The 288,358-nt window shown below is 40.5% G+C and overlaps 4 protein-coding genes across 5 annotated transcripts; 2 read left to right on the forward strand and 2 right to left on the reverse strand.

Moving 5' to 3' along the window:
• The first annotated feature begins 10,990 nt into the window (after positions 1-10,990).
• On the forward strand, positions 10,991-127,853 carry LOC140740727 (Fanconi anemia group A protein-like). Its single transcript, XM_073070208.1, has 45 exons — positions 10,991-11,077; positions 11,399-11,471; positions 15,616-15,725; positions 15,992-16,073; positions 16,594-16,736; positions 18,233-18,328; positions 21,807-21,880; positions 30,898-31,010; positions 32,851-32,933; positions 36,062-36,095; positions 40,229-40,298; positions 47,938-48,050; positions 49,461-49,537; positions 56,392-56,533; positions 62,625-62,758; positions 65,638-65,748; positions 66,684-66,779; positions 67,023-67,082; positions 68,823-68,911; positions 70,736-70,796; positions 70,937-70,986; positions 79,229-79,305; positions 80,757-80,864; positions 84,343-84,476; positions 86,595-86,665; positions 89,559-89,658; positions 90,341-90,525; positions 91,188-91,290; positions 92,331-92,501; positions 92,999-93,072; positions 93,787-93,915; positions 94,746-94,836; positions 95,530-95,699; positions 97,203-97,308; positions 100,430-100,489; positions 107,166-107,270; positions 108,739-108,851; positions 110,394-110,535; positions 115,650-115,712; positions 116,359-116,464; positions 119,245-119,320; positions 119,664-119,814; positions 121,852-121,944; positions 122,965-123,096; positions 126,569-127,853. The coding sequence occupies exons 2-44, from the start codon at positions 11,405-11,407 to the stop codon at positions 123,073-123,075; spliced, it is 4,344 nt and encodes a 1,447-aa protein (XP_072926309.1). The 5' UTR covers positions 10,991-11,077; positions 11,399-11,404; the 3' UTR covers positions 123,076-123,096; positions 126,569-127,853.
• Positions 124,954-182,864, reverse strand: znf276 (zinc finger protein 276). Of its 2 annotated transcripts, none has more exons than XM_073070209.1 (11): positions 182,377-182,864; positions 166,714-167,032; positions 159,196-159,266; positions 151,972-152,523; positions 140,599-140,680; positions 139,736-139,819; positions 138,435-138,524; positions 137,488-137,563; positions 133,515-133,632; positions 132,887-132,986; positions 124,954-126,180 (listed from the first exon to the last, which is right to left on the reverse strand). In XM_073070209.1, the coding sequence occupies exons 1-11, from the start codon at positions 182,534-182,536 to the stop codon at positions 125,931-125,933; spliced, it is 1,902 nt and encodes a 633-aa protein (XP_072926310.1). In that variant the 5' UTR covers positions 182,537-182,864; the 3' UTR covers positions 124,954-125,930. The 2 variants fall into 2 exon arrangements, with proteins under 2 accessions (XP_072926310.1, XP_072926311.1); XM_073070210.1 differs by lacking the exon at positions 182,377-182,864 and adding an exon at positions 182,171-182,292.
• Positions 182,865-183,016: 152 nt separating this feature from the next.
• nip7 (NIP7 nucleolar pre-rRNA processing protein) lies at positions 183,017-194,210 on the forward strand. The gene is made up of 5 exons (XM_073070212.1): positions 183,017-183,161; positions 183,481-183,567; positions 190,673-190,811; positions 191,326-191,466; positions 193,356-194,210. The coding sequence occupies exons 1-5, from the start codon at positions 183,094-183,096 to the stop codon at positions 193,473-193,475; spliced, it is 555 nt and encodes a 184-aa protein (XP_072926313.1). The 5' UTR covers positions 183,017-183,093; the 3' UTR covers positions 193,476-194,210.
• Positions 194,211-197,192: 2,982 nt separating this feature from the next.
• On the reverse strand, positions 197,193-224,813 carry dpep1 (dipeptidase 1). The gene is made up of 11 exons (XM_073070213.1): positions 224,548-224,813; positions 220,176-220,297; positions 215,136-215,262; positions 213,607-213,739; positions 210,001-210,151; positions 209,535-209,604; positions 208,506-208,682; positions 206,860-206,944; positions 204,490-204,565; positions 202,753-202,894; positions 197,193-197,697 (listed from the first exon to the last, which is right to left on the reverse strand). Exons 2-11 carry the CDS (start codon positions 220,277-220,279, stop codon positions 197,530-197,532), a joined length of 1,233 nt encoding a protein of 410 aa, XP_072926314.1. The 5' UTR covers positions 220,280-220,297; positions 224,548-224,813; the 3' UTR covers positions 197,193-197,529.
• Positions 224,814-288,358: the final 63,545 nt, after the last annotated feature.

Consider the following 288,358-nt stretch of genomic DNA (forward strand, 5'->3'; position numbering starts at 1 on the left):
TCAGGTCTCACCAATATATAGTGGAGGCCACATTGGGAGCACCGGCTACAGTGGATGACCCCAACAGATTCACAGATGAAGTGTTGCCTCACCTGGAAAGACTGCTTGGGGTCTTGAATGGAGGCATGGGAGGAGGTGAATGGACAGGTGGAGCATTTCTGTAGCTTGCAGGGATATGTACCAGAGGGGAGATTAGTGGGGAAAGACAAATGGACAAGGGAATCATGGAGGAACAATCCCTACAGATAGTGGAGAGTGGGGAAGTGGTTCAAGATGTGGTTGCTGGTGGGATCCCATTGAAGATGGCAGAGGTTGTGGAGAATTATGTGCTGGATGCAGAGGCTCGGGGGGGTGGTAAGTGAGGATAAGGGGAACTCTATCCCTGTTAAGGATGAGATGAGGTTAAGGCGGTGAGATGAGTGTGGATGTTCGAGAAATGGAGGAGATGCGGGTGAGGACAGGGTCAATGGCAGAGGAAGGGAAACACTGTTTCTTGAAGGAGTAAGGAAAGCATCATCCTAGGAACATATGTAGTGAAGACAGTAGAACTGAAAAAGGAGGAATAACTTTTTTAATAAACACGAGTTAGGATGGGAAGTCATAGTTAAGATAGGCATGGGAATTGGTAGGTTTATAAAAGATGTTGGTAAACAGTTTTTCTCCAGAGATGGAAACAGATTGAAAAAAAGGGAGGGAGGTGTCACAAATAGACCAAGTAAATTTGAAGGCAAGGTGGAAGTTGGAGGCAAAGTTGATGAAATTCATGAGCTCAGCAATGGTGCATGCCTCCCATCACCTTTTTATCCGGGTGTCTACCCCCTTCATTTCCAGTCCTGTAGCTGTGTGTCAGCCCAAGATGTCGACTTATTGATTTTCATAAATGCTGTCCAACCTGCTGAGTTCCTCCAGCAGTTTGTGTGTGTTGCTCTAGATTTCCAGCATCTGCAGAATCTCTTGTATTTATGAACTGCCAATATCAAGCCCCTTTGATTCAGAAGTCCACATAGACCCTTGCAACGTGTACTTCTCAAAATGTGGCAGCAAGTAACTTTCAAGTACTGCCGAATAGATCAAACAAAATGATACCAAAGACCATTCCCATTTCAACATGGAAGTCCATGGCCTCCTCTCCTCCTGTGATGAGGCCATACTCTGGTTGGAGGAGCAACACCTTGTATTCTGTCTGGGCAGCCTCCAACCTGATGGCATCAACATAGATTTCCTCAAAGTTCTGGTAATTGTCTCCTGCCCCCACCCCTTCACCATTCTCCCATTCCCCTTCTCCTCCTAACCTGCCTAATCACTTCCTTCTGATGCTCCTTCTCCTTCCCTCTCCCCCATGATCTTCTACTCTTTACAATCAGATTCCCCCTTTTCCAGCCCTTTTATCTTTCACCTATTAACTTCCTAGCTCTTTACTTCACCCCTCCACACCCTGCCAGTTTCACCAATCATCACGTACCTCTTCCTCCCCCCCACACCCTCCCAATTTCACCGATCATCACGTACTTCTTCCTTCTCTCCGCGCCCCCCCCCACCCCCCACACCTTCCTGCTCTAACTTCTTATCTTGGACCCCCAGTCCTGATGAAGGGCCTCAACCTGAAATGTTGACTGTTTACTCTCATCCGAGATGCTGCCTGGCCCACTGAGTTCCTCCAGCATTTGTGTGTGTTCCCAATTTTGTCATGGTTTAATTGGCTTTCCTTAAAATTATAATTTAGAGGTTGGGATGAATTGTAAAAATATTGCATCCATTACCTATAGAAGTAAAATAATTTTAAGATTTTATAGACTGGAGACTAATCAATTGTGCATTCTCAAGGAAGCATCAGCTGTAGCCATGGAAGAGTTCCTGGCCAATAAGTAAAAGTGAATGTTAGTGACAGTGCAGGTCATAGCCCAGTAGTTCGAAGTACAAGCTGGATAAGTTTAGTGCTGGCTGTTTAAGTACTTTGCCATTTGCAAATTAGCTGATTATGTTTTGCATAGCATCAGAAGCTTGTTTTTTTTTTGCATAGGTACAAAAGAGAGATGACAATATTAACTACAATAAATTCTTTACTTAAACATTATTGGAAACTTAAAAATTGTGCCCAGTTGATTGATACATAGTAATTTATGATAGATATCACACAATGCTCCTAGTGCACATGCTCTTGCCAAGTATAGTACTCGCGGGAATTTTTGGAAAACATTACGGTCACATATTGCCGCAATACGTTAAATTTCACAACACTGCATTTATAATGTGCCATACCGTTCGAGCAGATACACAAGGATTTCTCAGTTTGCAGAGTATTAATAAGTGGGTGTATTCCTAGCCTACATTGGGCTATCATTATACTCAACTCACCACTTCCTTATCACGGTTACCCCAGTGTCCCAATCAGAAGAAATGGAATGCATCTAGTATCGCTTTGGGGAATTGACCAGATGAATCGGGCGTTCACATTAGTTGCAGTAGTTTTGTTTCCTTTCACAATAAATGTACAGTTCAAGAGGAATGCATTCATCCTGAGATGTATTATTTACAACCTAATAATGGCCAAAATTTTCAAACAAAGCTCAACTTCAAAAACCACTGCAGAGGGTAAAGGACAAACTCACCCCATTTAATTGGGTATTACTGTACTTGACTTTCCAATTTCCTGACTTCAGAATTTAGCCTCTTCTTCTGGTCTTTCTTTATGGGGCCAAAGTCAAACATGAGATGTTATCACAATTTATGTTTTAAGACGAAGTATGCAGATGTTTTGGCATAGGTGCATAACATATTAACACATCATTTCTCAGCACTCATAACAGCTTCATACATTTAGTCATTTGGACTGCGGACACAATTGTGCCTTTTGCACGATGATATCACGATGATCACGCAAGAGTAGTTTAGTTGATCACCACTTCATAAAGTTTTATACATTGCCATCAGTAGGGCGGTAATTTTCTGTTTCATTTTGCCTACGTTGCTGATAAATTCCTAGATAGAGATTCCAAAGAAATCAATCTCCTGTAATTTTACTTTAGCTGCTCCTGTGCAAACCACTTCCTGAGTTTTGCAGCCAATCTGTTTACTCTTACTTTGCAGTGTCATAATGCAGCAAATCATTTTGCTGCAACAATAATGCTGGCATATAGTATATCCTTGTGCCATCTACTCTATCAACAGCTTTCCTACTCCACTTCCTAATGTCCCCAATTCAGATGAATTGTTATTTTATCCCATTGTGTCATGCTGAAATACTATGCATAAAGGGAGCTATGTTTTTAATTTAAATTCACAAACTCTGAAAACATTTTCTTTACAGCTCTTATAATTTATCTCTAGTCAAACTAGCAGAACAGTGTCAATTGGAACTCATTCAAAATGAAGATGTTTCATGACTGCTAATCAGACTATAAAAGCCACAAGTCCATCTGACAATCTGCCAGAAGAGAGAAGGCATTTCTAATGTCAAGCACAAAGATCTAATTCCTGTCAGGTATCAGTTTTAGGCCATTCCTGGAGAACAGCAACAAAGAATGCCAGTTAATAGACCTCAAAGATTCTCCGAGACTGTTAGACACAGTCTGGCAATTTAGAGAGAATGGAGGGTAGAAATAGTAGTGAGGAAAAAGCCAAAAGTCATCAGAAATACATACGGAACCATCACATTTTTGGATTGTGAAACAGACCACGACGGAAAAATGTGGAATGAGGAACAAGAGAATGCAGATGCTGGAATCTGGAGCAACAAGACTTGAAGACCATTTCACAGATCAGATCACCTATGTTCATTCTGCAGTGACCATCCTGAGCTCCCAGTTACAGACCAATTCAACTCTCCTTCCTATTCCCAGTGATCTGTCCATCCTTTGTTTTCTTTATTGGCAGGATGAAACCCATGCAGACTGGAGGAGCAACATTTTATTTTCTGCCTGGGTAGTCTACAACCCAATAGCATGATTAGTGTTCTCCAATTTTAGACAACTATCCCACTTTTCCTTTGTTCCCCCCCCCGATCCTCCCATTTCCCCCCCCTTCTCACTCCCCCCCCCCCCAAGCCATTCAACTTTCTCCTTCTCATCACTTCTCCTGGCTTCATCCACCCACAGGCTCCCCTCCATCACCTCATCTAGTTCCAACTGTCCTTCACCTCTCCCATATCTATCCAAATCCAACAATTTCTGTTCCTGCTCAACTCCTTCCAGCAACTGTCTTCCAATGTCATACTCTTCCCCAACTGGCTCCATTATATATATTTTTTTTTTACCTTTTTCTTCTGTCTGCCTGCATATTTCTTTCACCCACCATAAACTTCACCCTCATTCCTGCTCACCTCTCCTCCCTGCCATCTTACACCCATCCTCAGACCACCAATTGCCTCAGAAGCCTTTCTCACCATTACCCCCTCTATTTTAGCCATCCTGCCTCTCCACTCAGTCCTGATGCAGGGTTTTGACCTAAAACAGACATTTTTCTCCCCCCTCACACAGATGCTGCATGACACACTGCGTTCTTCCAGCACATTGTTTGTTGATCTGGGAAAAGATGTAATGTGGCCATTACGAATAATTCCTTGACTAGGACTAAAGGTAAAAGAGGAACCTGGTAGGTATGATCTCATCGAGGTACCTTTGTTAAATCTGCACTAGATGCTTTAATGACATTGAATTCTGATATTTCCCATGGGCCAAAGTTTAACTTAAGAGCTCAAAGCAAGGAGTGCTGGCTCGGCTTGAGCGGATATTTCACAATTGGGAAAGGAATGGAAGAATGGGGATTAGTTTACAGGGGCAGAGGAGTCACTATTTTTGGAGGGGTGTACTGAAATGCTCATATTTGGAGGACAGCAGGATATCAACTTTACAGGATTATGTTCAAAGGAGCAAGAGGTGGGGCTTGATAGACAAGACAGAGGCCAAGAGAGATGGGAGGAGATGAAGTTCATGGCTAGAACAGTTTGGAGTGGTAGCAATTTGGCCTGGTAGGTGATGTAGAAGCAGCAAGAACAACAGCAGACTACATTCTCAGTCTTAAAGGCAGAGAAATCTGAGCTCATTCATCTTGTGAAATTGAAAATGCTGGAAAAAAGTGAAAACATTAGTTTATAATATGTTGAGTGTCATCCTTTCAGTCCAGATTCTAGAATAGCAAGCTGTTTCAGCAGTTGAGAACGGGGTGAAAAGTTCTGTTTTGCAAATAGAATAACGGGTAAACAATTCAAGGCCCAGAGTCACGTACCAGACTAAGTACAAAGCAAATTAAATAACATCTGACAGATATACTAATTGATCTATTAAAGTCATTGCTTCCTCACCCAGCTACAACATGGGGTCAGCTCCCTTCTCATAATGGGTACAGAAACTGAACCAATAGCAGCTGGACTGGGAGACTAATGGTTTTAATGGACAGATTGGTCTATTAGAAGTTAGAAATCGATTTATTTGCTTCGTAGAAAATATGAAGTATCAAATGTGCAATTTGTTTTATATCTAATCTGATGTCTGAATGCCACCGTGAAGGGGACAAGAGGAAAAAAGACAGTCAAGTTGCTTATTGTAATTCAGAGCAATTAAAGATAATTAAATTCTTAAAAATATCAGAATAAGTAAAAAAAAATCATGATCCAAAAGACTTTAACAATAAGGACAAATAGTTTTGTAGAAACATTGGGTTATATATTAGTTATGGTGGGGGGGGGGGTAGCAGAAGTGGTTTCAGCTGGTCGTGCTGTTACAACACAGCTCCAGTGACCTGCGTCCACCCTGAAGTAGGATGCTGTGCTTGTTCTCCTGACCGTGCGGGTTCCTTCCACACCCCAAACACACATTGATAGGTTAACTGGAGACTGTAAGCTGCTCCCAGTGCAGGCGAGTAGGGATGGTCATGGGGAATGGAGAGGTGACATGTTGCTGGAAAATAAGTGGAGGGTGGGATATGGGAATATTTTGAGAACTGGAGCTGTATGATGGACCGAGTGGCCTCATTGACATCACTAGAAGATAAGGGACTATAACATGAATTGCTGTAACCACCTTGGCAGTAATAGGCACTAACATGACAAGCACAATTCAGGCTTTGAGCTGGCAATTACAAACTATTATTTATTGCAAAATGCTTAATTTAACTTTTACAGCAACTAATTCCATTTTGTGAAGAGTGCTGCAGGCTGCCCAGTTACAGAATGAACAGCTCATCAGGATACTTTGGATGTTTATTACAAATGGCTAAATGATGTGAAAAATCATTTCATTAAGAGCTGGGGCGAACGATTGAAGGGAGCAAGAAATTCCAACATCCTCTCCTTTAATTGACTGATAAGTATCTGTATTAGAGAGATTTGAGAATGCTTATTAATGGAAAAAGGAATTGAGATTCACAAATTAAGTGTATTTTCAAATTCATGTGGTTTTATTATTTCTATTTTGGAGAATTGTTATCCACAAGCTGCAGGTAGTTGGAAGCCAGACCTTTCCCAAGTTTGGTATTTGAGACTAGCTTATATCCAGCTCCACACAATCAATTTAAACTGGCTTCATTTGAGTCCAAGCGTACTAAATCAGTTCTGATGTGACTTATGACACTCATGATCTACAAAGCCTTTCAAAGTGAGGTTCAATATTCCCCTTTTCATTCTTTGATAGCTCTGGTCCCATCAATCTGGTAGAGGGGTTGCCTATATCACATTGATAAACTGAGCTCCCAAGCACTGACAGCAAGACAAGATGCAGGAGGAACTCAGCAAGTCAGGCAGCACCTATGGGAAAGAGTTAACATTTCCACCCGAGACCCTTCATCAAGACAGCACTGATTCACCTTGAAATTTCCTGCACAATTCCCATCTATTCCTCTCATCAAAAGACAATGCCTTCAGTTAGCATTCTCTTTGGAACATTAACTACAAGCTCTCATGCATTCCCAAAACTATTCTTTACATCAGGAACACATTCAGGGCAGGAAATGCAATTGTAACCTCCCATTAACATCCACACCATTCCTTCTCACCCATATCTTGGTCATCATAGATACGGTCCACTGTAATCACCTTTAAAATTCTCATATAAACCTTGTCAACAACTGACTCATTGATTTCCAATCTACTCTCATTCTGCATGTAGTTCAACTCATCTAAAAAAATAAAAAAGCCACATCTATTCTATTCTCCATTTGTCATGACATCGCTGATCCACACTTGCTTCCAGTCCTATCTTGTTAAACAGCCTCTCACTGGGCTCTAAAAAAAAATGCAGACTTAGAGGCAGTAATTTCTTCTGTGTGCCTGCCTGCCCTTTTAACAACAATGATATTTCTCTGCACCTTCACCATTTCCCTGCAGCTTTGCTTTTTAAGAACATTTCCTGTCCCCCTTTTGAAGATTACTATTGAACATGCAGCCACCACAACACGAGGCAGTATATTTACACTCCTTACAATGTGCAAACAGCAAAGATATAGCAAACCAAATAGAGAGTAACCAAATATATTTAAGGTCTGGACTAATGTGGAAAAGGTTGATTAATGCACAAGATGAACAAACGCCATGAGGCAACATGTGGAATACGAGTTTTAGGGATAGCTTATTGAAACTGTCAGTGACAGCTGAAAGACAAACAAAGAATTAGGATCAATAGCCCGAGGGACTAATATCAATTTACAAATCCTCCTGTCTTCTGAAACAACTTCTTGATTAACTATGTACAGGCTATTTTCAAATTCAGGGATCTACTGAGCTATCTTTCACTGATCGGCTAATACAACCAACAGATGAGCTCTATTCTCGAAAATCTTTATTGACCACCTTTCAGTTTTCTAGGCCCATGATTTTTCTGTTTTACCACTAAATCTTTTGATTTTTTGCCTACTGTTAACATCAGGCTCAACTGTCAGTATTTCATAAATTTAATGCTATGCCTTTTTGATAAAATATTTGTCTATCTGAGTTTCTCATGCACTAATCTTAATTCGGTTCCTAAGGTTGTCATAGCCGGGGGTGGTAGTGGGGATAAGCTCCTACTACCTATAATGCTCCAAGCAACCTCAGACAATCAAGTCAACTCTTGGCCTTCATGTGTGGCTTAGCTACTAGGCCCATCAGAACTGTTTCTACAGACCACAGAAGGGGCAAAGGCGAGCCACTGGCACCTCAAAACCAGTTGCTTCGGGAAGGTGGGGCTCGTCAGCCTCGGACGGCAGCTCAACTAGGAGAAGGAAAACTCTGATTTAAAACCTCCACTGCCTTGTGGCCACACCCACCCATGGGAAAGGCTTCGTGAATAAACCTTGAGGAAGAAATCCAGAGTGAGGGTTCCCAAGGCAGTTTGATGTTGTTTACAACTTCACTCTGGCAACCTCTGCAACTACTCTAGTGCCAAGCTATATCGGCACTTGCCCTTCCCTTGGACTACATCAGTGACATGGAAAGGAGGAACCTGCTGCACGGGCAACAGCAGGTTCTTCAAACCTTCCTGCCCAGGCTTGTACCCTGGAGAGGACGCAGCCCACCAGAGGCACAAACCCATGATCTCCTGGGATTCACGGCTGCCTGCTAGTCTCAATTTAAGTTATTTCTAAAATATCCCTAGAATGTTTTCTGACTTAATTACTACAGTGCCTCAGTTGCATTCATGAAAATACACTTACTTATTGCCCATTTTAAGCCTATTGGCATTACCTGTACAAACAACGATCTTTATAGCGTCAAGGTAAAATGATATCAGGATTTGATATTTTAGATCAATGGGCTTAGATGCAAGCGCGTGTAATGAAACCTTGCAGCAGGCCTTCACACATGGATATGGAAAGGAAAGTTTATAGATAACCATTCCCCTTTGTACAAATGAAAGTCCTTGTTTTCTTTTATGGATGAGGCAAAACTACTGGGACACAAGGCTTTTAAAAAAAAATCAAAATTCTCCTCAAAGGCTCATTTTCCCTCATTAGAAAACTGACACTGGTCATCTGTTTCCAACATTTACACTTTTGCTTTAAACAGTTTAGATTAATTTTTTTTTAATTTAGAGGAGAAATGGCAATCAATTTTGTACCTTATTTGGCATGCAGCTTAGCTGCTACTTGGGTCAAGGCACAAAATGGTCCTTTGACCCTGGATGGTCTACGTCCTCAGAAGATACTCCCATTCCCTTCATCCAGCACAACACTTCTCCCTCAGGGCCTCTACAATTATTATAATTTTCTCCAACTATGCCTTGTAGATGATTTATGAAATTGGGATAATAAACCAATCAACAGTTTTGGACACCTCATCTAAGAAAAGATGTTCTAGCATTGGAGAGGTTTCAGAAGAGGTTCACAAAAATGATTCCGGGAATGAAAGGGTTATCATATGAGCAACATTTGATGGCTCTGGGTCTGTACTCGCTGGAATTTAGAGGGATGATTGGGGGTGGGGGTGGGGAAGAATCTTAATGAAGCCTTTCAAATGTTGATAGGCTTAGACAGAGTAGATGTGAAGAGGAGGTTTCCCATCATGGAGAGTCCAGGACAAGAGGCTACAGCCTCAGGACAGAGGGGTGTCTATTTAAAATAGAGACACTGAGAAATTTCTTTAGCCAGAGGGTGGACGATTTGTGGAATTTGTTACTACAGGCATCTGTGGAGTCCAGGTCATTGGGTGTATTTAAGGCTGAGATTAACAGTTCTTGATCAGCCATGGCATCATAGGTTATGGGGAGAAAGCTGGGGAGTGGGGTTGAGGAGGAGAAAAAAAGGATCAGCCATGATAGAATGGCACAGCAGTCTCAATGGGCAAAATGGCCTAATTCTGCTCCAATGTCTTATGGAAAGCAATACCAATACAAAGCCAGTGATAAAAGCAGATTGGGAAAATGCACAGAAGCCACAAAGGGAGACTGATTAAGCAATGAGATAAAATATCAGATGTGGTAAAGTTTGGAGAAGTGTAAAATGATGAATTTGAGAGCAAGGTATTAGCATTACTTTTCTCATATAGAAACTTCCTGGAAACCATGAATGGTCATATGTTGACAAGTTGGAGAGACAAGAACTAGGGAGCAGAGTCTCAGAATAAGAATCCATCATTCTTATCAATTTAAGAATTTGATACAGAAATTCACCATAATCTCATCAATAGCCAAGCAGGCTCAGTTCAATCTATTACAAATACTTTTTTGTCTTGTTTCTGATTTGTTAAGTACAATTCACATAAAGGCATGGTTGCTTAGAGCCCAGGTACATGTTGATGAGACTAGGCAGAAAGCCAGGCTGGAACAGACATGACGGATCAAAGAGCCTGTTTCTTGTGCTCTGTGACCTCTATCATGTCACAAATAAGATTTCACACCCCATCAGAAATAAAACCCAGCCAGGGGTTTATTTTAAAGGAAAAGTTTCCCTTTTCTCAATCTCATCGTCCCTTGAAATTTGTTAGTGTTGGCAAGGTTTTAAAAAGTCATAATCATCAACACTTTGAAAAGAAGACAAAAAAAATTTTTTTTTGAGAGCTTTCAGGTAAAAACAAAATCTGGACAGTTCTTGCACAGACAGACTGAGTATTTATGCAAAAACACAACACCTCTACTACAACTTCCATGAATAGGGACAACGTTGTTGCTGGATAAACTAAGTGAATAACGCCGAGATCCACCCATTATTTTGGTAATTTATATCCAATAGCACATTTATAGCAGCACTTAAGAGAGGGAAAATAGAACTCACATGCTTACATTTTCTTTCCATTATAAGCTGTAGCTAACGTTTGAAGTTAGGAAAGAAAAACTTTAATACTCATTCACTTTACTCTAAAGAAAGTCTATTCGAGGAATTTCTGAATTAGCTGCTACCATAAGCACCTGTCTACATTTAACTGAGGGGAGGCAGTCCAAACCGCTGACGAAACCCATCAATCAAACGGCATTCGCAAATAAGCAATGACTTCCGGAGAACTCGTGACCAATCACGTTGTAGCGCGGGATCAGCGGGAAGACGGAAATGAAATTGAGCACGAGAGAAAATGCGCATGCGTAGTAGTTGGGCAGGCGACTGTGGTGACAACATTGTAACACGCTACTAGTTTGTACTACACTCCAGCAGATAACGTTTTTGATAAAAGAAGGCTGTAAGTTTATATTAATGACATATTGCAATATTCGTACATTTATACTAGTAATTTAGGGTTGCCATAAGCAGAAGGCATTATCCGAACTGCTATATCTGTTATCAATTTATACATACTTGATGCATGTTATGATGCAGTTTCTATTGCTATGAAGCATTTAGCTATTTGGAATAATTGTTGCATTAGTGAGCTGTGTGTAAAGGTTAATATGCTAACATCTGAAAGGTAACAGTTAAACTGTGGAGATGGAATGAAGTAGATTGTAGGGATTAAAGAAATCTGTGAATTTAATGTTTGTTTTATATACAATTTTTTATAAAGTTCAGAATGGACAGCACTCCTTCGCACTGCCGTATTGGTGATACTCAGAGAAAGACACTTTCTCAGTTACTGGGTAAGTCGATCTTGAAATTACAATCAACGTGATTCTTTTGTTTAAGTTCTCAGTTGAATTAAAGCAAGACTGATTTTGCTAAATATTGTTTGGTATCTGTTAGGTGAAGCAGAGAAGTATTGTACATTTTTTTTCTATACTAGCTTTGCATTCTGTCAAATTGTATAGACTGATTTTGTATAGGAAGTGTTTATAAATTAGAATCAGTATCAGGTTTAATGTCACTGGCATATGTTGTGAAATTTGTTAGCAGCAGCACAATGTAATACATGATAACATAGAAAGAATAAATAAATAAGCAAATTAATTTCAGTAAGTATATATGTATACTAAATAGATTAAAAGTAGTACAAAGACAGAAGTAATATAAAAAAGTGAGGTAGTATTCAAAGGTTTCATATCCATTCAGAATGGTAGAGGGGAAGAAGCTGCTCCTGAATTGCTGAGTGTGTGCTTTCAGACTTCTGTACCTCCTACCTGATGGCCCAGGTTCTGTAGCTTTTCGATCAGGACTGTGGGAATGATGGTGTTAAATGGTGAGCTGGTGTTAAACACTTGATCAGCTGATTAAGTAGGCTGAGGAACAGCAAATGGAATTTAATTTAGATTAATGTGAGGTGTTGCAGTTTGGAAGACAAAATGAGTACAGAACTTTGACGGTGCATGGTCAGTACTTATTAACACCCCGTTTGGCAAGTATCACAGCTTGTAAATGCTTTTGGTAGCCAGCTAAGAGTCTTTCAATTCTTGTTTGGGGGATTTTCGCCCATTCTTCCTTGCAAAAGGCTTCTAGTTCTGTGAGATTACTGGACCGTCTTGCATGCACTGCTCTTTTGAGGTCTGTCCACAGATTTTCAATGATGTTTAAGTTGGGGGACTGTGAGGGCCATGGCAAAACCTTCAGCTTGTGCCTCGAGGCAGTCCATTGTGGATTTTGCGGTGTGTTTAGGATCATTATCCTGTTGTAGAAGCCATCCTCTTTTCATCTTCGGCTTTCTTACAGACGGTGTGTTTGCTTCCAGAATTTGCTGGTATTTAATTGAATTCTTTCTTCCCTCTACCAGTAAATGTTCCCCATGCCACTGGCTGCAACACAAGCCCAAAGCATGATCGATCCACCCCTGTGCTTAACAGTTGGAGAGGGGTTCTTTTCATGAAATTCTGCACCCTTTTTTCTCCAAACATACCTTTGCTCATTGTGGCCAAAAGGTTTTATTTGAACTTCATCAGTCCACAGGACTTGTTTCCTAAACGCTTCAGGCTTGTTTAGCTGTTCCTTTGAACCTTTTGAATAGAATTTACTGAGGTAGTCTCCATTGCTTCATTGGGCAGAGAATTCCACAGATTCACCACCCTCTGGGAAAAGCAGTTCCTCCTCATCTCTGTCCTAATCTACTCCCCCGAGGCTACAAAATCATTAATTTTATCTGTCTCATTGCACAGGAGCAGATCTAAGATAGCACGTTCCTTTGTAGGTTCACTAACATGCTGTTCAAGAAAGCCATCGCAGATGCATTCTATGGAGTCCTCCTCAAGACTGCCTCGACCAACTTGATTCACCCAATCTATGTGCAAGTTAAAGTCCCCATGATAACTGCTGTTCCATTCTTATGTGCCCAGATATTTCTCTATTTATTTACTGTGCCACTAACGTTATTATTCAGTGGTCGATAGACAACTCCCACCAGTGATTTATTTTTTCGCTTTACTATTCCTAATCTCTACCCAGATGGAGTCAACATTCTGCTCCTTAGATCTTGTATCATCTCTCACAATCGCCCTGATCTCATCTTTAATTAAAAAATGCTACCCCACCTTCCTTGCCTTCCTGCCTACCCTTCCATATTACCTGATATTCTTGGATATTTAATTCCCAATCCTCTCCACCCTGCAACCATGGCTCTGTACTAGCCCCTAAATCATACCTCTTTGTACTGATTTGAGCCACTGACCTTGTTTTGAATACTATGGACATTCAAATAAAGTACCCTTACACTCTTTGTGCTTTTAAAATCTTGTAATCTTTTTCTCTTTTGCCCTTGACTTTACTTCACTCTTCCTTTTCTCTTTTTTTTTATCTTTTGTGTTTTCTTTATCTACACTTTTTTAAAAACTTTATCCATACTTCTCCAATCTGGTGAACCTACCCCCACTATTTAGTTTAAAGCCCTATCCACAGCCCTAGTTATGCAATTCGCTAGGATCCAGGTCCCATCACGGTTCAGGTGGAGCTCATTCCATTGGTGCAGCTCCCACTTCCCCAATACTGGTGCCAATTTCCCATGAATTCATACAATTTGCAGTTATATTTATATGATGGGTCCAGGACAGGTCCTCTGAGATAGTGACACCCAGGGATTTAAAGTTACTGACCCTCTCCACCTCTGATTTTCTGATGAGGACTGGCTCATGGACCTCTGGTTTCCCTCTTCTGAAGTCTACAGTTAGTTCCCCGGTCTTACTGACGTTGAGTTGGTTGTTATTATTACACCACTCAGTCAAATTTTCAGTCTCTCTTCCGTACGCTGATCCATCAGCACCTTTGATACGGCCCACAACAATGGTGTCATCAGCAAGCTTGTGTATGGTGTTGGAGCTGTACTGAGCCACACAGTCATAGGTGTAAAGCGAGTGGAGCAGGGGACTGCTCCCCATAGTGCTCCTGTGCTGATGGAGATTGTAGAGGAGATGCTTTTGCCAATCCGAACTGACTGGGCTCAGCAAGTGAGGAAATCTAGGATCCAGTTGCACATGGGAGGTATTGAGGCCCAGCTCTTGAATCTTCATAAGTCTGAACATTGAGTATAAATGGTGGGAGATCACAGTGCAGTTGTAGAAGATACTGGTAAGGTTGCACTTGGAGTATTGTGTTCAGTTTTGGTGAGCCTGCTATTGGAAAGATGTTATTAAACCAGAAAGAGTGCAGAAAAGATTTACAAGGATGTGTTGAGGCCTTGAGAAGCTGAGTTATGGGGAGAGGTTGGTTAGACTAGGACCTTGTCCCTTGGAGTGTAGGAGCCTGAAAGGTGATCGGTCCCCTGAGGTGCATGGGTAGGATTAATGCACCCGATCATTTTCCCGGCATTGGAGAATCAAGAACTAGAATGCATGAGTTTAAGGTGAGCGGAGAGAGATGTAAGAGGAATATGGGAGGGGGAGGGGAACCTTTTATTTTACGCACAGGGTAGTATCTGAATGGAATCAGCTGCTGGAGAAAGCGATTGAGGCAGGGAAAATAACATCTTGTAAAAGGCAGTCAGACAGGTACTTTACATGGATTGGAAAGGCTTAAATTATTACAAGCCAAATAGGACACCTTGGTTGGCATGGGTCAGTTGGAGCGAATAGCCTGTTTCTGTTCTTTGTGACTTCATGATTCTAATAGGTCACAGGGTGTCACACTGTGATAAGAGAATATGGTACTTTGTCATACAGTACAGCAGCTGTAGGCTTCTCCCTCGAATGTTGACCAATATTTATGCACAAGCCAAGTCACTATACATGCTGTTTGTTCATTATAACATGATTGTTTATAGAAACGTGCTGAGTGCCAATTCATGGCTGCAAATACATTCTGTAACCGTATCTCTAAATGTCGTGGGTGTAAGACACAGGACGTTCAGTGATCAAGAAAGAGAGAAATACAATCCACTCTGTTTTATCAAGATCTTGGAAAAGCCACACTTTCTTTAAGTCAAATTCTGATTGAAATGCCAGTGATATATTCATACAAGTAGTTATTTAAATGGCAATTAAAATAAATGCAAGAAATACCTTATGGTGGGTATGAAATTCTAATACTATTTGCATGAATAATTCTGATAGCTGGGAATACTGTGATAAATTGCTACTATTTATAGATTGATGTTGTAAATTCCTTTGTTAATTATGAGTACATTTTTGAAACCAAGCATTACATTTTAAATATTTTATTAATATTGATTTGTGGGAGAGTTTAGTTTCAATAATCATAACAAATGGATGCCCTCAAAAGAGGGCAACCTCACTGGGATTTGTAGGGAATGAAGGAAGCTGAGGAATTAACTACTGTGTACTCTGTCTTGTATCTTGGAGATTACTCTGATTTGTTCATGTTGTCATTAAGTGACTTTTGGGGATTTCACCATACTTTTACTTTCTTCAGGTTCAAGATTAACCAGACAACGAAAGAGATGCCCTCCAGAACCCCTCCTGCAAGAGACTGTGATTCAGTTTATGAGGCACCATCAGAACCTTAGTGATCTGCTGCTTGAGGTAACAAACTTGACTAACTAAGGAAATCTTCTGAGCTGGGAAATTAGGAAAGAAGTACACGAGAGAGAACAGAAGCGCCAGTCCCGATGAAGGGTCTCGGTATGAAATGTCGGCTGTTCATTTCCCTCCATTGATGGTGCCTGGCATGTTGAGCATTTTGCATGTGTTACGGGAGTGAGCAGTTTTTCTTTTACATGTGAAGATAGAACATTCCATTTATAAGAAGGGGGATATCACTTTGAAAATAACAAATAATTTATTTACAGGTTTCTGGGTCGGAGAGCAAACGCTTATGTAATGGTGGTGATGATCGTAATGCTGTCTCTCCTGCCACAGGTTCATTTATAGGTAAGTTCAAAGTCTAATTGCTCAGAGAAGATTTTTCTTTTTACATGTCCATGAATAATTTCAGTGAAGATTTCTCTTTATTTGTTCACATCCAGTGGGGTATGGGGTGTATGGACATAAAATAACAGCTCTATTACAGGGTACATTTTATTCCTCGATATTATACTTGGTGAACATCATCAACCACTAAAATTAAAAATTAATTGTTAATCATCGTTTCTGCTCTTACAAGAGGAGTGCTGATCCCACTGCAGTCTCAATCTGAATTCTTGCTGCATTTGGAATGGCTGAATTCCATTGTTAAATGTCAGTGGAGAAACCTCTCACTGATTTACCCCCTGACCATCAGTTCTTGAACATTTGAACCACTGGGCAACCCAGTTAAAAGTACTCATGGACAAGGTGGATGATATTGTTGATTATTTGATGCTGTTTATTATAGGTTTTTTTTAAACTGACATTTCAGTCATTTAAGCAACTTAAAAGACTTTTTTTAAAAAATTCTGATGTGTCTTCCCAGCTTCAGTGATACAAGAGCAAGCTTTGCTGATGGACCTGCCTTCTGGGCTTTTGTCTGCCAGAGCATCTGTGGAGAAAATTCAGCAGATAGCATGGCTTGCGGATATACCCAGAAAATCAGTTGTATTGGATTCCATCCAGCGAGTAGGTGTATTTTCTTTGGTGGGGGTAATCTTGGTTATCAGCATTACATTAAAAGGCAAGCTCTAGTAATTGGCACCCCTGATAAACTGGTTGAGTCAGTAATAGGTGTATTATTGCTGACGTGGGGCATAGTACTGAGGGATTGTCTGCACTGATATTGGGCGCATCCATGATGGGGTGTGTGGGCCAATGTTGGATAATAGAGCTTTTACTGCCAATACCAGAATTGAAGAACCAGTAACAAATGTAGCTCAGAAGAAGGTATCCTTCATTATAATCTATAGTTATCTCTTAAGCAATCTATGGATCTGAAATTGCCCTTAATTTGTGTTGGAAAAACTGCAGCTGTGATTGACTTGGGAAACAAATTAGGAAGGGGGAAAATTTTTGATGGTCCCACTGTTTTGCCAAAGGTTAGTTTGTATGATTTTCTGATGTTCAGACTCCAGGACCATATTGTTCTCAAATAAAAAAGAAATTCCTGTTCACAGTCAGGCAGCATCTGAGGAAAAAGAAACAGGGTTATCATTTCACATTGACTTTAAACATTAACTTTGTTTCATCTTCCACAGATGCTGCCTGATCTGCTGAGTGTTTCCAGCATTTTCTGATTTTATTTTAAATTTCTACCATCTGCAGTTTGTTCATTTTGATATTACTTCATCTCAGATGCATTCTTTTATCACGAGTAATTTAGTTGTTAATTGGTCCTGTATATGTAACGGCATCAACAGCGCAATGGCATCAGCGCCGGACTCCAGTGCAAAAGGTCCTGAGATAGAATTCAAGTTGGGCCACCCCCAAGCATGCTTTCCATCCATGCCAGGTTGAGCGTCGAGCTAGCCACTCGGCCTCATAAAATACAGGGGTCGAGTCAGGAACGTTCATATCGTGACCACGCACCAGACAAGAATGGCTGACTGTCTGGTGCGACACACTTTAAAAAAAAAAATAAATAAATTACAGACTGGGGATTGAATCTCTCTAATGGAGTAAAATTTATTTTATTGATTGGCAGTCTATTTTACATGAAGGAAGTTTGAGCAGCAACCTGTTTGTAGAAAGCTGTTTATGCTTTGTTCTAAAGGCACAGGTTAGCTGATGAGGGAAATGGAAGTGGCTTTCTGAGGCTGGCAAAGGTGGCATGTTTTTAACATGCAGAGTGATCATACTTGAACAATCTTTTGTATAAAAAGAGAGACAGTTTTGCCATATTAGTACAGAAATTAACCAAAAGGGGAAGATGTATTTACTGTGATTTTACTTATTTTATATCTTAATTTTGGAAGGGGTGGAATGATCACAATCTCAGTTTTCAAAATATCAAAATGAGTAATTAGAAAAATCATAAATAATCAAAAGTTGAACTGTTCACAGTTCATTAAGTAAAATAATAAAACGGGGCTTTTTTTCTAATAGAGCCAAGCTGAAACATGCTTATTTTCATTTCTTGTTACCACTACTAAGTAACCCTGACTTCATTCATTCTGTTACAGAGTAAGCTTGTCTGTTTGCTGCAGACTTTACAGGAACTGATATCTACCAGTATGCTCAGCCGACTGCAATTCAGTGAGGAAATTTGGAAAGCAAGGGTGAGGGAAAGAATCCATGCTTTTTCATTATGTGGTCACAACGAAAGCTGTATTCTTATGTAGAAAGAGTGAATCTGAGGTTGGAAGAATACCTGATTTATTGTGAAAAATATTAGGTTATATTTAACCCCGATTCTATTCCATTGTAGTACTGTCTAAGAAATGGTGATGTAGTCAGAGTGTTTTTGTGAATGATCCTCAATGCAGTCACAGTGGACTAGTAATTGAGGGCATGAAAATTCAGAGTAATAGATGGTGTGTAAATCAAACATGCTCCTCTCTCCTCTGCCTTTTGAGTGTTATTGAAGATGTAGTTACTCGCTTAAAGAGTCTATCATTCTCTTGACTTGTATCTTGTGAATAATAGGAACCATTTGGAGTCTCGGGAGGTAAGACATTTTATGGATAATAACAATAGTTATTTACAGGATGTTGAGGATGAGGGATTTGGCTATTAAATGGGAAGTAGAGGCTAGAGTGATGTTTATTGACTTAAGAAGCAAATGCATCATATATTGGGCCAACTCTGAATGTTGTCAAATAACACATAGGCATTTGATTTGTAAACATGGACTGCTGCATTATAATACTTTAAAGGAATGTATGAAGATATGAGAATCAGATTTATTATCACTGGCATGTGACGTTAAATTTGTTAACTTAGCAGCAGTTCAATGCAATACATTATATAGAAGAAGAAAAAAATAATATAATTATAATAAATAAGTAAATCAATTACAGTATATTTATATTGAATAGATTAAAAATTGTGCAAAAACCTGAAATAATATATATTGAGAAAGTGAGGTAGTGTTCATGGGTTCAATGTCCATTTAGGAATTGGATGGCAGAAGGGAAGAATCTGTTCCTGAATCGCTGAGTGTGTGTCTTCAGGCTTCTGTACCTGCTACCTGATGGTAACAGTGAGAAAAGGGTCCTGGAGGTTCTTAATAATGGATGCTGACTTTCTGAGACACCGCACCTTGAAGATGTCCTTGGTACTTTGTAGGCTAGTACTCAAGATGGAGCCAAGTAAATTCACAACCCTCTGCAGCTTCTTGAAATCATTACCTAAAATCTTTATCTGAAGTTTTGATTAGATTTTTGTTAGCGGAGACTATCTGACCAAGGCAATTTACGATGTTGCAGTCTTGCCTCAATGCGTAGTGTTTCCAACCACATACTAGTTCAAAAAACAGAAAATACTGGAGGCACTCAGCAGGTCAAGCAGCTCTGATTAAAGAAATGCCTGATCTGCTGAGCATGTCTTTTTGAGATATGACTAGGAGTATCTGCACCTTTTTTTTTTTTAAAAGTCCTATTACTAATCTTGCTCAGAGACAGAAGAGACTGCAGATGCTGGAGTCTAGAACATCATGCAATGTGCTGGAGGAACTCAGTAGGTTGGGTAGTGTTTGGTGGAGAGAATGGAATTGTTTCTGTTTATGTTGAAGCCCTGCATCAGGACATACCTTCGTCAAGTTATAAAATATACTACCAATATACTGAATTATGCAATTTAATGTAAGGAACAGATTGGTGCTGAAAATTCTACATTTTCCTCGAGTATCATAGTAATATAGAACAATTTCTTTGTAAGGTGGATAATTAGGCATTAACTGTAAACTGTAAATGTAGTTTGATCAAAACTCAGAGCCTCTTCATGGTGTAATAGTTGAGTGAGTACAGGTAACAGTAATTGGTGAAATTCCTCAAAGGAATATGAATTTAGGTCACAATAGTATTAATAGTTTAGATTAGAATCAAGAGGAAATCCTGGCTCTAGGGGATATCAATTTTGCAGCCTGCAATATTGTCTTTGTTGAACACTGGAGGAGTTTCACAAATTTAAGATTGTTGGAAGAAACTAGGCCATCAAGAAAGGTCATGGAAGTTGTATAGGTGGTCTGTAACCGGGAATGCCTGTTGAATGAACTCTATAAGAAAATAGAAAATGTTAGAGATAATAAACAAAAGGTATTCTTCGGATGCTGGAAACACACACCCCCCCCCCCCCCCACCAAATGTAAAGGAATAAACAGTCAATGTTTTGGCCCCAGAATAAGGGGGAGGGCAAGAATTACAAGCTAGAAGGTTATAGGTGAAGCTAGGTGGCTGGGGAAGGGAGTCGAAGTGAGAAGCTGAGATGTGATGTGGAAAAGGGCTGAAGAAGACGGAATCTGAAAGGAGAGGAGAGTGGACCATGGGAGAAAGGGGAGGTGAAAGGCAGGTGAGAAAAGAGGTGAGAGGGAAGTCAGAGCTGGGAATGGAAGAAGTAGTAAGGGGGAAGGGGAAGAACCTACTGGAAGTTAGAGAAATCAATGTTCATGTCATCAATTTGAAGGCTTCCCAGATGCAATATGGATTGTTACTCCACCGATCTGAGAGTGCCCTCGTTGTAGCAATACAGTAGACTATGTTGTAATGAGAATCAGGACTGGAATTAAAATGGTTGTCCACTAGAAAATCTTGCTTGTGTGGGTGGAGAGAAGGCGCTTGAGGAAGTCCCAATTTACATCAGGTCTCACCAATATAGAGTCAGTCATAGAGTGGGAGCACCGGATACGATAGGCGACCCTAACAGACTTGCACTTGAAGGGTTGCCTCACCGGGATGGGCTGTTTGGGCCCTGAATGAAGATGAGTGAGGAAGTGAATGGGCAGCTGTAGCATTTATTCCACTTGCAGGGGTATGTACTCAGAGAGGGATTAGTGGGGAGGGACGAAAGGACAAGAGAATCACTGAGAAAATGATCCCTGCGGAAAGCTGGGGGAGGGGAGTTAAAGGTGTGTTTGGTGGTAGGACCTCATTAAAGATGGTGGAAGTTGCGAAGAATGATGTGCTAGATGCGGAGGCTTATGGGGTGGTAGGTAAGGGCAAGAGGAACTCTATCCTCGTTAGGGCAGCTACAAGATGGGATAAGGGCAGATGTCCAGGAAATGGAGGAGGTGCGGTGAGGGCAGCATCAACGGTGGAGGAAGGGAAAGCCCGTACTTTGAAGAAGGAGGACATCTCCAAGCATTAGAAATACTCAGCAGGTCAGGCCTTGCCCATGGGAAGGAAAATGAGAGTTTCTGTTTCAGGCCGAAGAGCCTTTGCTGGTTCTGGTGTAGTCAGACCTGCTAATTATTTCTAACATTTTCTGTTTTCTTTACTTTATATTTCTCACACCTGCAGTTTACTTTGATTTTTCTGATTTATTAAAGAGGACAGTTAACACCATGACTTGCTGTGTCTTTGTAGCATTTTCTGTTTCCTTTTAGATTTCCAGGCTAACAATATTTTTCTTTTGAATTCATTCGCAAGCTGATCTTTGAAAAGTTTCCTTGTAGGCAAAAGGCATTGCATGCTGTGAATGGTTTTGAGACTGAGAAACGTAGACACCCGTCTTCTGCAGAGATTCATAGTGAAATTTTCAAGTCTGTTGATTCTGATTAATGCATTTTTTCAAATTGTATAATTGTTGTTTTCGTTGAAGGAAACACCCATGCTGGAAGTTGTTTGGCATTTGCAGAAAGAAAATATTGTGAGCCTTGAAGAGCTTGTAACAAGGTATGTCCACTGAAGATGTAGATAAAGTTTTGTGTTCTATTCACAGTTTGGCAAAACAGTGGTTAATATCGAGAGGAGTTGGTTGCCATTATGGTGTTCTGTGTGTTGTTTTCAGATGACACTGCTGAGCAAAAATTGAGCTTGATATGAGTAAGACTATCAGTTAATGTAGGTGAAAGGATATGATCCTTCATTGCTCATTATTTGACATATACGCTCCCTTTATACGTGATCTTTCCCTTTTTAAAAAAATTTGCTATGTGATCACATCAGCAATATTTATTTGTTTGCAATCCTTTTTTTTTAAACTTTTTTTATTGTTTTCAAATAGTTACAGAATAAATGTGTATGAAAAAAAAATGTGTTACCCAGCCCCCTTCCCCTTAACCCCTCCCCCCTAACATCCCTATTAAAAAAATAAGAAAGAAAGAAAAAAAAAGGAATGCCTGGATATTGGTAGATCCCCACATGCTCCATGGAGTTCGTAATAACTTTAGTATATATATTTATTTCTTTCCCCAAGTAACCAATTATTTCATCTTCAGAGCACCTATATATTTAATCCTGTCTTTTGTAAATAAGGGCGCCAAATTTTCAAAAATGTTTCATATTTATCTCTTAAATTATAAGTAATTTTTTCAAGTGGAATACAGCCATAAATTTCGTTCTTCCAACGATCTATACTTAGATATGTATCCGATTTCCAAGTCACTGCAATAGCTTTTTTGGCTACTGCCAATGCAATTTTTATAAATTCTTTCTGATATTTATTCAATTTGGATATCGGTTTTATCCCTTCAATATCACCTAGTAAAAGTAATATTGGGTTGTGTGGAAGTTGTATTCCAATAATTTGTTCCAGTAAAACTCTTAAATTTGTCCAAAAAGGTTGAATTTTAGAACAAACCAAGTAGAATGTAAAAAAGTACCAATTTCTTGGTTACATCGGAAACACTGGTCAGATAAATTTGGGTTTAATTTATTTATTTTTTGTGGTGTAATATATAGTTGATGTAAAAAATTGTATTGCACTAATCTTAATCGAACGTTTATTGTATTTGTCATACTCTCAAGACATAGTCTTGACCAGTTTTTTTCTTCAATTTTGATATTCAAATCACTTTCCCATTTTTGTCTTGACTTATGAACTCCTTGTTTAATTGCCTGTTTTTGAATCAAATTATACATACAAGAGATAAATTTTTTAATCTTTCCTTTTTGAATTAAAGTTTCTATTTCATTGGGTTTCGGTAATAACATTGTTTGACCTAACTTTTCTCTTAAATAAGCCCTTAGTTGAAAGTAACAAAAAAGAGTGTTGTTTGATACTTTATATTTATTCTTTAATTGATCGAATGACATTAATATACCTCCTTCAAAACAATCTCCTATATATCTAATCCCTTTTTGAAACCAATTATATAAAAGTTGATTATTCATTGTAAAAGGAATAAGTCTATTTTGAATTAAAGATCTCTTTGCTAATAAGGATTTCTTTGTCTCATCGTCAACATTTATCTTATTCCATAAATCAATCAAATGTTTTAATATAGGAGATTCTTTCTTTTCCCGTATCCATTTAGATTCCCATTTATATATAAAGTCTTCTGGTATGTTTTCTCCTATTTTATCTAGTTCTATTCTTATCCATGCCGGTTTATCTTTCTCAAAAAAAGATGCAATAAATCTAAGTTGATTTGCTTTATAATAATTCTTAAAATTTGGAAGTTGTAACCCTCCTAGCTCAAATTTCCATGTCAATTTTTCCAACGATATTCTTGACATCTTACCTTTCCAAAGAAACTTCCTCACATATTTATTCAGCTCTTGAAAAAACTTCTGGGGTAATTGTATTGGTAGTGATTGAAATAAGTATTGTAATCTAGGGAATATATTCATTTTTATGGTATTTACTCTACCTACTAATGTTATTGGTAATACCATCCATTTATCAAGATCTTCTTGAATTTTTTTCAATAGTGGTAAGTAATTTAATTTGTATATGTTCTTTATATCATTATCAACTCTTATACCTAAATATTTTATACCATTTGCCGGCCATCTAAATTGGGTTATTAATCGACATTGATTATAGTCTCCTTTAGTAAGAGGTAAAATTTCACTTTTATCCCAATTTATTTTATAACCTGATATTTTCCCATATTCTTCTAATCTATAGGATAATTTGCACAACGATTGCAATGGGTTTGTTAGATAAAGCAGAACATCATCAGCAAATAAGTTAATCTTGTATTCTTCCTGGTTAACTCTAAAACCCTTAATATCTGGGTCCATTCTAATCAATTCAGCTAATGGCTCTATTGCCAACACAAATAAAGCAGGTGATAATGGACAACCTTGCCTAGTTGACCTTGTTAACTGAAATGGTGTTGAGATTTGACCATTTGTCACTACTTTAGCTTTGGGATTAGTATTTAAGGTTTTAATCCATTTTATAAAAGATACTCCTAATCCATATTTTTCCAATACCTTAAATAAAAAATCCCACTCCAATCTATCAAATGCTTTTTCTGCATCTAAAGCAACTGTCATGCTCATTTCTTCCCTCTTCTGTGCTAAATGAATTATACTACCGTAGATGTCGGATTATAAGCCGCTACTTTTTTCCCATGCTTTGAACAGCATTGAACATAGCGGCTTATAATAAGGTGCGGCTAATAGAAAGTTTTTTCCCATGCCGCCAAAACATTTTGCCTCGTAACAGTAGACCAATAAAATTGATGAGTAGTTCACAGAGGTCCAATGAAATTGTACGATAAATCAAGCGCACTTCACAAATTATTGTAAATCAGCCATTTGTACTCACCCTCATCAACATGGAAAACACTCGAAGAAAAGCATATGATGCAGCTTTTAAGTTAAAGGCAATCAATCTGGCGGTTGAACAAGGAAATCGAGCTGCTGCGCGTAATCTTGGCATACATGAATCGATGGTGAGACGGTGGAGATTTAATTTGGGACTGCCGCTTCAGGTCAGGAATGGCTCACGTGATATTAGACAGCAGTACAAGGGAGGGAGGGAGCGAAACTGAGGATTCCGCTGCACCGAAACTACTAGCGATTCAGTAAACAAAAAAACAGTAAAACTCGTGTGTGAATGGTATCGGGCCAATAAGGACACAAGTGTCCGATGTTACCAAATACCGGTAGGTATAACAAAGTTTAGCCTTACCAAATATGTGTAGCGAGGGTTTGGTTTGGGGGAAAAAGGAGTATAAATAAGAGCAGAATGTAAGGGGAAGGCAAAACGCGTTCTGCAATAAAGCCACGCTGCACTGTAATCCGGTGTTGGTTGTCTCTCTTCCAAAACGAACACAGGGCAGAATTTGAAGCCCAACACGTGTAATATCTTTCTGTGTAAATATCTCATATTACAAGCGGCCGAAAATTTGGTGCGCCGAAAATCCGGTCCGCCGGAAATCCAGTGCACCGAAAATCCGGTCCGCCGGAAATCCAGTGCGCCGAAAATCCGTTCCGCCTGAAATTCGGTGCGGCCTAAAATCCGAAGCGGCCTGTATAATAAAAAAAATGATTTTATTTCTAAAATTAGAGCCAGCGGCTTTTAATCAGGTGCGCTCTGTAGTCCGGAATCTACGGTAAATAAGCGAGTTACATTATCTGCTGATTGTCTATTTTTAATAAATCCTGTTTGATCCATATGTACTAATTTTGGTAAGCATTTAGATAATCTATTAGATAAGATTTTTGCTATTATTTTATAATCAGTATTTAATAAAGAAATAGGTCTATATGATGATGGCTTTAAAGGATCTCTATCTTTTTTTGGCAATACTATTAAAATAGCTGTCGAAAAAGATTCTGGAAGTTTATGCGTTCTTTCCGCTTGGTGTATTAACTCCATAAGAGGAGGAATTAATAAATCTTTAAACTTTTTATAGAATTCAGGCGGAAAACCATCTTCTCCTGGAGATTTATTACTTTGAAGTGATCCTAGTGCTTCTTCGACCTCTTTCAATGTAAAAGGCATATCTAATCCCTTCTGTTCTTCCGTATTTAATTTTGGAAGAGTTATTTGTGATAAAAACCTTTCTATCTTGACATTGTCATTTTGTGATTCTGATTTGTACAACTCAGAATAAAAATTCTTAAAAGCTTCATTAATTTCTAAAGGTTTATAAGTAATTTTATTTACTCTTGTTCGAATTGCATTTATTGTTTTAGAAGTCTGATCTGTTTTTAGCTGCCATGCAAGAACTTTGTGATCTTTCACCTAGTTCATAATATCTTTGTTTAGTTCTCATAATTGCTTTTTCTGTTCGATATGTTTGGAGCGTATTATATTGTAACTTCTTGTTAATAAGTTGTCTTCGTTTTTCTTCTGTTTGTTTGCAATCCTTGTATTCTTCTGCACCAGTTTGGCGGTGGAGTTTTTTTTTGATATGATTCAGTTTTGGAAAACTCTTTTTGCTCTAATTCCAATGGCTACTTTTTTTTATTGAGTTCGTACTCATGATGTCTCAATGTTCTGGTTTAACGCACGCGATACAGCAGAAAGTTAAATCAGCTTTGCTTTGGAATTGTGCTACCCTTGCAAATCTTTGTCCCACATAATGAAAGTGTGCAGATGCCCTGATGTGATATTGCATTAATATTGTTATTTTCAATTTACCCAGGAGAAGTATGTTGCCAAAAGTGTTTCACAGGAAACATTGCCTGGTGAGCCCAATGCCAAAACAAATTATGAGATTTCCAAATAATTGGATAGTTGATTATTGGTGTTTTAGTTTATCTCACAAATTTGTCATTGCCACAGGGTCTAAATCTTCCTATCCAATAGCACCGAGGGAACATCATCACCAGGATTATAGTATTTCAAGGTTGCTTGCCACCCTCTTCTCAATTAGAAATGGAAACAAATGCCTGCAAAAACATTTAAAATTTTTTAAAAATCTTATAATATTGGAGTGTCATTGAAAGGATTTCTTGACTTTTGATTTCCTCAATTTAACTATATATCCATAGAAGAGTACAGTATGGGCCTTTGGACTATGGTGTTATACTGATCTATATAAACCTGCTCCACAATCTATATAACTCTTTCCTCCTACCATAATATGACCATCCATTTTCTTTACATCTACTTGCTTATCTAAAAGTCTTTTAAATGTTCCTGTGTGTCAGCCTCTGCATGTACCCTCCACTCTTTTTATATATGGATGTTGGCTCTGACATTTCCTTAAACTTTGCTCCTCATGCCTTTAATCAGATGTCCTCTGGCATTGGCCATGGTTGACCTGGGGTAAAGGTGTTAGCCATCCTCGCTATCAATGCCTCACATAATATTATACACCTCTACCAAGACACCACACATCCTCCTTCACTCCAAAGGGAAAATCCCTAGTTCTCTTAACCTTTCCTCTTAAAACATGTTCTCTGATCCAGGCAGGTTCTTGGTAAATTTCTGCTGCACCTACTCTAAAGCTTCCAAATCCTTTTTATAATGAGATGACCAGAACTGTACTTGGGGATAATCAGCATGGCTTTGTGAGGGACAGATCATGCTTTACAAGCCTGATTGAGCCTTTCAAGAAAGTGACAAAGTAAATTGGTAAAGGGTTGCCATGGCAGCGCAGTAGTTAGTGTAATGCTTTGCAGCACCAGTGATCGGGATTTATTTCCCATTCTGTTTGTATGTTCTCTCCATAACTGGTGCTCTGGATTCCTCCCATATTCCAAAGATCTATGGGTTAGTAACTTGGGCATGTTATGTTGATGCTGGAAGCATTGGGCCCCAGCACATCATCACACTGTTGCTCATTGACGCAAACAACACATTTGATGTTTGTTTCAATATACTTGTGACAAATAAAGCTAATCTAACCTGTAAGTGTGGTCTAACCTGAGTTTTATAGAGTTGCAACATAACCTCATGGCTCTTGAATTCAATCCTCCATCTAATGAAGGCCTGCACACCATACACTTTCATAACCATTCTATCAACTTGCACAACATCTTTGAGGGATCAATGGACTGGGACTCCAAGATTTCTCTGTTCCTTCACATTGCTAGGAATCCTGCCATTACGCTTGTTCACTGCCTTCCAGTTCTATCTTCTAAAGTGTATCACCTCACATTTTTCCAAATTGAATTACATTTGCCACTACTCTGCCCAGCTCTGCATTCTGTTGTAAACTACGACAGCCTTCTACACTATCCACAACACCATCAACCTTCATGTCATCTACAAATTTACTAACCCACCTTCCTCATCAAAGTCAATTATAAGCACCACAAGGAGTAGCTGTCCCAGAATGGATTCCTGGAGAATATCGCTGGTTACTGACTTTCAAGCAGAATATGCTTTATCTACTACCGCTCTCTGCCTTCTGTGGGCAAGCCAATTCTGAATCTACGCAACCAAATTTCCATGGATTCCTTGCATCATGACTTTCTAGATGAAACTACCATGGGGGAACCTTTTCAAACGCTTTACTAAAATCCATGTACTCCTCTCTACCTTCATCAATTTATTTTGTCACTTCCTTGAAAAACTCAAATCAGACTCATTTGCCCTCCCACAAAGCCATGCGGACCATCACTAATAAGGCTATGCTTCTACAAGTGCTTGCAAAACCTGTCCCTAAGAATTGAATTGCTGACATAAGACTCACTGGACCTTAATCCCAGGATTATCTCTATTACCTTTGGAACAGCAGAGCAAAATTTGCCTCTAGTACCCTACTACTAGAGTCAAATCCTCTAGTACTCTTCTTGTGGCCAAGGAAGACAGAAAGATCATTGTCAATGCTAGTCTCTTCCTTTGCTTACCGTGCTAATCTAGGGCTTTTTGAGAAGGTGACGAGAGAGATTGATGAAAGTAGGGCAGTGGATGTTGCTTACATGGATTTTAGTAAGGTGTTTGTCAAATTCCCTCATGAGTAGCTGATCCAGAAGATTAAGACGCATGGGATTTGTGGTGAACTGGCTGTTTAGATTCAGAACTGGCTTGAACATAGAAGGGACTTTATCGAGCTGGAGATCTGTAAGGAGTGGTGTTTAGCAGGGATCCCTGCTGGGACTGCTGCTGTTTGTGATGTATATAAATGACCTGGGTGAGAATGTAGATGGGTGAGTTAGTGAGTTTGCAATTGATATCAAGATTGGTGGAGTTGTGGATAGTGCAGAAGACTGGAAAAGAATACAGCACAATATACGATAGATCAGTTGCAGATATGAGCAGAGGAATGGTAGATGGAGTTTAACTTAGATAAATGTGAGTTATTGCACCTTGGTAAGGCTAATGCAAGGAGACAGAAGTTCAAAGTAAAATTTATTAACAGGATACATACATGTCACCACATACAACCCTGAGGTTCTTTTTCAGCAAATCTATAGAACAGTAACTGTTAAACAAAATCAATGAACAAACTCTGCAAATGCAAATACAAATAAATAACAATAAGTAATGAGTATGAAATAATATGTAATTAAGTAACAAGATAGAGAATCCTTAAAGTGAGACCATCAATTGTGGGAACACCGGAAATTAGAATGAGTGTAGTTATTCCATTTTGTCCAAGAGCCTGATGGTTGAGCGGTAGTAACTGTTCTTGAACCTGGTGGTGCGAGTCCTGAGGCACCTGTACCTTCTAATCGATAGCCGCAGTGAGAAAAAGAGCATGGCCTGAGTGGTGAGGATCTTTGATGACGGATGCTGCTTTTCTACGGCAATGTTTCATGTAGATGTGCTTAGTGATTGGGAGGGTTTTTACCCATTAAGACCCTTACCAGTGTTGCTGAGCAGAGAGATCTTGGGGTTCAAGTTCATAGTTCATAGCTCTATGAAAGTGGCTACACAGGTGATTAAGAAGGCTAATGAAATGCTTGCTTTTATTAGTTGAGGCATTGAGTTCAAAAGTAAAGAGGTTATGTTTCAAATTTATAAAACTCTGGTTAGCCCACCCACATCTGGAGTATTGGATACAGTTCTGGTTGTCCCACTATAGGAAGGATGTTGAAGCCTTGGAGAGGGTGAAGAAGAAGATTACCAGAACGCTGCCTGGTTTAGAGGGCATGTGCTTAGCATGAGAGGCTGGACAAACTTGGGTTGTTTTCTCTGGAGTGGCAGAGGCTGAGGGAAGATCTGATAGAGGTTTAGAAGATTATGAAGGGCGTAGATAGAGTAGACAGAGAGTATCCGTTCCCCAGGGTAGAAATGTCTAATACCAGAGGGCTTGCATTGAAGGTGAGAGGGGGTAGGTTCAATGGGGATGTCAGTGGTAAGATTTTCACTCAGAGTGGTGGATGACCGGAATGCACATGAATGTGCACTAGATAGGCACATGATGTGAAGAAGATGGAGGGATATGGACATTGAGTAGGTAGGTGGGTTTTAGTTTTTGGGTTTTTAAAAAAAAATTTACATGTTAGCTGGTTCAGCACAACATTGTGGGCTGAAGGGTCTGTTCCTGTGCTGTACTGTTCTATGTTTTTATATTCTTTCCCTTTTAGTCCCGGGGACTAACATTTTTTAGAAGCATTTACTGTATACCATCCTAGTTTCCAATAAACTTCAACCAATCACTGTCAAGAAGCATTGGCTATAAGTCTTCTAGATTATTTTCAACTTCATTTTTTTTCTGCCTCCTCCACCATTTCTTTCCATTTGTCTTCTATCTGCACAAAGTAGTTTTAAAAAAAAAATTACCACTGTCACTGTTGTAATATTGTTTGGGATGTTCACACAGACAGTTGTGGTGCATATATCTTTGACTTTAGCCTGGTTTGGTGGTACTTGCAAGTAGCTGCAGTGATCAATGAAACTGCCTTTAGCCATGGGAAGGAAAAAGGAATGAATGTTATGTAGGCATCCAGTGCATTTTTAATGCACTTTATTCCCCCCACTACCCATCCCTCCCCACCAAATTCATTGAATAATTTTGCACTATTAATCTAAAATTTTTGAGGATATTTAAAATGATACATCGAAACTTGATTGGAGGAGAATAATTCTGATCTATCTGCTCTGTAAACAGTAATCCTGATGCAACTTCTGTGGTATGCTGGCTTTTCGACAACTTGTGTCTCCTTTGCTCAGCGACTGAAGATCACCCCCAGCATCAAAACGTACAGAGTCAAATACTGTCAGGTAGGAAAAAGGTGAAATATTAACACACAGTAGTTAAGCCTGAATTGTCTTAATTAGTTTAGCAGAACAAAACTTTTATTCTGCATGCTTTAGCTACATTAAGTAAATTTTAATCATCATTGTATTTTAGCTTGTCTCAACCAATTTGCCTTTCCCTTTAGTTCAAGTTGTGATTTCTTCCAGAGTTGCAGTTTTAGCAGTGGGCACCAGAAGGCTTGGGGATCACCATATCTGAACAAAATGCTGTTTCCTATTAAAGTTCTGTGGATTTTTATTGAATTGATACTATTAGTAATTGTACAGTTGAAGCAATAAAAACAGAAATATTTTCCCAAAGTGCCCTTTAACTTTAGGGTGTGATTACAATATAGTGATGGATATGTCTTTTAGTTCAAAGGAAGATTTGCTGCAAACCTAGATTTGATCCTTCAGCCTACTCCCCAAGAAACAGTTGAAATTCTTTCCTGCTTGGTTCCTCAGCTCTACAATGCAGAAGGCATACCAATAAGTTTTCTGTAATTATACTTGTGTAACCTTGGTTTTTGCATTATTTTATTTGTTAATAATTGGTTAGACTTGCAGTGAATTCTTGTGCAATTTCCCATTAGTAAGATTGTTATAGAAAGCATTCTAAGTTTTACATTGCAATAATGGTCTGCACAAACAAAATGTAGGTGGAGTGACTGCTGTGCAAAAACATCTTTATGGCTGTGAGTTTCTGGCTGCTTTTAATTCTCCATTCCACATCCATCAGTCTTCTCTCTGTCTTTGTCCTCCAAGATTCAATGAATCTTGAATCGAACTCTATGAAAAATATTTCATCTTTGGACCTGTACGTTGTAGCTCTTGGGGATTGACATTGAGTCCAATAATTTTAGGTAGGCAGCCTTTCCTGTTTTAGTCAGAACAAGCCAGTTCTGCCAAAAGTCATTACTTTGTAATGTTAATTCTGTGTGTTTTATTTCTTCACAGATAGTGCAATACCCACTGAATAATTCAACCATTTACTTAATTTCTCATTTTCAGAGTCTACGTGGTACTAGCATTTCTTGTCTTTTCTCTCTCTCTCATGTATTTCCATCTCCTCCATATCTACTCCTTTCCTTTGATGCTGTCTGGCCTGCTGAGTTCCTCCAGCATTTTGTGTGTGTGTGTGTGTGTGTTGCTTTAGATTTCCAGCATCTGCAGACTTCTGAAGTGAATTGAATTGACTTTTTTCTTACATCCTTCACTTATGTGAGGAGAACAAAATCTTTGTTACGTCTCCATCTGAATGTGCAATGTACAAATTATTGAAATTTGCAATAAATAGTATGTACAGTAAGATATACAACAGATTGGTCAATATAGCTTAGAAATACAATTGTGTTAGTGTGAATTAATCGGTCTGATGGCCTGGTGGGAGAAGCTGTTGGTCTTGGGTTTTGTGCTGTGGTACTGTTTCCCAAATGGTAGCAGCTAGAACAGTTTGAGGTTGGTTGACTTGGGTCCTCTATGATCTTTCAGGCCCTTTTTATGCACCTGTCGCTGCAAATGTCCTGAATAGTGAGAAGTTCACATCCACAGATGTGCTGGGCTGTCTGTGCCACTCTCTGCAGAGCCCTGTCATTTTCTTGTATTTAAGAATTAACTCGCTGTTTACTAAGTGAATAACAGAAAAGGCAACGAACAGTTCTGACCTGAATTTACAGATCACATAGTTCCACCTTTTCTCTTCTGATGCTAACATGCTTGTTGTATATTTCCAGCAAATCTGATTTTGAGCATTTGTCTACCTTCTGTTAGTTCTGATTGTGCTGTCAGTCTGTCATGCTTGCCAAAACATACTTTGTCTTTTCAGATATCGTCACTGAATTAGTTAGAAATGGATTTATGGGATCAAATAATTTGGAGCCTGACTCTAAATCTCAGCAGTTTCAGCAGGTAAGAATGACACAGACATGATGGAACCTAGAATCTGTAACTAAATTCTGTGGTGTAAGCTGAAAATCTAGAAATTCATAAATGCATTGAAGAGACATTATGTGGAAAGGAGGCAGATTCTTGGCGCATTGTTACAAGACAGTGAGAGCTTCTTACTCCATCATACCTAATGCTAAAACATTGTTTTCAGCATATCCAGCCTTGCAAGCAAATAATCCTCATATCTTCCCTTTGTAATGGGAGACCGTACAGAAAGTTGTGGGCAAAGGGTTATGGTGGAGAAAAAGAAAACATAGTCAGGGAGAAATACACAAAAATGCTGGAAGAACTCAGCAGGTCCAACAGCATCAGTGGAGGGGAATAAACAGTCAACCTATTGGACTGAAACCCTTAATCACGACTGGGAAAAAAGGGGGCAGAAACCAGAATAAAGTGGTGGGTGGAGGGAAAGGAGTACAAGAAGGCAGGTGATAGGTGAGGGGGGAAGGGAGGTTGAAGTAAGAAGCTGGGAGGGGATAGGTGGAAGAGGTAAAGGGCTGATGAAGGAATCTAATAGGAGATTGGATCATGGAAGAATGGGGAGGAGGAGGGGACCCAGAGGGTAATGGGCAAGTGAGGAGAAGAGGAAGAGGAAGGGATAAGAGGGGAGCCAGAAAGGGAAAATCCGAGGCAGAGAGACAGAATGGGGGGGGGGGGGTAGAGAAATTATTGCAAGTTAGTAAAATCAATGTTAATACCATCAGGCTGGAGACTACCCAGATGGAATATGAGGTGTTGTTCCTCCAACCTGAATCTGGCCTCATCATGGCAGTAGAGGAGACTATGAACAGACATGTCAGAATGTGAATGGGAAGTTGAACTGAATTTGGCAGTCGCCATGAGATCCTGCCTTTTGTTGCAGACAGAGAGAAGGTGCTCAATACTGCAGTCCCCCAATACGTGTCGGGTGTCATTGATGTATAGGTGGCCACACCGGATAAGGTAGATGACCCTGACAGACTCACAATTGAAGTGTATTTCACAAAGTACCTGATCAAAGTTGGTGATCAATATTTCAGCTGAAGATTTATTTCAGTACTGCACCCAGAGTCAAACTTTATATTTCAAAGATAAACGAAGTTGGACCACCTCACATGATCCTCTGTGTGAACTTAGTGCATAAAACATACAAAAGGATTGTTACGTATCCCGTAACTGGATCACTTACCAGCAAAGATAGAGAGGTCCGCTGAAGTCTGATGGTACCATTTTTAAACATTTTATTTTATAAAGGGGCACAAAAGTAAGGTTAATACAAACACTCAGATAACATACGTCGTCAATACTCAATTTAAAGTGCAGGTATAGTAATAATCAATAAGAAATAAACTTTATCGTTGTCTAGGGGTAATATATATATTGTCCGCTGTATATCTGAAAGTCTCTTGCGGTCACTGCAGTTCCACCAGCTGCCGTCTTTTGTGGTGTCGCGTTGGTGCACTTTGTTAGAGTGAGAGAGATAGAGATTGAATGAAACAGTTACCCGGTGGGTTACTTCCAACCTTTAGGAGTTCGATTCGTTGGAGTATGGACGCTCACTTGTGGCCTCTCCTGTAGCTAAGCCGTTCTTTCGTGGTGAGGTCGCCAATCCCAGGCAAGGAAAAGATGCACACGAACCCCACCACCGGCTGTCGCTATTAAACGCTGTCGCAGGATTTCTAGCGTGTCTTCTGGTGCGTCTGGGGGGGCAGTCTTTACAACCCCTCTTTTATCTGAGCTCACGGGGTCTCAGATGTCAATCAGGTTGGGATGATGCAATCTCTCTCCATCTCTCCACCCACGTTGCCCCGAGGGTATACACGTAGTACAGTTCCCAATTCACAAAGGTGTCTCCACGAGACAATGACCACAGTCGCCAGCTTTTGCCTCGGCGTGAAACGAGGGACACCGCACGTATCTCTCTCTTCTCTTGGGTCATTGACCCCCCCCCCCCTTCACTAGGGCTCTTGCGATTCTCACAAAGGAGGGGGCTGGGATCATAACAGGATAAAGCTTAGTTGATCAGTATGCTAATTGGCTGTTGCTTGTTAAAAAGATCCAGTATTTTCTGTTACTGTATTCTGTATAAATGGAAGCCATAGTTCAATATAAACAAGAATCTTTGTATTATAAAATTGCCATTTTTATATATATTTAAAGTTATTTGTCCTCTTTAACAAAGGTAATAATCATGCAAAATATGGTCTTTGCATCATTTAAGCTTCAGTCACAGTCGTGCAAAGGATTTAGACTCTAGTAAAATTGGAACATTCCCAAAAAAAAATCAATGACTACATTTTATTTTATAAAGCATTTCTGTATGAAAGGAATTTGTTCAATCTGTGTCATACTGTCTTGTGCTTTGAGATGAATGAATTAACAGAAGCAATTTAAGATATTGTTGAAATCTGATTGTTGTGACTGTTCTGAAATTATACTTCAAATTATCACCTCCAGACAAAATATTATCTTAGTGTACATCTTTCAAGAACTGTGCTGCAAGATTGATGAAGCATTACATTATCAAGCGATTTAAAGCTTGAATCAGAAAGTATGTACAGTAGGAACACTTTGCACTAGTCTTATAGTATGAACATTTTTTCTCTGTTTATCTGTGAAAGCAATGACACTGAGAGTCAGATGAAGTCAGATTTGGTCATCTGTATCATTACTTCTGTTAAGGGATGAAATGATGAAGTATTATTGCGAAGTGTTAGCTAACCGTTGGGTACAGAGAAAAATATGTCCTGCAAGAAGGTTCATTTAAAGAGTAAATTTGGGTGCATTTTTTTGTGGTTGTGACTTCTTGCAGTTGACATTTGGGTCTCAATGTTATGTACTTAACAAAAAAAAACTTCCTTTGGTTCGTGTCAGCACATGGGATGTGGATATCCCTGAGTTCTATGTCCTTCATTCCTTGCGTTGAAGAAGTCATTTTTAAGAGAAATGGTCCAGTCACTTCTTGTTCCTACATGGAAATGTAATCACATTCATAACACATAAATAATCAAGAAGTGATGTCATCAGCAGAGTGATTGCAAATTTTTGAAATAAGTGTAAAATTTGCAATTAACTTGCCTTACTGAAATAGTTTAATTCTCCTCTTGCAGATTTGTTTTGAAGTGTTGAACAGAATGCTTTCATGTAAGTAATTGTTATCTAGCATACGAGAGTGATTGATAAGTTTGTGGCCTAAGGTAGAAGGAGTCAATTTTAGAAAACATAGCACATTTATTTTTCAACATAGTCCCCTCCTACATTTACACACTTAGTCCAGCGGTCGTGGAGCATACGGATCCCTTCTTTGTAGAAGTCGGCATCTTGGACCTCCAGAAATGGTCGACATCAGGGATGATTGATAAGTTCATAGCCTAAGGTAGGAGATGAGTCAAACTTCCTGCATAATTACTCAAAGAGTTGAACTGCACGTGCATGTAACAAGAGCTGTATAACTCATCTCCTTCTACCCTAGTCCACGAACTTATCAATCACTCCTGCTGTGGACCACTTCTGGAGGTCCAAGACACCGACTTCTACAAAGAAGGGATCCGTATGCTCCACGACCGCTGGACTAAGTGTGTAAATGTAGGAGGGGACTATGTTGAAAAATAAATGTGCTGTGTTTTCTAAAATTGACTCCTTCTACCTTAGGCCACAAACTTATCAATCACCCCTCATATATTGTGTTTTTAAGATGCTTACTAAATTACTGATGTAAAATATCTTGTTTTCAGTGTTACTAATCCATTGTTAATATTAAACTGTAATAACTCAGCAAGTCAGGTGAAATCCATAGAAGCAAAAAGGTGGATGCTGATGTTTCAGGTCAAGACCCTGCACTGGGTCTGAGGAAAGAGGAATGCTTGCCAGTGTATAGCAGACTTTGGAAGGGGTGGGACAGAGGCTGGTAGGTGAATGGAAGAACTAGATGAGGAGGGGAGGATGCGCACATGGCACCTGGTGGGAGAAAAGGGAGGAGATGAGAGAAGTAAGGAAAAGAAGAATACAACTAGGTGAATAGATGGGTGTGTGGGAGAAGAGTGTCAGGGTTGTGGGTGACATAAAATTGGAAAATCCAATATTAACTCCATTAGGTTGTAAACTACACAAGCAGAATATGAGGTGTAATTTGTTATTTTGAAATTGACATCAAAAGTTCCTGTAAATTTGCAGGATCCCTAGCAGACAGATTTAAAGTGGCCTTAGCATGGGTTAGGTACTGGAGGGCTAGAGGATAGCTAATGTTATTCTTTTGTTCAATGCAGACTTTAAGAGTAAGTCAGGAAATTATAGGTTGGTGAGCCTGACATTAGTAGTAAGTAAATTATTAGAAGGTGTTCGAAGAGACCAGATACTTAAATATTTGGATAGATAAGGCCTGATTATGGATGGTCAACATGGCTTTGTGTGTGATGCATCTCATCTAACCAATCTTATAGAGCTTTTCAAGAGCTTATCAGGAAAATTGATGAAGGAATGTCAGTAGATGTTGTATACGTGAACTTTAGCAAGGCTTTTGACAAGGTCCCGCATGGGAGGCTGGTCAAGAAGATTCAGCTGCTTGACATTCAGGATGGGCTAATAAATTGGATTTGACGTTGCCTTTGCAGAAGAAGCATGAGCGTGATAGTGGGGGGGGGGGGGGGGGGGTGTTGCTTCTCTGACTTGAAGCCTCTGACTAGGTGTGGCATAGGGTTTGGTGCTGAATCTGTTGTTATTTGTTTTATATATATTAATGACTTGGATGATAATGTTGTGAATGGGTTCAGCAGTTTGTTGATGACATGAAGATTGTGAGGGCATAGTTGACAGCAAGGAAGTCTATCAAAGCTTGAACTGGGAACTGAACCAGCTGGAAAAAATGGGCTGAAAAATGACAGATAGAATTTAAAGGAGACAAACTTGAAGTATTGCATTTTGGAAGGGCAAGCCAGGATGGGATTTGCAAAGTGAACAGTAGGGCACTGAGGAGTGCAGTAGAACAGAGGGATCTGGGAATACAGATCCATAATCCTTGAAAGTGGTGTCACAGGTAGATGGGGGTCATTAAGAGAGCTTTTAACACATTGGCTTCCATAAATGAAAGTCTTCAGTACAGGAATTGGGATGTTATATTGAGGTTGTATAAGTTGTTGATATGGTGATGTCTATTTTGGAATATTGTGTGCAATTCTGGTCACCTACCTACAGGAAGGATATCAACAAGATTGAAGTATGTGTTGCTGAGACTTGAGGACCTGAATGATCTTGAAAGTTTGAATTGGTTAGGACTTTATTTTCTGAAGCATTAGTGAATGAGGGGAGATTTGATTGAAGTATATAAATTTAAGAGGTATTTAGATAAGGTTAATGTAAGCAGGCTTTTTACACTGAGGTTGGGTGGGATTAGAGCTATAGGTCATAGGTTAAGGATGAAAGATGAAATATGTAAGGGTAACTCCTTCATTCAGAGGGTGTGGTGAATGTGGAACAAGCTCCCAGCAGAAGCAATGCAACATTAAAGGGGAGTTTGGATACATACATGGGTAGGAGGGGTATAGAGGACTATGGCCCAAGTGTAGGTGAATGGAACGAGGCAGAATAACATCTTGGGCACAGACTAGATGGGCCAGAGCACCTGTTCCTTTGCTGTAGTGCTCTATAAAATCAGCTGTTTTACTATCAGATACTCACATTCCAATTAGTCAATCTAATTCTTCAGTGACCTGCTTAACTTCAAGTTGAATTTCTTGCATATTCCATGAAAGCAGACAGCTTTTGTCATGTAGTGTGGTGTGCATCCGCCCTTGCCTCAATCCAACTGCTGCTGCACCTTTCATTCATTCTATTGTCCATTAAAGACCAACTCTTCTAATGCCATACTCACCAGGCTCCTGTCATTAATACGTTTCAGCTCAGCCAAAGTTACAGATAGGTATTCATATTGAGGTCAATTCTTGATCTTCTGTAACTTGTCCTTTCTATTGCTGAAAGAGCATCAGAGATTGGGGTTGAGATGGATAATAAATCAGCCATGATGGAATGGTGGAGAAGACTCAATTGTCTGAAATGCCTAATTCTGCTCCTATGCCTTATGGTCTTATGAAAAGTCTGACATATAAGGAGCATTTGATAGTTCTGGGCTTGTACTCACTAGAAGAATGAGGAAGAATTTCATTGAAGCCCGTTGAATATTGAAAGACCTAGGTGGAGTGGAGTTGGAGAGGATGTTTCCTATAGTGTGGGAATCTAGGACCAGAGGGCACAGCGTCAGAATAAAAGGATGTCCCCTTCGAACAATGATGAGGAGGGATTTCTTTGGCCAGAAGGTGGGAATCTCTGGAATTCATTACCATGATGGCTCTGAAGGTCACATCATTGGGTGTATAGGTATTTAAAGTGGAGGTGAATATCTTCTTCATAAGTAAGGGTGTCAAATATTATGGGGAGAAGGCAGGAAAAATGGGGTTGAGAGGGAAAATAAATTAGCCATGATTAAATGGCAGAGCAGATTTGATCAGCTGAATGACCTAATTCTGTTCTTGTGTCTTCTGGCCCTTGGCTCTTCATAAATTTCTTGTATCTTATAATTCCTTGCCCTCTGAATTCCTTTCTCTCCCACTCCACAGTGTATCCATCCCCACTCCATCAGTGTATACATCACCACTCCAAACTTTTGCTTCTTCCCACCTGCCTATTACTTCTCCTGGGTTCCCTCCTTCCTTTTTTCCTTTGGTCTCTCTCCTCTCCTATCAGATTCTTTCTCCTCCAGACCCCATCCTTCCCCACCCCCCCGACTTCACCTATCACCTTCCAGCTAGTCTCTTTGCCCACCCCCCTCCTTTTTATTCTGTCATCTTGCCCCTTTCCTTGGTCCTGAAGAAAGGTCTCGTCCCAAAACATCAATTGTTTATTCTTTTCAATTGTTGCTCCCTAACCTACTGAGTTCCTCCAGCATTTGTGTGTGTTGCCGTGCATACATCACTCCCTCCTTCTTATTGTTGACAACCTCAGCCATCTAATAGCAATCCTCTGTAATGTTCTACTTAAGCCTGTCCGCCACCTCTTCTTACTTCAGATCCAACTCATTCATGAAGTTCTTGCTTGCCACTGCTAATGCTTTCCTTGTTGCACTGTGTGCTGTTGAAATTTACCTTTGTGGCTTGATGATTTTTATATCAAGGTATATGCAAGTTATTGTTGACTGTTGTTGCTATGAGGAATGGTGGAAATCTGCATGTTTCATACACATGTATCCTTTTCCAGGCTATTTTTAGAATATGTTTTTCTCTTTCCAGGGTTACTGGATAATGTGTGTAAGGAAGTAGAAAAAGATGACCCCTCTGTGGAGAAAGCAACTCTGTTCTGGTATGTTCAAATCTCAACCATCCTTTGACCTTGTCAACACTCGAAGAAAGTGTCTCAGAACTGGAAGATTGGCTGAAAGCTGCAAGGCTCATGGTTGAAATAAAATGTCCTTTGCTCAAGCTTTATTGTTAAATTTTTGTTCCTCCCCAGTTGTTTCCTCAATGTGTTGACCGTCTCCCTGAGCTAAGGCTTCAAGGACAGCAATAGTTAGCAATAGTGATTATATCCAATTAGCTGACTACAGAGGACATGATCATGGAGGTCAATTCCATTCTGTTCTGATACCTGTAGTTGCATATGCTTGGGCAGAAATTTTAAAAAGAACATCTGATTATTAGCAAGGAGGCTGTAGCTAATGGAAGCCGCCTTAGTCTGGGGTACTGAAATCAGTGATTTTTGCCTTGAGTGTTGTCTGGGCTGTGTCATCACCGATTGGGGCTTCAATTATTGAACTTGATTTACAATTATCCTGCAGAGACTGATATGGAAATTGGGTATTAATAATGATCCTTTACCTCGCAAAGTTTGAAATAATTTCTGTCATAAGAAGGCTCATCTACAAAGCTGGCAACTTGCGTTTGTCTTAATTTACTGCACATGCAAAAATGCGGCATCTGTGTGTACTGTTAGCATAAATATAATGATAATCCAGATGCATCTGTTTGCAACACCCAATAGCAATTGCTATGGCATTGAGTGATCTAATGAGTTGAGCTGTTGAACTGAGCATGTAGCCTGGAATGTCACCTTGACAGTTAGTTGATCTGGATGATGTAATGCGTATGGAAGGCTTCCAGTCTAAAATTCTGAATTGCTGATTGATAGAATTTTGAATATTGAGGGATTAAAGTTGTACAGGAAAGTGGCGCACAGATTAAAGATCACCCATGATCTAACTTAATGATGGCAAAGATGTGAGTGGACAAATGATTTTCAGTTAACGTTTTGGATCCAGAGCCCTTCCTCAGCACTGGGCAAGAGGAAATAAATCAGCTTTGAATAGCAGAAAAGTGAGGGGTAAAATGTAAAGAGTAGTGGATTTTCTGCTAGCATGATAGCAGGTGGCATAAATGGGATCAGATTACAGGGACTCCCCAGTTTGTGAATGTTTGATATGTACAGACAAGCATTTAGGAGACCCATAGTATAGGTTTGATGGCTGCTCTGGGCTACAGGCATCTTTTGCTACCTGGGAACTCAGTTTGTGGTAGATGTACAATTTATGAATTGTTCAAGTTATGAAGAGACCCTAGCTGTAAACTGGGGATGTTGTAGATATTCCTGTGTTATTTAGAGTCATAGGGATATGAATCGCACGATGAACGCATTCATGAAGTTGAAGATGGCCTGAATGATTACAGTATAGAAACAGGACCTTCAGCTTATGTAGTAGTGCCAAACTACTATTCAGCCTAGTGTTATTGACCTGCACCTGGACCATAGCCATCCATATACTTGGCCAAATTTCTCATAAGTGTTGAATTTGAACCTGCATCTAATACTTTCACATTCACACCGCCCTCGAGTGAAGAAGTTGGCCCTCAGGTTCCCCTTAAATATTTCACCTTTCACCCTTAGCCTATGACCTCTAGTTCTAATCCTCACTCAACTTCAGTGGAAAAAATTTGCTTGCATCCACCCTATCTGTACCCCTCATAATTTGTGTATGCCTCTGTCAGATCTCCCCTGATTCCCCCGTGCTCCAGGAAATGAAGTCCCAACCTATTCAACCTTTCCCTAGAATTCAGGTCCTCCACTCCTCCCAAAATACTTGTAAATTTTCTCCGTACTCTATCAAACTTATTGATAGCTTTTCTGTAGATAGGTGACCAAAACTACACACAATACTCCAAATTGAGCACCACCAATGTCTTGTACAACTTCAACATAATATTCCAACCCGTGTACTTGGGGCAAGTGAAATTAAGTGTAGTTATCCCCTTTTATTCAACAGTCTGATATTTGAGGGGTAGTAACTGTTCTTGAACCTGGTGGTGTGAGTCCTGAGGCACTGGTACTTTCTACCTGATGACAGCAGCAAGAGCATGGCCTGGGTGGTGAGAATCTCTGATGATGGATGCTGCTTTCCTATGACAGTGTTTCATATAAATGTGCTCAATGGTGGAGAAGGCTTTACCCATGATGTACTGAGCTGAATCCACTACTTTTGTAGGATTTACCTTTCAAAGGTTTCCATACCAGCCTGTGATGCAACCAACCACAGTACATTTGGAGTATTGTGTGCAGTTCTGATAGTCCTGTTATAGGAAGGATGTCATTAACTGGAAAGAGTGCAAAACATTCTTAGGAGGATGTACTGGGACTGCAGGGCTTTAGTCATCAGGAGAGACTTAAGTAGCCTAGGACTTTTTATCCAGGAGAGTAGGAAGTTGAAGGTGACCTTCTAGAGGTTTGTAAAATCATGAGGAGCATATGAAGCTGTGAATAGCCACATGCTTGTACTTGGGCTAAGGAGTCCAAAATAAAAGGCATATATTTGAGTGGAGAGGAAAAGATTTAAGAAGGAAGGGCAAATTTTTCACACAGATGGTGGTGTGTATATGGGACGAGGTACCAGGGTAATCTATATTGAACTTTGTAAATTTACTCTGATTGCACTGGACAGCAAATAGTTTCGAAAGTGTTGCTTCCTCAGAAATCTTTTTTGGACTTCTGGGTTGAGCATGGAGTGAGTAGGTGCACGTGAGTGTGGCTCCCGATTTTTATTGAAAATCTACCTGTTTATCTTTGCCATATGCTCAAGATAACTGAATATTTAACATTGTGAACAACCCAGGACGTTGCTGGACACTGAAATGGCAAATGAAATGCACCTTCGAAGTAAAACTGGGGAAAAAGGTAGTGAAGCCTCGAGCAAGAAAGCTGATGTTACAGTAATGGCAACGTTGCACACTGCTGGACCTGGACCTGCGCTACACGATGACTTGGAGAGGCTTTGTTTAGTACTTCTTACTGACATGACGCAAGCGGTACATTCGGCCCCAAAAAGAGAACTTGAAGATGCTTTGTCACCAGTGAATGCTACCAAATTATGTCTTATTACGAGTCGCACGATGAACGCATTCATGAGGTTGAAGATGGCCTGAATGATTATAGTGACCGACTGGTGAGCACCGAAACCGCCATTGCAGAGTGAAAACGCATTTCTGAAGGGGAAGCTAGATGACTTTGAAAATCGGTCGCTGAGATCCAATTTGAGAGTGGTCGGCATTCCTGAAAATTTGGAAGGTTCGGACCCTGTTAAATTTATGACCAAGTTTTTTGACGAAGTGCTGGGGACAAATTTCTTCCCAAGGCCTCTTGTGCTTTCATGTGCTCACCGAGTCGGGCCTAAACCATCTGGTGTCTCTGAAGCCAAGCAAACGAGACCAAGAACGTTCCTGATCCTCTTCCACTTCTTTCAAGATAAGCAACGCATCATCAATAGACGGAAGCCGGAGCTGTATTTCTGCGGGCATCGGATGTTTTTTCATGAAGATTTTAGTGCCGAACTGGGTAAAAAACGAGCAGCTTTTAAGGAGGTGAAATCCCTGCTTTATGGGAAAGGGGTCAGGTTTGGCTTCTTGTATCCTGCCTGGCTCTGGGTAATCCATGAAGGTAAAAAGCATTATTTTGATACACCAGATGCGGCCAAAGAGTTTTACCATTCACGCTGGGGAGAAGAAGAACGAGAAGAGCAATGACTTTTTTTTAGGTTATTCATGCAGCATTGAAGGGACCTTCCGCCAAGGCAAACTGTTAATTTTCGCAATTCACTTCTTTGTTATTTTCCAGTTTAATTTGTGGAATGCAATCGGGTTGAACTGCTATGCTGCAGAATCTGATTAACAAAAAATTTCAACCAGCAAAATGTAAATATTTGGGATTTGTATCTCTGGCGTTTGGTTTCCTAGTGGGGGGAGTGTTTTGGGGGATTACCATGGCAGCTTATTCTTTTTTGGGTTACGGGTTGGCCAGACTTGATTTTCATTGTGTGTTATTGTGTGCAGCTTGTGCCCTCGCACTGGTTTGGATTGTGGGCCCTGTGTGCCTTTTGATATGGTCAACATGAGTGCTGCTGATGGAGGCCACCCTGTGAGATTTATTTCTTGGAATGCAAAGGGGCTCAATGGTCCTATTAAAAGAGCTAAAGTTTTCTCTCACCTGAAACAATTAAAAGCAGATATGCCATTTCTACAAGAGACACTGTAAAGCATGGATTAGTCAGGTTTTTCATTCCAGATTTAATAGTGTGTCCAGGGGGTGGCAATATTAATCACCAACAGAATGTAGCTTACACTATCTGATGTAATCAGTGACCCTAATGGTTGCTTTATTAAAGTCTCTGGATCTCTCTTTCAGATACCTGTCATTTTGGTAAATGTTTATGCCTCTAATTGGGATGACATCCACTTTGCAAATAAGGTTTTGTCATTAATACCTAACCTGAAGACACACCAGCTAATCTTTTCAGGAGATTCGAACTGTGCTATTGACCCACTGCTTGATAGGTCTAGCTCTAGGGAAACATCTTCTGGTATGGCAAAGGCCTTCTCGATGTTTATGCAACAAAATGGTTATATGGATCCTTGGAGATTTTGGAATCTATCGGTTAGGCAATTCTCTTTCTTTTCTGATATTTACCACTCCTATTCCAGGCTAGACTATTTCTTTATAGATAGCTCCCTGATACCAATGATTAGACAAATTGAGTACACTGCTATAGTTATATCTGATCACTCGCCCTTGAAACTGGATTTATGTTTTCCTTTAAACATTAGAGAACGGCCTCTGTGGAGACTTAACCCCCTTTTGCTTTCCAATGAGAAATTTTGTAGTTATATTTCGGCTAACATTGACACATTCTTCAAGACTAACAAAACTGAGTCAGTATCGTACTCTTTACTTTGGGAAACTTTAAAAGCTTACTTGAGGGGTCAAATAATATATTCACATGCCAATAAAGAGCGTAGGAAGGAAATGCAAGTGTTATTGCAATCTATTTAGGACCTGGATAAGCAATATTCTGAGGCACCCACTGCGGAATTATATAAAAGCTGGGCTGATTTGCAAGCGAAGTTTAAGCTGTCTACAAACCTATCAGAACAATTAATTCTTAAGACACGTGGCCTCTATTATGAAAATGGTGACAAGGCGAGCTGGCTTATGGCTCATCAGTTGAAGCGTCAAGCTGCATCATGATTTATTCCCAGATAAGAGACATGCACCAAAACTTGACAAGCAATCCAAAAGAGATTAATAACATCTTTGCAACTTTTTATTCCTCTCTGTATACCTCAGAGTTTCCCTCAGATATAACAAATATGGAATTTTTTTTAGGTAAGTGTATTTTGGATCATCTGACATGTTGTGGATGTGTGTGGGCCTTCGTCTTGAAGTAGTGTGGGGGTATGGCTGTGAAATGTCCGTACTTGTATTTGTGAATTGTTGTAATACATTAGCTGCCATGGTATGTTCGGGGAGGGTGGGTGAGGGGAAGTTTGTTTAGGGGCAAGATATACAAGCAAAATGGAGGAAAATGTAATCCATTATGTACTCTGTGTCATTCCTTCAATAAAAATATATTTAAACAAAATCTTTTTTGGTTATGATCGACTGCATGAAACTGAACACAAATATAATTTCAGACTACTTGTATCATTTTGGAATTTGGAGAACCAAGAAATTGACTTTTATTGAATATAATGCATTTAATTGCATAACAGTGCTGATGCTTTGCAATAGTTCAACTAAGCTAGAAATGTTTTGTGGATGACTTTCATTTGTACTCAGTATCTGAGGCTTCTCACTTAAGTGTCCAATAATAATCAGCCAGCATTGCTGAATTCCAGTTGCCCTGATACTGTTACTCCATACTGCGATGCCCTAGTGAAACCTTTCACCGTGTTCGTCACTGACAGCGCCAACATTTGCAAGGATGAAGTCTAAATGGGAATGCAGAAAATGAATCTATGTTGCATTTCATGGTTTTGTGTGCTTGAAGCATGTTGTCAACCAGCTGCACGTGGTTTGGTGCTCTGTAGTTCTCAAAAAAGAATTCAATGATATCTTTGAATGCCTTCCATGCAATTTTTCTCCGATCCCACTAGAAGTTCTTCAAATTGCCTGTTATTGATGACCCGTTTGATTTGTGGACCAACAAAATACCTTCCTTAATCTTAGCATCATTTATCCTGGGTAATGGCTGTCTCAAATACTGAAATCCTTCACAGAAATTTTTGTGCCTGGTGACAGCAGATTCCATCCTAGCAGTCTTGAGCCCAGTAATTCTGCTTTTGTCTTTGACAAACCCAAGTCTCTGACTAGGTTATTTAACTCAGATTGAGTTATCAGGTGATGCTCACTCAACAGAAAGGGTTCAAAATCTGTATCAGTATCACTGTTACTTTCCATTCCTGACTCGTGTATCATGGCATCTTTGTCTGTCTTCTCTAGACTCTGTCTCCGGGGGCTTCGGTACTGAAAGACTATCATCATGCTACACAGGTCTCGTAGCTGAAGGGAGATTGGAGTAGTTAATGGATTTCTTGTTTTTAGCAAAGAAATCAAACACACTGGTCTGCCAGAGTCAGCAGCAACAAACGTGAGGAGTCCAGGCTTGGTCTTTGTCACCAATTTTACACCCAAAATAGAGCTCATAGGCTTTCTTAATAAGGGGAGTCATGCTTTGTCTTTGAAATTTGAATGTATACTCGCAACAAATACAGTATAACAAAGTATCACAGCTTTGTTGTCCAGTGTTATTGGCCATTTTGAAGAGCAGAGTTTCAGGGGAAATTGGGATTCACAATTTGTCTGTTCTGTCAGCAAATAAGATCTGCAATTTTTAAAAATCCAGTGCCTGCAAACAAGTTTTATGTGTTACGCTCGTTTTATCTGCGAAAGATTTACATGGGGGTCTGAGGGTGGGGGAGGGGGGAAGGATCTCAGTGGAATAGAAATCCAGTAGGAGAAAAGGAAATAAAATTTCCAATGGACAGTAATGTACCCATATGTGTACTCATCCTGTGTTACTAGCAATGTTTTTCTTTGTTTAACTGAGAAATTTTGTTCTTTTTAAAAAATCTTTGTATAATTTAGTTCTTGTTGCAGTGTGTGTATTCCATATTGAATCAAAAATTAATTTATTGTTGGTGACTGTATGAAATAGTATCTAGATGTTGGTTACATGTTGATAACTATAGCAAATATATTTTTCTCTTCTCTATGAAAAGTAAATACAGGAAATATAAGTTCAGTTTTAGGAATGATTATTATTTGAATTGGCTTGGGTCATAATATTCAAGATTGCCCAAGAATTTTACTTGTTTCTGTCCAAATTCTAATTTGTGACTAGAGTATGTTTTACCTGGGCATTATTCAGCTACAAGTAGGCAAGACCTTGGATTACAACTTAATTCACGAATACATTTATGTCTCTCAACAAGAGTTACTGATCTTCTATCTAACATGTAAAACCTCTCTATTTGTTTGGACATGTAAGCCTTGTAATGCTTTGGTTTCTATACACACACACACACACACACACACACACACACACAGACACACAGACACACACACACACACACACCAAAACTACTTTAAAATATTAATAATTTGTTCTGATTTTGTTTCTTAGGTTGAATGTGTTTGATGTGACATTGTTCCATGGTATAGTGTCCCTGGATTTGTTAAAGCAGTTCTTCTACCACACACTAACTCAGATTCTCACCTTTAATCCTGTGCTTGAAGGTAAAAACTAGAAGTTTTTGAAAGTGCTAAACTTTTAAATTTGGGCTTGTATTATATTGGCCCTTATTTTGCCACATGCAGCTCTCTACTGAAATTCACACTTGTCCTGTAGTGATCTTAAATGTTCTTGTAAAGAAGAGCTTTGGTGAAAGCTTCCTTGCTGGGTCTTCATGGAACTGTCTTAGTGCAGTGGGGTCACACACTAAGCTTTAGCAAGCCTTGCACATAAAACAGCTGCAAGTAGGAAAGCGATTATCCCAGCTTTGTTATCTTTAAAAGTTACCAAGTATTTTCAATGCTATTGAATATCCATTCAAAAATCTTTAAACAATTTGTTGAATGTGAAAATAAAGGCTCTTGAAAACACTTTTCTGGGAAATCCCTATGGATCAAAGATGACTTGCTGTAGAAATTGTGTATTTTTTTCTGGGATATTCATTTGTTGGGGCAGCCATTTTGCTGACTCTTTGAAGAAGAGAGAAGCATGACTGCCAGAAGCGTGTTGGTCAAATGTTGATACAGGATGTGCAGGTTGATTGGAATAAATCATAGATTTACAAAGAGTTGAATTGAAAGAGTTAAAATTCGGGTGGAAAAACTTAAATTGTAACATATGTTGATCCTGTATTCTTACCATGATTTTGTATCTTACCTCGACAATTCATTTATGGTGTTGCTGCCATTCTTTAGCATTAATAAAATAGTTTTAAATTTTTAAAAAATTTGATCTAGTGTACAGATACAATATTCATTTTCTTCTGCTTGTGTTCCTTTCTCATGATGACATAGGTAGTAGCTTTCTGTAATGTCATTTCATTGATAGGACTTTGTATCAATGCCAGTAAAGGCATTCGAGGTTAGAAATATTGTGTTTTTATTTAAACACCATTGTCTCATTGTAATCCCGTGGCATTTCTGTTGCAGATGCACCTGGTTTTTCAGTATTGTTATTGAATTTTGGAACAATACAACTGAAAAAAGATATCACTTGCAATTGACATTATCACTGTTGATTAGATGATGTTTAACAAGAGCTGACACTGTGATGCTGACCTAAGGATGATAATGGTTCTTGTCTTCGTGTCTCTCATAATAAGGCTGATTTTGGCTGCCCCAAACAGGACTGTCTGACATTACTCACTCTCAGCAGTCCCTGATGGATGAACAGTTCAATCCCTCTTACTCTTCACTTCAGCTCTGAAAGTGGATTTGTGAACCTTTGGTTCTTTACCCTGGGTGACATGGCTGATCATAAAGCTAAACTGTTCACTCCTTCTCTAGAAAGAGCATGGACAAAATAGTGAATTCTGATTCATGGATCTTACCTAGGATACTGAAGGAATTGATTCTAAACAATGATTTGGTCAGAAGAAAGCATTACATAAATCTTTAATATTTCATTTTTTTAAGCATCGGATGCTATTCGCATGCAAGGAGAATGGTGCTTTGCAAAAACGAAGACTATGCTAACAACCTTGTACAGAAAGGTAATTAACTATGGTGACTATTTTTAAAATTGGTTACATTTATGAGAAATTGAAATTATTTCAAATACAAGGACTAAATAATTGTACTTTTTGGTTAATATATGAAAAGTATTAAGAGAGAATAGTCCAACAAATCTAGAGCATCATAAAAATGCACTGGATGTGATCAGCAGCAGATGGAGAGCAACCATTTACACCATAAGTCCCCCACTGCAAACTTTATTTGAATATTTTCGGGTATTTCAAAGGTCTATTGACGTGAGAAGATGCAGCAGCAAGGCTATACAGATTACAGAGGAGGAGGTGTTTGCTGCCTTAGGGCAAATGAGGGTGGATAAATCCCCAGGGCCCAACAAAATGTTCCTTCAGATCTTGTGCAGAAATTGCAGGGCCCTAGCAGAGATAACTTAAAACATCCTCAGCCATGAGTAAGGTACTGGAGGATTGGAGGATAGCTAATGTTGTTCCGTTGTTTAAGGAAGGCTCTAGGAATAAGCCAGAAAATTATAGGTTGGTGAGACTGACTCAGTTGTGGGAAAGTTATTGGAAAGCATTCAAAGGGACCAGCTGTATCTGCATTTGGATAGACAGGGACTAATTAGAGATAGTCAATGTTGCTTTGTGCGTGGAAGGTTGTGTCTAACCAATCTTAGAGATTTTTGAGGAAATTACCAGGAAAGTTGATGAAGCAAAGGCAGTGGATGTTGTCTACATGGACTTTAGCAAGGCCTTTGACAACGACTTGCATGGGAGGTTGGTCAAAAAGGTTCAGTCGCTTGGCATTCATGTTGAGGTAGTAAATTGGATTAGGCGTTGATTTCGCGGAAGAAGCAAGAGAGTGGTTATAGGTGATTGTTCCTCCACCTGGAGAACTATAACTCATGGTGTGCCGTAGGGATCGGTGCTAGTCCGTTGTTGTTTATCATCTATATCAACGATTTGGATGATAATGTGGTGTCCTGGATCAGCAAATTTCTGGATGACACCAAGATTTGAAGTGTAGTGGACAGTGAGGAAGGCTATCGTGGTTTGCAGTGGATCTGGACCAGCTGGAATAAATGGGCTGAGAAATGGCAAATGAAAAAATCTGCAGATGCTGGAAATCCAAGTAATACACACAAAATGCTGAGAAACTCGGCAGGCTAGGCACCATCTATGGAAAAGAGTACAGTCACTGTTTCAGGCTGAAACCCTTAGGCAGGACTGGAGAAAAAAACTGAGTAGATTTAAAAGGTGGGAGGAGGGGAGAGAGAAACACCAGGTGATAGGTGAAACCTGGAGGGGGAGGGATGAAGTGAAGAGCTGTGATGTTGATTGGTGAAAGAGACAGAAGGCCATGGAGAAAGAAAAGGGGGGAGGAGCACCAGAGGGAGGCGATGGGTGGGCAAGGAGTTTAGGTGAGAGAGGGAAAAGGGGATGGGGAGAGAATCTGCGAGAGAAGAAACCCCTTACACTCTCCCCCCCACCAAATTTAGTCATGTCCTCATGACTTCTAAATAACTCGCCAACCCTTTCTGCAGACACAAAAACCCAATCCAGGTACAAACAGTGACATTGCTCCCCAAACAGTAGACCTCACGCCCTGTTCCTCAGGCGCTACAAAGGCCAACCTATCTGGGAGTTTCCTAACCCTCCGAGACCTCCGTACCCCCTCACCTAAACCCTTTTGGCTCGGACACAACTGGGGATACCTCGGGTCTGCTTGCTAACTCCTCTCTCAATCTCTCACTCATGCCCCCACTGCAACTCAGAGCCCGCTGTCCCGTGTCCAGGCTTCTTTTCCTTCAGGGTCCTGCAGTAACCCAGGCTTCCCACAGCTAGCCCTCCTCACTACACCTGACTCAGTGGGAGAAGAGCCAAAGGTCTCTTCCTCAATCAAGGGGAAGTTAGCAAAAGGCAGCATGTACCACACATCTAGCACATCATCCTTCGAATCCGTATTCTTCCTCATTTCTGCGATCGGTAGCTGCTGTTTGATTTTCTCCAAACGGAAGCACTTGGCCTGGACTGCTCCTGCAGCCTCTTCAGCCTCCTGCAATCGAGACGTCAGCTTCTCCTCTGCCTCCTCCAACTCTCGCCACAGTCTCAGCAGTTCTGACTCACGCTTTATGTTCATCTCCATCTGGGACGCAGTTACTCCACCAGCTTCTTGCACCCTGACATGAAAAGCAGCCGTTAAAGATTGGTCAGTCCCCAGCTTAGTGTTCAATGAACTTATCTCCAGTTTTTCCTTCCTAATAACTTTTTCCAGGTCAACTTTCAGGTTTTCTACTTCCTTAATTCTTTGTTGCCTGGGCTCCGGCACTCGCCTCGCATCATAGTCCCCCAAGGCGAATCCAAACCATAGACGATCATCCACATACGCCAAAACTCCAAACACCTCCACATCCCCCATGGTCTTCCCCGTGCCCCATGGGAAGGTTGCAAGGGCTCCAAATATGCCCTGTGGCATCTTTTCGGACTGGAAGAATCCTAGGGGACCTATAATGGCCGTCTTCTCCTTGTTGGTCTCACTCATTGGGATCTGGCAACATCCACTCCCCAGATCCAGCACCTTAAACCACTTCGCACCACTCAGACAGGCCATCGCCTCTTCAGCCCTCAGGGCCGTATTCTGGTCAATGACAGTGCACCTGTTCAGAGTCCTATAATCTACACCTTCCATGGCTGCAGGGGCCAGTCTCTCTCTCACTGAGCGGTCAACTCCCCTCCCTCGTGGTATTTCAGAGCGTCCACTAAGAAGGTCTCAACCTCAGATACTTTCCCCAGGCCATACCACCACCGGCTCTCGTTTAAATTCGGTACCGACCCAATGCTGCTACACACGTCCTCGCAAGCAGCTCGAAACACTGGGTGCACAGACAATGCCTCCAAGCAGCTCTCACCCGCCTCCTCCTGGCAGGCCCCCATGCGCCTCCTCACCAGCGGGGTGTTGGTCCCCTCCAGAATCGAAACGCTACCTGTCTCAACAGGGTCTGGACACATCAGCCTTAATGATTCACGAACCTCAGTCACCCCCACATTGGCCTCCAAGAACTCCAGTTTTCACTGACCAATAACCATCGGCTGGATAATCACCAGCACTGGTACCCCAACTCTCCAGTGCCCTCGATGTCATCAAGGGTAAATGCTTCAAATACCGGTTGTAAAATGAACTGTACAGCAACTTGACCTGTGCCCCGGTGTCGAGGATGGCTTTAGCGTGGCTTCCATCTATCTGTAACGACACCTGAGTGCGTGGTCCCTCTAAGCCTTTCGAGAGTTCCTTGGTACATTGCTGGGAACGTGCTCCCCCAGAGACCCCAAGCCGTTACCCCACTTTCTGATAACTGGCAGCTGTCACTTAGAGGTAATTGGACCAGACAGTTCTAACAACGTCACCAGCCCGCCTACTCAAACTTCCAACCAATCCCTGTCGCTTTCCCTCACCCAAGCACTGCCACTCACCTAACAACTGAGAGGTCTGCTCCACCCACGCCTCCGCCCCTTTAGGGCCGGACATTATTCCAACAACCAGGCGGAGCCTACTGTAGCTGGAACATTCGACCAGTCTTTCCTCTCTCTCTTAACAGTATGGACAGCCCATGGTCCCACCACCATTTCATCAGCGCTAGGCTGAACTCAAACAGCAACCTCCGGCGTACCAACCGCCACCCCACCCAACACACATGCAGTGATAACCAGCAATTGCACACCAGCTTTCCGTCCCCGCAGCAGTTCTGGTCTCCATACTTGAGGAAGGATATACTGGCTTTGGAGGCAGTGCAGAGGAGGTCCACCAAGTTTATTCCAGAGATGAAGGGGTTAATTTATGAGGAGAGATTGAGTCACCTGGGACTAAACTCTCTGGAATTCAGAAGAATGAGAGGGGATCTTATAGAAACATACAAAATTTTGAAAGGGATAGATAAGATAGAAGTAGGAAAGTTGTTTTCATTGGTAGGTGAGACTAGACTAGGGGACATTGCCTCAAGATTCAGGGGAGAAGATTTTGGATGGAGATGAGGAGAAACTGTTTTTCCCAGAGAGTGGTGAATCTGTGGAATTCTCTGCCCAGGGAAGCTGTTGAGGCTTCTTCACTAAATATATTTAAGATATAGTTAGATAGAATAAAGTCCTAACCTATTCAACCTTTCCTTACAACTCAGGTCCTCTAGTCCCAGCAATATCCTTGTAAATTTTCTTTGCACTTTTTCAATTTTACTTCTTTCTTTCTTGTAGGTAGGTGACCAAAACTTCACACGATACTCCAAATTAGGTCTCACCAATTTCTTATATAACTTCAAGATGTTATCCCATCTACTGAACTCAATACTTTGATTTATGAAGGCCAACATGCCAAAACCTCTCTTTATGACCCTATCTGCCCGTGACACCACTTTCAAGGAATTACAGATCTACATTCCCAGATCCCTCTGTTCTACCAAACTCCTCAGTGCCCTACCACTCACCATATGACTGGTCCTCCCAAAGTGCAACACCTCAAGCTTATCTGCATTAAATTCCATCTGCCATTTTCCCACCCTGTTACTTGTAGAACATAAGGACATAAGAAATAGCAGGAGTAGGCCATCCGGCCCATCGAGCCTGCCCTTCCATTCTATAAGATCATGGCTGATCTGTCTGTAAACTCAGCTCCACCTACCTGCCTTTTTCCCCATAACCCTTAATTCCACAACCGCTCATGGCAACAAATTCCACAGATTTATCACCCTCTGACTAAAGTACGTAATTTCTCCACTTCTCAGTTCTAAATGGATGTCCTTCAATCCTGAACTCATGCCCTCTTGTCCTAGAATCCCCTACCATGGGAAATAACTTTGCCGTATCTAATCTGTCCAGATTATTCCTTGGAATGTAGACAGTTGAAGGGAGATTTGATAGATGTATCCAATATTGTGAGGGGTGTAGATAGGGTAAATGTAAGCAGGCTTTTTGCACTAAGGTTGTGTGAGTCTGCAACCAGAGGGCATGGGTTACGAGTGAAAGGTGAAATGTTTAAGGGGAACATGAGAGGGAACTTCTTCACTCAGATGGTGGTGAGAGTGTGGAACGAGTTGCCAGCACAAGTAGTGGATGTAGGGTCGATTTCAACACCTAAGAGAAATTTGGATAGGTACATAGATGAGAGGGATATGGAAAGCTGTGACCGGGTGCAGGTCAATGGCAGATTAATGGTTTGGCAAAGACTTGGTTTGTAAAGCATTGTTAGTACAATATAAAACTAATAGGTAAACTCCACTTTGTAAAATTTACCAACTAAATAACAATTGAACTTCCTGTTTACTGAATTCTTATTCTTTGATTCTATGGTGAAAGTTTTCTCTTGAAGCTTTGTTCTGCTTTTTTAAACAATGGCCTGACTGACTGATGAGCAAAGCTTCAGCTTTTTCTCTGTTCTGGATGTGATAGGAAGTAACTGGACTTGGACAATGCCCTTGGTATGAGTATGGTACTTGGTATAGGTCATCCAGTACAATAGAGATGGGAATATATCTGATGACCTGAAGCAGATTGACAATTATCTTTGACTTTGAAGCATAATTTAAAGGTCCTGGTCATTATTACTTTATTATTTTCAATATCTGTGCTTCTTTTCTTTTTAAGAAAAGGTTAGTGTAGATGGCTCCAAATCTCTTCAATGCAATTTTAATAAAATCATATTTCCCCTTCAAGTTTTCCACATGACAGGTCTTGTCCCAAAATATTGACTGTTCATTCCTTCCATAGATGCCACCTAAATCCCCTGAGCTCTTCCAGTGCTTTCTGTGTTATTCTGAACATTCGCAATCCTTTAAATTTACTGGTCTTAAGCATAGCAACATTTTAGCAACAGGCCAAGTACTTTAATTAAACCATTACACTGCCACATCCGGTGCGTATGTCCATGTAAGCAAAGCAGTTCAAGATTTATTTGTATGACATAAGCTAATGAGCACATTGAGGAGAAGTACATGTGTCCCATGTGAATTACTGTGGTTACAAGATAGCTACGATTGCCAAATCTGGAAGTTCGGTTATTTACCAAGCTTGGTAACATGTTTGCAGATGTTTCAGCTCCAATCGAGAAGCCATCATTCGTGTGCAGCCAATATCATTTGTATTTGTCATGGAAAAATAATTATTGTGTAAAGTCAGAAGTATCAAAAATGTATCAGCAGAAAACATAATGTTATGACTTGATTTCAATTTCAGCTTTAAATGCCTCTTAAGTTAACAATGCTGGGATATAAAGCTCAAATTGACCAAGCAGTTTGGGCTTGACTTGATTCACCAGACTATTTTCTCAGAACTTTTGTTAAAAGTATGTATTATTCTTGGAAAAAGGGGGCAAGGTGTAATACTCTGCCTCAGTAATTTCTCTGTATTGGTCTCTGTACATCTCGGACTGGTGTTAATTTAGGTCAAAATGGCCATTGCTATATTCCTAATGTCTGGTCTGAGGTAAGTAAATTTTCTGCACTTTCATAATTCTTTTACTTGGGTCATTTTATCCCCCTTTTTCCATCTCTCCAGGAAGATTAAACAAAGAATAAATCTGTGTCTTCCAGTCAGTCAATCACCAATACATTTACTACCTTGGCTAGATCAGTACCTTTCTTCCATAATTTCTGAAACCAGGAAAAGCCTCGGTAGTCAATACGTTTCATTGTGCGATTACAATATGTAATTGTTGGATACCTGAAGCTTTGCCTTTTACTTTCTGATATATATTCCATACCTTTTTCTTGCATCTTCTATTCTATAGATACTATGAACACTAATAATATTGAAATTTTGAAAGTCCATTTCAATTTGTGTGTCAGTTTTGTGGATCAACGTTGAATGTGCTCAACTTGTTTCTTGCTCTGTAGCTCTTTGTACTATTCAGTGCAGAGGAGTTGGTCATTCATCTTCAGCAGGTTCTGGTGACCCATGAGGTGAACTGGCAGAATGTACTGTCTTGTGCTTCTACCTTGTTGATCTGCCAACCACAGACCCAAAAGCTATTGAAAGGTAAGAAATGACATGGGTAAGATGGTAGTAGTATAAATTGATCCTGACACCTATGTCAGGGTGCTGTCTGTTCAGTGACTATTGCTCAATGTTTAATGTCATCATTCCTAGAGTACTGATTGGTAAACTACAGAACCTGTGCCTCTGTACCTCTCTCTGCATTTGGATCCTTGACTTCCTAACTGGAAGACCACAATCCGTACGGATTGGTATTAATACCTCCTTGCTGAGATCAATACTGGCACACCTCAGGGGTGTGTGCTTAGCCCACTGCTCTACTATTATAAAGATTAATACGTGGCTGAGAGGATGGTGCAGGAGGGAGGGCTTCAGGTTTTTAGATAATTGGGCTTTGTTCCAGGGAAGGTGGGATCTGTTCCGAAGGGACGATTTACACCTGAACTGGAGCGGTACTAACATTCTTGCAGGAAAGTTTGTTAGTGCTTCTTGGGGGGGGGGGGTTTAAACTAAATTTGCAGGGGGCGGGGATCCAGAATGTGAGAGAGGATAGCGAGAGGAAGAATAAAGGACAGGTGGGGACTACACGGTTCCGGAATATTAAGTGTGTAGTAGAGGAAGGTGGGGCGGAACAAGTGATAAGGAGGACTCATGTACAGAGGGATAGTCTGAAGGAACATGGAGTTAAATGTGTTGAAAGAATAAGTAAATTTAGGAAGGACAACAAAATTCTAGGGGCGTATAGCCCGATGGGAGTTCGGGGAGCTGGGTTAAGCACAATAGGCAGCGATTCAAACAGAGAGAGGAGAAATGGGCTAAAAATTCTATATCTGAATGCACGAAGTGTCAGAAATAAGGCGGATGAGCTTGAAGCCCAGGTGCGAATGGGTAACTATGATGTTGTTGGGATAACAGAGACATGGCTGCAGGGAGATCAGACCTGGGAAATGAATGTACAAGGGTATACGTGCTATCGTAGGGACAGAAATGTGGGCAGAGGGGGTGGGGTGACCCTGTTGGTGAGGAATGAGATTCAGTCCTTTGCAAGGGGGGACATAGGGTCAGGAGAAGTAGAGTCTGTGTGGATAGAACTGAGGAACAGTAAGGGCAAAAGGACCCAAATGGGTGTTGTCTACAGGCCACCAAACAGTAGCATGGATATTGGGTGCAAGTTGAATAGGGAGTTAACATTGGCATGTGGCAAAGGTAATGTCGCAGTAGTTATGGGGGGATTTCAACATGCAGGTGAACTGGGAGAATCAGGTTGGTGCTGGACCACAGGATAGGGAGTTTGTAGAGTGCCTACGGGATGCATTCTTGGAACAGCTTGTACGAGAGCCGACCAGGGACAAGACTATTCTGGATTTAGTGTTATGTAATGAACAGGATTTGATAAGCGATCTTGCAGTAAAGGAGCCATTAGGAGGTAGTGATCATAATATGATGAGCTTTTATCTGCAATTTGAGAAGGATAAGGGCAGCTCGGAGGTGTCAGTGTTGCAGATGAACAGGGGAAACTATGGAGCCATGAGGGAGGAGCTGGCCAAAGTTGACTGGATGGATAGCCTAGCAGAAAAGACAGTGGAACAGCAATGGCAGGTATTCTTGGGAATAATGCACAAGGTGCAAAATCAGTTCATCCCCCAGAGAAGGAAGGATTCAAAGGGGGGAAAGGGGCCACAGTGGTTGACAAAGGAAGTCAGAGATTGCATAGCATTAAAAAAAAAAGGAAATATGACAGAGCTAAGGTGAATGGGAGGACAGATGATTGGGAAGTGTTTAAGGAACAACAGAACTTAACTAAAAAGGCAATACGGGGAGAAAAAATGAGGTACGAACGCAAGCTAGCCAGGAATATAAAGGAAGATAGCAAAAGCGTTTATAGGTATGTGAAGAGAAAGAAGATAGTTAAGAACAACGTTGGGCCCTTGAAGAATGAATTGGGTGAAATTGTTATGGGAAACAGAGAAATGGCAGAAGAATTTAATGAGTACTTTAGATCTGTTTTCACTAAGGAAGACACAAGCAATCTCCCAGATGTATGGATGGGCCAAGGACATAGGGTAACAGAGGAAATGAAACAGATTGACATTCGGAAGGAAACGGTGATGAGAAGACTGATGGGACTGAAGGCTGACAAATCCCCAGGTCCAGATGGTCTGCACCCTAGGGTACTAAAGGAGGTGGCCCTGGAAATTGCGGATGCATTGGTAATCATTTTCCAATGTTCCTTAGATTCAGGATCAGTTCCTGAGGATTGGAGAATGGCTAATGTTATCCCACTTTTTAAGAAAGGAGGGAGGGAGAAAACAGAGAACTATCGACCTGTCAGCCTGACATCGGTAGTGGGGAAGATGCTAGAGTCCATTATTAAAGATGAAATAGTGGCATATCTAGATAGCAGTGATAGGATTGGGCCGAGCCAGCATGGATTTACCAAGGGTAAATCATGCTTGACTAATCTGTTGGAATTTTTCGAGGATGTAACCAGGAAGTTAGACGGGGGAGATCCAGTGGATGTAGTGTACCTCGATTTTCAGAAGGCATTTGATAAGGTCCCACTTAGAAGATTGGTGGGTAAAATCAAAGCTCAGGGCATCGGGGGGAAGGCATTGACATGGATAGAAAACTGGTTGGCAGATAGAAAGCAAAGGGTTGTGGAGAATGGGTGTTTCTCGGAATGGCAGGTGGTGACTAGTGGGGTGCCACAGGGCTTGGTATTGGGACCACAGCTGTTTACCATTTACATTAACGATTCGGATGAAGGCATAGAAAATAACATCAGCAAATTTGCTGATGATACTAAGCTGGGTGGCAGTGTGACATGTGATGAGGATGTTAGGAGAATTCAGGGTGACTTGGATAGGCTGGGTGAGTGGGCAGATACTTGGCAGATGGCGTTTAATGTGAATAAGTGTGAGGTTATCCACTTTGGGAGTAAGAACAGGAAGGCAGATTATTATCTGAACGGTATAGAGTTAGGTAAGGGAGTAATACAAAGAGATCTCGGAGTCCTTGTTCATCAGTCACTGAAGGTGAATGAGCAAGTGCAGCAGGCAGAGAAGAAGGCTAATGGAATGTTGGCCTTTATTACAAAGGGAATTGAGTACAAGAGCAAGGAAATCCTCTTGCATTTGTACAGAGCCCTGGTGAGACCACACCTGGAGTATTGTGTACAGTTTTGGTCTCCAGGGTTAAGGAAGGACATCCTGGCTGTAGAAGAAGTGCAGCGTAGATTCACGAGGTTAATTCCTGGGATGTCTGGACTGTCTTACGCAGAGAGGTTAGAGAGACTGGGCTTGTACACGCTGGAATTACGGAGATTGAGAGGGGATCTGATTGCAACATATAAGATTATTAAGGGATTGGACAAGATAGAGGCAGGAAATATGTTCCAGATGCTGGGCGAGTCCAGTACCAGAGGGCATGGTTTGAGAATAAGGGGTAGGTCATTTAGGACAGAGTTAAGGAGAAACTTCTTCTCCCAGAGAGTTGTGGGGGTCTGGAATGCACTGCCTCGGAAGGTAGTGGAGGCCAATTCTATGGATGCTTTCAAGAAGGAGCTAGATAGGTATCTTATGGATAGGGGAATCAAAGGATATGGGGACAAGGCAGGAACTGGGTATTGATAGGAATTGATCAGCCATGATCTCAAAATGGCGGTGCAGGCTCGAAGGGCCGAATGGTCTACTTCTGCACCTATTGTCTATTGTCTATATACCCATGACTGTGTGGGTAGGTATAGTTCAAATACCATCTAGAAATTTGCTGATGATACAACCATTGTTGGTAGGATCTCAGATGGAGATGAGAGGGCATACAGAAGCAAGATGTACCAGCTAGTTGAGTGGTGTAATAGCAACGATCTTGCACTCAATGTCAATATGAAAGAGCTGATTGTGGGCTTCAGAAAGGTAGGACAAGGGAACATGAACCAATCCTGGTAGAGGGATTAGGAGCGGAGAGAGAGCAATTTCAAGTTCCTGTGTATCAAGATCTCTGAGTATCTAATTTGGTCTCAACATATCAATGCAGCTATAAAGAAGGCAAGACAATGGCTATATTTCATTAGGAGTTTGAGTAGATTTGGTTTGTCAACTAAGACATTTGAAAAACTTCTACAGCTATACTGTGGAGAGCATTCTGACAGGTTGCATCACTGTCTGGTATGGGCTACTGCAAAGGAATCAAAGAAGATGCATAATGTTGTAAAATTAGTCAGTTCCATCTTGGGTACTAGCCTTTGTAGCATCTAAGACCTCTTCAAGGAGCGGTGTCTCGGAAAGGTGGCATCCATTATTAAGGACCCCCATCACCTAGTATGTGCCCTCTCTCATTGTTGCTGCCAGGAGGGAGGTCCAGAAGCCTAAAGACACACACTCAGTGATTCAGGAACAGTTTCTTCCCCTACGCCACACAATTTCTAAATGGACATTGAACTCATGAACACTATCTCACTTTTTAAAAAATATCTATTACTTCTGTCTTTGCACTCTTTTTAATCTAACTATTTAATATACATATACTATAATTAATTTACTTAATCTTTCTATATTACCATGTTTTTCATTGTACTGCTGCCACTAAGTTAGCAAATTTCACAACAGTTGCCAGAGATATTATACCTGATTCTGATTATGCACATCATGTGATACTGTCTCATAAAGTGTTTGTCTCATATTGTTTCTTTTGATTAAAAGTGGCCTGGATTGCTGGGCAATGGAGGCCAAGACTGATAATTCAGTGATCCAGGTTGAAGTCCTGCCATGTCAGATGTGAAAATTGAATTCAGATTTTAAAAAATAAAAATATGACCACAACCATCTGATTTACTGGTATCCAGCAGGGGAGAAAATCTGTGTTGCTTTCATCTGTCCTATGTAACTCCAGACTTGCTCATGTGGTTGACTTGTAAATGCTCTTGAAATAACCTGGCAAGTTGCTCTGAGGAAAGGCAGTTGGTGACAGGCAAGAAATCCTTGAAAATAAGTAAGTGATTAAGGAAAATATAGGCAAAGAATGTGGTCGAAGTCCATCAGTCTGTTCCTAGTAACGGTCAAAGAGGTAACAGCACCAAATAAGAGAATTAAAAGTATATAGTGAAAATGTACCACTTTTTAAAAAAGATATAGCTGCAGTATTAAACTTTGCATCCAGTGTACTGGGGAATTGGGATTACAAGCTCTAATAAACAATTAACTGATCTCTTGGGATGATGCTTATGGTAAATTAGTAAAAATATTTTCCCCTGTAGTTCTCTGTTGTAAATACTGTGGAGACCTGTATTCCACTCCATCCAATAACACCTGCATTCTTCATAGCTTTCCTATTAATTCTTGTTGATCAAACGTAAAGAAGTTTAACTTAAGCAGTGGAGGGAACAATTAATGCAGGATTTCTATTGACTTCTGTACTGTTAATGCACAAATGTTGAAATACATGCTAATTAACTTTTGACATGCTATAAACAGTTAATTTAATTCCTCTGGAATTGGGCTGTCAGTGTATCAGATGAGGTAACCTTGTTGTGGAGGATCAAATTCTATTTTATCTTAGAAAATATTGGGCTGTATTGATTTGACTGTAATCAGAGACATGTGTCCGCAATCAGCTATATGCTTTTGCCATTTATTGATTTCCTGCCATTTAGTGCTTTAATCCAAGGATGTCAGATTATGATCAGCAAACCACAGGGTAAAGTGCCTATCTCTGTTCTCTGAGCCTCAAAGTTCAGAGGCTTTGCTTCACCATTTTGAAGTCAATTGCCCAGCTGTCTCCTCTAAGCAAATGAATGTAGCTCTGCCTTCAAAAATACCACCTTCTAATTTGCATTCCAGTCCTGGTTTCATCAGAGAATAAGTATTTGTTTTGCATCTTTCTGTATGTTGTATGGTAAAGAGGCTACCTTAGTACTGTATACCATGTGAGATGAAAATGTAGTTTTAAATAAAAGCTGAGATTCTCTCAAAGCATCTGAAGTCCCAGGATAGATCCTGAGGCGTACATTCAGTGACAACTGAAAGGTTCAGGATCTTTCAGCAGCAGAAGACAAGTACTTTAATCATTGTGGATCACTCTTAATTTCAGCAGGTCAAATTTTTTACTGAGGACTAAATCTTTCATCTTTTCCCAGAACTGCTGGCTAGCCTACTGCTTAATTCCTTTGAGAATTATGAATTGGAGAGCATAATCACTGCATTCCTACTTGTACGACAGGCTGCATTGGAAGGACCAGCAGTTTTTATCAGCTATTCAGAATGGTTCAAGGTGAGGCTGGATGTTTAGACAAAACAATAGCATGTGCCTTGTTTTAAAGGAAAAGTACAAACCCTTTACCTACAGTATAAAGACAATAATTGATTCACAGTATAACACAGAAGGAAGCTAGTTGAGAAAGAATTGTCCAATTCCATGGCTTTCCAAGTATTATTTAAACCTGAGGAGGCGATCAGCTTCTACAGCCTATGCAGAGAGATTCAGACACCCTCTTCATAGTGAGGAAAATTAACTCTCCTCTGATCCTTCTATTAATTACCTTGTATCTCTGACTTTCTTCTGCAGCTGATTCTAAATCAATTCTGCCCATTTTTTTTAACATTTTAAAACTATATTAACAATGTTATCTTACTCATGTGAACTGGAAACTTCTGAAGTTATTATTGATGTTACAACTTGTATGTTTCTATGAAAAGTTAAAGGACAAAGTGAGAAAGGAGTACTTTGGAAAAGCAGATTAGCTTTGTTGGGTAAGACGATTGAGGACTGACCCGAGATTTTGCATGTGCTCATGTCGATTTAAGACAAATGTGTCCTATTTCTTCGTTATCTCTCATTATTCAATTGGCCCTGGAAAAGCAAACCTGGACAATCTGTTCCAGCAACCTTTGTGCTGCTCCAGATCTCATTTAAAGCTTCCCAAGTAGGGCATAAATAACTATTTGGGATTTAAGGTCTGGACCTTGTGTTCAGATAAGGTTTTGAATCTGAATGCATTGAATGGACAATTCTTTCTTATCATTTGTTCAAAGAATAGATTTCAAAGAGAAATTTTAAAATTGCTATTTGGTCTTTATCTACTAATAGTCTAAGTAAGGAATTGCTTGTCTGGGTTCCCTTGCTGAAGTGGAATGAAGAGATGTAATTGGCTGCACTTGAAAGCTGTGGTCTTAAAAAGCACCAAAGGTTACGTGATTTCTATAGTGTCTGTCATTATATTATTCAAACATAGGCAATTAGTGGACAGTTGGCTATACTAAAGAATCATAACAGATAAACAAATGCCAGATTAAACAGCTTTTAACCTTCTGATTTACTGTAAGCAGTAGTATTCATCTTGCCCTAATTGGAAAACTGCGTCTGACATTGTTACAGCAAAGTTTTATCAATTACTTTAGCAAAGTGATTGTGCTGTTGTTCTCTTTGTATTCCTCTCCATTCTCAGCAGATGTTCAGAGTGATGTGTATTTGTATTATATTATGATGGATGAAATGTTATTTTTAATCCTAAACTAGAATTTTCCACCTGGTATAATGGTTTTCTTCACTTTCCCTGGTTTAATGTATCTCTACCCCCACACTGAATGTGGAAGGACAGGGATCCCACTGGGACTCAATTAGATATTTGAAGCTTCCAATTTAATTATTCCAGTTAGGTTCCATCTGGGAAAGAACGTAGAAACAGTATGATATAAATTAAATTCTTCAAATGTTCTTAGATGGGGAATTAGCTCTTTGTTGTTATGCTGTAAAGCTCTTCTGTGCAGTACAATGCTGATTTGGATCACCCAGCTCCCTTTATCCTGCAGCCGGAGTTTCATTCTAAGATTATTCCTCTAGTCTTCTGTATTATATAAAGGTAAAGCAGTTTATGACACACAGTTTTAGCTGCAGTTGCTGCATGCAGATGTGAATGGTAAATGTATCGCAGAGTAAGTCGGTGACAGGGAATGGTGAATAAAGAGGCAGTAAAGATCTATGTCATTAGGGCCGTCTTGTATATTTAAAAAATATAAATAAATTGACTTGTGGACCTTTTAATGGGGGCACTAAATGCTTTTGGTTATTTGCAAAGATTAAAGTTGGAAGTTACTGATAGGTGGCTATACCTGGGGAGAGTATCTGAGACAAGTCAATTCCTGTACTGTACTCATTCCCTGATGAGGTTTATTCAAGTATTATTTCACTAAATATCTGTCAGCAGGAACCCTGGCTGTTTCTCTCACCTCCATCATCCCCAGACTTCCGCAATCTAACCTCATGCATGGTTTGTGTTGATTCGATGTGTAAGTCTTCAACTTGACAAACGTAATACTTGAAGACTGCCAGAGATATCTTTTATTGATGTCCGTTGTTAAGACCATACGACATAGGAGCAGAATTTGGCCATTTAGCCTGTCGAGTCTGTCATGGCTGATCCTTTTTTCTCCTCGTCAGCCCCACTCCCCGGCCTTCTCCCTGTAACCTTTGATGCCATGTCCAATCAAGAACCTGTTAAGCTCTGCCTGAAGTATACCCAACGACCTGGCCTCCACAGCTGCCTGTGGTAATGAATTCCACAAATTCACCACCCTCTGGCTAAAGACCACAAGAATATCTAGAATGCTAAGGGGCATAGGTTCTGTAGGACAGTAAGACATTTGTATTAATAAAATTATGCTGTGGGGAGTAAAGTGCTACTAATGCTCGGTTACATCCTCATCTTTAAGTAAATAAAAACAATGTTTTGAGTTCCATACAGGAATACATAAGCTGTTCATAATCCAGTTTTGACAACATACTTTTACAGACGATTACATCAGACAGAATGTGCAATATTTCCTTTTGAACTTTAAACATTCAAATTACCTTTGGCATTTTACAGTTGTGTTAAAATATGAATGATGACGGCTAGTTGACCATAGCAGTGATTAACACTGGTATATAATGGCACAAATGAACCCCTCTATTAATTTGTGTACTTTTTGAGCAAGCATATTTGTTAATTGTCAGTTAAGTTTTTCATAGCTTATGGAAGAGTGCAGAGGACGTAAGAAGTATCAGACTGGAAAATGAGGTTGCTCCTTGAGGATTTTATAACACTGCTTTAGTCAGAAACTGATAACCTTCTGATAAAATGGCCTTAATCCCAAAAATTTTCCTTTCAATAGAATTCCTTTGGGTCTGCGAATGGTTACCATGGTAATAGTAAGAAGGCTCTAATTTTTCTGCTGAAATTTCTGACTGACCTGGTGCCATTTGAATCAGCACAATACTTAAAGGTAAGCAAACTTACTGATGATGGCTGCAGGCAGCCCAAGGTTTGATGTATCAGTGCTGCTGAGTTCTTTGGGACACTCTACACATGCTGGAAATCCAAAATGAAAACCGGTAATACTGAAGTCAAGCAGCACCAGTAGAGAGAAACAGTGAACTTTTTGTCCTGGGACACTGCATCAGAACTGGTAAAGTGAGCATTCTTGTGTAGGTTGCAGAGAGGGGAGGGGGAGGTGACAAAGAGAACGCCTGTCATGGCAAGGATCTGCCTCCCTCCTGTTCTTCCGTTTCATTTCAATGATCTTTAACCTGAAGCATCGACTTTGTTTCTCTCTCCAAATTGGCTGAATAGTCTGTTTTTGATTAGTTCTTTAGGAAGAAGAAAATGCTAGAAACACTCAGCAGGTCAGGCAGGTTCTGTTAAAAGAGAAATTTTAAAATGTCAGGTCCTGGCTCCAGTCACGGAGCTGAGAAAGAGGAGAAGAAACAAGTCAGGTTTCTAAAGCAGAGAAGGAGTGGGCTGATGGGTAGAGCAGAGGGACTGTCGCTAATATGGTAAACCCAAATGAACTGATAGTTACAAGCCCACAGTGCTGCTTTGAGTATGATACCAAGGAGATGAGACATGCTCAGTAGGTCGAGCTGTTGTTACAGCAACAGAAAACTGAGCCAAAATGATAAGCAGAAATAGGTCAGTTCTGATGTACTACTTTGTTAATCAGTCTGTGTTTGTCAATGGGATTATATCCCCTTCTGCCACTCCACCACCCCTACTCCCGAACCTCCCCTTCTCCTTTTGCCCACCCCCCCATGTCCTTTCCCCCCTTTCCCTTCTGTGCCCCACTGCCTCTTTTGCTGAATCCCCACTCCCATCTCCCGTGCTGACCCTGCACTCTGTGTCTCACTGCTGTTCTCTCCTCTCTCTCTCTCTCTCACACAGGTTCATATTTTGCACCCCCCATATGTCCCATCAAAGTATCGAGCTCTACTTCTCGAGTACATCTCACTGGCTAAAACGAGACTAGCAGATCTCCAGGTTGGTGACGAAGCCAAGTCCTTTCTGAGTCCATAACAGGACTTAAGAGCAATTATTCTTGTTTCACATGTAAAGTAACCCTGCTGAATGTGGTTAAAACTTAAGCTTTTCCCCTTTAAATTATGAAAAGTGTTAATGTCAAAATTGTTGGTACACATAATTAATATCAACTATTTAAAAAATATTACTGAATGATACATCTGAACTTTATTCTATCTGATTTCTGTGCATCTCTGTTTCTAGGTGTCAATTGAGGATATTGGGCTGTATGAGGATCTGTCAACAGCACACTGTCCCCCTAAGGTCAGCACAGGAAAAGACAGATACAGATTTATCACTATTAAATCAAAGAGCTGGCTGTGTATTATTGTGTCTCACAGTGGTTCTCAAACCCCCTTGATTCTCAGACCAGTACCCAGCAAACTCCTCTCCCTTTCCAGCCATCACATAAAAGTATAAAGAATTTTGATTTACGATGCACAGTGAGAGAAAATAAGAATTGCAAATTCAAGGCAGTTTCAAACATTTGCAGAAGTTACTCAAATCTATTTAAAGCTGCAAATAAAATTATTTATTGATTTAATTACAGTAAAAAGCATTTTCATCAACAATTTTAGAGCATGTGTTAGTAGTTCAACTATTCACTACTTCATTGCATTTTCACCTTTCAGTGAGATGGATGGGCTTGGTGCAGTGATATCAGCTTCTCAACATCAGGCTGAATGTCAATCAGGAGTCTCAGATCTCCATGTTCAGTAATTTTTAGTTTGTTTTGTTGCTATGAAAGAAGTTGCGCAACTGCACTGGAAAGGCAATAAAAAACATCTTGACCTTTTTCCACCATCCAAAATAGTATTCAGAAATTTATTTCTGCAACCAAAAGTCTTCATACAAGTTTTTTGAATGTTGGCTGCAGTTCAATGTCATTTTGTAGCAGGGTCAGATTTTCCTCCATCCTTCCTGTGAATTCCTCATTACAGGTGTTCAGGATGGATTTATTACCCAGTCTGGAATCTGGATTGAGAGAAGATCCTGAAATCTCTCTGACATGTCTTTATGTAGCTCACCCAGTTGGGCCCAGTATACATGAAGATCATCATCTGGTATTCTTTCTTTCTCTTCTAACTCAAGAGGTGCTCAGAAATTGAAAAAGGTCGTGGTGGCCAATGTTGTACTTAATAGGGTTAACTTAGACAGAAATATGGAGACAGCTGATATGTCTGATGAGATTCACATCATTTCTTTGCCGTTGAAGATTGATCTCATTAAACTCTGTGTATAATTCTGTCAAATAAGCAATGCCATGTCTAATAATCTTGAGTTGATTACTAAATGAAGTAATTTAGTAATAATTTTATCACAGTTTCAAAGAGCACATGGCTGGTCTGGTCATTGATTCAGTTTCTCCTACCTGCATTTTCCCCATAACCCTTAATTCCCCTGCTATGGAAAACAAATCTTTCTAACAGTGTGCCTTTACTGCTTCCATGGGCAGAGATGTACAAAGATTCACCACTCTGGGAAAAGTAGTTTCTCTTCCTCTCTGTCCTAAGTCTGTGTTCCCATGTCTTGAAGTTGTCCCGTAGGCCTAGTTTCACCAGTGGAAACAACTTCCCTGCCTCTATCTTATCTGTCCCTTTCATAATATTGTATACTTTTACGATCACCTCTCAACCTTCTGAATTCCACCGAGTATAGTGCAAGTGACTTGATCTCTCCTTGTATCCCCCTCATCTTCAAAATCAACCTGGTGAATCTCCTCTGCATCACCTCCAAAGCTAGTATGTCTTTCCTCAAACTAGAACTGCACACAAAACTCCAGGTGAGGTCTCACCAGTACCCTGACAGTTGCAGCATTACCTCCCTGCTCTTAAAATCAATCCCTCTGACAAATTTTACACATATGAAAATAAATTCACTCACACGGGGAAAACTGGCTTGTTACACCAAATAAATTTATATGTTATTTACATAATAACTGTCCATCAGAAAGAATATATTCTGCTTTGTGCTTTGATTAATTTTGCTTAAATCTTTCTTTAGCCTCAGTGTCAAGCTCTGCAGGATGTTGAAAAAGCTATACTAATATTTGAAAACACGGGAAGAATCCCAGCTAGCGTAATGGAGGCAAGGTACAGTATGCTTAGTGTTCAGGTGATGAGGTCCAAATGGAGGAATTGACTGTACAGTGTTGCTCACTTGCTGCAAGAAGGTATAAGGAAAGTAATTTTCAAACACCTTTCACTTCAGTAGAACTCAATCTCAATTAAAAGTTAACCACCCAATTTCCCTGCCTGGCCCATATGTTAATGAAAACAAACTAAGTTCTCCGTCTCTTAGGCTACCTGCCCTTAATCTTTTTAATGACTCATCTAGCACTGTCCAACCTCCCGCCACTAAAAAGCTGCACAAATTCTGTGATTTACTTCTCTCACCTCTTGCACAACTATCCCTGTGATAATGCAAAAGAAAGTTCTAGCAAAAGTTACCAATAGCGTATTCCATGACCACAATATGTAATCCTTCTGCAGTTTACAGTTGCCAAGGTCTCTCCTGAATTCATAGCTATTGTAGCCAGAGAATCTTCAGCAAAGACTGAACACAGTGCAGGGATACAGAACTTACAAAAATAAATAAATAGTGCGAATAAAAAGGAACGATGAGGTGACGTTCATGGAGAGTTCAGAAATCTGATGGCGGAGGGAAAGAAGCTGTTTCTGAATTGTTGGGTGTGGGTCTTTAGGCTTTTGTACCTCCTCTCTACTGGCGGTAACAAGAAGAGGATATGTCCCAAATGGTGCGGATCCTTAATAATGGATAAATTAATAATTTACTAATGAACCATAAGCCATTTCAGAGGTAATCCAATAGTCAGGTACTGCAGTGGTGGACAGGGTTCTCCTTTAACCAGAAGGAATCGTCTGAGTGTCTGTACTTCTCCAGGGGGAATTAGTGGAGATTTCACACCAATTCATTATCCACTCTAAATTTCTAACAGCTTTTTTATTCCCTAATTTAATAAAATAAAATATAAGTTAGCTCTTCCTTGCTGTCCACTATGCTCCTGATCTTGGTACCATCCACAAATTAGATTTGCCATCTTATCATCCAGATAAATCATTGATATAGATGACAAACAACAACAGACTCAGTACAGACACCATACAGGACTTTGTCTAAAGCCTTGAAGTCCATGTAGACAAAATATTCTGCCTTTCCTTCATTAACTTTCCTGTTAACCTCTTTGAAAAATTCTTTATCGGATTGTTTAGGCATAATCTACGACACACAAAGCCATGTTGACTATCCATAATGAGGCCTTGTGAATACTTAAAAAGCTGGTCCCTCAGAATACCTTCCAATAATTTACCCACCACTGATGTCAGGCTCACTGGCCTTTAATTTCCCGGCTTATTGTTAGAGCCTGTCTTGAACAACAGAACACAGCATTAGCTATCCTTCAGTCCTCTGGCACCTCGCCTACGGCTCAGGATATTTTAAATAACTCTGCCAAGGTCCCTGCAATTTCTGCGCTAGCCTCTCACAAGGTCAGGCCCTTGGGACTTCTCCACCCTGACTTGCTTTAACACAGCAAGCACCTCCTCTTCTGTAATCCATATGTGGTCCATGACCTCACTGTTGTTTTGCCTCAGTTCTATAGACTCTGTGTCTGTCTCCTGAGTGAATGCAAAAAAAATCCATTTAAGGTCTCCCCTTCGCAATCAGCTCCATTTTTAGATGACCACACTGATCTTAAGTGTCTTATTTGTTTCTTGCTACCTATACCTATTACATACCTTCTCCTCCTTAACAAGGGCCTCAACATCTATCGCTTACATAGACTATTTTATTGTTGATCATTGAAAATAGATTAACTGTAGAAAAACAAAATAACTGCTGTTAAATTTCTGATTTTTAAAAACCCAAGCTGGACTACTTTTATCTTTGTTTTGCAGCATTTTCCGAAGACCTTATTATCTGACACGATTTTTGCCAGCACTGCTTGCCCCTCGAGTGGTTTGTATTTCTTGCATTTTTGAGATTGAACTGTGATAAACAGAATTAATTTTGACCAAAAATTAATTGAATCGTGAAATTTCTGCATGATATGTGGAGTGTTTGATTTTAACATCACTGACTTCTGCCATTATTTGTAGCTGCCGGAGTCACTGGATTCACGTATGGCCTTTATTGATTCCTTGAGGAAGTAAGTTACTACTCTAAGCCATTAAATGATGTGATTATCTAGATTGGAATGTTCAAAGGAGCAACGCAATTACTAAGAAAGAAACACTTACATTCTTAGGCCTCCATTACAACATTCATAGTCTCCAATAGATAGTGGGGCATGAGTACAGTTTTCATTGCTGAGCAGATATGGCCAGAAGACATAGGAGCAGAATCAGGCCATTCAGCCCATCGAGTCTGCTCTGCCACACTATCACGGCTAATTTATTATCCCTCTCAACCTCATTTTCCTGTCTTCTCCCCATGACCTTTGACTCCTTTACTAATCAAGAACCTATCAACCTCCACTTTAAATATACCCAATGACTTGGCTTCCACAGCCTTCTGTGGCAATGAGTTGCACAGATCCACCACCCTTTGGCTGAAGAAATCCCTCCTCATCTCTGTTCTAAAAGGTCTTTTATTCTGAGGCTGTGCCCTCTGATCCTAGACTCCCCCACAATAGGAAACATCCATTCCATGACCACGGAGATCTTTTCTCAGGACTGGAAAGGAAGGGGGAGATTCCGGAATAAAAAGGTGTGGGGAGGGGAAGAATGAAGGAAGGTGATAGCTGAGGGCAAGTGGATGCAGGAGGGGACATGTAGTAAGAAGCTGGGAGGTGATAGTTGGAAAAGTAAAGGAATGGAGAAGGAAGAATCTGATAGGAGAGGAGAGTGAACCATGGGAGAAAGTGAAGAAAGAGGAGCATCAGGGATAGGTGATAGGCAAGTGAGAAGAAGAGGTAGGAAACCAGAGGGGGAATAGAAGAATAGGGAAGAAGAAAAAAATTACTGGAGGGAGAAATCAATGTTCATGCCATCAGGTTGGAGTGTTCCTAGATGGAATACAAGATGTTAACACCATAGGACATAGGAGCAGAATTAGGCCATTCAGCCCATTGAGTCTGCTCCACCTTTCCATCATGGTTGATCCCAGATCCCACTCAACTCCATTCACCTGCCTTCTCGCCATATCCTTTGATGCCCTGACCGATCATGAAACTATCAACTTCTGCTTTCAGTATACCCACGGACTTGGCCTTCACTGCAGTCTGCAGGAGAGCATTCCACAGATCCACTACTTTTTGCTAAAAAAAATTACTCCTTACCTCTGTTCTAAAAGGTCACCCCTCCATTTTGAGGTTGTGGCCTCCAGTTTTGGGTACCCCCACCATAGGAAGCATCCTCATCATATCCACCATATCTAGTTCTTTCAGCATTTGGTACGTTTCACGGGTTGGCATGTGGCCAAGTGGTTAAGGTGTTTGTCTAGTTATCTGAAGGTCGCTAGTTCGAGCCTTGGCTGAGGCTGCGCGTGTGTCCTTGAGCAAGGCACTTAACCACACATTGCTCTGCGACAACACCGGTGCCAAGCCATATGGGTCCTAATGCCCTTCCCTTGGACAACATTGGTGGCATGGAGAGGATTGGGCAACTGCCGGTCTTCAATTAAAAAATTGAGAAACTTGGAAACTTTCCAAGGTGCAAATCCATGGTCTATCGAGACTAATGGAGGCCTACACACTACTACACAAATTCTCATTGAAATCCCCCCTCATTCTTTTAAATTCCAGTGAGTACAGGCCCAAAGCTGCCAAACACTCTTCATATGTTAACCCTATCATTCCTGGAATCATCCTTGTGAACCTTCTCTGGACTCTCGCCAATGACAACACATTCTATCGGAGATATGGAGCCCAAAACTTGTTGACGATACTCCAAATGCAGCCTGACTAGTATCTTATAAAGGCTCAGCATTATCTCCTTGGTTTTATGTTCTATTCCCTTGAAATAAATGCCAACATTGCATTTGCCTTCTTTACCACAGACTCAGCTTGTAAATTAACCTTCTGGGAGCCATGCACGAGGACTCTCAAGTCTCGGATGCACCTCGGATGTTTGAACCTTCTCCCCATTTAGATAATAGTCTGCATTATTGTTCCTTTTGCCAAAATGCATTATCTACTTTTCCCAACACTATATTCCATCTGCCACTTCTTTATCCATTCTTCCAATTTGTCTAAGTCCTGCTGCAATTGCATTGCTTCCTCAGCACTACCTATCCCTCTACCCATCTTCGTAACATCTGCAAACTTTGCTACAAAGCCATCGATTATCCAAATCATTGACTAACAATGTGAAAAGTAGTGGTCTCAATACTGACCTCTGAAGAACACTGCTAGTCACTGGCAGCCAACCCTTTTATTCCCACTCGCTGCCTCCTGCGTGTTAGCCATTCCTCTATACGTTCCACTATCTTTTCTGTAACACTATAGGATTTTATACTCAGCAGCCTCATGTGCGGCACCTTATCAGATGACTTCTGATAATGCAAGTAAGTGACATCCACTGCCTCTCCTTTGTCCACCCTACTTGTTACTGCCTCGAAGAGCTCTAACAGGTTTGTCAGGCAAGATTTCTCATTACATAAACCACGCTGACTTTGATTTATCATATCATTAGTTTGTAAGTACCCTGAGACCTCATCTTTAATGATAGACTTCAACACTTTTCCAACCACTGAGGTTAGGCTAACTGGACTCTTAATTTCCTTCTTCCCTTCTGAAAGAGTGGAGTGTCACTTGCAATCTATCAGTCCTCCAGAACCATGCCAGAATCAAGTGATTCTTCAAAGATCGTGACCAATGCATTCATTATCTCTTCAGCAATGTCTTGCGGGACTCTGGGATGTAGTCCATCTGGTCCAGGTGACTTAAGACCTTTGAGTTTGCCTCGTACCTTTTCCTTTGTAATAGCAATGGCACTCACTCTTGCTCCCTGACTCACGGACCCCTGGCACACTGTTAGTGTCTTCCACAGTGAAGACAGATGCAAAGTACCCATTAAGTTCATCTGTCATTTCTTTGTCCCCCACTACTACCTCACCAGCATCATTTTCCAGTGGTCCAATATCAACTCTCACCTCCCTTCTACTCTTTATATAACTGAAAAAACTTTTGGTATCCTGCTTTATATTATCGGCTATTATTGCCCTCATATTTAATCTTTTCCCTTCTTATAGCTTTTTTAGTTGCCTTTTGTTGGATTTCAAAAGTTTCCCAATCATCCAACTTCCCACTCACTTTTGCTACCTTACATGCCCTTTACTTGGCTTTTATGCAGTTCCTAACTTCCTTTGTCAGCCATGGTTGCCTACCTCTGCCATTTGAGAACTTCTTCCTCTGTAGGACTTAACAATCCTGCGCCTTGTGAACTATTCCCAGAAACTTCTGGGAATAGTTCACAAGTCGCTCCTCCACCCTGAGAGTGCCTGATAGTGGCAGAAGAAGAGGCTGTGGACTGACATGTCGGATTGGGATTGTGGATAAGAGTGAAAATGGTTGGCCACCAGGAAATACTGCTTTTTGCAGATGGAGTGGAGGTGTTTCACAAAGTGGTTCTGCAATTGATGCCGGGTCTCATCAATGTAGACGAGTCGCATTGGGAGCATGGGATTCAATAGACGCCCCCAACAGAACTGCAGGTGATGTGTTGCTTACCTGGAAGGATTGGTGGGCATCCTGGAAGAAGGTGAGGGAGGAGGTGAATTGGCATTTCTGTCAGAAGGGGGATTAGTGGGGTGCGATGAATAGTCAAGTCAGTGATCCTCAAGGAAGAGTGGGGAGGGGAGGTAAGGATGTGTTTGATGAAGATGGAGGAAGTTGTGGAGACTGATGTTTTTAGATGCAGGCTCATGGGATGGTAAGTGAGGATAATAGGAACTCTATCCCTGTTAAGGCAGCGGGAAGTTGGGCGAGGAGGGATATCCAGGAAATAGAGAAGATGATAGAGAACAGTGAGGGCTGAATCAATGGTGGAGAAAAAAGGACAGGAAAAAAAGGACTCATTCTGGAAATAGATGCAGTGGAGACGAAGGAATTGAAAAAGTTACTCCAATACTCCAAGTGTGATCTGACCAATCCCTTACAAGTCCTCAGTATAGCATTCTTGCTTTAATATTCTATTGAAATAAATGCTAATATTGCATTAGCCTTCTTACTACTGACCCAACCTGCAAATTAATCTTTAGGAAATCCTGCACGAAGACTCCCAAGTCTCTTTGCACCTTTGATTTCTGATTTTATTCCTTATTTAGAAAATAGTTTAAGCCTTTATTCCTTCCACCAAAGTGCATGACTATGTACTTTTCTATACTACATTCCATCTGCCACTTGTTTGCCCATTCTCCTAATTGTCTAAGTCCTTCTGTAGACTCCCTATTTCCTCAGCACTACCTGCCCCTCCACCTATGTTTGTATTGTCTGTCTGCAAACATGGCCACAAAACCATCAATTCTGTCATCCAAATCATCCACATACAACCTAAAAAGAAGCGTTCCTACACTGACTACTGCGGAATACCACTAGTCACTGGCAGTTAATCAAAAAAGGCCCCCTTTATTCCCACTCCATGCCTCCTGCCAGTCATCAAACCTCTATCCATCGTAGGATCTTACCTGTTATACAGCAGGCTCTTACCTTGTTTACCAGCCTCATGTGTGGCATATGGTCAAAGACCTTTTGAAATCCCAAGTAAACAACCAACTTTCCTTTGTCTATCCTACCTGTTATTTCCTCAGAGAGCTCCAGAGAATTTCAAGATTTGTCAGGATTTAAGATTACCCCTTAAGGAAACCATGCTGACTTTAGCTTATTTTTATTGCATGCCTCCAAGTATCCTGAAATCTCATCTTTAATAATCTTCCCAACCACAGGCTAACTCAGGCTAACTGACCTATAATTTACTGTCTTTTGCCTTCCTTCCTTATTTTTTTTTATTGTGGTTTGACTACAAAGTACAAATCTGTCCATGTAAGTCAGTATGAGATGGCAGGTTTACTTTTGTCATTAATAGAAGTGTGGTGAAATTTCATATTTGGTAAATGATCTCATCTAAGGAATGAATAAATAATAAAGGAGTCTCCAGGAAAGATGGCTGAGTGTCTTTGTTTTCAGTAGTTAATGGGAGAATGGTTAATTAGTGGACCAGAATCCATCGGTCAGGATAAATGATCTGAAAATATGAGTGCAAATCCAACCAAGACAGCTTTAAGTAAGAGGGTGTCATTAGCTAGGCTAGACCTTATTTACTGTTACTTGTCCCCCATGGATTCAAATGACCAGGTAGAATGTGGGGAGAATAAAATATGTATAAGATTAGTTTAAATTTGGTGCTCGGCATAGATTCGGTGGGCTGAAGGGATTGCTTCCAAATGGAATCTCTCGCGCTCAGTTTCATGGACAGTTATAGAGTTTGTATGAGATGGTGACGCACAAGTGAGTTGTTACTTCTGCAAACTGAAATCTCCATCGACTGGGAAATTGCATCAGAGGTCACCATCAGGTGCAGGTTGTTGGTTTCTCTGTTATTTTAGAAAAGGTTCAGTGGAGAGTGTGTAGGCTTGGCCGCAGGCTTCAAGTGATGTGCCTTCTGGCTCTGGGGCTGGAGGGAAGGTTGGCTGAAGCGGGTGATTGGCAATCAGGGAGCAGCACTGAAGAGGGTAGGTAGCTGGGGTCTGGGAGTAATTTCTCATTCTGCTTCTGGGAGCTAAAACGGAAACAATTTATTCTTGACTCCAAGTGATTGCCTGAGAAGAAAACATATAAATGTAAAGAAAGTTTCATACTTATCTAACCCTTCCAGTTTTAGTACTCCATTCATGGTATGTATGCCTCATGCACTTTGGGGTTTTTCAGCAGAGTTTGAAAGGGAAATTATAACAAGTATAAGGTGATGGAAGCATTGTATATACTACATAAATAGAACACCTGAGTTAGTGAGAGTCAGCTGCTTGCATTGAATTACATGAAGTGTACAATGAGGAAGGAAGCTTTTTGACTGTGGGAGTTATTTTACTTTCATAACTGCTATAATGTGTGTTTAAAATAGAATTTGCAGAGCTGAATTCACCTTGATAGAAATACATAGAGGACTGTGCAAAAGTCTCTGGCACATAAAAATAGCAAGGGTATCTAAGACTTTAATATAGTAATTTTATGTATTGCTCTGTACTGCTGCCACACAAAAAAACAAACAAATTTCATGACATATGTGAATGATGATAAACCTGATTCTGATCTGGGTCCCTATTGTGGATGAGAGTGGGAAGGGGGCATGGAGAGGGGAATCATGGTTGGGAAAAGGGGAAGGAAGAGGGGAGGGAGCGGGAAACACTGAAGAGACATTCTATAATGATCAATAAACCAGTTGTCTGGAATCAAATGATGTTGCCTGGTGTCTCAGGGCTGGGTGTGTCTGCAACTGCCGCACCCACGCCCCTGGCACTCCTCCTGTGCCACCTGTTCCACACCCTTCCCACAGCGCTCCAACCTCGCCATTCCCAATGATTTTTGCTCCCACTAGATTTACAAACTCACTCTTCACTCCACATTGACAAATACATTACTGTGGAAAAGTTTTAAGCACCCTATCTACAGGGGTGGGTGTGTGTGTGTGTGTGTTAATTATTTTGTGTTTCATATAATTAATTTAGATCACTTTGTAGAGATCCGTTTTCACTTTGACACGAAAGAGTCTTTCTGTTGATCAGTGTCAAAAAAAGTCAAATTAAAGCCACTGTGATTCAATGTTGTAAAACAATAAAACATGAAAACCTCCGGGGGGGATGAATTCCTTTTATAGGCGTGTCAAAGTATAAATAGATTTCTACAAAGTGATCTAACTTAATTAAAAATAAAAAATATAAAACAAAATAATTGATCACATAGGTATTCACCCCCTTCAAGTCACTATTTAGTAGGTGCACCTTTTGGAGCAATTATAGCCTTGAGTCTGAGTGGATAGGTCTCTATCAGCTTTACACATCTGGTCTCTGCAATTTTTCCCCATTCTTCTTTATAAAACTGCGCAAGCTCTGTCAGATTGCATGGGGATCGTGAGTGAACAGCCCTTTTCAAGTCCAGCCACAAATTCTCAATGGGATTGAGGTCTAGACTCTGACATTAACTTTGTTGTTTTTAAGCCATTCCTTTGTAGCTTTGGCCTTGTGCTCAGGGTCATTGTCTCTCAAGTCACAGTTCTCTTGCAGACTGCATCAGGTTTTCCTCCAGAATTTCCCTATATTTTGCTGCATTCATTTTACCCTCCACCTTCACAAGCCTTCCGGGGTCTACTGCAGTGAACCATCCCCACAGCATGATGCAGCCACCTAACGGCAGACATGGTGTGATTTTAGTGATGTGCGGTGTTTATCTTACACCAAACATAGCATTTAGTCTGATGGCCAAAAAACTCAATTTTGGTTTTGTCAGACCATAGAACCTTCTTCTAGCTGACTTCAGAGTCTCCAACATGCCTTCTGGCAAACTCTACCTGAGATTTCATGTGAGTTTTTTTCCCCAACAGTGGCTTTCTCTGCCATTTCCCATAAAGCTGCAACTGGTGAAGCACCCGGGCAACACTAGATTGCTCTTGTATTCAAGTATCTGACTGGCCAACGCGATGATCAGTGAAACTTGCTGAATCTCTAGATCCTGTCTTACATTGGTCCTACACGTGCTGATGATGGTAAAGGAGTGAGATATTACTTACTGGTATTAGCTGGGGGCAGTTTCCTCAGAGTTATCACATGCACGTTTCAATCATTTGGTCTTCAGCGATGCTTCTACGGCTGATTTGTGATTGGTCCAAAGTTCAGTGAGGTTGCCTCATAACATGCATCACTTCTGAGTTAGCATCCATTCAGTTGATTTCATTGTATACCTAGAACTGTTGTTCATCGCTGGATGCCTTTATCTGATAGTGTGAATGTTACTATTCCTCATATTTTAAAGCAGCTCGATTATTGATGTTCTTCAGTAGTTTAATAAATATTTCCAGTGTTAACAGTAATTTGCTTTTGTTAATCGATCTTCCTTTTATTGAGGAAATTGGAAACAGATATTTGCTTTAGCCCAACTGGCCAGTGCTGTCTTTCTGTAGCTTTCTATTTAATTTGTTTACGTAGTTTCAACCTTTCTTGAAGTCCATAAAATTATCCCAAGTTTGATTTATTGAGACATCTATTACACTATCTTAGTAACAGGTATTATCTCAACTGCTGTTATCCATTTTCACCAAGTAATATTTATGGATAGTTTATGGTAAACAACTTTTCATTACCACATTCAGTTAGTAACTGTAGGTTTTAATTGTCATTTGCATGTTTTTTTTGTTTGTAACAATTGATGGTCAATAAACCCCTTTGTTTTTCTCCATCAGAGCAGATAAAATACCAGATAGCGTGCATACAAACTACGTTCATGCATGCAACAGAGAGAAACAGCGTCTGCTCGAAGGTTAGGCCCATCTGCAGAGCTCTGTGACATTGTGATGTTCTGACACCAGGCAGCACAAGACAGATGACAATTTTCTTGAGCTTTTCTGGGACAGGTTTGAGGGAATGGGATGGCTGCTGGTCACATCTGTTTGGTGATGGGGGTTGCAGGGTGATTGGCAGAGAGCAGTCCAGAAGAGGGGGAGGTAGCAGCAATTGGGTGGTGGCCTTGCTTTGGGAAAGTCATGAACTGCAGCTGGAGAATGGGGAGAGGCCAATCTGTAACGGATGAAAAGGAGCGAGTTGAATAGAAGTGTAGAGGAAGAGTGTGTACGTGTGATGCATATGGTCTGTTTCTCATTTGGATACAATTACTTATTTTCTGTTTATAACACCCATGTATATTCATCCCCCACATCAACTGCATTTTGCTGTAATATAGAGTTGTGCCAGTTACAACATGCTCTACACATTTGTTCTTTTGTCACTGATCAACATTTCTGTATGGTGGGGGATGCATTGTAGTAGTGACTGGGATTAGAGAGAAAAAAGGCCAATCATTACTAATCCCAACTTTTTCACCATTTTCAATTGCTGGTTCAATATTATAGAATCATTGAAAAATACAGCACAACAGGCCCTTTGACCCATCTAGTCCAAGTCAAACCATTTAAACTGCCCCATCAACCTGTACTGGGACCATAGGCCTCCATACCCCTACCTTCCATGTACCTATCCAAACTTCTTTTAAATGTTGAAATTGAGCTCGCATGCACCACTTACGGTGGCAGCTCCTTCAGCACTCTCGCAACCCTCTAGGTGAAGAAGTTCCCCCTCGTGTTCCCCTTAAACTTTTCACCTTTCACCCTTAACCCATGAGCTCTAGTTGTGGTCCCACCCAACTTCAGTGGAAAAAGCCTGCTTGCATTTACCATATGCATACCCCTCATAGAGTCAATTCCTTGCTCTCTTTTGCATTCTCTTTTGCTTTCAACAAAGCCTAACTGCTCCTTGCATTCTTTTTTCATGTCTCAACTTTCTGCTTCACATATACACTCCCTCCTCCTCGGTTTTACCCTTACCCTTAATCCTGGCCCTCTTTTCCCATCCTATTTTTCTCCATTTTTTTTTTGTACTCCATCCTCTTAGTCTGGCCTTTAACCCGTCATTTTTGTGTGCTTGGTCAGGGTTATGATGCTCTAATAAAAAATTATGAGTAGAAGTTTAACATGCACCATCTATATAGTGGGTGATAGGACGGTTTTAGTGTGTGCATTTTATAAATGAAAATTCTCTAGTTAATGATATTAAATGTTACGTGTAGACATGCCGAAGAACATTTATTTATATATACTTTAGAGGTCATATACAGGAGTAATATTACTTGCTTAAGCAATAAAATAAGACTCTTGTACTTCAATAACCTGGACCTAAAATGAAATAACTTAAAATTATTTATTATTTTGAATTGAGGTGTTTCGGCGTCTGAGGAAATGGAGCATCCAAGGGAACCAGTTGGTGTCCTGTCTGCTGCTCTGGAAGAGCTCAGGAGAGTGGCCACCAGTCCAAACCGAAGTGAAGGTAGGAGAGGCGTGTTGATGGAATCACGCTGCCCACCCTTTTGAGAAAGTAGGGGCAGATCTTTCTTGTTCTAACCTTTATCAAAATTCATGACCAATAATGTCTGTAATTTTAAGAGGAATTTTCGCATGTCTTTTCCATGAATGTATGTTTAGAAGCAGGACAGGCCATTTGGCTACTTTAGGCAACTCTGCCATTTCATTCATTGTGGCTGACCTGCTGGTGACCGCAAATTTGCATGCCTCTCTATTCTCAGTAACCTTTCACATCCTTGCTTATCCCTTCTCTCTATGTGGCTTAAAGATATTTCAATCATTCTCAGGAAGAATACTACAAAGACTTATGAGCCATCTCATCTGTTGAACTCCCTGCACCCCCATTTTTAAACATTGACATTTGTTTCCAGATTTTTCCACAATGCTTGCACTACATATTTACCTTGTCTTTACCACTCAAATTGAGTCATTGAGCAATACAGCACAACCATGGTGCCTACCCAACTAGTCCATATTTCCTGCGTTTGGCCTGTATCCCTCCAGGCGGCTCCACCCCACCCACCCACGTACATAACTTGGAGCTTCTTAAATGTTAACCTTGTACTTGCCTCAACCAGTTCCTCAGACAGCTCATTCCATATATAGTACTCGCTGCCCTTTGACTGGGAAAAAAAAAATTGGCCCTCACTCCCTTGTTGTATTTTTCCCTTCTCATCCTAAACTTAAACCCCTACTTTTGAACTCTCCTACCCTGGAGAAAAGACCTTATGTATAGCTCTCATAATTTTGTACACTTTCATGAGGTCTCCTCTCATTGTCCTAGGTTCTAAGGAATACAGACCAAGCCTGGCCAATTTCTCCTATAACTCTGGTCTTAATGTCTTCTTTGTAATAAATTTTTTCTAATTTAACCATTTCCTTCCTGTAACAGGTGACCAAAACTATGCTGAGTGCTCCAAGTACAGGCAGTCCCCGGGTTACGTACGAGTTCCGTTCCTGAGTCCGTCTTTAAGTCGGATTTGTACGGAAGTCGGAACAAGTACATCTGGTATTATTTAGCATCAGTTAGTCAAACGTTTGTCTTAGTATATAGTATATATTTTACCTTTCTATGCATATAAAACACTTAAGAAACATATGAATTCCAATAATTAAACCACTGCGTTGCTTAGTAATAATTGTAGCTTTCATCGGGGTAGCGCCTTTCAAATGCTCCATTATTCTCACTTTATCCGTTATCCTTTAAAATTGTTCAGGTCATTGACTGACTGTAGCCTAATGCTTTTCCAGTGACCAATGGCGTTTCACCTCTTTCCAAACGCTTTATTATTTCCACTTTATTTTCAATCGCGATCACTTCCCATCAATGGAACAGAAACACTGCGTGCGGCGGCTCCCGAGCTTTGCCAGCTCCCGAGGTCTGCTGGGTCCTAAGGACCACCGCACTGAGACAGGCAAAATGGGACAAGTGGGGCTGTGCTGGGTTTGCGTATTTGATCATCCACAATATTCCGCGTGGGAATTTAAACTGGAGGTGGCAGTGTTTTTTTTACGAGGTTGAGTTGCAAGCTTGCCATCAACCCAGCACGGATGGTACGGAGTCACTGGATCAACATCAACCTGGCACGGGAGCGGTCTATCACTGGATCGAACTCGGGAAACTCTGTTGTCCAGCCCGGCGCTGAACTCACTGCGCCACCAGCCGACCAGAATGGGCGGGCAGGGTCAGGGTGAATCTTACTAAGAAAAATTTAAGCCAAATACAAGGTTAAACACTCAACACAGTGTCAACGGCAATGACTTAAAATGGCGGACGGCGTCGTGATCCAACTTAAAATGGCGGACGGCATTCTCCTTCCACGGTTCGTAAGTACGAGTTGTCCGTAAGTCGGACGTTCATAACTCGGGGACTACCTGTATGACTTAAACAACTGCAATATAATGTCCCAAATCCTATACTCAATGCCTGACTGATGAAGGCCAATGTTTTTGTCACCCTGTCACCCTATAATGCTGGAATCTTATATATTTCAGTCAAGTCCCCTCTGTCTTTCAAACTGCAGTGGAAACAAGCTCAGTCTACTCAGCTTAGGTCCTACTTCAAAAGGCAACCTGATCAATTCAAGTAATAATTTGTTAAAAATTCCAAAGCATTAACGTCCTTCCTTGAATAAGGAGAACAACACTGTGCACAGTATTCTAGATGTGATCTTACTAATGCTTTGCATAATGGAATGGTACATTCTCTTCATACTTCTGTATTCAGTTACCTTAGCAACAGATGATAACAATCTGTTAGCTTTTCCAATATCATGGTACTGTACCCTTTTGCCAATCATGCACTAGGATGTTGCAGAACCCTTTGCTCTGTAGCTCTGAGAATTCCACGGTTAAAGCAAGTTAACCCAAGTTCAAAGTAGCAATCATTTCCTGTGAGCCATTGTGAAATTTGGCTTGGGTATTCCATATGTTTCCTGTCAAATCATTGTATGAACTTCTTGAACTCAGTCTTCATTGCTTGTTTCCTATCCTTCTGCCATAACTTGGGAACCTTTAGTTGCAGCTTTGACCTTCATTGAAACTAGAAGCGCATCTAATTGAGGTCACCAATGAGATTTTGTCGTTTCTTCAGGATACCATGAACAACTTTGCTTTTAAGCGGTGGACTGATGTTCATGTATCCATATTCAAGGCTCTGGTGCAGGAACGTACTTTCAGAGAGGGCTCCCTAATAAACGAGCAGTCAGCTGGTTCTCCCGTTAGGTTATTGATTTAAGGGTTGCCTGCGTAAAACTTCTAATTTTTTTTTTTAATTCCCAAAACAAAAGAAGGATGTTGCAGAAATGTACTTAATGAAAAGAAAAGAAATGATAAGGTATTTCATAAACCTCTGATCTTTGCAAGGTTCTTTGCACCTAGCAAAGTTCTTTTGGAATCTGATACCTTGTTTTGAACAAAGAACACAAGGATTTAAAAGAAAAGTAATTGTTTCCCAAGATTGTGGTATAACATAGCCAAAGTAAAAGAAAATCCTGTCCATATTTGAACATGTCGCTGTCAAGATTGAAGTCCCTCTGCCCTTTGTAAACTTTTGACTGACAACAAGGTCTCCAGTCAAATTTCTGCGGGTTGTCAATTTGTCCATGCTTCTAGAAGTTCACAGTTATTCAATGAGAAATGGACAATTGGGGAAAATACTTATTTTAAATAATTGGAAAATTTAAAGCAAACGTAAGTAATTAAAAATACTTGTCTTTATTCTTAACTGTCCTCCCTGCTGTGTAAAACACCAATTAATTGAATGGACTGGTAGATACTGTGGCAGGTTTTAACGTAGTTCGATGCAAGGGCAGGTATGTTGGATTGCTTACTGACTCCAGGGGCAGGGAGGAATAATTCCCATATTTGCCAGTATTTTTCATTTAAGATGCAGATGGTGTTCTGCATATCTGCTTATGGTAATGATATGTAATCTTTTCCAGATGTTTCTGCTCAGATTGCTGTAATCTCTGGTCAGTTGAGAACTATGATAGATGATGGTGATGATTACACTGCAGTAGATAAAGCAATCCAACTAAATACTATTACGGATCAATTGGAGCCTCTAGAATTAGAGGTAAGTATTTTTTTGGATCTGATTTTGAATTAATTAAAGTGTAGTTGATTGGCTCTTGATGAGGAACGGTGTCAGAGGTTACTGGGGGAAGGAAGGAGAATGGGGTTGAGAGGGAAAATAAATCAGCCATGATTGAATGATGGGGCAGACTCGCTGGGCTGAATGGCCTAAATTCTGCTCCAATGTCTTATGTTTTTAATGGCTCAAGAGGTATTCTATGCGTTAATCAGATTTTGTGAGCAATTCTAGCTGGTGTGTGTACACCTTTTTAGGTGTGTCTGTGTGCAGAGAAGGCGTGTGTATGGGCGTGAGAGAAATTGTTCAGTGTTTGATTCTTACAGTGTTACAAATGATCTGATAAGGGTAATCTATTCAGTGATTGTATTTGTTGAATCAGGGCCAAATACCTGAACTTGGACTCCGTCCATACTTTGTGTTATTTCATCACTTTCTGTGCTACTTTGATTTTCATTTTGTCACTCTCGCTGTGAACAAAATTAGTTTGAGAGCAAAGATGTTGTGGTGGAATGAGGAATGAGGGCAGGAACACACCACCCATATTATCTAACTAGCATTAAAAGAACCCGCCTCATCTTGTTGTTAATCTAATCTTTGTGACCAAATGCAAGCTATCTCCCTTGTTCTGGACTCAGGTTTTACACCTCATTCTCCTTTTAACATATTTGAGCCATCTGAAGTGGGAGTGGGTTGGGTTTGTGGCGGGATGTATATCTCCCTGTACAGAAGGTAGATAGATAATAGCACTAATTACTGGTCTCTTGGATTAATTTGTGAATGTTAAGTGAGCAAAAGGTACATTTTTCCCGTTTCCTTTCTTCCTCATTCACTCCAACCGATACCTTATTTGGTTTCCACGTTTATCGGCTTTTATTTCTTCCTGCACTTGCCAGGCAGTGGATCATCAATGGCCATCCCTAGTTTTTATTGATAGGCTGAACAAATTAAATTGTTCTTTCCTGGTGGTCACTGCACAGTTTCATAAATAATTTGATCCAGATGCAGTAGACAGTGATGTTCACTGGACCAATTGAACGGGTACTGAAGGTGTGTTTATTGTGAGAATAAGCTTGAAGAGTGCATCACAAAATTTGGCTATTAGCATGACTTGTAAGGGAAGAGAACTGGGCATTAACCTTAGTCATATATTGAATAGTGTTTATCAATGAATAAAATCATCTTGTATCTGAATATAAGATGTTTATAATAATTAAATCATTATTATAAACAATAATGATAATGATATAAACAATAATGATACTGTATAGGATATTATTAAATAATATCCTATAATAATATACTATAAATTGATCCAGTGATTTGATTTCATCCAGGTTAATTGAGCAGTGCAGCCCAAGCACAGAAATGTTTGTAATGTAGAACTGATTCCTGAGTAGCTGACATCATCACACATTAGTTCATGCATTCTTGGTGTGGTAGCTACTAGGCGGTTCACTGTGATTAGAAAACCAGCCACACAGGATGACAATCTTATTCTGTCTCAAAGAATACATTAGAAAGAATTCACAGACGATCAACAATCCTTACAGTAGCTTCAATCATGTAGAAAGATTGGGATGATTTGGAAACAAAGAAAATTGAAGGGATTTTTTAGAGGCCTTAGAGGAATGTCTGTAACCACAAACCAGTAGTAGATATTTTCCCACCGTCTATATGGAACACATTGCCAGAATGAAATGGTTTATTAATTGGTTGGTCCAAATATTTAAAAGGAAGCTGGGTCCATATCTATTTAGAAAGTAGAATGAGCAGTGTAGTGACATGGATGTTTCTCATATCAACTTTTGGAGAATGGGGAAGACAATGGATTGACTAGTCTGAACACAGGGTCTGACTTTATTATGTTTGAATTCAAACATCCCCCCCCCCCCCCCCCCCGCAGATTGTTACTGCATTGGTGTGAATATTTTGAAAAATATCCGGATGTATTGAAAAACCTGTACTTTAATAGAAAACAATTCACTGTATGATTGGATAAAAAAGTGGATTAGCTCTATGTAGGAACACAAATTATAACTGCTATGTAGAGTACTTTAAAATAGAATCTCATTCAGGCAATGTGTAATGCTCATTTTGTAGGTCAGAGACCTCCTATTGAAGAGTTTTTGTCAGATCTTTCTTACAACTTCATGTTTCAATCCATCGCAGAGGTAAGCAACTACTGTGGTTTTCATGAAAGGAACTTGTATAAGGAACTTAAATGTCTACAAATGCCTTATCTGTTAGTTATTATCAGACCAATGCCCATCTTCTAATGTAGAATAACAGGTTTAGCTGGAGCAGAAGGAAAATTCTATTTATGTGTAGTGCTGTTTGGACTACAAATTACAACAGGCGAAGAAAATGCATGTCAAAAGGGCAATGTTATGATAGTCATAGGGTAATTCCATATGCAGGTAGACTGGCAAAATTCTGATTGGTGCTGGATCCCAAGAGAAAGAATTTGTAGAATATCTAGAAGATGGCTTTTTAGAGCAACTTATGGCTGAGTCCACAAGGGGAAAAGCTATTCTGGATTGGTTGTTGTGTAATGAACTGGATTTGATTAGGGAGTTTAATGTAAAGGACCACTTAGGAGGCAGTGATCATAATATGGTAGACTTCACCCTGCAATTTGAGAGGGAGAAGCTGAAGTCAGATGTATCATTATTATAGTGGAGTAAAGGGAATTTTGAAGGCATTAGCAGGACAGATGACAAAACTGCAATGGTGGAGTTCCTATGGGTAATTTGGAAGGTGCAGGATAAATACATCCCAAAGAAGAAGAATTATTTTAAAGGCAGGATGATGTAACTGTGGATGACAATGGAAGTCAAAAACAACATAAAAACAAAAGAGAAGGCATACAATAGAGCAAAAATTAGTGAGAAGTTGAGGATTGAGAAGCTTTTAAAAACCAACAGAAGGCAACTAAAAAAACCATAAGAAGGGAAAAGGTAAAAGATGAAGGCAAACTAACTAGTAATATCAACAACAGTACTAAAAAATTTTTCAGATATATAAAGAGTAAAACAGAGGTGAGATAGATATCTCACTGCTGGAAAATGATGCTGGAGTGGTATTAAAGAGGAACAAGGAAATGACAGCCAAATGGAATAAGTATTTTGCATCAGTCTTCACTGTGGAAGACACTAGCAATATGATGGAAGTTTGAGAGTGTCTGGGGGCAGAAGTGAATTTAATTGCTATAACTAGGGAGATGGTGCTTGGCAAGCTGAAAGGTCTGAAGGTAGATAAGTCACCTAATGGATGTCCAGATGGACTACACTCCAGGGTTCTGAAAGAGGTAGTTGAAGAGATTGTGGAGGCATTAGTAATGATCTTTCAAGATTCACTGTATTCTGGCATGGTTCTGGAGAACTGGAAAATTGAAAATGTTACTCTACTCTTTAAGAAGGGAAGAAGGCAGAAGAAAGGAAACTGTAAGTCAGTTAGCCTGACCTCAGTGGCTGGGAAGGTTTTGGAGTCGATTGTTAGGGATAATTTCAGGGTACTTGGAGGCACCTGATAAAATAGGACAAAGTCACCATAGTTTTCTTAAGGGAAAATCTTGCCTGACAAACCTGTTGGAATTTTTTGAGGAAATAACAAGTGAGCCTCCATTGGAGTATTGTGAGGAGTTTTGGGTCCCTTATCTAAGAAAGGATGTGCTGGCATTGGAAAGAGTTCAGAGGAGATTCACGAGAATGATTCTGGGAATGAAAGAGTTATTGTATGAGGAGCATTTAATGACACTGAGCCTGTACTCGCTGGAATCTAGAAAAGTGAGGGAGCGATTTCATTGGAACCTGTCAAATGTTGAATGGCCTAGATAGACAGGATGTGAAGAGGATGTTTCCTATAGCAGGGCTGTCTAGGATCAGAGAGCACAGCCTCAGAATAGAGGGACATCCATTTAGAATGACGATAAGGAGAAGTTTCTTTAGCCTCAGGGTGGTGAATCTGTGGAATTCTTAGCCACAGGTGGCTGTGTAGACCAGGTCATTTGGTGTATTTAAGGCAGAGGTTGATAGGGTGAGAAAGGTTACGGGGAGAAGGCAGGAGAATAGGGTTGAGCGGGAAAATGGATCAACCATGATTACGCCGGTGGGGCAGACTTGATGGGACCAAATTATCTAATTCTACTCCTATCTCTTATGAATATGTCATCTCCAACCAAATAAAGTCTATGGAAATAAAAATCCATTGTCCTGCAAAGATTTGTTAATCTAAAAGAAAACTCCAAATCAGATTTTATTTTTAGTTTCTGATAACTGAAATACCACCCTAGTTTTGAACAACATCTTGTGTCATCTTGACTCTTCAAAAATCAGTGGGGAGAATCCTGCTATTCTCTCTCCAGATTTAGTTAAAATAGAGTATTTTAACTACAGCCAACACCAAGGAACACCTGAAGTACATGGAATTATCTGTAATTGATTTATGCCATGAATTAGCTGGTAGTGCACTCACTTCATGTTTGGGAACTTCATCTGGGCTGAAGTATTATTTCAGGGGCACATGGCAAATCTGTGCTGATGTGACAATGAAGTACTGAAGGAGTGTAGCAATTTTGAAATCTTTATAGTAAATTAAATGGGGGACAAAATTAATCTTTGGAGTTCTCTACTCCAGAGAGCTGTAGCGGGGGCACCAGGTAAGTACCTTCAAGACCAAGACAGACCAATTTTTAAACAGTATGGACTCCAGCCTAAGGGGAGAAAGAAGTGAGGTTGAAGCCAAAGTCAGATCAGCCATGATCTTACTGGGTGATGGAGGAGGATCCAGAAAACTCAAGTCTACACCTGCCTTCGTTTAAAAAAAATATAATCTCATGTTCAAGAGGCTTTGGTAATAATCTGGATATTTTAACTGTTTTGTGTAAATTGGTTCTGTTTCAAGTCCAAATGGGATACAAAAAAAAACTTTGTTGGTTGCTAAGGATGCTTAAAGACCTGCAGAACTTGCACAATCTGGAATCATTTGCAGAGTCTGACATCTTTTAATTTCTCTCTCTGTCAATATTGGGCATATTTAATCATAATTATTACGTTATGCTTATAGGCAAAGTGAATGGGCATCTTTGTTTGTGAAAATGTTGTGTGGTCACAGAAGACTTCTATGTGCAGTTCTTCTCAGAGTCCTACAGCTTACCACCCTTCAGGTAAGAGGATGGCACCTAGGAAGCATTGAAAGGTTCTGAATTGTTAAGAAAGGAGATTAATAGAGACTAATTTTCTTACTGGAGGTGGCAATGGAATCTTTTCTATCCTGATTTCCATAAAGTGCACGGTGACAAGGAATAAGACAAAGACTACCACTCACCTTCAGAGGGTGCAGAGGAGACTTTTCCCAGGGTGGACGTGGCTAATTCAAGTGGGCATAATGTAAAGGTGATTGAAGGAAAGTATAGGGGGATGTCAGAGGTAAGTTCTTCACACAGCCAGTATGTGGAACACCCTGCCAGTTGTGGTGATAGAGGCAGATACATTAGGGGCACCTAAGAAACTCTTAGATAGGCACATGGATGATTGAAAAAATAATGGAGGGTTATGTAGGAAGGAAGATTGATCTTAGAGGTAAAAGGTTGCACAACACCATGGGCTGAAGGGTCAGTACTGTGTTGTACTGTTCTATGTTCTAATTAACTGTTTACCCTGTTTTTGAGGAAGCCCAAGACATCATATCCCCTTCAACAGGATGAAAAGTAATGACTTCGCATTTAAATTTTTAGCAATTTTGAAAATAATTTTGGTCCAGTTGTTAGTGTGTAAACACTCTTCAATATTTCCAAGATTTCTTTTATCATTTCTAATTTTTTAAAATCATCTCTTCTTTGTATCTAGGGTTCTTCTCTCAGTGATGTCCACATTTTAGGACTGGCTGGCTTTACCATTCACATACACACCTTGCAGATCTGCATTTCAGTGGAGAGCCCACAATCAGCTGGTACAGAAGAAATGCCGTTTGTTAGCTATCTAAACCAGTACCTTGTATGTAGAACTGGGGAGAATTTGACATTCTGCCTGAGGTGAGTGCAGAGACAGACCCGGTGTGAAGCGACAGTCATATCCATCAATGAAGGAAGAGGAAAAAATGTAGCAAACTTGATTGGTACCATGTGATCCCTTCCCCACCATCACTGGCGTGGCCTCGGCAGTGTGTACTATTTACAAGATACATTGAAGCTACTCCCTGGGTTATCCCTACAGCATCTTTCAATTCTCTGACCTCCACCAATAAAACAGGGACAAGAGAACACCACAGTCTGCAGGTTCCCGTTCAAATTGAGCACCATCCTGATTGGAAAATATATCACTGGCCCTCCATTGTCACTGGGTTGAACTCCATTCCCAACAGTGCAGTATGAGTACGTTCACCAGGACTGTGGTGGTTCAGTTGACTCACCATAACCTCTGGAGGACAGTAGGGAAGGGACAATAAATGTTGTCCTTGTTAGTAATGTCCCCATTCCTTCACATTGAATTTATACTTACTGTAAATAGTTTTTACTTTAATTCCATCTGAGAATTAGCAGTGGCCATGGATCATGAATCATCTCTTTCCCTTGCGATGTCAAGTGGTTAATAGATGGATCAGAATATGATACCGACCCCAGCCACTCTACACAGTGCATGCATTACTGCACGTCCTTTCTCATCTGTGAATGAAGTCATGTATTTTTTCTGGCAGGTTTTGTACAGTAGCGGTGGTTTATGCGATCTGCTTGTCATCATCCTCTTCGTCCTCTCTCGATATCGTAACACAATTTGTTCCTACTGGGTTCGTGCAAAAGGTAAAACATTTTGTGAGCAAGTTTATTGCTGTAATTCTTTGGACAACTTCACAAAGAAATAACTGCATCCTAATTTGGAAGTTTGATTTATCCTTTATGTTAAATAAAGAATCATTGCCTGTGCTGTCTGAGTTTAACTCCTAGTCATTAGGTGTTAAAATGGCTACTTCTAATACTATTTATAAAGGTTAAGACAAATTGGCTGGATATTGTGTTCAGCAGAGTATTTTTTAAAAATGTTTGCTCTTACCATAAGTTGCTTCCCAAAACACTTGGTGTGAGTTGCTGAATAATTAGAGATCCATTACAGAGTAGCTGTGTCACCTGTGACAAGACGAGCTATGGCAGGTTTTTAACCAGCCTGGCTGAAAAATCCTCAGTGACTTTTGTATAGATTTGAAACCAAAAAGTTTATAATTTAAAATATTTAATTCAGTGTGAAATGATAGAGAGTAAGGTTACGTGAGAGAAGAATAGGTGGTGGGATTAAGTGGGTTAATTGAATTGGAAAAAACATTTTTAGATATGTATAGAAAAGTTAAAATTTTTGAAAGAATGAAACACTGATTAAAATTTAACGTAAGGAACAGAAGTAGGAATTGCCTATGCCACCTCCTCCACCATTTAATAAGATCATAAGATCTTTCACCTCGTCACCACTTCCCCTGCACTAAATCCTTGATTCCTTAAATGACCATTAATTATTTAAAGTCAGAGTTGTGGACAATAGTTAAAATTCATGTATTGAGTAATTTTCTGATTACACCAGTCCTAAGTCTATCCACTGTTTTTTTTTTGGGTAGGTAATGAGCCAGTTATTGCTTCATTTATTTCAATGCTAAATATCAATGATGTATCAGTTTGGTGAGGATGACTTTGCTCCACACCTCATCTGATGATGATCTGTGGATCTCTGCATTACACTGCACATGTGTGAATGTTGGTACTTGTTCTCTAGTCAGAACTACTGTGGGTGCAATAGCCCCACCTGGTGCAAAGACCAGCTTTCCATTCACATCTGAGTTGTTTTTGCTTTTTAGCTGCTGTATATAGTTCCTCGACTGATTCCAAAGTCTAGGCGAGAACATGGAGGGGTAGTGGAATCTACCTGGAATAATCTTGTTGGTCTTAACTTAAACTGGACCTCTGCAGCATTTTCAGTGTTTAAGCACCGTACATTCTGGGAGCTTGTACAGATGAAAAACTTCCAGGTAATTGAAATATGTAGCTTTTCAGACTGCCTTTGATTAGCTGTATAAATATCCTTAAACTACAATTAAACACAATTTCACTTTATATTAGTACATTTTAAATTTAAAACATCACAGTTCACTGTTTAAATACTCATATAGTAATCTCTGATAGCGTATTGGCAGTCTGTAAGGCACTCCAACTGAACCAAGGTTCAAAATGAGCTCTCAGTATATTAATATCTGGTAGCTTTACACTAAATTAAGTCCCAAGGTGTCATATTATTACCATATGTTTAAGGAAAGTAAAATCTTGAAGAAAATGGTAAATAGCTTAAGTTCCATTGTATTACAGGAACATTTACCCACCCTGGTAATTAAATTCACTTGATTCATGTTCAGTTCTGTTGAAAAATCCAAAGCATGGACTGTGTAATTGTGCATTTTAGTAAAATATCAGGAAATTGCATCTTTTATGTCATTGAAATTAAAAGGATCAATTAACTCTTCTTCTATAGCTAACATTTTATGATTGGTTGATGTCTGAACTGGAAATTCAGCCACATGGAGATCTACTAAGTGATGTACACAGGTAAGTATTTTATTGATTCTAATGTAAATATGGAAAATACTTCTCCTCCCCCCCCCCCCCCAGTATGTTGAGTAGTAAATAACCCCAATTCCCAATTAGAAACCAATTAGAAAATAAACTATAAACACGAGATTCTGCAGATGCTGGAAATCCAGAGCAACACATACAAAATGTTGGAGGAACTCAGCCCAAAATATCAACTGTTTATTCATTTCCATAGATGCTGCCTGACCTGCTGAGTTAGGACAGGAAAGGATTGGGGAAGATGAGAGAATAAAAGGGTGGGGGAGGGAAAGGAGGATTAGCTAGAAAGAAAATAAACTACTATGTGTTTATTTTGGAAATAAATCAGCTTTCAAAGAAGGCAGCTGTATGTCTCCACTCGAATTACTAATTTACTCTTTTAGGCTTCCTGCATAAAAGGATGTTATACCTTACCATTGATTCTTCTATATATTGTTAAAACATTGTTATAGACTTGATTTTATAATGACTGGTACATTTTAATAGAGATGAATATCGTTAAAATGTCATCTGCTTCCAGGTTCCACATAATTCCTGCTTATCTATTGAATATCAATGATTATTTACAAAGGATTGCATTGTTAAATTGGAGATGTCATTACTCAGTTTGCCTTTTGATTGTTGAGTGTCAATTAGACTGGAAGTTGACAAGAGACCAGGAACATGAAAGGTTCTATGCTTCACTTACAGACAAGAATATCAACATTGGGCCTGTTACCAACATTATCTGCCATCTCCTCTTACAGCAGGGGGCTGTGGAGGAGATCTAGTGACTGCGTGCAGGATTATTATTAATGCATTAATGGATTTCAATAAAAGGTAAATTTTCATAATTTGTTACATGATCAGATTACATCGCCTTTGGTTTATAATACCCCAACTTTTCACTTTGTCTTATCTTCATTCCCTCAAAAATTTCGACTATGGACTGACCCTTGTAGTCATGTGCCACATTTTCCTTACGATGCACGGGTTGCTAAGTTGGAGCACCGGCAGCTCTTTTCTCTGACTTATTGAAGTTCACTTTCATGACCAGAAGATAATGTAGTTTGAGCACAAGTTGATAGGTACACATGTCTGAAGCATGTTTAGTTCAAATAGCCTTAACTATGCCTCCTACCACCACCATGAACGATGTTGTCCCTGGAGCTGCTGATATGTTGTCTAATTGATCTAATAGAACTTTCAAGGTGTACAATAATCCTCTTGAGTCAAGTAGGAGATGGACTGGGGGGAAGTACTCTTCATTTTTCCACTTCTCTTTCATCCAACTCTTGAAAGATCAAAGAATTGAGGCTTATAAAGACTGCTACAGAAAATCAGTTGAGGGCAGTACAATTTGGCCTATGATCATATTGAATGTAGGATAGGCTCCAGGGGCCTGGTGGCCTGCTCCTGCTTCCGTTTACTTGTGTTGCCATTCACATCTTGGCCACACATCTCATTGGGGAAACCAAGAATAAAGTGAATTGAAAGTCCTGAATCAATAGAATGAAGACAGATCTCTTGAGAGTTCAACTTCTGAATGCAATAAGCATAGTTTACAAGATTGCAGGGTATCACTTTCAGCATCTATCCAATTAATAAATGTGGGTCTTCATGTGGTTTATAGCTTTCATTACTAGATGTAGTTTTATGATTACTTGCAGAGCCAAAGTTCAAAACTTCAAAGAATCTGCTTGTACAGAGCTTCCTTCAATCAATAGATCAGGTTATGAAAACGTTATCTGTCTTCTGCAGGTAAATATTCCTTTCATAGCACTAACACTGATGACTGGATTAATTTCAGTTCTAATTCTGTGCTGTTCCATAAAAAAATTAATATTTTACTTTTGAATTACTTTAATTATTACTAACTTTCATGTTTGCATGTCCTTCATACTGCAGAAAATATGTTTGGTTAATTTGCTTTTTTTTTGGTAAGTGTTCTAAAAATTGCAGGCAGCCCAGGGCTCCGTGGTAATGAGAGGACAGTAATTAAATTGTCACAAATTCTAAGATTAAATTTATTGGGTTTAGACATGCACCTAGACCTAGACCTCTTCACTGATCTGCTTTCTGCATTTCAGCAACTTAATAACTACTGATCTTTTTTGCCAGATTTCACAAATTATTTAGTAGATTTGGTATTAAAAAGAATGGGTTTTGTTTACTTTGAATTTACAAGAACATAAGTGGGAATAGGCTGCTGCTTTATAATTTATTAAAGTTGATGGTTGTGTTTTAATCTGCTCTCTTGCCTGAGGTCCATATGCTCTGATTTTCCTAATGTTAAAAGCATGGACTTGGCTTTGAGCCATCAATGACAGAGTAGCTACTAACTCTTAGATAGTGAATTCCAAGGATTTACAGCCCTGTTTTAATAGACTAAAATATTTAGGGTTTTAGGTGGTATTTGGGACAGTATGTTCAGTTTGTTGTATTTGATTACAGGAAATGGTGTTTGATCTGGAAAGGCTATGGGCAAAAGCACCAGGCAAAAATTTATCAGCTGAAGGTGGTCATTTTCTCCTGGATGTATTTCGGGATAGAAAAGCAAAGGTGGAATTGCTGATGTTGAGCCAGCAATTAGAGCACCAGGTTGAACTGCATCTATTTGTTAGGTAAGAGCAAGAATGAAGATCTTTAAAAGCAATTGTCACACAGTTAAAAAATCATATGCTATTAACATTGAGTATTAAAATTGTGAGCCTTTTCTATTTTCTACTGTTACGTAACTAACACATAGGTAATTCTAAAGGGTCAGGGAGAGCTTTTAAGCTGAGTTGTTGACTAATTGTTCATAATCTTAACTGTAATTGTGAAAACTCTAAACTAGTGAGAGCACACGGAACATAGTACAGTCCAGCACAGGAACAAGCCCCTTCAGTCCACAACGCTGTGCCAAACTAATGAAATGAGTAATCAAATCCCTCGGCTTATACAATATCCATATCCTTACATTTCCTGCACATTCATCTGCCTATTTAAGAGTCCCGTGAACATCACTGTTATATCATCCGAGGCTGCGCATTCCAGCTACCCACCACTGTGTTTCTCAAAAAAACTTGCCCCACACATGTTCTTTGATCTTTCTCCCTATCATCTTAAATGTATACCCTCTGGTATTAGCTCTTCTAACCTTGGGGGAAAATATACTGGCTGCCTATCTATTCCTTTCATAATCTTACAAAATTCTATCGGATCTCCCGTCAGCTTCACCACTCCAGAGAAAACTAATCAATTTTGTCTTAAAGGAAGTGAGATGCCAAACTATCCGATGAATACCTAATTAAACCATTTATTTTAATCATAACTCCTTCCTTTCAAATCGTAAAAGCTGCTTTAAATGTCAGAAAATTTGTAGTTCGTGGGTTACATAGAAAAGCTTTATCAGGTGATTACAGCTCACCATTGCAATAAGGTGGCTATTGCCTTGAGTGTAATTCTGCTAGTCTATTCCTGCTAACTGTTTAGTTTAACTTGAGCAATACATTTTTGTATTTCCATTTTAATCTTGTTTAAACATCAAATCATAAGCGGGTTTCAGTCTGGATCACCTTATCCCTGCAGTCACAACCTGCATCGACTGTACAAACATATCTATATATAGGAGATGGAAGGTTTGGATACATTGGTCTTTAAAGGATTTCTATATGCTATGCAGAACTATTCATTTGCCCTCTACATGTTCACTCAATGCTGAAATAATACTTCAGCCAGCCAATCTTTAGAGCTCCTTTAAAAAAAAAATTCTTCACACGAGTCTGGCCAGGGAATGCTAGCAAATGCTGAGCTGTAAAAACAACACGTCTGAACCAGATGCTGATTTCATCTGACAGTTACACTTGTCCTTTTTGGAACAGAGGGCATATAGTATTAGATAGAACTGGGAACATTGCTTTATTTTATCCTTAAGAACCTTGGGAGACTGAGATCAACAAGTGAGAGAGGCTAAGTATACAGAAACACAAGGGTTGAAACCAGGTAATTTTAACCTATGTTGCCCAGTTTTATGCTGGGTATGCATGATTTCACCTTCAGTAGCATAGTAATTAGCTTAATAAAACAAAAGGTGAACACTATTGTTTCTCACACAAGATTCTGCCTTTTTCTGGTATGATTAGAATTCTATTGGCACTTCCTGCTACTGTGCTGTTCCGAACCCGCACAGATGGCCTGAAAACAAATCTGGAATGTGGGGAATTCTTCCAGTTTACAAATAGAGAACTGGTAAGTCTAGTTTAGAAAACTATAGCTAACCAATTACATTAATTTATAAATATGCACGCAAGAGGCTTATGAAGTATAATCGATGATAATCTGCAGGAATGTAATTAAAATGCATTGTTCAGTAATAGAGAGAATTCCTGTCAAGGTGCCTGTCAGTTGCTGATTTTGACCTTTATGGTTGGAACTTTTATTCCTCTGAGGGTCACAATGAATGGGCTACAGCTGCATCAGAATTAGGTTTAATATCACTCACTGGCATATGTTGTGAAATTTGTTTTGTGGCTTGCAATACATAATAATAAAAACCATAAATTACAATAAGAAGTGTGTGCAGTAATCTAAAACAAGCACTGGGATTCATTTTAGTCTTTTCTGAAGAATGGTGCAGCTTTGCATCCTGATTCCATTTGAAAGGGAAAACCCACTTCTAGAAATTCACTGAGTCACCACCATATTAGGCACACCTCTACAACTCGTTAATGCAATCATCTAATTAGGTAATCATGTGGCAGCAGCTCAAATGCATGTAGACATGGTTCAGACAAAAATTAACATGGGGAACAAATGTGATTTAAGTGACTTTGACCGTGGAATGATCGTTGGTGTCAGACTGGGTGGTTTGAGTTTCTCAGAAACTGCTGATCCTGGGATTTTCACACTCTACAGTCCCTAGAGTTTACAGAGAGTGGTGTGTAAACAAAAAAACATAAAGTGAGTGGCAGCTCTTTGGGCAAAAACACCTTGCTAGTGAGAAAGGTCAGAGGAGAATGTCCAGACTGGTTCAAGCTGACATGAAGGTGACAGTAACTCAAATAACCGTGTATTACAACAGTGGTGTGCAGAAGAGCATGTCTGTATGCACAACACGTTGATTCTTGAAGTGGCCGGGCTGTAGCAGCAGAAGACCACAAGCATACACTCACTGTCACTTTATTAGATACAGGACGTAGCCAATAAAGTGGCCAACTGAGTATAAATTGCAAGTGTTATGAACACCATAACTGGGTCACTTACCAGCAAAGATAGAGAGGTCCGTTGAAGTCTGATGATACTATTTTTAACAGCGTTTATTAGTAAAAATACACAAAAATAATATCAATGCAAATATACAGATAATATACGTCGTCAATACTAAATCTAAAAGTGCGAGTATAATAATAATCAATAAGAAATAGCTCTATCGTTGTCTAGGGGATAATGTATTGTCTGATGGAAATATAAAGTTCACTCAGTTCATGCAGGCTGTAGCCTTTGGGGACTGCTGTGTGGCAATGGTTGGAGAGAGAGAGAGAGATTTGGAGAAAAACTTGCCGGCTTTTCCGTTTATGATTTCGATCCGTTGGAGTCTCGTTGGTGTGGCCGTTCACTTGTGGCCTCTCCTTTAGTTAAGCCGTTCTTCCGTGGTGAGCCCGCCAACCCAGGCAAGGGAGGACGCACACGAGCCCCCCACCGGCTGTCGCTATTAAACGCTGTCACGGGATTTCTAGCGTTTCTCCTGGTGCGTCTGAAGGGGTTGTTCCCCAGACCCTCTTTTATCCTTACTCATGGGGTCTCAGATGTCAATCAGGTTGGGATGATGCAATCCCTCAACCAGCCCACTCTGGTTGTTCCCTGAGGGGGTTCAATGAATAGTACAGTACTCAATACACAATTCCGTCTCCAAGAGACAATAGCCGTTATCAATGGTTCCGTTTCGCTGAGGCCAGGACACATTCCAAACCCTGTGTATTCTGGACATCTCTCTCTCATTTCCTGGGTCCCAGACCCGAATTAATAGCGATCTTGCGATTCTCAAAAAGGAGGGGGTGACTTTGTATCCTTCGGCCCCTCAGAGTTGCGTCACATTCGTAACACAAGTCAGAAACAACAGGGCAGGTAATTGGACTGGGTGTACAGAAGGAAACAGCCACCCATCGGAAGCCCTACATTTTGCCCTTAATTGACATCACACTTTATTTATTCGTACCTCTGAGCATTTTGAGAAAGGGACAGTGGTCTTCAAAGTGAATCTGAGGAGCTGGGTTTGCAGTGTGCAGGCACCTGTGGCACAACGTACAAAAGTAATGTGTGAAAACAAGGAGTTGCCCACTTCAAACAAAGTGATGATTGTCATGAATGTCTTTGTCAAGGGCCAGTGGAAGCAATCTTTAAATATTTTCAGACTGAATTGGGTAGAATCTTGGGGAGCAAATGGGTGAAAAGGTACTGGGGTAGGTGAGAATACAGCTTAAGGTTAGCCATAATTGTATTGAATGGTGGAGCAGGTTCCAGTGACTCAAGTTGCCCACTCTTGCACCTAATTTGTATGTTAATACATACAAATGTACTAAAATAGGAGGTGCAATTGGGAAAAAATAAAAAGATGGAAAGTTTGTAGAGCATCTGTAGATTTTCTCTTGTTTGGCTAAGTTTGTAGAAAAGTTATTGTTTACGTGATTCATAGTCTGGGTGTTGCACAATATCCACGTCAAGAGTGCATTGGAGCTTCAGTGCCCTCGCTGTAATTTGCTCCTATCAGTAACGTTATCTTTTTCTGACAATGGGATCGCGTAATCTGGATAATGTTGTTTGTCCTGTTTTTTTTTAAAAGGGATTTAAAAAATATTTTAATGTTATTTTCAAGAAGTTCTCAGACTTCCTCTATTTGTTGCTTATGTACGCCATGGAAAATATACTGAATATGTATTACATTGATTACCTTCGGACATCTACCTTGTCAGTCTTTTAAACAGTAGAAATATAGAATGAAAATGGAATGCTGTAGTTCTGGAAATCTGTAATAAAAACAGGAAATGTTGGAAATGACGCAGCAGGTTAGGCAGCACTTTCGCAAAGAGAAATAGTTAATGTTTTGGGTCCAAAACCATACGTCAGAACTGCTCAGTCTCATTGTATAATTACCTTATCTCAAAGCTGGGTCCAACTTACCTTCATAATGCATCCTTTGGTTACCATCCCTTTAAGATGAAGCATTAATCTATTGAAAACTGCATAATTGTCTTGGCTCGAGTTTCTTGGTTCCATACACAGGAAGCATTACATGTAAGGTTCATATTAATAATCTTTTAATTGGTGTCAATTAAAGGTTGCAAACTTAATAACCTTTTTCTTTGTTTTTCAGCGGAATGGTTACTCCAAGGAGTTGGTTCTTCCTTTTGATATTACTTTACACTTCTTCAGAGTAAGGAATCCAGTTCATTACCCTCCTGTTCAATATATGTAACATATTTACTACCTCAATTTACTCTGTAAGATACAGAATGAGGCTGTGACATAATATTCCTTACAATTACTGTATTGCATAATGATTACTATACAGCCTATCATTTACTGTCCATATTGAGCAGTCCTAAAGAGTTTGATATTGTAATGGATCTTGCTGCACAACTGTGTAATGAACAATCACCTATGCTGTTCAGTGAGGGTACTTAATTTATTGGCTGAAGAAGTTTACATGTAAGTTCTGGTAGCTTCATTCTCATTTCTTTAATTGATGTTAGTTTTTTTTTAACTGGATGGAACATGGGCATTACTGGCAAGGCTGGAATTTGTTGTCCATCCTTAGTTGCTCTTGAGAAGGTGGGGATGAGCTGCTATGAATTGTCATAGTCTTTGTTAGGACACTAGTTGCTAGGACATTTCAGAGTTTTGATCCAATAACAATGAAAAATTGACCATGTATTTTCAATTCAAGTGTACAACTTGGAGAAGAACCTGGAGGTGATGGAGCTCCCTGGCACTTACGCCCTTGTCTTTGGTGAAGGACATTCCATATGTTGGAGTAAGCTGGATAGGTGACTGCAGTTGGTACATTTTGTAGCTACTGTGTTGTAGTGATTGCAGGCAATGATACTTTCGCGGTGCCAACCAAATGAGCTGTTTGTTTTGGATGTGTTGAGCTCCTTGAGAGAGATATTGGATGAACCACACTCTTCCAGGCAAGATGAGAGTATTCTATCACACTCTTGACTAATGCTTATTGGTGTTTGAAGGGCTTTGGAGCATGAGGAGCCACTTGTAGGATCAAAATTAAAGTTAATGTATTATCGACGTACAAATATGTCACCTTATACTACCTTGAGATTTATTTTCTTTTCAGTTACAGAAAAATAAAGAAATACAGTAGCTTTTACAGAAATTCTGTCCATACAGACTGACAAGCAACCAATGTGCAGAAGTAGACAAATTGTGCAAATAATAAAGAAGTAAATAAAGAATAGAGAACTTGAGTTGTAGAGTCTTGAGAGTGAGTCTGTAGGTGGTAGAGTCCAGTTTTGAAGTGAGTTCATGCTGGTTCAGAAGCCTGATGGTTGTAGGGGAATAATTGTTCTAAACCTGGTGGTGTGGGACCCAAGGCTCCTTTATCTCCTGCCTGATGGCAGTGGGGAGAAGAGGGCATGGCCTGGATGCTGGGGGTCCTTTATGTTGGATGCTGCTTTCTTGTGGCAGCGCTCATTGTAAATGTGCTCAGTGATGTGGAGCGATTTGCCTGTGGTGTGCTGGGCTGTATTCACCACTCTATGTAGAGTTTCTGTTCCTGGGTGTTGTTGTTTCCATACTAGCCCAGTCAGGATATTCTCCACTGTGCATCTATAGAAGTTTGTCCAAGTTTTACATGACATGACAAAATTACGCAACCTTATAAGAAAGTAGAGGCACTGTTGTGTATTCTTTATGATAGCACTTATATGCTGTGCTGGTCCCTGAACAGATTCTCTGATGTGGTAATGCCAAGGAATTTAAAGTATCTGATCCTCTCGACGTCCGATTCCCTAATGACTCATGGACCTCTGACGTCAATAATCAGTTCTTTGGTTTTGCTGACAGCTGATGGACTGGGCCATATCCACTTTTTTTTTGTGGCCTTTTCCATTCAAGGGCATTAGTGTTTCCATACCAGGCTGGGATGCAACCAGTCAGTATACTCTCCACTGTGCATCTGTAGAAGTTTGTCAAAGCTTTAGATGACATGTGGAATCTAAGCAAATGTCTATGAAAGTAGAGGCCTTGCGGTTCCTTCGTTGTTATAACACTTACATGCTGTACCCAGGACAGATTTTTTGAAATCATAATGCCAAAGAGCTTAAAGTTACTGACCCTCTCCACCTCTGACCCCCTCATGAGGACTGGCTCGTGGACCTGCAGTTTCCTCCTCCTATGGTCACCTACAGCACTTGTGCTCAAGGTAATTGTTGAGAAGATGTTGCCAATCCGAACTGGCTGGGGTCTGAAAGTTGGGCCAACAACAATGTTGTTGTCAGCAAACTGAAATATGGCATTCGAGCTGCACTTAGCCACAGTTATAGATATAAATCAAGTAGAGCAGGGGCTAAGCACACAGTCTTGTGTGCTTAGGATATCCATCCTCTCACCTGCTGTCGCCACAATATATACGTGGTTGCCAGTTGAGTACCCTGTCAGTGTTAACTCCGAGAATATTGATGCTAGAGGACTCAGTGATGTTAGTGCCATTGAATGGTAAGGACAAGTTTTAGACTTTGTCTTATGGAAGTGATCATTTTCGGAATGCTATCTTGCCATTCATCACCCCTTCTTGAATATTGTCCAGGTTTTGCTGCTACAACCATGAGCTGAGAACAGAACAGTGTGAGCACTCGCACTTTTGACTTTAGAAAGTCAGATCGTTGTTCTAATATGCGGGCTTTCATTGATTTTATTATGGTTGTTATTCTATTGTGGGTTTATTGAGTATTCCTGTATGAAAATGAATCTCTGAATTGTATTTGGTGACACAAACGTACTTTGATAATGCATTTATTTTGACCTTTGGATTGGATTAATATTAAAGCACAATCATAGTGTTACGAACCCCGTAACTGGGTCACTTACCAGCAAAGATAGAGAGGTCCGTTGAAGTCTGATGGTACTATTTTTAACAGTATTTATTGATAAAAATACACAAAAATAATATCAATGCAAACATACAGATAATATACATCATCAATACTAAATCTAAAAGTGCGGGTATAATAATAATCAATAAGAAATAGCTCTATCGTTGTCTAGGGGATAATGTATTGTCCGATGGAAATATAAAAGTCACTCAGTTCATGCAGTTCATACAGGCTTCAGCCTTTGGGGACCGCTGGGTTTTCAATTGTTGGAGAGAGAGAGAGGTTTTGAGAATAGAAACTTGCCAGCTTTCCTTTATCCGCTCTTGATCCGTATTCGTCCTTTAGCGAGGCTGTTCCGTGGAGGACTTGTCATCCGGGCAAGGATGGACACACACACAAGCCTCCACCGGTCTCATACGTTTCTCCTGGTGTGTCTAAAGGGGTTGTTCCCCAGATCCTTTTTTATCCTTACTCACAGGGTCTCAGATGTCAATCAGGTTGGGATGATGCAATCCCTCAACCAGCCCACTCTGGTCATTCCCTGAGGGCTTCAATGAATAGTACAGTACTCAATACACAATTCTGTCTCCAAGAGACAATGGCCGTTATCAATGGTTCCACCTTTCTGGGGCCAGGACACATTCCAAACCCTGTGTATTCTGGACGTCTCTCTCTCATTTCCTGGGTCCCAGACCGGAATTAATAGCGATCTTGCGATTCTCGAAAAGGAGGGGGCGACTTTGTACCCTTCGGCCCCTCAGAGTTGTGGCACATTCGTAACAATAGCAACAGGGCATGATGACATCATTAGCTATGATTTCATGTCTGGATTACTGCTGCCTTCCTTGTTCTTAGAGCTTTGAGCATTATTTCTGTTGGTTTGTTTGTCATTGCTCTATTGTCTTTGTGGGTGTTTCTAGATAATGTGAATAAACATTGAGCAAATTACAGTGTTATCTGAATGTGAGAGAGTAGAAGAAGAATGAAATGCAAGTTGGGTGGAAGTCAGAAAAATTGAGAAAATGGGAGTCCATCAAACATGTTTATTTTGTCTCTGAGGTTTATGTGTGAATAAATCATAAAACATGTAATCGCTTATCTATAATCTCTAGAAGGATTCAGTTTCTATATAAATATGAGAGAAGTATTCGCAACACAACAGATAAGTTGATGGCAGATAAAAATAAATTATTTGATCTTTACAGACTTTACAAAGACATGAATGCAGTAGCTAAGTTTGACGACTAAGTATTCTAGGGAGATCTTTTAGAGATGGTTAAGATATGGTATGTGCATTTTCAAAAACTGGAAAGGTTATGGGCAAACAAATATCCTTGGCTAACTAAACTGTGGGTAAGAAGATGGATTGGAGGATTAAATCTTTGTTTGGATGGAAAAATGTAAGGTGTTTCAAGTGGCCTCCATCTCATGACTGTTCTGTGAAGGGAATTGCTATTGTTTACTGGGGAGAGTGGAGACAATGACTCAGTTCAAACATCTGTAAGAGGAGAAATATTGTGAGGCCTCATTGAAAGGAAATAAATAAAATAAACTTAGAACTAACCAAAAGTAGCACCGCTTGTTTACCTTGCATCGATTTGTGTTCCAGTTAAATGCAGCCCCCAATAAACTACACCAGACAATGATTTTGCCTAATAATTATACTTTAATTATACTTTATTGATCATAATTAGTGTAGATAACTCAAACATTTATTATGTAATTTCGAACAAGACTGATGAACTCCTTTGGTACACAATTGTTTTAGTTACACGCCTCTTATTTGACATCTCCCAGCTTCCACTACTTGTATTCAAATATTACCCACTCTAGACAAACCCAGTCGGAGTTTTCTGTTCCTGATTCAGTACCTTCTGGGATGATTATTCTCTGGAGGTGTTGTCCTGGACATCCTGTGAGGGAACTTGTCATATATTTCTTTCCATACCTCTCTGAAATTGCTTTGCTTTTACAGCGAGTTGTTTAGTCCATTACTTTCCTTGTATGTACGTTTCTTTGATTTCAAGTTCCTCATCTTCAAAATCACTTTCAACTGCTAACCACCTGAGTGTGTGATTATTAGGTTTTCTTCCCAGACAAGGGTCTTGACCCAAAACGTTGACTGTCCATTTCAAAAATCCACCACAGATGCTGCCTGGCCTGCCAAGTTCCTCCAACGTTTTGTGTGTGTTCCTTGAATTTCCAGCATCTGCAGATTTTCTCATCTCTAGTTGTTTTTTTTTGTGTGTAGGTCCAGATTCCAGCGTCCACAGTCTCTTGAATCTCTATCCTTTCTTTATCTGTTTATTCTATTCTTGTGGGATAGTTCACAGCAGCTTTAAAGCAATTTCAGCTCCATCCTCCTGTTGATACTAGCCAGCTCTTCAGACATCAAATAGTGATATCAAACAAATGTGCAGCACTCCACCAACATTGCGAGACCACCACAGGAATCTAGAGCCCGTGAGTGCATTTCTTTCTTTTCCCCCATCCCACCTTTCTTCCCATTTAACTCACTGACTCCCTTTCCCAAAAGGCACCTGAGCCTCAGCTGCAATCCCATCCCGGCCGACCTCCCTTTATTTTTAAAAGGCATACTTTCACAGCTACTCCTTTTTGAATGACACTTTGCTATCAGCAAAGACATCTCCCAACAGCTATGGCAGAGTACTGAGCATCCGATGAGAGAGGACCCAATTGGACAACCTAAACCAAGTGGGTACAGTAGGATCTTGTCAGGCTGAAGTTGGGCTGTAGCACCAAGGTCCATGGTGCTACATTGACATGGGACTGTAATTATTTCATGTTGTCATAGGATGGCACCCGTTAGTCTCGCGAGACCATGGATCTGCGCCTGGAAAGTCTTGCTTCAGTCTCTCCAGGGTGCAGGCCTGGGCAAGGTTGTATGGAAGACTGGCAGTTGCCCATGCAGCAAGTCTCCCCTCTCCACACCACCGATGTTGTCCAAGGGAAGGGCAAGGGCTGATACAGCTTGGCACCAGTGTCATCGCAGGAGTTGCCAGAGTGAGGTTGAAGGCAACGTTGAACTGCCTTAGGGACTCCAGCTCCGGATTTCTCCTCAGGGTTTACTCCCGAAGCCTTTCCCATGAGTGGGTATGGCCGCAAGGCAACAGAGGTTTGAAATCAGAGTTTTCCCTCTTATAGATGGACTGCCTTCCCAGGCTGATGAGCTCCATCTACCCGAAGCACTGGTTTTAAGGCACCAGGACCCGCTTTTGCCCCTTCTCCTGTAAGTAGAAACAGTTCCACCGGGTTTAGAGGCTAAGCCACATGAGAAGGCCAGGAGATGGACTTGGTTTTCAAAGGCTATTTGAGGCGCATGCCGTGAGGAGCACTTTTAAGTAGTGGGAGCTTGTCCCCACTACCACTCCTCAGCTTGACAACCTTGTCATAAGATCATCATTAACTTATTGGCCATGTTATGTATTTATCATCTTGGATATTAAGAACAAGTAAAGAAGAGCATGACTTTTGGTGAGTTTTTCACCTTCACGTGTAAGACTTGAGTATTTGATTTCCGGTATTGATGAACTGTCAGTTGTGGGATTTCAAGGAATTTTATCTGTAAGAGATGCAACTACCCAACTTGGATAGCAGCATATCATTTGCTTGGACCACTGTGCTTCACTGAAGTTTCTGGACTGTCTGTTCACAAACACTAATGCTGTTAGATATTGTTGTTAAAATAATGATGAGGCTGAGTCGTCACTGGTGGCATGTGGTAATACAGATTAAACTGAATGCATGTGAGTTGTTCGTTTGCTTGAGATAAGCAACATTAAATATCAGTGCGGTGTACCTTTGCACTTAGGGCACAGGAGCTGAGTAGAGCATTTAGCGCTTTGAAGCTGTTCTGTTCATCAGCCTTTGCACCAATTTTCCTTAATGCCTTGTGTTGAGGAAAAACCCCTCTTGTGTTAAAACTTGTTCTCTTCCTCGTGGTGATGTGGAGAATAATTAACAAAGAATTTTCTGTTTCAGGGTTTGCTTAGTGCTTCGGTGAGCTGTGAAGAGCCCAGTAGCGCAGTTGCTGGCATTCTAGATGATAGCAAAGCACATTGTCCTCTGCTCATGCTATCTGCAATGGTAATGACTACTCTGTATGTTTTGACATTTGTAGCCAAACATTACAACACTTTGTGTTTGCCTCAGCCATGACCTTTATTTGTCATCTTCCATGAGTTCATTTCTTTCCAATGGAGAATAGACATTCAAGATCTTGGGCTACTTCATCTAATCAATAGCTTAATTGTCATGAGCAATCATCCAGTTAACCACTGCACTGCGTATTACTGAATAGTCAGCATGAAATTGGTTGATATGATTATAAACTTGCATAGTCTAGATAGTTGTTTTATAATATTTTCAGATTGGGATGTCTAGATTGGGTTACTTGCTAAGCTTCTTTAGGAGCTTGGTATCCTCATTATGTAGTCAGAAGAGAGTTGCTGTAAAATCAGTTCTTAGATGACCTGCAGGAAACTACATGGGGCATTTTCTTTAAAATGGTGCAGTGTGGTGTTGGGAGCCCGCAGAATGTTAACAGGCCCTCTAAATGCAGGCACCTATGAGCTACAAGAGATGAAATGGGAGAATATTGAGTAACGTTTCAATGTAGTGGTCATACACTCTAACCCTAACGTTAAACACAGCCTGTGTAACTGCTGTTGGCCTTTGATAAAGTTCACGGTAGCTGCCCGTGGTTGTGCTGATGTGTTTCCTTTATTCAAATAAATATTTGAATATCAGGTCCCTTAGCCTTTAAAAATGAATTCTCCTATATCTAACTTGGTCGATAATTATAGTCGCATTTGTATAAAGTTCAATATGAAATTAAAGTTCAGTCCATTTCCTTCTTTCAACGATTGAGTCTGTGCTTGATGTATGAAACCAAGGTCAGCTCCAAACTGAAAAATCCCAATATTGGTGACATTGAGAGAAAATAAAGCTACCACCTTAGAAGTATCTTTTTACTTCATATGATGAGAATTTTCAAAAATCTATAGCATATTAGTAGTTAATTTTCCATATTTAATGGTGGGAGGAGGATATTAAAATAAAAAAGCAAGTTTTATTGTGCTCCAGAAATTTGTTACGATCTTAACACCACCCTTTCTCTAAACAGCAGAGATATACATGGAAAGATTGTGTCAAGAAGGGTTAACCATTATAGTATCCCATTTCTGCTTTCAAATGTGTTAAAATTATTTCTGAATATTTTAAAGATATCTTATAGTCTATATAAGAAATAGACCTTTTCTTATGGTCTAGGTAAGAAAAGTACTTTAGATATTTAGATGCAAGTATAGTTGCTGAGTCTTATTTGATGTATTTACAACATTATTAATGTAGAAATTTCTTCAAGTTTAGAAATCAGAGCTCCTATGATTAGTCATGTCCCATAGCTTAATATCTGCTGTGGGCTTTGTATTCATTTGGCTCAATCATGATTTAGCTTCTAATTATATTTGACATCTCAGAACATGTAGCCCTATACGGGACACTAAGCCTAAGCTTGTTACTAATGACATTCTTTTGCTTCCTGACCATTAAGTACTGGTGGGTGAAATTGGAGCCTGTTCTTTCCACACAATGGAAGAGGATCAGTGATACCTCGCTTCCCGGAGAACTGCAGAGGATGGTTGACAGCCAGTGTTGGGCAAACAGGTAATGCAGGAAAAAGGTGAAAGAAATAAATAATGGCATAAAGAAAGCTGTTGGGTTTGAACAACTGAAGGTTATCCTTGAAGCTCTGGAATAGTATGAACACTCTTGTCAGCAAATGAGTGAAAAATATTAAACAATTGTTCAGTTTTTCTTAATTTTTTTTAACAGTTATGTTGAGGATCTGGGCGCAACTGGAAATGCCAGCAGTAATTGCCATTCCTCAATTGTCCTTGAGGTAGCGATGAGCCACTGCTTTGAATTGCTGTGTTCTTTCTGGTGAAGATGCTCTGTTGTTGGCTTGGGACTAACTTCACCAAGTGCTGTTTGTTCAGTTTTACATAGTCTCCCATGACAATTTTTGAGGAAAGAGTTTACAAGTTTCATTCATATTTATTATATTTTCCACCCTGAATTATAAGGCATTCACGTAGTTTTGATAATTAGTCAGTAGAAATTAATATACCACTGTAAAGTGGGGAAAAGAATATTTTTTTCAAATTTAAAGTTAGTTGCTGCATCATTACCAGCAACAACCCATGGAGGTGCATGGTCTTAAATCAAGCAACAAAAAAAAAAGCTGTGGCTTATGACCCAGGTTTCTGGCTCTGGCAATGCAATATTCTTTACAACAGAATTCTAGTATTTTTTTAAATGCATACAAAGAGAAAATGGTCATTTTAAAGTTAGCATTATGGAATTATTAAATTCTTCTTTGATGTGGCTTTCAAGAGGAGGCAAAAAGTCCTGGTACCTCAGACTTGTAGCTAAGCATCTCCCTAGAGACTGGGCTCAAACCCATTCCTTAATGATATTTAAGAAGAATTAAGAAGTCTTCCTTGCCTGGTGATCTCAAGTGTGCAAAAGAAATAAAAGTAGATCATACCAAGACTTGTTGACAAAACCTAAATCAAAATGGTACCCAATTTATTGATTTCTCTGAATTTCCACTGCATTTATTAGACAATCTGCACAAGCCAGTGCAGTCATGGGCCTGATCCCTGGTTAATTTTAAATTTTGCACTGAGCGGTTGTCGAGTGTTGAAATTGGTGTCCTGGAGAAGATGCATGGGATTTAATGAGGCAGGCATCCCGCTTGAAGTGTAAATTTTGAACTTGGTTACAAAAATGGACTGCAGGTTAGTAAAGGAAAGCAAGTGTACATCATGAAATCAGAACTCAGTGGAGAGCATGCAGCTATGGGAGACAAGCAGAGAATTATCTAGGCAAAGGCATAATTTTAATAATTCCAATAGTGAAAGTGGAATTATAATTAAGGTTGTCTACTACGATTGGTTTTGGCTGATTTATCCATCGTTGATTTTGAATTGCTTTGCATGTAGACTTTCTATCTTGTGATTCTTCAGTTAATAAGGTTTACTATTTTAGCTCTTAAAATTGATAAATTTTAGGTGTATCTGAATAAAACCTTGATACAGCAGAAACTAGTTGAGCAAACCTTGCAGGTTACATTTACTGTCAGACTGGTAAAAAGATTAATGAAAGGAAATTGATAAGTTTAATTTCTATTTAAAATTGTTGCAGGGTACTTTTGGGGAAATTGGAAAATCCTCCAGCCTGTCTTCCCTTGGTGCTGGGTGCTTTTTTATACTTCACCCTGTGGAGGGGAAATGGCCTGAAGATGTTGCAGACAGCAACAAGAGAGATCTGTGCTGAAAATGAAGTGGTAATCTTTTATTTTCTTTTCAATTTGATGATTTATGCCTCTTTTGAAAAAGACATCAAAAAGGTTAATGAATAAAAGCACAAATCTTATAAAAACAATGAACAAAAGCTATACCACAATATTTGCTTATTAATCTGGTTTAATTTGCTTCCATTTGGGTTTACTGGTTACATTATCAGAGATTATCCTTAATATTGAACCCCAGCTACATTTAAGACAAATTTAGGGCATAGGTTTTTATAAGATTGTATTCTGAATACTCTGATATGGTTTCAACTCAGTCCAGATGTTTCTGCCCACACCCTCAATGTCACCAAATTTCTCATTCCTGTGATGGTGTTCTTGAAACAGAATACTAATCTGAAAGCCTTCCCTGTTGTTACGTTTCCTCCTGCTTGACATTTTCTGCCTAGACCACCAAGTGCTTTAGACTTCTTTTGAAATGACTTCCTGTGTGAGAAGATGCATATTGTTATTATCAAGTAATCTGTTCATTGTTTACTTTCACATTTTTCATTAATTTGTAGTGTCATTGTGTTATAGAAAAGTACAGCACAGAAACCGGCCCTTTGGTCTATGTAGTCCATGCCAGACTATTTAAACTGCCTATTCCCATCAACCTGCACCGGGACCAAAGCCCTCTCTATACCCCTACCGTCCATGTACATATCCAAACTTCTCTTGAACGTAGAAATTGAGCTCGCATGTACCACCTGTGCGTGCAGCTCATTCCATACTCTCACGACCCTGAGTGCAGAAATTTCTTCTCATGTATCTCTTAAATTTTTCATCTTTCACCCTGATTGAGAAGTTGAAGAACCTGGGCCTCTGTATCTCCCTCCGCAGTTGGATCCTCGACTTCCTAATCGGAAGACTACAATCTGTATGGATTGTTAATAATATATCCTCCTCGCTGATGATCAACAGTGGCGCACCTCAGTGGTGTGTGCTTAGCCCACTGCTCTATTCTCTATATGCACATGACTGTGTGGCTAGGCATGGCTCAAATACCAGCTATAAATTTGCTGACAATACAACCATTATTGGTAGAATCTTAGTTGGTGACGAGAGGGCATACAGGAGTGAGATGTGCCAACTAGTGGAGTGGTGCCGCAGCAACAACCTGGCACTCAACGACAGTAAGACAAAAGAGCTGATTGTGGATTTCAGGAAAGGTAAGATGAAGGAGCACATACCAATCAGAAGTGGAGAGAGTGAGCAGCTTCAAGTTCCCAGGTGTCAAGATCTCTGAGGATCTAACCTGGTCCCAACATAGCGATTTAGTTATAAAGAAGGCAAGGTTGTGGCTATACTTTATTAGGAGTTTTAAGAGATTTGGCATGTCAACAAATACACTCAAAAACTTCTATAGTTGTACTGTGGAGAGCATTCTGACAGGTTGCATCACTGTCTGGTTTGGAGGGGCTACTGCACAGGACCAAAAGAAGCTGCAGAAGGCTGTAAATCTAGTCAGGCCATGTTGGGTACCAGCCTACGAAGTACCCCGAACATCTTTAGGGAGCGGTGTCTCAGAAAGGCAGCATCCATTATTAAGGACCTCCAGCACCCAGGGCATGCCCTTTTCTCACTATTACCATCAGGTAGTAGGTACAGAAGCCTGAAGGCACACACCCAGCGATTCAGGAACAGCTTCTTCCTCTCTGCCATCCGATTCCCAAATGGATATTGAAGCTTTGGACACTACCTCACTTTTTAAATATACAGTAATTCAGTTTTTGCATGTTTTTAAAAATTATTCAATATATGTAATTTATTTATTATTATTTTTTAATTTCATTTTTTATTATTTTTTTCTCTGCTAGATTATGTATTGCATTGAACTGCTGCTGCTAAGTTAACAAATTTCTCGTCACATGCCGGTTATAATAAACCTGATTCTGATTCTGCCTACATATATTCTATCTATACCCCTCATAACCTTGTATACCTCATTCAAATCTCCTCTCAATCTTCTACATTTCAAGGAAAAAGTCCTAACCTTTTCAATCTTCTGCTATAACTCGGGTCTTCCAGACCCAGCAACATTCTTGTAAATTTTCTCTGTACTCTTTCAACCTTATTTACATCTTTCCTATAGGTAGGTGACCAAATCTGCACACAATGCTCCAAATTAGGCCTCACCAAGGTTTTACATAACACCCCATCTCCAGTACTTAATACTTCGATTTATGAAGGCCAATGTGCTAATGACCCTATCCACCTGTGACACCACTTTCAATTAATTATGGATCTGTATTCCCAGATCCCTTTGTTTACTGCACTCCTCAGTGCCCTACTGTTCACTATGTAAGGCCTACCCTGGTTGGCCCTACTGAAGTTCAAATCCTCACACTTGCCTGCATTGAATTCCGTCTGCCATTTTCTGCCCATTTTTCCAGCTGGTCCAAATTCCACTGCAAGCTGTGATAGTCTTCCTTGCTGTCTACTACATCCCCAATCTTGGTGACATCCACAGATTTGCTGATCCAGTTAACCACATTATTATTTAGATCAACAATACAGATGACACTGATCCCTGTGGCACTCCACTAGCTGCAGGCCTCCAGTCAGAGAGGTACCTATCTACCACTCTCTGGTTTCTCCCACAAAACCAATATCTATTCCAATTTACTATCTCAACTTGAATGTCGAGCAAACTGAACCTTCTTTAACAACCTCCCATGTGGGACTTTGTCAAATGCCTTGCTGAAGTTCATGTAGACAATATTCACTACCTTGCTTTCATCAACTTTCCTGGTAACTTCCTTGAAAAACTCTGTAATTGGTTAGACACAACCTACCATGCAAAAAAGCTATGTTGACTATCCCTAATCAGTCCATGTCTATCCAAATTCTCATATATTCTATCCTTTATGATGCCTTCCACTAACTTTCCTATTATTGAAGTCAGGCTCACCAGCCCATAATTTCCTGGTTTATTTTAGAACCTTTCTTAAACAGCAGAAAAACATTATCCATCCTCTAATCATCTGGTACCTCACTTGTCACTAAGAATGTGTTAAATATCTCTGATAGGGCCCTGGCAATTTCTACACTTGCCTCCCACAGGATCTGAGGGAATGGATTGTCAGGCTCTGGGGATTTATCCACCCTAATTTGCCTTAAAACAGCAAACACCTCCTCCTGTATAATCTGTATAGGGTCCATGAAGTTGATGCTTTGCCTCATTGCTATAGACTGCCTGTCTGCTGAGTAAATACAGATGCAAAAAGTCATTTAGGATCTCCCCCCTCTCCAACCTCTTTTGGCTCCACGCATAGATTACCAACCTGATCTTCCAGAGGACCAATTTTGTCCTTGGCAATCCTTTTGCTCCTAACGTATCTGTAGAATCCCTTGGGATTTTCCTTTACTTTGTCTGCTAGGGCAACTTCATGCCTTCTATTTGCCTTCCTGATTTTTTTCTTAAGTGTTCATTTGGAATACTGATTCAAAGGGGTGGTGTTCATTCGAGCTCCCAGTCTTCTATTAATATTTCTGGGAGATGTGAAAATGTGTGGAAATCTACTGCCCCTTAGTGGTTCTTGAAAGCTCAGTGCAATTTATACCTCGTGCTGAACATCTCAGAATTAGAGCCAGGTTTATTATCACTAACATGCATCACAAACTTTGTGGTTTTGTGGCAGCAGTACAATCCAAGGCATAAGATCACTATTACTATAAGATTACTATAGTTACTGCCACAGTATTCAGAATGACTAAGATGCAATTGAAGACTAACTAATTAAGGAGGTGTGATGTTCACTGTTCACTAAGATGCTCAAGGAAGGAAACTTGCTATTCTTCCTGGTTCTGGATGATGTGTGGTTGATATTTAAATGCACTCTAAAATGACCTAGCAAGTAACTCAGTTATACTATTACTGCTCCATTTAAACAGGGTAGTAAAACCAGATGACTGACCTTCTGGTATCTGAGACTGGCTCTCAGAGTCCTGAACGTTGACTTACAGCTCTTATTTAGTTTCATGGCAATCTTCTCCTAATTAGCACCTACCATTTTCTCTCAGTTAATGAATCAATACTCCGTCATGTTGAATATCGCTTGTAGGTCCTCTGTAAATGAAATCTTGATTTGTAGCAGCACCTAGATAACATTTAAGCATGGACTTGTGGCACCTCCAAGAAAGGTTTAACTACTTATTCTTGACATTTAGTATAGCATTATGATTGCTGAACCCCCCACCCCACACTACAAATATCCTTCATTGGCCATAGGGAGGGTAGACACCTGAAACTCAACGACCAGCCATATAAAACTATGGCCGTAAAGGCAATCAGTGTCTTTCCCCAGTCTACCAAATACATGTTCAGAGCATGATGGAATACTGTACACTGTCCTGGTTCAGTGCAGTGCCTACAATTCTCGAGGCTCGACACAATTGTGCAATGTCAATCAGCCCAACCATTCACTCCCGTCAGCACTGCCACAGTGGCTGCAGCATGTACCACCTCCAACACGCGGTGCAGTTACTCACCAAGGCTAATTTGCTAACACCTCCCAAACACACAACTCCTAAAAAGAACAATGACACTACATTTGTGATACAGCAACTTGCTGATTGCCCTGCAAGCTGCAGACCTGGGCAGCGCGCGGACAGGAGAGGCACAGCTCCTGCAATCCGGGCTCAACCCTGACCCCTGGTGGTGTCTGAATGGAATTTGCAAATTCTCTCTGACTGCCAGAGTGTCCTCCTGCTTCATCACCTCCCAAAGACTTGTGATGGATTGGTTGTGCTGTCAGACCACAGATGAGTGGTAGCTCTGGGGAGTTGGTGCAAGTGTGGGGAGAATAAAACTGAGATTAGCGTATGATTTTGTGTGAACTGTGTTTTGATGTTGTCTGACACCAGCGCCATCCTGAGTTGATGATGTATTACTGGTCCTGGAACTCCCTACCCCACAACACTCCTGAAGAACTTTCAAAGCAGGATCTCATTGCCACCTTTTCACAGACAACCAAATCTTCCTTCCATCTTGTGCCACCCTTGTGCTCAACAGGAAAAATTTAAATTACTGAATTTCAATATGAAGAGAACCTGAAACTGTTATACAAAACTGTGTTGTGTTAAGCAGATATTTCACTTTGTTTCAGTTCCAGATTTCTGTCCTATATCTCATTCTGATGGATTTGGTCTCTTCGCTACTGCAACCAAAGGTAAATGTGTTGTATAGGCTATACAAGTTAAGTTCAGTGTTAAAGGTGAAAATGTCTTGCAAACATCAAAAAGCAAAAAAAAACCTGCAGATGTTGTAAATTTGAAATATGAGTGCTGGAACTACTCAGCAGATCAGCTAGAATTAGTTAAAGTTGCAGGTCAATGATCTTTTCATCAAAACTGAAAGTTGATGTATTTGACAGTATATTACTGAGGAAATATGCACTGTAGTGTGTTTGTATTTAAATTTACAGCCTGATCATCATCTATGCAATTAAGAGTACAGTATATTTGGAAATACAGTATGTTTGGAATTTCATGTCCATACATGAAATTCATTGCTAGCATGGCCCGTGTTTGTCCAGCGTACACAGTGATGGGCCTGAAGCAAAATAAATCCAGACTGGCTAAAGGCAACTGATGTCATTCAGCTGAGGATGCCTCAGAACTTGTGTGCATTTGGAGTTTTACAAACTTGAAATATTTCAATCTTTTTAATCATTAACATTTTGCAATAAGGAATACTTAAGTGTATTTTAATGTACATTCCATTTAAACAGGTTATAATTTCTTCTGAACCCCTTTGGTACTGATTCTTTAACATTACTAAGTGTCTGACAATTTCATTACTTTTAATTTTAAAAGGAAACCTCTGATATAACTGTTACATTAAAAGCATGCACTGATGTGATCATGGTTCTGGAAGAGCAGAACAAATCCTGGCTTAATATATTTTCGATGACAAACAAGGGTAAGTTATTTCATTTTGATTTGGTGTATTTTAACCATTGTAATTTGTAAGGCTGTGACTTTATCTCAATGCAGATCACCTCAACAGAACAGAGGTGGGATTTATCACAACTATGAGAATATAATTACATAAAATGAGGCATTAAGAGAAATGTAAGCAGCTTAAATAGACACAAAATAAGAAAAAGGACGATAGTTCATGTCATTGCTTTATCCATCCTATCAATTAATCATTTGTTCTGTGGCTCTCCTTCTGTCACCAAATCCTGTGTCACCTACAAACGATATACCTAGATTCATATTTACACTACACGCTGCATCCGCAAGGCAAACAGCATTATGAAGGACCCTGTGCACCCCTCATACAATCTCTTCTCCCTCCTGCCTTCTGGGAAAAGGCACCAGAGCATTCAAGCTTTCAGGACCAGACTATGTAACAGTTTCTTCCCCCAAGCTATCAGACTCCTCAATACCCAGAGACTGGACTGACACCAACTTACTGCCCTCTACTGTGCCTATTGTCTTGTCTATTATTTATTGTAATGCCTGCATTGTTTTGTGCACTTTATGCAGTCCTGGATAAGTCAGTAGTCTAGTGTAGTTTTTTTTTCTGTGTCGGTTTTGTAGTGTTTCATGTAGCACCATGGAGCTGAAAAATGTTGTCTCGTTTTACTGTGTACTGTCCCAGCAGTTATGGTCGAAATGACAATAAAAAGTGACTTGACTTGATATATAGATCATTAAGGACCCTGGTATCAAACCCAGGCATTCAGTCACAGAAACCTGCGTTGTATTAATAAATCAAGTTTGATCCCAATCTTCTAACATGTCTTCGATCCCATGGGATCTGATATATTTTGGTAGATCAATTTAATTAAAACATTTGACACCCTCCCTTGTTCATTTAAATAAGTCCACGTCTTCAGCTGTACATTTGGTTGGTTACCTCTTCAAAAAAAATCATTCAAGTTGGTCAGGCAGGATCTCCCTTTAACATAGCCGTGCTGACTATCTTTGACTAATTCCTGTTTTTACCAAGTGTAGATAAATCCTGTCCCTGAGAATTTTAACATCCCTACTACTGATATTAGACTCGCGGATCTATAATTATCTGGCTTATTTCTTCTGCACCTCGAGGATGGCACATTTTCTGTCCTCCATTCAAGAACTTAAAAACCTATCAGGGCCCCAGCTATTTTGTCTCTTGCTTCTCTTGGTAATCTAGGATGTTTCTTATCATGTCCTAAAAATTGGCCACATTAAGCATTATAGGCCATTGAAAACATTTTCATTTTTAATAATGCAATCTAGAATTTCACCATCTTCAACTACGATGCCCTTTCTCTTAAGATGAAATGACACAGAGTAAGGCCATTTGTCCCACTGAGTCTGTTCCACCAATCCATTATGGTTGACTTATTATCCCTCTCAACTGCATTTCCTGCCTTCTCGCCATAACTGTTGACACCCTGACTAATCAAGAATGAAATCTGTTGACCTCCACTTTAAATATATCAAATAACTTGGTTACACAACTGTGTGTGGCAATGAATTCCAAAGATTCACTGCCCTCTGGCTAAAGAAATTCCTCATCATGTCAGTTCTAAATGGATGTCCCTTAATTTTGAGGCTGTGCCATCTGGTCCTGGTCTCCCCCACCATAGGAAGCATCTTCTCCACATGTACTCTATCACAGCCTTTCAATATTTGATAGGTTTCAATGAGATCCATTGAACGAGTGCTTCTCATCTGTGTTTACTAAGACTTCATTTATATCCTCCAATACCTAGCACAAATTGTTCATTTGGTGCCTACTGTTTCCTTAGTTACCTGCATCTTATCAGTGGTATTTCATGTCCCCTCTTTTCTCTCCATGTAGTAGCTCTCTATAATTTCCATGCCCCTGCACCATTTTCATGTATCTAGGGAATTATAGGGCAGTCCTTTAACATCAGTGGTTAGCGGAAAGTATTGGGTCCCATGAGGGCTAACCACAGATTTGGATGAGAGAAAAAACAGGATAAGTTATGAGTGGATATGAATGCCAGGAGTGGCTTTCTCTGTGCTGTAGATGTGGTGCATGTGGAACAAGAGCACCAGCATCTCAGTCTCACCATCCTACAGTAGTCATCTTGACCGGGTCAGTGTGTTAAATTTATGCTTGTATGGGATCCACCTGCGTGACTCGTCTTAGATTGTATTATGCTGCCTGAAATGATGGAAAGCCATTTGAAAAATACCGTATTTTAATTACTAATTAAAATGTGTTCCTTAACTTGCCTGTACAATTGTAAGTGGACAAGTAGTATGATGGACATCTTTCTACCAATACCCATACCAGAAACCTGTTGAGGCATCTAAGTTCTGGGAGACATTTAGCTGAATAAGTGGTTCTAAACATCATCTCCCACTCCTTAAGAAACTGGCAAATACATTACCAAAGCTTTGTACTCTGGCATTATATTCCATTTCACTGATGAGATTCGTAAATATCCATTTCTACCTTCCAGCAATATACTGAAGTAGATGAAGTAGGTTGTAACCCACCATGTGTACAAGCATGGAAAAGTGTTTCTTCCTGAGATGAATTCAGTTTTGGTATTCTGTCACATGAATATATTATAAAGTTCAATTGGCAGTTGTGTTTAGAATGTGCTTATCAACTGGATGGACAATTTATTGATTTTCCATTAACAATAAATCTTACTGATCATTGATTAATTAATGTATTTGGCCACAAAAGCCATCTGAATATAGCTTGTACCTATCTTCCTGCAACAGGTCACAATCCTCATCAGTTCTTATACAACGTGATGTCAGATATGGAAATAAAACTTCTTCCTGTTGCCTTCTATAGGTATGATAATTTTAACATGAACTATCAAAGAAAAGGGCTTCATTTTTTGTTAAAGAAATCCATGCTTAATCTCCAATGATTTGATTTAAAATTTAAAGCTTCAAGACTTGGGAAATAAATTACATGTTTATAAACAATACAAATCTGCAGCTGCTTTACAGATATGCCCTTACAATTTTTCTACTTTGCATGCAAAATATTTTTTGAGTGAAGCATCAAATTAGAATCTTCTGGCTTGTAATAACTGTTTTCTTGACTCTTCCTCTGTTGACCTTATCTTGCATCAGGAAGTAGAGTTGTTGTAATGTCTGGTGCTTTAAATATTTCTCAATTTTTCCAATAGTTTTATTCCTACTCTGGATCCAAAGCTTCTTTCTTCTGTCATCAAGCACCCAGATTTTCTTTTTGTGGCCATCACTCTGTACTCAGCAATCATCAACCTCTTCCTCGATGGAGAAGAAGTAATCTCAGCCTCGGATCAGCGTGTCTTACCGGTAACTTCCTTGATAATTAACAGAAATAGGAAATGTCTTTTTCCCAAATAGCTATTTTCCAGTTTGAGCCCACAGAGTTTACAGTTCAATCTCTCTCTTGCTGAAGTTAGGAAAAATCTGGTTCTTTAACACAGTTCATTACTATCAATATTTTTTCAAAATCATTGTACAGTGGCATGCAAAAGTTTGGGCACCCCTGGTCAAAATTTCTGTTACTGTAAATAGCTAAGCGAATAAAAGATGACACATTTCTTTAACATTTTAAGCAAGATTACTTTTTTATTTCCATCTTTTACAGTTTTAAAATAACAAAAAAGGAAAAGAGCCCGAAGCAAAAGTTTGGGCACCCTGCATGGGCAGTACTTAGTAACACCCCCTTTGGCAAGTATCACAGCTTGTAAACGCTTTCTGTAGCCAGCTAAGAGTCTTTCAATTCTTGTTTGCGGGATTTTCGCCCATTCTTCCTTGCAAAAGGCTTCCAGTTCTGTGAGATTACTGGGCCGTCTTGTATGCACTGCTCTTTTGAGGTCTATCCACAGATTTTCAATGATGTTTAGGTCGGGTGGCTGTGAGGTCCATGGCAAAACCTTCAGCTTGCGCCTCTTCAGGTAGTCCATTGTGGGTTTTGAGGTGTGTTTAGGTGTGTGTAGAAGCCAACCTCTTTTCATCTTCAGCTTTTTTTTTACAGATGGTGTGATGTTTGCTTCCAGAATTTGCTGGTATAGTCAGCCCTCCTTATCCGCGGGTTCCGCATGCGTGGATTCAACCAACCGCAGACTGGGAAAACCCGGAATTTCTCTCTCCGGCACTTGTTGTTTGAGCATGTACAGACTTTTTTCTTGTCATTATTCCCTAAACAATACAGTATAACAACTATTTACATAGCATTTACATTGTATTGGGTATTATAAGTAATCTAGAGATGATTTTAAAGTACAAGTAGTCCCCGGGTTATGAACAAGTTCCGTTCCTGAGTCGTCTCCTGCTTTGTGGGCATAATTTATTTTAATTTTCAGAGTGCTAGGCAGCTGCTTAGAGGAGCCCATGGCTGCTGATTGTTGGGACAAGGTTTGAGGAGTCAAGGTATTTATAAAGCTTTGAAATTTGCATCACCCGGCCTTTCCTAACGTTGAATGTGAACAAGCCACAGCCCTGACAAGCTAATTAAGATCTGAGACCTTGGGAAAAGTTATCTGAGAGCTCAAATCTCTTGGGGTGCCCAAACTTTAGCATAGTGCTCCTTTCCTTTTTTCTCCCCACTCTAAAATTGTACAAAACAAAATTAATACACTAAACTTGCTTAAAATGTTGAAAAGAATGTTTCATCTTTAACTCTATGACTTTTGGAGATCAGTTCATCTTCTACTCACTTAACTATTCACAGTAAAAGAAATTTTGACCAGGGGTGCCCAAACTTTTGCATGCCACTGTATTTGATTTGCTGTTTACCTTTGTTATAACAATACTGGGTGACATTATTTTTATTACTTGTTTCATTTGAAACCAGCACTAGCTAATGATGTCTGCAGCAATTTGCCCATTGTTACTTTAATTCAGTAGTAGCAGATTCAAGTCATGAATATTCTATCATTTGTTTCAATTAAAATACACACTGTGCTTGGTAAGTCTCATCTTATTTTGAATGGCTTTAGAACACAGACCAGTTCCAGCTTTGGTTACTTTGTTGCATTTTAACTTTTTTTGGAGTTTATTGTTTAACCTCTGCCAGCCTTAATCTTAAACCCATTTTAAGAACAATGTCCAGTTTTTGCATTATTCTCCAAATTAGTTTGCCAGTTTGTTCTGGGGTACCACTTGCAACCACCCAGAAGACCTTCATTATCTGCTGTGCCTCTGTTCAATCAAGAGTCTAACTCTGAACGTAGTAGAGTTGTATTATTGATTAAAGGAGTTATATTATTTCGGATGGTAACCAAGTGCTGCTATTCAGAGAGGAAAACATGAGAAAATCAACCTGAGTAAACTATAGGGTTTTGGATTTTATCAATAATTAACAAGCTTTGCTTGCTTTTCCAGTCAGATCCTTTGGAATTGTTAACAATTGGGCGTCAGTTCCTCCTTCGAATAATTCCAAGATGTTCCAGTCAAATTCTTTCACAGCGCAATAAAGTAAGATTTTCTAACAAAATTCATTATGATGACTTTGTAGCATAGGGATCAATGAATACTTTCGTAATTTATAAAACAATTGTATTTTAAGAAAAATAAAGTAAAATACAGTAAGTGAAAAGGGTGCATTGGTATTACTTCTAATCAATAAGGATCACCCGATTCTGAGAGTAGGATTTGACAATAGATAAAAGGCAGCAATGACATTTCCACAGGCCCTAATAGGGAAAAAAACCTCACACATTTTATCTCTAATGTTCAAAGATTAATGTTAGAATTATAAACAGTTCATATGCAAGTTCTCACCTTACATTCAACTAAGTTTATTAAGAGGCCTGCAGGAAATGATTCAATGACAAGCCATCTTAAACTAGCTAAATGTTTGTCTCAGATTCCAGACCAGTTGTTTGTGTTCTTGATTTGCTCATACAAAATTGCAGAACGAAAAAAATGCTGTTATAATGATGGGATATTACCATTGTAAACTCAAAAAACTTGCAACCCTTCAGTATATGACTACCAGCTCACACAAGGAGATGAACTGTTCCTACCTGTTTATATTTCCTTAATCCAAAGTCCTATAATGAAAACAACACTGGAAGCATTAATTAGATGAAGAAATATTGTGAGAAGAAAAACAATTAAGTGTTTGAGATCAAAGACTTCAGTACTTGTAGGATCTATTGATCTCCTGCCCTCTGCTTCAGAGTGCAAAGGTGGGCTACAGCACATTACCATGGTAAGCCTCCATTAGACCACAATTAAATCAGTCACTGGTTTAGCTCAGAAGATCCTCTGCTGCTGATCGGGAAGAGCAGTCAGATGGCCTTGAATCTGTTAATTATTGCTGCTTATGCTATCAGGCTGTCACTATCCAACATTTCCAAAATGCTTTCTATAGATAAAAAATATAATCAAAATTCAGGTTGCTATTACATTACCAACAAGGGTTAAAAAACTTTCACTCATTTTACATGCTGGTACTTCATATGTATTTTACTAAATGTTCCATTTCTTTAGCTGCAGGTTGCTTGCAAGTTCATTGACCCCGAGCTGAAAGCTTCGCTTGACCACCAGCTGCAGCTTCGCTTTGGTGATGGAGTCTATTCTGAACCAATTCTTTTAGAATAATTGATTTACTTGGAGCAGAAAGTGAGTAAACTACAGAGAAGAGATATACTGTCGACATTGTGGCTTTCCAGTCAATAGTGAAACAATGAACAAAAGCAAATGTCTCTGAAATAAGTTATGGACAATTTCATTTGCATTAATTACCAGTATAGTGTATACTGAATAGTAAAATATCATCTGTTTGCCATCCTACACAACTTTTCAATTAATGAGGTATACAAAATTGTAGAATCTCCTGTAATAAATTTTATTAAAATAACTAACTTTGGCTTTACTTTGAACATATCAAAATAATATATGCAGCAACATTAACCATTTATTTAAGCACGACTGCTTTATTAAATACCGTCTTTTCCTTGAAAGTGTCTGAAAAATGCATTGAGACATACGAGGGTCCAACCATTCATACTTGTAAAGATAGTAATCAAACTAAACCAGATTTCACCAACTAGCCTACCATACAAGAAACCAAAAGTAAAATTATCTAGGCACTGATAATCTGAAACAAAAACAGGAACTGTTCAGCAGACCAGACAGCATCTATAGTGAGACAGAAAAAGAAGTTAATGATTTAGGTGCATAATGTTTCCCTAGTTGTGTTGAAAGGCCAGTGACCTGAAACATTGCCAAGAATGATAGCTGACCTCCTGCGGTTATTTGATTGTATAACAAATTTTTTTGAAAGGTACTACTAATAAGAGATTCTTCCTTTATCTGAGGTAGAGTAATTGACGATAAATTATCTTATGAAATTCATTTTTGTGCTTTGTTTGACTTCATATAGCTTGTTTCCTGACATTTTGAATTTGAAACATAGTGTAGAAGTTATTTAATGTCACTCTCTTCTAGGTATTTCTTTCAAGTGGAAGCAGTGCAATCAACTGTTTTATACTGATGATTAGAATATTACATTGCTGGGCTGGATGGTACTTTTCACATAACTTCTATAGATCTTCCTGTACAAATATTGATTTTAAAGTTGCAGTAAAAGCAGTCACTTTCATGTATTGTACATAGTTGGCATCATAACAATTGGATGGACAGGCGGACACCAAAACAAATTATTCAGTTATTTGATGAGATTAAAGATGTATGTTTCAGATATAAATTAAATATGATTTGTATCTTACAACTGTACTAATTGCTTATTTTTCAGTTCTGTAAAATGGTCATGGATTTGAGACTTGTGTAATTTTCTGTTTTATTAGTAATTTTCAAGCTAAAAAGACAGTGCTATAAGTTCCATGAACAAGTTACTGCATATTAAACTAATTCACTTTTTTTTATAAATAATTTTATAGAATTTATTTCATTACTTGGTTGTCAATATTAGAAAGTAATTCATAATCATTATTACCTTAACAGTAGAAAATAAATATAAATGCAACTTTTAAATTAGTTAGAAATACACAACCATTCTGGAGTTCCTAATTATTGCAATATTTTAAAATAAAAATTACACTAATTAGGAACTTTCCTGCAGATGTCAAATTAAAACTAATAAAAGGTTAACTTTGTTAAAAAAAAAATTCACAAGTATATATGAAGTGACAGGTGCTGAGAGAGTAACTCACATGAGCAAGGAAAAACTTTCTGCACTTGTTTAGAAGATTTTAGGTTGGATGAACGTGTGGGAGGAAGTGGTAGGGGACAGAGCAAAAGCAAATATCCAAACTTTTCTAAAACGTAACTGGAAACCCTGAAGATGAATCAGTATCAGTAAGTACTTACTCCTACACTGGTTATCCGTTTTGAATTCATGAATTCGTACTGATTAATAAACCAATTCTTTTTAATCTTCTTCCTCTTTAAAATCTATTTGCTATTGTTGAGTCATCTAAGGACTTTACAAAACATTTGCACAAACCTAATACTCAATGACCTAAGAAAATAATCTTTATTCAAACTGAAATTGCATTCATAAAAGGGCTTGAGAACCTCAGTGAACTCTGAGCAAAGCTGTATCACTCTAAAAATCTATACTCTGTAGCCACTTTATTAGGTACAGGAGTGGAACCCAGTGTGGTCTTCTGCTGCTCTAGCCCATCCACTTCTAGCATCAACGTGGTGTGTGTCCAGAGATGACCTTCTGTTGTACTGTGTGGTTATTTGAGTTACTGTCGCCATCCTGTCAGCTTGGACCAGTCTGGCCATTCCCCTCTGACCTCTCTCATTAACAAGGTGTTTTCACCCACAGAACTGCTACTCACTGGATTTTTTTTTGTTTTTCCACACCATTCACTGTAAACTCCAGAGGCTGTTGTGTGAAAATCCCAGGTAGTCAGCAGTTTCTAAGATACTCAAGCCACTGCACTAGCACTAACAATCATTCTATGGTCAAAGACACTCTAGATCACATTTCTTCCCCATTTTGATGTTTGGTTTGAACAATAACTGAACCTCCTGACTATGTCTGCAAACTATTATGCTGTCACATGATTGGCCGATTAGATATTTGTATTAACAAGCAAGGTGTACAGGTATATCTAATAAAGTGGCCACTGAGTGTATATAACCTGAATAGAAGTACCAGTGATGTTTTCCATTCAATAAGTATAACAACTTGTACAAGTGACACAAGACTAGATATCAACATACAGTATATATTTCTAGATTTTATAAGTTAAGCTGCTAGCTTGTTAAACGTATTTGGCACTTTTCCAAATAGTAGAAATAAGCTATTTTAAAAAGCAATGTAACAGAGAAATCTTTTGTAATTAAACTTTACCAAACCAGCACAATATTGCATTTATTCATCTTGATCCTCTTCTGGTGAAGATCTTCCTGATACTGAACACAGGTGCAAATTTTTGAAGAAGTTTCTTCTGACTCACCATTAAGCTGATGAATATTTGTTAACTGGGTTCCTGTTCAATGAATGTTTCTATACTTAGCTGACTTGATTCAGTTTCAATTGGTTTGTTTTTATCTGTGTTCTGAGTCAAGGGATGAACCATAGACATATGAACATTTAAATTGTGGGCCTTCTCAAACCGCTTCCCACACTGGTCACAAGCAAAATCAAGTTCAGCTTCTGCCTTGTGCTTGGTCATATGGTATTTCAGCGATGCTCTCTGCCTGCATTGGAAACCACAGACTTCACACCTATAGACAGAAAGTGAAAAAACAAGTTAATGGCTCCCAAATACTAATCTGGTTATTCACACTTTACCAAATTCTGCAGGAAAGTCTTTATTATGTTCCTTGCCTTACTTAAGCTAGAAGTACAGAATCAAAATCTATAATCTATTGTCCCTGATTCATAATCTGGCATGGTCAAAGCAATTAATTTATACACTACTTATTCATTGGGAACCAGAGTCAGTTTGGATCGGAAATAACATCTCCTTGCTGGCAATCAACACCAGTGCAACTCAAGGGTACATGCTTAGCCCGCTGCTCAACTCTCTCTATACCTGTGATGTGGGGCTAGACAGTTCAAATGCCATCTATATGTTTGCTAATAACACAACTATTTTTGGCAAAATTTCAGATGGTGACGAGGCATACAGGAGTGAGACAGATCAGCTGGTTGAGTGGTGTCACGGCAACAACCTTGTGCTCAACATCAGAAAGACTAAAGAGTTGATTATGGATTTCAGGAAGAGGAAGCCAAGGGAACACACACCAGTCTTCATCAAGGAATCAGCAGTGGAAAGGGTGAGCAGTTTCAAGTTCCTGGGTGTCAACATCTCCAAAGAACTATCCTGGGCCCAACATACTAATGCAATTACGAAGAAGGCACGACAGAGGTTATATTTCATTAGGAGTTTGAGGAGATTTGGTACATCAACAAATACTCTAGCAAATTTCTACAGATGTACCAGGAGGAGCATTCTAACTGGTTGTATCACTGACTAGTATGGAGGGGCCACAGCAACTTGCTGCTACTCTTTTCAATCTTGTGCAAACTCAGCTAGATTCACCATGGGCATTAGCCTCCTCATCAACAAGGACCTCAAAAAAACCCAGAAAAGGCCGGGATCCCCTTTGTTTATTTGGGACACTCTGCCGCTTAACTGGGGCAGGGGACAGTTGCCGAATAGTTTCTAATATTGTCAGTTGTGTGGCCATTGGACACTACACCTGTTTAGAGCGATCAGTTTTTAAATAGCATCAGTTCCATATGTTTGCTTGAAAAACAGTACCGTAGATTCCGGACTACAGAGCGCACCTGATTAAAAGCCGCTGGCTCTAATTTTAGAAATAAAATCAATTTTTTAATTGTAAAGGCCGCACCGGATTTTCGGCCGCAGGTGTCCCACGTTGTAATATGAGATATTTACACAGAAAGATATTACACGTGAGGATTTTTTAACTTTTAATTAAATCCATATGGTAACAAAAACAAATATATATTGCAAATGCTTTTTTTCGAACCGTGCCCGTAACGCGGCTACTTTTAAATATACGTTGCGTATACTTCTTTACTGAACAACATTCCAATATCTCCTAATGACTGGTAAAAAATATATATACTGCAGCCTACCAGGAAAAGTTATTGATCGCCTTTAACTTAAAAGCAGCGTTCGCTCAGATCCAAAGCCGCTCGCGTAATGCGCTCCCTCCCTCCGTCCCGTTTCATCGCAAACCGGCGTTTTCCCACAAGACACCGCGAAACCGGGTGTGACGTCATAGCATCCCGCGATGTAGTACAGAAAACAAATATAGTTAAAACTCTTCTAACTTTAACTAGAAAATGAATTACTAAGCGAAAATATTATAAACTAAGTAACTGCCATAAGGCAGCACAATGCTTCGAGTGTTTTCCATGTTGATGAGGGTGAGTACAAATGACTGATTTACAATAATTTAATTGTGAAAGTGCGCTTGATTTATCGTACAATTTCATTGGACCTCTGAACTACTCATCAATTTTATTGGTCTACTGTTATGAGGCAAAATGTTTACGAGGCGGCATGAAAAAAATCATGTATTAGCCGCTCCGGATTAAAGGCCGCAAAGTTCAAAGCTGTTCAAAATGTGGGAAAAAAGTAGCGGCTTAAAATCCGGAATCTACGGTAATTTTTATTACTAGTAGTTGGTGAGAAATAAGCAATAGGTCAATTCAGAACTGTTTTGCTCACTGTGGTTTCAAGCATTCTGGCTTGGAGATACCAGAAACAGCTAGGAGTTGAAATACTGTATATTCCGGAGTATAAGCCGACCCCCCCCCCCCCCCCCCCCCACTTTTTCAAGGTTAAAAAAGTGACTTTTTCATGTTACCTTTGTATAAGCTGACCCCTTTTGTAGAGGTTTTTGATTTAACCAGAAAAGATCACAAGACTCAGCTTTGCCGGATCTGGAACCGGGAAATTTTGTGAACCAGTACCTGCTAAGAAAACAGGCCTACACATTGCAAAGCATTATAAGCGAATTCTCAATAAATAAATCAGGGAGGGAAATTTTGGATTAGGTCTCCAATGGTAAAGAATATTCTGAAATGTAACCCCCATGAAACCATTTAGCGCCCATTGTAATCTCATTAAAACATAACACGGGGTGGCGGGATCAGTACGTCTACGCAGTATTGAGTTTGCGACCACCATGTACAAAAGATTAAAATGAATGCGATATGATGCTGGCTTCAAGCTGAAGGTTGTTGATTTTGCTAAAGGAACGAATAATTCTGCAGCTGCTAAGAAGTTTAGTGTAAATGAGAAACAAGTGAGTGAGTGAAGAAAGGCAGAGGACACGCTGAGGGAAATGCCAAAGACGAAATGTGCAAACCGCAGGGAAACATGCCAATAGCCAGAAATGGAAGTAAAAGTTTTAGAGTGGGTGAATCACCAGCGATTGTCCGGATACATTGTTACCAGAGAAATGACTCGAGTTCAAGTGTTGAAATGGGTCGATAAACACTGAGGTCAGTGAAAATTTCAAAGCTACGCGAAGTTGGTGCACCTGATTTATGAGTAGACGTGATCTCGTGTTGAGACAAAAAAAAGATTGCTCAGAAAATTCCCGTGGGGTGTTTACGTTTAAGAACACTGCTGGATGGACGAAGCTGGTTGCTTGAAGTGGGTTAAAGAGGTGTGGCGTTGACGTCCCGAAGGTTTCGGGAAGGAAAAGTCGCTACTTGTCTGGGACGTGTTCAAAGCGTACTTGTCAGGTGAGACAAAAGCAGCACTGAAAGCTGAAAATATGGACACTGCAGTCATCCCCGGTGGTTTGATCTCTGTGCTCCAGCCACTAGATGTGAGTTTAAACAAATCATTCAAAGAATTCATGTGACGACAGTGAAACAAATTTGACTCAAAAACAGCCAATAAATATGACCTGTCTTCCGTGTATTTGTTTTGTTTTTCCGAAGTTGGCACCCTCTGTATAAGCCAACCCCCTCATTTTAAGACCAAAATTTAGGGCCAAATTCTTGGCTTATACACCAGAATTTACGGTAAAATCATTTCACTACTTCAGCAAGTTAGAAACTACAAAGAATTTGAAGATATTGATAATCATCTTGAATGTTACAATGAAGATTTGGGGGATGCAACTGTCGACATCATTGAATGAAGGCAGTGCATTTCTTCACTAGTATTCTGCACTGATTTTGTTCATTTATAGTTAATCAAAAGAATGCAGCAGTGTATAGGCACACTGGATGAATTTTTCCACCAATAACAATTAGGAACTAATCCAGTTTCATAGTACTATAGTAGTATTAGTTTTAATTTGTTCTGTATTCCATTTAAATACACAATTTGTTAGTTTAATGGTAGTTTTTTTTAAATACATTTTTATCTATTTCCATGAAGCTTTGGCTAATTGAGGCAGCCATTTAATTGGGCCAAAATGGACTGATCCCGATGTGTCCCAATTAACTGGAATCCACAGTATATATGTAATATAATTTAGTTTTTTATGTATGACACTGTACTGCTGCTGCAAAACAACTAATTTCATGATATGACATATGCCAGTGATATTAAGTGTGATTCTGATATGGTCAACAAATTGAGGAATTGCTTTTGAAGTGCAGCCAGCCACAGTTGCATAGATAATAAAACAATTAATTTACACACTGCATGCTTAACAAATAATACGGTAATCTGTTTTGTGACTGTTTTTATAGCAAAGGTCTTGTATAGACTTGATTCCTCACATTTTTAATGTGCATTTTCTTAAATACAGTTGAGGAAATGCACAATGCCTTTGTTCCATGTCGCTGCTGAACAGAGATACCCAAGTGCAGTACCGTCCTGATGTGGGGCTTAGTGGAAGAAATAGAATTACTCTTAATTTAAGCAAAGGTTATTGGTATTTATGTTCTAGCTCTAATGTCTTGACAGTATAAAAGCTCGTACTAGTGAAATAAATTGCTATCATTCAAAGAAAGCAAAATTGAGTCTATTTTATCAAAATAGGCCCTCATATCGTCATAAAAGGCTTTGTCACCTGGACAAGTTATAAAACACTGCTAATTCTTGATTAGTCTTCTGTAGAGTCTCTAATCCATAACTTAACACCTTAAGCTTCAACTATTCTAATGCTCACTAAGGTTCTTTTTACTCTGGCTAACTGACAATTTAGATTTAGCTACGTGTGTTCAATTAGTGAATTATGTAATGGACATACAAGATTGGGGGATATAATTTTAATCACCTTGTATTCCTGCTTTTGAACTGCATAGTTTTTGGTAAGATGATAGTGTTTTTTGATAACTGAGCTATTTACTTTCCATTGAGCATTACCTACCCACCAAAGATCTCCTCTGCTCAAAACTTCACTTCCACACATACAGTATAGTGTCTTTCCTATTTCCAACTCCTAGTCACTGTCTTTAAATTCTAGCCTGTCTACATCAGAAACCTTCTTCAGCTTCAGCTACCATCTCCTCTTTTCTGGCACTACTGGGAATCACAATCAATTGTACGCTCCTGTCCTTGAAAATAAATATTTTTTATTATTTACAGTAACAGGCCCAACTAGCCAGTGTCACCCAATTACATCCACGTGACCAATTAACCTACTAATCTGTACATTGTTGGAACATGGGAGGACACTAGAGCACCTGGAGGAAACCTACACGGTCACAGGGAGAACGTGCAAATTCCTTACAGATAATGGCAGAATTGAACCTGGGTCACTGGCACTATAAGATAAGATGAGATAAAACTTTATTTATCCCAGAGGAAATTATGTTGCAAGGTTGCTTAGTCAGAAATATATACTTTAAAATACAAAACACTCATTAAAAAATAATAGTGCAAAATAAAGATGTGCAATGAAACCATACACTTATATACTAAAGGAGGAGGAGTTGTAGAGCCTCATAACCACAAGGAGAAAGGATCTCCTGTGGCATTCAGTGGTGTATTTGGTGGAATCAGTCTGTTACTAAAAGCGCTTCTCTGTTTGTCCGGTACATCATGGAGGGGGTGAGAGGGATTGTCCACAATGTTCCGTAGCTTCTGCAGCATCCTCCTCTCAGACACAACACCAGGGATTCCAGTTCCACACCAGAACTGAACCAGCTTTCCAAACGAGCTTATTGATCTTCTTGGAATTGGCTGCTCTCACCCTGCTGCGCCAGCAGACCACAGCGTAGTATAGAATGCTGGCCACCAGCATAGTCCTGCAGACATTGAATGACCAAAGCCTCCTTAGGAAGTAGTCACCTCCATCCCTCCTTGTATAGAGCCTCTATATATTTAGTCCAGTCCAGTCCAGTTTATTGTCCAGGTGAATTGCTAGGTATTTGTAGTCCTTCCACATCCTTTCTTTGATGGGAGATGGGAATGAATAGCGTTTTCACATTCCTGAAGTCCACCAACTCCTTTGTCCTACTGATGTTGAACTGCAGGTGATACAGCCCACACCATTCAATAAAGTTGTCCACACTCTTCTGTACTCAGACTCTTGACCCCGGCTGATACATTCCACAACTGCCAAATCTTCCGAAAACTTCTGCAGGTGGCAGGACTCAGAGTTGTATCTGAAGTCCAAGGTGTAGACAGTGAACAGGAAGTGAACATATAATATTTTATGATAACCGATACATTGCTATTCTGCCCAGTAAATATCTCTGTCTTAAATAATTTTGAAGCAGAAAGGAATAAGTTAGCAATTCTTCCATTTCCTCCTTTGTGATACTTGCAGCAGTAGAGGAAAAAAATATTTTTTGCTTAACTTGCTTTCAGTAATCAAAAATACTGTGATTGAGGTGTATGTCTGCAATTTTCTAGCAAAGTATCTCCTGTACCTGGTCTAGGTATTGGAATGAGGTCCTGGAAATAATTTCCATGAGTACAAGTAATTTTGTTCTTCACTACCATCTAATGAATGAACAACTGGACAAAACAATTGCTGATGGAACCACTGAAAGAACTAGAGTTCCTCCACTGCTTGAGATATCAAAGTTTCTCTTCTGTACATTTTATAACTGTTTACCTCCATATTCCAGGAAATTTAGAACATAGGACATTTCAGCACAGTACAGACCCTTCAGCCCACAATGTTGTGCTGATCTTTTAACCTGATCTAAGATCAATCTAACCCACCCTTCCTACATAGCCTCCCCCCCCCCCCCCATTTTTTCTATCATCCATGTTCCTATAATAGTTTTTTAAGTGCCGCTAATAGAGTATATTTGCTTCTACCACCCACCCTGGCAAGGCGTTCCATGCACTCACCACTCACTGTACAAAGAACTTACCTCTGATATATCTCCTATACTTGACTCCAACTACCTTAAGATTGGATTGAGGATTATCTCATTATATTCATTGCTGAAGAATCACCATGCAGTATTGACATTTTAACCCCTACTCTAGCCTGTTTCATCTCACAATGATTCCCTGGTACTTACTGTAATGGTTTTGCTCCAGAATGGCGCATTTGGTGAACCGACAGATGCTTCCTCTGTTTGAAAGTCTGTCCACATTCATCACAAATGTAGTTTCTTTCTTCTGAAATGGTGAAAAAGTAAAATACTTTAATGTGGATTTGAAACTACTACAGAATGTAAAGGCATGGCCCTTTGAGGTGAAACCCAGTATTTCCACATGAAATTAAGAGCTGTCTTTTTCCTTTCATTACCTTCTGTAAGTGAAGTTATTGAGGATCAAGGTTTGTGATGATGATGTAAAAAATACTGCTTTTAATATGCGGTAAATAATAAATATGTCAAGCATTTTTAACACAGAATAAGCACCTATTTTTTTTAGCAGTCTTTCCAGTTACAGAAGGGGAAGGAAAATTTTTGACTCTACGACCTCCAATATATGAATAAGTATAAATGGAAATTAAACGCAGTGCATCACTATTTCATTGAGCTAGCACCATGCTCAGCTTGCATTCAGATAAATAACACTAAAGAAATTATGGATACTCTTAGCAGCCGAGAAAATCAACCAGAAGACAAAAAAGACCCAATAGCTAATAGAGATGGAAGACATAATTCAAATGCTTATTTAATGCATTGATAGAGCACTTACCTGTATGTATCAACTTTACATGACGCTGCAGATAGCGATCAATCAGAAACACCTTGTTACATCCTGGATGGGGACAAGGTCGTTCACGCACCTCTTCGTGATGCTCTTTTATGTGTTTCTAAAAACAAACAAATATTTTTTCTTATTATAACTTGTACCTTTAATTAGATTTGTTTCCCATTAAGATGCACCATCATAGCAACCACTGCTCTTCATCACACCTCCTCATTAAAGTTGCATATAAATAAAAGTAATTTTTTCTTTCCATCTGTGAAAGATGAGGTATTATGGGCAAGTACTAGACAGGAAGAAAAGAGCATTTAATCTCAATTGTATTTTTCACTAACAAAGACAAATTTTAAATTCTGTAATAAACTTGTGAAAGAGGGATCTAGAAACATGATAATGTTTTTGCTAAATAATCTGGTAGTGAAACAACTTCCCATATTTTAGATATAGCTTCTTCTCCTCTGCCCTCAGGTTTCTGAATGGTCTATGAAACTTCCTTGTTTCCCTTTTGAATTTTTAAAGTAATTTTATGGTCCTGCACTGTACTGCTGCTGCAAAACAACAAATTTCACAACATATGCCAATGAAAATAAACCTGATTCTGATGTTGTGCCTGAGAAACTGTAATCAATAAATGGAATATCAAATAACCACATCTCCAATATATTTCATTAGCACATATTTTGTGGTTAATACAGAGAGAGAGGCATACAGTATTTGTTTCTATATTACATACAAATTTCAGAAAATAATTATCTTATTTTGTATATCTTTTGAGCAAAAACAATTTATTTTGAAATTTGTTGCAGGAAAGCTTTCCATCATTTCCTTATTCAAAATCTGAATTGTGAAAACTTATATAAAAATAATGCAGCCCAATTCAACATTGGTCAAAGCCCAAACTTCACTCTTGCCAGGGAATTTTCTATGGCCATCCTGTGCTTTACAACCACTGACAAGGAGAATGTAAACACGTCAATTAATGTAACAGTTTGAAAGACCCAGTAAATGTTTGAATCAATAAAAATGAGTGGAGCCATTATTTTTATTCCACAAAAATGTGGGGAGAAAGACAGACTAATCTACCATTTGAAATAACTCTACCCCAGGTAGCTTTATAAATACTTACCTGATCTTGAATTTTCTTCCAATTCCTACTAAAATTTTACACTAAAAGAGAAAAAAAATCTTTGTTTTGCTCTTGTGAATAGTCATATTTTAATTTTAAAATATTCTATGAATGAATCTCATAAAAGAATTGATGTGTTTCTTTTCAGTCTCTCAAGCTTACTCCTTATTCAACTGGGTCACATTCAACAAGCATCTGTGATTAACCCACACCATTTTCCTGTCACCTACCCTTTCCACTCAATTGCTCCAATAAATTGGAGAGTTGGTGATTGGTGCCACATGTACAAGGTACAATGAAAGATTTTGTTTTGCATGCTATCTATACAGATCACTTCATCACATCAGTACATTCCCTAGTACAGGGGAAAAGCAAAGCATAATAAACTATCACAACTACAGAAAAACTGCTGTGCAAGCAGATAATAAGGGGCAAAAGGCAATGACAAGGTAGATTATGAGGTCAAGAGTTCATCTTTTTGCTTAATACTTCTCCATGGATTGTCACCTTGTCGTGCTGGAGAAGCTTGTGTGGTCCTGAGATCCCGAGAGCGATGCCATCTGGAGCTATGCTCCTGGTAGGGTCACCCATGGCGGTAAGGTCGAGGGTGAGGTCCCTGACAAAGAACAATCCAAGACCTCAATGGTGGAACAGGTGGACGAAGTTACTTCGAACTCAATGGCTGTGAAGGCGGACGAAGGCCGCAACAAATCCATCAGCTCCTATCGTCGTGGTTTCCATGCCATTGGAATCAATTGGTTGATTTGTGAAGTACCATGTGCTTCTTGGAGTGCAACATCAAGTATACGTTAAACAAATACACGCACGGGTGTCTTTGCTCTCTGGGCCACTTCTTCAGAACAAAGACCATCATCCTCGACCTCGAGGGATAGCCACGATGTGATAATAGTCTTATAACAGCAGGATAGATTACCTTGAACCTCATGGTACGTTCTTCTCCCTGATTGTGAGGATGGTGTGGAGTGGAATGAGGTTGGAGGGAATACACAAGGTGGGAAGGGTCTTTGATCATGTTGACCGCTTTAGCGAGGTAGTGGAAGTATAGATAGGGTCTAAGAAAGTGAGGCTGGTTTCTGTAATGTGCAGAACTGTGTCTACAACTCTCTGCAGTCAAATTGCCATTTTGAATACATCAATAACTGAGTCTTCACAATCCTTTGAGATGGAGAAGTTAAAATATTGACTCATTTGACTAGAGAAATTTCTCTTCACTTCATCGCTAATTGGTATTTTTGAGGCTGTTACTCATACTTCGAGCTGCTTTAATCAGCGGAATCATCTTATCATCTTCCCTGTATCTATTCTGTCATCCCCAGAGAACTTCATTTGTTTCAATAGGGCCAGCTTTGATCCATACAGATCATTCTCCTGACCTGCAGAGAAGTAGTTGAGTTGCCCAATCTCTCTGCAAATGACAGACCTGCCATCCCAGGAATCTTTTTACTTGATAATTAATCTATCTTACAAATACACTATTTTGCATGCAAGTTCACTTTCTAATTTAAAACAAAAAAGATTAATTGAAAATAATAAATTCAAAAATATATTGAACATTTACACTTGTCCCTGGTTAGTGAACATTTACCTAATAAACCTTTGTTAAAATGAGGAGTTTCTTTTAGTTGATTTCATTCATTTCAGTGAAGAGAAGGAAACATCTTTACTTGATAGTCTTTTATGATCAGGTTAACAAAACTTTGGTAATCCGCTATCCGGTTTTTCAGAAACCCTAATGATTCAGCATCTGGCTCACCAGGACAGTTTCTCATGCTTCTTTGAAATTCAATGGGAACCTTTTCGTCACGATCCCTTGAAACTCACTGGTTTGCTGTTTCCTAAACTGCCTTTAAACTTAGTGGAACCTCATTTGCTGTTCTCTCCTTAAACTGCCTGAGGTTCTGGTTTCTGAGATCCTCCTTAAACATACTGGAGCCTTGTTTCCATTTCCCTTAAGCGCACCAAAGCCTCATTCCAGTACTCCATTGACACTCACCAGGGCCCCTATTCCCATGCTACCAGGTCCACTGCAAAATCTAAATACAATTTAATGAAAAGTGAGTTAGGGTATTAATAGGAACATCCTATAACCCTAAAAATCTGTCTGCCTGGCATTATCAATCTTGAGTTGTCAGACGATTAAAGTTTTTACCAGAAAAGGGAAAAACCCGAGCACCAATTGAATGCCTCATATTAGAGTTTGGCAAAACATCCGTGGTTTGCTTTTGATTTACTGCATTCTCACAATGGAGAAACTAACTGGCTTCATACTTTCCCCACCATCCAAGGCAGTTGGTAGCTAGAGGCTATCACTGGAACTCTAAAAAGCAGAGATGCCAAACACAATGGACGATGGTTGTATTTGCATTTTGTATCCCTGTGTATGATACAGATTTACCGTACCCTTGTTATACAATGTTTGCATAAATGTTCTTGAAAAATATCCTGTAACTGCAGGAGAGGAGTACTAAAGGTTACTTACAAATAACATTAATACAATTCCAAAGCCCTAACAATCTGACAGCAGATATAGAACTGAGGGCCGAAAATCTCATCCATTGTTCCCAATTGCTCAAAAGCTGATCAGAATTTCAATACTACGACTGGAATGGATTGACCCATTCAGTAGGTGTTTATAAGCAAATGCCAGTTTCAATATTGTATGGAGACTCAGTCAAGATTACACATTCAAGGCCTGGTAGGGGCCTTAAATCACAATTATTTGAATGAAATTCCAGTGACCCAAGAAGCCAAGTTGACACTAAAAAGCCTTAATTCCATTTTTAAATTTCCACTTAATCTTGAGCATAACTTTACCTTAAGTCCATCAACTCCTCTGTAAACTGCACAGCAACCCTTATATTGACATCGGTACATGGTGGGAAAATCTTCCCTGAAAAATACCAATACATTCTATGTAATCACACAACAAATGTATGGAGCTACCATACTGTCTAGTATCTGATTTCTTGTAATTCAATAATCGCTGACAGTGTTGACTTGGTGACTTTTAAGATTTTTCAAAATATTTTAAGATACTTATAATGGCATGTTCTATTAAATTATCTATGCTGCTTTTCCCTTTATACTAGATGCTCCTATCAGGAACTGGAGTTCAACAGATATTTGAAGCTTCTTTAGATTTGCCTTTTATTTAAATGCACATAGCTGTTTGGGTTAATAACACAAGTAAATAGGAAGCAAATTTAAAAAAAAACTAGTGTAATCATTAGAAAATAAATTTTTATAGCATGCATCTCAAAAATGTACACTTCAATATATCTTGTAGAATTAACATAGAAACATAGAAAACCTACAACACAATACAGGCCCTTCAGCCCACAAAGCTGTGCCAAACATGTCCTTACCTTACTACCTAGGCTTTCCCAAAGCTCTCTATTTTTCTAAGCTCCATGCATCCATCCAGAAGTCTCTTAAATGATCCTAATGTATTCGCCTCCACCACCACCACTGGCAGCCCATTCCACGCTCTCACCACTCTCTGTGTAAAAAGCTTATCCCTGACATCTCCTTGTTTGAAATCTGCATTATCTTTGTTATATTATACTATTGTTAACAATTCCATAAATAAACAATAAAATCTCATCTCTTGCTTATTTCAAATGCAGAATAACTAAATTATTAAAGCATTTTCCCACTGCTATCATAAAACATATGCTTTAGGTATCCAAAATCTAGAATATTAGAAGGTGCTGCTGTCTAGGAATAAAACTGAATTCTAGCAGAATGTTTAATATTAGTACCTTTCTGAGTTTGATTTTGGTTTCCGGCCACGTTTTTGTCCAGGTTGTTTCTTCACATCCTTAGTGCTGCATTTCTTAACTGGTAACTTACTGCAAGAATAAAAAGTAGTCTTAATTGTCTGTCATGCAGTTTTTTAAAAACTATTCCAGTTTGGAATATTCTGCTTATGAAGGTAAGAATTAATATTTACAAAAATGACAATAAAATGTTGTTAGCAGAGTAATTTCATACTTACACTAACTAAACTGATAACTAAAAGCATCTTCAACTGTAACACTGTATGTTCAGTGATATTAGAATCAATATACACAGAGGTAACAGGCAGTAATGTGCCTTTTTCAGCAAATGAGAAGTCACAACATTTAGTTTTAGTTGATAAGTGCCAACTATGATGCTTCACCTCCAATTTTAATTTGAAGGAAGCAAATTAAATTTTCTTTTCACAAGCATTCAGTTACTTGTATTGACAGTAATTTTAATTGTGTGTCAAAGGCTAATAGAAAATCTGTTACTACAAGGGACATTGAGAAATCGAAACACAACTGCCATCACTCTCCATTTCAGTTTCTGTCACAGACTGATCACTCAACACAACATTTCTAGCCACATTTGTCAGCATCAATAGCAAATCTGTCACGCGTTGAAATATGGTCCAAAGAATACCAGATTTATCAGTTTTTTATAAAATGTTTATGGTTTTGGTATCAGGACATTACATCTATAAAATCCAACACAGTTACAAAGCTGAATATTGCCTTAATAAATTCCCAACATTATTACCATCATCCAAGTTATTGGAAAATAATCCTAGAAACCTGAATTTCCTTTCATTTGAGGATTTTTCATAGTTAAGTCATTAATATTGTGAATTTATCAATAATACATTGAAAAACATAATTAAAAACTGATGTTATTTGAAATATAAATGAGTTTCTGCACCACTAGAGTAAGGGCCATATTTCTAAGAATGCTTGGAATCATGTGTAAAACAGTTAGTCAAATGTTGCATCAAATATTCAAGCAGAGCTGAAATCTATAAATTGCAAAGAAAAATTGAATAGTCAAGAGAGAGTGAAAAATGCAACTCTATTAAGATAAGCCAAATAAGATGATTAATATAATGCCTATATCAAAGCCAGGTGCATCATTAAATGATTTCAGGCATATATTATAAACACTCTTGACCTAAATTATCAGATTCAAGTATAATTCAACAATATGCAGACAAACATTTGTTCAAATCTATGTTACAGTTTATTCAGTTAAAAGGCTGATTCTTTGGTGATTCACAAGTACTCACTTCTTCTCCCAATATGGTTGAAAAGACTCATCTGAAGAACCATTCTTAACTTTTATTTCTCCATCATCTTCACTTGACAGATACCTGAAAAAAACAACTTTTTAAAATAGTTGAACTAGTACAATTGATAGAACAACAATATAAAGTAATATTCTTTTTTTCCTTAAATATTTAGTGTTCAGACATTGTATTTGTTGCTTCAGCTGATTATTGCATAGATAATTAATAAAACAAGTTCAAAAGAATTGTAACCTTGGAACTGGAAATTGTTTGCTTCTAATCATTACTCTATTTGTTGGATCACAGAACGTGAAAAATCCAATTACCAGACTTAGATAAGAGGGGAGAAATAGCTACAATAAACAAGGTGGAAAAGGACAAGTTGAGGAACAATACTATGTGAAATAATGCAAGAGTGGAAAACTAATAAAAATAAAAGATTTATGATAACCTATTTGTAGAAATCATAACATCTAAAAGGATAGAACCTATTTAGAACTGAAGTAAATAATTTAGGGTATTAAAGAAAAAAAAAACATATATCTTCCAGTTAAGCAACCATTTACAACTGGTTTCATTACGTAATATTGCTGTATTGTCTTTAGCCATGATACTTAATACCTCTACTTCCAATGAAATTTTAGGTCAAATTTGTTAGAGAACTCAATTTTATAATACTTCTTAAATTTAAAGCTTTACATTAAAAAATGCACATTATGTATCTAAAATTTTTGACCATGTTGGTGCACTAACTTAAAGTTGATTATGCTAACGTCAATTACAACAAATCATAGTAAGATAGATATATTTCAATTAAATGTTGATCAGTTATATACACACCATTAAATTTTATAAAGCCCTACCTATCTGAGAGATCACTGGACTCTAATCCATCCACAACGCCATCTGTTATAGAACAAGATGCTTCATTGCAGTTAACTGGATCTAAAGCAAGAGGGGAGAAAAGAATATGTAGACCGTGAGAGGACCGACTCAGCAAACTTCTTTTTCAATAACAAATCATACTGTTAATCAGGTCTTAATCTGGGTAGTGTCACCTTGCTCAGTAATACAGTAACACTTTCTCTGTTGTTTGGCTCTGTGGAAGCCACATGGAGGTCATGGATCCGATACATTACTGACACAAACAGCGTACTGGTGCAACATCTGGGCCAATGTTCACTAACAAAGAGAAGCTTCTAGTTAAAATCAACATATTTACTGAGTTTATCATTCCCAAATTTCAGGGTCAATCTACTCTTTCCGAAATCTGTCTCGGCTCTTCACTTCATATATACTCGGTGGCCACTTCATTAGGTCAAGTGTACGTTTGTGGTCTTATGCTGCTGTAGCCCATCTACTTCAAAGTTTGACGTGTTCAAAGATGTTCTACTGTTATAATGCATAGTTATTTAAGTTACTGTCACCTGCCTGTCAGCTTGAACCAGTCTGGGCATTCTATGACCTCTCTCATTAACAAGGTATTTTCACCTGCAGAATTGATGCTCAGCGGATTTTTTTTTTGTTTATCACTTCATTCTCTAAACTGTAGACACTAGTGTGTGAAAATTCCAGGATCAGAAGTTTCTGGGATACTCAAACCACCCTGTCTGACACCAACAATCATTCCATATTCAATAAGCCAATAATACTATAAGCCTACAGACTCTCACAGCAACCTGGACTATTCCTCCTCCCACCCTGTCTCTTACAAAAATGCTATCCCCTTCTCACAATTCCTCTATCTCCGCCGCATCTGCTCTCAGGATGAGGCTTTTCATTCCAGGACGAAGGAGATGTCTTCCTTTTTTAAACAAAGGGGCTTCCCTTCTTCCACCATCAACTCTGCTCTCAAACACATCTCTCCCATTTCCCGCACATCTGCCCTCACCCCACTCGGGATAGGGTTCCCCTTGTCCTCACCTACCACCCCACCAGCCTCCAGGTCCAATGTATAATTCTCTGTAACTTCCGCCACCTCCAACGGAATCTTACAACCAAGCACATCTTTCCCTCCCCCCCTCTTTCTGCTTTCCGCAGGGATCGCTCCCTATGCGACTCCCTTGTCCACTCGTCCCCCCCATCCCTTCCCACCAATCTCCCTCCTGGCACTTATCCTTGTAAGCGGAACAAGTGCTACACCTGCCCTTACACTTCCTCCCTCACCACCATTCAGGGCCCCAGACAGTCCTTCCAGGTGAGGCGACACTTCACCTGTGAGTCGGCTGGTGTGGTATACTGCGTCCGGTGCTCCTGGTGTGGCCTTTTATATATTGGTGAGACCCGACGCAGACTGGGAGACCGTTTCGCTGAACACCTACGCTCGGTCTGCCAGAGAAAGCAGGATCTCCCAGTGGCCACACATTTTAATTCCATGTCCCATTCCCATTCTGATAGGTCTATCCATGGCCTCCTCTACTGTCAAAATGAATCCAAATTCAGGTTGGAGGAACAACACCTTATATACTGGCTGGGTAGCCTCCAACCTGATGGCATGAACATTGACTTCTCCAACTTCCGTTAATGCCCCTCCTCCCCTTCTTACCCCATCCCTGACATATTTAGTTGTTTGCCTTGTTATGACCTCAGCCCCCTCCTTTGTGAGAATCGCAAGAGAAAGAGAGAGAGAGAGAGAGCCTTACGGTTTGGAATGTGGGCTGGTCGCTCAACAAGACAAAAGCCTTGGACATAGCCATTGTCTTGGGAGATACCTTTGTGGAATAAGGAACTGGCCTACGTGCAGACCCTCAGGGCAAGGTGAGATGGGTGATGGGAGAAAGATTGCCTCGCCCCCCGACCCTGATGGACATCGACAACCCTGCCAGTCCAGATAAAAGGTGGGCTGCCGAGGCGGGGCCTCAGACGCACCAGAAGACACGCTAGAAATCCTGCGACAGCGTTTTGATAGCGACAGCCAGTGGTGGGGTTCGTGTGCGTCTTTTCCTTGCCTGGGATTGGCGACCTCACCACGGAAGAACGGCTTAGCTACAGGGGAGGCCACAGATGAGAGTCCATTCCCCAACGAGACTTCCGACGAACCGAACTCCTACAGGTTGGAAAACCTGTCGGGTAACTGTTTCATTCAATCTCTCTCTCTCTTTCTAACAAAAGTGCACCAACGCGACACCACAACAGACGGCAGCTGGTGGAACTGCAGTGGCCGCAAGAGACTTTCAGATATACAGCGAACAATATATACATTACCCCTAGACAACGATAGAGCTTATTTCTGATTGATTATTACTATACCTGTGCTTTAGATTGAGTTGTGACGACATATATGATCTGAATGTTTTGTATTAACCATACGTTTGTGCCCCTTTATAAATAAAAACGTTTGAAAATAGTAGCACCAGGCTTCAGCGGACCTATCTATCTTTGCTGGTAAGTCACCCGGTTACTGGGGAACGTAACAAGTGGGGGCTCATCCGGGATTTGAAACCAAAGGGGAGGGTCAGTGAATCGGGCTGTAAGTCCAAACTTAAATCTGGTTACGCAGGTAGCCAGACAGGAAACCAGCAAAGATGGATGTGGGTGAATTTATGAGAAACCCGACTGTAGAGGCGCTAGGCACGGCTACCAAATCAGACTTGGTAAATCTGGCAAAGGGGTTAGACCTCGCAGAGGTGAGGTCATCAATGAAAAAGCAGGAAGTGCGAAGGGTCATAAATCAGTACTACATTGGGAAGGAGGTGTTTGCAGCTGAGGATTTGGAAAATATCCCCGAAAAGAGATTAGCGAGTGGGACAGATCAGGTAGAGTTGGAGAAAGTAAGGTTGGAACATGATCTTAAAGTAAAGCAGCTAGAAGCAGCTGAAAAGGCTGAGGAACGGGCTGAGGAATGGGCTGCAAAGGAAAAGGCCGAGGAAAGGGAGCAGGTGTTCAAACTAAAGGAATTAGAGATGAAACGGGGTCATGAGCTCCAGCTAAAGCAGCTAGAAGCAGAAGAGAAAGAGAAACAAAGGAGCCATGAATTGGAGCTGGACAGGTGAAAGCAAGAGCGAAGAGCTCAAGGGCAAGAGAGAGAGGAGGGGTTTGATGTTAGTCGGGCGTTGAGGTTGGTCCCCCCTTCGAGGAGACGGATGTTGATAGTTATTTCTTGCTTTTTGAAAAGGTGGCAGTGAATCAGAAGTGGCCCAGAGAGCAGTGGGTGGCGTTGTTACAAAGTGTGTTACGAGGGAAAGCACAGCGGGCATATGCCGCGTTGCCCCCAGAAGGGGAAGGGAATCATGACCAAGTAAAGGAGGCCATTCTCCGAGGTTACGAGTTAGTACCTGAGGCGTATAGACAAAGGTTCCAAAATTTAAGGAAAGGGTGGAATCAAACGTATACCGAGCTAGCCCATGAGAAGGGTGTGCTCTTGGACCGTTGGTGCACCGCGGAAAAGGTGGCCGAGAATTATGGGCGTCTCAGGGAGTTATTTTTGATTGAGGAATTTAAAGGTTGTGTTCCGGAAGAGATCCGAATGTATTTAAATGAGAGGACGAATCAGTCCATCTCAGAAATTGCTAGGTTCGCAGATGAATATGCCCTAACCCACAAGACAAAGTTTTCCTCGCCAAAAAATTACCCGAGAGACTGTCGTAATGGTAGGGAAAGCCCGCCGGCTGAGGCGGAGATCCCGCCGGGAGCTAGCAGAAAAAGTGAGGATAACAGGCAGGAAACCTGGAGATTTCCTGGTTTAACCTGTTTTAATTGTGGAAAGGTGGGTCATATTGCATCTAAATGCTTTGCTCCGAGAAAGGAGCCAGAGAGAGAGAGAGCAGCGATCCCTATCGGGCGTGCAGTGGTAATCAGAAAATCGGCAAGAGGGTCCCAGGGGAGCAGAGAGCGCGAGGGGTCGGAGATTTATCTGTCACCCGGAACCGTGTCTGTGAGGAAGGGGGACCCGCCTATCCCCGTACGGATTTGGAGAGACACGGGGGCGGAGCTATCATTAATTAGCCGTAACGTATTACCATTCGGACCTCCGACGGGCGAGGTAGCCCTGAGAGGCATAGGAAACTGGACCAAGGTAGTGCCTTTGCATAGGGTCCTTCTAGATTGTGAGTTGGTGTCGGGACCAGTGGAACTGGGGGTCCTGTCGGAGTTGCCGGGGGAAGGCGTGGACGTCCTTCTGGGTAACGACCTAGCGGGTGGGAAGATTGGAGCAGCCGTGAAGCTGAAAACCCAGCCCGGGAAGAGTTGAGGCCCCGCCCATAGAGTCCCCGAGCTATCCTGCATGTGCGGACACTAGCAGCCTGTTGAGAGCGGCAGCTGAGAAAGCGAGCAGTTTAAAATTAGCCCAGACGTCTTTACCGACCCTGTGCCATGAGGGTTTTGAGGGTGGTAAAACGAGGAATAGTAACGTAAAAGGGGATAAAGGAGAGAAAGGAGAGAAGGTAGATCCTCCTTTAGCGAAGAAAAAGGTCCTAGAGGTAGGAAATAAAGATGAGAAACAGATAAAGCTGTTAAAAGGTCCAGGGTTGGACCTGGATGAGTCTAAAGGTGTTCCCGATAATGAAATGAGGGCAGTCCTCGATGAAAAGGATGCCATTACCTTGAAGAAGTCTGCTGGGTTGGCAGATGAGGTTGTTTCAGCCCGCAGGGTTGAGTTTACTCCGGAAGTGAGTTGCCCAGAGAGTAACTGGGAGGATCAGGGGAATTTAGAATTTGAAAAGGGTACGGGTATTGAAAGCCTGGAAGAGGCCAATGCCCCATTTGAGTGTGTCCAAGATGGGGAGGTCCGTGGTCCTAAACCTAGTCACGGAGCTCAGAAAAAGTCTGAGGTATTTGACTCGGCTGGACGAGACGGCCGTCCTTTTGGATCAGATAGACTTGGTTCGGGAAAGAAGGTGTCTGTGCAAAAGGGGGTGTTCAGAGTTAAGGTGGAGTTTACGAATGGGGAGATAACTGTTGTTGTGGAGGAGAACGGTAAATCTGTAGTTCCCAAATCGAAGGAAAAAAAGTTAAAGTCTAGATTGATGCCTGCGCATCGATTACAGGTTGATTTGGAATGTAAAGGGGCCTCACACGCTATTGTTATTCAAGAAAGCGCTGTGAGGAAGCCGAAATTTAAATGCGGCCGGAGAAAAAGGTTCGAACTAAAACACATCAGCCTGTATGGTCTTGACAAAAGGGTTAACTACCTGTGTAGCATTAAAGAATTGGGCGGACATTCCCATGATGGACTAGGTTGGGGACACGGAGTTAAGAGAATAACCCTCGTAGAAAGGAAAGGCGGGAGAGTACCTCGCCAAATTACTCAAGTTTCCCAAGGGGGGACTCCCCGGGAAAGAGGCGATGGTCAATAGAAGTTGTCATTTTTAAACAGCGACGCCGGTTGTACGAGTTTGCACCCAAAGCCTGTGCATAAAAAAGACAACCCCTTTGGAGACCTGCCAGTGAAATAACACGACCGAAATGAGTAGTATTTGTATAAACTTTTGTAGATGCACCTAAGCTAAGATCACACCTCCTTAGTTGTGTTGCTGAAGAAAATAAATAAAAATAGGTGGTTATTGAGCTGAAGTTTGATGCTACCAGACTTTAGTACGGTACGTGAGGTTAAGATATTAAAGAAAGGGGCACTGTAATTGTTACCTGTTTAGATACTGACTGGAATGTATAACGGTAGTACTCTGTGAAGAGAAAAGCTTGTGTAGTATGTTGTGAGTCCAGAAAAAAATCCTGTACCAACTTGTTTTTAACCGCTGGTAAAAAACTTTTAAGAGGGGAGGTGTTATGACCTCAGCCCCCTCCTTTGTGAGAATCGCGAGAGAGAGAGAGAGAGAGAGAGCCTTACGGTTTGGAATGTGGGCTGGTCGCTCAACAAGACAAAAGCCTTGGACATAGCCATTGTCTTGGGAGACACCTTTGTGGAATAAGGAACTGGCCTACGTGCAGACCCTCAGGGCAAGGTGAGATGGGTGATGGGGGAAAGATTGCCTCACCCCCCGACCCTGATGGACATCGACAACCCTGCCAGTCCAGATAAAAGGTGGGCTGCCGAGGCGGGGCCTCAGACGCACCAGAAGACACGCTAGAAATCCTGCGACAGCGTTTTGATAGCGACAGCCGGTGGTGGGGTTCGTGTGCGTCTTTTCCTTGCCTGGGACTGGCGACCTCACAACGGAAGAACGGCTTAGCTACAGGGGAGGCCACAGATGAGAGTCCATTCCCCAACGAGACTTCCGACGAACCGAACTCCTACAGGTTGGAAAACCTGTCGGGTAACTGTTTCATTCAATCTCTCTCTCTCTTTCTAACAAAAGTGCACCAACGCGACACCACAACAGACGGCAGCTGGTGGAACTGCAGTGGCCGCAAGAGACTTTCAGATATACAGCGAACAATATATACATTACCCCTAGACAACGATAGAGCTTATTTCTGATTGATTATTACTATACCTGTGCTTTAGATTGAGTTGCGATGACGTATATGATCTGAATGTTTTGTATTAACCATACGTTTGTGCCCCTTTATAAATAAAAACGTTTGAAAATAGTAGCACCAGGCTTCAGCGGACCTATCTATCTTTGCTGGTAAGTCACCCGGTTACTGGGGAACGTAACAGCCTGTTCTGCATCTCCCTCTGGTGCTTCCCCCCACCCTTCTTTCTCCTGAGGCCTGCTGTCCCATGATCCTTTCCATTCTCCAGCTCTGTATCACTTTCACCAATCACCTTTCCAGCTCTTAGCTTCATCCCACCCCCTCTGGTCTTCTCCTATCATTTTGCATTTTCCCCTCCCCCCACTACTTTCAAATCTCTTACTATCTTTCCTTTCAGTTAGTCCTGACGAAGGGTCTCGGCCCGAAAACGTCGACAGTGCTTCTCCTTATAGATGCTGCCTGGCTTGCTGTATTCCACCAGCATTTTGTGTGTGTTGTTTGAATTTCCAGCATCTGCAGATTTCCTCATGTTTATTCCATATTCAAAGTCATTTAGATCATATTTCTTCCGTTTTGATGTTTGGTCTGAACAGCAATTGAACCTCTTGATCATGTCTGCATGCTTTTATGCACTGAGCTTTCCCCACATGACTTGGTTAACTTGCAAAATATAACCTTTCATCTCTACACCAATTTCCTGAAACAAACCCAAAGTAATTAATCTAGCCCAATACAGAACAGCAAATGCCTTCAATCTGAAATAAATACCAAAAAGGCTGGAGATGCTTATCGCATCAATCACCATCTGGGAAGAATAGAGTTAATATTTCAGGTAGAAGAACACAGAGAGAAAGTTAATTAGTTTTGAGTTATAGAGAGGTTAGGGGAAGAATCTCCGAAACACCCCCTTCACAGGGCCCTTTCACATGCAACTGCAAGAGATGCAAGTGATTTCTTCACTTCTAACCATCTAGGCACCTAAAAAGTCCTTTTAGTAAAACAACTGATTTGCATTTGTTCCAATGAAGTGCTTTGCATTTGGTGCTAGTGATGTGGTCTCCTTTACAATAGAGAGATCAAACGAAGATAGGGGACTACTTTGTGAGTTAACTCTAGTATGAATGCAGGGCCACCCTGAGCTTGCAGTTCCCTGTCACTTTAATTCTCCATCCCACTCATTCTGAACTTTGCATTTGTAACTTTCCATACTATTCCAAAGCAGCCCTACTGAATCCAAGCATCTCATCTTCCATCTGTCCATGTTGAAGCCTTCAGAATTTGACCCCGGATTGATAATTCACTTCTTCCGGACAATTCTCCTATAAGTCATCTCTCTAATATTAACTCAGTTTTTCTCTTTCCACTGACACTGCCTGATCTATGGGGAGTTTCCCTCTGCTTTATCCTGAATGTCATAGCTTATGGATATTCTTTTATTTTCTTTATGTCTAATTGTCTTCATTAATCAGATAAGCCCAATTAACATTTTTCATCACAGCTAACCTAGCTCTACTCATTCACTGTTCTATCCATCACTTCCTCACACATTTAGCAACTGAAAGCTAGCCTCTCTTCAATCTTTTCCGATTCTGATAAAGAGTTCATGAAGAATTAACTTAAATTTTCTTCCCACAGATGCTGCCTGACCTGCTGAGGATTGCCAGCAGTTTCTATTTTTATTAACTTTTATACATGCTTATCGATTGTCCCTACATAATCTTTTAAAAGTTCAGGGCATTCCGTCCAGTATTGTGAATATTAGAACAAACAGCTGACAACAGTACCCAAGTTCCTTGAAGTTTCTTAAATGACAATCTATTATTGCTCAGTCTTACCAATGCTATCTGACCGGATTGTGCTAGCAACAACCCTCCTTTCTACAGAAGTATGATATCCATTTCTAAAGGTCTAAGGAGTTCCAATGTTATAGCATGTGAAACACAGTATTAAACGTGATCTATACCGGACTATATTCTGACAGTCACTTAGCCATTCTCAACATTCAGGTGTTTTGATACTGAGATTTACTTCCAATTCCATTCAACTGACTAAAAAGAGTTCCTAAAGTAACACTGCAGCATGGTATTCTGAACTGAATCTCCATCACTGAAAGTGGAAGTAGTATTTCCACAGTAGGAAGAAATCTGAAAGTTTGGTGTTGCAATTTATCCTTCCTGCTGCTTAGCAAGAATATTAACTCAACTGAAAATTTAGTACTTCAATGTTATAGCAATCTCACTGTGCGTAGGTGCTGGCTGGATACGTTGCTCAGCTGTAGAGTTAAAATTCACAATTTTCAGTCTGAAAGCAACATTGCTACCATGGAGCCAAGGCACGTAAAATCAATCAGACACTTCAATGGTTTAGGATACACACATACAGCTTGAGATTCTGATTTATGCAAAATAATTCAGTATCAATTTGTGAATAGAAATCATTACTGGTATTTTGATCATGTAAATGATCTTTACATGATCATTTGTAAAGAAAATGGCAAATGCATAACGTAGGCTTATAGTTTACAAATTAAACTGAGTAGATAATGTTTGGATTTTTTGTCCAATAATTAAAATGTTAATCTTCATTAATTAATGTACTATCTTTTTAATTTTTATGCTGAGGTAGCCTGAGAAAGTAATGTTAGTAACATAGTTTGTTGTAATATACTGAAATCATGCAACTGTATAATCAAGATTAAATACAATCCTCAAAGCTGGTGTTGTCTGTGGAGTATGCATGCTCTCCTGGTGACCACATGCATTTCCTCCAGGTACCCCAGTTTCCTTGCATTTCATATTCATGTTAATTAACTGCAGTAAATTGACTCCTGTGTGTAGCTGAGAGTCTGGGGTGAAGTTAACGAGAATGTAGGAAGAATAAAATGGGTTATGACAGCATTAGCGAAATGGACATTGGTGCTCAACATGGACTCTGTGGGCCAAAAGGACTTGCCACACTCTCGCCATGGCTATGACCCTATGATTACATTAGCAGACGGAGGGTAACCACAAATTAGGAACTAAAAAGTGCACGGAACCAATGAATGTAGATGAAATCTTAAATGAATATTTCTCATCTGTATTCACCATGACAAATGATTTTTTTTTGAGAATTCGGGGGTGGGGGTTGAGTGGTGACAGAGAAATTCTAGAATATGTTATATAAAATACCTATTTTTAAATTATGACTAAGCTGTTTTAAAGGATAAGTCCCCACACCCTGTGAGATGCATGCCAGGCTACTCAAGAGTGAGTAGATTCCTGTGGCTTACAGAGAGATATTCCAAATTACTCCAATGTTTTATATACGTGACTTCCCAGCTCAAGTAATCAACACCCTGACTGATGAAGTGCACGTGCAAAGTAAAACAATTTTGGCTCTATACAGTTTTCAGTGATGAATGTATAGAATTCTTTTGAAATGTATCCTGGCCATCAGCTGACTGAAGGACAGCAATACTGTACCTTTACTCAAGAACATTAGAATAAATCAGATTAATTACAGGCCTGTGGGTCAAGTGTTAATCGTAGGGAAGTTAATGGAAAAAAGATCATGATTAATTAAACAAAAATTAGCATTGTTTGGTTAGCAGGAAGATCGCATTTGACCAACTTGACTGAAATTTTTGAAGAGGCAGCAGAATGAGGTCAATGCAGTTGATATCGTCCACGTGGACTTGAGAGAAAGTTCCCACATGGGAAACTGATCCAAAGGAGCATGTTGACAAAGTACATCCAAAACTGGCTTTGATGACTTTTGTATCATTGAGGCATAATGAACAAGTGTCGGCAAATAGGATTAGTATTGATAGGCACTTGATAGCTGGAATTAATATGTTTGGCTAAAGTATCTATTTCAGTGCAGTATGATTCTATGACTGTTTCATTAGCACATACAAAAGCCCATCAGTATGACTTCTCTCAGGTACCCTGTCAACATTTATCACTCAATAAACATTATTACAAAAGACTACAACATATTTCTGTTTCTTCAGTTAGTAATACAGGTTGACTACTCCTTATCTAAAATTTCTTCATCTGAAAACCTCCAAACTCTGACTCCCCCCCCACCCCGCCCCCCGGGGCTGACATCACAAATAGACAGTTCCCAGGTGACGTGCAGGTCTCTGTGCATCGCGGACAGTTCTGAGAAGTGACTTCACATATGTAATGAACACAAATTCAGAGTCAGAAATGATGGAAATCCCAAGCTATCTCAATACAGGTGTCCCCCGCTTTCCGAACGTTTGCTTTACGCAATTTCGCTTTTACAAAAGACTTACATTAGTACCTGTTCTCGCTAACCAAAAGAGGATTTTCGATTTTACAAAAAAAGACGCCTGCTTTAAACTTGTGTTTACCCCAAGAAAGACTATCATGACTGTGAAGCCTTGCGCAGGCAGGTGTGTGCGCATGCATGTATGTGCCAATTTTTTTTCTGTATATCGGTTTTGGCTCAATCTTCCTGATTCTGGTAGGTAAGACTACACTGTACATACATTATATCTACGGTACTTTATATAGCTGTGTATTTATCATAACATTCCTGCTTTTACTATATGTTAGTATTATTTTTGGTTTTATGTGCTATTTAGCTTGATTTGGTAGGTTATTTTTTGGGTCTGGGAACGCTCAAAAAATTTTCCCATATAAATTAATGGTAATTGCTTCTTCGCTTTACGCCATTTTTGCTTACGAACAGTTTCATAAACGGGGGGGAAACCTGTATATATTCCAAGATCCAAAATCCAAAACACTTCCAGCCCCAAGCATTTTGGCTAAGGGGTACTAAACCTGCATTAATTTTTTTGAATTTATGTAAACATGCAACCTCATAATTTGATAATAAAATTAATTTCTTACCTTTAGCATTTGGTAGCCTATTTGCATCCTGTATCTGAACTTTTTCCCAAGAGCACTCTGTATATTCAGGATCTGAGAGCAAGGGCATATCCTTCCTCAGTGGATACTTTGAGTTATCCACTTCCACTGACTGAGAAGTAGCTCTACTGAACGTGCAAGGCTGAAAGTCTGATGACCAAAATAACACTGGGACAGTCTGATGCTTCGCAACATTTTCACCCTCACCATTTTCAGTACCTGTTCCATTCTGAGGTGAAAGGGTTATTGAACTACCAAGAACTTCCTTCTTTGAGTCTTTATTTCTAGCAGATGGGCACTGTCCCTCATTCAAAACAATATTATGGTTTGAATGCATGTCCAGGATGTAACTGTGGCCCTCTGGACAGCCCCAGACAGCTCCAACCACTCCTCGATACTCTGCAGATAAGACACTCTGTACATGCGGTTGAGACCCACAGCTGCTACCGTGATGGTGAGCCCAGGTGACCAAAATTTGTAGACACTGTGGGGTTGCGATTAAAGCACCATCGTTTAACATCCGTTTAAAGTCACCTACAAATAATAAAAAGATTCAGTTAATCTACTGTAGATTTCTCAGTTTGCATCAATATAAAAAACTATTAAAAAGACAGGTCAATAAATAAAAGATATAACCTTACTGTTTCAGCAAATAATCATTATTTATGACTTTTCTTTAAATAATGAAATCTAGTCACTTTTCCATTTTATAAATTGTACATCAACACATCAGAAATAGCAATGTTTAATGTTTGAACATATCTGGAAGAAAATCTCAATGCTTGGTTCTACTTAAAAACGTAACAAATTTTCCAGTTTTCAAACACATTTCAAAAGAATTCTATACATTCATCACTGAAAACTGTATAGAGCTAAAATCGTTTTACATTGCACGTGCACTTCATCAGTCAGGGTGTTGATTACTTGAGCTGGGAAGTCACGTATATAAAACATTGGTTAGGCCACATTTGGAGTATTGGATGCAGTCCTGATCACTGCATAAAATTATGAGAGGCATAGATAAGGTAGATCATCAGATTGGGTGACAGCTTTGAGGAGCACCTATGATCAGTGAACGGGGTGAGCCTCAGATTCCTGTTATGTGCTACTTTAATTTCCATCACACACTGAGCTATCAGTCTGTGGTCTCCTGTGCTGTTACAATGAGGCGAAACACAAACTTGATGAATGGCACTCATCTTCTTTCTGGGCTCATTGTACCTTCTTCAATGTTGCATTCTACAACTTCAGTTAACCTGATTTTTCTGCCTCCATCAGTCATCCATCTGTGATACAGGCTCAGCCTGTGTATTTTATTTCTCTGTGTATATTCTTTTTTTTTTCAGTTTAGATTTTCAGACTCTGCAATTTAAAAAAAATATTTTCTGGTGTCTCATCTCTATTAAATGGATGCTAACGAAGAGTGGCAACAGAAAGACTCCCATGAGAAAATCAACATCAAGGTTCCAATGAGCCTGCAGAGAATCTGCTGTTCAGTCACTAACAGTCCAAACTACAGCAGAAGAAGAATATCCATTGTACCTGGTGTATTCTTAAGTACCCTAATAAGTGCTCCACCAGAAACCAGGAGATTCAGCAGCTAATTATTTGCAAGGGGATGGGAACCAGTAACAGCTGAGGATGAGCCAGCAGGCTTACAAGTAGATGATTTATTATGTACTATGAATGTAAGAAAGGACAAGGCAATGGTTGGGTAAAACTGCAGACAGAGCAAAGGGTTAAGTTGTACCACAGAGGCAAAATGTATGAGGAAAGAATGCAGGACTGAAGGTGCTGTATGTAAATGCAGTAGCATCTGGAATAAGGTGGTTGAATTTGTGGCGCATTTAGAGATTGGCTGGTATGACACTATGGCATCACTGAGTCGTGACTGAAAGAAAGCCATAGTGGGAGTTTCACATCAAAGGATATATTTCCTATCGAAAGGACAGACAGGAAGCCATAAGTGATAGCGTGGCTCTATTGGTATGAGATGGAATTACATCTTTACAAAGAGGTGACAAAGTGAGTGGGAAGTTGGATAATTGGGAAGTTTTTAAAATCCAAGAAAAGGCAACTAAAAAAGTTATAAGAAAGGAAAAGATGAAATATGAGGACAAACTAACCAATAATATAAAGCAAGACACTACAAGTTTAGTGGGTGGAGTTAAGAAACTGAAAGGGTAAAAAAAACATTTTGGGAATCATATATAAGCCTCCAAATAGTAGCCGAGGGTTGAGATTGCAAAGGGAGCTGGAGAGCAATGTAATAAGGGTAATGTCACAATTGTAATGGGAGGGGGGCTTCAATGTGCAAGGGGATTGGAAAAATCAGGTGGGTGTCAGATCACAAGAGAGGGAATTTGTTGAATGCCTACGAGATGGCTTTTTAGAGCAGCTTGTGCTCGAGCCTACTAGGGATAAGGCCATCTTACATTGGATGAGGTGTAATAACCCAGATCTTATTAGGGAGCTTAACGTAAAGGAACCCTTAGGAGGCAGTGATACTCCATTTTGAGAGGGAGAAATGCAAGTCACATGTATCAGTATCACAATGGAATGAAGGGAATTACAGAGGCACGAGAGAGGATCTTGCCCAGGCAGATTGAAGGGGGGATACAGGCGCGGATGACGACAGAACAGAGGAGGCTGAAGTTTCTGGGAATAGTTCACAAGGCACAAGATAGATATGTTCCACAGAAAGTTCTCAAATGGCAAGGCTAGGGAACCGTGGCTGACAAGGGAAGATAGGGACTGCATTAAACCCAAGGATAGGGCATATAAAGTAGCAAAAGTGAGTGGGAAGATGGATGATCAGGAAGATTTTAAAATCCAACAAAAGCAACTAAAAAAGCTATAAGAAAGGAAAAGATTAAATACAAGAGCAGGCTAGCCAATAACGTAATGTAGGACACTACAAGTTTTTCAGTTATATAAAGAGTAAAAGGGAAGCAAGAGTTGATATGGGACCACTGGAAAATGATGCTGTTGAGGTAGTAATGGGGGAACAAAGAAATAGCAGATGAACTTAATAAGTACTTTGCTTCAGTCTTTACTGTGGAAGACACTAGCTGTATGCCAGAGGCCTGTGAGTGTCAAGGAGCAACAGTGAGTGCCATTACAAAGGAAAAAGTGCTAGGCAGACTGGAAGGTCTTAAGGTGGATAAGTCATCTGCATCAGATAGACTATATACCAAAGTCCTGAGAGATATGGCTGAAGAGATAACAGATCATTCAGGAATCACTTGATTCTGGCATAGTCCCAGAGGACTCTAGCTAGCAAATGTCATTCCACTCTTTAAGAAAGGAGAAAGACAAAAAAGAGGAAATTATAGGCCAGTTAGCCTAACCTCAGTGGTTGGGAAAGTGTTGGAGTTAATTACAAAGGACGAGGTTTCGGGGTACTTGGAGACCAAGATAAAATAAGTCAAAGTCAGCATGGTTTCTGTCTAGGGAAATTTTGCCTGACAAATCCGTTGGAATTCTTTCTAATAATAAGCAGGATGGACAAAGGAGAGGTAGTGGATGTCATTTACTTAGATTTTCAGAAAGAATTTGATAAGGTGACTCACGTGAGGCTGCTTAACAAGATAAAATCCTATAGTGTTACAGGAAACATAACAGCATAGATACAGCTATCAGGCAGGAGGCAGCGAGTGGGAATAAAAGCAGCCTTTTCTGGTTTGCTGCCAATGACCAGTGGAATTCCTCAGGGATCAGTATTGGGACCGCTACTTTTCACATTGTTTGTCAATAATTTGGATAATGGAATTGATAGCTTTGTAGCAAGTTTGCAGAATATATGAAGATAGGTGGAGTGATAGGTAGTGCTGAGGAAGCAACATGATTGCAGCAGGAATACAATGTTGGGAAATGTAGATAATGCATTTTGGTAAAAGGAATAATAGTGCAAACTATTATCTAAATGGGGAGAAAATTCAAACATCAGAGGTGCAATGGGACATGGGAGTCTTCGTGCAAAACTCCCAGAAGGTTAATTCACAGATTGAATCTGTGGTAAAAAAGGCAAATGCAATGTTGGCATTTATTTCAAAGGGAAAAGGAAAAAAGCAAGGAGATAATGCTGAGAAACAAGAGAAAATCTGCAGATGCTGGAAATCCAAGCAACACACACACAAAATGCTGGAGGAACTCAGGTGGCCAGGCAGCATCTATGGAAGAGAATACAGTCGACGTTTCAGGTCAACAGCAGAAACGTTGACTGTCCTCAGCTGCCTGGCCTGCTGAGTTCCTCCAGCATTTTGTGTGTGTTGCTGAGATGATGCTGAGCCTTTATAAGACATTAGTTAGGCCGCACTTGGAGTATTGGCAACAGTTTTGGGCTCCTTATCTCAGAAAAGATGTATTGTCATTGGAGAGAGTCCAGAAGAGGTTCACGAGAATGATTCCGGGAATGAAAGGGTTAACATATGAGGCCCCATTTGGCAGCTCTGGGCCTGTACTCACTGAAATATAGAAGAATGCAGGAGCATCTCATTGAGACCTACCGACTGTTTTAAGGACTAGATGAGGTGGATGTGGAGAGGATGTTTCTTCTGGTGTGGGTACCTGGAACTAGAGGGCACAGCCTCAAAATTGAGAGGCGACATTTTAGAATGGAAGTAAGGAGGATTTTTTTAAATCCAAAGAGTGGTAAATCTGTGGAATGCTCTCCCATAGACTTTGGTTAAGGCAAAGTCCGTGGGTGTATTTAAAACTGAAGTTGATGGATTCCTAATTGCTCAGGGCATCAAGGGATATGGCAAGATGGCAGGTGTATGAGGTTGAATGGGATCCAGGATCAGCCGTGATGAAATGGCAGAGTGGACTTGAAGGGTTGAATAGCCTAATTCTGCTCCTGTATCTTATGGTCTAAGTGTAAGGCTGTCTTGAACTGAATGAGCTCAAAGGAGAAAAAATAGATAGGCAGGCATCCTAAAACTTAGTCCCTCCACTATTGATATAGAGTGGTTGGAGTGTGTACCATCTGCAAAATGAACTATGGTTACTCATCAGCAGTAACTCCCAAACTCGCGCTTACACCTGCAAAAAGGAGAAAGGCAGCAAGTGCATGGGAACTTCAATGCCTATGGATTCCCTTGTAATCTGGAAATTATATCGCTGGTCTTTTAATATCAGTGAATCCTAATCCCAAAACACCCTTCTGAGGGAGTATCTTCACCTGAAGGACCTCATTAGATCTGCAAAAATGAAAAATGACTAAAAAAGAATTCTTAAAGCCAAGGCCAAACCAAAAAGCTAATGACTCAAACAATGGCGGGTGGAAAGAGTGCAGGAGATCCAGCAACTAGCCAATAAACAGATGTTTTCAAATCCAATGGCAGGATAGGTAAACCAAAATTACCACCTTCTCGCTAGTCTATATCAGCATCAAGACTCTGATCACACTCAACTGACAAGCAGGCCGCATTGAAGGTATACCTGACACCAAGTTCCCAAAACAAGAAAATACTCCAGCTCTTGACACAGTAAGGATTTCCAGAAGAACAGAGAAAATGCTTCAAAATTATCTCAAAAGTCTCCTTGAAAGGATAAAACTGAACTGTTCCCACCGAACTGCACTCACTTTCAAGGACTCCTCATCTCATGTTTTTGATACTTACTGCTTTATTAATATCTTTCTCTCTCAAGGTTGTATATAGTGACATATGTACTTTGAAAATAAATTTACTTTGTACTTTGAAATCACAGGATTTCACGTGAACTCACAGGATTCACTAGTATGTGATCACTAAAAATGGAGAAGAGGGAGCATTTGGAAAGGCACAAAGCATCTCAAGTTTCCCGTACAGAAGCATGTGGAAGTTAAGTGCAAACCTTGGAAGGAGAATATAATGTTCATCCTGTGAAGCCCACATTCCTGGAATGAATAAAAACAGCCCAAACATCCCATCCATCCACCCCGTTGTGCACCACCAGCCTCACCTGTGGAGGAATCTGCAGGACCAGTACAGAACTCATCATTCACCTTAAAACTCACTGATTAACAGTGGAAGGAACTCGCCCTCGATTCTGAGGGAGTCCCTAAAGAAGATATTGATTCTGAGCCCATCAATCCCATGAATTTAAAATTCTCATATTGATATTAAATCCCTCTAATGGCAACATCTTCCCTTATATTTATAACCTTCAGAGAATTTAATGCTCCTTCAAATCAACTCTCTTGTGTACAATTACAGTGGATTCTGATTAATTGGGACCAGTACATATTTGCCCAATTAAGAAGCTGTCCCAATTAGATGGTTACTTGGAAATAGTGAAAAATGCATAAAAAAGACAAACAATCGTTTAACTGAGTAACAAATTATTATTTAAATGAAATACGGAGCAAATAAGAACACCTCCAATACTACAGTACTATAAAACTGTAGTTTCTAATGTATTGATGGAGGAATTCATCCAGTGTACACTGCCGGGTTCTTTTGATTGACTGTAAATGAACAAAATCAGTGCAGATGCCTAGCGCATGATGATTGCATCCTCCAAATCTCCATTTTTATTGTAACATCAAAAATAATTGTTGATACCTTCAAATACACTCACAGCCATTTCTGGCATTCCAAACTCGAATGCTTGAAACTGCAGTGAGCAAAACAGTTCTGAATTACTTCTGACCAACGATCAGTGACAAAAATCACTACTTTTTGAATGCAAAAACTCGCAACTGACATCATTTTAAAACTGTTCACTCTAAGCACGGTGTAGTGTTTAACGACCACACAAGTGCACTCAACTGATGCTAATTAGAAACTTTGGCAATGGTCTCCTGTCCCAATCAAGTGGTATAATGTCCCAAGTAAACAAAGGGAATCCCATCTACTTTCTCAATTAGTTTTTGTTCCTTAAGAATTGTCCCAAATAAGCAGCTGTCCCGATTAACCAATGTCCCAATTAACCAGAATCCACTGTATTTAAATTCACCCCAAGGCATCCATGCTTACAGCCATCTAAGCACCCAACTTTGGAATTCTTTCCCTTCACTTCTCCTCATTAAAGTTACCTCTAGGGAAGCTTATCCTTTTGGGCTCAGTATCAATCTTTTTTCAATTATATTCCAACATATCACCCAAGGACATCTTATATGATAAAAGTGCTAAATAGATGCAAGTTGTTGCTGTTCTCACATGTGAAACAATTGCAAACAGAGTAGATTGGAGCACAGTGAATGCATTGTAGTTCACTTACCAGATACAGAATTGATTAATGGAGACTTTGAAAGTGACTGTGTTGATGATGGTTCAGTCATTGCAACATATCTACAATAATAAAATGTAGAACAAAATGCATTATATAAAAGTAGCAGTGAAAAGACTCTTGAGCTATTAAAATATCTAGCAGTTTGGAGTATAAAGGAGTTGGGCAATCAACTGCAGGGGGTGCATAAAAAGAGCTACTTCTCAATCAGGACCGCGATCAAGATTTAAAAGGCAGAGCTTTGCAGCAGTTTCTCCGAGTTGAGGAGAGACCAATCAGCAACAGGCAGAGCATAACAAGCTCCTTCTCAGTCAGGTCTGCATTCAAGATTTAAAAGTCAGAGCTTTGCGGCAGTTTTCTCTGAGTTGGGCAATCAACTGCAGGGGTTGCATAAAAAGAGCTACCTTTCAATCAGGACCGTGATCAAAATTTAAAAGGCAGAGTTTCACGGCACCTTGTTGAGCGACCATTCAGCAAGAGGCAGAGCGTAAAAAGAGCTACCTGTCAATCAGGCGTGCGATCGAGATTTAAAAGGCAGTGCTTAACAGCAGTTTCTCTAAGTTGAGGAACGACCAATCACCAAGAGGAAGTGCGTAAAAAGAGCTACCTTTCAGTAAGGTCTGTGCACAGGATTTAAAAGGCAGAGCTTAGCAGCAGTTTCTCTGAGTAAAGAAGCAACCAATCAATGAGGGATTCATCAGAGAGGGCCAATAAAAATAACTCATGTGTAAGTGGCGCGGCCATTGTTGTGAGGGTGCCAGTGTTTAGAATGGCTTTGGCACATCTGGCTTGGGCAAGAGAAAATGTCTGGCAAGTTTCTCCCTTTCTGTTCTTATTTGTTCATTCCTCATCTATTAGGGCATAGGTTAGTGAGACTGGCTCCAGGGACAGTGTTTTGTACAGTGTGTGGGATGTGGGAAGTCTAGGAGACCTCCAGTCTCCCAAATAAACATCTGCACCAAGCTGCAGCTCCTGAGAGAATATATTACGGAACTGGAGCTACAGCTCGATGACCTTCCATTCATACAGGAGAATGAAAAGGTGACAGACAGGAGTTCCAGGGAGGTAGTCACCCCTAGATTGCAAGAGATAGGTAACTGGATGACTGTCACAAGGAGGGGAAATGCACAGCCAGTGCAGAGTGCACCTGTGGCTGTTTCCTTCAATAAAAAATCTACAACTTTAGATCCTATTGAGAGGGACGACCTACCAGGAGGAGTCACAGTGACCAGGTCCCTGGCACAGCGCCTGGTGCTGTGACTCACAACAACAGATAAATAAAGAGGACTATACTGTTGATAGGAGATTCCACAGTCAAAGGAAGAGAGACAAGATTCTGTGGGTGCGATAAAGAAACCCGAATGGTATGTTGCCTCCCTCGTGCTAGGATCAGGGATGTCTTGGATCGTGCCCGGGGCATTCTGAAAGGCAAGGGCGAGCGGTCAGAAGTCTTGGTACATATTGGCACCAAAGACATAGGTAAACAAGGTGAGAAGGTCCTGAAGAGAGATCTTAGGGAGCTAGGAAGAAAGCTGAAAAACAGGACCTGCAGGGTAGCAGTCTCCAGTTGCTGGCTGCCTGTGCCATGCACCAGTGAGGGCAAGAATAGGATGATTTGGCAGGTGAGTGCGTGGCTGAGGAACTGGTGCAGGGGCAGGGGTTCAGAATTATGTATCATTAGAATCTCTTCTGGGGAAGAGGGATAAGTTACACCTGAACCCGAGGGGGTCCAATATCCTTGGAGGCAGGTTGGCTAGAATTATTCAGGAAGGTTTAAACTAATTTGGCAGGGGGATGGAAACTGGAGTGATAGGTAGTTGGCTTACAAAAAAAGGCAATATGTAACCTAAAAGTCAATAGAAGGCAATTAAAAATGTCATTAAAGATGGAATACGAAAGTAATTTAGCCAATAATATTAAAGAGGATGCCAAAAGTTTCTTCAGATATATAAAGTGTAAAAGAAAGGTAAGAGCTGGAAAATGACGCTAGAGAGGTAGTGATGGGGGACATGGAAATGGCGAACGAACTGAATAACTATTTTGCATCAGTCTTCATTGTGAAAGTCACTAACAGCATGGTGGAAGTTCTAGGTGTCAGGATCATAAAGACTGTGTAGTTACCATTACAAGGAGAAGGTTCTTGGGCAACTGAAAGGTCTTAAGGCAGACAAGTTACCTGAACCAGATGGTGTACACCCCAGGGTTCTGGAAGAGGTGGCTGAAGAGATTGTGGAGGCATTAGTAATGATCTTTCAAGAATCACTAGATTCTGGAATGGTTCGGGAACTCTTCAAGAAAGGAGAGGCAGAAGAATGGAAATCACAGGTCAGTTAATTTGACCTCAGTGATTGGGAGGATGTTGGCATCAATTGTTAAGGATGTGGTTTCGGGGTACTTGGTGGCACATGATAAAATAGGCCAATAGTTAGGCATGGTTTCCTCAAGGGAAAATCTTACCTGACAAATCTGTTTAAATTCTTTGAAGAAATAACCAGAAGTACAGACAAAGAAGAATCAATGTATGTTGTGTACTTGAATTTTCAGAAGGCATTTGACAAGATGCCACACATGATGCTGCTTAACAAGTTATGAGCCCATTGTCTTACAGGAAAGATTCCAATATGAATAAAGCAGTGGCTGATTGGCAGGAGGCAAAGAGTGGGTATAAAGGAGGCCTTTTCTGGTTGGCTGCCACTGACTAGTGGTGTTCCACAGGGGTCCGTGCTGGGACTGCTTTTTGCATTATATGTCAATGATTTGGATGATGGAATTGATGGCTTTGTTGCAAAGTTTGCAGACGATATGAAAATAGGTGGAGGGGTAGGTAGCTTCCTGGAAATAGAGAAGCTACAGAAGGACTTAGACATTAGGAGAATGGGCAAAAAAAGTGGCTGATGGAATACAGCATCGGGAAGTGTATGGTCATGCACCTTAGTAGAAGAATTGGGTTAGACTATTTTCTAAGTGGAGAGAGGCGGAAAGGGACTTGGGAGGCCTTGTGCAGGATTCCCTGGAATTTAATTTTCAGGTAGATTCTGTGGTGAAGAAGGCAAATGTGATGTTATCATTCATTTCAGGAGGACTAGAACATTAAAGCAAGGATATAATGTTGAGGCTTTATGAAGCACTGGTGAGGCCTCACTTGGAGGCTCCTCATCTGTGACAGTATGTGCTGAAACTGGAGAGGGTTAAAAGGAGGTTCACAAAAATGATTCTAGAATTGAATGGCTTGTCACATGAAGAGCATTTGATAGCTCCAGGCTTGTATTCACTGGAATTCAGATGAATGAGGGTTGACCTAATTGAAACCTATCGAATGGTGAAAGGCCTTGATAGAGTGGATGTGGAGAGGATATTTCCTACAGTGGGAGAGTCTAAGACCAGAGGACGCAGTCTCAGGATAGAGGGGTGTCCTTTTATAACGGAGATGAGGAATAATTTCTTCAGCCAGAGTAGTGAATCTGCAGAATTCTATGCCACGGGCACTATGGAGGCCAAGCATTTATATACATTTAAGGCAGAAGTTGATAGATTTTTGACTGGTCAAGGCATGAAGGGATACAGGGAGAAGGCAGGAGGTTGGGGCTTAGAAGAAAAATGGATAAGTCATGATAAAACAGCGGAGCAGACTCGACTGACAAGATGGCCTAATTCTGCTCCTGGATCTTACGGTTTTATGGAAATTTAGTTACATCATAAGAAAAACATTACTACTATAGAATTTAAAAATATAGTCACAATAAAAATGATTATGAAACAAGAAAACTGTCAAAAAAATTCACTTGATAAATTAATATATTTCAGGAAGAAAATTTGCCACCCTTCAACAGTTTTGCCTAGATGTGACTATTAACAAGGCATTTAGTTTGATGAAAACCACTACATCAAAATTCAAAAATATTTGCAGTAACACAAAAATGTTAGCTTGCTGCCAGTAAAGGACAAGTGGGATGAACAATAAATCCGAGCAGCTAATTCTCTTATCAAATCAATGAATAACAAGTCTCTAGTTAAGCCAAAAAAAAGCAAATGCAGTTTACCCAGACTACTTGTGTCCAAACAACTACTGTTTAAAATATAATTAAATTCAAGGTGTTTGCTGCGCTGTAATGCTTACCTTCAAAGTTATAAAAAGAAAACCCTCATGGCCCCAAAATTGATATAATTTTAACCTAGCATCTACTTAAATATCCAAAAAAAAACTTGTATTTATATGCCATTAAGACACAAAATTTCCTCTCTGCAAAGCATGAAGGTTAATAAATAGAAGATTGAGAAATCTTTAATAGAAAGTGAAAAGGAAGCTGGTTCTGTGTACTGATAGTGCAGAGGAATGGATAATGGGACTGGATTGTGTTGTGCTGTGCTTTTAAGAGACGTGTGATTAAAAAGTTTCTCTCAACTTGTTTCTGAAAGATCGCTAACAATTTTTAAATAGACCTCATTTAAGAAACTAATTAGCAAATCTCCAATTCTCCGCTCAAGAGAATTCCTTCATGTCTGGTTCTATCCCAGTGATACAGACTACAGTAAAATTCCAACAATTTGGCACTTAGGAGGCAATGTAGGTACCAGACAAGTAGCTTTAGCAGTCTATTGGATATTACCTCTCTAAATACTCAAACACTACTCTAACATGAAAAAGGATCTAGTGTTTTCCCAGTGTCTATGATGAATAAACTCTTCTCGGGCTTCCAGCTGGGTACAGGTACAGATTGTAATCAACATTTCAATGACAGACTCTGTCATCTTTATCAGGGATGATGCCTGGGCATGTCTAGTTCGGTGGTATTTAGACTTCCGTAGTCTGTCCCTCCTGATTGGTTAGTCCAATCAGGTTTCCGCTCTCCCACCTTGCATACAATCGAGCTCCATTTCTTAGTGAGACCTTCATCTTTGGTAAAATACTTTTCCTCAAGTTTTATTTCAATAGCTTCCTTTACCAGGTGTTCCCAAAGGCCACTGGCATGGCATAGTAGTTTTATGCCGTCGAAGTCAATCCTATGGTCATTGCGAATTCAGTGTTTTGCTACTGACAATTTCTCCAGGTAACCCAAATGGATACACCCCGTGCTCCTCGATGTGGGTTTCCACTGTGCGTCTTGTCTAGCCAAGATACAGTACGCTGCTCTGCATTCATGAGGAACGACAATTGACCTGGGTCCCAGTCATCTTTGACCCACAGCTGTGATTTGAGCTTTTGTACCAGTTTTTGTGGATGATGTTAATCCAGTACTTCTTCAGGATCCTGGCGATCCTTCCATAAACCGTGGAAATAGAAGGAAGACAGGCGGTAGCAACGGGTTCCTCCTCATTGTTAGGTTTCCTGTTAGCCCTTTTAAGAGCCCGATTGATCTCCTTCACCTTGTAGCCACTATGTACGGTGAAACCCAGCCATCATGATTTTATCAGCAGACAAAGGAAATGCAACAGTCCTTATGCCCTAGGATGAATACCATAGGAAAGTCCAACAGATTCCGTACGATTCCACCTAGGTTTTCTGCCTACAGCAGGAACCCATGAATTCAACTGAGGATGACCTCAGCTTTACTGAAGAAATCCGGACTGCCAGCAGATGTATACAAGATACATGCCACAGGCACTGGTACCACCAAGACTTTACAGGCTCCCCAAGATACACAAGGGGGAATCCCCGAGGCCCATCATCAGCAGGATGGATTCTCAGACTTACTACTTTGCTAAGCATTTAACAACTATGCTGTCTCCCTTAGCTGGGGGCTGTGAGCATCAATCACAAATTTGACTGACTTCATTAAAACCAACATTCAGCTGAACCTGGAGGACATAATGGTTAGTTTTGACATGGTATCCTTGCCCATGAGAGTTCCCATTAAGGACAGCATGGTCCTCCTGCAGACCAGGTTTGATAAGGGTACCACTGACCCTTTTGAACACACCCTTGCATCGATGTACTTCCTCTGTAAGGGAAATTATTATGAACAAATGGACGGATTTGGGATTGCCCTTGTCACTGGCTATTGCTAATTTCTACATGCAGGACGTTGAGGAGAGGGCTTAGTCTTCATGGCCCTTACACCCCAAATACTTTTTCAGGTATGTTCAGATACAGTTTTTGCAGGTCAAGGATGACCTGGAACTCAGGTCAGCTGGCACTTACAGGATTCCCTGTGAATGCTGAGCAGCGTATACCAGTCAGACGGGATGCACAGTGGAAACCCGCATCAAGGAGCACAAGAGATGTGTTCATTTGGGTTACCCAGAGAAACAGTGGTAGCAGAACATTGCATTTGCAATGGCCACAGGATTGAGTTTGACAGCACAAAACTACCGTGCTATGTCAATGGCTTTTGGGACTGCCTGGTTAAAGAAGCTATTGAAATAAAACTAGAGGAAAAGATTTAACAAAGATGAAGATCTCGCTCTAAGAAGGAACTGAAACTCAATTGTAAATATGGTTGGGGTGCGGTCACCTGATTGAATGAGGACTAACCAATCAGGAGGGTTGGACTAGAGGGGTATAAATACCATCGGCTAGACATGCCAGGCATCATCCCTGATGAAGATGGCAGAGTTTGTCATCAAAATATTGGTTACTACTCTAACATGTGACACTGTTTTCCAGCTGAGTTTAAAGGGACACCACAGTCCCGAACTCAGCTCAGCTCAGACTGCACAACTCACTTATACTCTGGACCTCCAGCTCAGACATAGTACTAACTTATGAACCAGATGCTGCACCATCAAGATTTTTGAAAAAGTAAATGTTGGATTATCAAATCTTTACTGGTACTTGTTTCTGGGACCCCAACATCCATACTACAGTGTGGTGGAATGAATTGAATACAGCATTTCAATTGCTTACATCTCTTTTGCTGTATTGATAAACATGAGTAATGCACATACTTTCCTAATCTCCAATATCAACTTGTCCTGCCATCTTTAGGCCACCTTAAACAGTTCAAAATTTGTAAAAACTTTCAGAACAAATAAAAAACATGAAATCAAGGCACACAAAGGGGATATTAGGGAGATCTACTGAAAGTTTAATCAAAGAGGTAGATTTTAAGGAATGTTATAAAAGAAAAAGAGATAGAAAGGCAGCGGGATGTCAAACAGGAATTCTAGAGCTCAGAGCTTCAACAACAAAAAACATGATTGTCAGCATTGGAGTGATGAAATCAGATAAGTAATTAGTGGAATAGTGACATCACTGAGAATTATCGAGTTGCAGTTTACAGAAATAGCCAAATTTAGTGAGGTCAATTCTAGCTGAAAGGTTAGGCAACAACATTAAGGTTTGAGCTTCACTAAAGACCTGCAGCATCTTACACAACCTTAAGCTAAAAAAATGAATTATTCCCACCCACAGATCATCAATACATTGCTTTCAAAGCTACTGAATAATATTTTTAAATAATATTAATTTTTTGTTTTGGTTTCTGATTACATCAAGTACCTGAATATTTTGCATACATAATAAATGTTAGACAGTATAATAAAGTCAACTTAAATCAATGATTTGAGTACCTGCTAGCCTTTTGTCCATGTGGTACTGAAGTTACTGGTGAAGTATTCACTTTTTGAATGAAGTTTTTCAAGATAGTCCAACATTTATAAAACTGAGCATGACAGTTCCTACAGATATACTGTGGCAAAGTGGGATCCTGCCTCACCACAACACCAACTAGCTTCTGAAAATCAGCACAGAATGTCTGTTGTGCTCTGTGCTGTCTCTCTGGACTTGTTTCAATCAGAGGAACTTTTGCAAAAACATTACGTAGGCTCCTGGAGGAAAACTTTCCATGGCACAGACGGCAGTAGTTGGTGGTCATAACAAGAGTTGCCGCTAATGAGAAATAGGAAACAAATATAAAAGTTAACCAGAATATCAGTGAATGCAAACATCACTGGGAATCTATTATTCACGATCCTTCTTTATATTTCACTTAGCACTGCAAGATTAAAGGCTGTATGTGTTTACGAAATCTGCAATTGTTACTTTAGAAAGCTAATTAAAATTCTGAGCTCTGGTTTAAGCACATGGCTTAATTTGGAAGATTAAGAAATAAAAAGACAATTAATCTTGCTGCCCGTGCAGAAAGAATGGAAAATAGTACAACAAATCAAGAATGCTTTATAAAGGACCTCAAATAAATCTCATTAGCTGTTATTATTATACTAGGGCACTATTCCATCTGGACATAGAATGAAAAATATCATGAGAGGTATTACTTCTTAATAAAAACAGAAATGCTGGAAATACTCAGAAGGTGAGGCCACATCTGTGGGAACACAAACAGAGCCAGCATTTCAGGTTGAAGACTCTTCGTCAATGTTGGGAAAGGGACAAAAGAAGTTCATTAAACTGAAGGGGGGGGGGGGGGGAGATTGGGGAAGCAGGATATCTCTGATAGGGTAAAACCAGGGTGATCATGCACATAAGCTGTAAACAAGTTTAATAGATGAATGGGAGCTGTTAGAATGTGAAAAATAGACAAAAACAGGCAAAATGTAGGGGTTGTGTAATGCAGAGCAGGAAGGGAAGAAAATGGTTAAAAAAACATACAAACAAGCTGAACCTTAAATCTCCTCCCGAACCCCCTTTTGTTTTACTTTGGGAGTGTGGAGGGACATGCCCAGTGATGCTGGCCAGGCACAGTTCCCAGCTCGGCATCTCGCAACTCCTATATTTCTTTGCCGATGTTCTTTTGTTCAAGTCCTTCTCCATAAACTGCACCCATTCACTCATTATACAGATTATTTTCTTTATAACCTATCCCCATCATCTCCTCAGGTTACACATCTTTCGTACCCCACCCTGCCTGCAATTTCACAAGCTGATTTTCTTTCCTACCCAGTTCTGACGATGGGTCTTCAACCTGAAATGTTAACTTGGTCTCTTTTCCCATACACGTGGCCTCAAGAGCTAAGTATTTCAACCATCATCTGCAGTTTTTTTTCCATTTTCACTATAGTTCTCAATAGTATAACAGACCAAAAGGCATCATTTCAAAGTACCCATGTACACAATGTACAATGTACTTAATGACTGTATCTGCATTAAACAAGTGCAATCATTGAAATAATGGTAATTTCTTTTGATTGTAGAGGTTTGATTAGTTAAAAAGGATGTATTTTTTAATGTATTAAACTGTACTGATTTGGCCTTGATTTTTAGAGGTCAGAATTGCAATGAATAATCCTGAAGAAAGAATTACAGAATATGAAGATGTTTATTCATTAATTTTACACATTTTTCAGTGATGTTAATACCTCAGTGTTTCATTGTTCCTTTCAGCATTATATGGTCTAAATAAACCACTTACAAGACATTGCAGTATGACTAACATACAAGCTCCAGGACCAAGAACCAATTCTGAAATATTTAAACCAGTGATGCACTGGCTGAAATGAAAGTATTTCAGAGGCTTACTAAGATAAAAATATTTTGCTTTCTAATTTAGCTGAACATAACTAGATGCAGGGAGTTTACTCATGTAGATGAAGACACAATGCTAAAATTTATTATCAGCCCATTTTCTGCTTTGATTGATAACAAACAATCCAAGAATGATTAGAATAATTTAAAAACTGTAAATGCTCAAAATCTGAAATAATATCACATAATGTTAAAAACAAACAGCAGGTCATACAGCATCTGTGGAAAGAGAAACAGGGTTAACATTTCAGGTTAAAGAAGTGAGTAAATGAGAAAACAAACACGAGGAAATCTGCAGATGCTGGAAATTCAAACAACACACACAAAATGCTGGTGGAACACAGCAGGCCAGGCAGCATCTATAAGGAGAAGCACTGTCGACGTTTTGGGCTGAGACCCTTCGTCAGGACTAACTGAAGGGAAAGATAGTAAGAGATTTGACAGTAGTGGGGGGAAAGGGAAATGCAAAATGATAGAAGACCGGAGGGGGTGGGATGAAGCTAAGAGCTGGAAAGGTGATTGGCGAAAGTGATACAGAGCTGGAGAAGGGAAAGGATCATAGAAACATAGAAAATAGGGGCAGGAGTAGGCCATTCGGCCCTTCGAGCCTGCACTGCCATTCAGTATGATCATGGCTGATCATCCAACTCAGAACCCTGAACCTGCTTTCTCTCCATACCCCCGATCCCTTTAGCCACAAGGGCCATATCATGGGACGGGAGGCCTCGGGAGAAAGAAAGGGAAAGAATGGTGTCTGGTTTGCAGAGCATCTCCAGTTTGTCTGCTCGAGAGCCCCGAATTTCCAATTCCCATTAATTTAATTCTCCGTCCCTCTGGCCTGTGACCTGATAAACTGTTCCAACAGGGCCAAATACAAAGCTGGACTATCAGATTGATCACCTTTTGTCTGGCTACAATGCAACCTTTGAGACCCAGTGTAGAGTTCAACAATTTCAGACACCTGTAATCTGTTTTTTTGTCCAATTCTACTGTAAGGTGATCAATCTGTAATATTAATTCAGTTTTTTTCTTTCTTCAGATACAACATGTCATGCTGAACTTTCTAGCATTCTCCCTTTCAATTCTATGTCATTAACAATTCTGACATGCATTTCACAACTTTAACATATTCCTTTGTGTTCTCTCTCTCTCTCTCTCTCTCTCTCTCTCTAAATGCCCTGACCAATCTATCAACCAGATCTCTTCATAAACATGGGAATCTCCTGCAATCCTGGCTTAATTCTACTGGAGGTATTCCTATTGTCTTATCCATTCCAACTCCCATCTTTCTGCCTTCTCACTTTACCAGTTCTGATATAGCCTCTTTGATTTGAAATGTTTAATGTTGCTCTTTCTACAGATTCAGCCTGACACATTGAGTGTTTCTAGCTACGAATGTTCTCTGTAATTAAAATGCTGGGAATTACAACTGATGTGGTCATCTGTTTAACAATATAATTACCATGAAATAATTTTATAGCCCATATTAATGCTGGATATTTAATGCTTTTCACCTGTACAACATCTCATCCCTGATAATCAATATATTCAATACCCTACAAATTAAATCACATGTTAAATATTCAAATACCAATTTTTATTACAAAAATACTAATTACAATTATGCACTGAGACACTGAGTACCAGGCTACACAATCTTGAAAATGAACTATATTTTTACTATTTTTCTACAAAATTATTTCCAATCAAACAACAGTTACAAGTGCAGGGCCAAACATCCAAATTATTTTTATGCCCATGAAGGTTTAGGAATTAGAATTCTGTTTTTAAAAATCTAGAAATAAAAATAATGTGGCAATGAAACTATCAGAATGTATGAAAAATCACAATTAATTAACGAATGCTTTAACATTAGGACATCAATCACCCTTATCCAATCTGGTTTATTTTCAATTCCAATCCAACACTAATGAAATTCATTCAGAAGTATTTCCTCAAATGGCTTCACAAAACGCTTGATTAAACTAAACTGTCAAAAGCAGTTCAAGAAGGCGTCTCCCTAACACCCTGTCAGCACAAGTAGAATGAGTAGCAACGGTCATGTCTCATTAACAGAAATAAAGACAAGTGAAGGCACAACCCCAGAAGTAGGGCAAAGGGAGTAGAATGATACATACCCTAACTCTAATGCAGAATTAGACTAAAGCAGTTCTTGAAATATTGCAGAACTTAGGGAATTTATGGAGATTAGCAGAAAGGTGTCCTTGAATTGGCAGGCTTTGAAGAACAAGCTGCAAAGAGACAAACATGAGCACAGCCTGTAATCCACCTGGGTGTCAGCAATCCACTATGCACCATGATTTAATTTGCTGTACCCTAAAAAAAAACTACAAATAACCGCTGGATATTTGAGACATGGGAAGTAGTAAATGTGAACAAGTTGGTACACAATGTAATGAATGCCTATAATGTACATGACATCACTGGATTAGCCTATCTTACCTAACCTGTACTGTCATCTTATCCAGCCCTCTACATGACAGCTACGGTGCAACATTATACTTTCTACAGCACATGATAAACTACATCAGTACACAATACATCATGTACAACTACACTGTCCAGTCCACCCTGGTTGCCTGCCATGCTATTCCCCTACCCAGAGTTGCTACTTATTTTGCAGAGCTGGCTACTGCTGGTAACATTCTGTGAAATTGAGTTTTTCCTTCACAAGAGAAGTCCAGCTTCAAGAAATGTCTTGATGGCTAAAAGATTAGCTTTATTTGTCACATGCACATTGAAAGAAAACAAAATGTGTCATTTTGCATCAAATAAAATCAGTGAAGATTGTGCTGGGGCAGCTCGCAAGTGTTGCCGTGCTTACATAGCATGCCAGCAACTCACTAACCCTCACCGTGTGTCCTTGGAATGTGGAAGAAACCCTGAGCACCCAGAGGAAACCAGAGCAGTGGGAGGGAGAGCGTTCCAGCTCCCTACATACCGTAGTGGGAACTGAACCCCATCTTACAGCTGCCTGCTGTACAGTGATGCGCTAACCGCTCCGCTCCACTACCATGCTGATCTAGGTTACTGAGCCAACTCATCAGTGCTCCAGGTGTCAGAATTTGAAAGCTTGGTCAAGTGCCTTCCATTCACAAATATGGAAAAATATTCAAAACCATTAAAATTATTTTTAGGAAGTTAAAAAGAAATGGAAAAATGAATAGCCATGATGCACCATCAATAACTCTCGGAGACAGGAGGCAAAAGATAGGCTTTTATTAGCTGCAAATGTGACCACAACATCTCGGAGACTGAGGGAGGAGCAGTGCCTCCAATCGCCTTTATGCAGGGGTCTGTGGGTTGAGCCACAGCAGCAGTCAGCAGAGGGGCGTGTCCAGACAGATATACACATAGTTTACCACAAGCAATCACAGGAAACAATCTGGAAACCATTTTGAAGGGAACTGAACTACTGAAAGATTAGCTGAAACAAAAACGCAAAACACTGAAAATTCTTAGTAAGTCAGGCTGCATCTGTGGGAAGAGAAACAGAATTAACATTTTAGGTTGAAAACTTTTCCTCAGAATAATGAAGGAGAACACTTTTGGAATTGTATTTAATTACTTGTTCAATTCCGATGTAGCTATACATAGAAACTTAGAAAATAGGTGCAGGAGTAGGCCATTCGGCCCTTCGAGCCTGCACCGCCATTCAGTATGATCATGGCTGATGATCCAACTCAGAACCCTGTACCTGCTTTCTCTCCATACCCCCTGATCCCTTTAGCCACAAGGGCCATATCTAACTTCCTCTTACATATAGCCAATGAACCGGGCTCAACTGTTTCCTGTGGCAGAGAATTCCACAGATTCACCACTCTCTGTGTGAAGAAGTTTTTCCTCATCTCGGTCCTAAAAGGCTTCCCCTTTATCCTTAAACTGCGACCCCTCGTTCTGGACTTCCCCAACATCGGAAACAATCTTCCTGCATCTAGCCTGTCCAATCCCTTCAGAATTTTATACATTTCAATAAGATCCCCCCTCGATCTTCTAAATTCCAGTGAGTATAAGCCTAGACGATCCAGTCTTTCTTCATATGAAAGTCCTGCCATCCCAGGAATCAATCTGGGAAACCTTCTCTGTACTCCCTCTATGGCAAGAATGCCTTTCCTCAGATTAGGGGACCAAAACTGCACACAATATTCTAGGTGCGGTCTCACCAAGGCCTTGTACAACTGCAGTAGAACCTCCCTGCTCCTGTACTCAAATCCTTTTGCTATGAATGCCAACATACCATTTGCCTTTTTCATCGCCTGCTGTACCTGCATGCCCACCTTCAATGACTGGTATACAATGACACCCAGGTCTCGTTGCATCTCCCCTTTTCCTAATCGGCCACCGTTCAGATAATAATCTGTTTTCCTGTTCTTGCAACCAAAGTGGATAACCTCACATTTATCCACATTAAATATACATGTTCAGGGAAATCTTAAAACGTTGATTAATTTTGGTAAGCCAACAATTTCATGCTGTTTTTCCAAATACATTCTCAACCAACAGATAAAAGTCTACAAAACGTTAACCAACTTCAAAAGGTGAACATTCAGTCATTCAAAACCCCCTAGAATATATAGCAAAGGCAGCACAAGAATAATCTGAATTAAGCCCTGAAATTAGTACACAGTAACAATAACAGGAGAAGCTATGTATCCTTCAGGGTGAAAATTATATTCAAAATTAAAATCAGTACTCTAAACATTATTTAAGAAACATACTTCCTTAAATGTGTTTCAACTACTTCACAAGCTTCAAACTGCTGATCCCTGTTACATTTACCATGTCACATTTTCTCTGTATCATTGTCTTAATAATGTACACTATTTCTTGTATTTGCCTCTAATTTGCAGTTTAATTAACAGCACTGTATTAAAGATAAGTTTAAATGTTTAGAGAGCAACTTCCAGCAGGGAGGAATTAAATGTAAAACAGATTAGAAAGCAGCTGTATGAGCAACTACTGTACTTCAAGGGACAATTGGTAAATAAAAACTACCTGTACACCTGAGGATCTTACTCAAGGTACCCATTCAATATGGCATCCAACTTTTAATGGTATAACATCATTGGAAAAATTTTAAAAGAAAAGTATTTTTAAGAATGCTTAAAATTCAAAATCACAGGCAGATAGGGTCATAAAGAAAGCTTTTGGCACATTGATTTATGACAGTATAGGAGATGGAATGTTATGTTGAAGTTGTATAAGACGGTGGTGAGGCCTAATTTGGAATATTGTGTGCAGTTCTCATCAGCAACCTACAGGAAAGGTATCAACAAGGTTGAAAGAGTGCAGAGATAATGCACAAGGATGTTGCCAGGACCTGAGTATTAGGGAAAGGTTGAATAGGTTAGGACATTATTCCCTACAGTGTAAGGGGTGAAGATAGATAAATGGATAGAGTAAATGCATGCAGGTTTTTTCCACTGAAGTTGAGTGAGGTTAAGGATAAAAGGTGAAATGTTTGTGGGGAAATTGAGGGAGAGCTTCTTTATTCAGAGGATGGTGAGAGTGTGAAATGAGCTACCAGCAGAAGTGGCAGATGTGAGTTCGCTTTCAACATTTAAGAGAAATTTAGATGGAGTGGGTATGGAGAGACCTGGTCCAGGGGCAGGTGCCTGACAGGCCCAAGGGCCTGTTTCTGTGCTGTAGTACTCTGTGACCAAATTCTTTTCAGCCTGGTTTTATCCCATTTTCCCCCTTCATTCTACCTTGGATTTAAATTTCAAGGCATAAAAAAAATGCAGATGCTGAAATCTAGAGCAAAAATAACAAGCTCCTGGTGGGTCAAGCAGTATATGTGGAGGGAAATGGACAGCCAATATTTTGGGTTGAAACATTCATCTGGACTGGTCTACTTTTGATAATGTTTTGACACTGTAATAAATAAAGATAAATACAAGCAGTCCCTGGGATACCCAAGAGTTCCATTTTTGAAAATAGACTGTAAACTGATATTTTTGTAAATCAGAAATGAATTTCAGTGAGGATGAGAGTTGATTAATAAGAACATTTATTTATTGTGCTCACTTGTACAGTTTCAATGGCACAGAATGCGAATGTCCCACATCCAACGGCTAGTTTTGATGACCTAAACTTTCAATGGATAAATGGCAATGCAATAGCAAGTCAACTGTGATTTAACTGCAAGATAAAGATTTGAATTAGGAAGCAATTTAGGGCACAAAACTTAATACTGCGCCACCATTCAAGAACCATGGCTGGTCTGATCACAACCCCAATTCTACATCCCAATCTTCCACCCCTTTACTTAGTAAATATATATTACATAATGATTTAAAAAAAATTAAAGACTTCTTCCTTAATCCTTTGAGGAAGTGAGCTTCAAAAATGAGTTCTTGAGAGAAATTTTCATTTCCTTCTTGTCTTCAATTGAAGACCACTTAATTTAAATAATGACACCAAGCTCTAGATTTTCCCACAAGAGGAAAATTCCACTCCACATGCACCATATTAAGACCCCCAACGATCTCAAGTGCTTAAGCAATATCCTCTCTCAATCTTTTGAACTCTGGCAAATGGAAACCTAATCATTCCTCATATGACAATCCATTCATTTTGGGTATGTCCAGTAAACTGCTACTGCCAGCCTATATATATATATATATATATATATAGTTGAATAAGTAACCAATATTTGCGGTTTCATCACTGCCGATATATACATTCAAGCACAGCCAACCAACTTTTCTATTCCCTCACAATGTTATCAGCTTTCCTCCATTACTTGTTTACCAGCCTTTCTCAGGGGCAGCATGGTTAGCACAATGCTTTACAGTCCCAGCGACCTGGGTTCAATTCCCACCACTGCCTGTAAGAATTTTGTACACTGTCCCATGACTGCGTGGGTTTTCTCCTGGTGCTCTGGCTTCCTCCCACAGTCCAAAGATTTAACAGTTGGTGAGTTAATTGATCATTGTAAATTGTCCCATGATTAGGCTCAGATTTAAAACAAAAATCAGGGGTTGCTGGGTGGCATGGCTCGAAGGGCCAGAAGGGCCTTCTCTGCAGTGTACGTCAATAAATAAATGAGTGAAAATGGTGTCAGTGATATACAGCAACGTTTTGCAGGCAGCTCACAAAACTACAAGACATTCTACTAATTATACTTCTGGACTATAATCACTGCAATCTGCAGTCTGTAACTTCCCTTTAAGAAAAGTGCTTTTGAACTGTCTAAATAAACCAGAGATTTTACTATCTCCTGAAGGATTTGGGAAACTTGACTCTGCAGAATGCAGGTATGGCCACTGCTACAGGAGTGGACTTCAGGCCAGATGAAAGCAGAAAACAAACCGGTGTTCAGCTCACTTCTCTATGTCAGGCAAGATCCCCTATCTCAGCCCATTCCGTGTGCCTGTGTTCTCCCACTCATCTTGCTACTACCATTGGGCAGGGAGTGCAGATGTTTTGGATCGCACACATTCAGCTTTGGGAGCAGCTGTTGCCCCACAGCCATCGTGCTCCTGGATCGGCTTCATTGTTCCAGCACTGAACTAACTCTATAGCTGTGGACTTAATTTCAGGCACTCTGTAGTTCATGTTCTATTGATAATTTCTTTACTGCGTTTTTACTAATGACATGATTTGTTCTTTTTCACAGACTATATGTTTGTTGGTCTTTGTTGCGTGTTGTTTTTCGTGGATTCTATTTCACCTCTTTGTTTTGTGGCTGCCTGCAAGAAGGTAAATCTTAGTTTTATATGGTGTACATACTTTGATAATATATGTACCTTAAACTTTCTTTATTAGAAGAACCAGATCCCTTTGCACTCAGATAATTTATAATGTGGTCTACAAGTTACAACGGGAGATAGAAAATGCATGCCAAAAGAGCAATGTTATAACAGTCATGGGGGATTTCATATGTAGGTAGATTGATTAGTGCGGGATTGCAAAAGCAGGAATTTTCTAGAGTGTCTACGATACGGCTTTTTAGAGTAAATCATGGCCCTTAGGGACCAGCTACTCGGATTGGGCGTCATGCAATGAATTGGAATTGATTAGAGAACTTAAGGTTAAAGAATCCTTAGGGGCAAGTGATCAGAATATGATTGAATTCACCCTGAAATTTGAGAACTTATAGTCAGGTGTAACAGTACTATAGTAGAGTAAAGGGAATTACAAAGACACAAGAGAGTAGTTAGCCAGAATTGATCGGGAAAGAACACTGGCAGGGATGAAGGCAGAGCAGCAATGGCTGGAAATTCTGGAAGCAATTTGGAAGGCACAGGATATATATATCCCAAAAAGGAAGAAGTATTCTAAAGGCAAGATGACACAACCATGGCTAACAAGGAAAGTCAAAGCCAACAAAAAGCCAAAGAGAGGGCATATAATAAGAGTAAAACTTAGTGGGAAATTAGGGAATTGGGAACCATTTAAATACCAATAGAAGGCAACAAAAAAAATCATTAAGGTAAAGATGGAATATAAAAGTAAGCTAGCCAATAATTTTAAAGAGGATACCAAAAGTTTCTTCAGATATACAAAGTGTAAAATAGAGTGAGAGTGGATATCGGACCACTGGAAAATGACATTGGAAAGATAGTAATGGGGGAAAAGGAAATGGTGGATGAACTGAATAAGCATTTTGCATCAAGCTTCACTATGGAAGACTAGCAGTATGGTGGAAGTTCCAGGTGTCAGCGGTTAAGAAGTGTGTAAAGTTACCATAACTAGAGAGAAGATTCGTGGGAAACTGAAAGTTCTGAAAGTAGATGAGACACCTGGATCAGATGGTGTACATCCCAGGGTTCTGAAAGAGGTGGCTGAAGAGATTGTGGTGACATTAATAATCTGTTAAGAATCACTAGATTCTGAAATGGTTCTGGAGGATTTGAAAATCTCACTCCACTCTTCAGGAAGGGAGGGAGGCAGAAGAAAGAAAACTATAGGCTGGTTAGTCTGAACTCAGTGGTTGGGAAGATATTGGAGTCGATTATTAAGGATGTGGTTTGGGGGTATTTGGAGGCACATGATAAAGTAGGCCACAGTCAGCATAGTTCCTCAAAGGAAAATCTTGCCTGACAGAATCTGTTGGAATTTTTTGAAGAAATAACAAGCAGAATAAACAAAAGAGTTGATGTTGCGTATTTAGTTTTCCCAGAAGGCCTCTGACAAGGTGTCACGCGAGTCTGCTTAACAAGCAATGAGCCCATGGTATTACAGGAAAGATTCTAGCATGGATAAAGCAATGGCTGATTGGCAGGAGGCAAAGGGTGGGAATAAAGGGAGCCTTTTCTGGGTTGGCTGCCGGTGACTACTGGTGTTCCACAGGGGTTTACATTCAGACCGCTTCTTTTTATGTTATATGTCAATAATTTTGGATGATGGAATTGATGGCTTTGTTGCAAAGTTTACAGACAATATGAAGATAGGTGGAGTGGCAGGTAGTTTTGAGGAAATACAGAGGCTACAGAAGAATTTAGATTAGGAAATCAGGCAAAGAAGTGGAAGATGGAATACAGTGTCGGGAAGTATATGGTCATGAACTTTGGTAGAAGAAATGAAAAAGTTGACTACTTTCTAAATGCAGAGAAAATATAAAAATCTGAGGGCGTAAAGGGATTTGGGAGTCCTTGTGAAGGATCCCCTAAAGGGTAATTTGCAGGTTTAGTCTGTGGCGAGGAAGGCAAATGTGATGCAAGCAATCATTTCAAGAGGACTACAATACAAAAGCAAGTATGTAATGTTGAGACTTTATAAAGCACTGGTGAAGCCTCACTTGGAATACTGTAAGCAGTGTTGGGCGCCTTATCTTTGAAAGGATGTGCTGAAATTGCAAGGGTTCAAAGGAGGTTCATGAAACTAATTCCAAGATTAAAAGGCTTGTCATATGAACAGTATTTGATGGCTCTGGGCTTGTATTCACTATAATTTAGAAGAATGAGGGGTGACCTAATTGAAACCTATTGAATGGTGAAAGGCCTTGATAGAGTGGAAGTGGAGCGGATATTTCCTGTGCTGGGAGAGTCTAAGACCAGAGGACACAGCCTCAAAATAGAATGGAGATGAAGAGGAATTTCTTTAGCCAGAGAGTGGTGAATCTATGGAATTCTTTGCCATGGGCAGCTGTGTCTTTATGTATATTTAAGGCAGAGGCTGACAGATTCTTGATTAGGGCTGAGGCAAAAATTGGATCAGCCATGATGAAATGGTGGAGTAGACTTGATGGGTCATATGGTGTAATTCTGCTCCTATATCTTATAGTCTTACAGTCCTATAATCTCTTCCCTTCCTGCCAAATGGACAGTTTCAGATTTTGCCATGTTAAATTCCATTTGCTAAATCTTAACTCATCTGTAAACTGAAGCAACCCTTGGAGGTGCCTGCAACATTTCAATGCTATTTAATTTTTTTAATATTATTGCATTGAATTATAAAAGATGTATATATTACCGTAAGATAACTGCTGCATAGAATTACAGAATGGACTCAACTTTATAAACAGTCCAATGACAATCACAATAAGATGCTTTTCCAGTTAAGATATTTCCCTTCAACCAAATACTTACGAGTGGTAAAACAACAAAATTACCAGAAGTGTCTGCAAAATGACAGCACAAGTCAATAAGGAATAACTGGTACCTTACTATAATGGGATCTCTTCATTAGAAGGTAAGTGTTCAGCAAGCATTACACAGTAACAGTATTTTGAACAAGTACTGCCTTGGAACACATTTCACTAAACAAAATGAGAACCAGGAAATACAGGTTCACGTGTACCAAATAAATCATTCTGTCAGTTGGGAATTCTGCAAACAAACATCGGCTGTTGTTTATCAATTACAGTTCAGTGTTCAACACCATCATCCCCCCCCCAGCAATAATCAACAACCTTCAAATCCTGGGCCTCTGTACCTCTCTCTGCAATGGGATCCTCACCTTGATTATCGGGAGACCCCAGTCAGTACAGTCATCGGCTGCGTGTTTGTCCTTGAGCAAGGCACTTAACCACACATTGCTCTATTCAAACATTTGTACTTACTCACTAATGCATAGTTCCATCGCTAACAACAATAGTTGGGGTATTTATTGGGCCCACAGATGTCAGCAGCAAAATATTAAATGCACTGAAAACTTCACTAATTGATTTTGGCAAGTCCTTAAGCTGAGAAAGCTACCACATGGATAAGGACCATGGAGCAATTCAAGGAACAAAACTGTGAATGCTCATCAATACTGTAAAGGTCTAGACAGGATAGAGTAAAAGGAACACATGGGATACAGTTTGTTAAATATGTTCAGGAAAGTTTGTTTCATCAGTATGTAGAAGTCCTAACCAGAAACGTGCGATACTGGATCTATTAGGGAATAAGAGAGGGAAGGTGACGGAAGTTTGAGTAGGTGAATACTTTGCATCCAATGATCATATGCCATTAGTTTCAAAGTAATATGCAAAAAGTTAGGTCTGGTCCACAGGTTGAGATTCTAAATTGGAGAAAGGCCAAGTTTGATAGTATCAGAAAGGAATTGGCAATTGTGGATTGGGACAATCTGTTTCTGGCGAAGATGTACTTGGTAAGTGGGAAATCTTCAAAAATGAAATTTTGAGAGTACAAAATTTGTATGTGTCTATCAGAAAAATAGGTGAAGATAACAAGTTTGGGGAACCTTGGTTTTCAAGAGATGTTGAGGCACTGGTTAAAAAAAGGGAGGTGCATAGCAAGTATAGACAAGTAGGAACAAAAGAAATGTAAGAGAACACTAAAGAAAGAAATCAGAAAGACTAAAAGAAGGCATGAGTTTGCTCTAGCAGACAAGGTGAAGGAGACTCCTACGGGATTCTACAGATATGTTAAGAGCTAAAAGATTGCAAGCGACAGAATTGGTCCTCTGGAAGACCAGGATGGTAATCCATGTGTGGAGCCAAAACAGGTGGGGGAGATCTTAAATGAATTCTTTGCATCTGTATTTACTCAGGAGAGGAACACAGTCTACAGAAGTGAGGCAAAGTGGCATCAACTTCATTAACCCTGTACAGAAGGTATTTGCTACCCTGAGGCAAATCAGGGTGGATAAATCTCCAGGGCCTGACAGGGTGTTCTTTTGGACCCTATGGGAGGCATGTGCAGAAATTGCCAGGAATCTAGCAGAGATATTTAAATCATCCTTACAACAGGAGAAGTACAAAGTATTGCAGGATTTGCAATGTTGTTTTGCTGTTTAAAAAAGGCTCTAAACATAAACTAGGAAATTATAGGCTGGTGAGTCTGACATCAGTTGTGGAAAACTTATTGGAAGGTATTCTAAGGGACCAGATATATAAGTATTTGGAGAGACATGGATTGATTAAGAATAGTCATCATGGATTTGTGCATGGTAGGTAATGTCTAATCAGCCTTATAGAGTTTTTCGAGGAAGTTACCAGTAAAGTTGATGTAGGTAAGGCAGTGGACTTTAGTAATGCATTTGACAGGGTCACGCATGGGAGGCTGGTCAATATTTTGTAGCTCAGCTTTCAGGATGAGGTTGTAAGCTGGACTAGACATTGGCTTTGTGGGAGAAGCAGAGAGTGGTAGTAGAGGGTTGCCTTTCTGATTGGAGGCTTGTGACTAGTGGTGCGTTTCAGGGATCAGTGTTGGGTCCTTTGTTGTTTGTCATTTTTATCAGTGATGTGGATGATAACTCGATCAGCAAATCTGCAGTTGTCACCAAGATTTGGGGTGCAGTGGACAGTGAGGAAGGCTATTGTGCTTTGCAGAGGGATCTGCATTTGCTGAAAAATGGCAGATAGAAATTACACAGTGAACAGTAGGGCACTGAGCAGTGAGGTGGAACAAAGGGATTTGGGGAAACAGGTCCATAATTTGTTAAAAATGGCTTTACAGGTAGGGTCATTAAGAAAGCTTTCGGTACTTTGGCCTTCATATATAAATATATTGAGTACAGGAGATGTCTTATTCCCTAATAGCAGATCCAGAATCGCACATTTCTGGTTAGGACTTCTACGTACTGATGAAAGAAACTTCCCTGAATGTATTTAACAAACTGTATCCCATGTATTCCTTTTACTCTATCCTGTCTAGACCTTTACAGTATTGATGAACATTCACAGTTTGTTCCTTGAATTGCTCCATGGTCCTTATCCATATGGTAGCTTTCACAGCTTCAGGACTTGCCAAAATCACTTAATGAAGTTTTCAGTGCATTTAATATTTTGCTGCTGACATCTGAAGACCCAATAAATACCCCAGCTATTGTTGTTGGCGATGGAACTATGCATTAGTGAGTAAATACAAATGTTTGAATAATGGTGGGGAATAAGCAGCTTAAAGCATTGGCTATCTCTGATTAGCAACTGCAATGCCGTCTGTTTCAGGCGCTTAATTATACATGATCTAATCACTACCAGGTAATACTACGTAGTACAAGAAATGCCCGGTATACTGTATGAATATATATTACCATACCAGTGATATCAAACCCTATCCACTCAGTATTTTAAACAATGCCACGCGAATTTGCACATATACCCGGATGGACAAGCGGCCCTCAGTTTACCATTGCATGAGCAAAACGGTGATTCCAACAAAACTGCATTGAAGTATGGGCGGAATAGTCCGGGGGTTTTACTCTAACCAAACTACCACAGGTTTTGGGATTATTGGACGCGGACGGTGAAGGCGAACGATGAGGCTGTCACTGGAACAGTACGTGAGACGGAAAGGTCTGGGCCCCGGGGAGCCGGCCCCACGTCTGACACTAACCTGGCTCGGCTTGCACCGTGACAGCGGCCGCTGGCTCCGCCTCTCCCTCAGCCCGTCGCTGCCTGCCGCCGGTCCATCGCTGCCGCTGAGCCTCCGACAGCCTTTCCATCTTCTGTGCCATGGCGGAAGACACGAAGCGCCCGCGTTTGTTCCGTTTCATCCTCTTCTGGAGTGAAAACTTTAAATCGCAAACATTTTCTTTCACTAAAAATGCTTCGCCAAAAACGAACTGTAAACAACCGGAAACGGCACGAAGGGGAACTGCGAGGTGCAATGTCCCTACTACACGTTGATGCCGTGTAAACAGTTCCGGGAGTAAAGATGGGCGAACGCCGACTATAATTAAACCGTAGGTGCCAGGAATCTGAAATTACAAATAAAATCACAATAGCCTGAAAGTATTCAGAAGTTTTGCAGCAACTGCACGGAAAAATGTTTTCTCTATAATTAATTATGATGTTGTTACATTTCATTAACACTTTTCGGCAACAATGCGTCCATTATATTATTAAAATCCGTTTATTTTTATTTTATACAACTGCGCTCGTTCTTGAGCGAGGTAAAATCCGAACTCAGTACTGCATCTATATTCGTAACAACATTTTAAGTTGGAAGTGTAATGTTCTGGCTCCTTCCCGAGGTTTGCAAAGACTGGGCGCGGGCCGACTCGGTGTTGCCCCGAGTTACGAGCGGTTCCGGTTCCGGGGCGCCGGGCGCATGCTGGTGGAGATGCGGCCGCTGACGGATGAGGAGACGCGGCTCCTGTTCGAGAAATTGGCCAAATAGTGAGTGACTGTGGTCGGGATCGACAGTGATCGGGGGGTTAGCGATATGAGGAGGAGCCGGCACTGATGAGGGGAGATTGGGGAGAGGGTGGCTTGTTGTATTCGGGGAAGAGAATGAGTTTGCAGTGGGAGGTGAGGAGGGAACATGGGGGGAAGTGGTGTTGAAAGTGGAGTGGCTTTGGGAACGATGGTGCGGGGAGGGTTATGGAATGAGTAGAGACGAACTGGGCTTGGGATGGAAAGTAAAACAATAGGTTCAGCTGTGGGCTGAACCACAGCTCACTTTAATGATTCACTTTAGAAATTCTGGCTTTTGCAGTATTGGAGAAAATATTAAGCTACTGGTTGATAGACCTGATGGAACCTATTGCTTCCGCTTGCACAACAATCGTGTTTATTATGTAAGGTGAGTGCAATATGTATTTATTCCTACATGTTTACAGACTCAGAGTTATGCAGCACAAGAGCTCGTCTTTTAGCTCATATCCTTGTAAATGTGCAGACAATTCCTTGTGGGTTTTACATGCCACTTTTAAAAGCCAGCAGGACCTATTATGACTTGTCTACAGAGCAGAGGGTCACTGTGTAATTGGAGATAGTTCCTTGTGTGCTGTATTCACCAGCTTTAAAAAGCAAGCGGGACCTGTCAGGACTTGTCTGCGGAGTGGATGGTTGTTTGGGTTATTAGTAATGAAGCAAGGGCCAAAAAAAGACAAGGTTTAAGCAGAGTGGCCATTGTTGGAGTGGGCCAGTGTTAGAGTGGTCAGGCTTCAGTGAGAACAGGCGGAGGCTAAGGGTGCTGAGTCGTTTGGAATCATTTATTTTATTGTTCAGCTTAAGAGGCGAGAGCCAAAGATATAACAAGTGTAGGAAGGATGGTAGTTAAGGCAATGGAATGCTCCTCTTGTAAGATGTGTGATTGCAGGATATCTGACAGTCTTCCTGATGACTATATCTGCAGGAAGTGAATCCAGCTTGAGCTTCTGACTGACAAGGTCAAGAAACTCTGGACATCCTGGAAGCTGAAAACCTCCTAGATGAAACTTTCACTGATGTGGTGGGTGGCCACCAGGAGAGTGAGCAGGCAGTGCAGGGCTCCCCTTTGGCCATTCCCCATAGCAACAAGTACACATCTTTGAATACTGCTGGGCTGGAGAGGGAGAATGACTTATCAGGGCACAGCAGCAGCAGCCAGGCCAATGGCACTGTGGCCAGCTCTGGGGCTCAGTTGGGAAGTGTAAAGCCAGGTAGAGCAATAGTGATTAGAGACTTGATATTCGGGGGGCAGGTGGTGGTGTGGGGTGGGGTTGGATATGAGATTCTAGGCCATGAAAGAGAGGCCAAGACGGTGTTTTGCCTCCCGGGTGCTAGGGTCCCAGATGTCTCAGAGCGGCTGCAGAGTATTCTCAATTAGGAGGTTGCGCAGCCAGAGTTGGTGTTTTACATTGGCATCCGTGAGGGGGAAGGTCCTGCACAGAGAGTATAAAGAGGCTGAAGAGCAGGGCAGTACAGGTGAGTAAGTGACTGAGGAACTCGTGCAGGAGGCAGAGTTTCAGGTTTTGGGATAATTGGAACCTTTTTGGGGCAGGGGTGACCCGTACTAAGGACAGGTTGCATCAAACTGGACGGTTTGGATAGCCTGGCTGGGAGGTTCACTTGTGCTACTCGGGAGGGTTTAAACTAGTTTGCAGGAATGGGAACCAGAGCAGCAGACCAGAAAATGGAGGGATGGAGAGGAAGGTAGCTGATGGGGGCCAGTAAAAACAGGCAGAAGCAAAGTAGTAGATACAATGGGATGTATAGTTAGAAGTGTGTATTTATTTCAATGCTAGGAGTGGTATGGGTAAAGATGATGAACATGGAGCTATGGTATTGTGGTATTACAGAGATTTGGTTGAGGGAGGGACTGGAATGGGTGCTTAATGTCCCAGGGTTTTGATGTTTTAGAAAAGATAGCGAGTGAGGTAAAAGACAGGGTGGAGTTGCACTACTAATCACAGCTGCACTCAGAGGGGACATAATGGGGCGCTCATCTACTGAGTATATGGGTAGAACTCAAAAATAGAAAGGGTACAATCACTTACGGGATTGTACTTTTGACCCGCCCCCAACAGCCACTGTTTAAGGAACTGATATGTAGGCAGATTAATCGTCGGTAGGTCGTATCTGGAGCATTAGGCGGGAACAGCTGCTTTTGGACAAGTCCACATCTGGCATGTGGAGGGTGTTTAAAGATCAACTGCATAGAGTACAGGGCAGGTATGTTCTGGTCAGAGAAAGGGACAAGGATGGTAAGGTAAAAGGACCTTAGATGTTGAGGGTAATGAATTTCATCAAGAAGGAAAAATATGTTAAGTTTATTTATTTCGAGGTATAGTGCGGAACTGGCCCGCTGAACTGCACCACCCAGTAATGCACTTATTTAGCACTTGTCTATTCACAGGACAATTTACAATGACCAATTAACCTACTAAACAGCAGGTGTTTGTTCTGTGGGAGGAAAACAGTGCACCCACAGGAAACCCACATGTTCATGGAGAGAACATACAAACACCTTGCAGGTAGTGCCTAATTGAACTCCAAACTCCGGAACACCCTGAGCTGTTATCAATTCACCCTTTACACAGTTGTGCGAACCAACAATTCCTCCGAGCAGGAACTTTTTACACGGCCTGAAAACTGAGCGGCACTTTAAATATTTTGTTTTGCAATATGCATACTGTGAACATTTAGAATGAAAATTGAAAAATCACATACTTTTATTTATTAATTGAAGGATAGAATGAAATACAGTACAACAAAAATCTTTCATGTTTCATAAACTCTTAAATTTATAGGTGTTGGTGTTCAGCAGGCTGGCTGTTTATTAACAATGAGCTACTGATCTCAATTCTGTGTTTATTGTTACAATTTGTAACAGTTTAAAACTTAAAACATTGACAATGTAAATACGTTGAAGCTCTAAAATGTTTCAAAGCAAAGTTTGTGGTGTGTATATTATTTAGAAAATTTATGGATTCTGTTGATTAACGCAGTTAATTCCAGGGTATTTCACAATTATTTTAACATATAAAATTCCTGCTGCACTATAGCAGTGTCTGTGCACGGCCGCATATCTACGTAGATAAGAGGGAACAGGGCTGTAATAGTGTCATACACTGCCATGGCGCCCAAAATAGCCACAATAGGAAGCTGGAATCAAGCAGGGCCCATCAGGATTATAAAGTAGCCAGGAAAGGAATTAGGAAAGCCAGGAGGGGCTATGAAATGTCCATTGGCGAGTAAGATTAAAGGAAGTTCCAAGGCATTCAATACGTACATCAAGAGCAAGGGGATAACTAGGGAGAGGGCGGACCACTCACGGATAAATGGGGGAACATTTGCTTGGATACAGAGGATATGGGTGAGGTCCTTAGTGAGTACTTTACATCAGTATTTACCAAGGGGAAGGACATAGAGGATAGGGAAGTCAGTGCTGAGCGCGTTGATATGCTAGGGCATTGCTAGGTCATTGTTGGGTCTTTTAACGAGCATTAAGGGTGTAAGTCCCCAGAGCTTGATGGGATATACCCCAGGTTATTGAGAGAGGCAAGAGAAGAGATTGCTGGAGCCTTGACCAATAACTTTGTGTCCTGTCTAGCCACAGGCAAGGTCCTGGAGGGTTGGTGGGCAGCTAATGTTGTTCCATTATTCAGGAAGGGAACCAGGGATAATCCTGGAAAAAAATGGACTGGTGGGTCCACGTCATGATAGGGAGATTACAGAAAAGAATTCAGAGATATTATTTATGGGCATCTGGAGAACATGGTCTAATTAGAGAGAGCCAGCATGGCTTTGTACAAGGCAAGCCATGTCTTACTAACCTAACTGAGTTTTTTGTTGAGGTGACAAGAGTGTTTGATGAAGGTAGAGCTGTGGATGTTGTCTACGTGGAATTTTGTAAGGTGTTTGACCTAGGTTCCTCACAGGAGGCTCATCCAGAAGATTAAGATGCATGGGATCCATGGTGAATTGGCTTTTTTGGATTCAGAACTGGCTTGCCCATAGAGGACAGAGACTTGTTCTAGCTGGAGGTCTGTGATTAGTGGTGTTCCTTAGGATCTGTACTGGGACCTCTGCTGTTTGTGAGGTATATTAATGATCTGGATGAAAATGCAGATGGGTGGGTTAGTAAGTTTGTAGATGATATGAAGATTGGTGTTGTGGATAGCATACAAGACTGGGAAAAAATACAACAGGATATATTGTAGATCATTTGCAGAAATGGCAGATGGAGTTTAACACAGCCAGATGGGAAGAGTTGTATTGGAGTAGGTCAAATGCAAGGAAACTACACTTTTGAGAGCAAGATCCTTAACAGTGTTGATAAGCAGAGAGATCTTGGAGTCCAAATTCATAGCTCCCTGAAAGTGGCTAACAGGTTGCTAGGGTGGTTAAAAAGGCAGATGGCATGCTTACCTTTATCAGTAGAGGCATTGAGCTCAAAATTGAGGAAATTATGTTGCAGCTTTATAAAACTAGGCTGCATCTGGAATATTGCATACAGTTCCTGTCTCCCCATTATAGAAAGAATGTTGAGGATTTGGAGAGATTGCAGAAGAGGTTTACCAGAATGCTGCCTGGATTAGATAGCATGTGCTATAAGAAAGATCGGACAAATCTGGGTTCTTTTCTCTGGAGCAGCAGAGGATGAGGGGAGATTTTTCAGGTTTATAAGATTATGAGAGACATAGACAGAGTAGACAGACTGTATTGTTTTTCCCTAGTGCTCAAATGTCTAATACCAGAGGGCATGCATTTAAGGTGAGAGGGTATAATTTCACAAGAGTAGCGGGTGCACTGCCTGCTGTGGTGGTAGAGGCAGAAACATTAGAGACTTCGAAGAGACATTTAATTAGGCATATGAATGTGAGGAAAAATGGAAGGATATGGACATTGTATAGGCAGAGGAGATTAGTTAGGCAGAGCCAAAGGGCCTTTTCTTGAGCTGTACTGTTCTATATTTTAACCCTCTCCTACACTTTTATCTGTCTTGACTTATCTGTCTAAAAGTCTTTTAAGTACCATAATTGTACCTAACTCTATCACTTTCTTTGGCACCCTGTTCTATATATGCCCTACCCTCTGTGTGAAAAGGCTGCTTCTCTGATGCTTTTTAAATTGTTCACTCACTTTAAATGTATGCTTATTAGCTTTGGACTTCCCTATCCTGGGGAAAAGTCTATGACTATTCACTTTATATATGCCCCTATAATTTTATAAACCTCCATAAGGTCGTCCTTCAGTGATCAAGGGATAAATATCGTGGCCTATCCATACTCTCCCTCTGACTAAAATCCTCCTGTCCTGGTAACAACCTCGAGGATTTTTGCACCCTTTCCAGTTTATTGACGTCCTTCCTAAATCAGGGTGACAGAACTGTGTGCAATATTTCAAATGTAAATTTATCAGTGTCTTGCATAGCTATAGCATGATGTCCCACTTCCTGTAGTCAATATCTTCGCTGATGAAGACCAGCATTTCAAACAGTCTTTAATACCCCATCCATCTGTGTCACTGATTTCAAGGTATGATCTACCTGCACCCCTAGATCTATTCTGCAACACTCATCAGGGCCTTACTGTATGACTCGTCCAAATTGGTAGCAGAAAATCATGAGAAATGGCGGACCCATTGCCAATTCCTGCTTCACACCTGACCGCAGGCCTCCAGTGGAAAAATGACTCCCTGTCACCACCCTTTACCAGCTCAGACTGTCTCCAACTATTAGGCCAAATCTCATATCCAATTGGCTAGTCCATCTGGATTGCATGTGGTCTAACCTCTACGCGGTACCTAGTCAGAGGCCTTGCTAAAGTCTGTGTGACTGTTGGGAAAGCATGGAGGAGTACAGCAGAAAAGGAAAAGTTGTGAAAGATAATGGAGAGCTTAGGACTATGGGAAATCTGCTGTTTATCCTTCTGAGTTGGAAGTCATCTGTATTACTTGTGATTCATTTTGGTGTCTGAGCAACTGAGTGTCTGTTCGGACTGGTTGGTCTGGTACAATAAATCATGAAGACTGTAGAGGTATAAAAAGTGCAGAGGTGAAATTAATAAGGAAAGCAGGACAAAGAGGATATGTGCATAAATTTGAAAAGATAAAATCAAGGACCTTAAGGTGCTGTATAAAGTGGAAGAGAATCATGTGTTATGGATACAAGATATTGACAAAGTATCAATTGGAATTTAATCCCAAGAGGTTTAAAGTAACATTTGAATAAGGTAAACAAGACAAGGGAATATATGATCAATAGAAAAGCACAGATATGGATAGAGGACAAGAGATCTTCCTAATCATCTTATCTACCTGGCTTGCTTGTCTGAAAGGAAGTGAAAAGGGTAGATAAGGTGGTTAAGAAGATACTTGGGATATTTGTTGACACACAGAAAATAAGGACTGGAAAAACGTATCTGAACTAAATTTGTTGCTTCATGTTGTTCCAGTTACCACTTTACAGAAAATATTTGATGGCAACAGAGATTTATGAGGATATTACTGACCTGATAATGCTTACTTTCATATAAAGCAGAATGATGGGAGATATAATCAAAATAGAATCCTTGACAAGTTGAATGAGATCATCTTAATTCATCCACTAGTGAGGGTTGGGCAAAGGTACAAAGTAATTGGTAGGATTAGAGATGGGAGAACCGTTTTGCATAAAGAATGACAGGCATCTGCAACTGCTGTCTAAGAATATCACATTTCAAAATAAAGGAGTTGGTTAAGCATCTGAAGGTGCCATAACCTATACAACATCAGACCAAGAGCTTAGAAATGGACTATTGTTTGGGCATGATGGTGGTGATGAGGGCATCCGTTAGTCTTGTGAGACCATGGATCTGCGCCTGGAAAGTCCTCTCCGGGGCGCAGGCCTGGGCAAGGTTGTATGGAAGACTGGCAGTTGCCCATGCAGCAAGTCTCCCCTTTCCATGCCACCGATGTTGTCCAAGGGAAGGGCAAGGGCCGATACAGCTTGGCACCAGTGTCATCACAGTAGTTGCCAGAACGAGGTTGAAGACAGCGTCGACTGCCTTAGGGACTCCAGCTCTGGATTTGTCCTCCGGGTTTACTCCCGAAGCCTTTACCATAGTGGGTATGGCCGCAAGGCAGCGGAGGTTTGAAATCAGAGTTTTCCCTCTCTTAGATGGACTGCCTTCCCAGGCTGATGAGCTCCATCTAGCTGAAGTTTAGGCATAGCTGAATACAATTGGCCAAATGATTTTCTTCTTGCTGTGAGTTTTAATAACTTCAAGTTAAGCATAATAGGAAGTGGAGAGAATGGTATGATGACTAAAGAATCCCAGTGGGTTACAAGGGAACTCCTTGTAACAAATACTTCTGAAGAATGAAATTGATATTTGTGAAAAAGTATTCACATAATTAAGGAAACTTCAATGAAGAAATAGCAACTGTATAAAATGACTTTTTTTTAGGATGTATCTGACAATGTGGCTTCTCTGTTGCAGTGAGAAAATTCTGAAATTGGCAACAAATATTTCTCGAGATAAACTTGTTTCACTTGGAAGCTGCTTTGGGAAATTCACCAAAACTTCAAAATTCCGCCTTCATATTACGGCACTTGACTATCTAGCTCCTTATGCTAAGGTAGGTTCTTGCACTGGATTGAAGCATCATTGCGCATAATGGAGGGAAATTTGTGTTATCTTAATATGGAACGATGTCTTTATTAAATATTAGGATTGTTAGGTATTTGAAGATAAAAATTTGTGACCTTACTTGTATAGTCATAGAGAAGTACAGAACATAAGTTGCCCCTTTGGCCCATCTAGTCCATGCCAAACTATTTAAACTGCTATTCCCATCAACCTGCATTGGGACAATAGCCCTCCATATCCTTACCATCCATGTACCTATTCTCATTTCTCTTAAACATTGAAATTGAGCTTGTATGCACCACTTGTGCTGGAACCACTTGTTACACACTCTCATGACCACCTGAGTGAAGAAGCCTCCCCTCATGTTCTCCTTAAACCTCACCTTTCACTCTTTCACATGATAACTGAATTGTGTTTATGGTTTTTTTTAAGTGATACATTGAAGAGCAATATTCATCATTGTTCAGTTAGTCAAAGTAATAACGTTTTTTGTTTAATTTCAGTACAAAGTGTGGGTGAAACCTGGCTCAGAACAATCTTTCTTGTATGGAAATCATATATTGAAATCTGGTTTGGGTCGAATTACAGAAAATACAGCTCAGTACCAAGGTGTAGTGATATACTCCATGGCTGATGTTCCACTGGTAAGAGAAAGGACTGTTTGGCCGTTAACTATTGAAATATAATAATATTCTATGCTAAGGGGACGATGTTCAGTAAACATTGGTACCATAATAATAACATTTACTCACAACAGATTCATTGACATTTATCAGCACTTTTGATTGAGTTGAGATGTTACATTTCTGTGGTATTTTTAAGACACAAAATCAGAAGACTGCAGATTCTGGAAATCTGAAATGAAGTGAAAAATTGCTGAAAATCCTTAAGTTTATTCAACTTTCCATGATGGAGTGAACATGGAGGCATGATTTCAACAGTGGGAAAAATCTGGGACCAGAGAGCACAGCGTCAGAGTAGAAGGATAACTCTTTAAAACAGAGATGAGAAAGAATTTCTTTAGCCAGATTGACAAATCTGGAATTCATTGCCACATATGGCAGTGGAGGCGATGTCATTGGGTATATTTAAAGCAGAGGTTGATAGGTTCTTGATAAGGGTGTCAAAAATTTTGTGGAGAAGGCAGGTGAATGGGGTTGAGAGGGAAAATACATCAGCAATGATCAAATGGTGGTGCAGATTCAATGGGCTAAAGGGCCTAGTTCTGCACCTATGTTTTAGGGTATTACAAACGTGTAACTGTGCATTTTGGTATATTCCTCAAATTCCTTTGTTTCTCTGTCAAACTTAGAATCTCTCTTTCCAAAAAATAAGGAATTTATTCTTCCTCCCAAAACTGGTTACTTGCCTTTATCCACATTGAACTTTATTTTCAATTTTCTGCCTGTTCTGGAAGTTTATTAATATGCTTCTGTCATTTATTACAAAGCCTTCCCAGTACTGACTAAAGATTCCCCCCCCCCCAAATTTGATATCATTGGCAAATTTAGAAATGGTGCTTTAGATTTTAGAATTTAAATTATGTATCAATTGTAAATAGCATTCCTTTCTGAAATTCATGTTGAAGATTTGTTATACATTTTATTGTTAGATGTTATGTTCTCACTGTGTGGAGAGATTCCATAATGTTTCTATCAGCAGTGATAAGCTCACTGATCTAGAATTCTCTCATCCTGAAAACTAGTCATTACATTAGTTATCGATCAGACCTCTGGCAGTGATCTTTTTATAACAAATCATTAAATACTTGTAGCCATGTCTCTGCTGTTTCATTCCTAGATTCTGAATTTGTATGGGTGTATTTTAACTAGAATAAAGTTTTTATTTATTTTGTTAGTTAATATAATCCCTTTTGTACTTATTTTAAAGGTATTTATCTATTTGTTTTCACTTTCAGCATCGTCTCTTATTTTCTCTACTATAAATATCACTAATTTTCAATGCTATTCAACATTATTGGCATTTACATTTAATCTTAGTCCTCTGGCTTTTAATCATTAATAGTAATCAAGGTCCAATTCAACAGTCTGGATTTCTTAAAAAAATGTCTCTGGTATTTAAAGATGTTTAGTGTTCTTTCTTTCTCTTTTTAGTTTAAATAGAAATCCATGAACCAAAGTGGTTAATACAGCACTTCTACAGTAACTTCTGTAACGTGGAAACTTCATCAGTATTCATTTCATATAGAACATAGAATAGTACAGCACGTTACAGGCCCTTTGGCCCACAATGTTGTGCTGACCCTCAAACTCTGCCTCCCATATAACCCCCCACCTTAAATTCCTTCATATACCTGTCTAGTAGTCTCTTAAACTTCACTAGTAAATGGTGCAGCAATGGTAGTCAAAGGGAATCTCTGTTGAATCACATTAAAGTTAATACCTGCTAAATGAAATGAGTCTGAAGAAGGATCTTTCAGTGTAGATTGCATAATTCAATTTGTTTGATAAACTATGTTGAAGTTCATTTCTAGTTTCACATTCTGTAAAATGTTCTATATTTGTTTCTAAAGGGTTTTGGAGTTGCTGCAAAATCAACTCAGGAGTGTCGGAAAGTAGACCCAATGGCAATCGTTGTGTTTCATCAAGCTGATATTGGTGAATATATTCGACATGAAGATACTTTGACATAAATTCACCAAAAAAACTATTAATATTGAACTGAGCTTATGGATAGACCTCTGTTTTTCTTCTAGTGTTCTCTGAAGAAAATGTAAGATATGAATTTCTGAACAATCTCAACTTGCAAGAATATTGCAAGTTATATTTTGTAAGTCTAAGTTATATTTTGTAAGTCTAGCAAGTTGTTCTTCAGAACTGTTTAAAGATTGTTAACAGGTACACAAGTATTATTGGAAATTCAAACTTCTTAGTTTTTTTTTGTTTGGTTTTAAATTGTTCCTTGCATCCTAAAATCTTCTTTCACATAATGTTGGTTTAAATTATCATCTATTATAGTTGGAAAACACCGGAGCCCTAATTTGATTACATATTTTATTATACAAAATTAAAGGATCATTTTTTCTCATCACTGTGATTAAAACATTTTTAAAACTGATTAAAATGAGTGAAGATTTTGTGTTTGGAAGTAATTTGTAGATCTTGTTTTTACAATAAATATTAGCTGGAGCTTGACAGGTGGAAGAAAATCCAGTTAAGAAGGTGAGCTGGATTTCCCTTTCTATTGAGTCTCACTGAACACCAAAATATGAAACGTCATTGATAGTCAACTCTGTCCCGTTGTATTGTGAAACTATCCTGTTATTGCTGTCCCTGTCTGGTTTGTCCTGACAATGCAGAATGCACAAAAAATGCCAATATCACACTGACATTTACATACTGAAAATAAAGGTATAAATGAACATTGATTTTTACTGTAAATTTCTATTTTTGAATAAGAACCGTATTATACCTTTCAGATCCTGTTCCAATAATATTGTTAGTTGATAAAAATACTCCCACAGAGCAGAAGTTGACATTGTAGGAAGGTATGGTGGTGATCATAATTCAGGTAAGAGAGTGAGTAGTTTCAAGTTCCTGGGTGTCAAGATCTCTGAAGATCTAACTTGATCCCAACACATTGATGTAGTTATAAAGAAGGCAAGACAGTGGCTTCATTAGGAGTTTAAAGAGATTTGGCATGTCAACAAATACACTCAAAAACTTATATAGATGTACCGTGGAGAGCATTCTGACAGGCTGCATCACTGTCTGGTATGGGAGGGGGGGTGGGGGTTACTGCACAGGACCGAAAGAAGCTGCAGAAGGTTGTAAATCTAGTCAGCTCCGTCTTGAGTACTAGCCTACAAAGTACCCAGGACATGTTCAAGGAGCGGTGTCTCAGAAAGGCAGCGTCCATTATTAAGGACCTCCACCACCCAGGACATGCCCTTTTCTCACTGTTACCATCAGGTAGGAGGTACAGAAGCCTGAAGGCACACACTCAGCAATTCAGGAGCAGCTTCCCCTCTGCCATCTGATTCCTAAATGGACTTGGACACTACCTCACTTTTTTTTAAATATACAGTGTTTCTGTTAATTGCACCTTTTTAATCTATTCAATATATGTATACTGCAATTGATCTATTATTTTTTTTCTCTTCTATATTTTGTATTGCATTGAAGTGCTGCTAAGTTAGCAAATTTCACGTCACATGCTGAAGATAATAAACCTGATTCTGACTATAGCATAATTACAGCAAAGAACAAGGATTAAAGGTTCTAAACTGCAGGTATTGCAACCTTATTAGTCTCAGAAATGAATCAGAGAAGTGGACTAGATTCAGAAACTTGAAAGCAAATCAACCCCTGAGTAATTGGGAGCAAGCAAGATTAAAGAGATAGTATTGTAGAAAGTGTAGGCACAGAAGCAGTTGATAATGAAAATCATTAAAGTGGATGTAAAGAAGTTCAAGTGCAATTCACAAGAATAACTCAGTGAATGGCACTCCTAGTGAGTAACTGCATCATTTTGACTAATATTTCTAAAATAGATTTTTTGCACTGTAATATTGTGAATCATTTTAGAACATTTCAGCCTTCTACCACATGAGGGCTCCAGACCACTTTTGTAAACTTTTATAAACTTTGCAGAAGCACTATAGCCAGGGTCAAATTTAAATGGCCTCTTTTTTTTTGTGCAGTGTAACAGTTCCACATAAGATTATCGGTGTATCCATCACAAATATGAGTAAGCTTGGGATTCACACATGTTGAAAATTCTAAATTTCCAGATGGATTCTCCATAGTAATTATTGTGAAGTCCAGACAGGCAGCAACAATGTCTTGTAATTAGCCAGAAGTTATGCTTTATCTGACTTACATTAATAAAAACAGAAAATAGCTTATTCATCTGATGAGACAGCACTTGTGAAGGGAGAAACAGCTAAAAGGAGCAGTTCAATGATCATTCTTCAGAATAATCCCCACAGGCGCCTTTACGGCAGTTTGGGTTTTATTTCAGACTTCCATATCTACAGACTTTGCTTTTTGCTGAACCCGGTCAGTCTGAATTATATGCATTTAATGGACTTTGTTTACCAGGATATTTAGGTTTTTCTAGATCTTTTCAGGACATTTAACTGGTTTAAATAAGTGTGAATAATTTTTAATAGATTTTGAATGTATATTTAATAATAGAGACTACATTCGTATCCTGCAAGCCAGGGCCACTGAAAATACAAAGGAAAGACATGAAAAATATACTTTGGTTTGTTCTGGATCAGGTAACTGGAGGATATAATGGAAGGATGTTAGACAACAGATAGCATCTGGTAAAGAAAGGTCAGGAATGAGGATTCAAAGACAAAAGAGTAAATAAATTCGGGAGCGATATCAGAGCTTGTTTTACACAGACAATTCTGATTACTGGGGTTCCTTAAGGTCGTCGTAGCCAGGGAATAGTGGGGATAAGTTCCCACTCTCTGTTAAGTGCTCCCAATGGCATCCCAAATGGGCACACTTCAGGAGGAGTGGCTTGACAAAAATCCATTAGAAGTGTAAAGAGAAAAACACCTGCCATACAAAACAACAACAATAAATGGCGTGCATCTCAAATAGCCTCCGACAACCAAGTCCAGCTCCTGGCCTTCAAGTGTGGCTTAGCTACTAAGCCCGGTGGAACTGTTTCTCCTAAAAGGAGAAGGGGCAAAGGCAGATTACTGGCACCTTAAACACAGTTGCTTCAGGCAGCCTTGGTTGGCAGATTATCTCAGGAGAATGAAAACTGATGTCAAGCCTTCTCTGTCTTGTGGCTAAACCCACTCATGGGGAAGGCTTTGGGAGTAAACCATGAGGAAAAACCCAGCCCGGGTTCCTAAGGCTGTCGTACGTTAAATTCAACACTGAGTGGCAACTCCAGCCATGTCGCTAATGCCAAACGGTATCAGTCTCTACCATTCCTTTGGATTCATCAGCTGTGTGGAGAGGGGGAGCTTGCTGCATAGGCAACAGCTTGTTCTCCATATCATACAACCCTGGCTTGCGTTAACATAGCCAACTTCAATGCAATATCCATGGTCGAGGGCTTCACTCTGATTACTAGAGTTAATGCAAAGCCCAAGCTAACATTTGAGAGTAGATCAGATTGACAGTTCAGGGAATTGTGACTGAAAGTATATCAACATGGAACTGTTGAGTTAAATGATCTCTTTGTATGTTATAATTTTTTTCATGAGTTTCTCATGAAATAATCTAATTCAAAACAGCAGGCAGCAACCTGTCTATCAATAGATAGACAGTATTTGCAACTCCAAACATACTACTGTACTGAATTGTATATAATATGGCAATGATGTGTTTTGATTATTTAAAATACAAACTTGTTTTGTACAAAGAAGCACCTCAATTTTGATTCAGGTATAAACTGTATTTTAATTTGGAGTCTTGAGTTCTTACTTATAAACTTAATGGCTTCTAAGAATGGTTAACAGTACAACATTGGGTGCCGGTTTGGATTGTGTTTTAAAGCAATATACTTGTGCATGAAGTTAACACTGAGGAGTTCTGTTAAAAGAACACAAATAGCCAATTTTGCCCGTATCCTCAGGATCTTCGCTAGTTCTGCAGAAAGATGAGAAGAAACCTCGTAAAAATTCTACACTTCTACATTTTTTCCTTTTAGTCAAGTCGTCTTTATTAAGTGAGTGTTATGCTCGGGCTGCAGCTTCCTTTTATCTTGCTTGGCCCTTACACTAATAAGTGGTATGCGAGGGAAGCTGCTGTGATAACTGCAGGCATCAAAGTCAGTGGATTTCCATTATTATTTTGTTTGCCGTAACCATAGCCAGTCCTGCATTGATTCTGAACCTGATCATATGGAACGGGCACTTCAGCTATAGGAGAGGTTGAGTTTCCCTAGAAAAGGAACAAACAGAAGTGTATTTTAACTCCTCCAGTCTATTAGCACATTGAACTAATGATGTTTGGAAGCGATGTTGCTGATGAGTTCCCGTTTTAAGTACATTCATTCATAGCATTTTGCCAGTACAACTGTTGTCCATTTCCCCTGAACTGAGAATCTGCCATCCAGCCTGGATTGTCCGACCCATTCATGCGTCTGACTTAAGAATCAAACCCATTAATAGATTGTACAATTCAAGCTAGATGGCAGAGTTCCCTCCCTGAATGACATCTGTGGAGTTTATGGTATTTAATAACAACCCATTACTGAGACCTACATTTTATAATATTTATTTCATTATTCAAATTAAAATTCCCCAGTAAATGTAGTGGTGGGATACAAATCTGTGCCAATGGTCTAAACTAACTAATCCAGTAATTTAACCACTAAAATCTATATCCATATTTTAAATGGTATGAAATTTATTGTTTAGCATATAAATTTATTGTTTAACAAGGATCTTCAATTGTATTCATAAATTTAGGTTGATATTCCTCTGTTTTAAAGAAGGCACAAACTCATCACAATGACTCATATTTGAATGAAAAACCTTGCTGCTGACATTGAGATAAGCTTTCCACAATGACTGAGTGAGCCCCATGTTCCAGATTTATTTGGTTCTTTTACTAATCAAACTTTGGCACAATCTGCAGGGGATTTGTACCATCCACTATTGGAGAAACAGGCCAGCTAATCAGTTCAGGGGATTTTCATACACATCAACCCAGAATCAAAAAGCAATTCACATGCACAGTAGGTTGCTGAAAAACTGGTTTATACCCAAGGGATTACAAAAGCAAAAGGCTTGAATACTATTCAATAAAAAGTAATAAATATTGACACATTATTTAATATTATTGAGATCCCACATTTATAAAATATTTTTTCAAAGTGTGAGACGCTACCAACAATGATTATGACAGAGCACCATTAGAAATTCAGTTTCTTGTAAATAAAATGGAGTACTCAGTAGAAATCTGAAGTTCACATTGAATAAATGTTTCTGCATTGATTGCACCTGCAGTAATGGCAATAGCAGGGGTATCAAAAAGGAATAATTAAAAATGACTTACAAGTATTCTGCTCTGAACACCATATTAATAGATATCAGAAATTATTGTGAGTCTTAAACTGTGATTGGCAATGGCAAACACGTGTCTTGCCATCTTACAACCACAGATTTCAGACCATGTTCTTTATGAATCACTGGGCCACCAAATGTGAAAACAATTGATGTTATATATTTAAGGGATAATCTGATCTAAAGATAATTGTTTAGCAAAGAGGTCTGGCTTGCATAAAAAATTATCTAGATCTGCTCCCATTCAAAGAAGAATTTAGCTGATACGAAGAGGGGCTCCCTCCATAATGGAGAGCAACACAAATAAAATGAATTAACATAATCTCAAATTTGTAAATATCTAAAAAAAAACTAGATGCAGGGTTATTGTAAACTGCTTGTAACTGTGCAAATGAGGCAAAGTTTCCATTAATATATAGGTCACCTACACTACAGATGCCACTCTGTTTCCAGGATGAAAAAACAGAATCATTCAGACCAGGCAAAAAGGATGATTGTCACAAATCGGAGTGTCAATATAAGTTTTTGGGGCCTTTATGAGTAGTTGAATCTGCTTCCAAATTCTTATAGTGTTGCCAACCACAAAGCTGTTACTAAAATGTGACTTATTAACTGCAGTGGGGCTATTAAGGAGAGCTGGTAAGGAAATCTTCTTACAAAGCACTTGCTCTCTGAGTAACCATGCTGGGCACGAGTCTGAGGTAGAGGGTGAGCCTTTTTTCCACCATGCAAGATTGGATAGGTGGGCAGCCCAGTAATACATTTTAACATCTGGTAGGGCAAAACCTCCTGCTTCCTTGGGCTTTGACAAGTGTTTTTTTAGTAATTCTAATGACTATAATTCCAAATAAAGTGTATAATAATTGAATCCAATTGCTTAAAATATGACAGAGGAATAAAACATGGAATTGACTGGAAAAGATGAAGAAATTGTGGCAGTACAATCATCTTGATTGCGTTAACCCTTCCCACCAAAGAAATTGGAAGGGAAATTGTTAGGAAATATATACGTAATTTCAAAGTTTTAGACAAACAAGAGTCCCTGGAGGCAATAAATAAATTTGATCCGGTTACTCATAGTGCCGTATCCTATTTTTATCAGATCCTACATAATGGAGCTCGGGTGAATACTGCAGGTCTTAAGCAGGCAGGGGTGGATGAATTGGGTATAGAACTGACAGAGGAGGTCTGAGATGAGTGTTCAAAGAGTATACATGATTGTTCGATCAACATCAGACACAGACTTATACAATTTAAAACAATACATAGACTCCATTATTCCAAAGAAAAGTTGCACAGCTTCTATCCTGATGTTTCACCAGTTTGTAATAGATGTAAATCTGAGAACAGTAACTTGTCACATTCATTCTGGTCATGTTGTAAGCTTTATGCATACTGGAAAAGTATTTTTCACTGTTTCTCTGAGGCTTATGGGAAGCGGTGGGAACCAGGCCCGCTCATCGCCATCCTTGGAGCAACAAGCTCCCTATCTTCAGCCAATAAGTCTGAAAAAATGGCTGTATTGTTTGGAATGGTGATTGCTAAGAAGTTAATCCTGCAAATTAAGGGGGGAAGTTTAGGGGAGACATCGGGTAGGTTTTTTACACAGAGGGTTGTGAGTGCCTGGAATGATTTGCCAGGGATGGTGGTGGAGGCTAAAACATTAGGGGTATTTAAGAGCCTCTTGGACAGGCACATGGATGAAAGAAAAATGAAGGGTTATGGGGTAGTGTGGGTTTAGTACTTTTTTTTAAGGATTATATGGGTCGGCACAACATGGAGGGCTGAAGGGCCTGTACTGTGCTGTAGTGTTCTATGGTTCTAAATGTGGAAAATGGACTCTGTGCCTACGTACGATCTGTGGCTGAGAACTGGCAAATACTTTACATTTGGAGAGACTGAGACTATGTAATGAGGACAGAGGGGACATCTTTGAAAGGATATGGGGCCCTGTATTGGACTTTCTTACAGGGTGAGGACTGTGGTTTTTTGGTGCGGTGCACCTCTGCTGTGTATGTTTACTTTTGCCTTTATATTATTCTCCCTTTTGCTGCTCAATATTTAATTTGATTTTGTTATGGTCGTGGTTTTTGTGGATGTGCTGTACTTTTTTTGTTGTTTGTAGATAAAAAAAGAATAAAAATATATATATAAAAAAAGAAATAAAATGAACTGATGAAATAGATGAAGAACATTAAAAGTACAAATAGAATAATCAATTTTAAATAAACTAAAACTAATTTAATACCTAAATGGAGTAGAATTAAAGTGAAAATCAAGTTGAATAAGGTGTCCAGGGAGGGGTAGTGCCTTGGGCAAAGGGGTTGCAATGTCCATTATGGAGCAGCTCACTCAGCTTTGGGCCCCACCAGATACTCACCTCTCACCTGTGGTCCCAAGTAATTGTTTGCATGTGACAGCGGCCATATCCCGGTACACCACTTCAACAGGTATGCCAAACCCGGTCCTCAAACCCCCGTGAGATAGGAAAAGCATGTGAAGTCAACTCTGGTGGACTGGGTTGATGAGATCCAGTGGCCAGGCAGGTGGTTCTGCTAATGCTTTGTGGAGAGCAAAGGGTATGACAAGGTCCAGAAGAAGTTACGGTTATCCTCTGCAACCAAGGAAGACCTCAGTCTGAATATAATTACTCGTACCACTGGGCCCAGATTTCTGAGGTTGAGAGAGTGGAGTTGCCCCAGTGCAATAGCTTTTCCACTTTAAAAACTCTCCCGCACAGGTCTCCTGTCATTGTTGGATATGTTGGACAACCAACAAAGTGAAAACCAGAAGAACTGAGATTGCCAAATATAGAACAGGAGCTCACTGAGTCAGCAGAAAGTGTGGGAAATCTTTCAATGGTACGAGTGGGATGTAATGAGTTTTAAGGAGTGGGTGACTTCTAAGCATAAAGAGTGAAAGATCTGTGAGTGTGCATGAAGAGCATGAGGTTTCTGAGTGAGAATAAAGAATGAAAAGATCTGTGAATAAGCATAAACAGTGGGAAATAGCTAAGTGAGTAGAAATGGCAGGTGAAACGTGTGTAAAGTGTAGAAGGTTGCTCAGATCCAGCTCCCTTTGGCAACTAACCTTCAGGGATCTTCTGTCTTTCCATAAGATCACCTCTCCTCACATGGCCAACTGCTCAACTTTTCCTCATGTTTTCATCTTAATGAACAACCTGGTGAAATATTTCTGCTTCCAATGCATGGATGTGACAGTTTTAGAAAAAGGAGAGGTGGAACTCCTTCTCACAGATTGTCACCTATCTTGGAATTATTTTATAGAGGTAGAGAGATCGATAGAGCATCGTCTGCACTAAGCATCAGGCACCCGTATGCACTAATCCTAGTCAACTCCATTTTATTCTCCCCACATCCTATCACTCACTTAACCATATTAAGAATATTTACAGTGACCAACTCCTCTACTAACCCACATGTATATGGATTAGGGGAAGAAACCTCAAGGACAGCGGCAGTTTTAAGAAATCTGCTCACCTCCAGCTTCTCAAGAGCAATGAGAGATGAGCAATCGAATACTGGCTCTGCCTGGGAAGCCTACGTTGAGGGGAAAACCTGAGGTCAGGATTGAAGCACCATCATCGGAGCTGTATCCCAGAGTCCCAACTTCATAAATTTCCTTCATAATTCTCTTCACTTTGATTTCAATATGTTATGTAGGCAATCCAGGTTCTGAGCAAGTTAACAACATTCCAACGGAGAACTGAAGGAAACTGTCTGGTCCACAGTGACTTGTCTTAAGTGAAGGTTTTGGATGAAAACAAAAACAATTGCAAAGTCTGCATATTTATCCCTCTAGTTTTACCTGGGTGTGAGGAACAGGTGAAACAACAGCTGGCAAAATTGAAAGTATTTTACACACACATTTCTCAGAAAAAGGGCCAAGTAATCGCTTTTCCACCTACCGCCACCTCCTCTATTTGCCGAAAAACCCGTAGAAAATTTTCTCCAAGGGCCGCTTTCACTTCTGTATCAGTCCAATTTCTCCGCAGTAGTTCAGCTACTAAATCGGGATAGTAGGACACATTATCCAAACCTTCAGGAACTCTTTAAAGAGAAAAAATGCAACCTGTAACTCTTCTGTTCGATAATGTTGATTCAAATAATTCTTTACCTACTGTCCACAGCTCTGAAATAATAGTCACAAGAATTGTTACAATACAGGTGGCCATTCAGGGCATCAATTCTATATCATCTCAAAGAGAAGTATTTTCACTTTTATTTACATATCTCATCCCCATGACCCTTCTTGAGAAAACCAGGAGTTTTGGGGAGAACTTCAAGAGGTAATTCCATTCCTTACATAATTCCAAGAACACCCTGCAGAAAGATGTTGGCACTGCTTCCTGAAAATCCTCACCAACAGGAGAGCTCAGACCTTGCATGAGGAGGAGAAACAGGCAGAGCAGGAGGATTGTGGATGAATGATCTCTCTGCATGCTCTTCAGGAACTAAGCTAAGTGTCCAGAGATTCCTAAGAATGCACGCCACAGGTGATGAGTGCATTCAGGGAGGTAATATACAATAATTGCACACCAACTGTGTTTAACTGATGTGCAACCACTCCTACTGGGAAACTAAAGTAATATTTTGCCTATCCCTATGGTCAGACAGCATATGCCAGCTGTCTCTCTACATGAAGCATAGGCCTGTAATCTGGCTTGTTCAAGCCTTATTGCAGTTTACCAGCTTGTAACATGAGGTGCCAGCTGCAACGAAGTGGCACACTCCCTCCAATTCAGAACTTGTTCAACTTCAACCAGAGCCAGTTATCCCAGCTGAGTTGCTACTTTGTTACGTGCCTGTGTACAAGTGTGTTGGTTTATCAGTGGGAAGGCAATGGCAATGGTAAGGAGGCAATTGAAGCACGTATCCTAAACTGGGATCAGTGTCCATTTGTGTTAGCTGAGGTGTGAGTGTTGTGGCCAATTGTATTTGTGAGGTACAACTAAAAGTTTTAGAACACCTACTGTACCTCAACATTTCTTGTAAGATCATGAGTATGTTTGCAAATCTGCTCTGTGCTGTGGGCACATCACACCCACAGAACATCTCTAATTTTACTTCCTGTCACTTGCTTTTCATTTTTAACCAGAATATTCTTTTGATACTCTTGCAAAACCTCAGGGTCTGAAGCTAACTATAGCCATTTTAAATTGCATGAATGCACCCAACCTGCCCAACAGATAAGGGTGCTCTTTTAGGGTAGGAACCTTGATGTTATGTGGTGCAGGAGTAGGTGTGCTAAATTGTTTTGAGTGGTGCAGGTGGCCATTTAACAGTCTTAGGCTTTCCAAATATACCTACACATTTATCATTGTACCGTTGTTGATTCTGGCAAACAGCGGCTTCAAGGAATGGGATCATTGCACAATGCAGCATCACTCAAATACTGTATTCAATTGCTGGCATCCATCTTATACTAATTCCTTAACAATAGCATTTGAATAAAATACAGAAAAACTATGAACATTAAAAAGATTTTCAACCGCTGGTTTTACATAATATGTTTCTTCAAGCAGATCAGGCAATTTAAAAACCAATATTACAATGCTTCTCCAAAGATACAGACCAGAGTAGTATAGATTTTTTTTGGTTAACAGATTAGTGTAAATCACACTTAGATAGGTGCAGAATATTACCTGGAAACACCATCATAATCACCACCAAATCCCACAGCTTTGTAGCCAGCAACTTTTTTAATGTGGTCAAAATGATCTACAGGATGATTTGAAAGATACGAGTTAAAACCAATGTTTTACAATACTTAATGTAGTAGTATAACAGTTCTCTTCCTGACATAGTGGGGCGAATTCAGACACCATCCGGTAGGTTAGTTTTAAAATGCTTCCATTTTAGTTGGTGGCTCCAGAAGTAATTTCAGGATCAGAATCAGTTTTATTATCGTTGACATATGTCATGAAATTTGTTGTTTGCAACAGCTATACAGTGCAATACATAAAATATACTATAAATGACAAAGAAATACATAAATAAGTAGTGGAAAAAGAGAGCAAAAATAGTGAGGTAGTGTTCATTGACTGTTCAGAAACCTGATGCTGAAGGCAAAGAAGCAGTTCCCAAAACATCGAGTGTGTGTCTTCAGACTCCTCAACCTCCTTCCTGATGGTACTAATGAGAAGATGGAAATGTCCTGGGTGGCGGTAGGGCTGGGGATCCTTAATGATGGATGCTGCCTTTCTGAGGTATCGCCTTTGGAAGATGTCTTTGATAGTGGGGAGGTTTGTGTCCATCGTGGATCTGACTGAATTTACAACCCTCTGTAGTTTTTTTTCTGATTCTGTGCAGTGGTCTCTCCAAACCAATCAGGGATAATGTTTAGGCCACAGAATAATCCAATACCAGCATTCCTATCCTATTAGGAGAGTATGTATACACAGAGTTTACCACCTCTTCACAGTTAATATTAGGGTCCTGGGGAGTTTTGTTTTATAGTATGATCGAGCAGTAAAGTACAGACAGTACTGTGCAGAAGTCTTAGGAGCAATATACACAGCTAGCGTGTCCTAAGAATTTTGTAAAATACTGAAGTAATTTTAAGTATTGCTCTGTACTGCTGCCGCAGAACAAAAAACAAGTGTCATGAGGTGTGAGTGATAATAAACCTGATTCTGACATGGGTCTCTATTGTGGACAGAGTGGGAAGGGGGCAAGGAGAGGGGAATCGTGGTTCGGAAAAGAGGAAGGGAGAAGGGAGGGAGCGGAAAGTACCAGGGAGGTTCTGTAATAATCAGTAAACCAATTGTTGGGAATTAAATGACTTTGTCTGGTGTCCCAGGGGTGGGCTGTCTGAACTCATGCCAACCTCACCCCTGCCACTCCTTCTCTGCCACCTGACCCACATGCCTGATGACACCTGCTTTTAGCACACTAGTCTTCATAAGTCAAGGCACTGAGTATATGAGTTAGGATGTTATGTTGCAATTGAGTGTACTTGGACTACTGTGTTCAGTTTCACTCACCCTGCTATAGGAAAGTTGATATTAATATGGAAAGAGTGCTTTAAAGACTTACAAGAATGTTGTCAGGGCTTAAGGGACTTGGTTATTGGACAGGCTAGGATTTTATTTCTTGGAGTGTAGGAGACTAAGGGGTGATCTTACAGAAGTGTATAAAATCCCAAGGGGCATAAATAGAGAGAATGCTTCTTCCTGTGGTTGCAGAATCAAGACTACAGGGTACAGTATAGGCTTAAGGAGAGCGAGGATAAGATTTAAAAGGAAGTTAAGGGCCAACTTTTTCACACAGTGAGTGGCACTATATGGAACAAGCTGCCAGAGGAAATGGTTGAGGCAGGCATATAACAATAAAAGACATGTGGAACTGGTACATGTATAGGAAAGCTTTAGAAGCATTTTGTACTAATTTAGATGTGAATCTTCGTTGACAGGGATAAGTTGGCTGAAGCATAGTTTCTATGGTGTAAGACTGTGTTTATCTACTGCTCTTATATATTGCACACACTAAGCATTGTTATGACCCAGAAGAGAAGCACATTTTCCTCTACACTACCAGATAAGTGAACACAATAGAGTTCAGTTAAGTCTCTAAATTTGGATCTTCACACTGACACCTTTGTGTTCTTTAACAAAACAGTGATACTTCCTGTTAACTCACAAACTACCATAACAAACTTGAAGTCAGTGTCTTTTTGCAATAAATGCTCATCAAAAGAATTTTACAAATGCAGTGAAATTCTGTTAAAGACAAGTTATGGCCAACTGGATGGATGATGGAATTGTTTTGAAGTTCTGGACCAACGAACTCTTTGATTCCACTGTGACCTTGCTCTTCACCTTTTATCTGTGTTAAAATTATTTCACGGAAGAATTGTGCTGGGGATGGAATTGGATTGAATGGACGTGCAGAATATTCACACGAAGTATTTGACCCTGCTTTTGAAAAAGTTCCTTCATATGACATGGTAAAATGTTGCACTATAGGACAGAATATCGAGATTAGTGTGGCTCGTGAATGCTGCTGGTACTAACCTGCCACATCTGATAGTGTAGCTGTCTGACTGCAAGTGACATAGTCGTTGTAGAAGTTCACCATTACAATTCCATTCTTCTCACGCTGTGACATTAGTTCATTCAGAGAAATGTTTTAGCTGGTTTACTGATACTCTCTGGATAACTTAAAAAATCTTCTATACACATTTCAGAATTGCTTCAAACGTACATGCCCCATTAAAATGATAATTGCATTGTATTTTTAAAAACTGATACAATGATTAACACTGAAATATAACCAACCCAGCATTTGATATATTGAAAATAAAAAGCAATTTGTTAAGTTACTGAAATGAAATGTATTTGTTATACAAATCTTAGCTATTTTTTCTGAGCTTGAGGCAGTGTCCTCAGTCTCATAATAACAAATTAAACTTTCATTGTGAAACTCAACTGCATCCTGTAGCAAATATCATTCTATTTTTCACATCCTTTTAATGAGTAAATACTTGAGACCCTCTTAACACCTACCCAAGGTGTCACAAAATGAAGAGCTCAGCACTTTGCAGAATAACTCCGCACAGCAATTTCGCTTAGTTATTCAACATTTCGGCATAATCAAACATAGCAGTCCTGTCATTTAAATAAAAAATGAAACTCCAGTCGTATAAATATTACATCTGCACAACTGCATTTTCTTACATGTGAATTTTTATAAACTTTGAGGAGCTGATGAACAAGATTGCCAGCATATTCTGCCTTTCTGCTAAACTCTGACTGACATGAACTTACTCCATTTAAATACCACAGGGGCCTGCTTACTTCCCTCAGATAGTTTACTAGGATTGGCACAATCAATGTTGTGATTGTGGGATCAGGACAAGCATTTCCGCTCTTCCCATCTTGACCGTATATTTTTGAGCCAGATTGAAGTAGTTCTTTGAGGATCCATGTGTTGGGCTGTATGTGGACTTAGCTTTTCTGAATACAGGGGCTCAGGTATTTCCTCATTGAAAGGATGTGAAAAGTAGAATGAGATTTGTTACAGGATGCAGTTGAGTTTCACGGTTCAAGCTTAATTTGATATCATGATACTGAGGAGACTGCCACACGTAGTGTGCACTGTACTTCTGTGCTGAGATTCTCCTCTCTCCTCTGAAGCAGTCACATTACAGCAACACTGAAAGAACTGTTTTTACAGGTAAAATGCATCTTTGTCTATTCCCCTTCTAACTTTACAATTTACAAATCAATTCACAATTGAGAATTGAGCAAGGATTTGGCCACATTCCCAAGGAAGAATATAGTAATCACACAACACCTACTGTGGGTTGAGACTCACGAACTGGCATCATTGCACCAACTTCTTGCTCAGATTAATAATAACTATATACTGTATGTAGAATCCCTGCAGACGTTAGGCTTAAAATACTAACAAGAAATTAATAATTTCATGAAAACATTTAGAATATGAAAGTTTTTTTCTTATCAAACAAATTATGTTCAAAATACTCCAAGTAATAAATACATTTGAAAAAGCACTTGCAAAACCTCTGTGCACCTGCATTTTTCTAATGAGGGGTAGGGAGGGGGAGGATTTCTTCACAATTTTACAGCAGCTTTATCAACAGTAAACTCATGACAGGATCCTTCAAAATCTGCATAAAGTCTGATCAAAATCTTACCACTTTTTTCAAAACGTCATCTGGTACATTGCGTCTATGTTTACACACGGCATAGGCACTTGAATGACTAAATATGACAGGAGCCTTTGAAATTTCCAGGACGTCATTCATGGTCTTGACGGAAGTGTGAGCTAGATCAATGATCATTCCCAATCGGTTCATTTCTCCAATAATTTTCTTCAATACAATGAAAAAGAATAATTTCATCATTTCACACAAAACATGCCAAAATATTCATGAAATTATTTTAAGAGCCTATATTATTTGGATAACTTGTAATGTTCCACTAGTTCCATACCTATCTGGCCCCATTTAATACTTATCCAATGAATAAATAGGAGCTTTTTTGTATTAGTGACATTGCTGGATATTAGTCTGTGAGCATAACTGTTTCACTGTTGCCAGAATTATGAAGAACCGTACATAATTTAGCTGAAATTATTTGAATTAAGGAGTACTAGAACTCTACATGATGACCTTTGCCTCAAGACCACAGTACATTTTTCCCTAAGTTTTCCCCAGTTTAAGATCTACTAACAACACTATGACAGAACTACAAGAAACCCATTGCTAATAATCTTCGATAACTAAGGAGAGCCAATAGATGAAACATCATCTATGCCTCAAAAAAATTAATTGCATGTTTATAATTTTGAAATTTCTTTTAAAATTCCAGGTATTAAACAAAAAAAATTTCCATAGAATACTATTTCAGAACACTGCTCAGTGCTGTTCCTTCTTGTGAATACAAAATAACTTTTCAGGTTATGCAGTTAGAAGAATCTGAAAACACTTCTCATTTTGATCTTAGTAGCTTGACAGGCAATGTGTTTGAAGGAGAGTGTTTGTACGAAACGACAAATGAATTTGCTCATTTCCACTGCAGTCTTTGCCCTTTACATTTTGGGAAAATTCCATCAATGTGTAAACTAGATTAGATTTTAGGAGACTTACAATTAATGAAGTTTTGCATTGTATAACATAGAGATTTTAGCTTAAACACCCTTCACATACATGGCAGATACTAACCTTTCCAAAGTCAGACAGTCCATTACTCTTTGCTGGGTCTTTACCTGTATCCACAAGCCAATTATCAACCCTGCAAGATTGAAAAGCTCTGTTATAATTTCTGAAGTGTTAAAATCCAGCAAGCTGGCCCTTGTGAAATCAATCTTTATAGCAATTGCTTTTCATAGACTCAAACAGGTTTAAACAAACAAGGAAACATTTACTATAATTTGGCATTGTCTACAATAGGCAATAGTTCATGGCCCTATAAAAATTCTGAAAATGCCTCCATAAATAATGATCCTGAGACTCAGCTTTATTTCCTGGTATGAAATTGCTAAGTCCTAAAAGTGTTATATGCTTTATTTTGCCCTGTCTGCTTCACTGTTGTAATTTCATTCACGCTGAAATTACAGGAGTGTTCAATATGCATAAAAGAAATACTGATTACTTAAACGAAGGAAGAATTGAATTAATTTCACTTTACCATGGCGTATTGCAGCTGTGTGTGAGGGTCATGTAACGTACACCCAGCTGGTAGAAGAGGCGTAGTGTAGCCATGCTGCTGTCAATGGAATGTCCACCCTCCACGCCTATTAAACTGGCCACTTTACCATTTGCGAAAGCTTGGCGTATGCCTGCCAAAAAAGGAGTTCAAGAATTTGTGTAATCATTTACTTGGATTCAAACAGAGTTCAGTTAGCATGTATACTTAGCAAATCTGTTTCATAAGACATCCTTAGTTTATTTTATGTTTAGAAATACAGCACGGAACAGGCCCGTCTGGCCCAACGGATGGCACTGCTCAGCAGCCCAGCCATTTAACACTAGCCTAATCACAGGGCAATTTACAATGACCATTAACCTACTAACCAGTACGTCTTTGGACAGCGGGCGGCAACCAGAGCACCTGGAGGAAACCCACGGGGAGAACGCACAAACTCCTTACAGGCGGTGCCAGATTAAACTCCCAACTGCAGAATGCCTTAAGCAAACAACATATAACTGATATCAATGTAGCAACAGCAAGTGTACAGATGATACAGAACTAGGTGGCGTTGTGAATAAGGAGGAGGATGTAAAGATACAGATGAGCTGAGTAAGTAGGCAAGAACAACGACAGGTACAATATATCACGGGGGAAAGTGAAGTTGTTTACTCTGATACACAAAACCGCAAATTATTTTGTTTTACTTGGTGAGAGATTGGAACCTAGACGTGCTTGTAAACAAGTCACTGAAAGTCATCATGCAGGTGCATCAAACTAACAAATAGGCAAATGGTATGTTGGCCTTTGTTTCAAGATGACTTGAGTATAAAAGCAAATGTATTGCCCTAAAATAATGCCTTGGTGAGACATCACATGGAGAATTATGACCCAGTTTAGTCTTCAAACCCCAAAACATGATTCAACTTGCCCTAGATTCAGCAGGGTGGTTCCAGGGATGATGAATAAGCATGATGAGAGACTGGACAGACCAGGCCTATGTTCTTTGCAGTCTAGAAGTTTGAGAGATCTCACTGAAATGTAGAAAACTCTCATAGGGCTGAATAGAGGCAGGATGTTTCCTCTTGATCAGGAGGATAAAACCAGAGTTCATACGATAGGACTGAGGTGACAAGTAATTCACCTAGTAGCCGAGGAATCTTGGCTCTTCTCCAGTCTGGTGGGTTCTGGGTGCCTAGTAGCCGATTTAATTTAAAACAGAGAGTGGTAGATTTCTGGATATGCCGGGAGTTGAAGCATATGGGGATCAAGCTGTAAAATGGAGCTGATGTAGAAGATCACCCATCAGTTTCATAATACAGGTGCAATTGTGAAGCCATTGCCTTTCACACACCATTCATTCCCAAGCCATTTCTTCCTCCCATTCATGCTTCATTGCACTAAACCCATCCCTGATCCTGAACCACAAAACCAAAGTAAAATATTTTTACGTAATCTTCATTTATTGTACTGTTTGATTTCATAGCTGTTTTCTGCCTTAACCTCACATGTTCACATCCTCTGTGAATCTTAGTGCACTTTAGATGACTAATCACCAGTCTCAGGTGTTTTCCTCACCCCATGTTGGAAGTTCGGAATGATCCAGAAGTCAGGTGCTGACCACAGTGAATAGAAAATCCCAAGCAATCTGGCCACAATTCCCCAATAAACCACCCTTTCCATTTTGAATATTTCATTCCACAAACCTCAGTTCTGAAAAGCAATAAAATACCTTAAGGTTTTCAAAGACCTTATTAAGGAATTGGAAAAGGGGACAAAAATACTTCTGACAGTATTAACTGAGAGAAAAGTAATTGAGACAAATAGTCTAGCAGCAAAATCTATTGCTATTTTTCACTCACAGTTGGTGTTTCCCATCAACGAAAGCAAAAATATAATACACACACACACACACACACACACACACACACACACACACACACACACACACACACACACACACACACCACACACACACACACACACACACACACACACACACCCCCCCCCCCCCCCCCCCCCCCCCCCCCGTAGGAATTCAGCAGGTCAGGCAGCGTTCGTGGAAATTAATAAACAGTCGACGTTTCATGTCAAGACTCTTCTTCTGAACTGAAGAAATGAGAAGATGCCGGAATAAAAAAATGTGGGGAGAGGGGAAGGAGGAGAAGCTAGAAGGTGATAGGTGATGCCAGGTGGGTTGGAAAGATAAAGGGCTGGAGAAGAAGGAATCTGATAGGAGAGGAGAGTGGATCACAGGATAAAGGGAAGGAGGAGGGGACCCAAGGGGAGATGATAGACAAGTGAGAAGAGGTAAGGGGTCAGAGTGGGGAATAGAAGAAGGGGGGGGGGGGAGGGCAATTTATGACAGTTTCATCAGTGTAGAGGAGGCTGCATAGGAAGTACCAGGTACAATAGACAACCCTAGCAGATTTGCAGGTGAAGTCTATCCACAAAGAAAACTGAAAGAGATTCAGGAGTGTTTCCTAGAAGAGAATGGCGTCGAACCCCTAGAGCAACATGCTAGATTTGAGATATTTCTCTACTCGCATTCTTCATATAGGGACATGTTCTTGTAGTAACCCATGGCAGTGGAGGGAGGTGATGTGGCAATTTGTTACTGAAGGGCCATTGCTGCCCTCTTAACAAGAAACCTTCAGAGATTTACCCCTCTGGGACAGATTTCCATCCACAGAAAGTATGTTAGAGGTTGTGAAGCAACCTCAATGGGAGTTCTGGGGATAGAAGCTGTCTAAATGCCCTTAAACCTTTATATTCTTCTGAGAAATCTTACAGGAGTTTCTACCAAGAGTCTCCCACCACGCCCCTTCTGTGTATCTGTTTGTTCTGAATAAAGGCTTATTACATCAACAGCCCTGGTCTTAGGGAACTTCATAATCCTTTTTGCTGGATGTAATGTTATTTTTAATTTCTCCACAATTGAATTTTTCTATTGGGTATTTGTACCTTAAAGGAATATATTTTGTCTGCAAATTATATACTATTTCTTTAATTGCTCTCTATTGTCTGTCCGCCATCATAACTTGCATTGCATTTTCCCATTGACCATATTGTGGCTGATCAATACTCTGGGACGATGCTGGATCTTCAGCAGTAGAGGTTCCTTTGCTTAGCGTAGACACAGAAGACAGCTGATGCTGGAATCTAGAGCAACACACGAAGCACTGGAGGAACTCAGCAGGTCAAGCAGCATCAATGGAGGGAAGCGGACAGTCGATGCTTTGGGTCAAGACATGTTATGTGAACTGAACTGGATCAAGTCCATATTCTTGCTGTATGAACTGAACTGGATCAAGTCTCTGCCTGACTTGATGACTTCCTCCAGGACTTTTGCGTGTTTCCATTGCTTAGTTTGCACTACAAGAACATGAAGTTTTAAACTACTTCATGAGATTTGAGTCATACAAGCTAATATACAGAAAACTGCTGCATTGAGAGGAAGGACTTAGGCCTCTGCCATTGTAAATCCATGATTCCCTATCAGAGGACATGGTAAAAAACAGTGTTAGGTTTAAGTAGGAAAGCACCATCATAACATGTTGACAGATTAATTGTAACTGTTGGCAGCAAATATTAGAAATTACTTACCCTCACTTGAACCTACATATTGGAAAGTTTGAGGATACTTCATACACATTCTATGGATGACATCTATTTGTTCCAGGGTTTGCCTCACAGCATCCTTGTACTGGGTGTCACATGGCGTATATGCAACCCAAAACTGGAACAGAATTTCCAAGTTAGAACTTGAAAAATTATAGCTAGTGTATAAGAACAAGCTAATGCATTGACAGTCACAGAACAGTATCAAGAAAATAAGTATAGGCAATTATTTTTCAGGGCATATTGTGCACGATAAATTGGAATAAAAAGGGCAGATGTGATGAAAGGCCATTCCTCGATCTCTTATCTTTTAGAACCTTATTAACCCCATCAAATCAATAACCAGCTCTCAATAGAACTACCTAATCCGTCCTATTCCCTGCTCCTTGTTTATGCCTGATCCTCGCAACTAAAAGGTTCAGAGATTCAATTAGCAGAAAGGACCTTCTTCCACTTGATGTGAAACACTATTTATCTTCCTGCTTACTTTCCTGGAATCCTGCAGTATCTTCCAATAACATTTACACACGTTCATCTGCAAATCAATACACCCAGGTTCAAATGCCATAGTAATAAATGATAGTCCCAACAGGTGCAGAGACAGAATGTAATCATTTTCGGTATTATAGACAGTTTGATTATCTGTAAGGCACATTATTACTCTGCTAACCTGGAGCATTTTTATTTCTAGTCATGATTGGTATTTGCATTGGCTTGTTCTCATTGCTTATCATATATTATATTTTCCTTACATTGTTTTCACTGTTAAGAATGCTACAAAAATGTAAATTTTTGAGATTATTTGGAATGGAACCTGGCAAATGCACACTTGTGGTGAACTAGATATACCTGTCTGACTGCTCCTGTGGCTCCTCCCACAGACCTTGCTGACTGCTCCTGTGGCTCCTCCCACAGACCCCTGTATAAAGGCGACTGTGGGCTGCTGCTCTCCCTCATTTTCCCCAGGATGTAGTGCTGTTTATTCTTCCAGTCAATAAAAGCCGATATCTCGCTTCCTAAGTCTCAGCATGAGTTATTGATGGTGCATCAACAACACTCATCAGAAATAAATGGGACAATTATGATTCAATGAAATGCTTCTCAAGAGGAATACTTACAGCTGACAATGATATTAATAAAAACATCCAAGACTCTGGTTTTAGTTTGCAGTAAACAATTTTGCATGAGTTTGTCTGAATGGTAGACATGATGAGTGATTGCTTAGAAAAAAAATCATTGATGAGATAATGCTAAAGTTTGAGGATAACCTGAAGAAAATATACAGTATTTGGGGCTCTACCTTTCTCTCTGCCTGATATAGATCCAATGCTTTATTACATCTCAGAAATGGCTATTTACTTCACTTAGTCCATGTTCTCAATATTCTCCCTGCTACTGAAGAGCTTTGATCATACTTACTCACTTTGCTGCATCCAATTTATTTTTCATCAATACAATCTGGAATTGAATGCCGAGAATTAATGCACAATTCAATTAATAGGTAATTTAAATACCTGTCCTCCTACAAGACCTTTTCTCAATTTGGGGATGTTAGTGTGGGTTTCATTTAGCTTGTTCAGATCCACTTTGCTCAGTTGGTTGTGAAAGTGCAGTAGAAGTTGCCAGGGGAGATCATTGTGTCTAATTTTGGAAAGAAAAACATTTAAATGTCAAAAAACAAGATGAGTTCTGACACACCAGCTTGCATTTATTCCCTCAGAATTCCTCACATACAGGGGACTGTACAAATGTGTATAATTTCCAACTTATTCTGATAAACCATTTGAACGAATCATGATTTTTATGTTTCAGAAACTTGTTACCTTTGAGCTTTGAATTTCAATTCTAAGAAATGTTATCATGGGGAGGTGCTTTCCAAAGCAGTGGAGAAACTATTATTTCTGTGCTTGCTCTCACCTAATCCATTAACAATACAAGATCTGAAAACAGGTTAAACCATTTTATTTGCTGGAAAACAAGATGGTAGAATCATTTAAAGTGCACAAACTCTATCACAGTGTCACTTTCCGTTAGTGCTGAGACTCTGAAGTTTCTACTTTGTTAATATCCAAGCAACAAAGCCAAGGAACTACATTAATTTCACTGCCATGAATCAGCATTGGCTGTTCATTCACTTTTTCAGGACTAATTTCTGGATGCTCTCAGGTTACTTCCAACAGTGGAAGCTCCATTAGAATCACAGCAATCTTGAGTCACCTAGCAAAAAAACATAATGGACAAGTCTAGAACCTTGTTCGTCCAAAGTACTTTCGTGTGATGTTCGATCTTTCCTTGGCAATCTTATAGGACTGCAAGTTGAGACAAGGGCAATAAGCAACATCATTTGTAAGCACCAGGGAGTTGATGGCAAGACGACAGACATGGTCCTGATCTGCTCGCACTCACCCTCAGGACACTGAAATCAACCTGATGCACCATCAATAACTCACTCTGAGATGTAAAGGCGAGATATCGGCTTTTATTGACTAGAAGAAGGAACAAGCAGTGGTTGACCACCATACTACATCCTGGAGACAGAGAGGCCGGGCCCAGGCCTCAATCGCCTTTATACCGGGGTCTGTGGGAGGAGCCACAGGAGCAGTCAGCAGGGGGGGGGCGTGTCCAGACAGGTATATGTAGTTCACCACACAACCTCAACCCAGAGGCTTGAAAATCCACATGGAATTGCAACTCCTCTATTGAGTAGAGTCTACCCAACTGTCTTAAGAGTGGATAGATTGCTTAAACCCTGACCTCCAAATTCAGAAAATCTTCAATGAGAAAGCAAGGCTGTAACTTAAATCGAGAAGCCTTCTGTGGGACTAGCCCAATGCCTTCGACTGAGAAAGCGGCCATTTTCCGCACTGTATGGATCGGCAATGATTCTGTGAAAATGCCATCAGTCTCAAACCTCCCACAAAGAATGTGAGCAGCCATGAAATGATACTGGATGACCCAAGGGAGAGTGGCCAGCTCCAAATGCTGGGAAATAAATTTCCTTCCTGTCATTCTCCTCCCAAATGTAAAATGTCCATTGAACACTTTCTCAAAAGCTTAAGATGTAAACTATTGGTGTTGGAACTCACCGCCCCATCAACTATCTTCCCTAACCCCTGAGACATCACCACAGAAATTCCTCAAGCCCAGCCGTCTCTGATGACTTCAACAAACTTCCTTTATTCTTAAGGTCAAAGTGGGGGTTTTTACTGATGATTGCACATGGGTAATTTTATTTGCAATTCCTCAGAAAATGAAGGAGCCCATTCTTGCCTGTAGCACAACCCAAGTAACATCTGACTGATAGGTTGTAAGAAACATGCATAGCACAAGAGAGGCAGACAAAGTCCTTCTCAGCTCAACCTTGACCTTCAAATCCTATATTAGCAACATCCTAGAGATCATTATTGTCCAGAAACCTGGTTGCATTAACCATGCAAGGTTGAGAATCTGGTGCTGAATGACTCATCTCCTGATGTCCCTAAGCCTTTCTTCTATTGACAAGGCAAATCCAAAGAATGATAAAATGATATCCAGTAGCTCATTTGATTGACATTCGATTCACCATCCTAAATGTTCATTTACTCCACCAGTGGTGTATTGTGGATGCAATATGTACCATCTACAAAATCCAAGTTACTTCAAAAAGCACCTCCTAAACTTGTGAACTCTGCTGCCAAGTGGGACGAGGGATTCAGGCACAGAAGAATCATTTCCTGAAGGTTCTCTTCCAAGTTGCATACCATGCTGATTAGGAAACATCTCATCCCTTCATCATCATTGGTCTAAATCTTGAATTCCCAGCCCAAGAGAACCAGATGGACAATAGCAGTGCAAACAAATGTCTCACCATCACCTTCTCAATGTTTAGCACTCCCACCAAGAAAATGAATAACAAAATATGCTCCATTTTCCCCAGTCTGCAGTAGACATCCTTCTGTCATTGAAAACAGCTTGAACTATGAACAAGAGATTCTGCAGATGCTGGAAATCCAGAGCAACACACAAAACACTGATGGAGCTCAGCAAGTCAGGCAGCATCAATGGAGGGGAATAGGAATTTGATAATTTGGATCAACACCCTTCATCGGGACTTTGCATAGTCAGTGAGCAGCAGTAGAAATTGGTTAAGGTCCAGATGGACAGAGTAATGAATCAACACAAGAGATTCTGCAGATGCTGGAAATCCAGAAAATGCTGGTGAAATTCAGAATCAGGTTTAATATCACAGGCATACATCATGAAATTTGTTAATTTAGCGGCAGCAGTATAAAACAATACATGATAATATGGAAAATAAATAAATAAGTGACCCAGTTATAGTAAGTATATGTATATGTATATAAAATAGCTAAATTAAAAATAGTGCAAAAACAAAAATAATAAAAAAGTGGGGTGGTGTTCATAAGTTTGATTTCCATTTAGAATCGGATGGCAGAGGGGAAGAAGCTGTTCCTAAATCACTGAGTGTGTGCCTTTAGGCTTCTGTACCTCCTTTCTGATGGTAACAATGAGAAGAGGGCATGTCCTGGGTGATGGAGGTCCTTAATGATGGATGCCTTACTGAGACAGAACCTCTTGAAGATGTCTTGAATACTACAGAGGCTAGTACCCATAATGGAGCTGACTAATTTTACAACTTTCTGGAGCTTCTTTCGATCCTGTGCAGTAGCACCCCACCACCCCCCCATCATACCAGACAGCGATGCAGCCAGTCAGAATATTCTCCACGATATATTTGTAGAAGTTTTTGAGAGTTTTAGGTGACAAACCAAATCTCCTCAAACTCCTAATGAAATATAGCTGCTGTCTTGTCTTCTTAAAACTACATTGATATGTTGGGACCAGGTTAGATTCTCAAAGATCTTGACATCCAGGAACTTGAAACTGCTTACACTCTACACTTTTGATCCCTCTATGAAGATTGGTTCGTGTTCCCTTGTCTGACTAAAGTCCACAATCAGCTCTTTGGTCTTACTGATGTTGAGTGAAAGGTTGCTGTTGCAACACCACTCAACTAACTGGTATATCTCACTCCTACACGTCTCGTCTCCATCTGAGATTCTGCTGACAATCGTCCTATCATCAGAAAATTCATAGATGGCATTTGAGCAATGTCTAGCAGCACCGTCATGGGTGTAGAGAGAGTAGAGCAGTGGGCTAAGCACACACCCTGAGGCGCACCAGTGTTGATGGACAGCGAGGAGGAGATATTAACACCAATCCGCACAGATTGTGGTCTTCCGGTTAGGAAGTCAAGGATCCAGTTGCAGAGGGAGGTACAGAGGCCCAGGTTCTGTAGCTTATCGATCAGGACTGTGAGAATGATGGTGTTAAAAGCTGAACTGTAGTCAATGAACAGTATCCTAACATAGGTGTTAATGTTGTCCAGGTGACCCAAGACCGTGTGAAGAGCCATTGAGATTGCATCTGCCATAAACCTATTGTGCCGATGGGCAAATAACAGTGGGCCCAGGTACTTGCTGAAGCAGGGGTTGATTTTAGCCATAACCAACCTCTCAAAGCATTTCATCACCATAGATGTGAGTGCTACTGGAAAATAGTCATTAAGGTAGCTTATGCTCAGCAGGGCAGGCAAGATCAATGGAGATTAATAAACAGTCAATGTTTTTGGCCAAGACTCTTCATCAGGATTCATCAGAGAAGTTAATTGTACTGATGCCTCATCCATGTTACTTGATTCCAATTTCCGTATGTATATGAATTACCTTCTTCTGTTTATCAAGAGAATAAAAATTGTTTTATCAGCCCAACCAAATTGAAATCATCCAGGTTATCTGACACCATGAAATCCAACTGTGACCACCTGATTTCAGGTCTCCTATTGTCCTGCTCTCATACAATCTAAAAGCAGAAAGCTTTTTGAAAAATCTGTCCCACATCTTCAAGGATCTCTGTTATGACCTGACACTTGTCTGATCCAAGATAAGATCCTACAGCCAGGACAAATTTCACATTAACATTTGAATAGTCACTATGAGATTCAGCCCTTTTGGATACAGCATGCATTCCCCATTTCCATGGCACGTCTTCAGTGAGAACAGAAGGAAACGCAACATAGTGCGCCGTCTGTTATTGATGCTTCAGGAAATTCTGTGGACTAATTTCTGACAGTGAAAATTATTTTTGTGTATTTGGGATAATATTGAGAAATGTGTGTACAGATGTAAGAAGATATATCAAGAAAATGAGACCAAACTTTGCAAAAATTTTCCTGAAAGCCACAGAATTTTCAAGGACTTTTTTTCTAATTTTTTCTCCATATCACTATTTATTTACAGTTCTTTGCCTTCTGCACTCTGGTTGATCTTTCATTGATCCTGTTATAGTTACTATTCTATAGATTTGCTGAGTATGCCCACAAGAAAATACATCTCAAGGTTGTATATGGTGACATATGATAATAAAATTTACTTTGAACTTCGAGACTCCACCATAAACCTAACTGCCTGATGTGTGATTTCATGGATCCAATTTAATGACAATTGAGAACATCTACAGCTTTGCAACGTCATGTAGAAATTTGTTTTACTCACCCATCAATAAGAGGAGTTTGTTTCATTAGCACCTCTGCTTGTTGTCTATACCGATCTGCAGAGCAGAGCGCACAAACACACAGCAGGAAAAATGCAATCCACATCTTCTGTGTCACTGATTTCTGTGGATGAGATGTAACTTAGTGTGAAATTCGGTTTCCTTCCTCTCACTTTGTATATCAGAGATATAACATTAGAATGTGAGAAACAATGACAGGAATCGGACAGTTGGTCCTTTCGAGCCTGCCCTGCCATGGCTGATCTCTCTTGGCCTCAACAATACTTGCCCATTCACTCCCCATACTCGTTAACTTTCCTGTAATTCAACTGCTGTCCATTTTCACCTTGAATATATTCATTTACCACCCCAGAGCTCTCTAGGTAAAGAATAATAACATATTTCTGGAAAATGAAATCCCTTCTCAATTGTATTATAAATGCATAATTCTGTTGCCGTCTGTTAGTAGATTGTACGTTCTCCCCGAGACCATGTGGGTTTCCTCCGGTGCATCGGTTTTTCCCACATTTCAAAGGATATGGGTCAGTAGGTTAACTGGTCACATGGGGTGTAACTGGGTGTAATTGGACGAAAAAGGCTTGTTGCTGTACCTAATCTAAATAAATAAATCCCTTATTCTGAAACTAAGCCTTCCAGATGTAGATATCTCCTTTAGGAAACACGATCTCTAACATTCTAGTCCTGCTAATCCCCCCCAGAATATTATATGATCTCCTTTCTCAGGTAACTATGGGTTCGACATTCTCAACCTTTCTTCACACATTACACATCAACCTGGTGAATATTCTCTGCGCTGCACCTAATGCAAGAAGATACCTGTAAATATGTATGCATACACGTGCAGACTCACCAGTGTCAGTAAGATTGCATCAGAGCCCCATCCCCTTTTCAATCAGCATTCCTTATTACATCTTCAACTTGCATGCCAACTCCTGTATTTCATACACTAGGAGACCAGCTCCATTTCAATAATAATTTGCCTCTCATTCTTACCATCCAAAGTGGTTAACCTCACATTTTTCCCTATTATATTCTACCTGCTCATTTATTTATCTTCTCTATATCACTTTGCTGTTATCATCCTGTCCTCCCTATCTTTCTGTCATCAGCAAATTTGGCTACAGTGCACTCTGTTCCTTTTTCCAAGTAATTAATGCAGACTTTAAACAGTCAAAGTCACAGTACTGACCCCTGAGGTATCCCACTAATTAGTGAAGGGCAGCTCAAAAATAACCCATAACCCATTTATCTAGATTTTCCATTTTCTGTCTATGAGCTAATTCCCTTATCAATGCAATCGCAACCTGTGCACTCCTATCTTGTTGTGTAACCTTTTATGCAGTACCTTAGAAACCACTTACTTGAAATCTTTCATTTCCAACTTCATTCATCCATTTTTATATGAAAATCAAGAAATATTTCAAATGCAGGAAATATGAAATAAATCCAGAAAATGCTGGAAATGTTCAGCAGGTCAGCTATCATGGATGGCCCATTGTTCTGAAAGTGCCTTTCTTCTAATACAATATGTATTCAAATTACTTGCCTTTACTGATCTCCGCTCTTACACTTTATCCACCTCAGGGGTTCCAACACAGACCCCTCAGTTAATGGTAGGGGTCCATGGCATAATAAAGGTCGGGAACCCCTGATATATGTATTTCCCTAGTTTATTTTACACATCTCTGCTCTCATACCATGGTATCTGCCTTTACATTTAAAACACCAGTTTCAGACCCAAATCTCTCGCCCTTTAACTGAATTTGAAAGCCCACCACCATTCTTTCCTGGGGTCCTTAACTATTAGATAATCAATTAATCCAGTATCATTATACAATCTAAAATATGCTCCCCCCACCCCGGTTTGATTCTTCAGAATATTGCTGTTAAGAATTATCCTTAAATATGTTCCATGAAGTCACCCTCATGATCGTCAATTTCATGTGTCCTATCTACGCGGTAATTAAATTCATTGCAGTACCATCTTACAAGACCCTACTATTTCTTGTTTTGCAGTATACTCAGCCTTGTAGCATTGCTGGGTCTCGTAAGTTACTCCCTCAGGGATTGTTTTATCTTTCTTATTCCTTGACTCCATGCAAACTGAGTCTACATTCTGGACCGGAGCCAGCACCATTTATCACTACCGCAGTAAACTTGCTTTACTAACAAACCAACACCAGTACTACTTCCTTTCTGCCTACCCTACCAAAATGTCAAATACCTTGGAATATTCAGTCTCCTCTGTTTGTAACCTAGCAAGTACATCTCTGGAATGGCTATCAATCCAAAATTGTCTGCTTCTATTTGTGCTGTCAACCCATCTGTCTTGTATTAATCACACTTGCATTTTAATAAAGAGTTTTAAAATTTTATCTTATCATTCTCCCTTCATTTACTTGGCCGATTCACTCAAACCCTTACAGGCTCTGTCACTTCCTGCTGCATTCTAATTATTGCACAGTTGCCTTTACTCTCTATTTATCTGTTTCCAGCTTCGCTTTTCTCCCTACTGCTTCTATCATTAGGTTCCCATCCCTGTGTCAACAGAGCTTAAACACTGTTAGCAGCACCAGCAAATGCCCTATTGATACATGTCTGGTTTGTGGAGGTCCCAATTCCTCAGTAACCTAAAGCCATTCTTCTGTCATCATTTCTTCAGGCATGCATTCTCCAAGCCTGCATATTTCTGTATTTACCACCGTGTGATAATGGCTGTAATCCAACAATTAGTATCTTTGATGACCCTTTTCTGCCCCAGTGAACTCTGCCAGCAGAATCTCATCCCTCTTTCCACCTTGCAGAACTAGTTTCTTCTTTCCCCAATTTTAATAATAGTTCTTCCAAATCAGTCTTATGTGCTTCTGATGCTATTCCATATAACACAATTAAGGTATGGTATTTTCTATACTTTCTGGCTATCTGGCAAACACATTCGGCACAGATGGGTACCAGGCCAAGTACTAAAGACCTGTTCTGATCAACTGGCTAGTGCGTTCACTGAGATCTTCAATCTCTCGCTTCAAGCAAATGTCAGTTATAATGATGCCCAGGAAGACCTACCACAATGACTTTTGCCTAGTAGAACTTACATCCACAGTGATGAAGTGTTTTGAGAGGCCCTGCCATTGGCTTTTCACTCAACCCTGGAACATCTGGGCAGCAAAGATCCATACACCAGGATGCTCTTTATTGACTACAGCTCAGCACTTAATATTATCATCCCCTCAAAACTAATCAGTTAGCTGCAAGATCTTGCACTCAGTACACCCTTCTGTAACGCGATCCTGGATTTCCTCACTTGCAGACCCCAGTCAATTCAGATTGGCAACAACATCTCCTCCACAATCTCCATCAGCACAGGCTCACCACAGGGTGTCTGCTTATTGCCCTGCTCACTGCTGCCATTGGGAAGAAGGTACAAGAGCCTCAGGACCCACACTACCAGGTTCAGGACCAGTTCCTACCTCCTCAAATATCAGACTCTTGAAACTAAGGGGATAACTTCACTTGCCCCATCATTGAAATGTTCCCACAATCAATGGACTGACTTTCAGAGACTTTTTATCAGATGTTATAGAAACATAGAACCATAGAAAACTACAGCATAATACAGGCTCTTCGGCCCACAATGCTGTGCTGAACATGTACTTACTTTAGAAATTACTTAAGGTTACCCATAGCCCTCTATTTTTCTAAGTTCCATGTTCTTGATATTCCTTGCCTATTTATCTATCTATCTATTTATTTACTTATTAATTATTTCTTCTTTTATATTTGCAGTTTGTTGTCTTCTACGCTCTGGCTGAACATCCTAGTTGGGTGGGCTTTCATTGATTCTGTTACGGTTATTAGTCTACAGATTTATTTAGTATGACCACAAGAAAATGAATTTGAGGGTTGTTCTTGTGACATATAGGTACTTTGATAATAAAAATAATGTTGAACTTTGAAATCAACTTGAAGTAAAAACAGATCCTATTGGTTACCTGGGGTGGCTTGTAGTCAGGACTGAATACTAATCGTTGAGCAGGTTGGGCTCTAGATAATCCAGCAGTACCATTATTATCCCTTTGTTCTATCTGGCAGTCATCTATACCCACCCTGTCCACATATTCTAAAAAGTTTTTTAGATGACACCTCCTAGAAATAGCTATTCTGGGTGGTTTTCAACCACCTAGATTCACAGCAGTAACCATCACACCAATGCCTTAAGTCTTGGGCTAGAGGTACTCACCAGGGCGTCCAGGATTCCCAACATGGCACAAGATGTGTGTAAGGCATCCTGCCACACACTGATTAAATGCTAATTATTAATGTAGTTGGAAGAAAGTTTGAAGGTTATTAACTTACCAGCTTCTCATGAGATAGCTCCTTTCCCTTGTGTCAATGTTGCTTTTTGAATTCTGATGTCACGGTTCCGAATACCTGTCAGTGCGGGGTGCTTGCTGTTGCCCTACTGCTCCCCAATCAGCTGCTGAGTTGCTCCTTCGGGCTACCCTCACTGTCAGTCCTATCTCACCAAACAGCTCAGCCTGTACTCCAAGCACCAGTCACTCCAGGGAAATGCTGGAATCCCTTTGGAGCCTCAAACACCTATGCAGCACTGGCTGGGTCTCTTTTATTTAACCTTTAGACACTAGCACTTTAAATTCATTATCTTTTAGCGTAGGAACCAGAAATTCTGTTAATTATTAATCCAGAGAAAACTAACCTCTGGAAATGAGTAAACTAGATGGGTCTTCAGCTCATAGTGTTCTGTCAACCTGTAGAAACCAGATCCACTATCAATCTAAGCCTTCTCTCCTACGCAGCCCATAACCTTCATTCATCTTACATCCTAAGAGTCTCTTAATTGTCCCTATTATATCAGCCTTTACCATCAACCCCAGCAGTGCATCCCAAAATCTGTGCAAAATATCTACCTCTGACATCTCTCCTAAACTTTCCTCCACTGACATTAAACAGATGCCCTCTGGTATTGGCCATCGCTGTGCTGGAAAAAGGGTGCAGGCTGCCCACTCTATGCCTCTCATATTCTTATACATCTTTATCAAGTTGCCTCTTACCTTCCTTCATTCCAAAGAAAAACACCCTAGCACACTCAACCTTTCTACGTAACACTTGCTCTCTAATGCAGGCAGCATTCTGGTAAATTACCTCTATGTTCTCTCTCAAGCTTCCACGTCCTTCCCATAACGAAGTGACCAAACACTTTAAATGTATTCTAACCAAACTTTTATAGGGCTGCAGCATTACCTCACAGCTCTTGAAAACCATTCCCTGATTAATGCATACCAGCACACCACACACCTTCTTAAACATCTTACCATCTTGAAAATCAACTATGAGAAATCTGTGGAATTGGACCCTGTTTCTCCATAATGCTAAGAATCCTGCCAATAACCTTGTACTCTAGCTTCAAATTCAATTAGACTATAAGGCATAAGAGCAGAATTGGGCCATTTGGCCCATCAAGTCTGCTCCACCATTCTACGATGGCTCATTTATTATCCCTCTCAACTCTATTCTCCTGCCTTCTCCCTGGAACTTTTGATGCCCTTACTAATCAACAACCTATCAACCTCTGCTTTAGGTACACCCATTGACTTCGCCTCCACAGATTTCCATGGCAATGAATTGCACAGATTCACCACCCTCTGGATAATGAAGTTCCTCCTTGTCTCTGTTCTAAAGGAATGTCCTTTTATTCTGAGGCTAGTCCTAGAATCCCCCACTAGAGGAAGTGTCCTCTCCATGTCCAGTCCATGTATGCCTTTCAATATTCAATAGCTTTCAATGAGATCTCTCCCCATTCTTCTAAACTCCAGTGAGTACAGGTGCAGAATCATCAAACACTCCTTATTCCATGATTCCTTATTCAAGGACTCCTTAGTCCTTTCATTCCATGATCATTCCTGTAAACTGGACCCTTTTCAATGCCAGAACATTCTTTCTTAGATAAGGGGCCTAAAACTGCGTGAATACAGCAAGTGCAGTCTGACCAATGCCCCATATAGACTCCGCATTACATCCTTTTCATATTCTAGTCCTCTCGAAATGAATGCTAACATTGCATTTGCCTTCCTTACCTCCGTCTCAAGTTAACCTTTAAAGTATGCTGCACAAGGACTCCCGAGTCTCTTTGTATCTGTGATTTTAGAATTTTCTCCCCATTTAGAAAATAGTCTATGCCTTTATTCCTTCTACCAAAGTGCACAACCGTACACTTCCTACATTATATTTCACTTGCCATTTCATTGCCCTTTCTCCCAATCTGTCTAAGTCCTTCTGCAGACTCCCACCTTCCTCAACACTACCTAACCCTCCACCTATCTTTGTATCATCTGCAAGCTTGGCCACAAAGTCAGCAATTCCGTCATCTAATATTACAATAGTGGATATAGTAATCTGGCCTTGGCTGTTCACTGTTGTACAATGGCACAGAGATGGTGATTCCACCTCATAGTTCTGGCAATCCACTTTCAATCCTGACAACCAATGCTGTCTATGTGGAGTTTGCATGTTCTTCTTGCATTACTTTAAATGCTCCAGTTTCTTTCCACAGACATTGGTTGATAGTTTGTTTAGGTACAGTAACTTGCACCAGTTGTAGGTGGGCGGGGGTGTTGATGAACGCATCAGCATGAGAGAGCAAGTTACAAGGACGGAAGTGGGAGAATGGGATTGAAGTGATTGTGAAGTTTTAGCATGGACTTAACAAGCTAATTGGCCTCTTACAATGTTAATGGAATCAAAATATCATAAACATAATCATATTTCACTCACTGATGACATGTCATTGATAAGAATGACTACTGATGAATACAGTTCTATTTAGTGAACATATATGATGTGAACACCACTATTAGGAAATTCTTTCTGTACGAGTTGAATACGATAATAAAGTATGAAGCTTCTGCGTCTATGAATTCATTTTCTAAGTAAAATTTGTCAGCTCTTCAGGACTAGTCACCTTTTCCAAATTCTTTTTATTATCCTTAAATATTTGGATAGAGGAGCAGATGTGTCAGTATTACAGTTGAACAAAGGGAACTATGGAGCTATGAGGGAGGAGCTGGCCGAAGTTCAATGGAACAATACCCTAGCAGGGAAGACAGTGGAACAACAATGGCAGGTATTTCTGGGAATAATGCAGAAGGTGCAGGATCGGTTCATTCCAAAGAGGAAGAAAGATCCTAAGGGGAGTAAGGGGCGGCCGTGGCTGACGAGGGAAGTAAAGGGCAGTATAAAAATAAAAGAGAAGAAATATAGCATAGCAAAGATGAACGGGAAACTGGAGGACTGGGAAACTTTTAAAGAGCAACAGAAGATAACAAAAAAGGCAATACGCCAAGAAAAAATGAGGTACGAAGATAAACTAGCCAAGAATATAAAAGAGGATAGTAAAAGCTTCTTTAGGTATGTGAATAGCAAAAAAATAGTTAAGACCAAAATTGGGCTATTGAAGACAGAAATGGGTGAATTTATTATGGGGAACAAGGAAATGGCAGACGAGTTGAACAGGTACTTTGGATCTGTCTTCACTAGGGAAGACACAATCTCCCAGATGTAATAGTGGCCAAAGGAACTAGGGTAAAGGATGAACTGAAGGAAATTTATATTAGGCAAGAAACGGTGTTGGATAGACTGTTGAGTCTGAGGGCTGATAAGTCCCCGGGACCTGATGGTCTGCATCCCAGGGTACTTAAAGAGGTGGCTCTAGAAATTGTGGACGCATTGGTAATCATTTTCCAATGTTCGATAGATTCAGGAACAGTTCCTGCTGATTGGAGGGTGGCTAATGTTGTCCCACTTTTCAAGAAAGGAGGGAGAGAGAAATCAGGGAATTATAGACCAGTTAGCCTGACGTCAGTGGTGGGAAAGATACTGGAGTCAATTATAAAAGAGGAAATTACGACACATTTGGATAGCAGTAAAAGGATCAGTCCGAGTCAGCATGGATTTATGAAGGGAAAATCATGCTTGACTAATCTTCTGGAGTTTTTTGAGGATGTAACTATGAAAATGGATAAGGGAGAGCCAGTGGATGTAGTGTACCTGGACTTCCAGAAAGCTTTTGATAAAGTCCCACATAGGAGATTAGTGGGCAAAATTAGGGCACATGGTATTGGGGCCAGAGTACTGACATGGATTGAAAATTGGCTGGCTGACAGGAAACAAAAAGTAGTGATTAACGGGTCCCTTTCGGAATGGCAGGCTGTGACCAGTGGGGTACCGCAAGGTTTGGTGCTGGGACCGCAGCTGTTTACAATATACATTCATGATTTAGATGAAGGGATTAAAAGTAACATTAGCAAATTTGCTGATGACACAAAGCTGGGTGGCAGTGTGAAATGTCAGGAGGATGTTATGAGAATGCAGGGTGACTTGGACAGGTTGGGTGAGTGGGCAAATATATGGCAGATGCAGTTTAATGTGGATAAATGTGAGGTTATCCACTTTGGTGGCAAGAACAGGAAGGCAGATTACTATCTAAATGGAGTCAAGTTAGGAAAAGGGGAAGTACAACGAGATCTAGGTGTTCTTGTACATCAGTCAATGAAAGCAAGCATGCAGGTACAGCAGGCAGTGAAGAAAGCTAATGGCATGCTGGCCTTTATAACAAGAGGAATTGAGTATAGGAGTAAAGAGGTCCTTCTGCAGCTGTACAGGGCCCTGGTGAGACCCCACCTGGAGTATTGTGTGAAGTTTTGGTCTCCAAATTTGAGGAAGGACATTCTTGCTATTGAGGGAGTGCAGCGTAGGTTCACAAGGTTAATTCCAGGAATGGCGGGACTGTCATATGTTGAAAGATTGGAGCGACTGGGCTTGTATACACTGGAATTTAGAAGGATGAGAAGGGATCTGATTGAAACATATAAGATTATTAAGGGATTGGACACGCTGGAGGCAGGAAGCATGTTCCTGCTGATGGGTGAGTCCAGAACTAGAGGCCACAGTATAAGAATAAGGGGTAGGCCATTTAGAACAGAGATGCGGAAAAACTTTTTCACCCAGAGAGTGGTGGATATGTGGAATGCTCTGCCCCAGAAGGTAGTGGAGGCCAAGTCTCTGGATGCATTCAAGAGAGAGTTAGATAGAGCTCTTATAGATAACGGGGTCAAGGGATATAGGGAGAGGGCAGGAACTGGGTACTGATTGTGTATGATCAGCCATGATCACAGTGAATGGTGGTGCTGGCTAGAAGGGCCGAATGGCCTACTCCTGCACCTACTGTCTATTGTCTATTGAGTTATTGACATTATTGATTGTATCCATTGTAATATAATAGCTCAGCTTTGTTTAGTTTAGTTTTGTTTAGTTCAGTTTTTTTTATTTCTAATTTGGGGTTTTTTTGATATTTTTTTTATCATGTTAAATCTATCAAGAATTTGGGAGGCTTAGTACGTTTGTGTTATTTATAGTTTATACTTGTATATACTTTTTACCAACTATGAACTCCCAATCTCTTTGTATTACTATTATTATTATGCCAATGTATTTGAAAATTAATAAAAAGATTTAAAAAGAAAGAGGGAAAGAACTAGTCAAGGCCCAGGATTACAGTCACCTTGTCTCCATCTCTCCTTCTTCAATATTCAAGCAATCAGGTCTCTATTGAGGTCTGGTGCTTCCTTCCTCTTCTGCAGTTATCAGTTGACAGGTGGCTTGGTCAGACTTCTTGACTTCTGCTTTGTGTTCTACTAACTCTGCTCTGAGGAGGAAACAAAAGCCACTGCACAGATGTAAAAAGAGCTTTGAGGTCTGTAGAGAAGAAAAGGCACAATACCTAGTCACATGTGGAAGAAAAGGCACGATACCTGGCATGATACTCCCCATTGAGTTCATGGAACCCCTCTGGTAGGCCCCACTACTGATATCAATAGACTTCTTTATCCAATTGGTGGGGAAGATTCTATCGGTCAGGGTTTTACAGCTCTCTGAGAGATGTCAATAGATTCCATTGTACAAATTTCTTCCTGTGTGCCAAATCCAAAATCCATCAAAATGTAAATCTGGATTCAATTCATATAACCTGGAGTTGAGCTTAAAAAAAACAGCAATGACCCACTAGAATGCCACAAGAGAACTGCATGATCAATAGTTCCTTTACTCTAGAAAGCTACAAAAGCATGACAGTTCACTTCAAGTTGGAAATAATTTGTGAAATGCTTTGCTCAAGTGGTTGATGGTTGGGTTGAGTTGTTCTCTGATCTTGGTGATTTACTTGCAAGTAAGTTGCCAAGATCGGGGAACAACTCAAACCAAGCCATTCACTTCAAGTGTTTTAATGTCAAGTAACTCCATAGCATGAATAATCGGGTAGAGCTGGTAGTGGATTTCAATTTCCTTAGTATCGACTGGGCCACCCAAAGTGCAAAGGGCCTGGATGGGGCAGAATTTGTGCAGTTGCACTCAAGACAGTTTTTTTCATGCAATACATGAAGGAACCTACTCATGAAGAAGAAATACCAGACATTCTCTTAGGGAACATGGCAGGGAACAGGGAAGATATTCCAAGGAGTTCAACAGTAACCATGACTAGGACAAGACTAGGTCCTCTTAAAGGCCTTCACGGCCAGCTACACATCGAGCAGCAGGAGAAGAACCAAGATTTTTAAAGTCTATTTCTCCTTGATGTTTACTAAGAAAGATATCAAGGATGCAAATAAATGAGGGCAATGAGTATTATGATCTTGGAAAATATGCGCATTACGAGGAAGGATGTATTTGCAGCTTTGAAATGCATTAGAATGAGCAAATCCCAATGTACCCTCAAACCTTATGGGAAGTCAGGGAAGAAACTGCAGAGGTCCTTGTAGAGATACTTGCTTCCTCATTAGCCACTGGTGAACTTCCAGAAGACTGAAGGGTGGTTAATGAAGTCCATTGTTCAGAAATGGTAGCAAGGTCAAGCCAGGAGCCTGACATCAGATGTAGATAAGTTAGTTGGAGGGAATTCTGAGGGACATGATTTACCATTACTTGGATAGTCAAGGCCTGAACAGGAATAATCAGCATGGTTTTGTGCATGAGAGGTCATATCTTACAAAACTTGGGAAGTTTTCCAGAGAGGTAACTAAGTAGATAAATGGAGGTAGTCTTGTGGATGCTGTCTATATGGACTTTGGGAAGGCCTTTGACAAGGTCAAAATGGCAGGTCTGGTCTGTAAGTTTAGATCACATAGGATTCATGGGGAGCAAGCTGTTAACCTTTAGGGACCCAAAACTTCAACAATTCTGATGAGAGTTTTCAGTCAAAACATCAATAATTCTTTATCTCTTCCTGCTCTCTAGACCATGCCACAACTCAGTCAGGGTTGCACAGTGGATGCTCTTTCATACCAGTTGAACAGCTTGGAGATGCAAAACATGGACAGAAGAATGTAGTGCCAAAAAGGCTCTATTAAAAAGCTCACAGTTACACACAAAATTACTTTAATGAACAGGAGGGAGAAGGGGGAGAAAGTGTCTTTATATCAGAATCAAAATCAAGTTTATTATCACCGGCAAGTGTCATGAAATTTGGTAACTTAGCAGCAGCAGTACATAAGATAAATAAATATATCAATCAATCAATTACAATACGTGCATATTGAATAGAATAAAAAAGTGAGGTGTGTTCACGGGTTCAATGTCCATTTAGGAATCAGATGGCAGAGGGGAAGAAGCTGTTCTTGAATCATTGAGTGTGTGCCTTCAGGCTTCTGTACCTCCTACCTGATGATAACAGTGAAAATAGGGCATACCCTGGGTACTAGGTGTCCTTAATAATAAATGCTGCCTTTCTGAGATACTGCTCCTTGAAGATATCCTGGGTACCCTGTAGGCTAGTACAGCTTCTTTCAGTCCTGTGTACCAGCCCCCCCCCCCCCCATACCAGACAGTGATGCAGCCTGTCAAAATGCTCTCCACTGTACATCTATAGAACTTTTTGAGTGATTTTGTTGACATACCAAATCTCTTCAAACTCCTAATGAAGTATAGGCACTATACTTGCCTTCTTTATAGCTGCATCGATATGTTGGGACCAGGCTAGGTCCTAAGAGATCTTAGCACATAGAAACTTGAAACTGCTCACTCTCTCCACTTCTGATCCCTCTATGAGGATTTGTTTGTGTTCCCTCATCTTACCCTTCTGTAAGTCATTCATTCTCATTTCATACAATAGTGAATAAAATTGAATAAAATAGGGTCTTGTAAGAGCCTCTTAGATAGGTACATGGAGCTTAGAAAAATAGAGGACTATGCACTAGAGAAATTCTAGGCAGTCTCTAGACTAGGTTACCTGGTTGGCACAACATTGTGGGCCGAAGGGCCTGTAATGTGCTGTAGTTTTCTATGTTCTACGTTAAGTCCTGAGTCAGACCTTTCATCTTACTGACGTTGAGTGAGAGGTTGTTGCTGTGACACCGCTCCACTAGTTGGTATCTCACTCCTATATGCCCTCTTGTCTCCATCTGAGATTCTACTAACAATGGTTGTATCATCGGCAAATTTATAAAGGCATATGAACTATGCCTAGCCACACAGCCATGGGTATATAGAGAGTAGAGCAGTGGGCTAAGCACACACCCCTGAGGCGCACCAGCATTGATTGTCAGCGAGGAGATGTTATCACCAATCCTCACAGATTGTGATCTTCCAGTTAGAAGTTGAGGATCCAATTGCAGAGGGAGGTATAGAGGCCCAGGTTCTGTAACTTCTCAATCAGGATTGTAGGAATGATGGTTTTAACTACTGAGCTATAGTTGATGAACAGTATCCTGACATTACCCACATAATCTGGAATGGACATTTCACATGTGAGATGGCTTTCCAGAGGTCCTACCTGGGTCTGGGTCCCCAGACCTGAAAGCCATTGATCAGGTTCTCAGCAGATTGCAAATCCCTTGGTTCATCCAGGGCTTCTGGTTGGGGAAGACTCTGATTTTGTGGGGATGCACTCATTTACTACTGATTTTAAGAAGTCTGTGACAACTGTGACGTATTCATTCAGATCCTCTAATCAGTCCTTGAACACTGCCCAGTCCACCAACTCAAAGCAATTCCATAACTGCTTCTCTGCCTCCCATGATCACCTCTTTGTTGTCCTTAACTCTGGACCCTTGCTCTTTAGCCTCTGCCTGAATGCAGGTAGAAAGTCAGCCAGTGGATTGGATTTCTTGAAATGTGGTCAAGGGATGGAGAGGTAAGCATTCCTAATCATTGTATGCTAGTGGTCAGGTGTGTTGGGACCCCTTGTGCTGCAAGTGAGATGACGACGATAACTGGGCAGAGATCTCTACAAACATGGCTGATAGAAGACCTCAACAATGATTTGAAAGGCATCAGAGTAGGCTGTTCCTTGCTTGCTAATCACTGCACCCAATATCTCAAGTGCTTGCTTAGCATTGGCCTTTGGTGGTAGGGGAAATGCGGTCGGGATCATAAGCCTGCGTGCAAATGCAAGATATGTTACAGGTTTCTTATTTGGTAAGCATTTCCTCCAAATACCTAAGTGAACTAATTAATGCAAAAAATAGAAGGAAGCAAATTTGCACAAATCACAAAATAAGGATAGCCTGGTGCATCAGTGTTTCTCTTCCATCAACCATCGTTATACCTGACCAATTTTAGATAAAAAAGATCTGTTGCATGAAAATGCTTCCCTTTTACTCACTTTTTACATCATGTATCACATTATTTTTCATTTCCTAAGGGTTTATAGGACTCTGATTTTTTTAATCTCAGTGCAAGATCAATTTCACTTCTACAAAGCTGTCCTTTTAACTTTATTGCCTGTGTATCATTTCCATGGCAACTTGATCAAACTTGCAGGAAGTTGATCTTGAGGTGATCACCATTTGGAATGTAAAAATATTTGTAATCTGCTTTTTTAATTTCAATCCTTCCCGATGGGGAACACCAGTTTTCATTTGAACTCCTCTGAACACTCCAGTTGATGGGTCAGTGCTGACATTAAAGTGCTGGAACTTACATGTATGGAATTACCTGGTAAAATCACTTCCCATTATCCACCACCACAAGCCACCCCATAGGTCTGAGCCTCAGCTTCGAAAGGTCATGACCCTGTTGTGCAGAATACAGGTAACTAGGCAATAGTGCAACTACTACCAGCTTTAAATAATAATCCACTATAAAGGTTCAGAGCAATTGTGGGAGTCCACTGCAGTCATATACCTTTAATTCATTACTCTCCGAATGCAAAGGAATTTATAGTACAACCAGGGAACTGCCTCCTGAGGACAACAAACAAAAAGGGCTTGCACGAGGGGTTACTAGTTTTTAAGAGGGTCATGTGCACATCCTTAATGTTATTGTGTGTGTGTATGTGTGTGTACGTGTTTGTGTGTGTGTATATGTGTGAGTGTGTATGTGTATGTGTACGTGTTTGTGTGTGTGTATATGTGTGAGTGTGCGTGTGTGTGTGTGTATGTGTGTGTACGTGTTTGTGTGTGTGTATTTGTGTGAGTGTGCGAGTGTGTGTGTGTGTGTGAGTGTGCAAGTGTGTGTCTGTGGGTGTATGTGTGAGTGTGCCAGTGTGTGTGTGTATATGTGTGTGTGTTTGTGTGTATGTGTCTGTGTGAATGTGTGTGTCTGTGTGAGTGTGTGTGTGTATGTGTGTGTGTGTGTGTGTGTGTGTCTGTGTGTATATGTGTGTGTGTTTGTGTGTGTGCGAGTGTGTGTGTGTACAGGCACTTATGCTCATAAATTCACATCCATAAGCTCACACTGTTGATTTATTTTTTCAATGATCACTGTGCTTACTCACTCTACCCCTGCTTGTACAGTCAGCATTTCAGCATCATGTGAGGTAAGCATACCCTGCAAAGAAAAACATGACGCACTGAAGAGTGAGTAATAGCTATTGCTCTCCTCCCCATAACAACACAATATTTGGGACAAGGACAGAAATTATAGCAGTAGTCTTCAGAGAGAACCATACAGAAAACAGCAAAATGAGAATAGGGTCATTAGGAATGGCTTTCTTCCATGGATACTCTGAAAGCTCTGTCGCTGCAAGAACTGGTAAAATACAAGCCTGCAGGTTCGATCACTGAACTGTAGACTGAACATATCCATTCCGGAGGGCCTGGGTCAGACTAACAGCAGACTGGGGGAGCTCCAGGTAGCAGGGTTTGCTCTCGAAACAGCAGCCATCGCTCTTAATGTTTCAGTAAATGTTTTCAAAGTAAAATCAAAGTAAGGAAGACAGGGTGAGTCTACACTTTGTACAAAAAGTTGAGATTAAAAGCACGGATACACAGGAGATTTGAGAACAGAAAAAGAAGCAAGATTATGGCTCCCACTCTTTTTGGTGACAGTTTCTAACTCTATCTGTAGAAAAAAGTAGATGTAGATTGTTGGTCACTGTAATGTACGGATCTATTTCTTTTAGAGCAATGACTCGCCTTTGAACTACATAGAGATAGATAACGTACCTATGTGCATTGATTGGTTGTCTATGCAGACACCTTGATCAGCTCATTCACTCTCTCTCGCTACAATGTGAAATCACCAGTGAAATCGCCATCTTCCCTGTGCGTGTTTTTATTTAATTGATACGTAGTTGGAAAGATACAACCAACTGGCAATGAGTACGTACCTGAACGTCAACAAATATCAAGAATGCACCAACAGTTACGGGATGACTGTGGGATGAGACAGTGAGAGGAAAGGGTTAAACACTACGGAGAAAGCCACCATGGACACTAACAAAGGAACGCACGAGTAACTGCATTGTTCACAGTGCAAGACGCACAACTAGCAAAATTAAACTGGAAGTACCATGGCAGGGGATTTCAACAGGAATGTTGATGAATTTGATAGTGCAAATGAAGGTTGGGAATCGTATATCAAAAGGGTTGAACTGTTTTGTAAAGCGAACAACCCGGATGAGGAAAAGAAAGTATGAACGCTTCTTAGCTTAATGGGTGCTAAAATGATCAGACTCGTATGCAACTTAGTAATTCCTGAAAAGCCAACGAGCAAGACATTCAACGAAATTGTTACAGTTTTACAAAATCACATGAGCCTTAACCCACTGCTAACAGCTGAAATATTTAGATTTCACAAAAGGAACCAATCAAATGATGAAAGCATTTCTGAATACATTACAGAACTGTGCAAAATTTCCCAGACTTTTAGAGACAGACTTTCAGATGGGACAGGCTTGTATGTGGTATGCATAGTCAAAGTACTCAAAAGAGGCTACTGTCAGAAAGAGACCCAACCCTAGAATGGGTATTGATCATTGTAATATCATTAGAGACCGCAGAAAAGGATGCAGCAGAACTACAGGAAAACGGTTTAGAATGTGAAATGCACAAAATGCCCCTGAATGGTGCAAAAAGCCAAAAAATATTATTGATATGGCAACTCCTCCCATGATGCAGATGACTATTGGTTCAAACAAAAAGTTTGAAAAGTGTCACAGACAAGGTCACATAGAGAGAGTGTACATGACAGACAAAAAGCACCAAGAGAAAAACCACCCCGTGAAATGTTTCAAACTCAAAACTAAGCAAATGCATAAAGTGACTGTATGTGCAACAGAATCAAACAACACAGAGTTTGACAAAGTTGAGCTATTGTGCCTAGAACTGATAGTATTACTGAAGCAGATCACAAAATCATATGGATCACAATAGAAATGTCCGAAATTGGAACTGGGAACAGGGTTGACTTTGTCTATCATTTCAGAGTCTAACGACAACAGACTTATTTCTAAGCTACTATTAGAAAGGACCTTGGTGATGCTAAAGACCTACAGAGGTGGAAAAGGGTCTTCCAAAGGCAAACTGAAAGTGAATGTGATATACGGATGGAAAACACAACAGTTAGAGCTTTATGTGTTGAAACGTGGGCTGCCGGCACTCTTTGGATGCGAATGGCTGAGAAAAATCCAACTAGACCGGCACACAATCAAAACTCTCAATATGTCAACAACAGGCAAATGCAGCCCAAACAGCAGCACTAACCAGAGACTGTCACAGCTGCTTAATGCTAATGAGAAGGTGTCTGAGAAGGGGATTGGTAAGCTCAAAGAAATGAAGGCCAGAATTGAACTGATTGAAGCAGAAACACCAGGATTCCATAAAGTGAGTCCAGTCGCTCACGCACTATGTCCTAAACTGGATGCTAAACTTCAGAGTTTGGAGGCATCCGGAGTTCTCTCCAAGGTTGAGTGGAGCAATTGGGCCATGCCCATTGTCACCGTCAGCAAGAAAGGGAAGGCTGGAGGCTGTGATATGTGTACAATGTACTGTGTATGTAATCAAAATGGTTTGATACTTTAAGGTGAGCATCACCTTGTTGCTGTGTACTGTACAGTATCCCGTCACAAATAGAAGACATTTTTGCATCTTCGGTGGCGAGGGGGGTGCATTGGAGGAGAAGTTTTCAAAGATTGACTTGTCAGAAGCCTATCTGCAAATGGAGATTGAAGAATCAAGCAGTAAGTCCCTCACCACCAACACTCGCAATGGACTGTTCCAGTATAATCGTCGTGTCTTTGGTGTCGCATCAGCTCCAGCAATTTGGCAAAGAGCAATGGACCAAATGCTCCAAGATATCCCGGGAAAACAAGGTTACCATCATGGCTGGCAAGAATGAGGAAGAGCACCTCTGGAACCTGGGTAAAGTGTTTACCAGGCTGAGTGAGTATGGTCTGTGTGCAAAGAAAAAGAAATGTGAGTTTTTCAAGAATGAATTCTCATATTGTGTACATGTCATTGACAAGCATGGCTTACATAAGTCACAAGAGAAGACTGAAGCAGTGCTACACATACCCAAATGGGAAAATGTGTCACAACTCAGGTCATAATTGAGCCCTGTAAACCACTACCACCGGTTGTACTTTAGAAAAGATGAGCTGGCATTGGAGAGGAGGTTCACAAGGAAGATTCCAGGAATAAAAGGGTTAACATATGAGGAATGTTTGATGGCTATGGGTCTGTACTCACTGGAATTCAGGAGGATGAGGGGGGATCTCATTGAAACCTTTCTAATGTTGAAAGGCCTATCAGAGTAGATGTGAAAGGATGTTTCCCATGGTGAGTGAGTCTAGGACAAGAGGACACAGCATCAAGATACAGGGCACCCTTTCAAAACAGAGATGCAGAGAAATTTCTTCAGCCAAGGGTGGTGAATTTGTGGAATTTGTTGCCACATGCAGCTGTAGAGGCCAGATCGTTGGGTGTATTTAAGGCAGCGATTGATGGCTTCTTGATTGGACATGGCATCAAAGGTTACAGGGAGAAGGCCGGGTACTGGGGTCGAGGAGGAGATAGAAAAAAGGATCAGCCATGATTGAATGGCGGAGCAGACTCGATGGGCCAGGTGGCCTAATTCTGCTCCTATGTCTCATGGTTTCTCCCAAACATCGCTATAGTGCTGCACCCATTGAACACACCGTTGCAGACCGGAGCAAAGTGGGAATGGGCAGAAAGATGTGAAAGAGCACTCAAGGAAACAGGGAATCTAAGAACATCAGATGAACTGCTCACCTATTATGACCTTTTTCTGCCCATCAAACTGGTGTGTGATGCATCCCCTGATAGCATTGGAGCTGTTTTGTCACACATTATGAAAGATGGATCTGAAAGCCTGATTGTATTTGCTTCAAGATCACTGACAAGCACAGACTGATTGAGAGGCCTTCAGCCCAGTATGGGGAATAAAGAAATTCCACTACAACCTCTAAGGACAAAAGTTTATGCTAGTGACAGATCACCAGCCCCTGTGTCCATTTTCAATCCCAGGAAGGGAATTCCAATGATGTTTGCTACCCGGTTACAATGTTGGGCATTTTTCCTAGGAGCCTACTCTTATGATGTAGAGTTCAAGGATACCAAACAACACAGGAACACTGATGACTTCTCACGTCTTCCACTGTTGGCAACTGAAGAAGATAAGTCTTCTTACTGTGACCCATCAGAAGTATTCCACACAGCATTGGTGGACCAGCTGCCGGTAACAAATTCTGAAATACAAAGAGAAACAAGGAATGACCTGACATTGTCAAAAGTCTACGACATCATTACGCAAGGATGGCCAGCTCACAGTAACCTGATGCGACGCTTCCAGAGTTCAACGAAAGCACTCTGATGCTTCCAGACTGAGATGAAAGCACTCTGATGCTTCCAGAGTGTGATGGAAGCACTCTGATGCTTCCAGAGTGAGATGGAAGCACTCTGATGCTTCCAGAGTGAGATGAAAGCAGTCTGATGCTTCCAGAATTTGATGAAAGCACTCTGATTCTTCCAGAGTGAGATGAAAACACTTTGATGCTTCCAGACTGAGATGAAAGCACTCTGATGCTTCCAGAGTGAGACGAAAGCACTCTGATGCTTCCAAAGTTCGATGAATGCACTCTGATGCTTCCAGAATTTGACGAAAGCACTCTGATTCTTCCAGAGTGAGATGAAAACACTTTGATGCTTCCAGACTGAGATGAAAGCACTCTGATGCTTCCAGACTGAGATGAAAGCACTCTGATGCTTCCAGAGTGAGATGGAAGCACTCTGATGCTTCCAGAGTGAGATGGAAGCACTCTGATGCTTCCAGAGTGAGATAAAAGCACTCTGATGCTTCCAGACTGAGATGAAAGCACTCTGATGCTTCCAGAGTGAGATGGAAGCACTCTGATGCTTCCAGACTGAGATGAAAGCACTCTGATGCTTCCAGAGTGAGATGGAAGCACTCTGATGCTTCCAGAGTGAGATGGAAGCACTCTGATGCTTCCAGAGTGAGATGAAACCAACTGCCGGAATGTCAAAGTATGCTGACGTGTGGATCTCATGTTGTGCTTCCCTCTAAAACCTCATACCAGAGTGTCAAGATGAAGAGTCTTGCCCAGAGGCGTGGCCATCATCACCATGGCAAACAGTATATATATATTTTTTTAAATATATTTTTAAATCTTTTTTTCTACAAACAACAAAAAAAAGCACATCCACAAAAACCACGACCATAACAAAATCAAATTAAATATTGAGCAGCAAAAGGGAGAATAATATAAAGGCAAAAGTAAACATACACAGCAGAGGTGCACCGCACCAAAAAAACCTCAGTCCTCACCCCGTAAGAAAGTCCAATACAGGGCCCCATATCCTTTCAAAGATGTCCCCTCTGTCCTCATTACGTAGTCTCGGTCTCTCCAAATGTAAAGTATTTGCCAGTTCTCTCAGCCACAGATCGTACGTAGGCCCAGAGTCCATTTTCCACATTTGCAGGATTAACTTCTTAGCAATCACCATTCCAAACAATACAGCCATTTTTTCATACTTATTGGCTGAAGATAGGGAGCTTGTTGCTCCAAGGATGGCGATGAGCAGGCCTGGTTCCCACCGCTTCCCATAAGCCTCAGAGAAACAGTGACAAATACTTTTCCAGTATGCATAAAGCTTACAACATGACCAGAATGAATGTGACAAGTTACTGTTCTCAGATTTACATCTATTACAAACTGGTGAAACATCAGGATAGAAGCTGTGCAACTTTTCTTTGGAATAATGGAGTCTATGTATTGTTTTAAACTGTATAAGTCTGTGTCTGACGTTGACTGAACAATCATGTACACTCTTTAAACACTCTTAATCATGTATACTCTTTAAACACTCATCCCAGACCTCCTCTGTCAGTTCTATACCCAATTCATCCACCCACGCCTGTTTAAGACCTGCAGTATTCACCCAAGCTCCATTATGTAGGATCTGATAAAAATAGGATACGGCACTACGAGTAACCGGATCAAATTTATTTATTGCCTCCAGGGACTCTTGTTTGTCTAAAACTTCAAAATTACGTATATATTTCCTAACATAATCTCGAATTTGTAAATATCTAAAAAAAACTAGATGCAGGGTTATTGTAAACTGCTTGTAACTGCGCAAATGAGGCCAAGTTTCCATTAATATATAGGTCACCTACACTACAGATGCCACGCTGTTTCCAGGATGAAAAAACAGAATCATTCAGGCCAGGCAAAAAGGAATGATTGTCACAAATCGGAGTGTCAATATAAGTTTTTGGGGCCTTTATGTGTAGTTGAATCTGTTTCCAAATTCTTATAGTGTTGCCAACCACATAGCTGTTACTAAAATGTGACTTATTAACTGCAGTGGGGCTATTAAGGAGAGCTGGTAAGGAAATCTTCTTACAAAGCACTTGCTCTCTGAGTAACCATGCTGGGCACGAGTCTGAGGTAGAGGGTGGGCCTTTTTTCCACCATGCAAGAATGGATAGGTGGGCAGCCCAGTAATACATTTTGACGTCCGGTAGGGCAAAACCTCCTGCTTCCTTGGGCTTTGACGAGTGTTTTTTAGTAATTCTAATGACTTTATAATTCCAAATAAAAGGTATAATAATTGAATCCAATTCCTTAAAATATGACAGAGGAATAAAACATGGATTTGACTGGAAAAGATGAAGAAATCGTGGCAGTACAATCATCTTGATTGCGTTAACCCTCCCCACCAAAGAAATTGGACAGGTTTTCCAAAAGTCAATATTGCATTTAACCTGCTCAACTTTGTTTCACCAATTCACTTGCAAAAGGTCATCTGGGTTTTTTGTAATAGACACACCAAGATAGGAAAAATTATCATCAGTTATTTTAAAGGGAATAGACTGTAAATACTCTGTATTAACCACTGCAGTGATTGGCATTAGTTCACTCTTATCCCACTTAATAGAGAAACCTGAAAAACTACCAAAATTATTAATTAGAGTCAGAGGGCGGGTACTGATGTTTGTGGGCTGGAGATATATAAAAGGACATCGTCAGCGTATAATGAAAGGTGATATTTACGTCCATGCATATCAATGGGAGATATCAAAGGGTCCTGTCTGATGCTAACAGCCAGTGGCTCAATGATAACTGAAAACAAAAATGGAGGAAAGGGGCAGCCTTATCGAGTCCCACGATGAATTGCAAAAGTGGAGGAAATATTCTGGTTAGTGATAATAGAGGCAGATGGGTGTGAATAAATTATCTCAATCCATTTGATGAAAGATGGTCCAAATCCAAATTTCTTAAGTGCAAACATCATATATGGCCATTCCACTTGGTCAAATGCATGTTGTGCATCTAATGAGATGACTACAGCTTCTTCTGCACGCTTTGTATATAAAATATTGAAAAGATGATGCAAATTAAAATGCATATGTCTACCTGACATAAAGCCAGTTTGATCTGGATGAATAATAGAACAAATGCATTCTTTTAACCTATTGGCCAGGACTTTCCCGAGAATTTTGGTTTCAATGGGCATCAGCGAAATGGGGTGATATGATGAAACCACCTCGGGATCACGGCCTAGTTTTGGAATCAGAGAAACATTGGCTTTACATAAAGTAGGCGGCAATCTAGAAGTTGTCCTGGAGTGATTCAACATACGTAAGAGCAGAGGTGACAATTTTGGACCAAATACTTTGAAGAATCCCATGCTAAAACCATCCGGACCCGCTGCCTTATTATTGGGGAGGGAAGAGATGACCTTCTTGATCTCATCTAGGCTTATATTAGCATCAAGTGTATTTAATGAATCTGATGTCAGCGTGGGCAGATTCAGATTATCAAAAAATGCTTCCATAGCATCAACGTCCGGACCTCCTTGTGTTTGGTAAACATTAGCTTAGAACTCCGCAAAACACTTATTAATTTTTTCCGGGTCCGTCAATAAAAAGCCATCTTTCACCTTTATATGACATATGGCCCTGGAGGCCTACATCTGTCTTAACTTATGGGGCTTTTCACCAAGCTCAAAATACCTCTGTCTGACTTGTGTCAGTAGTTTTGCAATACTCTTGGACATTATAGAATTATACTCATACTGTAAGGCAATAATCTTATTAAGTAATTCTGCTTCCTGGTTTATTTTATAAGAGGCTTCCAGATTTGCCAACTGATCATCTATTTCAGTTAACCTTTTCTTGAATCTTTTTTCTGCTGTCTCGTATGCTATTATGCAACCTCTAATAATGGCTATGAAGGCCTAACGCCTTCATGGCCTCCCAAAGAGTGGAATCATCAACATCGCCCACATCATTGGTGCTGAAGTATAGATCTATCTTATTTGAAAGATAAGAGCAAAAATACTTATCCTTTAGCAAAGCATTATTTAACCGCCAACTATATTCACCTCTTTTGTGGTTCAGTTTGAGTATAAGGGAGACAGGAGTATGGTCCAATATAAGTATATTATGGTAAGTGCAACCAACTACTGATGAGACCAACTTCGAATCTAACGGAAAATAATCAATCCTAGAGTATGATTTATGTACTGTGGAGAAATATGAAAAATCCTTCTTCGTGGGATTAAGAAGCCTCCAAATATCCACTATGTTATACGATTGCATGAGATTATTAAGTGTTACACTATTTTTAAATAAACAAACTTGGGGACATTGTCTATCTAGGAGGGAGTCTAAAATGCAATTAAAGTCTCCACCTACAATGATGTTACAGTCAGACAGATTAGGCATGGCCATAAAGAGGTTCTGAGAAAAAATTGGATCATCAAAGTTGGGCCCATACACATTTACTAATGTCAATGGTATAGAATTTAATATTCCACTTACTATTACATATCTGCCCCTCTGGTCAGCGATAGTTTGTGTGTGAACAAACGATATGGTTTTTTTTATTAGGATTGCAACACCTCTAGTTTTAGTACTAAAGTTCGACTGGTAGACCTGAGATGCCCAGGAGGGACAAAGCACTTTCGCCGCTGCTTTCTTAATGTGCGTTTCTTGGAGAAAACAAATATCAGCTTTGAGTGTACGAAGATGTGCGTGCACCTTCCCTCTCTTCGGTGGACTATTCATCCCCCGTACATTCCAGCTGACAAGTTTAGCCACACCAATGCTGTGCATATGTGAATTAGATGTCATATCTGCTGCTTAACAAAAAAAATATGCTGTATGTTCGCGGCATAACACAAACTGTAACTCGAATAAATAGATGTGCTGTAACAACCCCTTGAGAAACACGAAAAACCCTCCCAAAAACAAAAAAAACACACCAGGAGTAGTACTTCCATCCCCCTAACATAGAGTCAAAGCTATATCCACAGGCCAACACATGGCCCAGAATAGCAAAATAACTACCCATTACTCACTAAACATGGGAGAAACACCTCTTCACAAATACACCATGAAATATAAAAAGAAACAATAACAATCAGTCCTCACCCACATCTTAGTGTGAGCTTATTTTCCAGTTCCTCATGCGGTGAACATAACAAGCAGTCCCCTGGTGAAGCCACTATCGATCAACGATGAATCCAGTTACCCAGCGTTAATCCATTTTGAGGTTTATACGGTGTCAGAATGCCAATCTTTAACTTCTCGGCTCAGGAACTCCTCTGCTACGGCTGCAGTGCTGAATGTACTGGTGCTATTGTTAACTGTAACCACGAACGGCGCCGGATACTGGAATCCACACCTAATTTTCCTGGCTTTGCATTTCTCCTTTATGTGCTGAAGATCTTGACGTTTCCTCATGGTAGCCGAGGTTAAATCTGGGTAAATGAACACCGGTCGCCCGTCATATAGCAGCAGAGCTCTCTCCCTGGACAACCGTAGCACCAGCTCTCTAACCTGGTAATGGTGTAGCCTTGCAATAATAGCTTTTGGCCTACCATTTTTAGTAGGTGCTAGGCTCCGGTGGGCACGGTCCACTTTAATTGACTGATGGAAATGTTCTTCCCCCCCAGCAACTTCAGAAGCAAGGTGGCTACAAAATCCGTTGGCTTATTGTTTTTGGCTTTCTCCTGAATCCCGATAATGCAAATGTTTTGACGGCGAGACCGGGCTGCGAGGTCATCCACCTTAGCCTGTAGCTGCGTGTTCTGGGATATTAGACTTTCAAGCCACCTCTCCAACTCTTCGATTCATCTCTCATACGATTTGGCAGCATCCTCCATTAAAGAAACACGCTTACTGACCTCGGTTAGAGCCGCTGTTAAGTTCATGATGGACTTATTGTGCTCCGTATGTCTCCTATCTACCAAACTGTACAGTTTGTTTACCGCCTCAAGGACTCCTTCGATGGTAGCTGGGACTGGGGCCCTAGCAGCATTGGCTTTAGCTTCTTCTGGGCCCGCCAGCTTCGCGGAGCTCTCGCCAAAATCTTCTTCTCCTGCGCCCTTTTCTTGTTTCTTCCCTTTACCTGGCTTCGTCATTTCATTCAGCCCATTACAGCTCACTTCAGTCACTTAAAAAATAGAATTAACTGCTATTTAGGTGAGGTAAAAGGTGAAGGTAGGCGCAGCTCCCGGGACACATGTCTGCTCCATACCAAGACCCCACATGACCCCCTCCCCCCCAAACAGTATATATTGACTTTGCTGGGCCATTCATGGAATCCATGTTTCTGATTGCTGTGGATGCTCACTCAAAGTGGCCAGAAAATGGCATCAGATATTTCACGTCAGCTCCTCACCACCCAGCGACAAGCAGGTTAGCTGAAAGATTTATCCAAACATTCAAGAAGTCCATGAAAGCAATGGACAAGGAGGACAGTTCTTGACAGCATAAGGTGGACAACTTCCTATTTGTGTTTAGGAACTCTGTTCAAATCAAACACCTGCAATGCTGTTCGTGAGCAGGAATCTGAGATCTCATATAGACCTCCTGAAAGCAGATGTACGGAGGGAAGTGCAGAATAAACAGTTCAGCCAGTTGCCAAATGAAGCAGCAAGGAGACTCGAGGTTGGACAGGAAGTCTTAGCACGTAATTACCAAGAACACAAGTGGACCCCGGTAGAATACCTACAAGAACTGGACCACTGATGTACACAGTGGATGTTGGAGATCATACGTGGAGACATCACGTGGACCAGATACTGGACGCTCAACAGATGAGCACACCTGAGTCAACTGAGTCCAACAAGATGAACACATTACAGCCACTGGACTTTCCTCTCAGTGAAGATCATGACAGCAAAGTGACACCAGCAACTGAGAATGTCGTCTTAGACAAGGCACCAACCAAACCTGATGTCACTCCGTAGATCCAGAGGTGCTATCCTGAAAGAAACAAAGCACCTCACAAAAGACTGAATCTTCAGTATAGTGAAGTTAGTTATGGACTGTTATTGTGAAAGCATGTTGATTTGAATATGGTCTGTGAAAGGGAAACTGAATGCTTTGTACATCTACAGTTTTATGTTACATTAATCTCAAGGGGAGGATGTTCTCTAGTTCTCTACAGCAATAACCCTCCTTAGCAATACACATGGACTGATAACTTACCTATGCACGTTGATCTGTTCTCTTTGCATGTGCACTGTTCTCACTCTCTCTCTCTCTCGCCGAATGTGAATACGCCAGTTAAAGCCATCTCCCGCGTGCATGCTTTTATTTTATTGATATGTAGTTGCAAAGGTGCAACAGTCACCGACCTTCACATCTGGATGTTTTGGCTGTTGTCTACAAACAAACACAGTACGCCCATAAACACGAGAAAACCTGCAGATGCTGGAAGTCCAAGCAACACCCACAAAATGCCGGAGGAACTCCGCAGGCCAGGCAGCACCTACAGAAAAGAGTAGAATCGATGTTTTGGGCTGAGACCTTTCATTGGGACTGGAAAAAAAGATGAGGAGTTGGAGTAAGAAAGTTGGGGGGAGGAGAGAAAGAACCACAAGGTGAGAGGTGAAACCAGGAGGGCGAGGAGTGATATAAAGAGCTGGAAAGCTAATTGGTGAAAGAGATACAGGGTTGGAGAAGAGGGAATCTGATAGGAGAGGACAGAGGCCATGGAAGAGAAAAAAAGGAGGAGGAGCAGGAGAGGGAGGTGATAGGCAAGTAAAGAGATAAGGTGAGGGAGGGGAATGGGAGTGGAGAATGGTGAACAGTGGGCATTACCGGAAGTTCGGGAAATCAGTGTTCATACCATCAGGTTGGAAGGTACCCAGGCGGAATATAAGGTGTTACTCCTCCAATCTGAGCTCGGCCTCATTGTGACAGTACAGGAGACCGTGGACTAACATGTCAGAATGGGAATGGGAAGTGGAATTAAAATGAGTGGCCACTGGGAGATCCCGCTTGTTCTGGCAGAGTGTAGGTACTAGGCAAAGCCGTCGTGTCTCACTGATGTGCAGGAGGCCACACCAGGAGCACTGGACACAGTAGGTGGCCCCAACAGACTCTCAGGGGAAGTGTCGCCTCACCTGGAAGGAGTGTTTGAAGCCCTGACTGGTAGTGAGGGAGGAGGTGTAGGGGGAGGTGTAGCACTTGTTCCGTTTGCAAGGATAGGTGCCAGGAGGGAGATCAGTGAGGAGGGATGAATAGACAAGGGAGTCACATAGGGAGTGATCCTTGCAGAAAGCAGAAAGTGGGGGTGGGGGAGGGAAAGATGTGCTTGGTGGTGGGATCCCGCTGGAGATGACGGAAGTTATAGAAAATTATGTGCTGGATGCGGAGGCTGGTGGGGTGGTAGTTGAGGACAAGAGAAATCTTATCCCTGGTAGAGTGACATGAGGACAAACGTGTGAAAAATGGAAGGGATGTGGTTGAGGGGAGCATTGATGGTGGAAGAAGGGAAGTCCCTTTCTAAGGACATCTCCTTAGTTCTGGAATGAAAAGGCTCATCCTGACAGCAGATGTGGTGGAGATGGAGGAATTGAGAGAAAGGAATGGTGTTTTTACAATTGACAGAGTGATGAGAGGTATTGTGCATAAGACTTCGGAACAGAATTAGGCTATTCAGCTCATCGAGTCTGCTCCGCCATTCCATCATGGCTGATTCTGGATCCCATTCAATCCCATACACCTGCCCTCTCACCATATCCCTTGATGCCCCGTCCAATCAGGAAACTATCAATTTCTGCTTAGTCTGTGGCAGAGCATTCCACAGATTCATCAAATTTTGGCTAAAAAATTCCTCCTTACTTCTGTTCTAAACGATCGCCCCTCAGTTTTGAAGCTGAGCTCTCTAGTTCTGGATACCCCCACCATAGGAAACATCCTCTCCACTTCTACCTTTCAACATCAGAAGGTTTCAATGAGATTCCCCCGCATTCTTCTAAGTTCCAGTGAGTACAGGCCCAAAGCTGCCAAACACTCCTCATATGTTAACCCCTTCATTCCCTGAATCATCCTCGTGAACCTCTTCTGGACTCTCTCCAATGACAATACATTCTCTCTGAGATAAGGGGCCCAAAACTGTTGTCAATATTCCAAGTGTGTCTTGACTAGTGTCTTATAAAGCTTCAGCATTATCTCCTGGTTTTTATATTCTATTCCCCTTGAAATAAATGTCAACATTGCATTTGCCTTCTCTATCACAGACTCAACCTGTGAAATAACCTCTGGGGGTCCAGCACGAGGACTTCTAAGTCCCTCTGCACCTCTGATGTTTGTCCAGGTAGCTGTGAGAGTCAGTGGGTTTATAATAGACATCAGTAGATAAGCTGTCTCCAGAGATAGAGACAGAGGGATTGAGAAAGGGGAGGGAGGTCTCAGAAATGGGCCAGGTAAATATGAGGGCAGGTTGGAAGTTGGAGGCAATATTGAGGAAGTCAGCGAACTCCGCACGGGTGCAGGAGGCAGCACCAATACAGTCGATGATTTAGCGTAGGAAAAGTTGGGGAGTGATACCAGTGTCGGCTTGGAACATGGACTGTTCTACGCAGCCGACAAACAGGCAGGCACAGCGGGGACTCATGCGAGTGTCCATGGCTATACCTTCTGTTAAAGTGGGAGGAGCTGAAGGAGAAATTTAGAGTGAGGACAAGTTCCACCAGATGCAGGAGAGTGGTAGTGGAGGGGAACTGATTGGGTCAGGTGCCCAAAAAGAAATGGAGAGCTTTAAGGTCTTCCTGGTGGTGGATGGAGGTGTATAGGTACTGGACATCCATATAGCCATATAACAATTACAGCACAGAAACAGGCCATCTCGGCCCTTCTAGTCTGTGCCGAATGCTTACTCTCACTAGTCACATCCATAGTGAAAATAAGATGATCGGGGCCAGGGATCTTGAAATCATTGAAAAGATCAAGAGTGTGTGAAGTATAACGGCTTTAGGTAGGAACAGACTGAACGGGGGGGGGGGGGGAATAAAACTGAGTCGAGGTATTCAGATATGAGTTCAGTGGGGCAGGAACAAGCTGAGACAATGGGTCTACCTGGACAGGCAGGTTTGTGGATCTTGGGTAGGAGGTAGAAACAAGAGGTGCAGTGTGCAGGAACAATGAGGTTGGTGGCAGTGGATAGGAGATCCCCAGAGCTAATAAGGTGAGTGATGGTGTGGGAGTCAGTGGCCTGGTGCTCCGTAGTGGGAACCTCTGTTCGAGGGGTAAGTAAGAGGAGGTGTCTGAGAGCTGTTGCTGGGCCTCATCAGGGTCAGTCTGCCAGACTACTACAGTACCCCCTTATCTGCAGGTTTGATGGTGAGGTTAGGATTAGTGCGGAGGGAGTGGAGAGCAGAGCATTGGGAAGGAGTGAGTTTCAATTTGGAGAGAGGAGTGGTGAAGTCGAGACAGTTGATGTCCCATTGGCAGTTGGCAGTGAAAACATCCAGAACAGGCAGAAGACCAGGGCGGGGTGTCCAGGAAGAGGAGGAGGGTTGAAGGCAGGAGAAGGGTCATCGGTGCAGGGTGGGGAGAAAAGAAGTTGCCAAAGAAGTAAGCCCAGAGATGAAGGTGGCAAAAGAAGTGCTTAGTGTTGTGTTGTGTGTGGAACTCTGTAAGGTGGGGTACAGGGGGACAAAGGAGGCCCTTACTGAGGACAGAATGTTCTACCTCAGAGAGGGGAAGGTTGGAGAGGATGGTGAAACCCTGGCACAGATGAGTGCTAGTATCAGAGGGGGGAAGGGAGGTTTGGGGTGCTTAGGGAAGGTGGGGTAGGAAGAAGATGGACTCTCCGATGACCCAAGAGCTGAGAGACATGGGACTGCAGAGTGTGGTAGGGGAAAAGGGCATTGGGGGTTACAGCGGCAGCATGAAAAGACCTGGCCTGGAGGTGCTGTTGGTCAAGGCTGGATTCGGAGTTGGGGGTTGCACAGTTGGCACTTTGATAGTGTTCAAGGTCGTTGGAACTTACACTGATGGTGGTGGAGTCCGGGTTTTGGACCTGCTCCAGATCGTTAGAGCTGTTGAGGTCAGTAGCAGGAAGTGAAAATAAATGCTCCTCAATTCTCCTTTAAATGCTTCTCCTCTCAAAACCTATGCCCCTAGATTTCCCCTACCTCGGGGGAAAGATCATGATCATTCACCTTATCTATGTCCGCCATGATTTCACCCCTCTCAGCCTCCTACAGCCCCAGAACATCCAGTCTCTCCTCATTACTCCAGCCCTCCAGTCCTGGTAACATCACAAAGAAGGCTGACCTTGCTGACTGATACACTTTTTATTACAACTCCCTTCAACCTTGGCTTCCTCTCAAGACATCTGTCTTCAGCCACTGTAGCTGAGAAAGGCATTGACCATAGAACAGTACAGGCCCTTTAGCCCAGCATGCTGTGCCAACCTTTTAACCTACTCCAAGATCAAACTAACCATTACCTCCCACATAGCGATCCATTTTGCTTCCTATCCAAGAATATCTTAAATGTCCCTAATGCAGGAGTTCCCAACCTGGGGACAATGGACTCCTCGGTTAGTGGTACTGGTCCAATTGGGAAGGGTTGGGAAACACTACCCTAATGTATCTGCTTCTACCACCACCCCAGCGGTGAGTTCCATGCACTTCCCACTCTGTATAAAACACCTTCCTCTGACATCACACCTGTACTTACCTTCAATCGCCATAGAAGTTTGTCCACTCATATTAGCTGTTGTTACCTTGGGGGAAGGGGCACTGGCTGTCTATGCCTCTTTCACACCTCCATCAAGTCACCTCTCATCCTCCTTTGCTCTAAAGAGAGAAAAACTAGCTCATTCAACCTTTCTTCATAAGACATGCTCTTGAATTCAGGCTGCCTCCTGGTAAATCGTCTCTGTAGCCTGTCTAAATCTTCCACAGCCTTCCTACAATAACACAACCAGAACTGACCATAATGCTCCAAATTGAGGTATATTATGGAATTGGACCCTCAGATTCCTCTGTTCCTCTATGCTGCTAAGAATCCTGCCACTAGCCTTGTACCCCACCTTTAGATTGAAGCTTTCAAAGCGTACCGCTTCACAATTCTGGATTGAACGCCATCTGGCATTTCTCAGCCCAGCTTTGCATCGTGTCAATGTACCATTTTAACATACACAACCTCCTACACTATCCACAAAACCACCAACGTTTATGGCATTTGGAAACTTATTAACCCACCCATCCATTTCCTCATTTAAGTCATTCATAAAAATCATGAAGAGCAGGGGTCCCAGAACAGATCCCTGCGGAACATCACTGCTTAGCAATCTAAAGGCAGATATGTTCCATCTACTGCACTCTCCGCCTTCTGTGTGCAAGCCAATTCTGAATCAACACATCCAACTTCCCCGGATCCCAAGCTACCTGACCTCCTGAATGAGTCCACCATGGGGAACTTTGCCAAACACTCTACACAAACTAGACAAGTGAGACCAGCTAAGGATGAAGGATTTCCTCCGCCTGAGGGACGCCAGATGATTTTTAATATAATACAGTACTTTTGAGATCATCATTATTAAGAGAAACCCGTATCCAAAATATAAAACATCCAGGTTTTGAATTCAATTGAAACTCCATTGTGCCATTGTTGGATTTGTACTGTGTCTTTGGTTTGTTTTGTTCATACCTACTTCACCTGCCAGTTTAGTGACTTCATCACTTCAGCAATGCCTCATCATATTCGTGGATACCTTCAACTATTCCAAAATATACCAGGCTGGGAAAGGGACTGAATGCAAAAACATTGAATAATATACACATATTGAGCAGAAAAATACTTTTCATCAAAGGTCAGAGGAGAAAGTACAGGTAGAAATAAATGGAAGCTTGAGAGGTCAGAATATCAAGTTAGTTGTGATTCAAACTTGTTCAATGTTCAAGGTTATAATTCAGAGTTATAAACTATAAAGAGAGGACAAAAAGGGTAATTAAAATGGAGATAAAGGAGGTACTATCATACAAATTTATGTTTCACACATGGCGTAGCTAGGATGTTGTAAAGATAAAGCAAGAAGTAAGAATATATAGTAATGTAGAATATATTAAACTGTAGATAAAAAAGTACTAAGTAGAAGATATTAGTGATTAACTTCAGAGTCCAATAATAAAATCTAATATTTTTATTTGTTTAATTGGTAGTGAATTAAAATTAATAACAACTAAAATCAAACCATATTTGATGAACTTTGTTACAGACCTTTAAAGGTCATCAGGGAAGGATAATTTTGCTTCCTTAGTAAACAAGAAATTATTTAGCTAGGCTGAAAGAGAGTTTTAAGAAACCCACATAAGGACATAGGAGTAGGATGAGGTCATCAGACGCTCTGAGTCTGCAGTGTCATTGGTCTATGTGACAGTGGATCTCTTACCTCAGGTCAGTTTTCTTATGATACATTCTCATCCGAGTCATGACAGAAAGCAACGCAGCGTGCATCAGTCCCTGGGGAACACCACTAATCACAGGCCTCCACTCCGAAAAACAATCTTCCACCCTCTCCCTTGGTGTCCTAACATCAAGCCAATCCTGTATCCAAATAGTCGGCTCTCCACATGATCTAATTGCCCATAAGCAGCCTGCCTTTCGAGATATTATCCAGGGACTTAGTGAAGTCCACATCTACTGCCCTGTCCTCATCAACCTTCTGAGTTACTTCAAACACTCAGTCGAGACAATCTCCCAAACACGAACCCTAATCAATCCCTCTTTCCAACTGTATGTTTATTTATCTTTACTTTGTATTTGTAGCCAACTTCCAATCCATACCAAATATTACTGCAACTCCAAGAGCTCTATCCTCCCGTGTAGACCACACTGAAACTCATCTGAAAGAACACAACGTCCCTGACTGCTCCTTACCTATCTGACATCACATCTTCCAAAGCTCTGAAAGGTCCGTCAAATACAATTTCCTTTTCCATAAGACCATAAGAAATAGGAACTGAATGAGGCCATTTGACTCATCAAAATTGCTCCACTATTCAATCGTGGCTGATCTTCTTTTAACCCTCTCTCTTCTGCCTTCTCCCCATAACCCTCAACTCCCCGCCCCCTTACCAATAAGAACCTATCATTCTCTACTTTAAATGAAGTCACCCAATGACTTGGCCTCCACAGCCCTATGTGCCAATGAATTCAGCATATTCACCACCCTCTGACACCTTCATCTCAGTTTAATGGTGGTCCCTTTATTGTGAGGCTCTGTCTTCAATTCAAGACTCTCCAGCTAATGGAAACATTGTCTCCCTGTCCACCCTATCCAGGTCTTTAATATTTGTTAGGTTTCAACGAGATTTCCCCATCATCCTTCTGAACTCCACTGAGTACATGTCCAGATATAACAAATGCTCTCCATGTTAAGTCCTCCATTCCTGATACCGTTCTTGTGAATCTTCTCTTGAACACTTCCAGGTCCAGCCATCCTTCCTTAGATATGGTGCCCAAAATTATTCCAAATATTCCACAGTATTGCTGATGCTTTATAAAGCCTCAAAAGTTCATTCTTGCTTCTATATTCTAGTCCTCTCAAAATGGATGCTGATCAATTCCATCACCGAACAGGCTGATCAATTCCACCACCGATCAGGCTGATCAATTCCATCCCCGATCAGGCTGATCAATTCCATCCCCGATCAGGCTGATCAATTCCACCACCGATCAGGCTGATCAATTCCATCCCCGATCAGGCTGATCAATTCCATCCCCGATCAGGCTGATCAATTCCACCTCCGATCAGGCTGATCAATTCCACCGCCGATCAGGCTGATCAATTCCACCGCCGATCAGGCTGATCAATTCCACCGCCGATCAGGCTGGTCAATTCCATCTCCAATCAGGCTGATCAATTCCATCGCCGATCAGATTGAACGATCTAGTGTTTTTGCGGTATCCTGAAGTATTCTGTGAACTGAGCTCCTGAGAATACAGGGGCCACTGTGCTGACCATTGCTGGAGTAGACCTGGAGCTGGACTGAAACGGCGGGGCCTGGGCCTGAGAGCAGGTAATGAATCTATGTTTAGCTAATTTAACTGCCAAGCCAGATTAAAAGGTCAAGGAGTCAAGGCCGAGGGTGAGGGATGAACCAGTGTTTAGTTCACTACTCTGTGAGAGTTCACTCGCCTCAATGCTGAACTGACTCTGCAGCTGGGGCCTGCAGCCACTGGGATCCCAGACTGGGTCTGTGGATGTGGCCTGCAGCCATCGGGCTCTTGGATTGGCTATCGCGCTGAACTGGCTCTGTGGATGTGGGCAGCTATCAAGCTGAAGCGAATGAAGCCTGTTCAGGAGCTCAATTGCTGTAGGCCGTAGCCACGCAGCCAGTTTAGCGCTGAGGTGAGCGCTGATGGTTGCAGGCCACAGCTTCAGAGCACTGAAGCGAGTAAACCTCACGGAGCAGTGAGCTGAACCCCAGTTTATCTCTCGCCCTCGGCCTTGATATTGAGCATATAATTTAAAAAAATAAACAAAACACACGGAGCTTGAAATGCTGATCCCTGGAAGTTAGTCTACAGCTGTGGAGCCCATTCAGCGCCGAGGTGAGTGAAGCCCATCCATGTGGGATCATGGCTGCAGGGCAATACTGCTCCCGAACCTGGCGGCGTGGAACACAAGACTCCTTCACCTCCTGCCCAATGGTAATAGCGGGGAAAGAGGACGTCTGGTTAAATGCACGCAGACAGCACTGAATACCTGTTCATTTTTGGCCTGGAGTATCAAAATCTTGCTCAAATAGGCACCGAGTAATGGAGCAGGTCAGGTTTCTGTTTCCCGCCATCAGGCCTCAATGCAGCGCCCAACCCCAGCAATGGGTGCCCCAGCTGTCCCTGCACTCGCAAAACCCACCAAATCCCTCAGAAAACTGCAAAAGCACCAGATCATTTAGTTCGTTCAAAATAACATCTTTAAAAGGAAATTTGAAGGCTGTTGACTGCAGGGATCACAGTTCAGAGGAAGTATATTGACTGGAATATCTAGCAGTTTTATCAGATGTCTGCAAAATATCACCACTGGCCACAGTTACCACTTTGCTTTTAATACTTGGTGGTTAATAATTCTCAGAGCTAAGGTAATATAGAATTTGTGTGAAGAAATTGCAGCCAAACAGAAGATATATTTCCATTGCGGGCCACAATAAAATGTCATCATTGAAGGTCTTCTATATTTTTCTTGGTCTTATAATCTTTTATCTCTTTGCCATGAATTTATTGGGGCAGATTGTATGGTTAAAGCTGTTAGTGTGCTATTTTATTACGGAGCAAATCAGACACTATCATCTGACACTTGCACCAGCATGATAAAATGATGAAATTAGAAGACAGCAGGGGTGGAGGACAATGTAGATCAGAAGTCATGATAATCACCCTTTTTTGCCAAGTTGCACAGCAACAGCAAGAAACAGAAAAATCAGACTGGAAGAGTTCCTTTGCATAAATTTAAAGGAAAAGACCAGTATAGGCAAGGGTCCCTTGTGGAGATAGGGGAATATACAATGGGAAGAAGGAAGTGACAGAGAAGTTAAACAAATAACTTCTGTCTGCCTTTGTGAAATACAGTAACAGAAATTAGAAATAGTTTTTAAAAAATACTACCAGGGTAAAAGGCTCAGAAAACTCATAAATATCAAGATTCTGATGATCTGTCTCAGGAAACTGAAAATTGCCTACAGAGGTAATAGATTATCTTCCAAATTCAATAAATTCTGAAATGCTTCTTGCAGACTGGAAGGTAGCAAATGTGACTCTGCTATGTAAGATGAGAAGGGAAGAGAAATAAGAGAACTCTAGGAACTTCCAACACAAAAGCCAGTCATCAGTCATTGGAAAGCGCTGTAAATGATAATAATGGAAATTACATCAAAACCCTAAGTATTGTTTAGAATATTTCCCAGTAATCTGCTGCTATTCCACATTTCTCAGATGGAAACACTGCAATCATTACCTGTGACTTCCCTTTCGGAGCTGGGCTTTTGAACTGCCTGCACAACCTTACATTTTCGCATAATGAACTGAAGTCTCGAAGGTGCGGCACGGTTGTGACATAGCATATACGAGCTGAATTGAGGGGGCAGGGTCCAGTCTGAGAGCAGGGAATGAGCCAACGTTTGGCCATTAGTGGAGTGAACTTGGAGGCAATTTGATGTGGCAGAACTGAGGCGAGTCCAGCAGAGGCCCAGACCAAGACTGAGGAAAGACCCGAGGTTTGACTGATTTAAGCACTGAGCCAAATTGGAAAGGTCAGGTACAGGCTGAATCAAAGCAGGAGGCCTGGCCCTAGAGATATTGAAGCATTTCTTCTTCAGTTTACGTTCTGTTTGGAGTTTTAGTTGTAAAGGATAACTGTTGTTTTAATATTGATACTTTCTTTTGTATAGTATTTGGTGGTTGACTACTCCTTCAGTTGCATCAATATTTGTAGAAACTTCAGTCTGAAGGAGCAATTTATATAAGTTATCAACTCCTGAATCATGACAGCTTCCTCTATACCAGAATATGATCAAACTGAACCCATATGTGTATACAGCGGCTTGTTTCTCTGAAATTACAATCTCAATGTTTATCAGCAAACGCCCTTTCTTCTTTCACTATTAGCTCTTTATAGATTTCTAATCATCATTTGTCTTCTTGAGAGAATATATTCACCCTACAGCTGAGCTCCTTAAAGGCCTCCCAATGCATATTTACATTTCCTCTAACAGACTCTGATTGCAACATGACTGACAACCTTTCAACCAATCAGAAATTAGTTGAGTCCAGTTGGTTTTTCTCCAGAATTATAGACGCATTGACGCCATGATTACTGTTTCTCAGTTACTGCCCTTGATGCTTTCTCTCCAGTCCATTCCCTGCATATATTCCAGCACTCTCTCCTTTCTTATTGAGCAAAACAAACAGGGCAAGAACTTTCTCTTTGTATTTCTGGCATTTATCCACCCTTTTGACTACAGAATGTGAATATCAGCAAAACAGAAGTTAAAAATGTATTTCTGTTGTTTAAGGAGGAAATATAATGCAAGAGGAATTATTTTCATTGCAGGTGGTTCTCCATTTGAATAATGTGTTACAACAAATGATGTCGGATAATGAAAATACTCCTAACAAAGCTGGTTGAATGTGTAAGCCAGCACTTAAATGTTTAAAGCCAAAAGAACTGAAAAGGGTGGGACTCTTCTTCCATCAGGCTGAATATTGATTTCTAGAATTTTTAAAAATTACCAAGTGGGTTAATAGGGAACAAACAACAAAGATTGTTTCACCTGTGGGGAAAACCAAAGCCAAGGCTATAATGTAAATCCAGTAAAGAAATCAGAAACAACTCTTTTTTTTCAGATAGTATTAAGTATGTGGAACTTGTCAATTGAGCCTTCAGCAATTGAGATGAAGCAAACTAAATTTAAAATCAAAGACTGCAAGAACTTTCAGGGATAGGTAGTACAAAAGATTGACAATACTTGGCAAAACACCTACAAAATACTTGTAGAGTCATCCATGTTCAGCTGAACTGGCAGTTGAGGGCTACTTTATAATACGGTCAGGAAGTCAATAATTTTAACAAGTTCCTAACAGAGATCTTAACAAATTTTGGGAAAGAAATGGCAAGTACAAGGTGAAGAATTTTAGAAGGTCAATTATGCAGTAAATGTACAGAGGGACCTCAGAGCTCCCTGAACGTGACAGCCTCAGTGGATAAGGTGGTAAGAAGCCTCTCCTTCAGTGATGCATTAAGAATAAAAATTGGGAAGCCATACTGCAACAGTATAGAATTTTGGTTGAACCAAGTTGTGAGCAGTTCTGATCAGCACACAATGAAAAGGATGTCAAAGCTTCACTGTCCACGACACCTCAATCTTGGTGTCATCCACAAATTTGCTGATCCAGTTAACCACATAATCTTTGACACAAATGACCAACACAATGGACCCAGCACCGATCCCTACGGCACTCCACCAGTCACAGGCAGTCAGAAAACTCTATAAGATTGGTTAGACAGGACCTACGCACATGAAGCCATGCTGACTACCCTCGATATGTCCATGCCTATCCAAATACTTATATCACCGGTCCCTTAGAATACCTTCCAATTGCTTTCCCACTGCTGATGTCAGACTCCCCAGCCTAAAATTTCCTGGTTTGTATTTAGAGCCTTTCTTAAACAGTAGAACAACATTAGCTATCCTTTAATCCTCTGCTACCTCTCCTGTGAGAATGATTTAAATATCCCTGCCAGGGCTCCTGGCATTTTCTGCACTTGCCTCCCGTAGGGTCGGAGGGAACACCTTGTCAGGCCCTGGGGATTTATCCACCCTGATTTGCCTCAGGATAGCGAACACATGTAATCAGTAGAGGGCCCATGAAGGTAATGTCACTTTGCCTCACTTCTATAGACTCTGTGTTCCTGAGTAAATACAAATGCAAGAAAAATTATTTAAGATTTCCCCCATCTCCTTTGGCTCCACACATGGATTACCATTCTGATCTTCCAGAGGATCAATTTTGTCCCTTGCAATCCTTTTGTTGCTAACATATCTTTAGAATCCCTTAGGATTCTCCTTCACCTTGTCTGCCAGGGCAAATTCATGCCTTCTTTTAGACCTCATGATTTATTTATTAAATGTTTTCTTACATTTCTTATACTCCATAAGCACCTCATTTCTTCCTACCTGCCTGTACCTGCTATGCACCTCTTCTTTTCTTAACTAGGGCCTCAATATCTCTTCAAAACCCATGTTCCTTACATTGCTATTTTCACCTTTTATTCCGACAGGCACACACAAGCTTTGTATTCTCAAAATTTCACTTTTGAAGGCCAGTTACCAAGTACACCTTCGCCAGAAAATAGTCTGTCCCAATCCACACTTGCCAGTACATTTCTAATACCATCAAATTAGAATCCCGACCTGAGGACTAAACCTATCCTTAATTACCTTGAAACTAATGGCATGATGATCACTAGATGCAAATTGTTCCCCTACACAAACTTCTGTCACCCGCCCTGTCTCATTCCTTAATAGCAGATCAAATATCGCACACTCTCTCATTGGGACTTCTACGTACTGATTAAGGAAACTTTCTGGAACACATTTAATGAATTATTTTACAACTAATTTTACAATATCCCACAGACAGTTGGTCTATAACATAAACCCATTAATGTGATCATTCCTTTCTTATTCCTCACATTTTAACCCACTAGCTGAGCACTCCAGTCTCTCCTGACTGACCACCATGACATTTTCCTTGATAGGTAATTCCTGCCTTCCCCATTTAATTCCTCCTGCTTTATCAGGACTAAAACAAATGCCTGGAACACTGAGCTGCTAGCCCTACCCCTCCTTAAACCAAGTCTCATAATTCCATGTGCTGATCCATGCTCTAAGCTCATCCGCCTTTCCCATAATGCTCCTTGCAGTGATATTTATGCAGCTTAGAACGTTACTCCCTCATTTTGATTCCTGACTGTATGCAGGTGTAACATCTTTCTCCACAACCACTCCACTATTTGTTCTTGTGCTCTGGTTCCCATCCCCTCACCTCTAGTTTAAACCATCCTCATGTAACCCTCTCGTGGGAGGAGGGAGGAGGAGGAGGAACAATTGTATTGATCCCAAGTGGGAATAATTTACCAATGTGGAAAATAATGTACAAAATAATAAAACAGAGATTACTGTACTATAATGTATGTTCTCCTGTCACGCAGAGATGAACTGTTGAATCTGGCGAGGATGTGCCTGATTGTCCATCATGGATTACAGTTTGTTTGGTGATCTCCTATCCATCTCTAACTCAAAAGAGTCCGGGTTGTAGCCAAGGACGGATCCAGCCCTTTTAATGAGCTTATTTAGTTTTTTTTTTGCATCATCACCAGCACCGATGCTGCTGCCCCAGCATGAAGCAGTGAAGAAGACTTCACTCACTACAACGGACTGGTAAAAGATCTCCAGCATCCAGCTGCACACATTGAAGGATCTCAGCTTCCTTAGAAAATAGAGTCAGCTCATCCGCTTCTTGTAAACAGCTTTGGTATTGGTTTTCTAGTCAAGTCTGTTGTCGAGGTGAGCACCCGAGTATTTGTATTTCACTGCCACTGCAACAACTTCTCCCAGAATGTATACTGGACCCATCACAGTGCCGTTCCTCCTAAAATCCATCACCATCTCCCTATTCTGGCCACATTCAGGAACAGGTGATTCCTCCCGCACCACTCCACAAGCTTGTCCACCAGTCCTCTGTACTCAATTCCTGTCCATCCCTGATGCACCACAGAGTCATCAGAGTACTTGTACAAGTGACAAGACTCAGATTTGTACTGAAAGTCTGAGGTGCACAGTGCGAACAGAAACAGAGACAGGACAGTCCCTCGTGGTTCTCCAGTGCCACTCACCACCATCTCAGACAGAGAGCTACCCAGCCATACAAACTGGGGTCTATCTGTCAGGTAGTCAGTAATCCAGGGGGTAGTGGATCTGACTGTGCCCGTCCTTTGCAGCTTCTTGCTCAGAAGAATTGACTGGATGTTATGTCTCCCCTTAGGATCAGATCCTCCAGGCTTCCTCCCAGATACTCTCCTCTTTACATCTCCCAACCATAGACCACAACCCCAACCACCATCGGTCACAAACCTCTCTCACCACTCAGCTCTCCCTAGAACTTGCACCTGAACCCACCATCCTGATTGGCTGACACACAATGTTCCTAAGCTGAACAACATGGCTCCTTATCCTTAGCTGAAACCAGAACATCCGACCAGCAGGACACACTGGTTTTACAGAAAACTGTAAAAATGAAATACCTACAGCATAGCAGTAGAAGTCTTAACCAGGGCGTTACACCAGCAAACCTTCATGCTGGAATACAGTGCCTTGAAAAAGCATTCAGTCCTCAACCCTTATATGCTCACATGAATGAGTATTACAAGTAGGGATTTCGATCAATTTAAATGTAATTCTTTATTTGTGGATCCATGCTCCTCTTTTCACAGTTAAGCCCCCAAAATGGGAGAATTATATAACATGAAAAACTAAAAATTCAAAAATTGAAATTTCAGCAGTTCAAAAATATTCTTCCCGCTTTGATCAGTGCTTAGTCGAACCACCTCATGCAAATATTACAGCCAGTAGTCTTTTTGGATAAGTCTCTATCAGCTTTACAATTCTGATACAGTGAGACTTGCCCATTCCCCCTTGTAAAATTGCTCAGGCTTGTGTCTGGTTAGTTGGGGAGTGAGTGGCAGTGGACAGCCAGAGGTGTTTGAAGGGGTTAAGGTCAGAACTCTGACTGGGCCCCTCAGGGACACGAACTTCCCTCTTTTGAAGCCACTCCATGGTTGCTCTAGCGGTGTGCTCTGTGTCATTGTCCTGCTTTAAGATGAACTTCAGCCCCAGTTTAAGGTTTCTGGCAGAGACTAGCAGATTTTATCCAGGATCTCTCTGTATTTAGCAGCATTCATCTTTCAATCGTGATCAGAGTTTCAGTCCATGCTGCTGAAAAGCATTCCCACAGTATGATGCCACCTCCACTATACTTTACAATAGGGATGGTATAACCTGGCTGATGGGCAGTATTAGATTTACACCACACATGCCACTTAGTGTTGAGGCCAAAAAGTTCCACTTTAGTCTCATCCAACCACAAGACATTCTCCCACATCTTTCAGACATAATCTGATTAGGGAGAGTCAGCATGGTTTTGTCAAGGGCAGGTCATGCCTTATGAACCTGACTGAATTCTTTGAGGATGTAACAAAGCACATTGATGAAGGTAGAGCAGTGGATGCAGTGTATATGAATTTCAGCAAGGCATTTGATAAGGTTCTCCATGTGAGGTTCATTCAGAAAGCAGTGAGTCATGGGGTCCAAAGAGACCTCGCTTTGTGGATCCAGAATTGGCTTGCCCACAGAAAGCAAGGGTGGTTGTGGATGGTTCATATTCTGCATGGAGGACAGTGACCAGTGGTGTTCCACAGGGATCTGTTCTGGGACCTGTCCTCTTTGTGATTTTTATAAATGACCTGGATGAAGAAGTAGAAGGGTGGGTTAGTAAGTTTGCTGATGATACAAAAGTTGGGGGTGTTGTGGATAGTCTGGAGGGTTGTCAGAGGTTACAATGGGATATTGATGGGATGCAGAACTAGGCTGAGAAGTGGCAAATGGAGTTCAACCCAGACAAGTCTGCAGTGGTTCATTTTGGTAGGTCAAATTTGAGGACAGAATATGATATTAATGGTAAGACTCTTGGCAGTGTGGAGGATCTGCGAGATCTTGGGATCCACGTCTATAGGACACTCAAAGCTGCTGCTGTTTTGTTAAGAAGATGGATGGTCTTCATCAAGCATGGGATTGAGTTCAAGAGTCGTGAAGTAATGTTACAGCTATAGAAGACCTTGGTCAGACCCCGCTTGGACTACTGTGTTCAGTTCTGGTCACCTCACTACAGGAAGGATGTGGATACTATAGAGAGAGTGCAGAGGAGATTTACAACAATGTTACCTGGATAGGGGAGCATGCCTTATGACAATAGGTTGAGTGACCTTGGCCTTTTCTCCTTGGAGCGACGGAGGATGAGAGGTAACCTGAGAGAGGTGTCTAAGATGATGAGGGGCATTGATTGTGTGGATAGCCAGAGGCTTTTCCCCAGGGCTGAAGTGGCTAACACGAGGGTGCATAGTTTTACGATGCTTGGAAGTAGGTAATAGGGGGATTTCAGAAGCAAGTTTTTCACATAGAGATTGGTGGGTGCATGGAATAGACTGCCAGCAAAGGTGATAGAGGCGGATAAAATAGGGTCTTTTAAGAAACTCTTAGATAGGTACATGGAGCTTAGAAAAATAGAGGGCCATGTGGTAGGGAAATTCTAGGCAGTTTCTAGAGTAGGTACATGGTCAGCACAACATTGTGGGCTGAAGGGCCTGTAATGTGCTGTAGATTTCTATGTTTATAATATCTTCTAAATGACACTTTGTGAAGTCTTTACAGGAAAGGCTATGCTTTTTTTAAGTGATATGTGTGGCACATGTCAGCAAGATAACATCATACCTGCTGTAAAATATGGTGAAAGGTAGCTTCATTCTATGGCGGTTCACTGAGCCTTGTTCCTCAGTTACAATGCAATGCCAGTGAGATTAGATAGTGTTTGCTGCTGGCTTCCAACCACTATTTTTATGTGTAATGAAACTTATTAAAGTCTACAGAAGATAACTCAAGAACTTACCAGAAGTGATATCAGCTGACAAGGTGAATTTAGTTTCCTTTAATGAGTTAGCAAACTTTCATAATTGCCATCGCCGCAGTATTCAAAGTTAACTGCAGCCAAGTAAAATAATCTAAAATAAATTCTAACCAAGCATTAAAACCTAAACTTTTGTCTTTTATTTGTAGATGCTAATTTTATGTAGTCTCACCTATAGCTGTAGCTTCAGAACATTTGAGTCATTAACATAAAGGGAGGGAGTACACTGGAAAATTTCTTAACTACTCCCTTGTAAAGTGGAAGCTGTTCAAATGAGATACAGTCATCAGGTGTTTACTTCGTCATATCTTAAGGGAAGCTCAGTACCTTTTAAATACAAAAGTACTTTCCCCAAAAAAATGACAATGCTGCAAAAAGGGAAGAGCTGCTGATAATGTAAATCCTGCAAACTTACCTACAACACAGATATTGGAACTGAAGAAAGTTGCCATGTAAGATTGATGGACATCGTTCAATGCCAAGCAGCTTCCCTATGTACAGATTAATAAGACTATTGCCTCTTTCTGTTCCTGGCCATGCCCAAGTCCTGAATGACCCTAATCTGCTGTCAGCCTCCTCTGACCAATGGAAAACACAGGGAGCAAAATACTTCTACTGTCATGTTCTTGCCTTTAGTCCATTTTGATAATCTTTGTTGCTTTACTATAAAATCTCTCACCTTAATCTGAGGCTGTGTAAGATGTACCGTTGCAGCAGCTTCTCAGCTGATATTGGTTTAAGTTAGTGTTATCTCAACTGGCTCAAATAACATGGCTGATGCACCATCAATAACTCTCGGAGACGGGAGGTGAACAATAGGCTTTTATTAGCAGCAAAAGGGAGCACGGCATCTCGGAGACTGAGGGAGAAGCAGTGCCTCCAATCGCCTTTATGCAGGGGTCTGTGGGAGGAGCCACAGGGACAGTCAGCAGAGGGGCGTGTCCAGACAGGTATACATAGTTTACCACAATGGCGTACATTTTAATGCATAAATGTTATTATACTGGCTTGTCCTAAACCAAATTAGAAGTACAAGAGCATAAGAACTGAGAACAGGAGTAGGTTGTCTGGCCTCATGAGCCTGCTCTGCCATTTGATAAGAACATAATAGATCTGATCTTGGCTTCAGTTTTATGTTCAATCCTCATAACCCATTATTACCCTAAGCCTTCAATGTATAATGACAGAATCTCCACAGCTCTCTTGACCAGCAAATTCCAAAGAGAAATGGTCCTCTGAGAGAAGAACTTCCTCTTCAGCTACCTTCAATGCACCTTCGCTTCTATTAAAACTTTGACCATTCTACTTCTCAATTCCAATCTTGTCTGGTATTGGAAGATACCAGACATTTTCAATATTACAACAGGAAATAAATCTAAGCTGTAATATAAACTCAAAAATCAGGGAGATAGACTCCCAAGAAAGCTTTGCCAGAGGAAATGTTTGTAAATAGCTTCGGGCTTCAGGTAAAGTGTCCACGAAGGTAGCAAACAAGAGAAAATCTGCAGATGCTGGAAATCCGAGCAACACACACAAAATCCTGGCAGCATCTATGGAAATAAAAGTACAGTCAATGCTTTGGGCCGAAACCCAGCTGCTTATCATTGTCTTGTGTCTTTCAAGACATTTTATTTGCTTGCTGGGTATGAACAGAAAGAGCGGACACACGGAAGGTTACTTTTAGTCCTTCCAGTTGGCACTGAAAAGTTGCAGCCAACTTTATAAGTAATCTTAGCACAGAGAAAGTCAGTGGTCATGAGCTAACGGATAGATTTAAAGTTCAAAGTAAAATTTATTATCAGAGTACATACACGTCACCCTGAGATTCTTTTCCCATCGGAAATAGTCAGCAAATCTATAGAACAATAACTGTAGACAGGATCAATGAACAACAAACTGTGCAAATGGAAATAAAAATAAATGGTAATAAGTAATGAGACCATGAGCTAACAAAATAAAGAGTCCTTAAACTGAGACAACACACACAAAATGCTGGTGGAACACAGTAGGCACTTGTGGGTGGAGAACAGGCAGAGTGATGGGCAGACAGAGAGAAAAAAAGAGGAGGGGGTAAAAAATTAAATATACCAGGGATGGGGTAACAAGGGGAGGAGAGGCATTAACGGAAGTTGGAGAAGTCAATGTTCATGCCATCAGGTTGGAGGCTACCCAGCCAGTATATAAGGTGTTGTTCTTCCAACCTGAGTGTGGCTTCATCTTGACAGTAGAGGAGGCCATGGATAGACATTCTTACCCCATCCCTGATATATTTAGTTTTTTTCCCCCTCCTCTTTTTTTCTCTCTCTCTGCCAATCACTCTGCCTGTTATCCATCTCCACCTCCCCCTTTCTTTCTCCCTAGGCCTCCCGTCCCATGATCCTTTCCCTTCTCCAGCTCTGTATCCCTTTTGCCAATCACCTTTCTGGCTCTCAGCTTCACCCCACCCCCTCCGGTCTTCTCCTATTATTTCGCATTTCCCCCTCCCCCTCCTACTTTCAAATCTCTTACTGTCTTTCCTTTCAGTTAGTCCTGATGAAGGGTCTCGGCCTGAAATGTTGACAGTGCTTCTCCCTATAGATGCTGCCTGGCCTGCTGTGTTCCACCAGCATTTTGTGTGTGTTGCTGTTTGAATTTCCAGCATCGGCAGATTTCCTCGTGCTTGCTCCTTAAAGTGAGACCATAGGCTGTGGGAACACCAGAAATAGAATGAGTATAGTTATCCCCTTTTGTTCAAGTGCCCGGTGTTTGAGGGGTAGTAACTGTTCTTGAACCTGATGGTGTGAATCCTGAGCCACCTGTACCTTCTACCTGATGGCAGCAGTAAGAAAAGAGCATGGCCTGGGTGGTGAGGATCTTTGAGGATGGATGCTGCTTTTCTATGGCAACATTTCATGTAGATGTGTTCAATGGTTGGGAGGGCTTTACCTGTGATGTACTGGGCTGAATCCACTACTCTTTGTAGCATTTTCTTCTCAAAGGCATTGGTGTTCCCACACCAGGCCGTAATGCAGCCGGTCAGCACACTTTACATCACACATCTATAGAAGTTTGCCAAGGTTTTTGATAACATGCTAAATCTCCACAGACTACTGAGGATGTAGAGGCACTGTCATGCTTTATTTGCAGTTATATTTATATGAGGGGTCCAGGACAGGTCCTCTGAGATAGTGACACCCAGGAATTTATAAAGTTACTGATCCTCTCTGCCTCTGACGAGTACTGGCTCATGGACCTTTGGTTTCCCTCTCCTAAAGTCTACAATCAGTTCCTTAGTCTTATTGACATTGAGTGAGATTAGAGCATTCAGCCAAGTTTTCAGTCTCCTTCCTCTATGCTGATTCATCACCACCTTTGATACAGCCAACAGTGGTGTCATCAGCAAACTTGTATAAGGTATTGGAGTTTTACTTAGCCACACAGTCATAGGTGTAAAGCAAGTAGAGCAGGGGGCTAAGTACCCTTCCCTGTGGTGGTGCTGCTGTGCTGATGGAGATTGTGGAGATGTTTCTGCCAGTTTGAACTGACTGGAATCTGCAAGTGAGGAATTCCAGGATTCGATTGAACAAGGAAATATTCAAGCCCAGGTCTTGGAGTTTATTGATTAGATTTGAGGGGATGATGGTATTAAATACTGAGCTGTAATTGATAAAGAGCATCCTGATATTTGCACCTTTACTGTCCAGATGTTCCAGGGTTGTGTGAAGAGCCAAAGAGATGGCCTCTGCTGTGGACCTGTTGCTTCGGTAGGCAAATTGGAGTGGATCCAAGTTGCCACACAGACAGGAGCTGATATGCTTCAACACCAGCCTCACAAAACACTTCATCACTGTGGCTGTGAGTGCCAATGTGCGATATGCACAGCTAACACCATTGTGGGTAAAAACACAGAGTGCCTAAATTTTAGTTCAGTCAGTCCTACAGAATAGTTCTGATCCTGGAAGGTCCATTCTGGTCTTTGTTGCCTTTCTGCATGGGCATTTTGCAGCCAACTGCGATGATTCCGGCCAAAAACATCTTTCAATCCTCTTCTAAGGGGATTGATGGAATCTAACAAGAGTTTGTCCTGTTTCAAGCCATAGTGGGTGGCAAGAGATTGGTCAGTTTAGAAAATGCCAGTCTATAAAAGTAACAGCATTGAGGAATACACCTTTGAAATGCTAATGAGGACACATGCTCCAAGTTCTCTCGTGCTAGGGTTGGCACGGGAGGTTCCAAACAGATGTCCCTGGGCATCAACACTATGCTGTTAGGCCCGAAGATTTCTAGGCCCAGTGATATCCTCAGAAGGCAATGAAATACAAAATTATATATTCGTATATTCTTAACAAAAGGATGTTATTTTGCTGATCATGCCTATGCCCCTCAGAGCAATCTCATGACTCAGAATACTCCCACTCATTTCCCTGAAACCTGGTATGCTCACCACTTACCTTCTCTAGAAGTAATTTACAATAACCGATTAATCTGCAAGTACTTGGGATGTGGGAGGAATCAAAAACACGGCAGTCATGGAGGGAACATGCAAACTCCACCCAGGCAGCACCAGAAATTGGTTCATTGGAGATATGAGGCACCAACACTACCAGCACTGTGCCAGACTTAAGAATAAATTAAAACACCAGTAACATGCATTATATTATTGTCTTTATTGTATAGTGCTTCACAGAACAGTCATGTAACCAGAATATGCCCCAAGAAAAAGAAGGGATGGCAATTCATTTGATTACATTTGATTTCTTTATGGCTCAGTCAAATAAGGCAGCTACAGTAAATTTGAGAACATGGCAACGAGGCTGAGAGATTAGAAACGGAAGTAGACAGGAAGAACCAAGAGTTACTTAATTGATACAAGTTTCCCAAGAACCAGTTAAAAACTTGCACATGTTGCTTGCATTGTGGATACATCTGAAGGATGATACTGCAAGTTCTATATGCAAGATATTTAACAACAACTTAGAAACATAGTGCACAGAAAGAAATCTGAACATCACCTGCTCAAATCATGTCTCTTCTTATCTGCTGATGAAACCCTCAGTAATGCTTTTGTTAACTTCCAGATGTATTTCAAAGTTCTCTAGGCCAACATCACACCTTCCATTCTCCATACTCATCTAAAATCGCACTGCCCACTTTTTAAACAAACGAAGTCTTATCACTACTGCGCTTGTTCACCTGTTTAACCACCAACTCTATGAATAACTCTCTAGCCTTGTGGGCCACACATCTATAATCATCACCCAAAATACCACTTTCCACAAAATAGATATATCCAATTCTAGGCTCTAATACACTCAAAGGGTGTTCTTGCCACATTTTCAGCATAGATGCCTTTAGCTGTCTTGTCTTGAGATATAAAAGTCTCTCCTTAAACATTTTTTCATTCCCCTTCCTTTAAAACTTTTGAAAAATTCACCCCCTAACCAGGCTTCTTATCAAACTTTTTGAAATGCCCTTCAACTCCCTGTCCAATTCAATGACCAGCTCAGGAAATTTTCCATCTAATTCTATAATATTACCAATTATTGCTGTGATTATAACTGTAGCCATAAATATATTCTAGTGTCTTCACATTTCAATGAATCAATTGGTAGCACATTTTCCCCTCAATATGAAGGCTCCAAGTTCAAATCCCATTCCAGAGACATCAACAAAAAAGAAACTCTAGGCTAGGGGTTCCCAACCTGGGGTCCACGGATCCCTCGATTAATGGTAGGGGTTGAATGCATTAAAAAAGTTTAGGAACCGCTGCCCTAGACTGAGCTCGAAGCAATGAAAAATAGATATGCAGCTAAAGATGTGAGACAAGAATTATATTTATTTTAAAGATTAATTTTGTTTAACACACATACATTGAAATATTGAAACATACAGTGAAATGCATTGCTTTTGTCAACAACCAACATAGCCCAAATGTGTGCTGGGGGCAGACCGCAAGAGTTGCCAAACTTCCGCAAGGCAAACAGCTAACTAACCCTATTCCATATAAGTCTTTGGAATGTGGGAAGAGGAAACCAGCACAATCAAGGGGAGAACACGGAAACTCCTTATGAGCAGAGGGAATTGAATCCTGATCTCTGCAAAACATTACACTAACCGCTACACTACTACTTTTGAATGCAGTGTTAAACCAAACCCTTGTCTACTCTACTGGGGGTTATTCTGTTATTTTAATAAGGAGCAAGGGGGCTTTCAGCAACCTTCATCAAAAAGGGCATGTTGCCAGGTAAACAAAAGAGAAGTTTATGGTTTATAATTACAGATCAAAATACTAGAAGACTGTCCAATGAGGACTAATTTGCAAGGGTAATGTTTAATGCACTGTTATCTCTACAGATAATCTTCAAAGTAGAGACCCTAGTCAGCAAATAACATTCAGATGAAATGATTGCTTTATCATAGCAGAGCACAAATTCCATCAGACAAGCTGATAATTCTTGTCAAGATCATAATGATTGATAAATATTGTGAAAATATGATAAACTGCTTGGCACCAATTCAAGGTTGAAGAAAGCATTTCTTAGGTACTGCTCTTGATGAGTGCAACACCTTGATATCAAGGGTTGGCACATATGTGCTACACTATGGAATGCTAGGAAGACAACAAACTGTGATAATTGATATATTGTTTTCCTAGGCCAAAGGCATTGCGGCAATGGCCTGTTCTCAGAGAAGGAAATCCAAAAGCAGCTTGTTCCCACGTACTCTTGCATTGTTTAGTGGAATGGGCCTTACGCTGGGGTGTCACCTGTTGCAGCTGTACAGGAGAGGTGATGCCTGAGGTGGTGTGGTGTGGCGACCACTCCGGCTATGGTTCCACCCTGCAGCATTTGCCCGGTGGAAAGAAGCTAGATCGCGTTTGTCTGCAGACTGTCGCGACCTTGTTCCTGCTGATGATATCCATGCACTCAGGGACTTGGGCTATATTATATTTTTTGTGTGACTGTATGTTTACTGTTATCTTATATGTGCCACATGTACCTTGCGCTGTGTATCACTGCTGGTATTGTGTTTTGTACCTTGGCCCTGGAGGAATGCCATTTCATTTGGCTGAATTCATGGGTATTCATTTATAGTTGAATGACAATTAAACTTATACTTGAGCATTGAGAGTTTTTCATATTAGCTGAAGGAAATCATAGAAACTTTAGGGCATAAACATGGTTCCAGAATGAATAAATTTGCACTATAAATATAACCTGGGATGCACTTCCTGCTCAGGATTCAAGCGTTAATTTGCCCTGTCCCACTTTACCATAATCGTTATGATCACAATTAAATAGTTTTTATCAAAGCCACTATTTTTTAAACTTATGGTGTTCTAATATGCTTGGAAAATGCTGTAGATTTACCAAAACTAGTAGGCCTTTTCCTACTACAATAAACTAGAAATTGCTATCAGTAACATTCACAAAATGCTGGAGGAACTCTGCAGGCCAGGCAGCATCTATGGAAAAGTGTAAACAGTTAACGTTTTGGGCTAAGACCCTTCATCATGATAGGCCCGAAGCTTTGACTGTTCCATAGATGCTGCCTGGCCTGCTGAGTTCGTCTAGCCTTTCTTGTGTGTTGCTTGGGCTTCCGACATCTGCAGATTTCCTTGTGTTGATCGTTAACATTATTTGGCTATGCTCTCTTATCTTTCCCAAATATCAAATACAGGAGAAATTTAAAGAGTGTAAAATGATCCAGTCTTATTACTTAGAGTAAGCGAGTGTAAATTGCCTCATCGTCTATGAATAAAAACTTCTGTTGTGAAATCTAGAACAATTTAGATGAGTCTCAAGTGCTAACATTAAATCCTTGTCCAATAACTTAAAGCTTGCGGACCCTTCTCCTCAGGTCAACAGTGCATCAGACAAAGGACAACTCAACATTTATACTCCAAGCCTCTTTACTATTTATGTTAAACACCCTTAGCAACCAACATCAGTTAAAAGGCATTCTGGTTTTACTTCCCTCTTTCAGCAAGCTGGTACTCAGAATAGAGCAGGTTACATGCTCCTTTGGAGGTCTACATAGCAACAAGCTGTTCTACGATACAAATAGAAAAGCTTTCCGTTGTTAATTTCTTGTGTTGCACGCACCACTTAATCATTCAGCACCCTTGCGATAAGTGACTACTGCAAAGAACTACACTGAGTGGCCACTTTATCAGGTGCACCTGCTCGCTAACACAAATATCTAATCAGCCAATCAAGTGGCAGCAACTCAACGCATAAAAGCATACGGACATGGTCAAGAGGTTCAGTTGTTGATCAGACCAAACATTAGAATGGGAAAGAAATGTGATCCAAGGGACTTTGACAGTGGAATGATTGTTGGTATCAGACAGGATGGTTTAAGTATCTTACAAACAGCTGATCCCCTGGGATTTTCATGCACAACAGTCTCTAGAGTTTACAGAGAATCAAAAAAACATTCAGTGAGTGGTAGCTCTATCGACACAAAATTCGTTGTTAGTGAGAAAGGTCAGAGGAGAATCGCCAGACTGGTTCAAACTGACAGTACGGCCATTGTGATGAGAGGCTGATGGTGAGGACCTAAGTGCTGCAGTAATTGAGAATAGAATCAAGACCTGGTTTCAAGACTGAGACAAGAACAGGGTTCTCGACGAGATGCTGGATGAGAATCAAAATGAGTCAGAAATTCTAAACGCAACCTTGAAGCGGATGGGTGACATTAACAGAAGGCCACAACCAGACACTCAGTGGCCACTTAATTAGGTACAGGAAGTCCCTAATAAAACGAATGTAATCTCTTTGACAAGCAAACTACATTTATTCATCGGATGCATATTTTGTAATAATTCATCAACAATTCTGAGTTGCATTGGTTGACACAATACAGGAATGATGTGATAGCAATAGGGATAGTGCATGATAGAGATTCAATAAGATGGTGCTTGTAAATGAAGGCTGTAATTGCAAAGAGAAATCAGATAAGGCAAATTTATTCACACTGTAACATAAAAGGGTGAAAGGTGATTTTATATGGGTACAGCATAGATAGGGAAGATGGTCTTTTTCTCAGGGCAGAGAAGTCTAGAACTAGAGGCTACAGCGTTAAGGTGAAAGGGAAGACATTTAAAAGAGATTTAAGAGTTAGGTTCTTCAGACAGAGCTGGTAGTTATCTGGAATCAGCTGCCAGAGGAGGTGGTAGAGGCAGATATAGCTATAATGTTTAAAAGTTAATTGTGCAGATATTTAGATGGGAAAAGGCGTAGAGTAAAGCTGACCCTATGTGGTCCGATTCAATTCGTATAGCTAAGCATCATGATCATGAGTTCGTCTTACTCAGAAAGTGGTAAGCGATTTATGCATCCTTTCAGGGACAGTAGAAGCAGTTACATTAGGGGTATTTCATGAAGTCCTCGATAGGCACATGGATGATAGGAAAATGGAGAGTTACATAGGAGGGAAAGGTTAGATCTGTGGTTCCCTTAGTAGGTGATATCGTGTCCGTCCCCCCCAGCCAAGGACGGTGGGAGTTTCAGGGGTTCCTGAAAATATTGGTGCATTTCATTACTAATTGGAATTATTGCCCCATTATATACTCCACAGAACTTCCCTTCCCTTTCACTTTAATAAAAAAAATCCAGCTAACCACATTATACCTGGAAATTTGATCTTACTTGTTTGACATATTCAGCCAAAGAGAAAAGAATAACGTCCAGTTTTATAGAATATCTGTGTTGCTCCCATGTCTACTTGCCAGTTCTGAGGTGATCAAACCATACCTTGTAATGACTATGGTAACCCTGACTCTAAGTCAGAAATTTAAAGACTACAGAGGATCTGTGGGAGAAGTAGGAATGGAAAACTATTCATTATCTGTTGAGATCCAGAACATCAAAGTAGATTCCTGAAAATTGTCACCAATTATCACCACAGATACTATGACTCCAGATTATTGTTTCAACACTAACGCCATCAGTAAGTTTCATCAGTACAGCGGGGCATTGTGTAAAATATAAACTGGTCAGCAGAGTGAAAAGCTGTGACTTTGAACTCAAGCGTGCAGTAAAGCATCAGTAAGGACACAGACTTGCAGTACCCCAAAGACTACTCGTTCAACCGGTATTTGACATACCACAGGCTCTCTCTCCCTAATAAGGGGAAAAAAGGTGTCCCTGTTTCACAGTGAGATGGGAGAGAGAGCAAACAATTCTCTCATTTATGACGTTAAAAGTCTGTTGTATCACTTTTTCCGAGTTCTGTGCCCAAAGAACTCGTGTCTCTGGGCACACAGCCAGCAGCCCGCTCACTGCTCTCGATTTTCTGTGTAATCCCATGACATACCAAGTTCCTACAGAGGCACTGACCTTGAGTCCACCCGCCTCCAGAGCCACGGAATCCCGGAACCCTGAAGGCGCACTGGTCTTCTAGGCCGCGTCCTTGGCATATCGAATAGCGGCCAGTCGTGAGACCCCGAGAGCGTGTCCCATTCCCGCAAAGAACAGAAATCAGCATGTAACCCCAAGTCAGGGTCTTCAAAAGAACCCTGAAAGGGAAAAATAGAAATATTAAAGATAGAAATAGGTTCAAACCTTACGTACATTAAACTACTTCAAGAATGTTTTACTAGTTTCCCAAAAATAATGTATAAAAGATCATTTTGATGTTCTGATGTAAGTATGCCACTTTATAGTGCATTGATAGCGTCAGCAATGCCTAACCTGGGTATTCTTCGGCTGGGTTGCTGGGAGGCGTGTTTATTGACCTTCTTAAGTTGTTGTTTGTCTTTTTCCTTCAAATAAGTAAACTCATTACACACTTTGTGAAGAGGAGAGGAACCAATTGAAAGTGCTCACCACAAAGTGCAAAGGGTGCGCAGTGGCAAAGTGAACCCCAAATCAAACCAATTGCCGTTAGCCTACAACGGCCACGGGGTTGTTAAATTTGCATGGCATATCCTTGGCTCCAATGAAATATTTGTTTCTAAGGGCCAAATCTTTATTTTGGCCCTGTATTACCAATTAGCAAACACACTACCTTGAAGCAAAAGGCTAAGTGGTCAGCAATGATATGACCTTCGCCGGTCGCAAGGCACAAACTGCCATGAAATAAGCAAGAATATGTAACTTATTCCCTTCGCTTCTGTCACGCCCCCACTAATGAGACTAATTACCATAATAAACACTCAACACAGAATACAATGCAGATAGAGAATAGGTATATGGCTCCTACATTCCAGCCCCCTAATTATTATAAGATAATAATTACAACTACATGCTACCAAGACACAGGAGACATGAAATCTCAATGTTTATACAAATGCACTCTTTGGTAAGCATTCTATCCTAGACTGTGCTCTTCTCCTGCCAAACCAGGTTGTCCCTCTTGACTACATTTGGGGAAATCTGTCTTGAGTGGCTGCTGCCAAAGCTCATTTAAATTCAAAACTGAAATCCTGTTGATGGTCAGCTCTGACCGAGTGTAGTTTCTTCCATCATCATGGTCTCCTTTCAGTGGTCCATTAACAGCCCAGCCTATGATTGCATAGGGCCCATCATTAACTCTGCAGATCACTTGCAACAGCTCCAATGCCAGAGGCACATTCACCCCTATCAACCATTCAATTTCTGAACCAATCTCCAGCAAATAAACATACTTCAGGGGAGATCATTCTCGAAGATCTCTCTGATGAGTTAAGTTACCTTTGATATTTCTTCCTGCCTATAGATGTTAGGCGGTTCACAATAATTTCTACTATCTAAACCAGTCACCTCCAATCCTGAAACAACGTAACACACGACTCTCTTTGACCCATCATGCGTAAGAGAATGCCTGTTCCTTTTCCTGTCAGGTTGAGCTTGCTTATAAGTCTCACGGTGCAGTTCTTCTTTGATCTATGAAAGTACAAATAATGTCTGTCTTGTTACTCTTCTTAGACTTCAGCTGAACTGAATTACAGGAAGTTTACAATCATGATCACCAGCCCCCGCAAGACTATTAGACACCAGGGTGGTACTTGCTGCTGTCTTTGCTTCGTTCATGGTTTGTTTTGAACTTGCACACCCTCGCCATTAGCTCCGGGCTCAGTTTCAGCTTCACTTTCCGCAGTAGTGGCAAAGCTACTTAATTTAGCTTGAGAACGAACTTGTGATCCAGTTGTGTCCACAGCTTCACTTACTATAGGCAATGCTGCATTGTATTTCTTTCTAAACACAGGGTGTGTTATGATCTCCAGTTGCCCTGCAGTAAAATCAACAATATCTGAGAAAATAACCTTACGGCTATGCCTTTCTTGCTGTTCATACACCACAGTTCTCCATTCTTTCCCAAGTTCATTTCCAACAATCTTCGTATTGGCAGGCATGTTCAACTCAGGCATGGCGTCCACATCCTCCATAGTCGTCTTGAACAGCTTTCATGAGTTCCAATTGATATGTGGCCAAGAAAGTGCTCTTCCCATGTAGGCCGCAGCAATATTGTGCTCATCACCAAAATATGTAGACCTTGGACCTTTAGACATTCTTCCTGCTGGCAAATTCTGACAAGCTCCCCAGAGTAACTTCCATGTGTACTGTTCAAGAAAATAGAGACAGTCACCACAATCTTCAGTGTTGCCTTCAATGCTACTCTTGAAAGCCCTCGTAAATGAATAATACTGCAATCAATCGTCATTGAAGACTTGAATCTCTCTTTAAGCAGAGATGCAATGTGTTGATGTTGTATCATTCTGCTTATTACTTCCTTTTACACCCTTATGGCCTCCAGCATGGCATTCAGACTATCATCTGAAACACGAGTGTCACCATTAATGCTCTCAGAAGCACCTTGTGCTATTGGATATGGCACAGGTTCAGAGGACCTCCTTGGTGCAGGCTGAGAATGAACTATCCCTTGGAGGGATTCAAACTCATGGCTCATAGACACTTAGTCCTCAAATATATCCTCTTTGACATTGAATATGTTGTATTTTCTGTTCCACGTCAACATAGGAACTCTCACCAGAAGCTGCCCTGCTGTAGTACGTTTAGCACCCATGGCACTTGAAGCTCTGGCCATCTTTGCTGCAGTTTCTTCCTGCAACTTAAGCTCTGTCATCTTCCTTTGAAGCTGTTCCTGTCTTCTTCAAGGCTGTTACGCTTGTTGAATTTACTATATTTCTTACATTCTTCAAATACATGAGGAGTAAAAATTTTTACGTCATGTTTCTGTCTAAATATGCAATGTGAAATCATAATAATTTATCATAAATTGAACAGTTAATGTAACACAGAAATACACTTAGATCAGCGTGATATAATCTGTCTGATAGCCTGGTAAAGAAGTTGTCTCGGAGCCTGTTGGTCCTGGCCTTTATGCTACGGTACCGTTTCCCAGATGGTAGCAGTTGTAACAGTTTGTGGTTGGGGTGACTCGGGTCCCCAATGATCCCTTGGGCCCTTTTCTCACACCTGTGTTTGTAAATGTCCTGAATCATGGGAAGTTCACCACTACAGATGCGCTGGGCTGTCTGCACCACTCTCTGCAGAGTCCTGCGATTGAAGGAAGTACAGTTCCCATACCAGGCAGTGATGCAGCCAGTCAGGATGCTCTCAGTTGTGCCCCTGTAGAAAGTTCTTAGGATTTGGGGGCCCATACCAAATTTCCTCGACTGTCTGAGGTGAAAGAGGCACTGTTGTGCCTTTTTCACCACACAGCTGGTGTGTACAGACCAGGTGAGGTCCTCGGTGATGTGGATGCCGACGAACTTAAAGCTGTTTACACTCTCAACCCCAGATCCAGTGATGTCAATAGGGGTTAGCCCGTCTCCATTCCTCCTGTAATCCACAACCAGCTCCTTTGTTTTTGTGACATTGAGGGAGAGATTGTTTTCTTGACACCATCGTGTCAGAGAGATGACTTCTTCCCTGTAGGCCATATTGTTATTGTTTGAGACTAGGCCAATCAATGTAGTGTCGTCAGCAAACTTAATTAGCAGATTGGGGCCATGGGTGGTGACACAGTCATGGATATACAGGGAGTAAAGGAGGGGACTTAGTACACAGCCCCAAGGGGTACCTGTGTTGAGAATTAGAGGGGAGCCCACTCTTATCACCTGCTGGCGATCTGACAGTAAGTCCAGGATCAGCTGCACAAGGCAGGGTCAAGGCCGAGGTCTCTGAGCTTCTTGTCGAGCCTGGATGGAATTATGGTGTTGAATACTGAACTGTAGTCCAAGAACAGCATTCTCACATAAGCATCCTTCTTCACCAGATGTGTAAGAATGGTATGTAGAGCAGTGGCTATTGTGTCATCTGTTGATTGGTTGTGTCTTAGGCAAATTGTAGGAGGTCCAGTGTAGGCTGTAGCAAGCCGCAGATGTAATCCTTGACCAGAGTCTCAAAGCATTTGCTTGTTATTGAGGTGAGTGTGATAGGACACCAATCGTTTAGGTATGTTGCCTTGGTCTTTTTTGGTACAGGGACCAATGGTGGATAATTTGAAGCAGGAGGGCTCTCTACACTGGGAGAGGGAGAGATTAAAAATGCCAGTAAACACACCTGCCAGTTGTGCTGTGCATATCCTGAGTATTCACCCTGGGATGCCGTTTGGTCCCGCAGCCTTGCAACTGTCCACTTGTTGGAAACATCTGTGTACCTCGGCCTCAGAGATGACCAGGTTTCAGGCTGTAGCGGTGGCTTTCCTCGGAGGCTCAGAGTTAGCGATGTCCAACCGAGTGTAAAAGCGATTGAGCTCATCTGGGAGTGTCAGCGGAACCACTGGGTTTGGCTTTGAAGCCTGCGATGGTATGCAGCCCTTGCCACAAGTCACGTGTGCTATTCGTTGTAAATCTTGTCCCTGTATAGTTGTTTTGCAGCCTTGATAGCTTTGCGTAGATCATAGCTGCTTTTCTTGAGCTCCTACTGATTGCCGGCAATGTAAGCTCGATGTCGCGCAGTAAGTGCTGTTCAAACAGAACTGTTGATCCAGGGTTTCTGGTTCAGGAAGACCCTAACCGACTTCGTGGTGACAACATCGTCGACGCACTTCCGGATGAAGCACAGATGTTGTCCCTTGTCTCCTCAAAGCTGTTCTGCCTTGTTCTCCAAGGCATGTTTATCCCTCAGTATTTGTTGCCTTGTGTCTAACTCAGCTAAATCAGCCTCCATTCTAATGTGTACAGATGTGGCACCAGACGCATGGGATGTCTTACTAGTGGCAGCAGAACACGCTTCACATATGTTAGGTGCGGTCTTCAACTTTATACATAGTCACAGGTTGTTCTTTGTCTTCATAAATATTTTCAAATCCCCCCAGAGGAGTGATGGTTTAATTTCTCTCCTAGTCTTGGATTCAAGGTCCCATCTCCCAGCTGAACTCATTTTGTCTTTCAAGTGCACAAACAAGACAAAATCATGACAATTTCAATTCAACTTTTTAACAGTGAGAGCAATATTTCAATTATTCAGTCTTTTCAACAGAACCAAGAATCAAACACATCAGGCAAACACCAATTAATAACTTTCCAGTCCCACCCATTTGGACATGACTGACCACTCTAAACAGAGTTTCAAATCCAAAATACATAGCAAGAATTAACAAAAGGCCATTACTTTCCACAAACCGCTTCAGGTTGCTGCTTCCAGTTTCTTGGACACATCTGAGCTGGTGTTTGTTTTGATAGATAGATAGATAGATAGATAGATACTTTATTCATCCCCATGGGGAAATTCAACTTTTTTCCAATGTCCCATACACTTGTTGTAGCAAAACTAATTACATACAATACTTAACTCAGTAAAAAAAATGTGATATGCATCTAAATCACCATCTCAAAAAGCATTAATAATAGTTTTGTGTAACTGTCAAAGTCTTTGCTGATAAAATGTTGTGGCAAAACTAATGCAAAGTGGAAACAATTGCTGCCAGCCTGCACCACCACAGGGCTGGTATACTTTCACAACACCCTCAGCTCCAGCGAAGTGATTGTTCCAAACAGCTGGATCCTTTACCTCAGCCCATTATTAGTAATTAGCAAACGTACAATCTTGAACCGTAATAAGTGGTCAGCAAAGATTTGAGCTTCACTGGTCTCAAGCCACAAACTGCCATGAAATAAGCAAGAATACATAGCTTTGTTTTCACCACACCCCCACGAACTACCATAATAAATGCATAATACAGAATACAAAACAAATACAAGGCTCCTACTGGGTACAAAGCATACAGATAGTCAAAAAATTCACATACTTCTTAACTAGTTTAGCTGAAGTTTTGTAAGCCTTTGGCATAAATCCAGATGTACGGTACCTCCAGATACTCTTGAACACTAAATTCCATATGCAGTAAGCACTTAGCATGATCAGAGTTATAATACAATAATTAACTATTATAATTGAATAACTTTAAGATGCAAAATTCAACTCATCTTTCTATCCTTGGTATTATTACTACTTTTAAAGTATGCTGGTGGAATCTAAATCAATTAATGTAATTGGATAGCAGACTCTCTCCATTATCTTCTCCAGCTCCCCTGCCTTGGTCTGTCCCTCCTTATCTGTAATACTTGAAGCTTCCATTGCTCTCCCCATCTAGAGCAAAACTGTACTATAGAAAGAGCACAGTGCACACTAAACTGTTACAAGAGTAATGACATTGAAATTTTCAGGACAATTGTAGCAACACCAGTGTGCCAAAAAAGACTAAAAAGATTACGTAAATGTTTCCAAAAGGCATATGAATCTGTAAAAGTTCTGTAGAAATATGTTCACTTTATTGTAGGGAACTTACAGGAATTGATGTCTACATAAAAAAAAACACCGGTTTTCAATGCTATGGGAAACAATATGCAGCTCAAGTTCTTGACTGTAACTAAGAGAAATCATTTCCTTTGTTATTTCTTTGATCTGAATTTCCACCTAACAGAAATTGTACCAAATACGAAATATTATCAAGTTTATTGAAAACAGTATTAATGGAAATTTTGATACATCTCCACAATGCTTAAAAGGTTGCTATCACAACAAAATGTAAATAAATTTGAAGGGGCTTCAACAGATTTTGCAACCTAAGATGTCAACTGATAACAGGTAAAACGCAACTGTGTGGGGCGGGATATCCATACTTAATAGAACTAAAACTTATATATTAAGTTTTAATATTAAATTTACAAATTTCTTTACTCTGTAATTCAAGATAATGCCGAAAATGTTGTGGAGATTTACAGCTGTTAAAATCTGTCACTCCTGAGAAGGTGAATTTGAATCAAAGCACCAATAATTTTATTGCTTTTCAAACAAAAATGTACTAAATTCACGCCCAGCTGCACTCTACAGTTTCTTGTAATGCCAACAGTAGTAGAAGATGTGAGATTTTTTTTTTTTGGTGGGGAAGAAACCTAAGGAGGGAATTAAAATTAATTGGAAAATTGGGATGAATTGATTTGGGACATGAATTTAGTACATTTTGCTATTGGTGCTTTGATTGATTCAGACAAAGTCACCTTCTCAGGAGTGACAGATTTTAAATATTTTCAGCATTAACTTGAATTACAGTGCAAAAAAAGGCACCCACCATTTGCAAAAATCTAATATATAAATGTTAGTCTGCACTGTAGGCAGATCTAGTTTCAGGTGAAATGGTTGCAAAAAATTGAAAACAAAAACAGTATTTGTGGGTGAGAGGGGACTGGTAGGTAATGGGTGAAACTAGAAGAGGTGAGAGATGATGGGCAGATAAGTGTAGGTTGGGGAAGTACAGGAAGAAGGGGCAGATTTGAAGCAAATGCTAGTGGTTGAAAAGAAAAAGATGGGCAGATAGATCTGGGAGAGGAATAGGATGCGTGGGGTGCCCATGAGAAATTGTCCTTTGCACCAAGTGGCATATTTAGGAACGTAGGCTGCTGTACACAGAGTGGAGATGTTTTTGAGTTTGCAGCCCATGTTTGCTGTGACACGGCAGCAAAGTAGCTAACGTAATGTTATTACAGGTCTAGTGACCAGGGTTCAGTTCCACTGCTCTCTGTGAGGAGCACTTATTATATATTGAGAACAATTAATAACATAAAAAGGTGAGCTCCTCACAGAGAGCGTTTTCTCCGTGACTGCTCGGCTGCCTTCCGGTTTCCTCCCATATTCCTGAGAAGTATGGGTTAGTGAGTTAGTAGGTCACATGGGGGGAGCTGGACAGTGCTGTCTCATTGGAATAGAAGGGCTTGACAACAGGAAGAAGACTTATCCGAGTGTTAACATTCCTGCCATTACATCAAATCCTTTGTATGAATTAGACAAATCTGTCACTGCAGTGAAGTGAATGACGCACAGAGCTGGGAGATGCCTAATCCTGTCTCCCACCCAGCACTCAAAGCTGAAGGTGCTCAAAATTAATCACACATCTTGAAGTGACTGTTCCTGCTGAGAGCTGCTGCTTTAGGAAGTTCCCCTGTAGTAATCACATAGAAAGGCAATATATGGTCTTTAAAATAATGCACGCAGAGAAAATGCTCTCACTCAGCGCCATGCAGGAAACTACAAGTTTCTTATCTGGTTGAACTTTGAAAAAGTTAAGAAAACAATTTTGCATAACTGAATTCCATGCTTTACCTTGTTACTGTACTTCTTTTATTGATAAAAACAGAAGAGGTGTACAATTATAAGCACATAATTCATCCCATGATCAGCAAAAAAGTGATGCTACTGCATCAGATTAGTACTTCTGGATCCCGGCCATATTTTAAAATAATTCACATCAAATGGAATTTGATAAAAATTCCAGAAACTTACTGTCCAAGCTACTCAATGCGATGGGATTGAAATTAACACTTATAATCACTGACCTAGCATTTACTGAGTGGGGCTCTCCCCGCCTACATCTGAAGATCACGTTCTCTATTTCCAGGAAGTTACCTGCTTTCAATCGTCACCAGTCCCACAGAAGCGGCCCCATGTTACTGCTGGACTAATAATAATGACATTATTAGTGATGTAGGCAGACCACACTCCACTACTGTATTGACTTTGGAACATAAAAGTTTGAAAATGAAAGAAACAAAAATTCAAAACATTGAATTTAAACTAGAGTACTTAATACATTGAAAACAATTAATAACAAGGTGAACTACATTTTAAAAATTGCTTCTCTTTCTTTTCCAAAGCCCTGCCATTAGCATTACAAAGGGTCCAGTTTAAGACCGAATATGGGTGATATCATCTAAATATTGTTGTGAAGAAAGCACACAGCACCTCTACTTCCTCAGGAGTCTGTGGAGGTTTGGCACGTCATCAAAAACTTGAGCATACTTCTATAGGTGTGTGGTGGAAAGTCTTGACTGGCTGCAGTACAGCCTGGTATGGGAACACCAATGACGTTGAGTGGAAAATCCTACAATAGGTAGTGGATTCAGCCTAGTACATCTCTGGTAAAACGCTCCCATCCATTGAGCAGATCTACATGAAACTTTGCTGCAGAAAAGCAGCATCTATCATCAAAGATCCTTAACCGCCCCCCCCCCCCCCAAGGCCATGCTCTTTTCTCACTTGCCATTGGGTAGAAGGTACAAGTGTCTCAGGACTCGCACCTCCAGGTTCAAGAACAGTTACTACTCCTCAACCATCAGGCCCTTGAACAAAAGGGGATAGCTACACTCATTTAAGGACTCTGATATGTTGTTATTTCATGTTCATTACCTATTTATATCCGCATTAGCACAGTTTGTTTAAAGTTAACAGTTCCTGATGTTTACAGTTACTGTTCTATAGATCGGCTAAATATGCCTGCAGAAGGAGAAAATCAGGGTTATATATGGCGACATGCATGTACTCTGATATTAAATTTTACTTTGAACAGCTTGCTGGTGGATCTCAAAGCAAGAAATTCAACTAAGTTATTAATAACACTATTTACATGGAAAATTTTGGTAAACCGTCACCGCAAACAATGAAGAGGCGAGCGAAGGTGAGGCTGCTCTGAGGGTCGAGTGGGAGACCAAGCCAGGACGAGGTTGAGGTATGTTCCAGGGGAAGGTAGAGTCGGAGTTGGAGTGAGTGGAGTGGACAAGAGCTGAAGCAGAGGTGTTCTGGAGCCCATCCACCTAAACCGGGAGTGAGGTTTGATTCATCTAAGTGCAACTTAGATTCATCCAATTTGGAAAGGCCGAGCATGGTCCAGAAGCAGCCCAGGGCGTGTCGATGCACTGGGGCTGTGGCCCAGGCCCGATGCTTAGACAATATAAACACTGGGCCAGATGGACTGAAAAGGCATGGTGTGGAGACCAGAGGCGAGGATCGAGCAGGTTCTACTGCATTATATTTTACTCCACTCCCCTTAACGCTGAGGCTGTATTGTCCCCGGCTGCTGTGAGCTTTGCAGTGAATTGCCTCCTGCGGTGGACTGAGACTGGGGCAATGAGCCCACTCCAGCTGCTCCCGGCTCCAGGCTTATGGACTCAATTTTGTTCTGAATGCTAACGCTTGCTTTACTGTTTGCACCATTTGATATGGCTTGTTTTTATTTCTCTCTGCACAATGGGTGGGGTTCTTTCAAGGTTTCTTCTGTGGCTGCCCGTTAAGCAGAAGAATCTCAAGGTTTTATAATTCACATATACTTTAATAATAAAATGTGCTTTGAAACTTTGCTGTGAAGGAGCCTTGCACTAACCTGGTGCAAGGTAACCTGAGGGCCGGTTGTCCAGTGTAGGTACAGTGGAGTATGAGTCAGTCTCACGGGGAATACAATGAGGAAATCGCATGTGCAACTTGTGCGGGGAATTCCAGACTTCCCATTGTAAGAATGTAGTTGTGCCTGCACTCCCACTAAGAAACCACAAGTTGTATCTGGGTCAATATGGACAAAAATAGGCTTTATTGAATTGAATGAGCATTTAAAATGTTTCATAAACCACATGGAAGCTAATGTGCTCCTATAGCATTATACACATTGTGAACTAGAGGAAGTATGGTGCAAGAAAGTTTACTGAATTTGAAACCTCACTGTAAATGTTAAAATTGGGTACATAGTACAACATTTGTATGTTGGCTTTAACGCATTAGAAGATAAATAAAGAAATGTGGTAACACCTCAGAGGTTTTTTAAAAATTGGAATTATGAGTTTTGTTGATGAAAAGATTATATTTTGGTCATTTCATCACATGAAACAAACTTTCATTACAAACTTTTGAGTCATCCTGTGACCAAGGATGCTTCCTGTCAACAACTGTTTGCCAACACAATTGTTCATTGACTGTTGCCTTTAGTTGGTGAACCATAGGCTTCATTTTGCAAGACAGAGATTAAGTATGGGGTGCTCTTGCAGTCATGGTCATCGGTGTTGTGGGGTGAGAGGGATGCCTCAAAGGAGCACAGGGCCAGTGGGTATTAAACACTCTTCAATAGCTCCCAGTTCTCCATGGAAGCAAAAATGCTGACTGCCTCTTAGTAGTACGCGATCAGGGATTCTCCAGGCAGCCGCTCCTCAACACTACACTACCCTCCTCAGTTATTTCAGATGATGCTCGAAAGAGCTCCATTTATTGCTCATCACTAATTCCACTGTGAAAGGTGATAGTGAGCCACATTCTTGAACTGCTGCAATCTTTTGGGTGAAAATGCTCTCACTTACTCTTGAGCTGAAGATTCCTGATATTAGGACCATTGATGATAAAGTAACAGACATAAAGATCGGGCGGTAACATCAAAATAGTGACTGTTCATCTTCCCCCTTGCTGTGGAAGGAGCCATATTAGTCTCTCCCTTGTTAGTGAGAGAGAGAACCTGAGGGATTTTATAATTTTGGAAGAACAGCTAGTTTTTGACGTACTGTAGACCAAGGTCTCTCTTTGGGGACTTTGCTATTGCTTTCATAATGGGTGGTGCTCTATGCTAGAATAAGTGGGGCGAGGGGAGAGTTGCTGCTGCTCGTGCGTGGGATGGGGTAGGGGGCTTTGGGGTTCTTGCGTTTTATTTTTCTGTTATTCACTCTTCGGTATCTGTTCTTCTGTTTCGAGGATGTCAGTGGAGAGTAAGAATTTCAGGTTGTATATTGTATACAGTCTCTGATATTAAATGGAACCATTGAATAATTGAAATTGGCAGGTCAGGTATATGACTTGGAAGGTACCACATAGGCAGTGGTGCTCTTCGTAATGCGAAAGGTTGCTCATTTCAGAGGTGCAGTTGGATTAGTGCAGGCGAGTAACTGCAATGCATTTTGTAGATAATGTACAGCACAGCTAGTGTGTACCAGCAGTGGAACAAATACAAGTTTTGTTTCATGGATGGGATAATGATTAAGCAGACTGCATTATCATCCAAGAGGATCACAACTTTGTCATGGTTTGGAGGCTTGTGTGCCTCAATGACCTGGAGTGCTATGCTGGTCTTTATGCCTCGGCTCTTAGTAGTGCCACCCTTGCCAAACAGGTCAAAGGGTAGAGGTCAGACAAAGAGTCGTCCACCAGTCCTCCAGGTTCGGGAGTTTAGCTCAGGGTTAATGACTCTGACTGATTTTTTAAGAACTGTTACAGAAACAGCAATGAAGAATCCCTCTACATCCAAGTACAGCAGTATTCCAGGGTCTCCACCTGGGCCTTGCATGGCTGATAGTGAAACCCAAGAGAAGACTCCTAGCACGATGAAGGCAGCCCTGAACACCACCAGAGATGGAGGACCTTCATTGCTGCCTAAACGCCAGCAGCAAAATGGACAATAGCTAAGTAATTAAGACTACATTACCCTAAGCAGTGTCTCCTGCTTTGTGTGTGTTGAAGCTGAACTCATCGAAGGAACCACTGAGTATTTCATTCTGAGTTCAGATATGGTGGAAAGGCTTTGACATACCAGAAGACGCTTCACTTCTTGCAGGATACCCAGCCTCTGAACTGCTCTTACAACATGATTTATGTGGCTGGATCAACCGAGATTTGTTCATCCCCCAGCACGTTTGAGGAGCAAGTGTTACTTGCCACCTATCACCCCATGTCTGAATACCATTTATATCTTGGTGCATGTAAGATTGAGCTGCTACTTTTGCTAAAGAATTGCAAATGGAGTTGAACATTGTGAATCAACAATAAACATTTCCACTTGCATAGAAGGGCACATTACGGGCCCTTCGGCCCAAAATGTTGTGCCGACCATGTAACATACTGTAGAAACTGCCTACGATTTCCCTACCGCAGTTGAACAAGTATCCGTATTTACTCACTGAACTTTGGATCTTATTATTATTAAAATATTTTAGCTAAAACCACTCAAATCTGGAAGAGGTACCATTTTGATTCTGGCCATTTGATGAAGACAGTGATACCCTGAGTCTGAGATGATCAAAAACTGATAGCCTCAACTATCTTCTCTTGTGTGTGGTATAACTCCAGCCACTGGAGTGTTTTGCTCTTGATGCCCTTTGATTTCAGTTTTATCTTGCTCCTCAGTTCCACATTAACCTCACGTCTGGAATTCAGCCCTTTTACCCAGGTTTTGGCTAAACCCAAAATGGGCATTGGTGAGTAGGTTATTGGCAAGCAAGTGTCATTTGATAGCACCATCAATGAAGGGCTCTCTCAAATTTCTGTTGGTTGAGAACAGGCAGTCTACTCAAACAAGATTTGTCACCATTCTGTAAACATAACAAATCTGGGCAACTTTCCACATAGCCAGGTGGTCACTAGTGTTATAATTGTGTTGGAATAGTTATGGTCACAGCTAGCAATTCATCAGTACTACAGCTGGTCCCAAAGCCTTTGTGCTATCCAATGTTCTCAGCTATGGTGAATCAAGTTGCCTGGGCAGGATTCTGTAGTGGAGAGTGTCCAGATACATCATTAGAGTTCTGAATGACAATGGTTGTGAATGCACTCACAGGTTGGTGCCTGCTCTCAATGAAGATGACAACCTTTTTGACCCAGGTCCTCTTGTTAACTATTCAATTGTCCACCACCATTCCTTCATAGATAGAAAAATCTGCAGAACTTTATCTAGTTGTTTTGAGTTAGCTTTGCTCTCTCTCTTTCTGTTGGTGTACACTTTTGCTCTTGAGCACCCATGTAGCTCTGAGCTGCTGTTCCTCTCGTGATGTCAGTTCTATTTTCAATAACTTTGTTGCTGATCCCTTGTTCTCCAGATTGAACTGGAAACAGCCCCCAGGATTATTGCTGCTGCTAAAATTAGCCCGGATCATGAGATTACAAATTACATTGGAGTTCATTTCTGCTTCTGTTATCCTGTGTTTCACAGATATCCAGCCCGTGCTGATGAATCAGTTCTGAATCGAGCATGATTTATGACTTAGCATTATTGTCATGCTGCAGGGACCGTGGTACAGTCTCTCAAAACAATATCATTGAGTACAGATGGATGTCAATGATGGTGCTATGAAGCCTCTCTCGGTGTTGGACCTCCACCTACAGTGATTTCTTTGTCTTGCTTCTTGTTTCAGTGCTTCTTCTAGAGTTGTTCAACCTGTGTGTTTTCCCATATTGAACAATGGGGGGAAAACCAGCTGAGAGAAGGTAGTAGATGGTGATCAGTCAAAGTTTATTTTCACCCGAATTGTGACATGAAATTTCCTGGGAACAGGAATCAATGATGATAGTCCCAGGGCTACTCCCTCCTGCCTGTAAACCTGCTTGCTCCCTTTGTTGGCATTACCGGGGGTGAGGGGAGGCCTAGCTAGCAACTGTGAGGGAAGAATCACCTCAGTCACTGATGCAGTCTTCCAGAGTGAGCCCACAGAAAGCATCAGGTCTGGGTGGCCTCATTGTCGGTGCTTTTAGATCCTGTCTCTGCTTCAATCTGTGGTTTCTACCTGCTTTAAGACTACCATCAGATCTGTAGCAAAGAGAAACGAAGCACCATGCTTTAAGAGCTACCACCCAGTGACTCTGACATCTACCATCATGAAATACTTTGAGAGGGT

The sequence above is a fragment of the Hemitrygon akajei genome, chromosome 17 (assembly GCF_048418815.1).
Source record: "Hemitrygon akajei chromosome 17, sHemAka1.3, whole genome shotgun sequence".
Classification (NCBI taxonomy): Eukaryota; Metazoa; Chordata; class Chondrichthyes; order Myliobatiformes; family Dasyatidae; genus Hemitrygon; species Hemitrygon akajei.

Bases quoted from the DNA above. Each gene is read 5' to 3' on its own strand.
- nip7 (XM_073070212.1), top strand. From the start codon at position 183,094: ATGCTGGTGGAGATGCGGCCGCTGACGGATGAGGAGACGCGGCTCCTG. The intron at 190,812-191,325 runs GTAGGTTCTTGC...GTTTAATTTCAG, and splicing joins ATCTAGCTCCTTATGCTAAG to TACAAAGTGTGGGTGAAACC. The intron at 191,467-193,355 runs GTAAGAGAAAGG...TTGTTTCTAAAG, and splicing joins CCATGGCTGATGTTCCACTG to GGTTTTGGAGTTGCTGCAAA.
- znf276 (XM_073070209.1), bottom strand. From the start codon at position 182,536: ATGAAACGGAACAAACGCGGGCGCTTCGTGTCTTCCGCCATGGCACAG. The intron at 167,033-182,376 runs GTTAGTGTCAGA...ATTTCTCATTAG, and splicing joins CACGGTGCAAGCCGAGCCAG to CGGCAACTCTTGTTATGACC. The intron at 132,987-133,514 runs GTAAGTGCTCTA...TCACCATTTCAG, and splicing joins TGTAAAGTTGATACATACAG to AAGAAAGAAACTACATTTGT.
- LOC140740727 (XM_073070208.1), top strand. From the start codon at position 11,405: ATGGACAGCACTCCTTCGCACTGCCGTATTGGTGATACTCAGAGAAAG. The intron at 16,074-16,593 runs GTAAGTTCAAAG...GTGTCTTCCCAG, and splicing joins TGCCACAGGTTCATTTATAG to CTTCAGTGATACAAGAGCAA. The intron at 40,299-47,937 runs GTATGTTCAAAT...TTTGTTTCTTAG, and splicing joins GAGAAAGCAACTCTGTTCTG to GTTGAATGTGTTTGATGTGA.
- dpep1 (XM_073070213.1), bottom strand. From the start codon at position 220,279: ATGTGGATTGCATTTTTCCTGCTGTGTGTTTGTGCGCTCTGCTCTGCA. The intron at 204,566-206,859 runs GTTAGTACCAGC...ATCATCCTGTAG, and splicing joins TACACTATCAGATGTGGCAG to ATCATTTTGACCACATTAAA. The intron at 197,698-202,752 runs GTAGGTGGAAAA...TTCCTTTTCTAG, and splicing joins GGCAAATAGAGGAGGTGGCG to GGAAACTCAACCTCTCCTAT.